Source organism: Pan troglodytes, chromosome 14, assembly GCF_028858775.2.
Source record: "Pan troglodytes isolate AG18354 chromosome 14, NHGRI_mPanTro3-v2.0_pri, whole genome shotgun sequence".
NCBI lineage: Eukaryota > Metazoa > Chordata > Mammalia > Primates > Hominidae > Pan > Pan troglodytes.
The window spans coordinates 37,761,384-38,049,741 of NC_072412.2; the positions used below are offsets into that span (position 1 = coordinate 37,761,384).

At 37.7% G+C, this 288,358-nt stretch overlaps 1 protein-coding gene and 2 pseudogenes across 1 annotated transcript; all 3 read left to right on the plus strand.

Annotated features, from left to right (window-relative positions):
* The first annotated feature begins 34,222 nt into the window (after window positions 1-34,222).
* FREM2 (FRAS1 related extracellular matrix 2) lies at window positions 34,223-235,459 on the plus strand. Its single transcript, XM_522664.9, has 24 exons — window positions 34,223-39,934; window positions 45,107-45,196; window positions 111,003-111,149; window positions 116,311-116,541; window positions 129,809-129,934; window positions 131,294-131,545; window positions 196,036-196,185; window positions 197,926-198,135; window positions 199,514-199,711; window positions 200,420-200,584; window positions 201,162-201,344; window positions 205,618-205,748; window positions 207,361-207,519; window positions 208,784-209,087; window positions 210,925-211,056; window positions 213,770-214,101; window positions 222,259-222,451; window positions 224,000-224,104; window positions 225,543-225,670; window positions 225,769-225,903; window positions 226,639-226,765; window positions 227,655-227,842; window positions 228,347-228,493; window positions 229,803-235,459. The coding sequence occupies exons 1-24, from the start codon at window positions 34,762-34,764 to the stop codon at window positions 230,304-230,306; spliced, it is 9,510 nt and encodes a 3,169-aa protein (XP_522664.4). The 5' UTR covers window positions 34,223-34,761; the 3' UTR covers window positions 230,307-235,459.
* Window positions 126,105-126,256, plus strand: LOC112205267 (U6 spliceosomal RNA; annotated as a pseudogene).
* A 16,446-nt stretch (window positions 235,460-251,905) lies between the features above and the next one.
* LOC100614354 (group XIIA secretory phospholipase A2-like) lies at window positions 251,906-254,620 on the plus strand (annotated as a pseudogene).
* The last annotated feature ends 33,738 nt before the right edge of the window (window positions 254,621-288,358 follow it).

Below are 288,358 nucleotides of genomic sequence, written 5' to 3' on the forward strand. Positions count from 1 at the left end.
CCATCACTTACACAACCTTGACATATCACCAGACAATGATCTCTCCCAATTTTTTCCATTGTATTATTTGTTTTGTTTTGTTCCATTTTTAATTTTACTCCTGGTTGTTCCCACATAATACTGTAAAAAAAACCCAAAAAACAAAAAAACCCAGCCGTTCTCTTATGTTTTTGCCCCATGGCCTCTTCATGCTCTTAAAATTTATTGAGGACCTCAAAGATCTTTTGCTTACACATTTTTTTTAAGTACTTACCGTGTTAGAAGTTAAATATGACAAATTTTAAGGATGTATTTATTCACTTCAAAATAAAAATAACCCATTAATGTTAACATAAGTCACAAGTTTTATGAAAAATAACTGTGTTTTCCAAAACAAAAAACAGTGAGAAAATTGGCATGATTTCACATTTCTGTCAAATATTTCAATGTCGAGCGTAATAGAAGACAGCTGAATTTTACATTCAATCTATTGTGGTCTGTTGTTGGGTTAAAGCATATGAAGAAAATCTGGCCTCACATAGATTTGTAGTTGGAAAAGGGAAGAGTATTTTAGTGGCCTAATTGCAAATAATCTTCAATATGAAACCAAAACGCAGTAAGGTGTAGTCTCTTAAAGATCAGTTGCAATGAGCAATCAAACCGTATCAATGAAGATGTTGTATTGTTACATTACAAATCCATTTTTTGTATCTTGAACAAAAAATGGATCTTTTATTCATGAACAATTTTGTAACATGCATTGGTCACAAGTAAAATATTGGTTCACTGAGTTACACGGAGCCCCCAAATGTTAACACATTTCATTATTCAACACCAAACAATTACATTTGTTAGTTACAAGTTTTTCAAAATGCTATTTTTTTCTTGAAATCTCAAATTTTATCACTGACAACAAATACTGCCAGTTGTTTTGTATAAAGTGACTGTCTCATTTTCTTTATTTTCAAGAAAAAATCTGTAAAATATTCAAGTCTGAATAACATAGTTTGCCTGCCAGTCATTCCTTCAATTAAAAAATGATGTTTCGTGGAGTAAGCTTGTAACTCCAACAATTGCACAAACACTTTTTCTCAAGACACCCATCACATTTTAGTATGGAGCAAAATGCTTTCTGCACACTTCACATTTGCCCTACATGATAAATAATCTTAAACATTGAGACCGAACAAAATTAATATTTCATATTGTTTCATTAATGATATTCTGAACTGCAAATGTGAGTGTGGTGAAAATATATATCTATATAATGACTGCTAGTATCGTTTGGTGCACTGTGTTGATATATGCTAAGGCACCAGAGGTTTCGCCCTCTATTACTTTTGCCCCCTCAGTACAAATGCCAACACATTGCAGGAGGCAAATAACATCCTAGTGTTGTTAGGAAAATAGCCTTGACCTTGCATACCCCTTGGAACAATGTCAAGGAACCTCAGTGGTACATGAACCACAGCTTGAGAACCGCTACTCTAGAGAGTACAAAGACTATTTTTTGAGTTGTCTTAGGTTATGAATGGCTCTCCTTTAACCTTGCTGACTCGACTATTCCTCACCTAGACCTGATATTGTACGTTAGAAGCAATCCCAGTCAAAAGCACCATGTACAAAATAAAAAACCAAAGGTAACACTGACCAAATAAACATTTGTCTGTGGATTTGTACTAGTATATCAATTTAAAATCTAATGAAAAATATTTATGTTACAATACTTTTCATCCTGTTGTTTTAATTCCATGAGGAAAAGCTAGGGGAAAAAAATGAAAACCTTGATCTCATGCCAAGAGCTCAAAGCAGCACCTTCTCCTTTTTAGGTGGCAGCTGTTTCTTGTAACCAAGACACATGTTTTGTTTTCTAAAATAATTGTGAGGACTAAGTAATGACTACGAATGCCTTTGTAAAATTAGCATAGTTGTATTTTTATTTGGTTTGTGAAACTTTACCAAAATAATAGATCAAACATAGTTTAAAGGAATTGTTTGAAGTATGCTGAAGGAAAGGTCGGAGAAACAGTTTTATGATGCTAGGCTTCCTCTTTGATACACACGGCAAAAAACTCTGGGAGACATTTATACCCAGCTAAAGAGATTGGTGAATGACTATACGGACAAAACAGCATGACCTAGTAATAAAGAGGAGACTGGATGGTTTATCAGCCTCTTTTCTGGCAGTAAGTAGCACCTTGTTTATGTACAAAACAATGAAGCAAAGCCAATCGTTGTCACAGCAATACTGTTAAAAGACACTATTTACTTGACATTTGCACCATGAGCAGAAAAATGTTTCTGCAATCAAGCAAGAGCAGTAAAACTAAGCTCTCCATTCATTACTCTAGAGGGCTTCTTTAAACATAGAACAAATAAATAAAAGAATGGATTGATTCAGAATGGCTGGACCAACAGTATCCAATGGGAAGTATAAATTAAAGTCCTGCATAGATGCTCTAACAAGGTTTTTACGATGCAAGGGTACTTGCCACCCATTGTTCTTGGCTTTGCCAATCCCCAAAATGAGACAACAAAAAGAGTTAAGATTAATTTCTTGTGCCATGTATATTTTCTGAGCATCCAGGCTCTTAGCTAAAGCATTTTCACTAGCTTTAGTTAAGTCAGTAGTCTTCCTATAATAAATCTTACCTTCCAATAACTTATTATCTGACCGAGGGATTTTCTACTTAGTACATTGTACCATTGTTTGTATTTGAGGATTTAAGAGTCTGTCTTCTTCTGAGGCTTTAATGTTAAGGCTAAGAACATGCCTCTCCCAGAGCCTGCAGTGAGCCGAGACTGCGCCACTGCCTTCCAGCTTGGGCAACAGAGCGAGACTCCATCTCAAAAAATAAATAGATAAATAAATAAAAATAAAAAAAAAGAACCATGCCTCTCCACACCAAAGTCTTTGCACAGAGCTTGGCACACAGCAGGAGCAATAGAGGTATATATGTTACATCCCATAAGAACAGAGACTTCCCACTTCCACATCCCCAATGCCCAGAACAGCAGCTGACACTCAGTGGATTCTATTGGCTGAATGGCATAGTTATGATTCGAGACCACATATTCCCCTATTGAAAGGTATAGAAACTATGTTCGTTTTCTGTTCATTTTAAATTGCATTTTTCTGGATATATATTTCTGTGACTTTGGGGTATACTGACGTGCCCGGGGTAGGCCAGATTAATTCTTTGAGGACCAGACGCAATTTTTTCATGTCTGAACTCTGCTTCCCTAGTTCTCTTCACAACAGTAGACTCTAATGCTTTTATTCATGGTAAAATGTCATGTCCTTAACTCTTTCATTTTTATGTGAAGAAAATGTTCAATTTATGTTCTTCATGCAGCACTTGCTGCATTCATCAATGAAGTTAACAAATGAATAAACCTATTGGGAATAAGAAATGCTGGCAATATTAAGGGATTAGCAGTAACTTTCTGGAAAATCAGAAATAACTACAAAGAACTTTGAAAACAAACTCTCTTTAAAAATGCAATTAATGAGGCCTATAATCCCAGCACTTTGGGAGGCCGAGGAGGGCAGATCACGAGGTCAGGGGATCGAGACCCTCCTGGCCAACATGGTAAAACCCTGTCTCTACTAAAAATACAAAAATTAGCTGGGCATGGCGGCGCATGCCTGTAATCCTAGCTACTCCGGAGGCTGAGGCAGGAGAATCACTTGAACCAGGGAGTCGGAGGTTGCAGTGAGCCAGGATCGCTCCACTGCACTCCAGCCTGGTGACAGAGACTCCGTCAAAAAAAAAAAAAAATGCAATTAATATAAGCACTTAGTGGAATGCTCTTCTGTCTTTCTTCCACTCTTCCCAGCTCTGGTGCATGCTTTTCCTGAGCACACTTCCCTGACAGTGTGCACCACAGCAGGCAGGGTGTATAGACATCTAGCTCTTGGGTTTAACAACGGGTATTATGCATAAAATAGCCAAAGTATATAGAATCCTATTTCTGTATGCTGGCTACTAGAGAAAACTTCTCTACTAATGCAATATTAAAGTTTAATTTGAGTCTAAATTAAAAGTCTAGTTCAATACTAAAGCTACAAATGTAACCATATCAAAGTTAAGAAAAAAATAATTTAAGAAAATGCTCTTTAGCATTATAATCTCTGAAATATTTCAATTACTCAAATCAGGATTCAGTGTACAGTTGAATACGGCAATGTGAATGTGATCTGATTAACTTTTTTCTCATAAAAAGTTTCTTCTTATTACATTCTTCAGATTGCGATGTTTTATTTGTAATTTTCACATGGTGCTGATGTAGTTTCTCCTGTAACAAATCTTCTCAAAGTAGTTTTCAACAACTCAACCCAATAAAAAATATACATATAAGAAAAATGGAAGTAACAACCATGGAAACAAAAATATGAGAATGGCTTAGAAAGAAATTGTATAAATTGGAATTAATAAGACCATGTATTGAGTCATGGTAGTATAAACTTAAAATAAAATCCTGAGCCCCCAATCAATTAAACAGATACCCCTTGGCCAAAAAGATCCCCCCAAACCTTAAAACATAGTTCCCAACCATAATGAGACAAGAAATCAGACACGCCTTGTTGTACCCCTTTCCCTTTGTAGTTTAGACACAACTAACCAACATTAATGTTAAAATGAAAATCATAAACTAACAAAACAGACTCTTTGTGAAAATAAAATACTAAATTATAGACAAAACTCAAGGCCAGGCTAGGAAAGAATTAAGTCATATATCCCCTACACTTAAAAAATAAACTATGTTCTAACTGCCAAGAATTTTCTTTTTCTCTAATAACTAACCATTAGCCTCAAAATAAACCATATTAAGCAATTTATAGCTCCTCGAGATACTAACTAAACCCCTGTTCCATTAGCCGTAACTACAGTTTTAATTAGACAAGAGACTCATTTCAATAACTTTCTCCTAATAACAAATGCAGCAACTGTAGACTAGTTCTGGCTGGTTTACAGAGATTACACACTTGTGTGCCTTCATGTCCTAAAAGGACCTTTTAATATATAGAACCTAATTATAGTACATTTAGACAATAAGTCTCCATCCCAAAGAAAACATAGGTCATATGTTACATATTTATTCAATACACATGTGTCAAGACCATGTTCATAAATATTCATAACTCCTTCGATGACCGGTTAAATATATGTTTAGCCAACCCCTTCAATATAAACCTCCTACCCCAACTCCTCCTCTTTAAAATGCCTATCTCTAATTTCTTCTGGAGACACACTTGCCAGCCTGCAGAAAGGCCACCTTACAGATTATAATCCTTTATAAAAAATAAAGTTTCCTTTTCTCCTTTCCAAATTTATAAAAGCTATAATTTTTTAAGCTAACAATTATTGCAATGAATGGCATTTGACTAAAGTTCTGCTGCTCTGGTTAAAGAAAAACCTGGAACAAGAAGGAGCTCCCTGCAGGCCACAGCTGCATGTGCCAGCCTCTGGCAGTCTTATCTCCACTGTTGATCAAGGTCGCTGGCAGTCTCACCCCATGCAAACTGCCCCACAGGCCTTGTGTCTGAGTGTGAATGCGTGGAGCCTGGCAGCTCAGGTTGGGGTGGGAATTCACAGGAACACAATTAACACCAAAATAATAAACATGGCTCTTATTCTTCATTGCAGTTGAAACCTCTTTAAGACAGTTTTATATATTTACATTCTAAGGGAATGTAAGGGAATATTAGGGAAAAACTTTGGGTGTCATGGAGAAGTCTAAACATGCACAAAACTAAAGAGATAACCCCTCATCCTTCTTTGGGAATGGAAGTCATGAAGTGCACTGCACTTTACTTCTATTAACTGGCCAGACTTAGAGCTCAGTATTGTGGTCCTCTTCTTCTAGGAAGAAAGCCATGAAAACCTTTATCCATGGCCTCCTTTTTCCTAAACAGTCTGGCTTCACCCTCTCTGTACTACTGAACTGACTTCTTCAGATTATGAATCATTTCCTGATCATTCAGTCCAGTGGCTCGTACTCACTCCACACTCTGTGTATCCACTGAATTATTCCATTTCCTCTTCCATTTCCAAAGACTACACCATCTGCCCCCTCACTTTTAAAATGAGTGTCTTTGATCTTATTTTCTCACCCTATTCTCCCTTACTCAGAGATCCTGGTCCTTCTCCTGACTTCACAGGCTCCTTCCTGTAGGGTGAATTTCCAAGTCCACATTTTCATTCTTGACTTTGCCTGAACTCCAGTTCTGAATCTTTAGCCACCAACAGACATTTCTACTTGTCACTTAAAATACAATATATTTAAAATTGAACTCTTCAACTTGGTCTCATCTACCACGTGGCTTTCCTTCCCTAACATTTCTTTCCTTTTCTTTTTTTTGGGGGGAGAGGGGGCGGGGGAGACAGGATCTCACTCTGTTGCCCAGGCTTGAGGGCAGTGGTGCAATCTTGCCTCACTGCAACCTCTGCCTCCCAGGCTCAAGCAATCCTCCCACCTCAGGCTCCTGAGTAGCTGGGACTATAGGCACACACAACTACGCCTGGCAATTTTTTTTTTTTTTTTTTTTTTGTAGAGACAAGGGTCTTCGTATGTTACCCAGGCTCATCTCAAACTTCTACACTTCAGAGATCCTCTCCCCACCTTGACCTCCCAAAGTGCTGGAATTACAGGCATGAGCCATTGTGCCTGGCCCTAATTTTTCTTATTTCTGTTTGTGGTAACATCTTTTTCCAAGTTACCTACATATATTTTCTTCAGATATTAAATTTTACTGATCCTTCACCTTATTAGATAGAACCATATGAAATGTCTATTTACATGGGTCAAAAATGGTAAAATATCAGCAATTTCCTATGATTTCCTTCTTAAAATTTCAGATTCTTTTGATCTAAACTAATTCAGTAGCCTCCTGTTTTCTGCACTTCTATTTCTCCACTTGCAGTTCGTTCTGAAGGTCACAACTTATTAATCTTTCTGAAATACTCACCTTTGAGAACTCCAGTCTAAAGTTAACAAGACTTTTCAGTCACTTTTTATTCACATCTTCTACAATTGGCCCCTAAGCCTACCTTTGCAGTCTTGGCCCTACTTACCTTCAGAGTTCTCTGTTCCAATCAAACTGGCATAAACGTTCTCTCTCTGTCCCCTCTTTATTCAGAGAACTCTCCTTCCTTCCTTCAGAAACCCCTCTGCTTGTAGACTTACTCAAACTTTAACCTCACACAGGCTAGTGACATGTCCACTGTCCTTCACTTCACTTTTAACTATTTTCAGTAATGAGATGTCCTTCCAAATACTGTTTAAATGTCTTGAAAGTAAAAAATGATGTATTTTATTTCCTTATTAAGCAGAGCATACAGCCTTATTTATAGTAGGTGATCAAAATATGGTTGCTGCTGCTTATAATAATATTTTTAAATGATCTGTCTGAGTTCTGGCCCAGAAAACTTCCCTTAAATCACCCTTCTGAAGGTAGCCCTCCTGCCCAGAGATGAGATGTCTTTTAAAGAAGTTTTCAGATCTGCTCTATTTCCTATCAACACTACTGCTATTTGTGATATCATGCACTTGTGGACCAATCTATCTTCTGGGCAGACTCTTAGATTTCATCAGAATGAAAACTGATGAAAGATACAGAGATTTTTTTCGCAGATTTTAAAATTCTTGGACTAGACTTGAATTTCTGTATATCTCTAGCAATAAAATCTTGGAGAGACGTATAGCAATATATCTCAGAATCTACTAAATCCAAACAGCTTAGTGACTACAGTTAAACTGAGAAGCTTTGATTCATGAATCCTGTTTTCATGGGACCTCATAATCTGTTATCTGAATATCCAAGCAAGAAAATGCCTCTTTGTCATCAAGTCATAATAGTCTGTTTTTTCCACTGCCTGCTTGATTTACTTTAACATACCCTTGGTCTTTGTCTTCTTATAGATAAATAAAAATGATTCTTATAAGCCCTACTTGTCCCCTAAGGTTCTCTATCCATGTTTCATCTGTGCTGCCATGTAATTGCCAAGATTCAATCCAAGCTGATTTAAAAATAAGCTAGGTTATATTTTTAGATAACTCCCTTAAAAAAGAAACCCAAAATCATAAAGTTGTACTTCTTGAGAAATTCCTATTTTGTTGTGTATTTTCTTTTATTGAACCAAGGAAAAAGCAAAAAATATGCTGTTTTCACTTTAAAATACTTCTGCTATTCGTTTAAAAAGGTAAAGGTAAGAAATAACTTCTGCAAAGGAGCATACTCTCTTCTTTAGGCTCTTTAGGACATTTTTAAAGGATATTTATTGAAAACAAGTCAACAGAATTAAACAAAGGTGTGTACCATTAAGCTCCAGTAAGAAAAGATTTAGTTCAGATGACTACAAAAATATGTGAATACGGAATATAATATGTTAAATCTTCATGTTTAATTTTCAGACAAGACATACTTAGTTAAATTTTCTAAGTATGTGATATGATATCATCCAAGGTCATTTGGTTTAAATTCATGATTAAGAAATAGATACCACACTTACTTAAATGTACTGCATTCATTAATTATTGAGCCACATGACTGAGTTGCTATTTTAACTTTGGTTAAAGATTAATTCTAGTTGTTCTTAAACTTTCTTTAGGTCTTTTTACTTTACAATTAAGTGGAAAGATTAGACTTAAAGTTAATTTCTCTGCCAAATTACAAAGGAAAGAAAATTGATTGCATTAAGCAGAACAATTTTCTTTAACTCAGTCACATTGATCTAAAAATAGGGCAAATGAAAGAAAAGATTCTGGTTTATTTGTGTTATTGTAGTTTTGTTTTGTTTTCTTATCAATTACAGCCTTTGTTTCTCTTTCATTATCTTGGAATGGATTACAAAGGTTTCTTGCTAAATACTTTTTTCCCTGATTTGTATTCAATGAAACATTAGTTTTAAAAATTTGCCCAATCAGTAGAAATTCACATTTCCATTAATTCTTTCCTAAGTACTGGTATTTTTGAGCTAAGCAGAATTAATGATAATTTCCAACTAAACATTATAATTCATTTCTTAAAATGAAAATAATTATATTTTAATTTTTTGTATTAATATTTCAAGTTACACTCCAAATTATTTATTGAATAGCTACTATGTGAAAATGATTTAATAATTCCAATAATACTATGTAAGAAATCCATGTGTAAAGGAATCTTCATAATTAACAGAACATAAGCTGAAGTAACAGTGAACATCTCTATGAGATGACATTCATGGTATATAATGACTTTTAGCTTCTATATTGATGAAAATCCTGTGCTCCTTACACTGTCACAAAACAAATACAACCAAATGTGAGTTTCTCTATTTCATGCACTAGCATGTTTTATGTTCTGTCACACTAGAAACAGTTACAATATTTATATATGACTTGATTGTGTGGGGTGGGTTGAAGGCTATTAAAACTGATGATGAGTGGAGAAAGGTCATTTTCATATGTGTTGAAGACACACATTCTCAGGTCATAGGATTTGACTTGGGTTGCTTCCAAGATGGGCCAGTTCTGCCTAACTTCTTCAGCTCTTCTCATCTGCAGGTATTACCTTTATTAAACCTTCAGGCTTTGCTCAGCTCAGATACTGAGCCAGTCCTCTCCGTAGCAGTCTGCATTCCAATAGGCTCAGGCACATTAATGTATAGGAGCAGGTTATAATTAAATCTTGCTGCCTAAATATGTGTGTCTCTCACCTATAGCCTTCCTCTCCAATATACTCCCTTGCCACCACACACACACACACACACATATGCACCCACACACAACCCTTCCATATGCACCCAGCTCATATGTCTCAGCTTCTGCTTAATCGTCTGTCCATTTCCTACCCTGGGTTGAAGCCCTGGGCTGAAATCTAACTTACTACACTTCGACCCTACTATCCATCTTGGGTCTTGTTAAACTTGAATCTAAAATCTCCCTATCCCTGTAAAAGCTTTAATTTGAACTAAAGTAGTAGAGAGAGAAACCTACAATATACATATTTCCACTGTCTCTAGAACTGCACATGATTGAATTTGTGCGCTGGCTGGCAGCTGCTGAAGTTGCAGCATGCTTCAGAGCCAGGCTGCCATGGATATGACATAGCACTGTAATTGGTTTTATTCAAAAGTCTGTGAAAGGCTAGGCTAGCTAGAGACAAAAGAGAAACTTAAAAGGACTGAGTATTTATCTTTGCAAAAGGAATATTTTAAGTAATCTTTGTTATTTGTGAGATATTCAGAAGTCACCATAATACTGTACTTTTGCATATAGATGATATTGCTATAATAAACTGAAGAATATGGAAATAGATATGAACGTATAAAAATAAATTATGTTTCAAAAGAGAAAGACAACATATAATAATACAAAACAACTTAAATCATTCTCTTTGTGTACTCATTATTTTGTCTCCAGGAACCCAGAAGAAAAAATAAATAAATACATAAATAAATATATATATACACACACACACATATATATATATATACACATACAAGTATCTATATAATCCAAGGTATTTGAGAGTCACACAGAATCTAGAAATTTAAACTCAAACTTGGGATAAAAGTCCATTTTGTGTGTCCTTAGCATACACCCTAAAGAAAAGCAGGATTATCCAAGAATACAGACTCTCCTTTTCCTAAAGCTTTGTCTGCAGAGCTATCTAGAATTTTATTGATAATAACAAAATTGGGGTTTTATCACGTTTTATTACCTTCATGAAACATGAAAACCAGGTGAGGATAGGGATGGTAACTGGAAAAATTATGCACTTTAACAAGCACACTAATTGCCCTCTTTTAAATCTTCATTCATCCAGACTTTCCAAATCTGGAAACTCTCAGCATCTTTTCCTGAGCTATGCTTTTTATCAGTGAATAGATTACAGAAGAGATTTTTAAAATAAAATAAAATAGCCTCATATGTTCTGACCTCTTCTGTAAGGGGTTCTGAAAATATGCTTTAAAAATAGGCATGAAATATTTTTCTTTCTTTTCTCTCTAGAAGAAGAAAACAGGGGGCAGAAGTTTCCACTGTCCTTTTATTCTAAGTGCTCTGTTTTTATCTGCCAACCATGCTTAGTAAAAAAAGGAGACTGATTACAAAATCAGTTCCAAACCCTCTTCTTATTATGAGAACTCGTATGAATCATTGAACTGAAGACTTGGGCAGGACCCCAGCTGCTTATAGGCAGTAACTCTTCCAGTAGAGATAAAAAGAAAGCTGACACAGAAAAACTTAGACAGAAGCAATTTTAACCCTTTCCTCTCTGGAAGTAACAATTGAGCCAATTCTGTCTTCATGTTAAAACTAGGCGGGAAGTTTTTCTCCCAAAAAGAACATATAGAAAATATATTTTTTTTATTGTAAGCATCAACTCTCAATTAAAATTCTAACATTTACATGTGACTTGCCATTTTAGAGGCCTATTTTTTAGGCACATGATATTGTTTTTCATCACTTGCTGGTGATTTTACATGAGAAATGTTCAACATTATACACCTAACCCCCATCCCCACCATCACTCAAGGACTTGAGTGGAAACTATGGGGTAAAATTCTTCATTCACAAACTTTTGAGCACAAATCATGTGTCTAACACTATTCTAGGTTCTAGGAACAAAAAGATGAACAAGAGGGATGAGGGAAACTTATTTTTTGCCTTTATGATGTGTAGGATTTTTGTGTCTTTTCTATCCATTTAATAGTTTAGTTCCCATGATGCAAGCCCTGAGAGGTAGTTTCCCTACTCTAAAGATTATTCCTTTCTTTTCTCAAAGAAATCCAGAATGCACTTTTTAAAATAAGACACTGAGAAAATGTCACCTTCCACTGAGGTGTCCCAGCCCTGAATGAGTGTGCAAGGTAAGAGTAGGAGTCAGGAAGAGGTATGGGATTTTAGCTTCTAAAAGGATGCAAAACATTTCCACTGCCCAAAATAGAATAAGGTTCTGAGAAACAATTGCCCTGTTACCCAGATGTGTGTATGGCCAGAAGATAGAATGGCGGGACCGGCTGTAAATGATCCCTCTATTTCACGCTGCCCTATACCCTTGGGAAGCGGCAGCCTTTCCTGTACATTACACACTCCCTTACTTGCCTTCTACCTATATACTTCTACTATATACACCTTATATTACCTTTCTTTCAGAAAAAAAGATGCTGAATTTCTCTGCAGTCCATGTAACACCTGGAAGACACAATTAGGAATAGGCTGTATTTCAGCACTGTTCTGTTAGGAAAGCTGTTTAGTTTTCCAGAATATCAGGATTTAGCTGTTCTAGGTGGGAGTGGGATTATATTGGTACTTCCCGCTAATTATACCAATAAGGTTTTATTTTGTTTGTTTGTATTTTGTGTTAATTCAGGACATCATGAAGTCAATTTTAAAAATTTGGTAATAAAACTGAACATGGTTCTTCAATTCAACAAATATTTATTGAGCATCTGCTAAATGCCAATCACTTTTCTGGAAAAAAAATAGACAAAACAGACAAAAATCCTCTCTCGGGAAGAGTTTAAATGTGTGAAACTCGCACACATACACACAGAAACACACACACATATACTTCTACACATATTGCCAGCACAGCCAGCGTGACTGGTATGTTAACTACATAATGCATTGGTGAACTAAAGAACATCTTTTGAAATGATCAGATTAGCCTTTTACATAGTAAGTTCGGACTAGCATACGGACTATCATATGAACACTAAACAAGCAGTGCTCAATACATTAGAGTTTCTTCCCATACCTGCCACCCTCTGTTTTCATGTTTCAGTTTTCCCATAAGTAATGCCAACCAAAGCCAAAATTGAGAAATTTAAAGGTAATCAGTAACTTTTCTCAGTTCTTTAAAGTGCGCAATAATTCAGCTGCCCAGTTTCTCTCAAATCTTTTCACATAAATGCCTTTTCCCAAAATCCTCTTCTCCTTATTACCCTTCCCTTATTTAGTTAACTTGCAATTTCTCCTTGGAAATTTTGACCTCCCCTCACTGCATCACTTGAGCTCCAGAGACTCCTCCCTCTAGTCACTAATATCAAAGTTGTCACTTCCTGTGATGTTATATAGGGTCTACAATTTTTCTAAAGTGTTAGTTCCCCAAACAGCAGCAAAAACAATCCTGTCTTTGTTAATTCCATGAAGTAACCAGTGTGCAAAATAAATGGTTTTTTATCTGTTTGGATTATAGAGTCTGTTATTAAATCTCAATGTGTCATTGCAGTTTCACATTATAAATAGGATAATTTTTAGTAAAGTCATGAACATTAGGTTACTGTGGGCATCTTGTTTCTTTCATGATGCTGACAAAATTTGCAATTTGCTTGTTTATTATTTGCTTGCACTAAATTGGAAGGTCTACTGTGGCAGAGCCCATTTGCTTCGCTTTGTTTGGTTTGGTTTTATTTTAATTCAACAATATGAGGTCAGAGCCTAAGACACCTGAATGAATGAATGAATGAATGAATGAATGAATGACACAAACTAAAGATTGATCCCAGGAACCAAGGTTTTGCAACTAGCTAACTGGCCACAAACCCAAAACTAATCAAGTGTCTACTGTACCCCACACAGCATGTGGGACAACTGCATTTTGTCTGTCTCTAGAAACATGTATCTCCTTTTCAAACTGCCAGTACTGCTTTTCTTCAGACTAACCAAGACAGAAGGAGACATGCAGGAGTAGAGAGACAATAACCACACTCTACATGTTCAAACTTGATGTTGTATCATTTTAGTGTTTGCATAATAAAATCTGCCTAAGAGTGAATTATGTCAAATACGTATGATTGGTATTTTGCCTGCAGTAGTCCCAGAAATCTTAGAACCTTCAAACCCTTGAGAATCAAAGACAGACACACAGTGCCAATCACTGGGTTATAGAGAGGGAAGGTTTTCCCATTTCATAGGAAAAACAGCAGGCCTGAAGTGAAGTGATTTGCCCGTAGTCATGGAGTAATCAGTGAAAACACCAAGTTAACACAAGTTGAGCAAAAAAAAAAAAAAAAAAAAAAGGACTTTTTGTCAAAGAAGCCTGTGTTATTTCCACACACTATTTTCATACTTTTAATTTCCATTTGAATGTTTACATCGGATCCGCTAAAGCTGAATGACAGGGCAAACAAATTTGGCATTGAGTACTACCCACAGAATCAAACACTGTTTAGTAAAAAATGGTCTGAGATTGATCAACCTTGGTTTAATAGTATTAAAATTCAAAATTTTCTGTAAAGAAACAGAAGACAAGAGAATCAGATGGAATCAAAATAATGTTCTTTTTTTAGTTTTTGTAGAACAGGTGTTCTCAATCTCAGATCTACAAGCTCCTGGACTGACTGGATGAACTTGAAAAGTTCATATCCCTCAAGTCCCTGGAACTGCAAACAAAATTTGGATGAACGTGCAGACATGCAGTTTACTAGAAAAGAGCCAATAACCTTGATAAAATTGTCACAGGGATTAATACTACACAAAAATGAGCCATTAATTACTGCCATGGAAGTTAATACCCAGGTTATCACAACAAGGTCTATTCAGAAATTTTTAATGTTTATTTTGTTCAGAAATATGAGGAAAGTATTAGCTGTAAAAGTATTGGCAAGGCAAGTATAGAGTCAAAGGATCATATAATTATAAATTGTGTTACTGCCATGCTAGCCTAGGGGATCATGTGGAATTACAGAACAGTAACCTTTCCTCTCCCCTAAAAAAAGCCACCACCCCAAATTTGCAAGCACCCTACATTGTCATTCCTTTTTTTTTTTTTTTTTTTTGAGATGGAGTCTCACTCTGTTGGCAAGCTGGAGGGCGGTGGCACGTTCTCGGCTCACATCAAGCTCCACCTCCTGGACTCAAGCAATTCTCCTGCCTCAGCCTCCTGAGTAGCTGGGACTACAGGTGCGCACCACCACGCCTGGCTAATTTTTGTATTTTTAGTAGAGACGGGGTTTCACCATGCTGGCCAGGGTGGTCTCAATCTCTTGACCTCATGATCCACCCGCGTCGGCCTCCCAAAGTGCTGGGATTACAGGGGTGAGCCACCACGCCTGGCCCCTACACTGTCATTCTTGTTTGATATGTCAAAGAATGAGTCCTTCTCCCCACTCCCTATGATGGTTGTACTGGGCCCACTAACTGCTGATGCTTCCTTTGTGACATCTCACTTGGGGTTGATGGCTCAGCCCCAGGTGGCCCTCCCATGTCCCCATATTGGATGAATACGTTTGGATTTTAGCAGAACTTAGACAGTAGATACTAAGGGGACAGGAGGAGTAGTGTTGCCATCTTCAGCATATCCTTACAGCAGCAGTAAAAATGGTAGGAACATGATACGGTTTGGCTATGTCCCCACTGAAATCTCATCTTAAATTCCCACATGTTTTGGGAGGGGTCCGGTAGGAGGTAATTGAATCATGAGGGCAGGTGTTTCCCGTGCTGTTCTCATGATAGTGAATAAGTCTCATGAGATCTGATGACTTTATAAGGTGGAGTTTCCCTGCACAAGCTTGCACCTTCTTGTCTTCCACTGTGATTGTGAGGCTTCCCCAGCCACGTGGAACTGTAAGTCCAACAAACCCTTTTTCCTGCATAAATTACCTAGTCTTAGGTATGTCTTTATCAGCAGCATGAAAAGGGACCAATACAGTGAATTGGTACCAGTGGAATGAGCACTGGTGAAAAGATACCTCAAAATGTTGAAGCAACTTTGAAACTGGGTAACGGGCAGAGATTGGAAGAGTTTGGAGGGCTTAGAAGAAGATAGGAAATGTGGGAAAGTTTGGAACTCCCTAGAAATTTGATGAATGACTTTGAATAAAATGCTGATAATTATATGGACGATGAAAACCGGGCTGAGGTGGTATCAGACGAAGATAAGGAACTTTTTGGGAACTGGAGCAAAGGTGACTCTTGTTATGTTTTAGCAAAGAAACTAGAAGCATTTTGGCCCTGCCCTGGAGGTTTGTGTAACTTTGAACTTGGGAGATGATTTAGGGTATCTGTGGAAGAAATTTCTAAGCAGCAAAGCATTCAAGAGGTGACTTGGGTGTGTTAAAGGCATTCAGTTTTAAAAGGGAAACACAGCATAAGAGTTTGGAAAATTTGCAGCCTGACAATGAGATAGAAAAGAAAATCCCATTTTCTGAGGAGAAATCTAAGCCGGCTGAAGAAATTTGCACATGTAATGAGCCAAATTTTAATCCCCAAGACAATGGGGAAAATGTCTCCAGATCATGTTAGAGATCTTCATGACAGCCCCTCCTATCACAAGCTGGGAGGCCTAGGAGGGAAATATGGTTTCATGGGCTGGGCCCAGGGTCCCCATGCTGAGGATTTGGTGCCCTGTGCCCCAGACAATGTCGAGCTCGGGCTGTGGTTTCATAGGGTGCAAGCCTCAATCCTTGTACGCTGCTGATAGGAATGGAAATTGGTATAGCCATTAGGTAAAACGGTATAAAGATTTCTCAAAGAACTGAAAATACAACTACTATATGATTCAGTAATCCCATTTCTGGGCATGCATCCAAATAATATAAAACCAGTATGTCAAAGAGATATCTTCATTCCCATGTTTGTTGCAGCATTACTCACGATAGCCAAGATATGGAATCAACCTAAGTGTCTATCAGTGAATGAACGGATAAAGAAAATGTGGCAGATAGATAGATAGGTAGATAGATAGATGATATATAGATAGATGGAGAGAGAGAGAGAGAGAGAGAGAGAATGCTATTCAGCCACACACATAAATAAAACAACGTCATTTGCAACAACATGAATATACCTGGAGGATACTATGCTAAGTGAAAAAAAATTAGGCATAGAAAGACAAATCCTGCAGGGTCTCATTTATATGTGTAACCTGAAAAAAGTTAAATTTGTAGAAACAGAAAGCAGAATGGTGGTTACCAGAGTACCAGAGACTGATATGGGGGTTAGGAGATAGTGGGGCAGTTGCAGAGATGTTGGTCAAAGAGCCAAAGTTTCAGCTAAACAAAAGGAAGACATTCTGGAGATCGATTGTACAGCATGGTGACTATAGTTAATACCGTGAAGTTTGCTAGGAGAGTAGTTTTTTGTTTGTTTGTTTGTTTGTTTGTTTGTTTGTTTGTTTTGAGGCGGAGTCTTGCTCTGTTGCCCAGGCTGGAGTGCAGTAGTGCCATCTCGGCTCACTGTGACCTCCACCTCCCGGGTTCAAGCAATTCTCCTGCCTCAGCCTCTTGAGTACCTGGAATTACAGGTGCACACCACCACGCCCGGCCAAGAGTAGATTTTAAAAGTTCTCACTACATCTGTGGCACTAGATATGAAAGAAAAAATGAAATAAAATGAATGTTCTCACTACCAAAAAGTATGTGAGGTGATGCATATGGTAATTTACTTGATTTAATCATTTTACATTGTATACATATATCAAAACATCATATTGTACATCTTAAATGTGTAAATTTGTATTAGTGAATGATATCTTAATAAAGCTGCTGGGGGAAGAAATGCCCAATTTTAGAAAAGGTATTCATATACAATCCATCTAAAACCCAGCACATTTAAGATTATAATAATCTTGTACTAAAAACTGATTAATCTAATCTAAAAACTAATTTCTTAAGCTGATTGTAGAAAGAGATTTTAGAGTTAATCAAAAGTAAATTTTTCTCAAATGTTTATGCTAATTCTGTAATAGTAACCAAGATACAGGAAGCAGAAAAGCCAGGGGGGAAAAATAGCCCATCATGGGTAAATCTTATTTGATAACTTTTAAAAATCTATATTCCTAGGAAAAGATAGGTTATTCTGTAGCCATGGTAAGAGTAGCCACCAGAACTCCTTTAAATTCAGTTTAAACAATGACAACTTGCCCCAGGGAACACACTTTATTTTGTAAGTCAGCAGTCAGTAACAGTTCCTTACCTATCAGGAATCAGCCAGGCAAGAATAGACTCAGACTCAGTCCTCTAAACTTGCCTGTAAGTGTCAACCAATCCAAGGTAGCCTCATCTGGATAACTATGTCTCGACAGATGATGTCAACCCACTCCTGAAAATCTGTCAAACTCCCTCCCTTCTTCCCTGAAATGATACGAACAGTCTGTTCCTCAGAGAGAGAGACTGTACTTGACCAAGGTAGTTCTTCTTTACTACAGTAAACCATAAACTTCTCTTTGTGGTTTTTGTTTCATTTACTAAGTGGTCACCTCAAAATCCTTTGACAGTCTACGTTACAGTGATGTCTTTTTTTTAATCAGTGTCTACCACTGAACAACAAGCTTCGTGAAGGCAGAGGCTGACTTCGTGTTTGCTACTGTTGCATTCCTGCTGCCTGACACAGAAAATACACTCTTCACACTTGTTGAATAAATACGTGAGTGCATGCAGGGATGGATGGATGGATATACGGGTATGCAGATGGGCGAGTGGTAGGCTGAATGGTGAATGGGTAGGTAGGTGAATGCCTCAGTAAAAGGCAGAATCATATTGGCATCTAAAGGTTCTAGGAGATGGTACTCTGGGTGAAGAATCAAAGATCACATAGAGGACACCAATAGCAAATGTCATGAAAAGATCTTGTACACAGAAATAGGGATTATATGTGAGACACTGGCAAAGATTCTCAAAATAGTGATAAATTTTAATGGGATCCATTTCTGGCTTTCTAGAAGATGAGGACAGGTTTATGAGAGAGGAATTGATTCAGAGACAGTAGTGTCTCAATGCAAAAATAATCTAATTTTTACCCTTTATCAGGTGAGACCTGAAGAAAATGAGGTTACTATCAAAGTCTAGAATCTATCACCCCCAATGTAGAGTAGAGAATGTGGAAGCCACGTTTTAGCATTTAATTTATTCAAGTCAAGTTGTCTTAGGTTGGGTTTCACAGAAGCAGAGCCCAAGATAGGGATCGTTGCCCAGGCAATTTATTGAGGAAGAGCTCAGAAAATTGGAAGTGACAGAAGCAGCACAGTTCAGGGGAAAAATTAAGCAAGAATACAGTCTCAAATAGAGACTAGCTTCAATGTGATCCCACAGGAAAGCTCTGAAGTATGAATTACCCCACAGAGTTGGTCTCATTGGCTTTGGTCTGATGGTGGCTTTGGTCTGATGAAAGTCTTAGCCACTCTATTGAGGGGGCTCCTGGCTGGATAGGGGTAATTCTCTGAGAAAAGAGAAGGTGTGAATGTTTACCAGCCAATACTCACAACTGCTAGGAGATGGGTGCACCTTGGAGATCTGTACAAAGCAAAAACAGCATTCTCTATACAAGGCTAGGACAGAGTTTCTCAACTGTGCCAGTACTGCCATTTAGGATTAGAAAATTCCTTGTTATGCAGGAGATATCCTGTGTATTGAAGAAGCTTTATCACATCCCTGGCCTCTACCCACTAGAGAGCAGTAGCATTCCTCCACCAATTGTGAGAACCAGAAATATCTCCAAACCTTGCCAAATATCTGCTGGAGGCCAAAATTGCCCTGGTTGAGAACAACTGAGTTAGTGCAAGAAGCAAAGGAGGGAGTCAGTTAAGTAACTTTATCCTTTTGCAGCAAGAACAGTGTCTGACACAGAAGAGTTACTCATCAGAGCTTTTGAACAATATTCCAAACTGTGGGGGGATGAAAAAGGTATTTTCAAAGAAAGAATTCACAGTTGACTATGTAGTAAAGACTATTTCAACAATTACAACCTGTTAGAGTACAGAAGTATGTACCTATTAATTTTATTGAATGCATAGATAAATACTTCTACCTCAATGTAACACATTTCTCCCTAAATATTACAGTGTTTTTTCAAGTCACAATGTACCTGTCACCATGGGTTTTTGACAGTGACAATTATCATAAACTCTTATTCTTGAGACTGGAAAAGTGAAAAGAAATCCATTGTCAAAAATAGCTCATAGGTGGGGGATCAGGCTAGACAGAACATGAGCAGCACTAAGCAAAAAAAATGGGTAGAGTGAACAAAGCTTAAAGCAGTACATCAGTACAGGAGAAAGGAGAGAGAGGGCACCAGCTGCATTGATTTAAGGGGAGACTGAGAACATACTCTAAGGTATTTCTGTGATCAGAGACTCAGCAGGGCAGGTATCCAGCTAAACTCCAGTAGCAAGTATGTGAATTGGTCAGGGAGACCTCAGGTTCAGCAATGAGATGCCCTTCCTATCTGTCTCCTTGATGACTGTTTATGGTTCCCTTACTTAAGGCTCAGTTGAGTTTTTGTCTTCGCTGTGAAAACTTGTCTGGTTCCCCCCACAGGTAGAGAGAATGTTTCCCTCTACTGTTCTTCCACTGCACCCAGGACATAGCCGTCTTATAATATTTACCACATTGTTTTTTCACTATTGGTTTGTTTGCCATTCTCCCCAGTGAAGTGGCGAGAGTCTTAGGACAGAGCTTTTTGCTCGTTTATCTTTATGACTTCAGCCTCTAAAACATGTATACAATATTCATTTGGCAAACCTTCACTGAATACTTGCTATGAATCAGATAGTGTGTTATGAACCAGATATGGTCTGCCTCAACCCTGATGTTCTTTTCTACTTTCCTATAAGGAGAAGATGCTGACCCATCCACCCTCCATAAAGAGAGTATTACTTCTCATTCCTTTAAGAAGGACCAGTCACCTTATTACCTAACGGTCTCCATGCCTCTGTGATGGACTCTGGTCACCACTCTCCCTCCCAGAAGAAGCCACTGCATTGTGATGGATTCTGTGTCTCATAAAGTCAGTATGCCCTGGGCACTGCCTATAATTCAAGTCAGCCTATGAAGGAATAAGCCTGGAGCACAGAATCCCTGCTCTAGCTAATTAGCATTATACATGTAATGTATGACTCTGTCAATGAGCCACTGATGCAGAATGCCATCAGCAAAGTGGAATATTGACATTTTATATGTCTCTACTGGATTGCCTGATTTTTATTTCTAGTTTGTAAAATCTTAGTAAATCAGAGCCACCACTTCTCCAGATTTTTCTATTACTAAAACCTAATCTGCCCTTTCAGTGATATTGGAAAAATAATAATTATGTTATATTGGAGGAGTCAAATGAATTCTGATATCTCAATAGTTTTTTTTTATTCACATAACCAGTCTTAGGACTTGCAACATACTTCAAGAAAGAAGCCATATTTAGAATCAATTTTTATTTAGAGACATTAACTAGCTCTTTTAATAGTCTGGTTTCCTTCTCTCTAATATTATCCAGAACACTTCCAAAATATGTTGATATTTACAGTTATAATACACAAGCACTTTCAGTCACATAATTCCCAGGTGACATCAGAGTAATACCATCTCAAAGTAAGAAAGGTTTTATTAACTTTTTACTATTTCTATTGCATAAAATATATGTTTATATATTTTATATGCACGTATGTATCTTTTTCTATTATTTCTGTAATATTCTCCTACAGGGACCATTGTAGCAGACCCAGCATCTAAGGCATTATTTTGAAGCACCTCCAGTAGCATGTCTGGGAATATAATAATATTGTGAATATTGTAAGCTACATGCTCTGGGGAACATGGAGAGTAAATAGCTGAAGTCAAATATCCCATCATGGCTGAAGGTAAAACGGCAATTTCTTTTACATCGTATACCTCTAACAGCATACCCGATAAAAGCCATGTTTTTCTAGATAAAACACAGAACCCAATGATACGTTATTTTTTCCTGAGTTAAGATTCATCTAGCTTAAATGCATATTTTTGCAAAATCCATCCACCCACACTCTAAAGCTATACCCAAGTATGCAGCCAGACAGACATCAACAAGAAGAAATCTTGAGGAATTAGAAAGAGTAAGTATGAATATGTCAAAAAATATTTGTTTAGCTACATAATTAAAAGAAGAAGGCTGCTTTTATAATTTAAGTGGCAAGATACACATTTTAAAATGTTATTTTATTTCAAAGTCTAAAGTAACAGTGTAATAGCTGGAAAAAAATGTTCACTGGTGTTTAAGACATTACAGCTATGATCTATAACCAGAATTCGGTATGAATATCTTTCAGCGTAATAGCTTTTTATCAGGAAAAGATCAAAGAAATTTAACAGCCTTTTTATAAAATTATAGCCTTCTTTCCTTTGATGACAGTACAGTAGATGTGGGTGTGTACACATTTACATTAATGTGTGCTCTTTGGGAAAAACTTGGGGTCAAATTTTCTTGCTTATGGTCATGTTGAGTTTCATTAGCCCTACTAGTTCCACTTCTATTCCTTGTGAAATCTATTTTCTACCCTAAAGGTGAAGTACAAAGTGTGACCCATGAGGAGGTGTGCTGCACTCCAAAATAACTATGTGGATTTTCCATTTTATACAGGCAGAAATCCAGAGGAACATGTGTGGGAATGCATAAAAATGGTGTTGGATAATGGTGGAAGGAATATGAAGTCGGATCAAGCCAAATTTGTTGATAATGGTTCACTAAGTAGAGATTCTGCATTTAATGTTTCATCCTAGGAAGTTAGAAAGGGCTCTAAGAGTTTGTTTGGTTGAGTGGCTGAAACATGGACCAAAAGGCAGCCCACAGTGAGTGAACTAAAAATGCTTAATGTGCCTTGGTTTAACACAGAGGAAGTGATTCAAAAGCATCAGGAGATCACACTGTTAGAGTGGATTGGTCATTTAAGACCTACTCACCCACACTGACAAAGTCATACCTTTAACCAATAATGTGAGAAATAAATCTGTGAGTGATGCTCCAGCATCCTTGAAGAGCTCTGTGATAGTCAAGATTCAAGAATTCAAGTCCAGGAATCAAGGGATAGAAATAAAAGTGGTATCACTCACTATTAAACCTAGTGACCCACTAGTAAAATTTTTGCTTTCTATTCCCACGATCTTAGGCTTTGCTGGCCCAGAGGTCTTAGTTCTGATTGGAAGAAGCCTCCACTGAGAGAGATAATGATGCCATTGAAGAGGAAATTAAGACTGCCACCTGGCCACTTTGAACTTCTCATGCCTTTGAATCAACAGGCAAAGTAGGGATTACTGTGTTGATGGGATGACTGATCTTGACTACGGAAGGGAAATTGGACTACCACTTCACAACGGAGTTAAGGAAGAGTATGTCAAGAGTAGAGAAGATCCCTTAGGGCATCTCTTAGTATTACTATACCCTATGATTGAGGTCAATAGAAAACTACAACAACCAATGCACACAGGACTACTAATGGCCCAGACACTTTAGAATGAAAGTTTGGGTTACTCCATTAGACAAAGAATAATGACTGGCTGAGGAATACAAAATAGATAGTTAAAAAAAAAAAAAACAGGTATAAATACCATCTATGACCACATGACCAGTTACAGAAGTGAGGATTAATTGTCACTGGTATTTCTTCCTTATTTTGTTATAAGTATGTCTGTATGTGCATATATGTAGCAAATCTCTTTTTCTTTCCTCTCTTATTTCCTCACCATGTAATATAAGATAGATCAATTTTATATCATAAAATTTAAGTATTGTTAATTTTACATCATTCAAGGACTTTACCACCTCTTCTAAGGAAAGGGTTAATGAGTTTTCAGTTGTACACAGGATACCTGTATCTGAGTTTTCAGTCGTACACAGGATACCTGTATCATGTTAAGTGGAATTATAATCTGGTTATTTTCTTCATTTGGAGATTATATATGGTTTAAAGAGATGTGAATGGATACCAAGATGACAAATGGTTGACTTGTATTAGTTAATTTTATGTGTCAACTTGGCTGAGCCATGAGGTACCCAGATTATTTGGTTGAAAATTATTATAGATGTGTTTGTGAGGGTGTTTCTAGAAGAGATTAATAACCGAATCAGTAGACTGAGTAAAGGAAATTGCCCTCTCCCGTGTGAGTGGGCCTTATTTAATTCATTGAAGGTCTGAATAGAATAAAAAGTGGAATAAGGGAGAATTCACTCTCTTCCTGTTTTTGAGCTAAGATAATAGTTTTTTCCTGCACTCCAAAGGAAACACTTACCATTGGCTCTTTTGGTTCTCAGGCATTCACACATAGAAGATATAAATATCTGTATTTAGATAGATGATAGATAGATAGATAGATAGATAGATAGATAGATTGATCTTCTGTTGGTTCTGTCACTCTGGAGAACCATGACTAATATATCCACATATTTTGACAAAGCTGAATTAAACCAGAGTTTAAAATTTTCAATAACAAACCCTTATGGAACAATTTTAATTACATATTAAAAATTTAATAGTGCATTGTATATCTACACATTTAAATATTGCAAATTGGTTGTTAATTTATTAAACGATTCAAATTCAGTAAGAATTTTTTGGGAAAAAGGCTGAGATTTAGTCAAAATCTTGGGATATTTATGTTATGTTTTATAGCTCACATTCGAAAACAAAATATAAACATAAACATATTAATTCTTAACATAGGGTTAAGATGACATATCTTGTTCTTTAAAAATCATTTTTAAAAATCCAGCAATATGAAGGACAGAAATTAAGTAACTTTCCTAAGGTCACACATCCAATAAATGGATATAAAGGAAGAGGAAGGAGATGTAATAAACCCTTCTTGTACTTATTTTTAGATATTGCCAAATAACTGCATTAGCAATCTGAAAATTATTTCCAATATCTCTTTCTCTCTCTCTTTTTTTTTTTTTGAGACAGAGTTTCGCTCTTGTTGCCCAGGCTGGAGTGCAATGGCACGATCTTGGCTCACTGCAACCTCCACCTCCCGGGTTCAAGCAATTCTCTTGCCTCAGGCTCCCTAGTAGCTGGAATTACAGGCACCTGCCACCATGCCCAGCTAAGATAGTGTGCCACATACATATTATTCTCTGGAGTTTTTTTAATCCCAATAAATAACATTATTTTGAATGTGTTTTGATTGAAAAATCTTATTCATATGTAAATATATCCATTGAGTAAAGATATACAAACACTGATATTTGTTAGGAAGCAATACCAATGATGTTTTATTTTGTGCCCTCAATGACAAGTTATTTACTCTACTAACACTAAAGGTTTATAAATGTGATAGAAGCAGCCCACTAATGTTTTATAATAGGTGAGAGAATGTGTACATTTCTGGCAGCAAAGTATCAAAACCTAGCTCATTGATAAAGCACATTGCATATGAGGTTTTATCATAACTATTGCTCCTAAAGTGGGACCCAATGTCTTAAAAGAAGGGAGAGAAAGAAATAGTTTGTAGCATGATCAATATCTGTCTTAAGCAAATATATTTAAACCTGTTGAGTTGTACAAATTCAGTTCTAGGGTGGGGCTTCCACTCACCTTTCAAGATAATTTAGTGCAGCTTTTAAGACAAATCTAAATATAGTTATGCATTGCTTAATGACGAGAATACGTTCCGATAAATGCATTGATAGGCGATTTCATCATTGTGTGTATATTATAGTGTATTCACATAAACCTACATGTTATAGCCTACTCCACACCTGGGCTATATGGTACAGCCCATTGTTCCTAGGCTACAAACCTGTATAGCATGTTACCGTACTGAATAGGTAATTATAACACAATGAAAGTATTTGTGTATCTAAACACATCTAACCACAGAAAAGGTGCAGTAAAAATAAGGTATTATAATCTTATGGGACTACCATCATATATGCAGTCCATTGTGGACTTATCAGCATAATGCCCTTATCAGCATATGACTTTTAACTCTTTAATTTTAGAACACGTTTTGTTATAAATCTAACAAAGGTGGTAACTAAAAAGAAAACAATAGTTATCCACAAAGCCATCAGTACAGGCCAATGATTTTTTTTTTTTTTTTTGCCTGTTCGTCCAGTTCTTGTTTGTATCTCATAATTCATAGATTGTAATCATAGGAATGCATACTTAATATAAATTTTCTGTGTCTTTTCCTCACATAATTATCATCTCAAATATATACATACCAATATAATGGATATATATATATATATACATATATATATAGTTTTTTGAGACTGAGTTTCATTCTTGTTGCCCACGCTAGAGTGCAATGGTGCCATCTTGGCTCACTGCAACCTCCGCCTCCCAGTTTCAAGCTATTCTCCTGCCTCAGCATCTCAAGTAGCTGGGATTACAGGCATGTGCCACCATGCCCGGCTAAATTTTTTTGTATTTTTGGTAGAGTCGGGGTTTCACCATGCTGGCCAGGCTGATCTCAAACTCCTGACCTCAGGTGATCCACTTGCCTCGGGCCCCCAAAGTGCTGGGATTACAGGTGTGAGCCACCGCGCCTGGCCATGAATCAATATTAATTTTAATTTATCTTTCCATTTTCTTTGAGACACTTAGTTTTTTTTTGTGCCTTCTCTCTTTTATTAATAATACTACCATAAACATTTTTGTATAGCATTCATTTCACTTTTGGATTAGTTCCTAGAATAAATTCTTGACATTACGATAACTGTTTCAAAGGAATAAAAATATTCTCTCCCATTTCAAGAGGGAACTAATATACTAAGAATTAATTAATTCCTTTACAACAATTCTGATAACAGCATATACACCCTCCATAACTTAGTCACGTTTTTAATTTTCCTTTTTTTCTTGAGCTTTGGAAGATTCATTTATACAGCAGCAGATCCTATTAAATCAGCTCCCCCTGAGTCAGTACAGTTTGTGAAAAATGAATACTCAGAAATTACAGTACAAAATACCACATGGACGACCTTCCAAAGTCTCCTTCCCTGGCTCCGTCCCCGGGTCACACCTCCAGAGCCAGTCATTTGCTTCCAGAGTGCACTGTCGTCCCAGTGCTGGGCCTGGGTCTCCGCTCAGCTCTGATTCCTGAGTCCCTGAATGAAGAAGAAATGAAGAGCATGGAAGACTCCAGGCGCACAATCTTCTTGGCCCGACAAACAGCCTGCTGGAGACACTTGCGTTTGAACTGTCCAGGCTGCCGACAAGATGCTGTTTTCTCCTATATCTCATGAAGGCTGTGGCATTAAACGTTTGTCTCCATTTGCTTTTCACCAAGTTCTTCCAGATCTGGGTGCTGAGGGACTCGTGGGTTTTCTTTTCCTTTTAATTTTGATTTTTGTTGTTGTTTTGTTTTTCTGAGAACTTAAGAGGTAAAAATGGAGCTGGAGATCTTTCCAACTAATTTCCTTCTGCTGTTTCAAAATTTGTTTAATAGAATAATGGAGCTTATTTCACTTGGATATATCTTTGAAACACAAATAATGGACCAACTATGTTGACAGACAGGAGTCTAGTGTAGAAGAACCCAGTCATGGCATCTGTACTACCTGGGTTCAAATCTCAGCTTAGCTACCTGGGTCTTGGTGCCACCTTTTAAAGGAGACACTGGAAAAGCAGAGCAAACAAAATTATGAGGGTCTGGGAAACATGCCCCAAGGAACAGTTGAACAAAGCAGCAATGTTTAGTCTGGAGATACGGTCACACGATGAGAATGTGATTGCTGACCTGGAAAACCTGAAGAGCTGTCCTGGAGAAGACAGAGTTGATAGATTCTGTTTCATGTTGGAGAAGAGAACACATAGAAGTCACAGGAGGCAGTTTTGCCTTTATAGAGGATGGTGTTTCTAATAATTATAGTGTTTTAGGAATGAGCCTGGCTTCCACCTGGAGCAGCAAGCTTCTTTCCACTAGAAGATTTCTAGCAGCAGCCGAATGACCACCTATCCTAGGTGGCACAAGTTATAGGCTGAAGTCAAGACAGGAAGGCAGGGGATTGGGGAACTGGCTAAGCTTCTTGGAAGCAATTTAGGAACACTGCCTGAGATCCTAGATAGGGCACCAGCATGAACAAGGCAGGCATCTTTCTAGGAGACGGCTGGAAAATTACGATAATTAATCTAGAGGTTAATTCATAAACCAAAAAAAATGGAAACAAGAATATTTTAAGGACTTTTTCAGTAATTTACCAATGAAGTTATCTTCAAGAACTGATTCACCTTAAACCATAATTTCTGACAATAAATCTGCAATTGTTTCTCTGTGTTATAGCTTTATAATTATCTTCTGAAGCTATAAAATAAGAGTTTTCTCTCTAAAAGTATGTGCACATTAGCCTCATATTAAAACACAATTTTCTTTCTAAATTTAAGTTATATCCCTTAGATTACTCTGCTTTACAGAACTTCCCTGAAGTTACAAGTAGAAAGGAGAGAACATTCTACCTCAGAGGGTCTTCCGTCAAATGCCACAATTCATCTCCCAAGGACATTATAGGTATTACAGTGGAGGCCTGTTAATAAGACTCAAAAATAGGATTGCTGCAAGAAACCTACAGAAATTATCTCATCATTTTTAAAATTTGTAATGTAAATTTCGGTAAGATAATTTTTTTTCCTTATTTGTTCTTTGTTTAGTTTTTCTGGGCTCAGCTGAGTGGTGGTCTCTTGTTTAAACGGTGTTTAAATTTTCCTTTGTACTGAATTTTGTTTGAAAACTTACAGGTGAAAAATCCAGGAATATTAATGCCCCAGGATCATTGGCTTCAAAAAGATCTTAACAAATGGCATCATCAGACGTTTGGGAAAACTTAACTATTTTAAAGGGAAGCAAGTCAAGCCTTTTATGCTGAAACTCAGCTCACACTGAGTGTTTATTGCTGGCTCTGCTCAGGTCTCTGCAGCCACAATGACCCAGCCTTCCTCCCTTCCCTCTTCCCTTTATGACTTTCCTCAATATGAAGGGTTTTCACAGCTGTGTGGATTGAGTAGTTTCCCAATTGTGCACATCCTGTAATTCCTACCTCCAAAGCCTGTCAGAAGATAAGTCTCCAAGGAAACTTGCTCCTTGCTGAAGTCCTCAGTCACCCCTTCTCTGCATAAGAAAAGAATAGGAAGGATTTGCCAAATTTTCTTGAAAGTAAAAACTGGTATATTTCAGGTTGTAAAAGAAAGAACAGGCCAGGCGCGGTGGCTCACGTCTGTAATCTCAGCAATTTGGGAGGCCGAGGTGGGTGGATCACAAGGTCAAGAGATCGAGACCATCCTGGTCAACATGGTGAAACACCATCTATACGAAAAGTACAAAAATTAGCTGGGCATGGTGGCGTGTGCCTGTAGTCCCAGCTACTCGAGAGGCTGAGGCAGGAGAATTGCTTGAACCCAAGAAGCGGAGGTCACAGTGAGCTGAGATCGCACCACTGCACTCCACCCTGGCGACACAGCGAGACTTCATCTCAAAAAAAAAAAAGTTATTTTTGTCATATAATTTTGGAAAAGAAAGAACAGACCAGCAGCAAAGTAGTAGTTAGATGACTTAAATTCCAAGTCCTTTAATTTTATCTAACTAATTTATTTAATTCTAATTTCATCCATACTTATGCAAACTTGTAAAAATTACTGAACCCTGTGATGTCTCAGTTTCCTCAAATATAAAATGCTAATGTTCATACTTGTCCTGTTATGATGAGTCATGATTGTGTTGCGCTTCCCTGAATTAAAGCTCTCCCCCACCATGAAGTGAGAAACTGCCATAGCAGGATTCTTAGTGGTAGGGGAGCCACTCAACACTAGGAGTCCAAAAGGCCAACACTTACTCCTTGTTCTCCTGTGTTTTGGGCAGCCAGGGCATAGGCCTATGACTTAAGCTTGAATAATACCATCCTGCTTAGACTTTTGAATTCCCAGTGACAGGGAAATGTTTATTTGGTCAGTGGCTACAGTGACATACAGAGTCCAAGAGCAACAGAGACAGAAGCTTCAGGGCTGCTGACTCATACCAGGTGCTGGCCAGAGTAGGGGTCACTGCAGGGCCCAGTGTCCAGCAGAGACCACAGTGCAGTACCCACCAGACCATTACTTGGGGTGGCCTCAACTTCTGGTTCCTGTTCATTTGTTTTGATCTTTATGCTCAATCTTCCGAGATCCTGAGTCTTTCCAGGAATTATGGGAACTATCCAATATATTTTCATTTCTCTATTGCTTAATTCAGCCAAAGTCAGTTTCTGTTGATTGTTACTAAGAAAACTGAATAATATGCTTGGTTCCCTCACAAAGCTGTTGTGAAATCTGGCTGAGTTTTATTTAAACTGAAAGTACTTGAGAAAGAATAAACTGTAATCGAATTTAATGTGACAAGTATTTATTAAGGCTTTTATGGAGTTAAAGGATGAGCAAGATGCAGTCTGTGAGCTCAAGATGCTTTCAAAATAGTAACAGGCACAAGAACACAGGCAAGTGTAACACAGCTTATGGTAGCAGAGAGTGGCCTCACATGAGAAATACACAATGGAGTTGGTGCAAAAGGAAGAAGGTGGTGAAAAACAGTTAAAAGTTGCGCAGTTTGTAGTGCATAGATGACAAAGATTCCACGGAAAAGGAAGGATTTGACATCATCCTTGCAGGTCAAACTGTCCATAATGTAGGATATAGACACCAGTCCTTGGAATCAGGAATCTCTCATTCTTTTCAGCTTGATTCCCAGGTCTTAACCTCCTTGTCTCTGTTTCCTCTAATATGAAATGAGGAAGTATTAAATGATCTGTAAGGCTGACTGATTCCCAAGGACAGACAGGGATAATGTTACAGAAAAAAAAAAAAAAGAGCAGAGTGAACCAAAAATCAAAGGTAAAAACATGTGAGATGAGGAAAGGTCTAGAAGCAAGACAGTTGGTGTGTTCACAAAAAAATCTGTAGTTTAGTATGGAATGTAAAGATGAAGAGAATGAGTTTCATTCAATAAGCAATGAGAGGTTATAATTCAAAGTAACTTGGATGAAAAATAATGGTGAACTGAGCTAGGATAATGACAGACAGTAGTGGAAAGAGAAGACAGTTGTAAGATACACTGTGGAAACAGATTTTCCCCAACTTGATGGACTGGAGAGACAGATAGGAGTTGTGGTCAAGGTAACTTGTGACGTTACCTTATAGAAGGTTCATGAGTCAGTTTGATGAAAAAGTTGAAGAAGCAGATGTACATGATTCACAGGATTCTGAAAGACACAGATGTGTGCAAAGATTGCGGGGCTATCTTAGTTAAGGGAGAATGCTATTCTACAGATGAGAAAAATTAAGCATAATTGTAATCAAAGATGGAGCAACTAGAAAGACTGGAAATACAGATAAATGAAAACTAATAACCAATAGATATAATTGATAGGTATATTATCATTTATTATAATGAAACATTCTAATCTTTCGTTTAAATTATAAGAAATAAATCTAAAAAATACACACACAGAGAGAGAGAAAAGAGAGAAAGGTGTTTGAAAAAAATGATCCTTTCTCTTCATTTCCACTTTGCATATATGGTTAATGAGTCCGTAGCTGTTTGTCCTCACCCCTCAGTGCTGCTCTGAGGGGTTTATAGTCAAACCATGGTTTTGATGCCATTGAAGAATAAACATTTGTTGAGAATGAATAAAGATGTTTCACAAGAAACTTCAATAATTCATCTGTAGGTATTTTTAAAGTGTCTATAAGGCAATCTTCTCTATTGGAATCTTATGATCCAGTAGAGAAGCATAAGGAAAATGAAATAAACTATATAATGAAAGCTATAATTCTCAAAATTTAACTAGATGTATTTTTAGTTCCAGTCTGACCTCCAGTCCTAGACCTACCATCGTATTTCCACCTAAATACCTTGCCTGAATCATAAATTAATTACATTGCTTCCTTTATTTTAGAAAACAAGTTCTCTAGTGCTTAATCTTAGTCTGTGAGTTTTAGCAATCAATAATTTTAACTTTAAGTTGATATGAGACAACATTTTGGTGTGACTTTAAAGTAGCAAACAAATTTCAGAATGTATTTTAAGGAATATTTTGCCCATGGTATGTATAGGAAGCGTTATAAGGCTTAAGAAAGTAAGAAGTGAAGTGTTAAGCTCGAATTTTGTAAAAAAAAAAAAAAAAAAAAATCACATTTGCTAACTTATTCCTCATGATATTGAGTGATATTGAGAACGCTGACTGTAAAATAATAATTTTCTTGCTATTTTAGCATTCATATCTTTTAACACTGAACTATGAGCCTAAACAGAGATGATCTTCATCAATAATATTTGCTCTCAAATGAAAATTTGACATCTCATTGTTTTGTCAATGATCATCAATGTAAAATATATTTAGCCAAATGATAGTTTGAGTTACCTTCTATTTGATTTACAAGACAAATAACTAAGACATTTACCAAAAAATAATAATAATCTCTAAAAATCATTCTATCACTTCGATCAAGGCAGACTAAATTAAAAAGTCAAAAAGATTATAGTTTATTGATTTCCTTAGGCTATGTAAAAATAAATGTGGTCCTGTATTTTTCTTACCATGAAACAAAATATTGAACTCTGCCCTTGAGGCATACTATCATACTTCAAATGCTGATCTTATCATTGCTTGCAAGTCAAACAGAGTTGGACTTTAAAAGGAGGAAAGGAAAACCCTGGAGCCACTAAGAAGCATCAAGGGTCAAGCTGTTAGTCTGGTTCTGCTCAGAATTTACCCAGGGTCACAATGCCTGGATAAGGCCACTTTGCTTCCAGATGACATTTTTCAATACAAACACACAACCAGAATTTGAAATTTACTATAAAAAGAGCCATATTCTGAAATTGGTTTTCTAGTTTACTTGGCATCTTATTTGTTTTAATTTGGAACAGGAAATAGCAGAATTTCCCCCCATGTTTCCACATTTTGAATTCTGTATGCGATAATAAATAATCAGAATAAATTATAAAATAATAATGACAAAGCAAATAGGAAATTGGTAAAGAGTTAGATGGGGGATTTTCTAATGTATTTAAAGTAAGGGCCACATCCCTTCTATGCTCCTGGATGCTCATTTTGTAATAAATTGTGAAATGTATCCATCAGTTTCTAAGTTGTAGTTAAAAGCTCCTCAAACAATGCACAGCACACATAATAATCTTAATTAATATTTAATTAACTAAATGTTACTTGTTTGCGTGCTTGCACACTTGCTTGGATGACTGACTCCTTTAAATTGATCTCTTGCTTCTTTTTGAAAGATTTTAGAACTTCCTGTCTATGACTCCTGGAGACAGACACCACTCAGTAGGTTTCATGGAGAGGAATCTGGCATCTCCCAGCCATACTTATGTACAGAGTTTGTGCTGCAGCCTGGAAAATAGCTGTAACTGTGTCAAGCAAGGATCAAAATCCTGGTCTGGAGGAGCTCAAGCTGAAAACACAAAGGCTTAAAAGGATAGGCACTTCTTACTGAAATTACTCCCATAGGCACCTTCTAGCTTCAATTTAGACTGAAATGTAAAAAGACATTAACAGTTTCTTATATTTCCCTCTTTTCCAAATTCAAAATCCCTTGGAGCAGGAAAAGGGCAATTATGGCTAATTATGACTATTACTCCAATTCTATGCTCCTGTTAGCAATCAGATTTGCATTACTGGAGAAAAAAAAATATTATCCTAAATAAAACATTCTGACTATGATTGCTTAGGAGCCAATCCGAAAATGATTAAGTTTAAATTACAAGGGGTCTTTTTTGAGGGGGGAGGAGAGTTGATAAAAAACCTTTTAGAAAGGGAATCTACACACTACTAAAACCAAACAAACACAAGGGGGCAGGAAGAGCTCAAGCTCTGACTTCAAAAGCTGTTGGCTGAAATGAGAGCTAAACTATTTTAGTGTGCCCTCCGGATATTTATCAATTTTCGTGGCATGCAAAGAAATGTGATGCTGACAAGTAGATTTAGTTTGTGCTTGGTCTAATTACTGCGAAGAGAACAGGAACGTCTCTAATGACAGCTACCCTAACAGAGTCGGATTTGGGAGAGCCTGGGGCCACATTCCCTAGAATTTATTCTTTGGTGCAAGACTAGCAATTCTGATCAGACTGCATTTCTCACGCATTCCAAATGCCCTTTTTCCCTTTTACTCTGTGAACCTCGGTTGCAAAGGAGGGGCTTGTTAAAAACTCACCAATCGGAGGACTGTGCCCATTGTAATTCACGAGGAGAAGGCAGCGTCTGGGCGCGCCGAAGGGGGTTGGGCTGGAGTGCAACCTGCTCTAGCTATGGCTGTTAATTCCAGTTGTCCTTTTGCAAATATGCCCCAGAATTTCTTCTCAAAGGCTCTGGGTTTCGCTTCAAACTCAAAAAGCATTGCGTCTAACTTTCCCCTGGGTTTGCAAGTTTCCTTGGGAAATGGCCATGCCCTGCGCGGGATTTCATTGACTAGGGCGGAGGGGTGGGGGTGGCTAAAATGGGTAACCCTCGGTCGCCGGCAGATGAAGTGAACCCAGCACAGCAGTGTGTTCCGGCTCCTCTGCAGGAGTACCAGATCTATTAATAGCAGCCCAGAGGGTAGCGCAAGCAGGGGTGGGCAACTCCGGGCCACTTCTCCCCTCACTTCCAGGACAACCTGTTGCGCCTCTATCTCCTCCCCTCCCCGCAGTTTCCCCGCCTTGGCCTCTAAGAGCTGATTGGCAGAAATTACTACCCAACCCTCAGCTCCGCGCCTCCTCCCCCGACCAACGATTGGCCACCTGGGAGGACTGGAGTAAGGGGGTGCGAGCGGAGGGATTTCCCTCAAAGCCCAGGGTCCGGGGACCTGGAAAGTAGAAGTGGAGGGATTCAATTCTCCGCGCGTTTGAGGCGCTAGCGGCGGAGCTGGACTGGGCTGGGAAGGCTTCGGCTCCTCGGCTGCGGCTCCAGCCCGGACGGCGCCGCGCAACTTTGCCATCCTTCTGGCCCAGCCCCGGCTACAGGAGGACCCCGCGGGCAGCGCGCGGAGTTCCTGGCACTTCCCGGCGGTGTCTCTTGTTGTCTGCCCGGGGACTGACTTCGCATGCTCTCAGGCTGACCTGTCCAAGCCCGAACACCGGGACCATGCACTCAGCCGGGACTCCCGGGTTATCCTCGCGCCGGACAGGCAACTCCACCAGCTTTCAACCAGGACCGCCACCGCCGCCCCGGCTGCTGCTGCTGCTGCTGCTTCTCCTGTCACTGGTAAGCCGCGTCCCGGCACAGCCCGCTGCCTTCGGCAGGGCGTTGCTGTCCCCTGGTCTCGCGGGGGCTGCAGGGGTCCCTGCTGAGGAGGCCATAGTGCTGGCGAACCGCGGACTCCGGGTGCCTTTCGGCCGTGAAGTCTGGCTGGATCCCCTTCATGACCTGGTGTTGCAGGTGCAGCCCGGGGACCGCTGCGCGGTTTCGGTACTAGACAACGACGCACTGGCCCAGCGACCGGGCCGCCTGAGTCCCAAGCGCTTCCCGTGCGACTTTGGCCCTGGCGAGGTGCGCTACTCTCACCTGGGCGCGCGCAGCCCGTCTCGGGACCGCATCCGGCTGCAGCTGCGCTATGACGCGCCCGGAGGGGCAGTAGTGCTACCACTGGTACTGGAGGTGGAGGTGGTCTTCACCCAGCTGGAGGTTGTGACTCGGAACTTGCCTCTGGTCGTGGAAGAACTGCTGGGGACCAGCAATGCCCTGGACGCGCGGAGCCTGGAGTTCGCCTTCCAGCCCGAGACAGAGGAGTGCCGCGTGGGCATCCTGTCCGGCTTGGGCGCGCTGCCTCGCTATGGAGAACTCCTCCACTACCCGCAGGTCCCTGGAGGAGCCAGAGAGGGAGGCGCCCCGGAGACTCTCCTGATGGACTGCAAAGCTTTCCAGGAACTAGGCGTGCGCTATCGCCACACAGCCGCCAGTCGCTCACCAAACAGGGACTGGATACCCATGGTGGTGGAGCTGCGTTCACGAGGGGCTCCTGTGGGCAGCCCTGCTTTGAAACGCGAGCACTTCCAGGTTCTGGTGAGGATCCGAGGAGGGGCCGAGAACACTGCACCCAAGCCCAGTTTCGTGGCCATGATGATGATGGAGGTGGACCAGTTTGTACTGACGGCCCTGACCCCAGACATGCTGGCAGCCGAGGATGCTGAGTCTCCCTCTGACCTGTTGATCTTCAACCTTACTTCTCCATTCCAGCCTGGCCAGGGCTACTTGGTGAGCACCGATGATCGCAGCCTGCCCCTTTCCTCCTTCACTCAGAGGGATCTGCGGCTCCTGAAGATTGCCTACCAGCCCCCTTCTGAAGACTCCGACCAGGAGCGCCTCTTTGAACTGGAATTGGAGGTAGTGGATCTAGAAGGAGCAGCTTCAGACCCTTTTGCCTTCATGGTAGTGGTGAAGCCCATGAACACAATGGCTCCGGTGGTCACCCGGAATACCGGTCTTATTCTCTATGAGGGTCAGTCTCGGCCCCTCACAGGCCCTGCAGGCAGTGGTCCGCAAAACTTGGTCATCAGCGATGAGGATGACCTAGAAGCAGTGCGGCTAGAGGTGGTGGCTGGGCTCCGGCATGGTCACCTTGTCATTCTGGGTGCTTCCAGTGGCAGCTCTGCTCCCAAGAGCTTTACAGTGGCTGAGCTGGCAGCCGGCCAGGTGGTCTACCAGCATGATGACAGAGACGGCTCGCTGAGCGACAACCTGGTGCTTCGCATGGTGGATGGAGGAGGCAGGCACCAGGTACAGTTTCTGTTCCCCATCACCTTAGTGCCTGTGGATGACCAGCCACCTGTTCTCAATGCCAACACGGGGCTGACACTGGCAGAGGGTGAAACAGTGCCCATCCTGCCCCTTTCCCTGAGTGCAACTGACATGGATTCAGATGATTCTCTGCTGCTTTTTGTGCTGGAGTCACCCTTCTTAACTATGGGGCATCTGCTTCTCCGCCAAACTCACCCTCCCCATGAGAAGCAGGAGCTTCTCAGAGGCCTTTGGAGGAAGGAGGGGGCATTTTATGAGCGAACAGTGACAGAGTGGCAGCAGCAGGACATAACAGAGGGCAGGCTGTTCTATAGACACTCTGGGCCCCATAGTCCTGGGCCAGTCACAGACCAGTTCACATTTAGAGTCCAGGATAACCATGACCCTCCTAATCAGTCCGGGCTACAGCGGTTTGTGATTCGTATCCATCCTGTGGATCGCCTCCCTCCGGAGCTGGGCAGTGGCTGTCCCCTTCGTATGGTGGTACAGGAATCCCAGCTCACACCACTGAGGAAGAAGTGGCTGCGCTACACTGACCTGGACACAGATGACCGAGAACTACGTTACACAGTGACTCAGCCCCCCACAGACACAGACGAAAATCACCTGCCAGCCCCACTGGGTACCTTGGTCTTGACTGACAACCCCTCAGTCGTGGTGACCCATTTTACCCAAGCCCAGATCAACCATCATAAAATTGCTTACAGACCCCCGGGTCAAGAACTAGGTGTGGCTACTCGAGTGGCCCAGTTCCAGTTCCAGGTGGAAGACCGAGCTGGGAATGTGGCTCCAGGTACCTTTACCCTTTACTTGCATCCCGTGGACAACCAGCCACCTGAGATCCTCAACACCGGCTTCACTATTCAGGAGAAGGGTCACCACATCCTGAGTGAGACAGAGTTGCACGTGAATGATGTAGACACTGATGTTGCCCATATCTCTTTCACTCTCACTCAGGCACCCAAACATGGCCACATGAGAGTGTCTGGACAGATCCTGCATGTAGGGGGTCTCTTCCACTTGGAGGACATAAAACAGGGCCGAGTTTCCTATGCCCATAATGGGGACAAGTCCCTGACTGATAGCTGCTCCTTGGAAGTCAGCGACAGACATCATGTGGTGCCCATCACTCTCAGAGTAAATGTCCGGCCAGTGGATGATGAAGTGCCCATACTGAGCCATCCTACTGGCACTCTGGAGTCCTATCTAGATGTCTTAGAAAATGGGGCTACTGAAATCACTGCCAATGTTATTAAAGGGACCAATGAGGAAACTGATGACTTGATGTTGACTTTCCTCTTGGAAGATCCACCTTTGTATGGGGAAATCTTGGTCAGTGGCATTCCAGCAGAGCAGTTTACTCAAAGGGACATCTTGGAGGGCTCTGTTGAATATATCCACACCAGTGGTGAGATAGGCCTATTGCCTAAAGCGGATTCTTTTAACCTGAGTCTGTCAGATATGTCTCAAGAATGGAGAATTGGTGGCAATACTATCCAAGGGGTTACTATATGGGTGACCATCCTGCCTGTTGATAGCCAGGCCCCAGAAATCTCTGTAGGTGAACAGTTGATAGTAATGGAAGGTGATAAAAGTGTTATAACATCAATGCATATAAGTGCTGAAGATGTCGACTCCCTGAATGATGACATCTTGTGCACTATAGTTATTCAGCCTACCTCAGGTTATGTTGAAAACATTTCTCCAGCACCAGGCTCTGAGAAATCAAGAGCAGGGATTGCCATAAGTGCTTTCAACTTGAAAGATCTCAGGCAGGGCCACATAAACTATGTCCAGAGTGTCCATAAAGGGGTGGAACCTGTGGAGGACCGATTTGTATTTCGTTGTTCTGATGGCATTAACTTTTCAGAGAGACAGTTCTTCCCCATTGTAATCATTCCCACCAATGATGAACAGCCAGAGATGTTTATGAGAGAATTTATGGTGATGGAAGGCATGAGTCTGGTAATTGATACACCCATTCTCAATGCTGCTGATGCTGATGTTCCCCTGGATGATTTAACTTTCACTATTACCCAATTCCCCACTCATGGTCACATCATGAGTCAGCTGATAAATGGCACGGTTTTGGTCGAAAGCTTCACCTTGGACCAGATCATAGAGAGTTCCAGCATTATTTATGAGCATGATGACTCCGAGACCCAGGAAGACAGTTTTGTGATTAAACTAACAGATGGGAAGCACTCTGTGGAAAAGACGGTCCTCATTATAGTTATCCCTGTTGATGATGAGACGCCCAGAATGACTATCAATAATGGACTAGAAATAGAAATTGGGGATACCAAGATTATCAACAACAAAATATTAATGGCAACAGATTTAGATTCAGAAGACAAATCTTTGGTTTATATTATTCGTTATGGGCCAGGACATGGCTTATTACAGAGACGAAAACCTACTGGTGCCTTTGAAAATATCACACTGGGCATGAATTTTACCCAGGATGAAGTAGACAGAAACTTAATTCAGTATGTCCATTTGGGGCAAGAGGGCATTCGGGACCTAATTAAATTTGATGTGACTGATGGAATAAATCCCCTCATAGATCGTTACTTTTATGTGTCCATCGGGAGCATTGACATTGTCTTCCCTGATGTGATAAGTAAGGGAGTGTCCTTGAAAGAAGGTGGCAAAGTCACTCTTACAACAGACCTACTAAGCACTAGTGACTTGAACAGTCCTGATGAAAACTTGGTTTTTACCATCACCAGGGCTCCCATGCGAGGTCACCTGGAATGCACAGATCAGCCTGGTGTATCCATCACGTCTTTCACTCAGCTGCAACTGGCTGGAAACAAAATCTACTACATCCACACAGCTGATGATGAAGTGAAAATGGACAGTTTTGAGTTTCAAGTCACCGATGGACGTAACCCTGTCTTTCGGACATTCCGTATCTCCATTAGCGATGTGGACAATAAAAAGCCAGTGGTCACCATCCACAAGCTGGTTGTCAGTGAAAGTGAAAACAAGCTGATTACTCCTTTTGAGCTCACTGTCGAAGACAGAGATACTCCTGACAAGCTCCTGAAATTCACTATCACCCAGGTGCCTATTCATGGCCATCTCCTATTCAACAATACCAGACCTGTCACGGTTTTTACCAAGCAAGACTTGAATGAAAACTTAATCAGCTACAAACATGATGGCACTGAGTCAAGTGAAGATAGCTTCTCCTTCACAGTGACTGATGGCACCCATACAGACTTCTATGTTTTTCCTGATACGGTGTTTGAAACAAGGAGACCCCAAGTGATGAAGATCCAGGTCTTGGCTGTTGACAACAGTGTCCCCCAAATCGCAGTGAATAAGGGGGCCTCTACACTTCGCACTCTAGCCACTGGTCACTTGGGGTTCATGATCACAAGCAAAATACTGAAAGTGGAGGACAGAGACAGCTTACACATTTCTCTTAGATTTATTGTGACAGAGGCCCCTCAACATGGATATCTTCTCAACCTGGACAAAGGCAACCACAGCATCACTCAGTTCACACAAGGTATGTTTCGTGTTTCTTTTCTTGGTTATCCTTGTTTCCTGAGAATGTGGCTTCACTAAAAGCCTCACAAACAGAGCATTAAATTAGAGTCCAAGAGAAAGAAAGGAAACAAAGGGGATGGGGAGAATATAGGGACTCACTTTCCTAGGAGGACAGCTCCCTTCTTGTCCTACCTCCCATCTCAGTGGCCTTCATTAGAGGGAGTACCGATGTATTTTGAAAGTGGCAAGGATAGGCTGCCGAAGCAGGAGGTGAACTTTGGTGAATTAAAATCGAAGCAGGCTTTCCAATTCTGCTCCATTTGCCATACCTATCCAACACATCCTCTGTGTTGTATGCTGCAGGTGGTTCATGAAGCATTTTGGCACCTTAATGAAGGATGTGCTTTCTAAATACTGTTTATTCACATTGCTGTCATTATCAATTACCATTCCAAAAAAGCCTTCAAACTTAGGTTACTTTGATTAAATTTTAAGAGCATTGCTCTGACACAGTTATAGTTGTTAGGAACTTTGTAACTAAAAGATTTGTTTACATTTATTTACTTTGTTGATTTTTTAAATTGTTAATAATATTTCATGACAGGCAAATACTCATCCAGAGACGTAATTGATAAACACCTATCTAGAGTTATAACAATGATATTTACAGGGCATACTACTAGGATATACATGAAAAAGGGAAGTATACTTAAAGATGTGTAAAATAACAATATGTTCATCACCAAAATATACATCTAATTCATTATTAAGAGCATGAAGATATGTAGACAAGCTTCATATTAGAAGGGGGAAATTATTTCATCATTGTGAACCTCCTCTCTGACCTGTTGCAAACACAGTAACAAAAAACAGTTGCTTCAGGCACCTGCGGTCTTTAGGCAACAGGATTTTTCTAATCTGAATTTCCTTTGTGGGTGGACACAATCTGAGGCAGAAAGGACAAGTGTCCTATGCAGAGTTATTTAGTGAGGGAAGGGAGAAGCCCATTCACTTTACTGGCTTGGGAGTCAGGGCTCCGTTCTGCAGAACATGCAACTTTCATTACAGTGGGATTTGGGTTGCTTTCATGAAAATCTCACCATGTCAGAATGGACACTAGATCTTTCCTATGTGGGATCCATGGGTAGAGATGGAGCTTAACCCCAGGGCATCCCAGTGGGGGTGTTCTTTTCCTGCAACTGTGTTGTACTCTTAGATAACAAATGCTTTAATAAACATGGAAGTAGCAAAATGCACTGTTAAAGTGAACTACTTCTCTGTTTGAGGTGCTGGCAAATAGCTCCACACTCCAACCTCCTGATTCTTGGCTAAAAGCCTGAATGTCTCCCAGGGCCTGCAGGGACAGGAAAACCTCAAAGTGCCAAGTGTCATGCCAGACCAGTAGGAAACTTTTATGTGAAGGCTTTCTGAGGCTAGCGATGCCATGCCATCTTACACTGGTTTATTTTCATGGAAAGGGAAGAGAATGAAAGGAATATATTAGATAATAGAAAATGGTTCTTCAAATTACTCCTCTGACCTGAAAAAGAAATCTGATTTAGAGATTTTTAAAAGGACTATTTTGATGAAGACAGGCAAATGATTTAATTTAAATTCTGTGGACTAAGTCCAACAGCTCACAATATTAGAATATTATTTCTGAAATTTTGAACTCTAAAAATTATGCTATTTCATTATAGGCAGTTGTTCTTTCTCTTACTGACTTTGAGTCACCATGATTAATTTTTGTCATCTTTGTAAATGTAGAGAAGTTATGCTTATTATGTGATGTGACTTTTTAAGAATTTTTAAGGAAAATTATCACATTCCAATATAAACCAACATATTGACTAGGGAAGCTGTTGGTATTCAATCACACAGCACTCATTCAAACAAGTCAAGGCTAGAGTTTGATTCATAGCTGTTATTTATGGAGATTAGATAAGTGATTTAAAAAACGGAGAAAGTGCCATCAGAAAGCTACCATGGCTCTTCTTCCACTAGGAGAAATGAAAGCAGTGCTTAGAGTGAAGACTATGCAGTCCTTTCATTTGTTTTTGTTTTTACTTTATCATGAAGGGATAAGGTAAACCTATATTTTGATGGATTTTCAATGCATTGAATTAGGTCAGTTTAGCACAGGTAGCCAGAGAAGGTTATTCCTAAATTGATTGACTAAATGGTTCCTAGAAGAAAAAAATTAATTCCTTTCTAAAACTTATTAAATTGATGAAAAGTTAACAATGTATAATTAGGTAAATTATGGATATCATTTATTTATTTCAAACTTCACCTCTTTGCCAAGTTGCCCCTGTTCCCCTTAACCCAGATCTAAATTGCATGTCTCAAGTACCTGGATTTTTCTTCCCTACAATAAGTACATAATGATATATTCTGTGGGATAATTTATAAGCCAGTTTCAGGAAAGCAGAAATGTCTTCAAAGAGTTTGAACCAGATGTGGTTGCTTGATATGTTAATGAACTTAGAATTAAAAACAAACAAACAAAAAAATCTCATGGAATAATTTTGTAGATAAACTGAAATAAATTTAATGTATATTTAACAACTAGAAGAAAATCTAGATAATTCTTAGATATTTGCTTAAAAAAGATTACATTTTGGCTATTAGATTATATTTCTACTACTTTTGTGTCTTAAGAAAGCTGGACGTTATATACATTTATATATACATAAATATGTAACGTGTGTTTATGTTATTTGTAGAGGTGCCTTTAGAATACCAGTAAAGAAAAAGTCTTTACTTACTTTTTTTAGAGGCTCTTTTTTGAACCATGAATTATTAATTAATTATATGAAAAATATAAAAGGTTTTAGTATGTTCCAACTAATCAATAACACATGCCCTAACTTGGAGGGAAAATTGGGTACCAGAGTGCCATATAGTTTTCTTTATCTGAAAAAAGAAAAGTTCTTAAAATTCTGTTTTGAAGTGAGGATTTATTTCAATGAAACTATCCCTTAACGATTACAATTTTGCTTAAGAAAACATTGATACAGATGCTGGGTGTGCTAAACTGTGCCTTTTCTCCTAGTAGAGCCTTTAGATTTTCTTATGCAATTTGAAGGGGTGGGAACATTGGAAGAGGGTCTTCTCCACATGGCCAGAGGTCATGGTTCTTGTGGTAAAGATGTGTAGTCAGCAGAGTTTACTGCATTTTTTTACTGATAAAGTGAAGGTTATACAATTAAGAATTATAACAGTAAACAGGCAAAGAGTTGTGTAGGGGCTTCAGTTCTTACCCTGGCAGAAACATCATACATGCAAAGGTAGAGATACAAGTGTAATCTACCTACTCAGCCTTTTCATTTTAAATTGAGAAACATTTGTGCCTTTGCTACTTTAATATCCTAAGCAAAAACTGTGGGAAGTTAAGATAGGAAAAAAAAATCCCAGAAATTTTTCATCTACTGGGAAAGATAACCATACAGAAAGATAAAAGTGAAACTAGGCAGAAAGCATGGAAAGTTATAGTAGAGTTAGAAATGTGGGGCCTGGCTAGGTGGCTTACACCTATAATCATAGCACTTTGGGAGGCTGACGTGGGAGGATTGCTTGAGGCCAGCCTGGGTGACATAGTGAGACCCCATCTCTATATTAACTATTTTGTTTTAAAAAAGAAATGAAGTACTAAGGGAGAATCAAGCGACTTAGGCATGTTTTACCTCCAAATACCTCTATTAGCAGGAGGGTACCATTAACTATAAAATCAGATTTTCCATTCTGCAAGTGTTCCTAATAATGAGTCACCTTTCAAAACTTTATGAGCCAGGGTAGACCACACATTTTACATCTGTAAAGTGGAGCTATAGAAATTTGTGGCATCATTGGTCCATCCTAATGCCTTGCCTCACTTGAGATTAACATTTCATAAAGCCATTGTCTTCTTTATAAGCCTTTGAATTCCATAGCATGAACTTACTAGAACTTTTAGGAGATGAAAAAACCATAGAACACACACTAGACAGATAAATATTACCTATCATTGTCATAGCTATTTTTAGCCGTGATCTTGACTTTATGTAGTCTTAGAAACTCACTGATTGGCCCAGATCAATTAATGATCTATTATGAGTATCACAGAACAAAACGATTTTTTTCTTATTATGTTGTATGTGTGGCATCATTAAGGAAAGGAACTGGTAAGATGGATGAATAAGTTTTAAAAATTGTGTCTTCATAATGAAAACAAATGTATGCATGTGAATTTGATAAAGTAGGAAACAACATAAGGAACATTTCTGAGACAATATAACTTTCTGCCATGAATAAAGGTTTCCACTTTTTTTTTTTTTTTTGAGACAGGGTCTCATTCTCTTGCCCAGACTAGAGTGCAGTGGTGCGACCTCAGCTCACTGCAACCTCTGCCTCCCAGGCTCAAGCAGTTCTCCTGCCTCAGCCTCCCGAACAGCTGGGATTACAGGCACGCACCACCACATCCAGCTAATTTTTAATAGAGACAGGGTTTCATCATGTTGGCCAGGCTGGTCTCGAACTCCTGACCTCACATAATCCACCCGCCTCAGCCTCCCAAAGTGCTGGGATTATACGCATGAGCCACCGTGTCCAGCCCGTTTCCACTTTTATTAGATGTTTTTTGTTCTCAGCAGGGAGTCATCAGTTATTTCAATGTGTGTGATTTTTTGAAAATATCATCTTATTTTTTTCTCTCAAACTTTGGAGAGCTTAAAAAATAGCCTGCTACAGCACAAAAAGTAAGAAAAGTTAGCCAGTGTTGGGGAGCAAAGCTGTGTCCTCTGCGGGCCAGTTCCCTACTGGGAGGCAAAGGATGTGATTTCAAGAGTGCCAGGAAATCTGCCATGCCTCAAAATATCTTCCTTTCCACCTGTCATGGTGCCTGACATTCCATATTTAGACAGTCATTCCTTTGGTGCATGAACATGCAAATACCACTGGGAGGGGAAACACCTTGCTATTATTATAAACTAACTCTTGCACTCTATTTATCTATGTGAGGGATCAGGTGTCCATGGGACAGCTGAAATCTAGGGGCTTAGAGATCTGAGAAATAAGACAGCACTGTTTCTGTTAGGAGGAAAAAGGAATTTAAACATGTTTATAGGAAAACTAATAGCCAATAAAATTTACCATAATGAATAATCAATTTTACTCTGGTAATTAATCATCTTGTTTTTTGGTTATTTTCTAGCTGACATTGATGACATGAAAATATGCTATGTCTTAAGAGAAGGGGCTAATGCCACAAGTGATATGTTCTATTTTGCAGTTGAAGATGGTGGTAAGTATTCCCCTCTCCTGGTAGTGACCGCAAGGAGAGAGACTTTTCTTGGTTGCTCTTTGATGACATTATTACAAGAAGTCTTTATCAAGTAACATTTCATGATCACCTAAATTTAACCTGGTATTTGCTGTAGACAATTTTACAATCTCACTATGACACAATCCTACTATGTCATGGCTATAGATAAAAGTTCTAGTTATATCACTTTTGTCTTACTATTTGTAAAGCACTAAAGAGAGAGATCTGTATAAATAGGATCTCCGTGTCTAGTTGTTCAGATTACACCCTGCATGAGTTTGCCTACTTGAGTCAGTAAGAGAACGTTGGAATTCAGCTGCAGTTCCACTCATAGCCATGTGCTCACTGAGGTGTAGCTGCCCAAAGGAGCTGCTTTTTCCTGATGTGCTCATGGGTTCTGTGTGAACTAATACTGATGGAAAATGTGTTGCATTCACCAAGAAATCAGTAGTAAATTAATGTCTGTTTTATCTCACCAATCTCAGGACTTCTAATGATTTTCTTAGTTTGGGGGATTTTGTGACCTAGTCCAGCTAGAAATTTTTCTTGGTTAAGTGTGAAGAATACTTCAGAGTATAGGATGTGACTTCTGAGCTAAGTCTTTTGGGCGATGTTATCCTCATTACTCCCCCAGAACTGCCTGCTATTTATACTCCTTTCGGCTTTGGATCTCTTGTCTTCCTAACCCTGTGGGTGAGGAGAAAAACTGGTCACTTTCAGATTGCTCATAAAGATGTTTTTGTTCTCGCATGTTTTCTTGGGAAGCAAAAGAACCTCCCCTAGTACATGTGTTGTGTGAACAGGACACCAGAACTGAGGGTATATGTGAGAGAGAAGAGAGAGGAAGGAGAAAAATAATTCATACTCTGTTATCTGTTTCCTTATGATGCTTTTTAAAAATGGCACACTATTATGTCATCTATCTCAAAAATACTGCATCCTTACCCTCCATGTTTTTTGAAGCATTACATAGTATTTGTTTAAAGTATCAATGGACACAACATGATCACAGTTCTGAAAAATGTCAATTGTTGAGTGTGTGCCAGAGAGGCAAACAAAATGTGTTATGTTGGGTTCAACTGTTTGATTCCTACTATGAATCAGAGAGTCAATCATGTTGAGTGCCTTTATTTTTTTGAGTAACCAAATCATAGTTTAGTATTCTACGTATTGATGAAAGGCATCTTAGCATAAAACAAAGTTCTAAAAAGGAAATCAACTCATAAAAAAAAACCTTCTTGAATTTTGCTGCTCAAATGGGAAATTCTATTGTAACTAACTGTAGAGTGAAACCCTGAAATAATCCAAATCTCTGTAACATATATAAAAATTTAAGGATGAAATTATTGGTTTAAAACACCATGTTTATCTCTTAGGATGACTGAATAAACCTCAATAGCAAAAGTGTGACTTTCTGTAAAATTACCAAAAAAAGTTTCAAATTCAATGGCTGCAATTACACTAAAATATTCTATACTTTTTAATAAATATTTTGCTTTTTTTGCTCATACACAAACACACACACATTACTTTACCTTACCTGGGTGGAATGGTAGCATTTACTTTAAAATTTTGGTCTCTATTCCAATTTTGGAAAACATTCTATAGTATCATATTTCAAAATATTAAGTGCAAAATATTAAGTGAAGAATGACTAGCTGAAGGGGCTCGGTTTATGTTCGAATTTGCTGAAAATGTGGCAAGGGCTCCAAAGATTGTCTTTATGGAAGTAGGAACATATCATTTTAGGAGTCTTTTTAGAGAGATAGTTTCATGTGAGAGATAAAAATTTCAGGTTTTCTTTTTTACCCTCTTCCTCTTTACTGGCATAACATTACCTATGGAGCTCAGGCAGATTTTGGCAAGCTGTTGAATAGAATTTACTTTAATTCCCCTGATATAAGAAAACTATCCTTTGACAGAATAAACACAGAGACCTACAAGATTAAAAAGTCACATTCGTATCCCTAAATTGTTTTAACCTGATTCTTAAATTTTTTAGGATTTTTGCATTGCCTTATAAATCTTCTGACATTTGAATGAGAAGTGCAATACTGTTTAAACTTAATTAACTGTAGTGATTTATTGTCGTCTACTCTATACAGTGATAGTAGGCATATCTATTAGTCATCCCGATGAAATATGAAATGTACCCTGGGAAGCAAGTCAGGGCACAATGGCATAAAATTGAGAACTCTGTATGTCCAGCTTGCTTTCCAATCTGATAAATGCGTCTTCTTCAAATCAGCGTGATTGATTTTATAACAGTAACTATCTAAGGAAATTAGTGGGGCAACCATAATCCATGAATAACCTTAAAAATAAAACATAATTCAATTTAAGGGATTTAGAGTAGGAGAAGAGATTGAGAAGAACAGAAGGCTCAGACCTCTTGTTTCAGATTTAATTGTGTTACCATGGGAATCTGGCTCGCCACAGGATTCTTCTGTTATGATGTAGTAATGGATTAGTGACTATCCATTACTAAAAGGACTATGCTTGGGAAAGGGTTACTACCTTTGAAGTTTTGGAGTGCTTTGGGACTTTTACCAAATGACAGAAGTAAAGAGAGCACTATCTGAGCAACAGATAACATCAGGGTCTTTACCTCAGGGGAAGTCTACTGTATTTGGACTTAATACACGTTGGTTGATACAGCACATGTCCACACACATACACAGATCCTTGTATCTTAGGGTTCTTTCAATTAGATTTCAAACCTTCTATGTTATTTATTGTTTCTTATGCGATTTTACCTTCATAACATCTCTGTGAGCAACAAAAACAGCAAAAAAACACTTAGTATGATTTCTATTTGGCAGATGAGGAAACTGAGTCACCAAAATAAGTAACTTTCCTCCTTCAAGCTGCACAGCTGGGCAACTAGAGGCTGCTTTCAATCTCAAATTCTTTCCTCAGTAATAAGCAATAACTTCCACACTTATTCAGGATAGGGATAAGAGGGGGAACTCTTGAACTTCTCTGGGTTCTCCAGACCAACTTTCTAGGAATGTTTAATAGATGTGAGTGAAGTCAGAGTAGGATGTGCTTTTAGGATAGACAAAGAGCTTTGTGTTTTCTAAAATGTGCATTTTTATTTTAAAATACTTTAAAAGTTGTAGTGCCCTAAACTTTGTAGTACTCTTTCTTGGTATCATAGTGTAATTCTCTTTTTAAAAACCTTTGTTTTCGGTTCAGAGGTACATGTGGAGGTTTGTTATATAGGTAAAGTCATGTCAAGGGGGGTTGTTGTGCAGATTATTTTGTGACCCAGGTACTAAGTCTAGTACCCAATAGTTGCTTTCATAGTGCAATTCTTAAAATGATTATTTTATAATGCAATATGCTTATTGGAATATTAGTAAAGAGCATGAAAATGTGATATCAGAATAAGGCACTCACCCAGGTGTTCTGGGCCAGTCAACATACATGAATGCATCATTACAAAGTATAAGGTCAAACTCTGAAGTTCAAGAATACATTCCCGCTGTCTGCGGCTTCATCTAATGAGCTCGTGTATATATGTAGCAACTGCCTGTGGATTTAGCTGTCTTCCATTTCTTTTGGTTTTCGTGCTTTATATCTTCACGAAGGTAACTTATAATAATACAGACCTGGGAAATACATCTTCCTTTGTTGACTGCCTCTTTGAATTGTAATTCCAGATCCAGTACTCTGGAATTTTGTTAGGGGGAAATAAAATATTTATTCTTTTATCCTCTTTGTAGTCAAACTTTTTTTTTTTTTTTTTTTTTTTTGAGACGGAGTCTCGCTCTGTCGCCCAGGCTGGAGTGCAGTGGCGCGATCTCGGCTCACTGCAAGCTCCGCCTCCCGGGTTCACGCCATTCTCCTGCCTCAGCCTCCCGAGTAGCTGGGACTACAGGCGCCCGCTACCACGCCCGGCTAATTTTTTGTATTTTTAGTAGAGACGGGGTTTCACCGTGTTAGCCAGGATGGTCTCGATCTCCTGACCTCGTGATCCGCCCGCCTCGGCCTCCCAAAGTGCTGGGATTACAGGCGTGAGCCACCGCGCCCGGCCAAACATTTTTATCTGATTCCTTCTCAGTGTTCAACTCTCTGTAATTTTTCTATAAGGTATTCTAACATGAAAGTGCTTTGTCGGGCCCTTCTAGCTCTTTATTGTGATGTGAAAGCTGGTCTCAAATAACTATTCCAGGCATGCCCCACCCTCAACACTAATGATTGTTAATCACTCTTCAACACCAGGCTCAAATATCATTTCCTCTCCAAAGTTGCTCCCAACATCACAGTGACAAAATTAGTCTCACTCTTTTTTATGCTTTTCTCCCCAACTTTATTTACAGTAAAAATTCATATTATGATTATTTGCTAATGTGAAAACCTCCATTAGTAAGGAAGAAACTCCTTCATATCAAAAAAGGTATCATTAATCTTTGTACCTCAGTGCCAAGGCTGAGCACGAGGTAAATACTTACCGAACATTAAATAAATGAATGGATAAACAGGAGAAAAACAGTTGCTCTCTTTTGACATAAAGATCAATTAAATAGTATTATATGAAAAACTCCTATAAACAATTCCCAGTAGACCCTTTGCATTCCTTTAGAACGTTGTTCTATCCTAGCATTAATTTAAATCCCTACGGCACCAGGAAAGTTTTTTAGTGAAGCTTTCACATTTTTAAACACATGAAATTAACTAAATCAACTGCTGTGAAAATTCCTTCAAAATCTTCAGTGAAATGTACTTAAGATTGAAGTATTAACCACCAGTTCAGAGCTCATATTATTCTTAAACAAGCCTTTTCAGAAAAAAAACTTGTCGGTTTATTATTAAAGAATTATACAATTTAAAATCTAAAAGGAAATAACCATTTCCTATAAGTCACTAAAATTTTCAAGCCAGCAGCACCACTACTGTATTTTCAGTTACCCCAGTATTTTCTTGTGTGGTATGAGATAACATTAGGACAGGTGGAGAAGTAGAAGACAATACCAGCAAAAAGTATCTCTAGTTTTCATTAAAAAGTCCTCGTGTAAACTTTTTTGTTTGCTTGTTTTAAGTCTCAAAGCCTCAGCATCAGATCCAGCTTGTTTCTTGATGGGCTTAAGAAAAAATTAGAATACATGATCACCTGGCTGGACATATTGAGTAGGAGGAGTCTTACATTTGTATTCATTATGAAAACCAGCTTGCTGCTTCCTTATTTGAAACCTCTCATATGACATAGGCATGCAGTCTCAGTGAGTTCTGCATGCTGAGTTTGGCATTGAAACTGGGGCGGCAGACATAATATCTGTGTTGGCCATTATAGTGTTACCTGGGCCACAGCCAGACATTTTTTTGCTGCTGTCTTTGATTATGCCTTTGGTGCCCAATTTTCCATCCCCCAAGATCCTTGATTCATATGCTATGGAAGGATATTATAAATAGTATCTTGACATAGTAGAAGCTGCAAAGTCATTTCTGTATATGAAATGTCATTTAAGGTCAAGGCTTTTGAATTGTTATTCCGTATTTGATGATTGACTCCTCAAACACAAAGAGACTACCGGAAGCCTTTCATTTTTAATAGAAGGAGTACAAGTTTTTGCTTGAAAATGACCAATAACTTTGGGGTTTAAGGCAAAATAATTACTGATAATTAGCTTGAAGTTAAATCAAGGGCTGGAAAAATATAAATAGAGTAAGTAGAAAAGAGAGGTCTGAGTACAAGCATTAAAAGATTATACAGACATATTCAGCTCAGAGAAAAAAGCAAGCATTTTTGGCAATAAAATTAATTGCTAGTGACATGAGAACCAGGAGGAAAGATGCTAGTGCCTTAGGGAGTTATAATAAGATGGTGAAGTAATGTCAGGCACTGATACAAATATTTTTAATCTGTGAGAGACCACAAGGTCTACTAGAATACAGATCTTGGGAAGGAGTGTTGGCTACTGTGGCTGAATGTTTGTAAGCCTTTCACTCTTCATTGAGCAGTTCACAATAGATCAAGTCATCAGGGTGTTTCTAGGCCAGATCCCTGCCTTTAAAAGCATGATTCTATTAAGGTACCTGTACTGTGTGCAAGAACGAAGTTAAACCTTTTAGATAGAAAAGTATAAACTCCAGTTTTTATACCTTTTAGATAGAAAAGTAAAACTCAATTTTATTTATTATTATTCTTTAGATTCATTCCAAAATTATACATTATATGAATACACTGTTTTCATTGGCTTTAGTTCCGAGAACATTTTTTAAATTGTTAAATCTTTGGGTGACAATGAATTATTGTTAGGAAGATTTCTAGAAATTTCACATGATTTCATATTACTCAGAACAAATGATAGTCACCTTTTAAACACTAAGCATATTTTTCATAGGTGATTAAAGTACCATAATCTCAAATCAAATATTTATTTGTGATATATGTTAATAATTTGATAGTATCTCAATCCATCTCTTTACATTTTCTCTGATGGCTGGGAGAAGTGGAAAGTTATTTTCAAAGGAGAAGCACACAGTGGTAATTCGTATTATTCTGTATTTGCCAGAACCTAAGATAATGCAACAGATAACCAGAATGCAATGTAAAAGAAGGGTCAGAGTTTCTATGGTGAATCTTATTGGCTAAAGCAAGATTCCTTGTAAATTTCTTTATTGAATTACTCAACAAATATTTTTGGAGCACCCACTCACCATGTTTCAGGTGTCCATTGGGGTCTGAGAAAACAGTGATGAATATTACAGTCATGATCTTTGACCTGAGATTCATCCTTAGGATAAAGAAGTAGATGACTTTAAACTTTGTTTAAAGTATTCTGACAGTTATAATTAAGCCCCAGATAGAGATACAGCTGTCAGGAAAGGCACCTGAAAGGTGGTATTTAAGTATAGACTTAGGACAGGATGAAGCTGCCACTAGAGGAAGGGAAGAAGAAACCTTCCAGGTGGCAGCAAAAGCATGTGCAAAGGGACTGAGCTTTGTGTGTTCAAGTCACCAGAAAAGCACCAGCATGCCTGCAGCTCCATGAACAAACCAGAGAAGGTAACAAGATGAGGCTGGAGAGCTAGATCAAAGCCTGATGGTGCAGAGCCTTGTATACCCAGAGGAGTGATTTAGATTTTGTGCTAAAGAAAAGAGTATCCACCTGTATTAGTCAGTTTCCACAGTGGTCTAAAGAACTACCTGAGATTGGCTAATTTGTGAAGAAAAGGTTTAATTGACCCACAGTTATGCATGGCTGGGGAGGCCTCAGGAAACTTACAATCACGGCAGGAAATGAAAGAGAAGCAAGTACCTTCTTCAAAGGGTAGCAGAGGAGAGAGTGAGTGAAGAGAAGTGCCACACTTTTAAACCATCAGATCTCATGAGAACTCACTAGCTATCATGAGAACCGCATGGGGGAACCGCCACCATGATCCAATCACCTCTCACCAGGTTTCTCCCTCGACACATGGGAATTCCAATTCGAAATGAGATTTGGGTGGGGACACAGAGCCAAATCATATCCCAAACTAAATCATTTTAAAGAAAGGGAGCATTGTGTTCCAATTTGTGTTTTAGAAAGATGATTCTTGCAGGTGTAGAGGATCTATAGGAGGGCAGCAAGGGGAAACAGGAAGATTGACATGAGGCCGATGCAGAAAGACAGATGTCATATGGGAAGAATAAGGTAAGCTTGATATGATGTTGGATCCAAATCTGTAAGACTTATTGATGAGTTGGAGTATAGGGTAAGAAAAAAGGAGACCGTAAGCATGATTCTGGGTTTTACAGCCAGCAGAGAATGGTGCTGCCATTTATGGAGATGAAATAGACTAGAGGGGCATGGGCTAGGTTTAAGGGAGGAAATTAAGAGGACATTAGAAACATATTAATTATGAGACCTCTTACTTCTTTGAAATGTGTATACAGGAAGCCAGCCTTTTGATCTTGTTTATCTTTTCTTCCATCACAGTTAGAAGCGCAGCTTTAGGAGTGAGAGCTGGAACAAATACTGCTTGTGCCTCGTACTGTAATTGGTGACGTGACCCTGAGCCAAGTGACCGAGACTTCCTCAGCCTCAGTTTCATTTATAAAGTTGGGATAATAACAGTACCTAGCTAATAGGGTTCTTTTTAAGATTAAGTAGATAATTCATGAAAATAAGATCATTCATGCGGCACAGTTCCTGTCACATAGTAACAACTATGCAGGTAGCTGCTGCTGCTGTAGCTGCTACTCTGAGGGCTTCCAGAGCTATGCTGTTCTTTATTTTTCTTTCTTTATTTCCCCTCCCTCCCTTTCTTCTTTTCTTCCTTTCTTCTTCCTTTCTCCTGTATTTCTCACAGCAGCTGTCTATACAGTTAGACTGTTCATTTGGTGTTGGTAGAAAGATGGGGGAATACACAGGAATGGAAAGTCAGAACCTGATGAGCCCTTCTGTAGTGCAACGTTTCAATGCTACGGAGGCTTCCAAAGTTATTTCACACGTTGTAAGTAGTTTAACAAATATTTTCATTACAAAAATAATAACAAATGAGTTTTCACTATGGCCAAATAACAGAAATTTTAAAAAACCCACTGTATCTCTGAAGCTCAGCCTGCATGTTTTATTTCTGCTTTTTAAGGGTTGAAGTGTAAACTTTATAGGCTTGAAGGTTAATACCGTATCTTGATTTGATCAAAATATAACCCTTCGAAACATCTGGGTTTAGCAAACATGAGGTTCAAAGGGTAGTTTTGATTGAAAATCTCTAATACACTGAGCCATAAGTGGTTGGAGAGATTGATTAAATGCCATGTTTATTCAGATATTGGAATCGCCTAAATATGCTTTGTTATATAGAGAATGATATAGTCACCCCAGTGGCCAGATGCCCCATTTAGTCAATATCATAGAGAAAAAAGCAAGTAAATAAGTGTACCTTTGAGAAAACTAGTAAATTTAGGCACTGAGAAGAGCTTGTTTTAAATTTAGGCATTAAGGAACTTGAAATTCCTTACTGGGGTCATTGGAAAATGAGTGTTGTGTGTATGTAGATACTCCTAACAAGTTCCTTCAAAAACTCAATGTTGCTTATGGAAACAATTTGTACTAAAAGAGTACTTCTTGATTTTATTTTATGAAAATATAAAATCCTGCTTTTTCTGAGATTAGAGGAAAACTATATGCTTTTTAGAATCTTGTAATTTTAATATTTTTGTAAGTAATGATTAGGTAATGAATAAATTTTATTTCACATCTACAATCACAAACTTTCTACCTGATAAGTATTGAAGCCTTCTACCTTTCTACAATATCCCAATGAGTTCAAAAGGACAAATGTCATACTTAATCCTCATTGCAAATATAGAAAAATAAGATTCATTGAAGTTTAACTTTGTGACACAGTGATGAACGCATGAATCACACACATGAATAAAGTATAGGTACTTTTGTTCTTGCTTCACAAATGTGGATTGATTTCATAATGTACATTTTCTAAGAGCAAAAATATTTGTATAAATGAGAAAAAAAGTTTTTCTTAATATTCTGTTTCAGAACAGTTAGTGGAAGTTTACTAAGATTATTAATTTATTAATCTGGTTCTGCCCTTTATAAAAAAAATTGCCAAGTAGCTGCATATAAGCAATGTTTCACTGAGGGAATATTATGTTAAAGAAACAGTGTACCTTCAGATGGTTTACACTTAGAATTCTCACATTTTTAGGAGAGAAGTTTCTAGAATGAATTATTCAGTTATAGCTAATTACCATTAGATATGATTCATTTTTTTTGCAGAATATTAGTATTCTTGGAACAAAGAAATTATACAAAAAGATTAGGGAATAAAATTATATAGCTATATTTGGTTTTCAACTTAGAGCATTTTTTTCTGCATGTTAATTTCATGCTAAGCTTAGAAAATAGCAGCCTTCATAGTAGCTTTTGATGAAGGAAGTGAGGACACAATTGTCCTCTTTCTATTCCCAGAGAGCTCTGACTACATTACTGCAGGTTGAGAGAGAAGCGCCTGTTCTCCATCCCTCTGCTGGATTTTTTAGCACAGGAAGGTTTAATCCTTTCATCTTGGTAATGTGCCACCTGCTACCTTTAACTCTACTTATCCAGCTGTTAGAGGCACGAGTTGAGAACACTGAAAACAGTGTTTTTAAGAATAGTTCAAGAGTGCCACTTCAGAAATTGAAAATGAAGTTGTGAAACTGGTTGGTAGACTTTAGAAATCCCCAAGAAAGAAAAGAACCATTTTGTGTCCCCGTAATACTTCTCTTGCTTTACTTGACTTTATGCAGAAATGGCCAAAAATTAAGTGCATTGCATCACTGCTATAAAATTAAGAAAGGTAGGCTACATCTAATCCTTTAGGAAATTGTTTTCTCAGTTTCTTCTTGCCACCTAAACCTCAGGGTCATTTTGTTTCACCATCCATGTCCACCCAGGTGCTAAATCCAGCCAGCTTTCCCTGGTTCCTGAATTTCTGTTGAGTAAGATTCCTACACATTCTCCATGGCTATTGGTTCCTTCAGAACCACACTGAAGTTTATCTTAAATGACGTAACAGTTGTAAACTGCTTAAAATAATCATAGGCACAAAGTAAGTGCTATATTCATGTTAGCCATTGACCCCCACTAAAATATATGCTGTCCATGAGAGCCAGGATTTTTATCTCTGTTTTTCGTTGATGTACCCTCAGTGCCTGAGTACATATAGGTGCTCGATAAATATTTATTGAGTGAAGGAAAAAATTTCTTCCAATGCAATTCTAATGGAGCTCTTTGTCTCTTTTTGCCTTCCCCTCTGACCTGGATATAGCTTTGTTTCCAAAATTACCTAAAAATACAAATGTGATTTTACACCGGGCGCAGTGGCTCATGCCTGTAATCCTAGCATCTTGGGAGGCTAAGGAGGGTAGATCACTTGAGGTCGGGGGTTCGAGACCAGCCTGGACAACATGGTGAAACACTGTCTCTACTAAAAATACAAAAATTAGCTGGGCCTGGTAGCATGTGCCTGTAATCCCAGCTACTCGGGAGGCTGAGGCAGGAGAATCACCTAAACCCAGGAGGTGGAGGTTGTGGTGAGCTGAGATTGCGCCACTGCACCCCAGCCTGGGTGACAGAATGAGACTCTGTCTCAATAAATAAATAAATAATCTTTAAAAAAAGTCTTTCCTCCCTTCTTTTGCCATAATTTTCTAAACTGTAAATTTGATGTTGTCTCTACTTTATAACTCTCAATGTTTTGTTTTGTTTTGAGACAGAATTTCTCTTTTGTTGCCCACGCTGGAATGCAATGGTGCGATCTTGGCTCACTGCAACCTCTGCCTCACAGGTTCAAGCAATTCTCCTGCCTCGGCCTCCTGAGTAGCTGGGATTACAGGTGCCCGCCATGACGCCCAGATAATTTTTGTATTTTTAGTAGAGTCAGGGTTTCATCATGTTGGCCAGGCTCGTCTTGAACTCCTGACCTCAGGTGATCCACTTGCCTTTGCCTCCCAATGTGCTGGGATTGTAGGCATAAGCCACCACACCCAGCCTCAGTGTACTCTCACAGGATAAAATTCAGACTCTTCCCATGTTGTACAAACTGTGCAGGTCTGACCCAGTGCAACCATGCTGCCTACTCAGGATTCCTGCACATGCCATTCTACTTCATGCACACTCGCCTTTCCTTTCTTCCTCAATCCCCTGCCCACTTCCTCTGCATGAGATTCAGTAGAGATAGCACATTTTCTTCCTGAAACCTTCTACTCCTATCCTTAGGGTCAGACATCTCCTCTGTGTTTCCCGTAACTACTCATATTTGGATCTCAAAGCTAGATTCAAAACATTGATGTATATAGCAATATATTGATTTATATAATAATTTAAATCATTATGCCAATTGTAAAATATTATATATGTACATATAACTGTGTAAATATATAGACACATACATGTACACAAATACATAATTGCTTACCGAGTGATGTACGGGGCAGCACAAATATTTAATAATATATAATATAATGTAAAAGGTTGTTAGACTCTTATGTAGATGCATATGTATTATGCAGAATATACTACATAGGTATATAAACCTATGTTATATGAGAATGCTTGTAAGTGCTATATCATAGTACAGTACAAATTGCTCCTCAAATCACACGGATAATTTAAAAATCTTTTATTTTGACATCATCTTTTATTTAAAGTGGCTTTCACAAGCTGAAGGGTACTCTCCTAGGACCGTGATTTGACACAGATACTGTACCAAACCCTTCTAATGACTTTACCCTTAAACTGCTTATTATTAAGTGACTTGTAGTCCCAATTGGTAGAAAATTGCTCTTAACATCAGTGATGGCCGGGCGCGGTGGCTCATGCCTATAATCCCAGCACTTTGGGAGGCTGAGATGAGTGGATCACTTGTGGTCAGGAGTTCAAGACCAGCCTGGCCAAACGGTGAAAAATTACTCTAACTAAAAATACACACACACACACAAATTAGCCGGGCATGATGGCACATACCTGTAATCCCAGCAGGAGGCTGAGGCAGGAAAATCGCATGAACCCAGGAGTCAGAGGTTGCAGTGAGCCGAGATTGCGCCACTGCACTCCAGCCTGGGTGACAGAGTGAGTGAGACTCTGTCACGAAACAACAACAAAACACAAAAAACATCAATGATATTGGTCACGGTGCTAAATTTACTCAGCTTTTCCAGAATGAAAGCAATTACATTCAAACTATTTCTAAGATGTAAAAAATGTATGAGACTCATATTCAATATCTCTATTTGTAGATGAAGTCACAAAAATTATTCACTGGAATGCAAAGTTTAATTAGGTGAATCTATGTACTTCAGGACCAACGAGAAGAGAGCTCTTCTAGGCATTTTGGCCTTGAACCCTGGCTCTGCCAAGTTTTCATTAGACTTTCTGCTAATCTATTAATTAATCGAGATGCATTTCACCCTAACAATTGGTATACCAGCCCTAAATGTACCACTCTGTACTGGAACTCCTTATATACATTTGTGTTTACAAAGCTTCTCAACTGCGAGAGCTGTTTCATTCATATTTATGTCTCTTCTTCAGTGCTGAGTTGCCTTAGTCACCACACGGCACTTAGTAGGAGGTCAATAAATACGTGTGGAGTGAGTCATAAATAAATGTAAAGCATAGGTGAATTGTTGATTTCTATTTTCTCTTAAAGTTGCATGTGGAGTAACTTCAGAAGTCAAGAGAAGAATCTAAAGAAAAACAGAATAGGCTTACCAGTTAAAAATAGTGTAAAAATAAATGGAAGCTTGTGCTTACTTTCTGTATCTTTCAAGAACACATAGGTGTATATGGACATATACATTCCTGTAATTGTTTGCATACACTTTTATGGTGACATCAAACTCTTGCTCTTTATAAATGAAATTGCTGTCCTTATTTGTACACCCCTAGGTATGTTTCTAGTGTAGAGATATCACTTCCAGATATTTCAGCATTTGTTGATGCTGCCATTTCTTTGACTTGGTTCTTGTAATAAGCATATTGTACCTTCTTGATTTATGTTCTGGATGCTGTTGAGAATGGAGTGAGTTTACACCCTCGTCTTAATGTATTCACTTTAATCTCCCATTTCTCTGCATCACTTTGATAAAACTGAGACAACCACCAGCTCCCTTTCCCTTCCCCATCTTTGCCTCCAGCCAGTATGTATGTGGTAAAAGTAAGCATTAGAGAGTCAGTTAAATGACAATTCATGTCTGTTTCATTTAGTGTAGGATGAAGGTAGCACTAAGAGATAAAGTGGACTAGCAAAGCATTTTATACTAGATTAAAAAAATAAGTGATGTTACTAAATGATGTGGTAAAGTAAACCTATCTGGAAATATTAATGAATCACTTGTTTTAAGATGCTATCTTAGGAGCCTATATTTTTTACCATATTCTTTAAATATTCACTGTATGAGCACACATAGTGAATGTAGTGAAAACCATGTGTTATAGAGTCCTTAGAATTATAGATACCATATAGCATTTGATTTTTGATATTTCAAGGAATGGATTGTTTTTTAAATAGAAGATTCCTAAAGTTTTAATGTCTTTGATCGTATCATAAGTGTATTATATTCATGCATAGATAGTTTTTAAAACAGTCTTACTACTTCCCAAAAAATTTAAAAGCATTTTAGGATTTTTAAAGAAATTTTTTCTATGGAAAAACTGAAGTGAATCGAGTTTATGTAAATTTAAAAACCTGGTTGAAATGTGTTCATTTGAAAAAGTGTTGAAATGTGTTCAACACTTTGTTATTAATATCCCCAAGCACTGAGAGTGACCACAAACAGTTTTAAATGCAGTGGCTTATCTTGTGGGTTTCTGGGGCTGATAATTTCTTTTTTTTTTTTTTTTTGAGGGGATTCTCGCTCTGTTGCCCAGGCTGGAGTGCAGTGGTGTGATCTCGGCTCACTGCAACCTCCACATCCCGGTGTTCAAGTGATTCTCCTGCCTCAGCCTCCCTAATAGCTGGGACTACAGGTGCCTTCCACCACCCCCAGCTAATTTTTGTAATTTTAGTAGAGACGGGGTTTCACCGTGTTCCTCATGATCCACCTGCCTCGGCCTCCCAAAGTGCTGGGATTACAGGCGTGAGCCACCGCGCCCAGCCCCTGAGAGTTTAAGAACTAGATGCAACAGAGCAGAGCCAAAGCATGTGGTGTATGCACTGGATGTGGCTAAGGGCTCTTCTGCAATACTCTAGACAAATATGATTCTGCCTTGTTAGGTAGTTGCTTAATTCATAGTGATTGTATTACCAAGCCCAAGTTTCCTTAATATAAGTAGTAGATAAAACTGATTAGGCCGCCTTTGAATCTACCACTATAGCTAAATACAAGTTTTGCTATATTATTCTTTCTTCCTCAAGGACAATATATTTACATAGACCCTTCAAGTATTTTAATGATCATTTAATATATTTATTAGTTAGAATATAGAAAGCATTTTGTACCCATTTCAATTTTTATCCTCTCAGTTGCCCTAAGGCAGGCAGATATGCATACACATTTTCTTTCTTTCTTTTTCTTCCTTTCCTTCTCTCTTTCTCTCTGTCTCTTACTCTCTCTTTCTCTCTCACACACACACACACACACAAACACACACACACAAGTACACACACAGAGAGACTTTTCCTGTGGGATTCCAGTGTATTACTATTTGGAAACCAGTTTCAAACTTTAGTAAGTCAATAAAATTTTCCTGGTACTAGTGCCAAAATTAGCCTCTTAGGAAATAGTATAAAAAAAGCTGAAAATATTTTATTACTTACTGACTTACTCCTAGATAGTAACATGATTGAGCATTTAATTCTCATAGTAATTAAGTGCCTGTATCAGATGTGATTCTTCTATCATCCTCATTTCTTTCAGTGGTATGTCTGTTTGCTCAACCATCTAAACATCTTTTAATTCTCCTCCCCCATCCTCTGTCCAAATAGTCCTCACAACCTGCTATTTTTCATTTACAATATCTAATTTGACCCTCTTTTGCATATCTTTTGTGGGCAGCACCCTAGTAGCCTGAGTTACTGAATTATCATTCCAGTACTTTTCTAAGCAGTGTTCTCTCTCCTGTCTCCCCAACCTCAAATTCCTCCACAGTGCTTCATAGAGGAAGTCTTTACATTTGTAAATGAATGAGAACTCTGGATTTAAACTCGGAAAATTGGTCTAATGCTCAGCTTTGCCACTTATTAACAGAGTGATATCAGGCAGGTCACTTAACCTCCCAGAGCTTTTGTTCCCTCATCCGTAAACCTGAAAACATAATGTAGCAGTGTCTCAGGAATGTGACAAGGACTATATGGCAGAAGAATGTGAACATATAACCTAATGAATCTATAATGCATACTCTTATCATGGATATATTATTATATGGCATTATTTTTTGTCACCTACTGAAAAACATTTGATTTTCTTGCTTTATCTACTGACTAGATTGTGTTATATATTTATTAATCTAGCTCATGGATTTAAGGCCAGCCATTCTATGGCCTTAACTGATCGCTTCATTTTTATCTCCTGTGATTTATCTGTATTCTCTCTCAAATGGGTTTCACCTACGGTGCTTATTTCACAAGTCAACCTACATATTCATGTTATCCCTTCTCCAAAGTATAATTTTATCTTCCTCTACTTACTTTTAAAGCACCACTCATACACATTAAATTCCATGAAACCTTGTTGTATTTCTTCATCCCAAAGCAAGCTCTATCTTTTCTGTATCTAAACCAATGGTTCTCAACTGTCCCTTCCAAGATATTTGACAATGACTGGAGACATTTTTGACTTACCCACTTGGGGGAAAGGGGTAGAATGCTACTGATATCTAGTGGGTAGAGAGGCCAGAGATGCCTCTGAACATCTCACAATGTAAGAGACAGCCTCCAACATCAAAGAACTATGGAGGCTACAATGACAATAATGCTACTGCTTGGAAACCAGGATCTGTGGTACTCTAATTGAATTGATTATAACCCAACCAGCTTTGAGTTGTTGGCATTGTGATTCTAGTGATAAACTGTTTAGGGACAGAGGCCTTGTCACAGTCATATTTGTGTCCTGAGCAGTGTAAAGCACCATGCTGTGCACATAGTGGCTGGTCAGTCACATATTCAAATGAGTGAACTTGCTCAGTAAAAATATCTGCTGTATTAAACCTGTATTAATCAGTGGTTGAAATGAAATTAGAATCCTGAGTTAAGGGATATGACCACAGGGCATGGGGCTACAAGAACCTCATTTAAAATGACGTCAAAAGTATAGACATTAAATACTTCTGAAAGTGAAGTTATAATTTGTTGATCAAAAACATTCAGTTGTATCCTGTCACATTCAATGTATTCCATTCAAATGTATAAAAGTTGTGAGACTGAGCAAAGGTTGGGGGAGGGGAATGTTGGTGAAAGGATACAAAATTTTAGATAAGAAGGTAAGTTTAAAACTATATGACATGGTGACTATGGTTAGTGACATATTTTGTATTCTTAAAGATTACTAAGAGAGTGTATGTAAGCTGTTCTGACCACAAAAATAATAATTATGTGAGGCAATGCAAATGTTAATCAGCTAGATTTGATTATTCCACAATATATACATACTTCAACGTATACACATTTGGTCATTTCACAATGTATATATATGTACAATATCATGTTGTACATGATGTATTTATGTAGTTTTTGGTTAAAAAAAACTTAATTTAAAAAAAATTACTTAAAAATTGGCCCAGCGCGGTAGGTCACACTTGTAATCCCAGCACTTTTGGGAGGCCAAGGCAGGCAGATCACCTGAGGTCAGGAGTTCGAGACCAGCCTGGCCAACATGGCGAAAACCCCCTCTACTAAAAACACACACACAAAAAATTAGCTGGGCATGGTGGCGGGCACCTGTAATCCCAGTTACTTGGGAGGCTAAGGCAAGAGAATTGCTTTAACCTGGGAGGTGGAGGTTACAGTGAGCCGAGATCGTGCCATTGCACTCCAGCCTGGGTGACAAGAGTGAGACTCTGTCTCAAAAAATAAATAAATGAATAAATAAATATACTTAAAAATGATTTCTGTAGATTTTTATGGCCTCATTTGTAAAATTTTGACATCATGTTTATTTAAATGTGTTTTGTCAAATGTCTTCTGTAAGAGACAAAGATAACCAATGCAATAGAAGAAAAAAAAACCCTGTACACCAGAAATCCCATCACATGTTTTGATCATTTAAATAGTGACGTACCAAAAGAAATAATTCAAAAAGTAGGGAAGGGTGGATGAGATGCAGAGAGGATTCCTTTGCCATTCCCAAATAAACGAAAAGTGGACTCTCTCCCCAGATGTTGGAAGACTTGACCAATAATGCCTAGGAGCAGAAGGAGATGCACATGGCCCTTCCTGGCTAATCCAGAGCTCTCCATACACCAAGACTTGCCAAGAGTCTGTGGAACACCTATCAGACCCGATTCATTTCTAGATCCCAATCAATCCTAATCAGATTTTTAATCTACCCAACAATCACTTCTAATGCACCAGTTGGTTTTTCTTTTATTTAGAAGGCAATGCTTTTTACAAAATAGTGTTATATAGACATATATAATGGCCCTATTGTCTTAGAGATATGTATATTTCAAGATTAGTGGAGATAATTCAGGATCTAGAATGATCATTCTGTCAGAGAATGATAGAAATCCTGCCTTGGCCATTTATTTTCTGTCACTTTGGTAAAATCTGTTAATTTTTCTAGTCTCCAGTAGTCCATGTATGAATAAGAATACCTTTTTTTGTGAAAGGAAATTAATTTAACCTTAGTCTAAGCTTAAATTAAATAATATAAATGAAAAGTTGTCATAAATCACAAAGTGCTACATGACTATAAGTTATTTCTTGAAATAATTTGCACTTAGAATTTTTTGAGTTCCAAAGTTACCTAGTAAATGAAGAGTTGATTTATGCCAGAGTATAAGCAAGAAGGCAAATGATTTATTTTACTTTAAAATAGTTAAAGGGAACACTAGGGAGATATGACTCTTCCCCTTCCATGTCCTGTCTCACTGGGATGAACGAGTCCCTAAAAAACCTAGAAGAGAGCTTTCTACATGGATCAACTATTTAGAAGCTTTCTTTTCTCACCCATGACAAAGACCTTTACAGAGGTCTACTACCTTTTCTTCACTGCTGACTTTCACTGTTTTCCTGTGGTCTGTCCCACTACCAGCTCGTGCAGCGTGCTTTGCTATTTTCATTTCAAAATAGGTACTTATGCAAAATTCGAATCAGCCTGCATCCAGCTTTCCCACACCCCAGAACCTTACTGCATATCTTGGTGATTCCTTAGCATCAGCACTGAATATTCTCAGCTTAAACCTTCTCCTATATCTTTCTTTCCCATTCCCTTTCCTCATACCTACCTCCACCTTGTTGGCTCAGTAATCATCTCTGTTCTTTCTTTTTTTTTTTCTTTTGGAGACAGAGTCTCACTCTGTTGGACAAGCTGGAGTGCAGTGGCATGATCTCAGCTCACTGAGATCATACAAGTCTCAAGCAAGTCTCCTCCCTCAACCTCCCAGGTAGCTGGGATTACAGGCACACATCAACATGCCCAGCTAATTTTTGTATTTTTAGTACAGACAGGGTTTCACCATGTTGGCCAGGCTGGTCTTGAACTCTTGATCTGAAGTGATCTGCCCACCTTGGCCTCCCAAAGTGCTGGGATTACAGGCATGAGCCACCATTCCTGATTTTAATTGAAAATAGCAAAGCAAATGCACAAGAGGTAAGAGATTTGGCTAGTTATTAATTCTAAGTTCCCACGATTCAAGCTTCACTTGACAAAATGACCTTTCAGACATAGATGGTGAAGTCCTCATCTTGATAAATATGAGTGTTTTCCTAGAAAACATTGCCATTTAATACTTGAAAGACTATTACAGTGAGTTTTCACCAATGAAGTTTATTTCAGGTTTTCTTTTTACACAAGTATACATGCTCATTATAAGAGAAATAGCAAGTACAAAACTAAAAATAACCAACCAGAGAGAATCACAATTAGCAATTAGCTGTGTCTTTTTTCATATGATATGTGTTACCCAAAAAGACATCATTTAGCATATACTCATCTGAAGCCTGGCTTTCACATTTCATAGCATGTTTTGAACACCTTTGTAGATCAAAGAATATAGATCTACAGTTGTTTTTAATGATTGCTTTGTATTCCACTGTATGACTACCTTCTATAACTTATTTTTAAAACTGCAGTATTTTAAAGAAGTCTGTATGTTTAAGAGATGAGCTACTAAATGAATCTTATCTAGTTAGCATTATTAATTATGACAGCCCTACTCCAGGGGTGAAAAGGTGTTTCTGGACCCATCCATTTGCCTTCTCCTACTGTGAACAGGTGAAATCGAGCTGCATTCTTACTGCTTTTAAGAATTGATGGGACCAAGACCCCCTTTACAATTCCTTCTCCCTTTTATTATTAATGGAAATAAAGCATGGTTTGGGCTAATCTTTTGAACTTGGAATTCTTGGAATCCTTATTCAGAGCATCTACTAGCTCAGAAGTCAATTTACATCCTCCAGCGATAAGCTGTATGTACACAGTGTTTCTGTAGTATTTCCTAATGGCTCTCGTTCTACCAGTTTCTCCCTCTCTCTTTTTCTTTCACTACAAAAAATTACTCTAATATTTTAAGAGATTATTCTGTAATATTTATTAAACAATTATCTCTTAATTACATACCTCCAGTTTTGAATGTGGGCATCATTGCAAGATTTATGGTGGCAGGTTGGTAGGTAGGCCAGCAAACAGAGGGCAGAGATAGGAAACAGCATGTATTAAATACTTCATATGTGACACAAACTTTACCCTGGTCACTCATTTGATTATTACAGGAGCAGACAGTCGTTTCTAGTATTCTCATTTTACTTAGGAAGAATTGAGTCTCAAAGAATTAAATTTCTCAGAGTTACCATATTAATTTCCTATTGCTGCTATAACAAATTATCACAGATGTAGTGACTTAAAACAACACAAACTTATTATCTTACAGTTTGGAGGTCAGAAGTTCCAATTGAGTCTAAGGTTAAGTCAGGGTGTAGTCAGGGCTGTGTTTGTCTGGAAGCCGAAGAGGAGAATCTGTTTTCTTGGCTTTTCCAGCTCTTAGAGGCTGGCCACTTTCCTTGGCTCATAGCCCCTTCTTCCAGCTTCAAAGCCAGCAGCATATCATATTTTATTTAATTTTTTGAGGTGGAGTTTCGCTCTTGTTTCCCAGGCTGGAGTGCAGTGGCACAATCTCTGCTTGCTGACACCTCCGCCTCCTAGGTTCAAGTGATTCTCCTGCCTCACCCTCCCGAATAGCTGAGATTACAGGCATGCACCACCATGCACAGCTAATTTTTGTATTTTTAGTAGAGATGGGGTTTCGCCATGTTGGCCAGGCTGGTTCCGAACCCCTGACCTCAGATGATCCGCCCACCTTGGCCTCCCAAAGTGCTGGGATTTCAGGCGTGAGCCACTGCACCTGGCCAGCAGCATATCATCTTTAAGTCTCTCTCTGTGCTGACTTTCTGTCTCTCCTTCCACTTGAAAGGACCCTTGTGATTCTGTTGGGCTCACCCAGACAATCTAGGATAATCTCTTCATCTCGAGGCAAGTTGATTAGCAAACTTAATTCCATTTTCAATCTTAATTACCTTTTGCTGTGTAAACTAACATATTCACATATTCCATGGGTCAGAACATGTACATTTTGGGGGAGCCATTATTCTGCCAACCACAGTCACCCTACTTGTTGGATATGATTGTAATTTTGAGTCAAGTCTAGGTTTGTCTACCTGTTGGTGAAATTTACAGACAGGTTCTCCTATGCAAAACACAGGTTCTCCTTTGCAAAAATATCTAACTTGCTGCCTGTCACAATACATTCCATCACTGGTTAGTTTCTTTGAGGTTCAAATGCAAAAGTCTTCAAGAATCCCTAAGTAAAATTCAGACATTACAGGTCCTCTGGAGAAGGTTTACCAACAACTTATTAAGTACACAAGGAATATTTTAGGGAAAGGAAATGAGGGAAGAGGATAGCAAAGAAGGTCATCGAAAGGGAAGTGTAAGAGTGCCAATTTTCCTTCTAGCCTACTATGTCATTTGGCCCAGAGCTAGTCTTAGCTGTGGGATTTCCCTCTAATTTAGGCTGACAAACATGTACAAACAGCACTGTAACTTTCCTTTTATCTATTTTCTGAATTATTAATCATATTTACTACTATCTTATTGTTACTGGAGAGTTTAAAGAAAATCAGTTAGTACTGTATCAACTAGAATGGGATAGAGGTTTATCTACAGAGACTGACACTAAATGTAGCCAGTTCAATTTGACACATTTTTACTGACTTCATAGTATATGCCAGCCACATTGCTTAAAGCTATAGAACTCACACATGCGCAGACAGATGCTAATTGCATCTCTGACTCTGGATACATTCTGACACACAAAAGCCTAGGTTTACAAATTCAGACCAGGGTGATCTTAATGAACTAAAGGAAACCTAGCAGGAATCACACACCCTTATAAAATCAGGTATCAGGCAGGATTCCTGAGAGCCTAAAGCTAGACCAGGTCAAGGGCATGTTTCTGGTCTACAGAGAAGGGGCAGAAAGCTAAACTCCTCGGTCCAACTGAGTGGTCAGTTGAAGATGCTGAGAAGGGTTTTGCAAGTACGTTAAGAGGCAAAATGACAGAGTGTAAAGAAACCAGAACACGGCAACCAGGTTCAAAAGAGAGGGGGAAAGACTGAATCTAGATAGGATGAGTCCTCTCAACCTCACTGGTGAGGAGGGAGATGTCAGGATGTCCAGAGGGTTGGAGTTCAGTACAACAAGTTCTAAGATACATTTTTACTCTCCTCAATATGGATCCTGTATTGTTCAGGATATTATCAGAAGTGGAAATAGAAGGCTATTTCTGAGCATGAGTTTGATGAAAAGAGACACTATGAAGATTAAAGAAATTGTGAGTTTGGTTGGGGGAGGGAGCATCAGGAAAAATAGCTAATGGATGCTGGGTTTAATACCTAGGTGATGGGTTGATAGGTGCAGCAAACCACCATGGCACACGTTTACATATGTAACAAACCTACACATCCTGCACATGTACCCTGGAACTTAAAATAAAATATAAAAAATAAATAATTGAAATTTTTGAAAAAGAAATTGTGTGTTTGGTAGAGCCAGAAAAAAAATATTGTCAGCTGGCAGTGAGATTGAAACTAAGTCCAGATGTCCCTGGAACTTGAGGAGAGTGATGTAAACTGACAAGACATTAGAGGCAGGACAGTAGTAGAGAACATAGGTAGGGTCAGAGATGGAGAGAGAGCCATGTAAAACAAAGAGGCAGCCATGGGTGAGGACAGCAGAGCAGAGGTAGCATAGCCATGGCAGAGGCGGCCACCCAGGAAGGGGGATGCAGCACCAGACAAGTAGCTGCAGTCAGTGGGTGCATTTGTTTTACAACAGTAGCAAGCTGACCCTCAATGCAGAATAGTTCCAGAGCCTGTATAGACCAGAGCTGGGTGTATCAGTGATCCCCTGTTGATACTGACCCAAAAGGCAGTTTAATAATGAGTTTTATGAGAAAGAGCAGTTGGCCGGGCTAGGCATACTCAAGCTATTTCACAGTTCTTGTTTCTGAGGCTATGTTTAGGCATGGATGAATCCAGTTCAATGAAATTTGCCAAATTTCTTTTTGGTAAGTCAATTAAGTAATATTTACCCTTGCATTTTAGTGGGATAAAATAGTTTCATTAACTCTTGATAGTACTAAAATCTACTAATCCCAGAAATTAAACTCCTGATAATATAATATTTGGAGATGATGGCTGTTTCTGTCCTTCCTGTATACTACTTACTGCTTAGAGAGAATAAGTTATCAGCTCTGGTCAGATATCAGAGTCCCTGGAGAGTTTCAAAGCCCAAGACAGCCCCAGTAATCTAAATCCCTGGTACTGGGACACAAACATTGATTTTTGTTGTTGTTGTTTCTTTTTAGAGATAGTATCTCACTCTGTTGCCCAGGCTGGAGTGCAGTGGCACAATCATAGTTCACTGTAAACTTGAACTCCTGGGCTCAAGAGATCTTCCTGCCTCCGCCTCCCTAGTAGCTGAGCACCGTGCCTGGTTAACTTTTTCAGTTATTTATAGAGATGGGGTCTACGTTAGCCCTTCCTTTTTAAAAAACCAAAAAAATTAATACAGAGATGGGGGGTTCCCTCTGTTGCCCAGGCTAGTCTGGAACTCCTGGACTCAAGCAATTCTCCTGCCTCGGCCTCCCAAAGTGCTGGGATTATAGGCATGAGCTATCTTGTCCAGCCCAATATATATATATATATATGTTTTTTAAACAAACTCAAGTAATTTTAATTTGCAGGCAAGACTGAAAAACACTGGATTTAAGAGAGTAAATCCCTAATCCTGCCTAGACATCTGACCTCTTTTTTTTTAGTACTGATTTCACTGACTAAGCTAAGTCTACCTTTTTTGAACAGTGGTTATCAAATTTTAGCATGCGTCAAAATAACCTGGAGGGTGTCTTCTAACACAGATTGAGGGGCCCCACCCCAGAGTGTCTAATTCAGTAGGCCTGGATGGGATTCAGGCAATGACAATGCTATTTACGTTGGAGGCATATTTTGAGAACCACTGTTCTAACAAGATGGTGTAAGGATAAAAATAATCAAGCAGAGGGTGTAGCTGGTAACGTTTTTTTTTTTTTTTTTTTTTTTTTTTTTATCCTACTGCCTGTCCACGTGACCTCAGAGGTTCAATCTATGGCCCAGAGTTAATATCAAACATAAGATTTTAAGTACTTTATCTTAAAGTTACTCATGTCTGATAACCTGTTGAAGAGTTTTGCAGAAAAATTTTAGGTCAAAGTGTTGAATATTTAAACTTCAAGGTATGCAAAACCCAGCTGGCAGCCAGGTGCAGTGGCTCCTGCCTATAATCCCAGCACTTTGGATGGCTGAGGCGGGAGGATCACTTGAAGTCAGGAGTTCGAGGCCAGCCTGGTCAACATGGTGAAACCCCATCTCTACTAAAAACAAATACAAAAATCAGCTGCGTGTGGTGGTGCGCACCTGTAATCCCAGCTGCTTGGGAGGCTGAGGCTGGAGAATCACTTGAACCTGGGAGGTGGAGGTTGCAGTGAGCCGAGATTGGGCCACTGCACTCCAGCCTGGGCAACAGAGCATGCACCCTATTAAAAAAATAGAAAAAAAAAAAAAAAAAAAAAAAAAACAGCTGGAGATGTCCGTGGGAATGCGCCTATGGCAATTTGTTTATTCATCTTAAACATGTTAGTATGTACATCAATTTTTCATTTTGTCAAATATGATCAGATTAAGTTTTAAAAATACAAAATTAAGAGTATTTGTACACTTTCCCTTGCCCCTGCTTATATGCAGAAAGTTTCCTTTGTTAGCTAAGCTAACAACTGGGCTTTTAAACTGGGGCTGGATGGGAAAAAAGACCTTCTGGTTGAGAAATGTGTGGAAAAGATTTTTAGGATCCTTGCTGTGGGGGGGGGGCATGACGTAATTGTCTCTTCATTGTCTCCATAAAAGAACTCCAATAATTGCTAATGTTTTTTGAGTTCTTTCTGTATCTATTCCTTCTCAACCTCCATGCGAGAACTGATTCCTAATGCCCTGAAGCATGCATTGTATGAAACAAATTTACTTCACGACTATACGTCAAGAAGGGTACTATCTATGTACCATTTAGAAAATAATCACTGAAATCGCTTCCTGTAGAGGTGGAATCTAGGCACTGCTCCAAGAGCTTTATGGTTTGTAGCTTATTTAATTGTCATTACTCTCCTAAGAGGATATTCTATTATTTATCCTCATTCTTACAGGTTAGGAAACAGGCACAGCTAAATAACTTGCTCAAGGTCATGCAGTAAGTAGCAGACGAAGGATGCAAGCCAAGAGTACCCTGACTCTGCAGCCCATGTTCTTACTGGCTCTGCTACAATGGGTTCACTACAATTCAAATGTTCTGGAGTTAGACTTGTACTGCCTTTAGATTTACTCCTTTGCTGAGTCAGGTGACCCAGCATATCCAGGCTCTAAGAAGGTCCCTCACATTGTTACTCCTTCTATCCTATGTGTTTTCTTGCATCTAAAACTAGTTGGGGATGGCAATGTACATTGGTACAGCAAGGAGGAGTGGGCAGCAGATAGAAAGTCAGATCTGAGAACAGTGGAAAACTAACCCTGGTTTAATGTCTGCCAGGAGCCTAATGCATTTTCTCACTTCATTCTAAAATAAAATTAGTACATTTTAAGGTAAAATATTTTGTGGTTTAAAGACACAGAGATTCAGAAAGATAATGTAACTTAACCAATATTTCACAGCAAGTATATGACAGAGTTAGAATTCACACCAAGGATGTGGTATTAGATTTAAAAGTCCAAAATATAGATATGTTTATCACTATCATTTGTAAGATATTATTTATAGAACTAAAGATTTTAAAGCAATTTTTATGTAAAATACAAATTATCTTGGTAATAGTAGCATTATCACTCATTGATGTCAACTAGGGCACTTTCTGTGCAAGTTATTTAAAAAAATTGAAACTTGTTTAAACAAAAAAGTAAATTTATTTGAAGCCATGTAGGCTGATTTCAGGGGTAGTTAGAACCAACATTATGAGAACCTGGAGCCTTTCTGTTTCTTTGTTTGGCTCAACTTTGTTCCTTAGCCTCATTCTCCAGAGCAATATGGTGCAAGAAGGCTGCAGCACACTAGCCCCCTATCAGTTACAGTCAAGTCCAGTGGGAAGAGCCAGACTTTTGTTGCAGTAGCTCTCAAAAAATTCTGAGATTTACCTTAATTGTAGTAGTTAAGATCATATGTCCATCCAGGAACCAGGAAGTTGTATGATAAACATACTTGGGTAACAGATTTTATACCCATAGCTAGGGATGTTGCTAGGGAAAAAGGAAATATGTCCTGGAATGGAATATTTTAAATGTAAATTATATTTGTTTTGAACCTTGCCTTTTAGGGAAGGAAAGAAAGAGATAAAGCTAGAGGTAGGACTTTGAGGAATTGTACATAATTCCCAGCCTATGCTGTATAGGCCATAGCCAGTAATCTATATGTGCAAATAGCAGTGCATACACAGAAATTTATTCATCATTCATTTATTCATTCATTGCTCATTATCTGCCAATTTTGTGTCAAGTACAGTTCTCAGTGCAGGATTTAGAACAATGAAGAAAAAGTGGCCTCTCTGCCTTCATAATACTTTACATACATGGGAAACAAGTAGTAGACAAGTAAACAGGTAAGTTTTTAGGTGGTTGTCAGCCATGATGAGTGGTTTAAAACATAAAAGGAAACAAACAAGTGGGTAGCTAATAATGAAAAAATGAATAAATGTAGAGGAGGCTTAACCTATCCAAAGCATGGTCAAAGAAAGCACCAGTTACGCTTTGTTCAAGCTGAGCCCTGATGAGTGAAAAAAGAATTAACCCTGGAAAGACTGGGGAGAAATTGGGCACCTGTTCTTTGTGCCAAGATCTGAGGTAGAAAAGAGCTTCACCGCTTCAGAACTGAGAAAAACCCAGTGCGGCTGAAGTAAAGTAACCTAAAGAGAAAGTGGAGGAACTGAGTGGAAGCCTGTCATTCAGGCCCGTTTGTTCTCTTCACTTAAAGTTTTCTCTTCCACTTATAGTTTTCAAGCAAGGGAAGGATATAATCTAATGTACTTTTGCAGATCTATGGAGAGCTGGATTGGAAAGTTTTCAGGTTCAAGCAATTGGATGAATGGCAAGGCTTTTTACTGACATGGGAGATGTGATTTTGGGGAAATGAAAAGTTTTGCTTTAGGCATGTCAAGATGGCGATGTCTGTAAGTGAGGTGGCAAGGATGCAATTTCAGATGGAGATGTAGAACTCAAAAAATCTGAGCCTGTTTTAAAGTGGAGGTTTTATTATTCTTCAGGTATCTTGAAGCCAACAGATCAGGACAAATTGCCATTGAAAAGATGTTTGTTACTCAGAGTTCCCATGAGGAGGGTGCACACCATGCCATGCAGGGCTCCATGGAGAGGCACCGGTGTTGGTTAGGAAGGAGGGGGCGAGAGAAAAGCCTGGACAGTGACAGTAACTTTTATTGTGGTTTCTGTGGGAAAAGTGAGGTAGGGTAAGCAGACCGATGACTGGCTCGTTTTTAATAATTTCAGCAGGCTCCTGGGTATAGGGCCTATCTGTAATTATCTGGTACTGGGCCCTGAGATGATTAGGGCAGAGGAATGTATTGCCTCCTGGAATGTTAGAGCCAGATAGAGGAGGCGGTTTGGAATATGTGCTCTGGATCGGATAGTTTGCCTATGGAAGGCATGCTCCTAGAGAAGCAGCTTGCTAATCTCTAGGAATTAGCTAGCCTTAAGAAGAGCAGTTCCCCTTGAGTCAGCAAGGCTGCAGATGCCAGAGCATCAAAAATATGGAAAATATGAAAATATAATTAATACAGGGTCAGAGGCACAAGTTTGTAAATGGAGTCTATCATGTGTGTGGCATAGGGAGAGAGTGTAGGGGTGGGGGCAGGTTGAGAACTACTTTGTCACTCTTCCAGATACCCTTGGAAAAATGTTGAAAAGTGCATTCAGGTTGGAAAATATTATTTCTTTTTTGTTGTTTCCTTCACTACTAATGATTATGGCATAGGGAGCACAGACAAAGAAGTTGCAGCTGCTGTCTTCCCAACCCAGTCCTGTTGCCCAAACTGCTCTTATATGCTATTTTCACATAGACATATGACTGTGGGTGGAGGAAATAAAAATGTTTACCCATTATGAATACAATGTACTTACAGCTGTTGCTGCACCTTAATTTGGAATCTGATAGTTGTTTCTAAAAGAGTTAAGTGGTAGTTCAGTTAATCGGTAAAACTGCCAAGTTGCCAGGTACTTTAATTAAATTGGTTGAAATGAAAGGTGTTGATTGTCAAGCCTGACAAAACTAAAATTCTTTATTGAATCTAATTAGGGTGCAAAGAAAGTATTGTTTTAATTCTTCAGAGCTTGTTGGACGTAGTTTTTGATACCTTTAGTACAGTTTCAGCTGCACTCAAGCAAAGAATTTCATCTATTGCATCAAAACACCTCTAAATCATAGGTATTTAACTTTTAGATTTGAATCTAGGATATAGAAATTTTACTATTTCATCATAAAAGTAATTCTAAAAGAATAATTCTGGGTACAATACTGTTTTATGTATTTATTTATTTTAAATGCTATAAAAGTACACATCTACATGGTGAAACCCCGTCTCTATTAAAAATACAAAAATACAGCGTGGTGGCACAGGCCTGTAATCTCAGATACTTCGGAGGCTGAGGCAGGAGAATCCCTTGAACATGGGAGGTGGAGTTTGCAGTGAGCTGAGATCGTGCCACTGCACTCCAGCCTGGATGAGAGAGCAAGACTCCATCTCAAAAAACAAAACAAAACAAACAAAACAAAGACCAGATCAACATTCTGCTCTTCAAATGTATTTCAAAATTTTTATTTCATAGATAAAACATTACAAGCTGCATGAAGGCAGAGACTATGATTGTTCACCATTTTATTGAGTGCCTGGCATAGCACTTGACACAAAGTAAACTCTCAATACACAGCTAGTGAATCAATGTGCACCAAGTACATTACAATGGTAGCAAGTGTCTACGCAGTAAGTGTTGCCATCTCCTCATGCTTTGTACGCTGTGTAGCCTCCCAGTAGCTTGCTTTCTTCAGCTTTTTTTCTGTTTTGCTTCTGGCAATAATATTTCATCATTTTATCATATGATATTAGTAATGGCACAAATGGAACAAATCAGAACCATAAAATGAATTACATTCCTCTTTGATTATAATTACAAGTTAATCCAAGCTTGTAATCTGAGCATGGCTTAGATGGCAGTCAGTTACACTACACTAACATTGCCAGAACTTTCAGGTAAGCTATATTTAACCTCACAAGTACACACTGGACATTGGTTGGCCCATTTCTTGGATGAGAAAATAAGGCAAGTAGACATTTAGGATATATTTAGATCAATGAGGTTAGTTAATGGTACATTAAGCACTGGAGTCCTTGGTTTTAAGCTTTGCCGTGTTCAGCACACAACACCAATATCATGAACAATGTGGAGTATTTTGTATTCTTTTTTTTTTTCCTATCTAGTAATTTTCTGAATCTCTGATAAAGACCAGGTCACACGTTGTCATTGACAGGACTGCTAGTGTTACCATTTTTTACTGAGCAGGATTAAAACTCTAGGGCTGAGTATACAATGAGTGTGAGCCTTGTTCTCCATTTGAGTTATTCAGAAGGTCTCAATAACAGGGAAAAAATGAAACATCCTGTAGGGATCCCCACACTATTATTATTCTTTTTTTAAATGGGGTCTTTCTTGTCACCCAGGCTGGAGTGCAGTGGTGTGATCAGGGCTCGGTGCAGCCTCCACTTCCCATGCACAAATGATCCTCTAGCCTCAGCCACCAGAGTAGCTGGGACTATATGTGTGCACCACCATGCCCAGCTAATTTTTTTTTTTCTGTATTTTTTGTAGAGATGGTGTTTCACCGTGTTGCATAGCCTGGTCTGGAACTATGGGCTCAAGTGATCTGCCCATCTTGACCTCCCAAAGTGCTGGGATTATATGTGTGAACCACCGTACCTGGCTAACACTGTTATTTTTATGAATATATTCTACAAAAGACCAGGCTCATGAAATATTGCATGAAGTAAGAATTTCATAGTCAAATATGTTGGGAAATGCTGCCTACCTTATCCTTCTCATTTATTTATTTATTTATTTATTTATTTATTTATTTATTTATTTTGAGATGGAGTTTCGCTCCTGTTGCCCAGGCTGGAGTGCAATGGCACGATCTTGGCTCACCACAACCTCCGCCTCCTGGGTTCAAGCAATTCTCCTGCCTCAGCCTCCCAAGTAGCTGGGATTACAGGCATGCGCCACCACACCCAGCTAATTTTGTATTTTTAGTAGAGACGGGGTTTCTCCGTGTTGGTCAGGCTGGTCTTGAACTCCCGACCTCAGGTGATCCGCCCACCTTGGCCTCCTATCCTTCTCTTAGAGAGTCACAGTAGTCACAGAGTCTCAAAGAAAAGAAACCCTGAACTCAGCATTTCTCATACTCATTTGATCACTAGCATTTTTTTTTCAAATAACACCAGTTAATGTCCCACAGAACTTGTCTTTCAAAGAACACAGCTCATGATTCACTCTATGGGCTAGAATGATGATTTTCTGTGTGTGTCTATGACATATGATGCTTTTCTTTTGCTGAATGATTTTATTTATGAGATAACACAGTAAGAACTTTTATGTTATTCTTGAGATGTAATGCCACATTGCTGTCTAAAAGGAATGTAAATTTGGAATACTCTCAGGGGTATACTAGCATGTGATCTTCATTACTGCAATATCATTAAGATTGTGATTTTTAAATTTTCATAATTATCACTAAATTCTTGACCTAACTAGGAATTTGTGCTAATTTTATTTCTGTCATCTTTAGTCTTACTAAAGGACTTGAATTTAACTCTCATTCAACTTTTTTTTAACCAAAAAATACTTCTTTAAAGACATGATGATATTCGTTTGTGAGTGATGCAGTACAACAAATACCGCATGTGTGATATGTGTATTGAGGCTTTCTTTAGACTTTACCTAAGTGTTAAATGTGGGCTCCGTTATATCTAGACGTTCCACATTTGTGATCAAACTGTAGTAAATATGTCCTTTTCTAAGGCGCATAATTAGAGTATTTAAACTTGTATTCCATAGAGTGAGTTAGTAACATCAGGAGAAATGATAGTCTTATCTGTGGTCTGGCTGTAAATATAAAGTAGTTTTATGTTGGCTAACTTGGTTTCATCCATATTTTTAAAAAATAAGACAGAAACAATAGTCAGAATACAGCTACACTCTATGAAGTAGAGAGAGCAGTTCTTCATTTGAGGGGATATTTTCTCTTTTTTGTATAATTATTTGGATAATTGTGTAGGAGTGCCTAACGGGAGTGAACCCATGATGGTCAATAATTTAGAAACAGAATTAGAGCACAGCCTTTGCCTAGTGTTAAATAAACAAAAATTTGATAGTCACACACATCTCACGGTAGCACTGTGTCTAGATGCAATGTGAAGCGGCCTTTGCTATTAACTGAAATGTTCTTATTTTCCACTGGACTGCTCAGTACGTTTATGATACATTTGTTTAAAAAAGGAGAAGGAGAGTGTGGGGATTTGTCATACATTTAACTTCTTTATAAATGATATTTCCTTTTGTTTATAAAGTGATTCTGTCTGTTCACCATCATTCAGTGGTAAAAAATGCAAATGGAATTTGAGAACGTAACATATGGAAGATGTACAGGGAAGGCGAACATGGCACCATGGCAGTTGCTAAAGTACTTACATGCCTGATAGAGGGAGCCCTGTGAGCTTTCGCTGTTCTATCAGTGTGAATCAGTGTCCCATTCTGTGAGGAAGGAATGTTGGATTGCTGGAGAGTCTCATTAAGACTTGGCACTTTCTTGGAAAGACTTGCAAGAAGAAAGTAAAAATTATACCTGACCTCTTCCTCAGGCAGCTCACCCTCACTCCCACCTTCCTCCAAACCTATTATTTGCACCTATGTGTTTTGAGATATGTGTTCACAGCTTTATTTTTACAAGACTAAAATGCTTTTATTGAACTGTGATTTGTCATTTAGACAAGACTCATTGCCTTCATTTTATAAGTGAAAAATAAAATGAAACAGCAGAAATATTATTGTTTGTGTATTAAAGAAAAGGTTCAAAGACATTATTATTCTTTAAGTTTTTGAAGTGTAAAGACTTACTCACCTACACCAAAAGGGCGATAAAAATTTCTTATGCAACCTTGTTTTCTGTAAGTTTTTTTTTTTTTCACCACAGTTCTTACCTTCCTCTTTGCTGAGAAATATTAATGTTCTTATGGGTATTATCTAAACTGAAGAATTCATAATTATTTTGGATTTAAACTCTTTGGCAAAGCTTAATGCTCATTGTTCAATTTCTGTCTGCCTTTTTAAAATAACAGTGCTCCATTCCAAATTTTGTACCTGAACATTCTCCCATAGCCATGGCAAGAAAACACTTCAGACATTGCAAAGTCTATGTGAACTTCTAGAAAATGTAGCCTGTGAGGAAATAGATATAAAATATCCAATTAACTGATTTTATTTTATTTAGAAACTACTTTATTTTTCAATCAAGAAAATTAAAATGACAAAAACATACAAAGTAAATGAATAAAGGTTATTCTTAGATAAATTGGCTTTTAAAACAGCATAGAGATGTTATTTGGGGATTCCTTGAGTTATAAGATACCAGTGAATATTGGCCAAGAAGCAAGTTTTCTGTTGAATGCATTAGCTTGATAAATGGGCCTTTTGTTTTATTATCTGAAGAAATTAGGTAACAATATAATTTATTATCTAACTAGAATACTTTTGAGAGAGAAAGCAGGACAGTAACCACGCCGGACATGAAAACAACCAACATCAACTGGGACAGCTCTAGAAAAGTAAAAAAGACTGGTCAATCTACAGATTATGGATTTTCACAAAAGTAAAACTCTTCACTAATCACAGATCATTATTAGTATTGCGTTCAAGATGCTGCACTTGGCAACTTGAAACAACTGAGAAATAACTTGGAAATGAACAGACAGGCAGGCCTGTGCTCCTGGAATTTGTTTTGTAGGCACCAGCTACAAAACAAACATTTGCCCCAAGTAGAATGATTTATGTTAAATGGCCTCGGTCAAGCTGCTGCTGTTCATGTTTGTAAAATAGTTATCATCAGTGTACAACAGAAACCAAGCAAATAACCACAGTAGAAGAAAATCCGCTAGTGAAAAGAAATCCCATGAATGAACAGCATTTGATACCTGGTATAAAAAAGATGATTCTGAATTTTCATCTTGAGATGTGTCACATAGAGCTTGGAAATGAATATCCATACCACCAGTTACTTTGTGTTCAGTTAAATTGGTAACTTGCAAGAGAAATATGAAATATAGGAGTGAGCATTGTCTCTTTACATTTGGAAGAATGTTAATAGTAAAGATGCATAATGTCTAAGCTTCATTAAAATACTCTTAAAATAATACAACTACGTCTGACAAAATGTCATATCTTAGTAGTCTTTTCAAGTTGAAATCTTAAATATTATTCACTCCTGGATTTTTAATGCTAGGGCTGCATATAAATCAGAATGTGTCAATTCAGGTTTCATGTCAGAGTTTGCCAAATTCCTGATTGGACTTCGCTAGTCTGTGGGTGTTGCTAATTGAACAGAAATTGCTGCTTAATAGTAAAATATCATGGCTATGTATTCATTACATTTTGTGATTTATTTTTACTTAATAAACTACTTTAGTTATGACAGCCATTATTTTCAAAGCATACTAAATGCCAATTCAAGTGTCTGTTGAACTCTTGTTCTGTGTAGGTTTTACTGGCTCCATATGTGATTCAAAATCAGCAAGATGTAGCCCCTATGAAAAAGTGGTGTGGAAAGGCGGGGGGAACTGACAAATCAGACACAACTGGGTTGAAATTCCACTGCTTACATGTGGTGCCCTGAGCTGTGCAGTCCTTCTGAACATCACTGAAGCACACAGGAGAAACTGATGAAGATGAAGTTCTGAAATAAATCATTCGAACAAGAATAGTAAGGGGAATTAAGAAGAAATTAGTAAAAGAATTGCCAAATCCCAGTGAAGATTCTGTGTTGACTACATAGAGAATCTGTAGAGAACACTATTTTATATGGTTCTGAGAACCTCTTGCAGAGCTTAGGAGCCTGGAGGCCATGGTCTCACTGGCTTGGTAAATAGTGAGAAATTTTACTGTATTATTGGGGTATTGTTTCAGTAACTGACAGTGGTGAAAGAACTGATAGGGGTGGAAATGATAACAGAAGAGAATCTTTAACATGGATAATGTGAAGGAGGCTTTATCGTGGAGGTTTGTTGTTTTTTAGTTACTTAAGGGATGGTAGCAGATGATAGTGAGAGGAAAACTGTAAACCATCTGCTAGAGACATCAAGTAAAGAGGAAGGATATTTTGCAGATCTATACTAAACTGTGGCATCTAGAGAGGTGAAGGTTTTTGAAGAGGTGGCAATGAAACTACCAGTTTCTAAGAGGCACTGAGGAGTAAGAAATAAAGAAATAGACAAGCCCCTACTCATCTTGTGGGAAGTAGATAGTAGGAACAGAGGAGCCTCTGTTGACTTCAGAGCCAGTGGTTTTTTTTTTTTTTCTAATGATGGTAAGATTCAATGAAGGCAAAGAAGTGAGGGATCATAGAAAAGCTCAAGTGCATAGAAGTAGAATTGAATAGCAATGAAAAGAGCACAGTGTTTCCTGAGATGATACCTCCCCTTACTATCCACCATAAACTGATATTTTCTATTGTATTCCTTTGGCTAAAATGTTGGTTGCAACTTACCCACCAGATCTCAGTAACCACTAATGGAATGTTTTAGGAAAAAACATACACTAGAGGATCTTGGTTTTTGCAATTAAAAAAAGGTTGTCAAGAAACTTTATATATATTTACAGCAAGCAGTTCAAATTCCTTTCCTTTGTCTTACTGTTTTATTTTATGTTATTTTATTTTATTTTGAGACAGGGTCTTGCTCTATTGCCCAGGCTGGTCTTGAGCCCCTGGCCTCAAACAATCCTCTTGCCTTGGCCTCCCAAAGTGCTAGGATTATAGTCATGAGCCTCCACATCCAACCTGTCTTACTGTTTTAAACAATTATTCAAAAACTATTGAGCTAAATACTGCTGATACTTATTTTATGGAAATATAAGCTGCCTGCATTTGACAAAATATCTTAGATAGAACTGTCTTTAATGCCCTATTAGTGATAAAAATAAATCTTCTGGCATAAGCCAGAAAAAAATAGTTCACTTAAACAAATATTTAGAAAGCCCAAATAAATAGGTGGTATAAGTTAATGAAAGGAAAGCAATTGTTTACATTATAAACTAGATCACCTTATGATTAACTGTATTCTTATTTAAGAAAAAAAGTCAAGTGGACAAACCTGGTAAAATGAACCAGTCTTAAAGAGGCTTTGATTTGCACACACACACACACAAAAAAAAAAAAAAAAAAAGAAAAGAAACAGGAAAAAACAAAAAAGCAAAGAAACATAACAAAATAACATGTGTTACCCTATCTCATTCCTCCCCCGCAAAAATCACATGTTTACTAAGATTTACATGTTCCACATACATTTTGAGCCTGGCTGGAGGCATAGGACAATATGAGAAAAGAAAAGACCCAGAGGAGTCTTTAAGAAGAAACGTATTTCTTTCTTTTTCAGCTATGAAATACTTTATATATAACTAGTTAAAAGACTTTTTCCTTAACCCTGCACCCTTTTGTGATAAATTATTACTTGTACATATTGTACAGCAGCAGTTCTCAGACTTTTGGACCTAGAACCTCTTTCTATTCTTAAAAAAATTGTTGAGGACCTCAAAGAGATTCCATTTGGGAAATATCTGCTGATATATACCATAATCTAAACTGAAGAAATGTAAAGCATTCATTCATTGATTCATTTGAATATAACAGCAAACCCATGACATATTAAATAACATTTTAATTAGCGTAACTATATGTTCCTAAATGAAAATATTAGTGAGAAGAATTGCAGTGCTATACTTTTTTTTTTTTTTTTTTTTCTGAAACACAGTCTCACTCTGTTGCACAGGCTGGAGTGCAGTGGCACGATCTCAGCTCACTGCAACCTCTACCTCCCAGGTTTAACCGATTCTCCTGCCTCAACCTCCCATGTAGCTGGGACTACAGGCCTGCACCACCACGCCTGGCTAACTTTTTATATTTTTAGTCGAGATGGGGTTTCACCATATTGGCCAGGCTGGTCTCAAACTTCTGACCTTGTGATCCACCCGCCTTGGCCTCCCAAAGTGCTGGGATTACAGGCGTGAGCCACTGCGCCCAGCCAATGCTATACATTTTTAGAAATCTCTTTAATGTTTGGCTTAATAGAGGACAGCTGGATTCTGATATCTGATTCTGCATTCGATCTGGGGTGATATGTCATTTTTGTTGATTAATATGAAGAAACCTCAGCCTCACAACACTGTCCCTTTTATGAAGAATTTTATCATCATGCTATATTTAATGATTAGAAATTGAATTTCACCCTTATATAGAAAATATTAAAATCATCCCGTTTATAGCAATCCTCATATTGCAAATTATAAATGTACCCTTTAGGTTAGAAATTATGTGATTGAGTTTAGATACATAGAAGCCTATGACAGAAACATGCACAGCCAGTAATGTCTATATTTGAAAGTGAAGTTCATTAAAGAAAGGAATTATCTGCTCTCTTTTATGGTTCTCTCTGATTATATCTGTGAAAAGGATAACTACTGCTTTGTCATTTCAGTTTCAATTTTTATTCTTAGTAAAAAAATCATTTATTGAAATAGTAATTACTTGAATTACTTTTTATCATCACAGCAGGAAATTATAGCAAGTGCTTAAAAAAAATGCATACTCAGGAACTACTTAGAAAAACGTAAATGGTTTTTGCTGAAAAGCTTAGCATACAATAATGAGGAGTCCAAAAATGTTTTTGTTACTCCTAAAACAGAGTGGCTTTTCAAGTAGGCCTAGCAGCTGAGGTTCTGTTGTCTGAAATCTGCTCCAGGCAGTGAGCATGGGAGGAGTTAGGAGTACCTGCAAGATTAGATAATAATAATAACTGTTTCCTCTGCCTCTCTATCTGAGGAGCCATCGCCACCAGTATTTCCAGGCAATTAATGTGGGAATAAGCAGGAGTTAGTTCAAATGCCTCCTCACAGTCACAGAGGTGCTGTTCGTGTAAAATCTGACATCCCCATGTCTTTAGGAAAAGGAAGAGCCTTCAGTGGCAGAAGGAGGAGCATAATCTTCCAGGAGGGAGGCCTTGTGCAGAACTGAGATCCCTTAGGCTGTGCGAAAGGGCTTCAGTGTATCCTAACCGCCCCTAGACCTAGTAGCACAGTACTAGACTAGATTGCACTGTTTATTCAGCCCAGCTTTTCTTTGCCTCAGAGGTTCACTTAATGATACAAGGTATCTCAAACCTTGAAAGATAATTTTTAACTAGAAAGTAACCTATTTGTAAGAATGATTTTTAGCAAGTGGTTCTAACTGGCCTGTGTTTTCTGGCCTTAGGGAGCTACAAAATTGTTTCAAAAGGAAACAAATGGACCTAAAAACAAATGACTGGTAATTGTGGTTGAGAGGCTTACATATGAAGGGAACTTGTTTAAAAGTGCCATGATTTTATTAACTGATAGATCATCAAAACCTCTCTGTAACCATGGAACAGGTATCGTTTTTAAAAAGCTAGAAAAAAAGTACTTATATTTCATTATAAGATTTTATGTTATTTTAACATGTGAAACCTTTTTGACGGTTTACAACAAAATGTTTCTATTTTTACACACGAATGTTTATTTAATATGGCATTTTCTTTCTATCCACTGTCAGGTATGCAGCAAGATCTTATATAGTAAGACTGTTTTGAACATGAGGATTATGGAAGAAGGAGACCCACAGTTCATGGTTAAACCTCATCTATTAGAAAAATAAAGAAAAAATTAATGGGTAGTCCTAGTTTAAATAAATAGTGAAAATCTTCATGTAAAGAAATTTATATTGATGCTAAAAAGTAAACATTTCCCTTTGGTGGAAATTTAAATTAACCAGCAGACAGTGTTAACTTTTAGTGAAAGATGCACAGATACATAACTCAAATGCAAACCGTTTGTTTTTTTTTCTGCTTTCTTTTTTTTTCTTTCTGTTTTCTTCTTTAAAGCTCACTTTGAGTGGCCTTGCATTTGGCAGTCTCCCTGGTTCAAATGTTCCTACCCCCTTTCCCTACTTAAACGAATTTCTCCATGTTTGGAGACTTGGATTGAGCACATTCTCATCATGGTAACCATTACTGACTAATATGAAGCCACTTCGTGCTCCCCTACCCACCAGAATCCTGTGAGTGTGTCATGTGTGGGGATTTCAGTAGTGTGTTCTGTCCTGTCTTCCCTTTGGGGACTATGTCACCTTCGTTTTTGCATCTGCCACCCCTAATACAGACCCTTGAATGTGGCAAATTTTCAAGGTTTGTTGAATTGAATAAATCAATTAATGGATTTAGCTTTTGAACCATCAGGAACCGAAGAAGGTCTCTAAGCTTTTGTCATTTTAATGCTAGATGGATGGAGTGCACATGTTTTTATTATTTAGATTCTTTTAATTAAAAATAGCATCTGAGACATCCAAAGGAAAGAACAAAACAATGTTAGCATATTTCTCTCTAAAATCTATGGCAAAGCGAATGTTTGCTAGAGATTATCCACCATCCATAAAACTACTGGAAAACTTTGTTTTGATCTGTGAGGTACATACCAGTTCTAAAGTATTACTTGTAAGCTGAAACTAATAGTAAATTAAAACTAAGTGACTGTTAAGAATGTTACAAGAAAATAGGATACAGCAGTGAAGGAAACAGCCTAAATCAGTGCTCAGTATGTGATAGATGAGACCTTCATTAAATACTTATTAGAGTTGAATGGAACCCTGAGAGACTGCATCGTGTATCTGGACTAATACACAGTCTGGTGTGATGTAAGTGAAGGGTTGGTGTGGAGACACCCAAGGGGAATGAGACTGGGAATGTAAGGAAATAAGTCATGAGGTTTTGGTGTGTTGTTCTAAGGTTTTAGATTTTATCCTCAAGTCAATATGGAGTTAGTTAAGGGTTTTCAAATGGAAATGGTATGATGTAAGCTGGCATTTTAGGAAGATCACTGGGGAGCTAATTGGAGATTGGATGGGGGTGAAGAGAAGAATATGAAATGGGAGGCAGATACACCAGGTAGAAAGCCATTGAAGAAAGATAAGGATGCTGTTGTGGCAAAGAAAAGAGGGTGTGAATTCCAGAGATGCTGAGGACTTTGTTACTGATTAGGTATGGGAGTGACTGAATCACAGAAGCAGGTTTGACTCCTCATGTTCTGCTCTGGTAGCTGAAAGGAAGAAAACACTGTTTTCTACAATATGGAACACAAAAGGAGAAACAGCTTTGCAGGAAAAAATAATGAGGAGATCAGCTTTGGACATATGAAGTTTTCAGGTGCTGGCGAGACATCTAGACAGACATGTGCAATGGAAACGGGATAATTGGGCTGGGAGCAGTGGCTCACACCTGTAATCTCAGTACTTTGGGAGGCCAAAGTGGGTGGATCACCTGAGGTCAGGAGTTCAAAAGCATCCTGGGCAACATGGTGAAACCCCACCTCTACTGAAAAATACAAAATTAGCCAGGCATGGTGGCACATGCCTGTGGTCCCAGCTACTTGGGAGGCTGAGGCAGGAGAATCACATGAACCTGGCAGGTGGAGGTTGCAGTGAGCTGAGATCATGCCACTGCACTCCAGCCTGGGCAACACAGTGAGACTCCATCTCAAAAAAAAAAAAAAAAAAAAGAGAGATAGAAAAAAAAGGAAAGGGGATGATCTTGGTTTAGAGATGAGAAAAATGGTCTGGATGAGTCTACAGATTTTAGAGTGATCTATGAACCAGAGGGTGCAGGGCATGAGATTGGATAAGTTCAGTCAGATGCAGAGTATGAGACCAGCCTATCTCTGAGCACAGAGCTCTGGAGGCCAACAATAACAAAGGGATTCCTTGAGAAAGAGAAGCCCATGAAGGAAATGGAAATGAGACATTCAGAAAGCCCAGAATAAAATCAAAAGTATAGTGTCACACTGTTAAGATAATAGATTCTGGGGTGAGACAGATGAGATTTTTAACTTCAATTCTAGAAATACTAGCTATATTGCACTCGACAAGGTAACTAACTTTCCTAATGCCTAGTTTCCTGATTTCAAAATAGGCGTGATAACAGTATCTATCTCAGAATATTCATGTGGGGAGTAAGTAGTATCATAAATACAGAATGCTTGGCAATGTCCAGTCCACAGTAAGTACACAATAATTGCTGTTGGTGGAGGGAGTATCAGTAGAAACAGAAATGGTAGAGTAGTAGTAGCAATCATCGTCATCATCATCATCATCATCACTATTTTGTTAAGAAAGTTTTAAAATGATTGAATGTAATTTTAAAAACAGGAAAATATTGGAAAAAGATAAAGGAAGACAAGCGCCTGAAACTGCTCCATGGATTTAATAACTTACATTTGTTTGGTGGCCTTGATAAACACAATTTTAATGGGACAGGGAGACCTACTGGCATACCAATAAAGTGTAAAGGAACCAGGAGTGATTATGTAGAGTCCTCTTTTGACTTTTATGGGAAGGAGAAAAATATAGCAACAGTTCAGCGTAGCATTCTCAGCATGTTCCTGCCCCATTCCAACATGGCTCTTCATGAAACCAAATAACTACACCTGTGATTGACTTCCTTTGTCCATACTGTTCTTCCTAGAAAGTATGAGCTCACCCTGATCATCCTTCTCTCTAAGACTCAACCAAACTCCCAAATTTTCCAGGAAGTCTCCTCTCAACTCTTCCTTTTTCACTGGCTCTTTCGTGGTCACTACATACACCTGTGGCACCCTCACATCACCCAGGACGGAGAGCCTTAAAACTAGTCATCTGCTTCCCAGAGGGATTCTACACGGTGGTTCTAAGAGCAGGGATTCCTTTCCAGTATTGTTCGGTTATATAGTGCATGACTGGAATTTGTTTTACTGATAAGGATAAAGTAGTTGGAACACATGGCATAATTTAAAGTTGCTTTTTTCATTAACTTAGCACATGTGATACTGATATCAAAACCTCACATTTACATACATAGCTAAGGCATGAGAGCCTTCAGAGAACAGCACTGCCTACTGATGCTAGCAAAATAATTATCCTTCAGTTTAGAGTGGCTTGCTTTTAAGTTTCTTTACAATAAATACAACCATTTGAAATTGTATAACCATTCAAAGCCAAAAATTTCATATTTTACAAGAACTTTTCATTGTGTTTTATAAGTTCTAAAGAAACTTTGAGTTATGAATCATCATAATCTATTTTAGGATATTCTCAATATGTTTTTATATTAAATAAATAAGTAATTATAATGTAAGTGGTAGAATAAGTTTGCTCAAATACTTAGGCTGTGGAGAAAAAGTTATTTAATAAAACATTTCATTTTATACTGTATTTTCATGTTCGAGAGATACGTTACTTCAGTATATAAACATTAAAGACTTGTAATGAGGGAAAAAATAAGAAAGTGATAGTAAACTGAGATTTTTGAACATGCACATTTTCAAACAGTTCTTTAGCAATATGTACACTATTAGGAGGTCTAGCTTCTGAAATGAAGTTTAACGTACATCAATTGTTGAGATGATTAATTGGAGCTAGTAGATGAATTTAATGATCATGTTGCTCTCTCTCTTATATTCTTCATTGGAAGAGCAAAAGGGACAAAGGAAATTATTTGCAATCATTATTCCTCATAAGAAAAGAAATAAATCATTCTGTATTCTGTTCTCTGATTTCATTATAGCACCTGTCATGACGAAAAATTTACTACAATGCTATTGGCCCTGTGGGCATCAATTAATGTTGATCATAATTAAAATTTTAATTGCAAATAGAAACACAGTGTATGTTATCACTTTAAAAAGTAATTGTGTTCTTGTATATTAAGGTTGTAGGAAACTTTTATTCATAACATTGATTTGGAAGCTTGCCCTTTTATTAGTGGTTACTGTTAGAAGAAGATAAGAATCAGGACTTGCTCACTACTCTTGACTCCTTTTCTCCACATATAATGATGATGAAGATAGTTTTTTTCTTGAAAGCAAAGAATAAGTTTGACTATTCAACAATGCAACTCTCTGTGTTTGTGCAGATCACTGACCCACACACAAACGTCCATAGTAATATTAGAGTATGTATTCTTTTGCTTTATACTCATTGATTTTAAATCCTTACCCTATAAGGTATTTATCACCATGTTACAATGTAGGAAACTAAGGCACAAAGAATAAATATCTCACATCAGACAGAGTAATTGGCAGAGGTGGAATTCAAACCCTGCAAAACACGTGTTTCTTCCACTAAAACACACTGCCTCTTAGGCCAATATGACCACAAGAGGCAAGTGTGGTTCAGGCATGCCTGGTTCAGCACTAGAAGGGGTCAGTCAGGGAACCAGTGTTAGACATTCAGAAATATGAAGTTGAGTAGGTGCCAGGAGTACCCAGTGCTCTCTTAACATATTTTCAAATATGGAAGAAATCAGTATATCCAGCAAGTCACAAACCACCAGAATTTCTCCCTAATGAAGACCTTCATATGTATGCTAATATGAGTCACTGAATGACCACAAAATGGGTGCTCAATAAATTTTTCTGAAAAATCCATGAACAGGGACAATTGAGATCAGCCCTCAATTCAGGGTGCGGACTGCTGTTGACTCAAGCAAGTCATTGTTAGGAGCGAATTAAGGTGGTAGAGACACTTAGTTTTAGCTTTTTTTGGACACATCACAAATTGCAGATAGTTATAACTTTAATAGCACTTTAGTTAATGGGCTCCCGAAGTCTTACCCTTTTGAAAGTGTTGTTTTCATTCCCTTGCTTGAGTTGAAGCAGCTGTGCTCATCAGTCATAGAAAGTAATCGTTATGTATCTGTGGCTCTAGGCATGCATTTTTATGAGGGTGTGAAAGTGGGAATCATTTACTCAATACACCTGTGGAAAACTTTCCAAAGTCTAAGTGTGTAAATCTATGGCTTAAGTGTAATATGCTTGTCTGGAGAAAAAGGAGGCACTGAGGCTTTTCTATGTACTTTTTTGTTGTTCATCTGATAAATATTGACAATGAAAAAAATACATGTTGAGCAGAGACTGGAAATACACTATGAGTAAACAACGGAACATGTGTTTTGAGTTATTGAACTAAAATAAGGCAAAGTAGCATCTAAATTACAATAATAGACGGTCATTTGCCCATCTGTCAACATTTCTTCCTTACACTGCTCTTGAACTGTCCAAGTTTTAAGTATCTCTAACAGGTGTTGAGCCTGTCTTTACAAGTCCTATTTATCAAAAATAGTTTAAAGAACAATTTAGAATAGATGAATAGAGATGTATGCAACTACAAGGGTTGTATAAAAATATGCACTTGCAATATCTAATAATGAATATTGCTGCTGTATTTTGTGAGGCACAATTCCCTAATTTGTATGGTCCAAGGATTATGAAAGTGAGAATGAGATCAGATTCCTCATATAGAGAAATTATATGGACTAGAAAGCATATGGGAATGTGAATTTGGCACAGGGGGCAAATAACAGCTAGCTGTGAGGAGCTCCCTGGCACTATCGATTTTTGGGTCTTCCATGGTCCTTAGGTACAAATCAGGTTGTAGCTGGGTTTTTCCCAATGATGATTTCAAATGTGACGGTCTCTGATACTCTTAGCCTTTTGCACTTGTCCATTTGCTTTCCAGATTTCAAATGTTACATTGCATTTGCCCTCTTTCCTGTTTTCTTTGTTCTTGAGGAATTATGCCATTTTATCGTTTACTGGACTGTAATTTTTTGTGGGGCTTCCCAGTGAGGTAGAATTATCAATGGTCATCTTTGTGTACTTTTCTAATCATGAGCCTCAAACCTTGTCTTCAGTACACTACAATAGTTCTCTCAATGAATTTTGAGACTTAAATTAGGAATTAACTTGGTTCCCTATATTCTACTGAACCAACAACACGTTTGAATTATTGCAATCATTAAATAATCATCAAATTGAGCAATCCCATTGTTGCTTGGAATGGCTCAATAGCAAAGTCTGAACCAGAATTTCTGGAATAGTTTAGGCATTGAACTAGGACAATAATACTGTTAGCACTTTATGGGTCTAAAACTCAATGTACCTGGCAAACTTTTCTATATGGATCACTGGTAAGAAGGAGCATGTAAGCAAAGCAAGCTCCTGATGGACAAAATTGATGTTACTAAATCCATGCTCTAGCTCATCCACCTTGCTGACAGGCATGCCGCAATGTGAGGGTCTCCTGGCATCCAAATATACACTTGAGATATGCAACTCAGGGATGCTCAAGTCAACTTTATGCTTGGCATATTTGAGTAAGTTTTCTACCCAGGTTTTTCTCATTCTGTATAGTACATTCCTTACCATTATGCTATTTTAAAATATATATAGCTATATAGAGAGATATTTTAATATATATATACATACATATATGTATGTATAGTATGTGGCAAGATTTCTTATATTTGCCTCACTCTGAGCCTATGGAATTTAGTTTGCCTCATTATTTCAGGCCCCCAGCAGATTTCAAAATTAATATTAGGATGGGAATAGAGAGTTTCCCAAAAGAGGGATCACTAGCAACTGACATGACAGCTAACATTTCACAGTAATGGAAGAAAGAAAAAAATCTATTTTAAAGCAAGCCCAGAATCTCAAATGGTATGAGGGAGTCTATTTAGCGCAAGTACAGAAAGTCTTGTACTTCTCAATAAGCCAAGAGGCATCACTTGATTACAGAGCAGTGTAATAATAGCTGTTGATAATTGTGTTCTGGAGTCATCAAGCCTGTGTGCCCCACCCCTAAACCACTATAGCAACCTTTTCTCCACTAGCTTAATCCTTACTGAATAGAACAATAAAGCTCTCTTTCTTTGTCATTTCTCCCACTATATTGTGAGCTTGCCTTCTGTATCTACGTCCCTAGCATCAGCATAGTGCCAAGCCTATAATATCTACTCTCAGTGATTTGTAGGGCAAATGGATTAATGAAATGACTATGTATACATTATATATATGTAAGTACACACAAAGGTATATATGTTTTATAGAAATAATTACAGGTAAATATTGATGAGAATCAGTAAACTACTTTTGAAACAAAATAAATAAAAACAAATCCCCCGAATTCTCATGGAAATGAATGGAGAGAGGTGGAAAAAAGATAAAATGAATAAACACAAAGATATTTTTGAATTTAAAAAGTGTCAGCTAAGAAGATAAACAACTAACATTTGTTAAGTCAGGAGAAAAGCATCTAAAATACTCTGTTGTTATTACTCTACAGATTTGAGGTAAATCCTTTTTTTTGAGACAGGGTCTTGTTCTTCCCCCCAGGCTGGTATGCATTGGTGGGCTCATAGTTCTCAGCAGCCTCCAACTCCTGAGCTCAAGTGATCCTCCTGCCTCAGCCTCCCTAGTAGCTGGGAGTACTGGTGTACATCATTGCACCCAGTTAATTTTTTTGTAGAGATGGTGTCTCACTATGTTGACCAGGCTGATTGCAAATCTTAGCTTTTCTTTTAATGACTCCAACTTGTTACTTAACTTTAAAAGCTCCAATTATTTTATTATTATTATTATTATTATTATTTTGAGATGGAGTTTTGGTCTTGTCAACCCAGGCTGGAGTGCAGTGGCGTGATCTCGGCTCACTGCAACCTCCACCTCCTGTGTTCAAGCAATTCTCCTGCCTCAGCCTCCCGAGTAGCTGGGATTACAGGTGCCCACCACCACACCTGGCTAAGTTTTGTATTTTTAGTAGAGGCAGGGTTTCACCATGTTGGCCAGGCTGGTCTTGAACTCCTGACCTCAGGTGATCCACCTGCCTTGGCCTCCCAAAGTGCTGGGATTACAGGCGTAAGCCACCACGCCCAGCCAGCTCCAATTATTGTACAGTAAACAGCCAACACTTTAATGAAAAAGTAGTACCACTTTCCTACCCAGGCAATTAGGCAGATTTTTCAACAGTAATTTCACTCACAGAGGTCATGATGCAATAACAAATAATTGAATCAATTATTTATGTGGTTTATAAACTAACATGACATAGAAGCTCACTGAATCACCTGTTTTGCAGTAGAAGTCAAGGAGTATACATTCTGGCCCTTGTTTTCTCTAAAGCAAATGAATTCATTGCCATTAAAATATTAATTAGGAAGAATGATCCAATAATCCTAATATTAATGTAATGTCTAAATGGAAAATATGACTGTAAGGAACATATAAGTAGTATATGGAATAGAATCTGAAATAAATTGAGGATATTTACAAATTAACCAGATTCTAATCTGATTCAATTATTTTAAAATTATTTTGAAGTATGTTTTTAATAGTATAAATATATTAAAAAGAAAAACTTTGCTGAGCATGCTGTTTATATTTTGTGAAATGTCTTCCTAAAGAAGTTCCAAGCTAGGCTGTAAAACCAATCCTGAGACACATTTTGTTTAAATAAACTTTACTTGAGCTTGTATCCCATACTTAAGAAAAGCTATGGGCATATTCAATAACATCTCATCATATACCTCTTTATTTTTCATTGTGGTATAATTGCTAATAAAGATAAAGAGCTGCTGTTTAATCACTTCCCTAAAAACATCAGGTTTATTTCAGTTTTTCCTATATGGTTTTGTCTTTTCTATTAAAATGTCCTCCTTTCTCCCCCTCTGTTGACCTAAGGAGTCTAGGTTGGCACCCTAATCCGCTATTTTCAGGGATCACCATAGATTTTCCATAGAAAACAGTTGGCTTTTATTGTTTGTTTGTTGTTGTTTGTCTCCAGCATCTCAAGCTCACTGATTCTGTGAGCTTTCTGGTTTTAATCTCGCTTCTGCTTTCTGATTTTCAATCTGATTGAAACCAGAAATCTCACAGAGTCAATGCTGGGTAATTATCAATATTCTGCCTACTGGGGACAAGGTTAGGAATTTTCTCCCTGTGTGTATTTGACTTTCTCATCTCTCCTTCTTTCTTCCCCAGCTCCTCACAGCCAAGCCTCTGTTTTGTTCCCTGTGCTAAATTCACATTCCAGTATCGTACCTTTTCTAGTTCATGTAATTTCTCTGTTTGAGGGATTTGATCCCATTTCTTACTTTTATGATTTCTGTGTTATATAAATTAGGGAATCCTGCCTCAGGGAACACAGTGAAAATACTCATTTTTAGATTTGCAAGTGCATATTTTTATGGAACTCTTATAGTTGTATTCATCTCTGTTCATCTGTCCTAAATTGGTCTTTAGACCACTTATGCTAAGTAGGAACTCTAAACATAGGCTCGATAACTGTGAACTCTTTTTCTGCATAACAACATCTCAATCCTATTTTACCTTTTGATAAGGCTTGCAAAACAGATAAGTAGGGAAAACCTGTACACAATGAGGCTACTATTCATATGTCTTATGGCCTTTCCCAGTGAAAGATTTGTAATGATGTCTAGGTGTGTTGAGTGTAAAGTGCAGTAAGGTTCGCTCAAGATTTTGCCATAACACATAAAAATGGCCACATTCCTACTCACAATATCCAAAGCACTTTTCTAAGCTGAAACTCTCCCCCTAGAAGTGACAGAGCCAGTGGGTGGGAGGCAAAGAATTGACTGCAGGGTAAGTTACCTAAGAGGAATGGTCTAAAGTAGGCAAAGATTTTTGAAGTACCCATGATTAAAATTTTCTCTTCTACTAGAAGAATATTTTTTAGTCTCAAAGAGCCTCATTTATAGGAAACCTTGAAAAGATAAGCTTATGCATTTTTTAGGCTGAATAACTAATAACAAGCCGCTCTATACCTGACCAATGGCATTCAGGTAAAGGGATTTATCATTTAAGTCAGGAGGGAAGAAGTAAAATTGCTGAGTTGAGTGGCTGCCATGAAGGGAGTGAGGGCTTTAAATGACCAAAAGAAGATTTAACTTCTTCCAGAGAACAAATGAAGGTGTGGAAGAAGATTTTACCAAGACAGAAGGTGCACAGAGACAACCTTTGGCGATTTGGCAGCATTTCCTGGGTCCTTGGTAGAAACCAGTGCAGAGTTCCAAACACCGGCCAGGTTGGAGCTTCCAAAGCCATCCAGATATTCTAGTGCAGACCTTGCTTACCAGCCTGGGCAGGTCAGCCCAGTTTCCCTTGTTCTGATACATTTAGTACAGCATCTGTACATTCTATCAGGTATTTCCTTGTTTGAATCCCAATCCCTACCTACCTTGCCCACCATATTGAGAAAAGGGAGGCGAGAGAGTAAGAAACAGAAGAAATATAGATCTTCCCCACAGTCTCACTCACTTTGTTATCATTAAGGTATTAAAAGATAGTTATGAGATTTTCCTCTCTTAAGAATGCATTCTGAGAATTTTCTGTATTCCCAAAGGATAGTTATCCTATTATTCTTTGAAGGGTACTCATGGTCTGATTTACTCTGTGTGTGCATTTTCTCTTCTCATAAAAATTTTCAGTTTGAGTTTCTTGAGGGCATAAAGCTGATATAATATATGTGTGTGTGTGTGTGTGTGTGTGTGTGTGTATTCATCTGTTGCCCTAAATCTCCAGAGTGCCTGGTGAGTGTGTATATGTATAATATATATACACAAATACACACACACACACACACATTTATGTATTTTTTTCTTGTCTATATAAATAACATTGAAGTAAGTTTAGTTACTTTTCATTTTCTAACTCATTTGGTTCTCCAGTCAATAAAGGTATTTTCCAATACAACTTATTAATATTATTACCATAATCAGTTGAGATGCAAATCAATGACTCAGAATTGTCTATCAGCTTCCTTCTAAAATTGATGAGTACAGAGCTGTTGTATTTATTGATATTCTCATGGGAAACAGTTACTGATCAGGGTGAGGAAAAAGTGCAGACTAGGAAACAATGTGCTTTCAGAATTTTTATCTGTTTCTCAGCCTTAAAGTTTATGTTGCAGCATTATCCTTTTTCCAAAACCCAGCTTAGTCCGTGCTTCCCATACTGGTTGTTTTAATAGCTTCAGAAACATTCTTCTTAGTAAGCCTTTAAATCCCTTATCAGAGCTGGGCAGATCGTAAGGTTCAAATATCCACAGGGAGTAAGATCCAGCTGAAAACAGGAGGCCGACATAGCTCGTTGTACATTGTTGGTGATTTTAGCTGTGTTTTTTGGAACTGGCCAAAATCCTAACCTTTGTCTCTTCTGAGATCTGATCCCACATTTGACTAATTAAAAAAAGGGCTGGGGCATTATACAGTTAAGTTGCAAAAAAAGCAAAGCGTGTGTTCCAACAATAAATGTGGTCTGTCTATGGAACAAATATACCAGTAGTCAGTTGTGTTTACCTGAACTTATATTTTTCTTGGCATTCTACAAACTAACATATTTATTTTGCCATTTGGATTAGGAAATGGAAATGACATGAACCAGAATTTGTATTGCTGGTAGGGAAGAAGTTTTTAAATTGTATTTGGATTTGTTCCTCAAGATTATGATGTGCAGTTCTAACTATTAGTGTCAAATATGACAAACGAAAATTATGTGACCTGCATGTGATTGATACTGCACAGGCTCTCTGCTCATATCTGTGTTTTGGATGGTTTGTACTCAAAGCCAACTTGTCCCAAAGTATGCGCTGTAGATCAGAGTCTTAACATGATGCCTTAAGACACAGGTTCCCTGCTGAAATGAGATTGAGAAATGCTGTGTGCTCCAATCCCTTCCTTAGACTTCCTCAGTGCATATTCACATATTAAAGACCCTAGGAATTACTGCAGGTAAGAATGTTGTTTACATAGCTTAATACAGCTTATTTGTCCCTTAGTTAACATACAGTGATTTTTTTTTTAATGTAATACCTATTAACTACCAGGAAAAATAAGATTCAAAAAAATTATTTTGGGAAGTGCTTTCCCAAATTGTTCAACGGAAAAACATGTAAAGGATGCTGTGTGCTCTATGTTTTTGGAAAGGAAGGCATTTTTGTTCTTTGTAAGAACAAAGGTAAGGCTGTGCATGCATGTGTGTGCAGGTACATGTGTGTGTACTGACAAGCACATGTGCATTGGAACATGTAGTATTTCTCTTTTGGACTACAATAAAGACATGGGAGTCTGGATAACTTGTGTTCAGTGCCCAGTCTTGTCTATCTGCAGTGACCTTAGGAAGCCTTTCTATTTTGTGCTCTTGGCTCTAACATGGGTTGATGAAGCCTAATCTGCTTAAAACATCTAACATGGAAATCATCACCCACATATTTGATTTCGTACTGAAATCTAAATCATGCATACAGTATCAAACTTTGACACAGTGTGGTGCATTTCTCAAGATCCTTCCTCACCTCTAACTTCCCAAAGGATTAGCCATAAATGTTGACAGTAGGAAAATTACTGGCTCAACTACTTTCTGCAACAAGAGAATAAACACTTCCTACAGGAAACTTTTCCACATCAATGATGGACTTGAAAAGTTCTGCATATTTATGTAAGAAGAGGAGGCAGTTTTATCATTTCATCATATATATTCTCAATTCAATTTATAAGAAAACATGAATTACCAAGAAAAGTCAGATCATATGTTCATGTTAGGTTATAAATGTTGATATATCACAATATAACAAGTACAGACCACGGTTTCTCAACACCAGTGCTATTGACATTTGGGGCCAGATAATTCTAATGCTTTGTGTGTGTGTTGGGTGGGAGGGTCTGACTGTCCTGTGCGTTGTGGGATCTGTAGCTCCCTGGCCCCTACCCATTAGATGTCAGTAACACCCCCTGCCTTGCCCTTCACCCCCTCCCCAACTTGTGACAGCCAAAACTATCTCCAGACATCGCCAAACATTCCCCAAAGGGCAAAATTATTGCCCCTTCTCCAAGAACTACTGGTTTAGACCTTATTATTAATTGTAAAGTCAATGTATTCACTTTCCAAGTCTGCTCTTTAAAAAGTTTATGCATGCAATTAGTATGAATTCTCTGCAGTAATCATTGTCTCAAATCCTCCGCATATTCAAAAATGCCACCTGCATTTTATATTAACCAAGTGCAGCAAAACATAGTTTATCTTGGCCTAGGAGAAAAATTTTGTCACACTGATCCTCATTTTCTTCCTAAGTTGAAAGAGAGAGAAGGAAAGGGGTAGGGCCTAACTTTTACCTGTATGTAGCATGCATTTGGATTTTGGCTAAATAGTTACTTAGGACCAAAACTCCTCCAAGAAATTTATTCGTCATTTATTTTTAGTAATCAAAATGAATGGACTCTTTGAGTACCTCTGATATGGTTTGGCTCTGTGTCCCCACCCAAACCTCATCTTGTAGCTTCCATAATTCCCACGTGTTGTGGGAGGGACCTGGTAGGAGGTAACTGAATCATGAGGGCCGGTCTTTCCCTTGCTGTTCTTGTGATAGTGAATGGGTCTCACGAGATCCGATGGTTTTAAAAACGGGAGTGAGACTTACCTATGAGTGAGATCCATGTGTTTTGTGTTTTTCTGTGCCTAGCTTATTTTACTTAGCATAACGACTTCCAGTACCAACCATATTGCTGCAAATGGCAAGAGTTCATTCTTTTTTATGGTTGAATGATACTCTACTATGTATATAGAACACATTTTCTTTATCCATTCATCCATTGATGAATACTTAAATTGATTCCATATCTTGGCTATTGTGAATATTGCTGCAGTAGACTTGGGAGTGCAGATATCTCTTCAATACACTGATTTCCTTTCTTTTGGGTATATACCTAGCAGTGGGTTAACTGGGTCATATGGTAGTTCTGTTTTTAGCCATGCTGTTTTCTTCTTTTTTTTTTTTTGAGATGAAGTCTCACTCTGTTGCCTAGGCTAGAGTGCAGTGGCGCAATGTCAGCTCACTACAACCTCCGCCTCTGGGGTTCAAGTGGTTCTCCTGCCTCAGCCTCCCAAGTAGCTGGTATTACAGGCACCCACCACCACACCCAACTGACTTTTGTACTTTTTAGTAGAGATGGGATTTTGCCATATTGGCCAGGCTGGTCTTGAACTCATGACCTTAGGTGATCTGCCTGCCTTGGCCTCCCAACGCCGTGCTGTTTTCTATAGTGGCTGCACTACACTTTATATTTCCACCAACAATTCTACCACAGTTTTGTTTTTTGTTTTTTTTCATCCATGGATAAGCACTGAGGTTGATTCCATGTCTCGGCCATTGTAAATAACGCTACAGTGAACATGGGAATGCAGATATTCCTTCAATATCCTGATTTAATATTCTTTGAATATATACTCAGAAGTGGGATTGCTGGATCATATGACAGTTTTTCTTTTTTTGAGGAACTTCTGTATTGTTTTTCATAAGGGCTGTACCAATTTACATTCCCATCAACAGTGTACAGCAATTCCCTTTTCTCCACATCCTTGCCAACACCTGCTGTCTCCAAATCAATATTTCTTAAAGCGTGGTGCAAATTATGTCTCTCTATGCCCCAAGTTTCCTTTGTGAGCAGCCTGGTTTTCCAGCTTATCTCCTCCTCCCCTTTTCCTTTCACACACCCTACAGAGCTTGACTCTTATTGCTGCCCACACACATGCTGCACTGTCCTTCCCTGAATCGGTTTTCTTGCAGTTCCTTCCTCTAGGAGGGGCCCATCCTCCATCCACAGACCCTTGTGCCAAGCCTTTAATGGTCTTTCCAACCCAATGTGCTCCTCTCCCTCCTCTGAGCCCCAGGAGATTTCTGTTAGCTTTTCACCTTACATTTTGTATTATAATGTATGTATAGTATTTGGTTTACCCTCCTTACTAGAGTCTACATTTCACAGAAAGGACTATATGTGAACCAACTTTATACTTCCTAACATATGTGCTTTTCATGGACCTCGTTCCAAAATATCAATTAAATAAAACTGTACATTGTCTAACTTTTTGTTTGTTTCTAACAAGGACTGGAGCTCTAAGACCACACCAACTTGTTTTTGTACTTACTCTGTGTGTGTGTGTGTTTTTTTTCCTTTTGGCAGCCAAATATACAAAATGAACAGCTTTTATATTAATCTGAGATAGTGAAATTAATGAGAAGGGCTGCTTTTGTAGCTCTGGCACAATTCTAAAGGGATCAGAGCAATCACCAAAGGGTTCAACTAATTAAATAATACTACACGCTAAGCAGCAAAGCTAGCTTCGCAAAACTAATCTGAAATAAATGAAAAGAAAAGGTGAAAAACAAATGTATGACATTGATGCTGTTTTACTCCATCCTCTCTTTGTCCCTGTCTCTGTCTGTCTCCACCACATTGTCACTTCCCACCCTGCTTTCTCTTTCCCTCCTTCTCTCCTTCCTTTTTGACAGATATCAATGACACATCTCATTTAGTTTCTCACAGGAGCAATATCTAAGTAACCAGGTATAATGCTATATATGTCTTTTTAAGTCTAGGAGTTTAAAACTTTCAAATCTTGATTTTGCCGCTGAAAACAAATAGAGCTAAGAACATGTTCCTCATTTAGATTTTAAAAGCAATAATAACAAATTAAACTAAAATTATCTTCAGGAAGTTCCTATTTCTAATTTTCAATCTAATTTTCTGGGATTCTGAGTTAAGATTCACTCACAGTATTTTAATTCATAGAATGGCTTTTCTTCTCCCACTGCACTCTAATCTCTTCATACTAGCCATGAGATTTAAGTTTTGGTAATAATGGAAACAAGTCAGATTAAAAAAATGTTTTCTTATTAACTGTCAGATGAAGGCACTTGTATTTTCCCTTTCTATATTTTTGTCTCCTAATGTGGATATACCACATTTTCAAAAGATAATCCAAGATACAGTTCAGACTGTAATCCATGTTAATTGTGATGACAGTGTCTGTGTATGGTACTGTTATACAAATAGGAATTAGAAAACAGCCTCACTTCACAGAGAATTAACTAAATGGTGCTAAACCGGTTACTCAAAGAGGTGGAGAAGTGTAGAGAACCACTGCTTTCCTTTAGCTCAGAGTCTCCTTTGGGGTGGGGGGAGAAGTCTGGCGCCACAAAAGGAATTAGGCTCTGGTTTGAACAGAGACCTGAAGGCTATTAAGTTTATTTTAAGAATGTGTTGCCAGAGATCTAATAAATTTATTCGTAGCTTCAGGCAGTGCATGCATGAAATCTTGCTGCACCAGGTGTTTTGTTTTGTATTTTTTCTCTTCCCCAGAGGGAGAAGAGGGTGTGGATCTTCTTGACAAACTTAACTCTTGGTAAAGCACTTATTTTTTCTATAACAATATAGTATTTAAATTTTTTTTAACTTATATACAAGTGAAAAATAATTTAAAAAATTATATTTGGGCTGCTTTAAAGAAAATAAAGTAAGTCCTCCCAAATTATGTATACACATATAATTTTATTTAATTTTAAACACATTTTAAAATAGTCTTATGCTTAAGAGCAGTATTTGAGATTACAGCCTGTTAAATGGAAAGACCACTAAACCAGGAGTGAAATCCCTGGGAATTTAAAATGCTTTGTAATCTTATTCACATCCCAACCTTTCTGAATCTTAGTGAAATGGAGCATTGAGAAAAGATGGAATCCAGCATTCATTCTGCTCTAAAATGCTTGGCATCCGTTTATATTATTCACACACATAATCATTTCTTGAGTTAGTTTGTGTTCTTATTTAGAATACAGTGTTATACTTGCATTTTCAGGAACAAATAATTCTCAGCCACTCACATCACAGTGTTAAAATGACAAAATTAGCTTGTAATTTAGACTCCAAATGATAATCCAATAACCTGAATGTTGTAAATGAGAGTTCATGTTGCAGTTATGTATTTGCTTTGTCCTTTGTCCTCTGTAGGTGTACACCTGAATTCCTTATCCTAGGCATGCATACCAGCAGTACAGACATTCATTCCACTAAGTGTAAGCTCCCAATTAAGAAAGTACAGTGTTACCCAATTAAATCAGGTTTGATGAAGGAAATATGCTTAAACTCTAGGTGAGGGGATGTAAATTCATGTTTCTTCCTTCCTTTTCCCCCCTTTTTGTTGCAGGGGATCAAAATTAACACATTCTTTTTATTTTATTTTATTTTTTATTTTATTTTATTTTATTTTATTTGTGAATGGAGCTGGGGGAGGGGGCTGTGCTTAGAGAAATGCAGAGGAACCCTGCAGGCTCAGGCTTGCAGATTCCCATTCCAACCTGGCTGTGGCCTGATGATGCACATTATTCAGCCTGGAAGGAGGATTTTCCTTCTAGCTTCCCTGGATTTTGGCTTTGGCTCCAAATTAATTCATCAAACCAGAGGGTCTTAAATCCTAGCTTGCGTTAATTTTTTATAAATCCATCTCAAATATTTATTAACCGGCTTTCATACCCTTTGCTTTGTCACATAATACTTATCATTTGAGGGCCTCACTATTCACTAGAATGAGAGCTGATAGTAGAGGGAAACTCACTCGGATGACAGTTTTGCTTCTTTCCAATAGCACTAATTTATAAATTAAGTTAAGCAAATTAGAATTAAGCTAGAATAGCCTGCAAATAGGATATTCACCTAAACAACGTCCAATGAAGACTCAGAGGAAGTATAGGAATAATATTAGCAGGCTGCACTTGAATGCTACATCTACCACATACTACACCCCTTGGAATGTAAAGTGGGTAGTTTAATCTGACACTGATTTACCTCATGCATAGAATGTGGAAATACCTAAATTGCAGGGTTGCTGTGAGATGCATTGAGATAATGTGCGTATTATCAAAATCACCCTGACCATGGCCCTCAATCTGTCCAGCTCTCCTCTGCAGGCATTTTCAGAGTCGCCAAGGCTGAGCTGAATTCAGCCAGTTTATACCTGCACTTGAGTTCCAGTTGTTTTTGATGAGTGTTATGGTTTCTCTTTTCTGTGTTTTGATTGTTCAATGCCTATATTATGCCAGTTCTGATTGGTCAAAGCCCATGCCACTGGTTGGTCAAGATTATTATTATTATTATTATTATTATTTGAGATGGAGTCTCGCTCTGTCACCCAGGCTGGAGTGCAGTGGTACGATCTCAGCTCACTGCAACCTCTGCCTCCCAGGTTCAAGCAATTCTTCTGCCTCAGCCTCCTGAGTATTTGGGATTACAGGCAGGCACCATCATACCCGGCTAATTTTTGTATTTTTAGTAGATACAGGGTTTCACCAGGTTGGCCAGGCTGGTCTTGAACTCCTGACCTTGTGATCTGCCTGCCTCGGCCCCCCAAAGTGCTGGGATTACAGGCATGAGCCACCGTGCCCGGCCAGTCAAGATTATTTTTAATATCACTTCTGCCCCAAGGATAGGTGTTTTCCATAGTAAACTCAGTTGCCCAACATGTGCACAGCTCTACTAGAAATCCTATCACAGCTATGCCCAACTCCCCCATAGGAGGAACCCTCCCTGTGGCCCCAGGAACCCCTAGGGGTGGGCCACATAGCTGTGTGGTGATATTTTCTGTTATTCTCTATTGAAGGAAAAGGGTATCCAAAAGTGTGCTGCTTGGCCCCCGGTGTGAAAAAGAGACTAATTAAGCATCTCTTTAAATTTCCACTAACACTGCTTTCTTTCCCTGGAATCCAAAAATACGTCCAGGAGCCTGGGCAAGAATTAGAGATGAGAAAACTTACACTACACTTTGAATCCCTACACTCAGATGATTAAACTTTTCTATAGAGTCCATTATTTTGCCTGACATCCATTTTCATTACCACAAGTTCTCTCTCCACAGGCTCCTTTATAGCCCAAGAAAATCAGCTTCCATGAGGTCTGTCACTCCAGTTTCCCACCTAAGCATAGGAAGATAGGAACCCCAGATGTGGGCTGTTGCTTAAACTGAGATCCTAGAATGAATTATCCTAAAATTCTCTAGTAGGATTAGGGGTGATTCTTCATTAGAATTCATTCCGTGTATATCACTTTCCCATAGGCTAACAACAATCCTACAAATTTTCTTTGTATACCCTCAAATTAGCAGGTAGCCATGCGGGAGCCAGTACACCCTTCACCCCCAAGCCACAGCTGTGTCTACATACTAATATGGTCGTGGCCAGGGACAGATGGCTGGAGGGAGGCCAGAGCTGCCCATCTGAGAATGCAGTGAGGGTTCCTTTCAATTCGCACTCCTGAGCATATGCCAGAAAAGGGATTGATTAAAGCAAGACAAAATGTGTGGGGTAAACATTTTTCTGCTTCTGTGCTCCATTATTTTTGAGTCCCCAAAGAATAACCTATTGTGACTTTTACTGAGTAAATACAGTTGATTTTAATTGTTCAGCGCAGTTACATTTCTGTAAAATCACAGTGAATATTGAATTAGCAAATACTGAAGCATTGCTCCTAGGGGAAATACAGGGCTAGGTTTCTATGGGCCTCTGGTCACATTTCATCAACCAATCAATTATAACCTTGTTTTATGTGTGTTTCTATTTAAAGACACCTTATTAACTATATGTTGTTGATTCATTAACATGGCACACTCACAGTCTGAACAAAACTTATCTAGCACACGAATTTTCTTTGCAAGGCCCATCACAGCCTTCTTGTTCTTAGGAACGCTAGACACTGCTTCAGCACTATGGTTGGGGACCTTTTTTTTTTTTTTTTGAGACGGAGTGTCACTCTGTCGCCCAGGATGGAGCGCAGTGGCGCGATCTTGGATCACTGCAACCTCTGCCTCCCGGGTTCAAGCGATTCTCGTGTCTCAGTCTCCCAAGTAACTGAGACTACAGGCATGTGCCACCATGCCTGGCTAATTTGTGTGTGTGTGTGTGTGTGTGTGTGTGTGTGTGTGTGTGTGTGTGTATTTTTAGTAGAGACAGGGTTTCACCATGTTGGCCACGCTGGTTTTTAAACTCCTGACCTCAGGTGATCTGCCCGCCTCAGCCTCCCAAAGTGCTGGGATTACCGGCATGAACCACCGTGCCTGGCTGGTTGGGGACCATTTTTAAAAATAGCAAAATCACCAACAAAAAGCAGAAAAATATGGAAAATGTGGCACTAAAAAAACTGTGAATAGGATACTTCTTTACAGCATGAGAGCTGAAACAAAGCACAGGGTGTCAGGTGATGAGAATTTTTTGATGCCCCTCTGCACGTGTCTGAGAATGATTACAAAAGTACCATGTGTATTAATTTGGGGGCTAACATAAATTTTCATGAGTAGAGCAGTTTGTAAATATGGAATCCAGGAATAATGAGAATCAACCATATATTAGTCTTTTGCATAGTAGATGAATAGGAATTTCAGTCTTTGGAAACTTGTGTACAAATACCCATTATATACCCACATTATATACCTGGGATGGGTATATATGTAACCATATCATGTCCTCAAGGAACAAAATTACACATAGTAATGTGGACTGTGATACTCTTGGCTTGTAAGGTGAACATTGATATATTTGTCAGCATCCATCTCCACCTCCATGTAATCTGGCCGTTGCTTGTCTGAATATTGAGTAGAGTATGAAATAATCCACACTTGATCTCAATTCAGTGTAGTTTGTGTGACAATTACTAAGATATCATAGCTTCATTTATTCTTTTGTGCTTGTACATGGCTATCCTAAAAATGGCCCAAAAGATCACTATAAGCTGTGTGTGTCCAGTGGAAACCCACGTGTGTCGTGGTGCTGTGCCTGTTTCCCTCTACCTCCTGGGTCTTTGTCATGCCACTCCTCTTTTTTTTTTTTTTTTTTTTTTTAGATGATGTCTCGCTCTGTTGCCCAGTCTGGAGTGCAGTGGTGTGATCTTGGCTCACTGCAACCTCCACCTCCCAGGTTCAAGCAATTCTCCTGTCCCAGCCTCCTGAGTAGCTGGGATTACACCTGCCACCAAGCCCAGCCCTAACTTTTGTATTTTTAGTAGAGACGGGGTTTCACCATGCTGTTCAGGCTGTCAAACTCCCGACCTCAGGTGATCTGCCTTCCTAGGCCTCCCAAAGTGCTGGGATTACAGGCATAAGCCACCACACCCGGCCCCATTCCTCTTTCTCTACATTTCTCTACCAAGTCTCTATATTTGTTTGTGCTGCCTCATTTTCAGAATGTGTTAGGCAATGGAAATGGTGAGGAGGGAGTGTTCAGAAGGAAGGGAGAAAATGATAGAACAATTACCATAAGCAGCAATTCTTGAATACCTTACTATTGGACTAATCATTATTGAAATTATCAAGTAGTCTAAAGCTTGTCATCCCTTGGTGCCTGAGTCATCTCTGGATGATCCAGGGTGGGCTGCAGATGTATCTTGACCTTGCCTTCTTTGTCTCTAATATCCAATCTCTTAAATAGGAGGAGAAGGAAATAAATATTTAGTAAATGTCCTAGTGCCTACCACATTGAATTCTTTGAAGTTCCTTTTTTTTTTTTAACCGGATTTCTTATCTCTCTTCTTATACCTAATCTTCCAGGAACGCCTTCCCCTCCATCTCTCTAAATGTCTAAATACCACCCTGTACTTAAGCCCCCATTTAAACACTATCTCTTCCATGAGTTTGTCTTTGATCCCCTCAGGCTACAGTAATCCCTCACTCTTGTGAACTCCCACAGCTCATTATCAGTGCCTCTCACAGCATTTGCCAGGCTCTAGTTTGTGCACATTATCTAGGTGCCTGTGCCATCTCCCGCAGTTGAATGCCAGCCCCTGGGGGCAGGGTAGCAGCCAAGTCGGCTTCAGCTCTGCACCAGGTGATTTTCAGCAAAGAGTGAAGTCAGTCTGATTTTAGGGGCCAGAGGACAGGATTCCACAAGCTCGAGGAGATTCTCCTGTGGAAGATTCTGAGGCAATGCAAAGTTCAAGAGAAGACAATCCTATCACGGAAATGGCCATGAAATGAATCCCTTATTTTAACTTTAATTTTAAATCTTCACCATGATCACTAGCATTGATTTGGATGGTAGCTGCATGGTTGCTAATCACTGTCCTTGCTGTCTAAGAGAACAAGACTTCTTCAAAATCTGCTTAAAAATCAAATTGTCTGCCCAGTGCAGTGGCTTATACCTATAGTCCCAACTACTCAGGGGCCTGAGATGGGAGGATCACTTGAGCCCAGGAGTTTGAGACTGCAGAGAGCTGTGATAGCATCACTGCCCTGCAGCCTGGTCAGCAGAGTGACACCATGTCTCTAAAACAATAACGAAAATCAAATGATCTAATTTCCCCAATAAGGTAGGTAATAGTATTATTATCTTAATCTTTTCTCATATAAATATCTATATCTATCGTTGATTTAAAGGACTACATCCAGCTTTTAAAAATTTCTGTAGAGTTGATTTTCAATTCAGCTTTGAAGCTGACCTTTATTCTGGGCAAATGAGATTTTACCAAGCTAGAAATTACCAACAATATTTTCTATTTGTAACTATTCTCCAAGAAGAAATTTGTTGTCAAAGCTGAATGGACACGTCCCCTTTATCAAATACAAGTCAAAATTGTGGCACTAGTTTCATATTATTGAAGATTAAATGCTTTGTCTTTAGAGAGATCGGGCAGCCCTGAGCTTTTAGGGAGGGCTAATTGGAGTTTGGTATTCTTTGTTATTCTAAAAAAAAAAAAAAACTACTGAGTTTGAATTGAAGAAAATGAAGAAGCGTAAAGACCAGCTGGATAAGTTCAAAAGAGGTCTTTTCATCAAAACCTTAATGGCTTTGGTGTCAGGATTTGAAGACAGAGCATTTGGGAGTGTGGTTATCAGCTGTCAGGCACCTGTTGTGTGGATTTATGACATGAGTCATGGACTTTAATTTTTTTCCAATGAGGTGCTGAGACTAGCTCCTCATGCACCATAGATGACAGAATCTATTTTAGAAAGGCAACAAATTTTGTGTAAGTAAAAATTTGTCAGTTTTTAACGTTATTTAACTTCATCTATAATTTCACGTTCAGTAAGCTGTAGCTTTTGTTAAAGTGTCAATGTTTATTATTTCCATGAATTGAGGTTTTAGAGGAGTTTACGTGATAGGTAACAAATTAGTAAATAAGGTATCTTTCTATTCTTTCAATAAAATACAGAGTTCAATTATACAAGGTCACAGTTTTAGTAAAGAGAGTTACAATAAGTTACAGCTTGGTTCCTCAAATCTCTATATCACTCTTGCGTAAGAAGTGAGTACCTAAGATTTTACAAATTCTGAAACCAAATCCGATTCACATGTGTAACGTACAGAAGAGTTATGTAGTATTTAATTCCATTCAGATTTAAGCTTTATAGACTGCATATTTTCTAGTTAAATATCTGTTTCATTTATATTCTCTGGTTTAAAATCCCAGTGATAGTGGGAATTCTAAATTTTCTATGATAGTTACTTTGAGCCATCTCCCTGTCTTACAAAGCAAAGCTTCTTTATATTTTTTCTGAATTTTATTTTGAAATAAAATCTCAAGGTGGTGGTTGTACATATGAAATACTAGCAAACTGTTCAGCTGTGTGTCATTCGAAACCTCTGATTAACCAGTAACCTGGCAACTTCATCCTTTCAGAACATAGGCACAAACCTGAAAATAATTTTTACAGATATATAAATAGAGATGAAATTAGGTATCTCTAAAACCATCCACAAAGGAAATGGAAGGGTTAAATAGCCCTTTAGTCATCAATAATCCCTGGGAGTGTCATTTAGGGAAACACAAATTCCAATAATTCACATTTGTGTATCACTTAAAATCTTTCAAGAAGTATGCAAACATTTTAGAAAGAGTGTCATTAAACCAATTACTGTTTTTTAATAAAAAGATTCAGTAATGAAAGAGATATGTTATGTTTACATAGAAAATTTATATTGCTCAATAAATGAAGGACCACTAAACTTTCAGCCAAGACATTAGAGTTTCTAATTGATGCAATAGGCGTTTTTCTAACAATAAGTTAAATGAGCTCCCAGAACTCCTGGATCATGTGTTGCAGTGGGAGAACACAGAAAATGACAAAAAAAAAAAAGTAAATATATACAGGATATAAGATTTTGGAAAGTACCGTAGAGAAAAACTAATCAGAATAAAGGGGTAGAGAGGGCTGGAGTTTGCACTGGGCTTGCCGTTTTATAAAAACTGAAGAGAGAAGTCCTCAGTGACTCAATATTCTTAAAATGTGCCATATTTAGAAGAGAATGATATTTTCTGGAATATCTCAGGAAAGGGTTAGAATCAAATCTTAAAATTAGCTAAGAATTGTTAAAATTTAGAGGAATAGGGATTCCCAGGAAGAGTAGAAAAACTAAGGATGTCCTGGGCAGAAGATACAGCACATACAAAAACAGCCACCTTTGTTCAGAAGAGAGTGAGAGGTTGGATGTGAGAGGATGAATATTTCTCTTTAAGGGGAAGTGATAGGATGTGAAGTCATAGGTGTTAGAATGGACAAGAAAAAGCTTGGTAGAGCATGACAAGAAGTTTGGAATGAAACCTAGGCTTGCTGGGACCACAGTTTAAAGTGGACAGGAGTGTGGCATAAAGGTGTTTTCATCTGATAATTTGTTTTGAAATCAGAGCTGTTTTATGTACTAATTTAATCAATTGCATGTTATTCTATCTTTTCTATTACTTTCTAGATGATGTTCCAATTAATGGAATGTAAACACAATAATTTTTTAAAATATTTTTTAAAAACAATGAGAACAAGTATTGGCGATAATGAAAGAATGGATACTCTCAATTATTGATGTAAATTAGTGCAATTTAGTACAATTAATAAATTAATACAATTAAATATGAGAGGATACCCACTAAAGTGCACAACTATACAGAGTAATCAATAAGAGAACAGCTGCAGAACCACAAAGAGATGAAAGGGCTGGAGCAGCTGCAGCTGCTTCACACAGGAGGGGGATAGAGCAGCAATAAGGAGTGGAAAGTGTCAGCCAAGGAAGAATAGGGGTCCTCATTTTAGGCAAGAGGACAAGGGTGATGGAAAGAGTGAGGGTGGCAAATCCCAGGAGCTGCAAGAATCTTGGCTTGACCTCCAAATGGGCAGATTAGGGTGCAAGGGGAACAATCAGGGTAGGTCAGGATGAACCTGGAAATCTGCAAAGAAAAGTCCACTTGATATGGGCAAAAGCTGTAGGCAAGAGGGGCAAAGGAGAAAGGAGCACAGGTGGGTGTAAGGCAGACGAATAGTAGTCTAGCAGTGGGCATGCAGGGTGGGCTTGGGCATGCGTGGCGTGGCAGGGCAGAGTGAGCTTGCATTTGTTGAATGATACTATTGACCTCAGAGCACTGTGTGTGTATGGGTTATCTGAGTCGATCTTTGAAGAAATCACAGGTGCTAATTAGCGTCACCCTCACCTGACTCTCCAGAAAAGGAAACAGAGATCCAGAGAAGTAACTTGGTCAGAGTCAGACAGCAGCTAGAAGTGATGTGGGTGGGCCTTGGACTCCAGTTCTGAGGAGCCTCCTAGCCCATGGCCTCTCCTCTCCAGAACAGCACTCAGGGTGCAGCAGACATTGGGCATAGTAAGTTTAGTAAGTTTCATCAGCGCAAAATGTGGAATGAGTTTCCTTGTTAAACTGACAAACTGACACAAAATTCCTGCTCTCCAATCTTTTTTTTTTTTTTTGAGACAGAGTTTCACTCTTGTTGCCCAGGCTGGAGTGCAATGGTGCGATCTTGGCTCACCGCAACCTCTGCCTCCTGGGTACAAGCGATTCTCCTGCCTCAGCCTCCCGAGTAGCTGGGATTACAGGCATGCGCCACCATGCCTGGCTAGTTTTGCATTTTTAGTAGAGATGGGGTTTCTCTATGTTGGTTAGGCTGGGCTAGAACTCCCGACCTCAGGTGATCCACCTCAGCCTCCCAAAGTGCTGGGACTACAGGCGTGAGCCACCGCGCCCGGCCCCAATCTGTTTATATTTTATAGTTGATAAATTAACTAAAAATAGGAAAGTCCATAATCCCACCATTTAAAACACCAAGCAGCTTCTCCTGTATCATGTCTCATTTTACAAAGCTACATTCACAGCATCAGTACCATTTGTTGTTGTGTTTTTAAGTATTTTCAGTGTTCCAACAACAATTTCATATTTATTGTTTGGGAGTTGAATAACATTTTATTGATTTGATATACTATAAGATAGTTTTTAAGGTTTGGGGTTATTATAGAAAATATTGCAATGAATAGTTCCTTACAAATATATTTCTGCTTCTCTTAAAGCAAAAATCCCACAGAAGGAGCGACAAGATTGAAGGCTATAACCATCTTTTTGCCCCTTGCACACATTGGCACATAGCTGTCCAAAAGGCTTGTGCTAATTTGAAAGCCAAACAACAGTAAACAAGAAAACAATTTCCCTACATAATCTCAGTTGTACAAGGTATTCTCTTTAATCTTTAGTACCTGTTAAGTTGATAGCTCAAAGTTGCTGCAGTTTTTATTTTTTTAAAGTTCGAGCAAAGATGAATGTATTTTCATGTCTTCGCTCACTCAACATTTTCCCTTGTGTAGATTTTTTTTGTCATCTATTAAAGTTTTGAGATTTTCCTCTTTCATTTCTTTTTCTATGTGAACTGCAAAGAGAAGAAACTAGAATGAAAACTGTGCCTCTAGCTGTGTCTGTTACTTAGGCTTTTTTTTTTTTTTTTTTTTTTTTTACAGCCTCTTTCAGACTGATGCCTTTGTTTGTAAACCTCACCTTACTCTGAAATAATTGGTGTAGATCAAAAGAAGTAGAGGGATGCGTGCAGAGTGATCAGCTGATAACCATTTTTCCTTTCATTTACCCAACATAGTCGCTTTCACATTAGAGAGATCACACGCAAGGTTTATTTTCTCCTGATAGGCAGCCCGCTCCATTTTGGTGGGAAGATGGGAGGGGAAAACCTTATCTTCAGAGAGGAATGGAAATCAATGAAAAGAACTGTCTGTTTGCTCTAAGGAATGGAGTGGAATATAGTGGGGAAGGGAGGCGGAGAAGGGATATTTGTTTTTCCTTAAGTGGTTATAATTAAAACTTTCCACCCAATTGCTCTGTGAACCGGAAAAAGTATTTGTGAAGTTGTGTGTGTGTTTTGTAGAACATCACAAAGGAGCCTTGCAGCCCTCTGATTAGAAAACTTGCTCTCCAGCGGCACCTTGTGGGAAGTGAGTTATCCTGCAAGTTGGATATTTAGTTTTAGGATTAAACTAAATAGCCTCTAGTAGTTGTGCACTTCCTACCCATTACCTACTTCCCCTCCTAAAACAGCAAGGAATTTGTGAAGAATTATGTCAGCGATTGAATGTATGTGTAACAGTCCCTAGACTGTAAGCTGTATCTCCATGTACATATTCCAGAGTTGTGTATCAAACTAAGTAGCTGTATTGATTGTTAATGTTGTTTCATTAAAGTAATCTGTGGAATTTTGAAGACCACTCATTCAAGAAAGCACTAATTTATGGCTTTAAATTTTTATTTTCAAGGTGGAAACAAGTTAACGAACCAGAATTTTCGTCTGAATTGGGCATGGATCTCCTTTGAAAAGGAATATTACCTGATCAATGAGGACTCCAAATTTCTAGATGTTGTTCTTAAACGTAGAGGTTACTTGGGAGAAACTTCTTTTATAAGTAAGTTTAATTTTTTATTTCTGTCTTAGAATTTTATTTTTCTAGCAAAGGTTTATAATTCTACAGTGATTAAAGTGTCAGTTTAGTTCACTTAGAGCTTAAAGTTAAAATTTAAAAGTTCTCTAACTACTAAAGAAACAAGCAACAGGTTTGTGTCAAGGTACTTATCTCTTCAAGCCTTCTGTGTACATATGATCTTTTTCTGGTATAAAAATTGGCAGGAACACTAATCAGTTACGAAATAAAAATAAATGTCACTAGATCTTAGAATGAGCTTAGGCAAATCTGTAATTTACCCATAAGATAAAAGTTTTCTGAAACATGAGTATCGTGACCTTTCTTTGTAACAACAGTAAATTGTTAAATACTAATGATTTTCTTCTGCTTTACTTCGTTTAAATAAAACTAAGAGTCAGAAGCAAACGAATGAAACCTTTTTTCAACTCCAATTCAAGTTCATATTTGTTTTGTTTTGTTTTGTTTTGTTTTGTTTTGTTTTGTTTGAGATGGAGTCTCACTCTGTTGCCGAGGCTGGAGTGCAGTGGTGTGATCTCAGCTCACTGCAAGCTCCGCCTCCCAGGTTCACGCCATTCTCCTGCCTCAGCCTCCCGAGTAGCTGGGACTACAGGCGCCCGCCACCATACCCAGCTAATTTTTTGTATTTTTAGTAGAGACGGGGTTTCACCGTGTTAGCCAGGATAGTCTCAATCTCCTGACCTCGTGATCTGCCCACCTCGGCCTCCCAAAGTGCTGGGATTACAGGCGTGAGCCACCGCGCCCGGCCTCAAGTTCATATTTGATTTTCATAGAAGCATAAAATAAAGTTGGCAGTATATTGGTACTTTTAAGCAGCAATATGATTGGCACAAAATATTTAATATGTTGATTAAAATGGCAGCACCTGAAGCAACTATATTGTTTTTGGTACCATATATTTTATAGACATCTAGACCAATGGAATTTGCATGGGATAAAAAGAGATTTCATTGAGTGAGATTATCAACTAAGGTGGGAATCTAGGAAAATGTTGGCAAAGTAAAAAGTTAGTAAACCTATGCTTGTCTCCAAATGATTATTTTGAAATTTTACTGGGTCCATGAACTTCAAGATCCTCAAAGAGTAGACCTCTATGCACAGAAATACACACCCCTGCCACCCTCAACATCCCTCCCCGACACCCACACACACCCCGCTGTAATTTTGCTGCAGCCAGAACCCCACCACTCTTTTTGATTTCCCCTGACATGTTTTGATTCTGAATATTAATTACTCCTTACTTTTAAAATTCTTTTTTTTTCCTTTTAACTTTAGAAGACCAGGTTTTCACACTACACTTTCCCTGTCTTTGAGGTTGCTCTGGTTGCAGGGGGGCTGGTCTCCCCGCGGCCTCACCCCCAGCCTCTGCTTCCATCTTCATTTTGCATGAGCCTCCACCTGGCCGTGCTTCTCATGCTTTGTATTTAGCCTAGGATATTCCGAGCACTCTCACTGCACTCTCTTTTAGGGACATATTCTCTGTGCACATGTGCACATCCTGTCTTATCATCAGGGAGTGATTCGTCTTAACTCTGCTTTGTACTTGAACATATAGCAAATAAATCATGGGGAAAATGATAACTAAAAAACAGAGCACCTTACCGATTATTAAGAATAGGTTTATCTATTTTTTACCTGAGTTCCCACTCCTGGTGAGTTTATTTAATTTTTCACTCACAACAGGCCCCTGGATAGCATTGGGAAAGTTAACAGTAGAAAAAGATTGTAAAATATTTTTTTTGCCTTTTTTTTTTCTCCACTGCCTCTTTTTTCTTAAGTTGGATGCCAAAATGTCAAACAAGAGCTCTTTTTGTTGTTATTTTTTTCAATGCACTATTATTTTCTACGAATTTGGGGTTAACAGCAGTTCTACAAAGGCTCATAGGCTTTACTTGGTTCACTTCACATGGTTACTTAGTAACCTGGGGTGATAGAAAGTTGGGAAGCCTTCTGTGTGTGGCCCACATCCTTCAGTCATTGAAGATGATAACGGAATTCATGCTAGGACCTGAAATGGAAACCAGATTAAAATGAAGGGTAGCCTCATACAAGTTTTACAATGAATACGTTGCTTATAACTGTGCCCATACAACCTCTGCTTTTATTTATGGACTTTTAGAATGAGATAGATTGCATTATAGCAAAAGACAGAGTATCGCTTGAGTACAGCTAAGAAACCATGAATTACTGAAATTTGTAGATGTATATTCTCAAAGATTATTATTCATTTTATAACCACTAAAACTACTAATAAACTAGATATGTATTTATATTCCACATTAGTATATGCATTTCAAAGCTCTTATAGCTACCAGTTATTGAATATTTATTAAAGGCAAGGTACTTCATACATACATTAAGCACTTTATCTGTCTCTTTTACACCTTACATCCATCCTTTATTCCCTGACTCAACAAATATTTTATTGAGTACTCATTACATACCAGGGGCTGTGTTAGGTAGTGAACTATGAAGAAACAATGATAGCTAATGTTTATTGAGTTATTTGCCGGGCCTGCTTCCCAATACCCTACCTAGGTCAACTCCATGAGGAGAGTACCATGAGGTGAGGAAATAGAGAGGCTGTGACATGTTTAAAGTTAGCCAGCTAGTAAGGGGCAGAGCTGAGATTGGGCAAAAGGCCCGTGCTCTTGATCACTGCACCATAGTGCTTTGTAAATCCTCCACTGAGATAAGTTAATAACTTGCCTACAATCCCACAACTGTTATATGGCCTGGATGGGATATAAAATCTATTCTCTCCTTCCACAAACACCCTGTTTAACCACTTTGTTATTTTTCTATGTCAGAGGAAAAGATCCAATTGCAGTTTCATTTAATAACAAAAGTGAAAAATTATAGGTGTTTTTAGCAGCAACAATTGGGATATGGTATTGCAACTCATTTAATATCAGATGGTATTGCAACTCATTTAATATTAGATGGCTTGACTATCATGTAGGAAGGAGGACTAGTTGGAACTAGCAGACATTCATTGTATCACACTTACTCAATTTTTGTTTTTAACTCCCTTTTGAAACTCCAAAGAAAACAAGTAATGCATTGCTGATGAAAGAAAACAAAGCAGAAAAGTGAGCAGTAGCTATCAGAGGCAAACTAACAGATTTTGCTGGTCATGCCACTGGGGATAGATGGGTCAGTGAGCAGCATGTGTTCTGGAACCTCAGAGAGAATGATTCCTTTCATCAACATCTTGGCAGTGAATTGTAGTGGATCCAAGAGGTGTTGACAACCAACTCTGTGTGCACAAGGAACCAGAGAGCTATCAGGAAGTCTACAGCATTCAACAAGATATGCAGCCCTGCAATTCCTGGTTCTGTGCCCTTTTTTCTCTTGCCATTAAATGAATCATGTTTTACCTGCTACTGTAAAAGAAAAATATGATGCAATATTTATGTCAGTTATTGTTCTGAGATCTGTAAGACAGAAATATTTTTAATAAAATCTTTTTTATCTTCACTTTAAGATTAAAATAACAGTCATTGATATATTCCTATATATAAATACATATTCAAATGACTCTTATATAAGCACTACGAAGGCAAGAGTTTTTGTCTATTTTGTTCTCTGATACAGCCCCAGCACATGGAATAGAGCCTGGCATGGAATAAGTACTCAATGAATATTTGTGGTTGAATGGATCTTATTTAGTTCAGTTTCATTTCTAGTTTGAAGAACAAAAGGAATTGTTCAAAAATATAATTTTTAACTAAATGCAAAATCTTCCAAATAACTTATTTTCAAGATTTAAAAAATCTAAGTCACAAGACTTTATTTTTCCCTCTTTTATTTATTTATTTATGCATTTATGTATTTTTAATTTTTGAGGCAGGGTCTCACTCACCCAGGCTGGAGCACAGTGGCATAATGACAACTCACTACAGTCTTGACCTCCTAGGGCTCAGGTGATCCTCCCACCTCAGCCTCCCCAGTAGCAAGGACTACAGGCATGCGCCACCACACCCAGCTAATTTTTGTCTTTTTTGTAGAGATGGGGTTTCACCATGTTTCCCAGGATGGTCTGGAACTCCTGGGCTCAAGTGATCCACCCACCTCGCCCTTCCAGACTGCTGGGATGATAAACCTGAGCCACCATGCCCAGCCTTATTTTTCCCTCTTTTACATCTGTCTGTCTTACCCACTTCTCTGAAAATGCTCAGGTTTAGAGAAATATATTTGAAAATTATTCTATTAACTTGACTCATTAAGAGGTTCTGGTTCTGCATTTAAGGATATAGAAGTCCAAGTACCATTGCCGTTTTATAATTTTTCTATGACATTGAATGTTTTCACTGCTTTTGGATAATGTACCCTATGGTTTGAGTACCTGGCATGGTAATAATGGAGATCATCTTGCGATGTAGTTAGAGACCCAGAGATCCTTCAACCTTCCCAGCTAACTGAAATTGACCTTGAATGAACTACCAGAGTAAGCCAAGCATACTGCTCATAATAACCATATATATTTAGCTCTCCAATTCTGTTTATTTAATTTCATGGAATTCTGGGGTGTTCCAGAAAGAAAAATTTTGCAGTGACCATGTTGAAAAACACTGAATTACATTTTTTAAAGGATCTTAGTTCCATTAAGTGCTTAGAGAATACTATCACTTTTTATTATTCCACTTGGCCATTTATGACTTAGATTGTGAGTCAGAGAATTCTTTCATGGAAGAGTTTCTTATTGGCTTATATTTTATAGTTAGAGAATGTTTCTTATTTTTTTTAATAATATCCAGGAACACATGCAAAAGTAAATGCGAAGAGTTTTAAGATTGTATAACTTGTAGGAGTAAGGATATTGAACAATGTGAATATACATTTACTTGGTCTTGTTTGACAAGAAGTTCTAATCCAAATGTAGCTTAAAGCATATATAGCAAAACCATAATTGAGGCAAAAGCAGAACAGAATCACAAACTACCCAACACCTACAGTGAAACACTTTCGTCATCAGACCCATTCCCAATTTTCCATTTCATGAGGTCAAAGCAGGATCAACTTTGCTTTTCAGGATAAAATGACATGCAAAAAGTTAACAAGGAAAATCTTAATAATCCAAGCGAAAATGAAACTAAGAAAATGATATTATGTTTTTGTGAAGGTATTGGCACAAGAGACGGAACTGCAGAAAAAGACAAAGACTTCAAGGGCAAAGCACAGAAACAAGTGCAGTTCAACCCAGGCCAGACCAGGGCCACATGGCGAGTGCGGATCCTGAGTGATGGGGAGCATGAGCAGTCTGAAACCTTTCAGGTGGTACTCTCAGAGCCCGTGCTGGCTGCCTTGGAATTCCCCACAGTCGCCACTGTTGAGATCGTTGATCCAGGAGATGGTAAGAGCCATCGTCAACTGGTTTATGTTGTTGCTGTTGGGCTGCTATGACAAAATACCTTGTGGGGGTATAGCTTATAGTTTTAAATTCAATGTTTGAAATTTCCATAGAGAGAACCTTCTAGATTAATGATTCATTATTCTCAGATGTGTTGACAGGAAAATGGAAACTAAAAAGTAATGAAAGAATGCTATATATGTATAATATGTATAATATATAAATATTTATATATTATATATAAATTGTATTAATAGATTTTATGTATATATAAACATAATTATATTTTCCAGCTAGTACAATTTTCATATTACCAGAAAATCTTTTATTTTATATATATAAATTATTTACATATTTTATATAATTTTATATATAAATTATTTACATATTTATATGTAATTTTATATATATACACATATGTATAAAATCGTTTGTAAAGACATGGTCTTGCTATGCTGCCCAGGCTGGTCTCAAACTTCTGGCCTCGAGCTATCCTCCCAACTCAGCCTCCCAAAGCACTGGGATTACAGGTATGAGACACTGTGTCCAGCCAGGGATGCTATATTTTTTCCAAGTAAATGAACTACCCATAGAATTACCAACATGTTCTTCCTGTTATTATAATTCTATCATTTAATATTGCTCATGTCATTTTTATTGAATTAATTCATCACTTTTTGGAGTCCTTTAAATGTCTTAACATATCTTCGAAACAAACGGTTTGAGAATGAGATCATTCTTGAATTAATGTGTTCCCCATATTACTTTTAATTATTCAAGATTTCTTTATATATTTACCAGCCAAAATTTTTTATTTGGCCATATGTTTCCACATTTGTGGCATAATACCCACCCCACCCACCCCCATTTTGTAGTGAACACAGTGTTTTGAATCATTGCTGTTAATTTCTATCAGATTACATTTTCTTGTCAATGCACACCTTGGCTGATGCTGGTAAAAGTGAACCTTAATGCTTTTGTGTGTAATTTGACCTTTTTATTCCCCGTCATACTTCTACAGTCCTGGCTTGTCTTGATCTAGTCAGAAAGTTTTAAAAAGAAAAAAAAAGAAAAAGAAAAAAGATTGAATAGCTTTTTGAGGGCTGGCATTTATACAAACCCTATAGAAACATCTAAAGCTAGGATCCTGTCAGAAGCCAGACATGACTTTCTTTTAAACTTCCAGCCTACTTTATTTTGTCAATCAGAAAACTCTTAAATGGTTTGCAAAGATACAATCTACAGAGTACATGAAATGGAGACCTGTGTGGAAATCCCTGTGTTAAAAGACTAAGCATAATTAAAGAAAGTGAATAAGAAAACTGGAGCTCTGACATCATTTGTTTAACAACTCTGCCTTTAGTTAAATATGAAGTTCAATTATGTTTGTAATTTTCATTAAAGAATAGTTAGCATTTACTTACATTTAATTTTATCTGCATTATCCAGAGATAAATAACTAAACTTTCTTTTGGTCCTGAACTTTGCACATATGCTTGAAAAATAAAGCTTTTCTCTTTTAAACAAGCCCAGGACAGCTTCAATACATATAAATTGACTCGTTAGTTAAAACTGGAAGCCATTTTTTGGTATTTTATTTCCCAACTAGTACAATTGCCATATTACCTGAAGAAATAAGACACTTGAATTCATTTCTGCCTTCCTATTTATAAGCTCAGAGTGACACTCTGCACCCATGATATATCTAAGCAGTAGGATATTAAAAACAAAACAAAACACATACGCACACCCCACATACACAGCCCCCCACTTATATAATCTTTTCTTAGTGTAGGCTATACCAAATGAAACTTTGCCATAATTTCATTTCATGTATTGATCATCTAAGTTGTTTCAGAATTTTATAGATAAAATTCAGCCGTGTTTATTTCAAGTCGTGAAAATCCGTGGATAACTGATAAGTCTTCCGTAATGCTTGGTATGCTCTGTGCCTTGTTGAAGACCATTGGTCTTGAAACCCAACTCTATTTCTAGTCGTATGACCTGAAATAAAACAGCTTTTAATAAAATTTAGTTTCCTAATGCACAAAATAAGAAAAAGTAATAATTATCATGTTACAGCATTCCCATGAAAGAGTTCTATAAAACATAAAGCAGAATGCAAATTCTTATTTCTAACATCATAAATCTAATGTTAGATTTCATTTTAAGAAATTGAGTAATTTTTTTCCCTTACAAAGGATCACTTTTCCCACCATTTAAAAACTTTGTTTCCTTTTGTACTCTCTCTCCAGCTCTTTGCATATAAATTCACCTGCCCTAGGAGCCGTTATGCCTACAAGCTCTCCCTCTGCATATTCATTCTAGGACATGTTATGATGTTTTGTTTTCAAAATTAAAACAAATTTAAAAATTAAAATTTTACATTAAAAATTTATCCAGCTCATATTTGTGCTGGGTACAGCACTATATATTGGGAATGCAAAGATAATAGCATAGAATCTCTGCTGTCAAAGACCATAGGGGATGGGAAAGAGAGCCCTTTAACTTATCACAGCAGAATGTGATGTGATAAAACAAGGTATGAAGAGTATTGGGATGTTTAGAAGAAGGAATAACCAACTCGGCTTTATTTTAGGCTGGGAACTGGTTTTACTTATTAGCAAGTTTATGTAAACATATGTAAGTCTATGCTTTTCTCAATACTTTATAATGGTAACGACTGAAATTCATTGAGCAGTTACTATGCAACAGACAGTGTGTTTATTAGCACATTATATACGTTCTCTCATTCAGTCCCTTGTAAACATATGAACCATTTTAGGCATTTTACTTGATGTTTACAGGAGGCTTTCAATTTTATATTTGGCAAGTTTTGGAACATTAGTTCCAAAATTATATGACAAAAAGAACTTTCTTTTTTTCTCTCTCTTTTTTTTTTATTTTAGACGGAGTTTTGCTCTCGCTGCCCAGGCTGGAGTGCAGTGGCGCGATCTTGTCTCACTGCAACCTTCGCCTCCTGGGTTCAAGCAATTCTCCTGTCTCATCCTCCTGAGTAGCCTGGATTACGGGCGCTTGCCACCACGCCCGGCTAATTTTTGTATTTTTAGCAGAGACGGGGTTTCACCACGTTGGCCAGGCTGGTCTGGAACTCCTGACCTCAGGTGATCTGCCCGCCTCGGCCTTCCAAAGTGCTGGGATTACAGGGGTGAGCCACCGCGCCCAGCCCAGAACTTTTTAACGCACACACAGACACGTATACATGTATTGGCTTCTCACATTTTATAATTATGGTCTTACAATGCCATGTATCCATATATTTTTTAAATTATATAGTTGTTATATAGGTGAAGATTTTAAATGACTATGTATTTTATTTAATACATCAGTGTCTACATCACTGAAAAAGTATCACATACAGTTATATGCTTTCTTATTTCTTTAACCTGGTCCAATACTCAGTGCCCTCATGGATGTACTGTAATACCTCACCCCCTGCCCCCATGCCTCCAAGTGTCTGTGTCTCTGGTTGGGAACCATGGCTCTGCGATCAATAGAGCTGACCCTCATGTAAAGAGTGAGTTCAGTCACTCATTGAGATTGATTCTACAGTCTCCCCCACACCCCCTTTTTTTTTTGAGATGGTATCTCACTCTGTTGCCCAGGCTTGAGCGCAGTGGAGCTATCATAGCTTGCTGCATCCCCAAACTCCTGGGCTCAGGCAAAGCTCCCACCTCAGCTTTCCAAGCACCTAGTATTAGAAGTACACACCACCATGCCCAGATAAGTGTTTCTTTGTTTTGTTGTTGTTTGTTTGTTTTTTCGGTTGGTTGTTTTTTTTTGTAGAGACAAGAGTCTCACTATGTTGCCCAGGCTGGTCTTGAACTCCTGGCCTCAAGTGGTCCTCCTTGGCCTCCCAAAATGTTGAGATTACAGGCATCAGCCACCACACACAGCCTCTTCTTGCTTTTAACATGCGCATAGAAAGTTCCAACTGGGAAGGGTTTAAAGTTCATGAAACATTTAACTCATTTTCTGGATGAGGAATCTGAGAAATAGAGCTTTGAAAACTTACCTCATTTAAACCTTATGTTTATAACTCTGTGATTTATATATCAATTTACAAAGATCTCTGAGGGTCAAGGAATTTACTTTCCCCAAGTCACCCAGCTAATAAGTGCCAGAGGCGGTATTTAAAAAAATATATATATATATAAAATATATAATAAAACTAAACAATATATATTCAAATATATATATTGTTTCCCCCTCTAGAGCTCTTCTTTCCCCTGAGTTGTGGTCTTCTATCGTTTTACATGGTTAGAAAAGAAGTACTATCCCAAATCCTAATTAATCAGTGAACTTATCACTGTGACATTGTTTTACTTATCTTGTATATGAAAACAACACAGTAATTTCTTCCCGTCTTATGCTCTTCTCTTTTCTCTTTCTATTATATATTAAGCCTCAAATTTATTATATAGGTGAATAAAACTAAGCATTCTAAGAAAATAATCAAGACCAATTCAGCTCCTGCATAATGTATCTGTATATTCAACAAATGCTTATTAAATATCTACTCTATGCCAGGAATGCTGCTAGGATCTAGGTAGTAGAGAAGAAGGCACATTAACCCTTGAAGTTAATCATATAATTAGGTGATTGCATTCCCCTAGATTGTTACAATTAACAATATAGAATGCTACGTGCTCTGATAAAAGAGCAACTAGAGCCCATAGAAGGAGTATCTATGGAGTATCCAGTCTTGAGAGAGAAGGAAAGGCTTCTAGGATAAAGATTCTTAACCTCCGTGTGTTAAGTTACTAAGCTGTCAGAAATTACACTATCTTTCCTTGCTCTTTAAAGCATATAGATATTAGTTAATGTTAAACATTTCCATTTTTGTTAAGGGAAAATATACAAGAGCTAAAACTTCTTATTTTATATAAAGATCCCATTCTTTTTTGACTTAGTAATTTCTAGCCAGAGTAAATGGAGTTCTATATACATTTATTGGGAGAAAACAACCTCAAATATAGAGGTATTTGAATACAGATACTTAGCACAGGTACCTAAAGCCTGTAATAGTTTATGTAATTATTTAGTTTGTACACTTGAAATGTCTGCCAACTTCTGATAGAAACGGAGTCATTCTGATATTTCCATGATACCAAAATATGGCCAGGAACCAGTGGATTAAATATTTGATCTCTGTAATCATTTCTGGTGGGCCCATGGCAGGTTAATGCCATATAATATTTAATAGAGAATAAACACATTATTTTAAAGGAATGTAGAACTTAACATTAAAGGTTAAAAACCTAATATTAATGAGTACAAAGAAAAGACAAAAATCTTTATTCTGAATGAGCCAAACCGATTTCATATGATAGAATTCAGATGACATAGGCTGACTACAATATGAAACTCAAACATTCATTCTTATTTTTGAAATTCTACACATTGTCAGTGTTGACATAAGGAGGTCACTGGCTAGCTGATATTTTGAGGTGAATGTGCCAAAATTCAAGGTCCAGAATTAATGAAACGATAGTACACTGCAGATGATGACACAGAAATGATAAAGCAGGCATGAGAGAGCTTCAACTTCAGTGAGAGTCAAACCGTTTTTTAAAAAGAAACTATCAGTGTGAAGCATAGGTCGTCATCTTAAGGCAAACAAAAAATTTCAAACACTTGCTAAAAGTATAGCACATAGCTTCTGACACTGAGTATTGGATAAGAAAAAAAGGTGCAAAACAAAACTTGTGTCATGAAAAACTTTCTGGAAGTTTCTCCATTTACAAAACAAAAACACTTAATAATTCAAACAAAGATTACCGCAAGATTCACTTTATTTACTTATTTATTTAGAGACAGAGTCTCACTCTGTCACCCAGGCTGGAGTGAAGTGGCACAATCTTGGCTCACTGCAGCCTCCGCCTCCCCAGTTAAAGTGATTCACCTGCCTCAGCCTCCCAAGTAGCTGGGATTACAGGTGTGCACCACCATACCCAGCTAATTTTTGTATTTTTAGTAGAAACGGGGTTTCACCATGTTGGCCAGGCTGGTCTCGAACTCCTGACCTCAAGTGATCCGCCTGCCTCGGCCTCCCAAAGTGCTGGGACTATAGGTGTGAGCCACCACACCTTGCCCCAAAGATTCACTTTAACCAACACATTTGTATAGTAGTACCAAAGGATAATTTTTGGACCTCATGCTATCTTGATGTGAACTCGTAGCACTTATTATCATGTGGTTTGGGTATGTTTACATTACTTTATTTCTTTTTCAAGACCCTGTAAAAATTAGTCTATATTACTATGTCTGTCTTAGAGTAAAACAAACAAACCATAGAAATGTAAGAAAGCTGTCCAAGTTCAAATAGATCAATGACAGACTCTGCTGTATTCAATGCCACTTGTTGGCCAGTCTGAGGGCACCATAGTGGCCTGAAAATGCACTGGAATCTGGAATGTCTTCTGAGTTGTTTTTGAATGTGCCAAATTTCTTAAAGGCAAGGAACCATCAGTGCCTTCATCCATGTACTCTATTTTCTTTTCCTTTCTTGTTCTATTATAGCAGATTTTTAGAAGCTATTTTGTTCTATCATTGTTTAGCAGAGTCTGTTTATTTTTTATCCTCTGTAGAATATAATTGAGAGAAGGGACAAAATGTACATTCTCTTTGAAATGAAGCTACAACTACTTTATGTCTGAGAACAGAGAAATCAATTTTGCCTATGTTGTAGCACAGTCAAAACCCAAAAATGAAAACTGCAGTTACAAATTGCAGTACTCATTACAATATAGTCACATGGACTAATAAAGAATGCATTCACTTTACTCTTTCTTTCAAAATAAAGGGTAATTAAATCAATCTGGAAGTATAAAAGTAACACATGTTCATTGTCAAAAATGAGTACAAGATGTTAATAATGGTGGAAAATGAGAGGGAGTGAAGGGATATATGGGAACCATATGCACTTTCCATTCATTTGTTTCTAAATCTAAAACTGCTAAAAAGAAAAAAAAAAAACCAGAGGTCTATTCACTTAATTTCCAAAAGTCATTTGCAGCCTTACCACTTGAGAGTAACCATTGTTAACATTTGAGAGTACGACCCTGCAGTCATTTTTTTCTATGAGAGTTGACTATTTCTATAATGTAGCCCTTAACTTTGTCTCTCAGTGAACACCTTCACAAAGACAGCAGCAGTTCCAATCCAGTGTGTTAATGGGATTTGACATGTGTACTTTTATATTATGATATACATATATTATATTCCATATACATACTAATATACTGTATACTTTATATACTTCTTCATAATACTTGTGAAGATTTATTAATATGCATATTGTACATATATTATAAAATTATACATACTTTTTAAATTGTGTATGTATACAATCATATATATATAATTTCTATGAAAATACTGGATTTTAAAAAGAATTCTCAAAATATTTGTTTCTAACTTCGTTTTTTCTGATTCTACTGCAATGGCCATCTCTCTGCCTTAGCAGTACTTCGTATTGCTCTCTTATCATCTCAATTTAGCCTTTTGTTTTTCTCTGGTGTAAGTGATGCTCCCACTCCTGGCTAACCTGAGCAGTTTTCTCTTAGGCAGTAATGTGTAGTGGTTACGAGCCTGGGCAGGCTCTGACATGGAGTTTCTGGGTTGAAATCCCAGCATCGCCACCTACCAACCTAACTTTCAGCTGCTCACTTAACATACGTGTGCCTCAGAGGTAAAGTGAGTCATAATAATTCTTACCTCAAAGGTTGTTGCAAGGATAAAACTAGCCAATCATGTGAAGTGTTTAGAATGGAGCTTAGCAAATAATGAGAACTCCATGCCTACTAGCTAAGAATTTTTAAGGGTAGTCTACAAATGCCACTTTTAGGAATTTTGCACTTAAAACTCTATGCTTACTTGAAGCAGCCTACATAGACACTTCCATTGTATTTATAACGTGAAGTTGAAAAGGAATGTTAACAGAAAAGTCTATCAGGGAAGCCTTTCTTTGTCTCTGTGATACCCTTTTCCAGTTTTTCCCACAGCCTACATATTTCTGTTAGAAGTTAGGTCAACAGAAGACCTAAACTTGATACTGGGCCTATTTACTCTGTCAGATTGACTGTAGGAGTGAATTCCAGAGTGAAGGGCACAGCCCAGACACTCAGTTTTCTTTTTTATTCCTAATTCAAACTTACTGGCACTGGCAAGAAGTCCTGGCTTGTTTAATCAAACCTGCATGGGTCATAAGGCCTAGGAAGAATCAAAACTCAGGTGCTTGAGCTTTAAATCTTTAAAAAGATTATTAAATTAAAATCCCATGCATGGACCACTTCTGAATAACTTATTTGAAAAGAAAACCCTGGCCAGTATAGATTAGAAGTATAGAATGAATATTATGAATAATCAACCCTGTCTTAGTCAGCTCAGGCTGCTGTAACAAAATGCCACAGACTGGGGTGGCTTAAACAACAGACATTTCTTTCTCACAGTTCTGGAGGCTGGAGAATCCAAGACTGGGGTGCCAGTAGATTTGGTTCCTGGTGAGGGGCCTCTTTCTGGCTTGGAAATGGCTACCTTCTCTCTGACTCTTCAAAAGACGTTTCCTTGGTGCATGCTCATGGAGAGAAAAATACCTCTGTCTTCTTCTTCTTGTAAGGACACTAATCCCATCCCGAGGGCCCCACCCTCATGACCTCACCAAAGTACTTCCCAAAGGCTGCATCTCCTAATACCACTGCCTTGGGGATTAGGGCTTCAACATATAATACAGGACGAACACAAACATTCAGCCCATAACAAACCCTAAAGAATGAGAATAGATGGACACATAGCGGGAAACAACATACACTGGGCATTTCAGAAGGTGGAGGGTGGGCGGAGGGAGAAGATCAGGAAAAATAACCAATGAGTACTAGGCTTAACACCTGGGTGATGAAATAATCTGTGCAGCAAGCCATGGTGGCACACATTTATCTATGTAGCAAACCTGTACTTGTACCCCTAAACTTAAAAAAAAAGTTAACAAAAACTCTAATAAATCAAACTTTCTGTAATATTTCATACTAATGCCACAGAGTCCATGACCTGAAGACTGCCAAAATCTAGGTGATACCGGAGCACATTTCCATAAGTTAATGAAAACAAACTCACTAAAACTAATTGAATATTTGACTTGAATTTTCAGTGATACTTGGTGTATTATTTGTACTCAAGTCTTATGATAATTTCTACATTGAAATTTTATATTTGGTAAAAACCTTACTTCATAATAGTAGGTGTAATTCTTGCTTTTACTAAAACTCGTCTTAAAAATAAGCCAGCATTCTCAGCAAACTAACACAGGAACAGAAAACCAGACACTGCATGTTCTCACTCATAAGTGGGAGTTAGACAATGAGAACACAGGGACACAGGGAGGGGAACAACACACACTGGGGCCTGTCGGGGGGTGGAGGGAAAGGGGAGGGAGAGCATTAGGACAAATACCTAATGCATGCAGGGCTTAAAACCTAGATGACAGGTTGATAGGTGCAGCAAACCACCATCGCCCATGTATACCTATTAACAAACCTACACGTTCTGCACTTGTATCCCAGAGCTTGAAATAAATTTTTTAAAAAAAGAATATTAAAAAAAAAAAGTACTCACTTGGGCAGGTCATATACTGAAATTGGAGTTAGCACGGCCCCTGTGCAAGGATGACAAGCAAATCTGTGAAGCGTTTCATATTTTTGCTGCCTGAGTGATGGTGAGGATGTCCCTAGCCACCAAGATTGCTGATACACAAGTAAAAAAATAAAAAGTAAAAACCAGCAAAGACATTTCTCTCCATGTCACTTGTTTCCATTTAAAGCAAAACTTCTTGAAATAAATGCCTATGCCTGGTGTCACCTGCTCCTCTCCTCACACACTCTCTTAAACCTACTTATTCAGGCTTTATTCCCCCTCTACTTCACTGGAACAGTTCTGGTGAAAATAACCAACTTTTGGTGACATCCATTTGCTAAATCTGATGATCACCTCTCAGTTCTTCACTCATGTGACATGTTAGCAGCTTTTGAAACAACCGTTCACTCCCCTTTCCTTGATATGCTTTTTGTAACTGGCTTCCGGGGCCCACACTCCTCTGGTTGTCTTCATCCCTAGGACTTTTTCTCAGCCTCATTTGCTCGGTTTTCTTTATCTCCCTGACTTCTAAGTGCCCCATGGTGAATCCCTAGATCCATTCTCTTCTTCATCTGTAATCCTCCCCTGTGTGATTTTATTTTGATTCGTGGCTCTACATACCATCAACATGTTCAGTTTAGTTTTCCATTCGGACCTCTCCACTGACATCCATGATTCTATACCCAAATGGCTAATTTGACATGTCAGCTTGGATATTTAAAAGGAACCTCAATTTTAATATGTTTAAAATGGAACTGTGGATTTCCGCTCCTAAATCTGATTCTCCTGAAGTCTTCCTCACCTGTATACCTAGCAATTTCATCTTTCCAGTTGGTCAAGACAGCAAAACTTGGAGTCATCCTTTATTCTTCTGTTTCTTGCGCATACCACACCTGGTCCATCAGAAAACTCAAATAGCTCTACCTTTATATTCTGGCATGCAGCCCTGTCATTCCACCTCCACTGCCACTGCCTGGTCCAAGCTTCTCTGATCGCTTGCCTGCATGGTTGCAAAATCTCCTGATCAGGCTCTTTACTTCAACTCTTAGACCTGGTGTCTCTTTATCTTACAGCAGTCACAACTTATGTTCTTAAAGTATGTCAGATTATGGAACCCTTCCCCCCATCTCCAAAGCCTTCTAATGATTTCATATTGAGAGATTGAATATGTAAAAAGCCAGTAGCCAGACCACACGTTAAAATACAACTCTGCAGCACAACCTACAGCAACCGGAAAGCCAAAGACAACTTTTTTGGCAATCAGCCTCCAGTGGTCAGGATCTGATGATGGCTTTCCTAATTTTTGTCTCCACTTTGAATTTTGGAACAACCAGACAGAACCATATATGCACCTCTAACCATAGGATACCCCACTTCTAGTTAATCCACTAGAGCTTCCCCATGCCAACAGCCTCCAATGAGGGCACACCTGAAGCCTTCCCTTTTTTCCACTATTAGGCATTCCTGCTTCTCTGCCTGTCTTTGAGTCTTTATCAAAACACAGGTGATAGTGGCTGATTCCATTGCTAAAGCAAGCTCTGAATAAACAGCACTTGCTTGTTCTCATCCCATCTGGTCTTTGTTTATTTCTATATCTTACTCTGAGTAGAAACCAAAGGTCTTCCAATAGTCTTGAAGGGCTCATGTGACCTGCCCACCACCCACCCCTTCACCACCTCTCTAGCCCTCATGTCTTAGGCTCTCCTTCTTGTCCAATTTGCTTCAAGCACAGTGGCCTCCTGGCTGTTCCTTGTACACACTTGGCACAACCTGCCCCAAGGCCTTTTTCACTTGTCCATCCATTTACCTGGAATTCTCTTAAGTTGTTCATATGGGACATTTTATTACTACCTTCCAATCTCAGCTCAAATGAGATTCTAATTCTACCAGAGACTTTTTTTTTCGACTTTCCTGTGTATCTTAGGCCCCTCTACTCACACCATGTCCAGCTGCAGCTTTCCCTGTCACCCTCAGCATATTTTATTTTATTCATGTAATTTGTTGCCCCTAATATACTACTTATTTTCTTGTATACATATTTTCTTCCTCCTCCCCACCCCTCAACTATAATAAAAACCCCATGAGGCCAAGGATTTTGTTACTTCTGTATCCCCTGCACAGTGTCTGGCAAGTCGATGTCACCCAATCAATATTTGATAAATAAATAATTAGTTACAAAATCTTATATTCACAGATTTCTTAAAATGGGGGCTTTTTAAAAATTAGTATGTCAGTCATAACTCCAGGAGAAAACAAATGGCACACTGAAAATGAGTAATTTAAGAAGAATTGAATCACATGACTATTTTAGAAAGGAGGGGGCAAAGATCTGTTAATACCTAGGCATGGTAAAATGCTTCGAGGCTAATGAGAGCAGCCCCGTCACCACCTCTAGGCACAGGACAGGAGAGGCTAGCTGAGCCCAGAGAGTGAGCTAGGCCCTAGGCCTTCCACAGGCACTCTAACCTTTTGTGGAGGGTGTGCAGCCAGCTCTGGAAACCCTGAGGGAAACCAAGGGAATAAACGCCTGGCCCACTCTGCTTTTGCCCTCCAAGTTCCTTCCTGTATTCCCCATTGGCCGACCCAACCAGGAGCCAGAATGTAAGGGAAACATTAGGCGTGGTTCCCATTTGTCAGCTCCTGGGGCACAGCGCAGGGTGAAGCAGAGTGGAGCATGGACCTCCAAGGCTGTATCTGCTGTTCCAGCAGTCTTTTATAATTTTTAAGTCATAAGGTTAACTGTTTTAAAAATAATCATGAAGTGTTTTCTGTGTGGGTGTGAGACTGTCTGTGAAACAAACTCCCAGTCAAATCCCAGAGTATCTGTTTGGGGTTTACAATGTCAAACCATTGTACTAAATGGTTGTTATTGTTTTACATGATAACTGCATTTTTTTAAACAATTTACTTTTGCCATTTTTATTATTTAGCATGCCCTTTGACTGTGTTAAAAAAGAATCATTGGTAATATTGTATATGTTATTCTGTCAGGAGTGAAAGGGAGCCACGGAAATATTCCTTATAGCTGATAAATAGATTTATCAATTCTAAGGGAACAGCTATTTTTTAAAATGTTGAACAATGTATTATTGTAACTTTAATCATGAATTGTCCAAAAAGAACTCACTTTGGATGAAAAGAACAGCAGAACAGACATTTCAAGATCTGAGTTCTAATCCTGACTTGGCCAGCCATTGACAAATAAGTTCAACTACACGAGCCTGAGTTTCCTCATCTGCAAAGTGGGAGATGGGACAAGATGACTTTTGAGGTCATTTCCACCTCTCAAGTTGTGCTCCATTGGAAGGTGTTAATGTGTGCCAAGAGAACAAAGTTAGATTTATAAAAACTGTGTCAGCATGACTTATTTACTTAGAAGAAAGCAATTACTAGAGATAAAAGCCATGTTGGGTTTTGTTTTTAGATTTCAGAATTCACTGGCCCAGAGCCTATATCACTTCTTTTCCCCTCTCCTTCCTCCCTTTCCTCCCACTATGTTATTCTAAAGAATATTCAAGGGGGAAAAATCAATCATTAGAGAAATTTTAATTCTGTATGATTGTTTCAGAGGTAAGAAGCTCAGACAAAAATAATGCCTGCAATTGTGTTTTCTCTTTAGAATCAACTGTATTTATTCTGCAGTCCAAATACTCCATTGAAGAAGATGTTGGTGAGCTGTTCATTCCCATCAGGAGGAGCGGAGATGTGAGCCAGGAGTTAATGGTGGTCTGTTATACCCAACAAGGTAGCTCGATTTGCCGAAAAACTAAGATAACCCCCAAAAGATATAAATAAGCCTTTTTAACATATTGGAGCCATAACATTTTACCATGAGGGGTATACTTTATTAATTTTCCATAGATACAGAAAAGGATTTATTTAGAAGTCTTTCTTCAGGATTTCACCTTTGATGAGTCCTCTTTCCGATTTCACTTGGTCACTTACTGCAATACTCAAGGCTTTTTGGATTGTAAGGAACTAAAGCCCACCCCAGCCTGCTCAAGTAGAAATGGGTTACTATAAAAAAAAAAAAAAAAAAAAAGAGGCAAAGTGATGCGTGCCCAAGGAAAAGAAACTAATTTAAAACCAGTTTGCAACTCATTTCAAAGAAATATCAAAATGGTTGTTTTGCTCATGAGCAAATATCCTATGGAAGGTGATTTTATATAATAAAAAATTAAAATTAATACATAATATTCACTAATATACTAAACACCTTTCTAGGAAATAAGTAGATTTTCTAAAAATGCAAAATCAAAAGTTATATATGCTGATATCAGAGTAGACTTTTGTTAAAATTTTCATTCGTGGGTATATGATTTGAAAGGCAGTACAGAAGAGTGATTAAAAGCCGACTTCAGAGGCCGGGCTCAGTGGCTCATGCCTGTAATCCCAGCACTTTGGGAGGCCGAGGCGGGCGGATCACGAGATCAGGAGTTCACGACCAGTCTGATCAACATGGTGAAACCCCGCCTCTACTAAAAATACAAAAATTAACTGGGCATGGTGGCGCGCACGCGCCTGTAATCTCAGCTACTCAGGAGGCTGAGGCAGAAGAGTTGCTTGAACCCAGGAGGCGGAGGTTGCAGCGAGCCAAGATCATGCCATTGCATTCCAGCCTGGGCAACAGAGCAAAACTCAGTCTCAAAAAAAAAGCTGACTTCAGGACCAGCCTTGGACTCCGGGGTCCAGACCAAGTGGTTCAACTTCTGAAAACCTCAGTTACCAAATGTGTAAAGCCGGGTGGAGTGGTTGAGAGGATTAAGGAGACAAGTATTTGAAGCACTTGGCACTTTGCCTGTGCATAGTAAGCTTTAGAATAGTAGGGGCTATTAATTTGTAACATTGTGTTGATCTAAAGTCCATTGACAGGAAAGTCAGGAGTGAACACTTGAAATGTAATATTCCTTATAGGTGTATAGGTTTGAGGTCACTCTCAAGTTGACTCATGATACTAGAACAGTACGTAGTTGCTATTGCAGTTCTAGGGGTGTTCATGTCTACTAACTGACCATTAAAATGCTGTGTATGAAAATAATTGTGTCTGGAAATATCTTTGTCTTATGTTCTACATGAAAATCTTTCAAATTCTCTCTGCTTCCAGGAACAGCAACTGGAACTGTGCCGACTTCTGTGTTGTCTTACTCTGATTACATATCCAGGCCTGAGGACCACACCAGTGTTGTCCGCTTTGACAAAGATGAACGGGAGAAACCGTGTCGGATAGTCATAATTGATGACTCTTTGTACGAGGAGGAGGAAACCTTCCATGTCCTTCTGAGCATGCCCATGGGGGGAAGAATCGGATCAGAGTTCCCAGGGGCTCAAGTTACAATCGTACCTGACAAAGATGATGGTGAGTACTAATTTACTTGAAAATTCTTTTTCCGGGAAGATCAACATCAGGAACAACTTTCTAGACAGAAAAAATGGGAATCGAAAACAATGATAATATACACATTTATTTTATGTTTGGTTTTTTCATATGATTAGGTTTCAAAGTTGGCTGCATCTGTCGGTTTGTCTTCCTTGATTTAATGTTTTTAAAGGGCAGAAGTCACAACTATGTGAGTTTTTTCCGCTGCGCAGTTTCTTTCACCATGCCCTGTACCATCAGGTGATCAAACTTTTGACATTTCATGGTGAAGAATGGAAATCTAATTTATTTCCTTCTTGGTTTTTTGTTTTGTTTTGCTTTTAAACCTGTCGGACAAGGCTGTTAAATGAATAACTAGTAAACGTAGGGAAAATTAAGTCCAACAAGCCACTCTGCCCCAAAACAGGAGGGAGAGAATATCCTAGATCATTCTTCCCCAGAGAAACTAAATTGCCATGAAGTAGAAATAGAGAAGGGAGCAAAAGGATCCTAATCTCCCCAGTTCAAGAAACAGTTTGTATTTTTTTGTGTGGATACAGAGAGCAAACGGAAATATTGTGAATACTCTTGTAAGTAAAGCAGAGAGCAGTAAACTGAGAGATGGGACACCCTAACCCTGGGCTGGTTTTCTTTCCCCCTTGAAATTTTCCTCCTCCTAGATGAAAGAGGAAGAAACTGGGGGATGAGTCTTTCAGTTTGGAAAGAAGCTGGAAGACAGTCAAAAGAGCAAACTGAGGAAGCTGAAAATAATCTACCAGGAAAGGTCTTTGATAGTTAAATGGCAAAGCATGTGAGAAGTGAAGGTGATAATGTGTCTTGTGAGGTTATACTCTGTGCCAGGCACGGTACTGGCTCCTCTGTACATTCTTTTAAAAAGACCTTTGCATAGGTTTATTGGATCTTTGTATTTCTTTGAATTGTCTATATACAAATTGATTTTCTTACTGATTTATAGTAGCTGTGAGAATAATAGGTATTTTACCTTTTACTGTATGTTGTTAAAATTTCTTCTAGTTTCTGCCATTTGTTTTTGGTTTATTTTGTTTTTCAAATTGACAAATAATTATGCATATTCGTAGGGTACATAATGATGTTTAGACACATATAAAATATAGTGGTCAGATCAGCATAATTAGCATGTCCATCATGTCAAACATGTATCATTTCTTTGTGTTGGGAATTATCAACATCCTTGTAGCTAGTTGAAGCTATGTAATGTATTATTGTTAACTAGAGTCACCCTACAGTGGTATAGAAAACCAGAGCTTGCTCCTCTTATCTAGCTGTAATTTTGTGTCCTTTAACTAATCTTCCCCCATATCCCCCATCTTTCCTCCCTTCCCAGCTTCTGCTACCTTTGTGTATCATTGTGCTTTATCATCCTAACAATTCTGTAGAATCCATAACAACATCTGTGTTTTTACTGAAAATGTTTGAAAACACGAAAAATTAGAAATTATTTTATCAAGAGGTATTGAAAGTCTTGATTCTACCTTAAATTTATATAGTACCCTATAAGTATAAGCTGCTCTAATATTTTTAACTGCTGCCTTAATTGATCAGTGTAATAAGAAGTTCTATTCTGATTTAAATAAAGTACGGAAATTTTATTTTAACTTTAATTTATCTTAAAGAAAGAGCAATATTTTGAATATCATTTCAAAAAAATCTAATAGCCCATGCTAAATGCCTATCTGCTCTTTAGATAATCTATCAATTGTTACAGGTAGAAAGAAGTAGGTTTAATTTAAAAAAAGAAAATGTAATTCATGTTTACTTTAGTTCAGTTTGTTTTTTTTGGCAAAAAAATCTTTCCTGTATGGATTGCTATGGGATGCACATGCAGAAAAAAACATAAAAGTACAGAAAAAAACATTTATTAAGTGCCACGCATTTTCACAAATGTATCTCTAAATCTACAAAATGAAAGATCATGCCATTATCCCTATTTTACAGATGACAAGACTGAGACTTAGAGAGACTAGTTGATCAACTTGAACTTACGAAGCTAGTATACAGCAAAGTCAGTATCATGGCCCCCAAATCATGACCTTTCCATGTTATTACTCCACCTTTAAAACGTGTCTCTAGTGGTAATGAGGTTGAGAAACCATTGGTATGGTCCTATCATATAATATTCATAGAACATTTTACTATTGTCAGTGTCTTATCAGAGCTTCACAATTCACTGATGTAGACAGGGCAAGCGGCATTATAAGTGGGGTAGCGAAAGCCCAGAAAATTATTTACCCCAGAACACAGGGCTGGTAAATTTGGGTGCCATGGACTTTGATTTTGAGGCAACTGAGTACCATGCAGACATTAGACCAGCAGTTTGTCAGGAATGCTCTTGGTGATTATTGCCATTGCTTCTTCATTCACTCAACCACTATTCAATAAATCAAAAGTCCTGTGCATACTGCTCTGTTTTCTCCCATCTGTCATTTACCTTCCACTTCTAACATCACTACTATAGTTTAGACAGATCCTTTTCATCTCAGATGCAGATTATAATAAACTTCTCACAGTTCCCACAGCCTCATATCTCTTCCTACCCACACCTTGGTTTCCATTGTCACCAATTTAACCTTTCCTAACCTCCTACCACACCTTTTCTCAGCACAAAACCCAAAAATGTTGACAGCAAACTTTGCCATCATCAGGAAGATAGATAGGCACCTTCCACTTTCCCCAATCAAAAGCCAGTAATGCTCTAAAAAGAAAAAAATAAGTAAGTGTGGTTTAATCTCTTCTGGTAGTGTAATGATTGAGAAATCTATAAAGATTAAAGTTATTTCCTAATTAACTTATTTATTATTTATTAATGTTATTTAAGTTTATTATTGTTATTTATTAATGTTATTATTTATTATTTATTATTATTTATTAACTTAGCAATATTTATTAATGTTATTCAACGAATATTGCAATTATTTTCTTAAAAATGCAATGGTCAGTCCAGTCACAGAATAAGGAAAAGAAGAAAGAAAAGAGGAGGAACAAAGGAGGTGGCACAGGGAGGATGGGTCTCATGAGAGCAAATCAAAGACAGATTGATGAGTAAGAACAGGACAAACCAAGAAATTAAGAGAGAAAATGAAAGCACATCATATCTAAAGAAGAAAGAAAAGGACAGTACTGAAAAGAGGAGATGAGATAAGCCCATTAGGGCCTCTACTGTGGGTAAACCACATCTTTCATATCCTGGCACTCATTTAGAGGGTTATTTTCTTTCTTTACAGTTACTTGAAGTAGCACTAGCAAAATAAACCCAGTTTACAGCTCTTTGACTGCTATATTTTCAAGTCTTCAGAAGCTTGCAGTGAGATCATTATGACCTACCAGAAGGAATTATTCCTTGGACTGCTTAACATAGCAGATGGCACAAGCTCACCTTGAGGCTTAATCTTCACCCTGAGAGTAAAGTTGCAGTTATCCAGTTTAGTATTCCATTGAATAAGAAATTTAATAAGAAATAAGTTTGGGATGGTTTATCTATTAATACTGTACCTTATCCACTGCTGCGTCCCCACAGAATCCTTTTGGTTGAGTCTTTCAGAGACCACCTTACTGACTAAATAATGATTTATAGCACTTCAGTGAAAAATACTTTCAGAAGATCTTCTGTTACTTAAGAAATGGCTATGATATGAAATGTCAACACTTTATAGAATTGACAATATTGACTTACGGTCCCTAGGACCTGCACTTAGAGCTCAATCATTTCTTTTCATTCACTTACCACAGTTTGTCTTTTCTTTGATAATTCTCAACATCATTTTACATATTTATTTTGTCATATTGTGCCCTTTGGTATAATGTTGGATGGAAGCAGTAGAGCAGGCATTTTTGTCTTTTTCTCATTGAAAAGGAAAATATTATAATGGTCCCCCATTTAGAATAATGTATACTATAAGATTCTAGTAACATTTTATCAGGTTAAGAAAACATTTAGTTTGAGAAGAGATTTTATCAGGAATAAGTATTAAACATTTTTAAAATTTCTGCATTTATTGAACGTATTACATAATCTTTTCCTTCAATCTGTTAGTGTAATGAATTGCATTTTTAGATTTACTAGTGTTAAGCCACCCATATATGCTTGAAGAAACTTACTTGTTCATGACGTAATTTTATAAATTGCTGGATTAAATTTAAGAATATTTCATTTTAGTATTTTTGCATGTATATGGGGCTTTAAATCTGTTTGTTTTTAGAATCAAGTTTATAATGGCCTCATTAATTGAGTTGAGGTACTATCTTCCTTCTTTGATCTGTAAACTTCAAATAAGATTGACATAATTTAATTTTGTAGGTTTGGTAAAATTATAAATCTACCTGTATATATGTAGCTAGATTTTGGCCTATTGTTTGGCTTCCTTAAATGGTTATTTCTTCTTAAGTTTTATTAATGTATTTTTTCCTAAGAAAGTTGTATATATTATCTACATTTTCAAAATAATACTGTAAATTATATTATATTATCATGAAATTCTTAAAAGTCTCTATTGCATGTCTATTTATGTCTCCATTTTATTACTAATAATGTTCTTCTATCCTCTCTCTCTCTGTCTGTCTCTTTTCCTTTTCTCTTTCAATTTATCTTTCCAGAAGTTTGTATATTTTATTCAAGTTTTTTTTTTTAAAAAAAGCTATGTTTGGTTCTGACTTTTCAAAAAAAGAAATTTCCAAAAATTTCTATTCTTTTTATTTTCTATTTTATTAATTTCTGTTTTTCCCTCAGACTTACCTTCCAGTTGGCTAATTCTCTCTATATCTATTTGCTACTTAACTCATCCACTGAGATTTATTTTGATAACTATATTTGCATTTTGAGAAGATCTGTGTGGAGTTTTTTTATATTTATCTTTGACTTTCTATCATGCTTTATTTTTTCTTCATATAGTTTCTTTTTTATATATTTAATAATTTAGATATTTATTTTATAATCTTTGTTGCAGTTTTATTATGAAGATCTAAGGTCCAGATCTTATGTTTTTTGCTTCAACTGCTTCTTGTTCATGGTATATTACTTCCTTGCATAAAATAATTTTGTCTTATGAATTGACTTTCAGTGGGATTTTATATGTAGAAAGCCTATACACTCCTAGTTCAGGGATTAAACCCTGAGAGTAGTTTCGCTTTTATATTTGCTAGGGTCGATTTCTATGTAATGTTTTCTTTTTTAATTTGAGGAGTTCCAATGCCAAATAATGTGAATTAGGACTCCAAATCTGTGTATTAGAGAGGCCTATTGAGACATTTTTTCCCCGTCCAGAATTTAGGCAGAAACAGCAAGCTCCATAAGAGGATGGATTTTTATTCTAACTCACACATCTCCTCTGGTATCCAGACTTTATTCTTGGGGTTTCAGTTTCAAATTTCCACTTTATATCACCTGTTCCTGTGTGGGCAGTCAAATGCAACCCACTCGGGATAGCCACAGTATTAGCTCATTTAGCTAGTACTCTATTTTTTTTTTCAATTCTGTCTTGTGAGAGTATTTCTTACTTTATTGTAAAACCTCCATTTAAAAGAGTTTCTATTATATTTTCAGAGTTTGTGAGAGGAAGGTTTTCAAGTATATCCTTCAAAATATTGCTGTTATAATTCACTAGAAAAACTTTTATTGAGTGAAAATAACATGTGTCCAGAAGTGTTTTCTGCAGTGGTGCTTATGGACTACTCTTCTAATACTAAATTGCCATTTGTACAATCAGTTCTCATGTCAGGAATACCATGGCTGAGTCAAAGATGGGGCAACTAAACTTTTTATTAGGTTGGTACAAAAGTAATTGCGGTTTTGGCCATTGAAGATAATGGCAAAAATAGCAATTACTTTTGCATCAATCTAATATTTTGTGAGATAAATGCTCTTAAAAGCTTTAATTTCTAGACATGACCTTTTTGGCAAAGTGATTTAATTATTATGCAAATCCCGTTTTTCTTTTATTGTACTGAAACATATCCAAGTCAAGCCCAAAATAGATTATTTGAAGTCTTATTTTAATTAATCCCATTGTATTGTTTCCCACAATGCATTATTCACATAGACAAAATCTCATCATTAAGGTGTCAGTGGGCACAGAAAATTACCATTATAAACCAAATTCCCATGTGAAAAGGACAAGAGCACTTGGCAAAGCAGGAAAAATTGGGCGATGACTGAAACAGCATACTTCTCATAGATCATCAAGGATTGCTAGTGACTGAGATTCAATGAAGGGGGAAAGTCAACAAATTTAATTTGGAACCAGTGAATAAAATAGATGCAGTACTTCTTCAACAGCACATTTAAAAATATATGTTTTAATATAAAGCATCTGAAACCTCTCTCTTTGTTGATATGCTTTTTTGGTGTCTCAGTTGAAAAGAGTCTAGGCCAGGATTTGTTCAAGTGAGAGCATCAAGGAACTCAGTTTCCACGTGTGAATTTGCTGCTTAAAAGTCTCTCATGTATCTTGATTATTCACCCCTTTCTTACCTTGGCCACCATCCCTAAAAGTGCATGTATGAAGAATAAGGCAAAAGTACAAAAAGCATTGTATTAGTCAGTTCTCACGCTGCTGTGAAGAAATACCTGAAAATGGATAATTTATAAAGAAAAGAGGTTTAATTGACTCACAGTTCCACATGCCTGGGAAGGCCTCAGGAAACTTACAATCAAGGCAGAAGGCAGCTCCTCCCAGGGCAGCAGGAGAGAGTGAGAGCCAAGCGAAGGGGAAACCCCTTATAAAACCATCAGATCTGAGAACTCACTCACTATCACAAGAACAGCATAGGGGAACTGCCCCCACGATTCAGTGATCTCCACCTGGTCCTGCCCTTGTCACATGGGGATTATTACAATTCAAGGTGAGATTTGCGTGGAGACACAGAGCCAAGCCATATCAAGCACAGAAGCCAAAAGCAACATATTTATTTCATTTGGCTTCTATCTTACCACTTCCTTGACTTTCAATGCCAGAAAGTATTTTCAAGTAAAGAGTGAGTGCACTTTGCCAGTAGTATCTTTCCTCCCTCATGTCTTCATCTACTTTTTATCATACTGTAGCAAACCCTATTTCTTGTCATTTAATGGGAAGTCCTTATTGTTTGTCACTGGAAATCACTACATCTACCATATACTTAACGCAAATAATACAAAGAGAACCATGAAAACAAAAATGTCCCTTTAGGCCAGATGCAGTGGCTCATGCCTGTAACCCCAGCACTTTGGGAGGCTGAGGCAGGCAGATCACTTGAGGTCAGGAGTTTGAGACCAGCCTGACCAACATGGTGAAACTGCATCTCTACTAAAAATACAAAAAACTTAGCCGGGTGTGGTGGCACGTGCCTGTAATCCCAGCTACTCAGGAGGCTGAGGCAGGAGAATTGCTTGAACCTGGGAGGCGGAGGTTGCAGTGAGCTGAGATCACACCACTGCACTCTAGCCTGGGCAACAAGCAAGACTCGGTCTCAAAAAATGTATTTTTAAAAAGTCCCTTCAATTTTTCCATGAATCAAAATGTCTCTGGAGTGTATACAATTGTCCTCTCCTTGTCAGCAGTTTCCCTTTTCATGGTATTAGTTACCTGCAGTACAGAACAATAAGATATTTTGAGAGACAGAGACCACATTTACATAACTTTTATTTTAACATGTTGTTATAATTATTCTATGTTATTTATTATTGTTGTTAATCTCTTACTATGCCAAATTTATAAATTAAACCTTATTATATGTATGTATTTATTAGTATTTACAGGGTTTGGTACTATCTGTGTCTTCAGTCATCCACTTGGGCGTCTTAAAATGTATCCTCCACAGATAAGGGGAAACTACTACACTTGCAACTATAGGCAACTAATATTCACTCATTTATGCAAAGCACTTTGATTTGGGATTTTTTTTAATCATTCGATTTTCATTGCAGTACTGTAATGTGGGAGGCACTATAGCAAGGTTTTTAAGGATAAGATAAAACAAAGTAGACAACAAATTTACCTGAAATCAAATGATTAAGTATAAGCAAATACAGTGGTGCCCTCCATTTGAAATAAATTCACACTGTGAAGTTTTTGACTTAATAATGTACAGCACAAATTTTTTCTTTGAAAGAAGAAACCTGCCACTTGAAAGATTTCCTAGTTGGAGTAAATCATGAGATGGAATCTAGATAATGTTGAATTGCGGTTTAATAAATTTTTATTTTACAATAAATATTTTTTGAGAATTTTATATCACTCATTCATTCAAAAACTGTGAATTGAGCACCTGTGTGCCTGCACATGGCTAGGTGCTGGGGACACAACAGCAAACAAGAGAACCATGGCCTCTTAATTCATGGACCTTCCAGACTTTGGGGGTACACAGATAAGTGAACAGACAAGCATAAAATAAATGTGATAAGTTCTCTACTAAGACAAGAACACCTTTCCCAAACCAGGTTCAGGAAAAACTTCTTTAAAAATGTTATTTTCTAGCTGAACTTTGAGGATGATATCAAGGTATCCCAGTGAAGAGAGAAGGAAAGTGTGTTTCTGGAGTGAGAAATTCACAAGTGCACTGGCTAAGTGGATGGGATGCCTCCGTGGAACTGAAAGCTTGGATACAGCAAAAAACTAGAGCTCAAATGAGTGAATAACAAGAGTTTGGAGAGGTGGGCGAGGAGTCAATCTTATAGGGCCCTGTGGCCATATAAAGGAGTTGTGTTTCATTCTTGCAATAGAAATAGGTGACACCTAAAAGGTTTTAGGTAAAATGACAAAATTAGATTTATATTTTAGAAATATCACTCTCCTCTGGCTGCAATGCAAAGAAAAGATTGAAGAGCTCAGGTGGCTGTTGGAGCAACACAGGTGATCGGTGACAGTGGCCTGAACAGGGTGGTTTTATGAGGATGCAGAAACCAGGAGGCATCTGAGAGATAGTGCTGAGAAAGAATGGGCATGTCATGGTAATTGATTGGACAGGAAAGTCTGAAGGATGATGCTTTGGTTTCTAGTTAGAGCTGTTGGGTTAAGAGTGGTACAGTTCACTGAGATGGAGAGAATAAAGGTAGAATGGGCTTAGGAATAAAAAACAATGAATTTATTTAAGGCAAGCTAGTATGAAAGAAACGCCTGCTTGACTTCAAAGTGCGGGATATCAAATAGGCAACTGAAGATATAGGCCTGATTAGGAATTCTGCACTAGACCGTTCTGTGCTAGAGGCATTGTGACAAGTTCTCTCTATGGATAATGATAAAAATCTTAGGAAAAGATAAAATTACTTAAGAGACATGCAAAAGTGGACCTAGTATGATTTATAATATGGATGGATTTACACCAATTCTCATTTAAAAGAAAGGAATAGATTTCATGAATGCTAAGCAGAAGATGAGAAATGATGAATAGAATAGTCAGTATTAAGGGTACGACCATCCCAGCAAAGAAGGTGCTAAAAAGAATCTAAGAACCAAACACATCTCAGTGTCTGAGTTTTATAAAACATGCCTAAATCTGCACTATTCAGCATGTGACAAGCTATGTCATTGTTTATTCCTGTTGCTTACTAAAGATTTTAACCAGCTTATTTCGTGTATTTTTCTTTCCCACGTGCAAATATTTCACCAATTTTTGAAATAATAGGAAATATTAACTTTATTTTAGAGGAATTTGCTTTTTGACCATCTTCGTTGGTATACTTCTTATCTTACTAGCTTTTTTGTCAAATGTTATTAATGTCTAAGCTTCAGTTTCCATGGGTTTGAAATGGGGATACTAGTTTTACCTGTGTATTCTTCGTTTTTTTTTAAATAAATTGATATCTTGATGTTTTGTCTGTCATGCATATTGTTTATACATGATAAAAACATTGCTAGCTATACAGTACTGTGTGTGCATTTTTATCAGTTCAGCATGGAGAGAAGAATGCCCAGTTCAATGGGGAGAAAGTCAAATTTCATTCATATGCAATACTACACATACAATACTAACAGCTGCCACTTTTGACCACTTTACTATATACTAAGGACTTTACATGAATAATCCAGTTAAACCTCAAAGCAACTTCATGATATAGGTATAAGTATCTTCTCCATTTGATAGATGGAAAAATTGAGACCTGGAGAAAATTACTTAAGATCACACAAATGTTAAGTGTTGAATATATGTCCTAAATTTAGGTCTGCTTACCTCAGATAACATGTGCATTACCACTAGGCTGTAATGAATCCTGAATCTCCTCAAAAGGATTAAAATATAAGTATTACCTAATGATCTCACTGAAGGGAGGAAATTGGCATGCAATCTGGAAAAAAATGGTCCAAAAACATATAGGTCAACATTGGTCAAGAAGGAGATGTTTCTGAGGGTAGCCAATATTGCAGTCACTAAAAATTTGCAGTTGGAGTAGGGAAAATGTTCAAGCCTGTTGTACACCCTGGATGAGGTGTCCTATATGGCTTTCCAACATATTTTTTTTTTCTGATTGCTGTGTTCTTTTCTGGTAGTGGGTATACTAGATGAGGAATCAACCAAACAACTATTCCCTGACTAAAGATAAATAAATCCCTTCTAACTTTAAAAAAATTCTTTTGTTTTTTACTAATACAAAAATGTACATATTTATGAGGTACATGTGAGTATTTGTTACATGCATAGAATGTGCAATGATCAGTTCAGGATATTTGGGGGATATTCATCACCTTGAATATTTATCATTTCTATGTGTTGGTAACATCTCTAGTCCTCTCTTTCAGCTACTTTGAAATATACAATACATCATTGCTAACTATAGTCACCCAAATCTGCAATCAAATATTGGAGCTAATTTGTTCTGTATAATTACATATTTGTACTCACAAACACACCTCTCTTTATCCCCACTCCCATCCACATACCCTTCCCAACCTCTGGTATCTATCATTCTATTCTCTGTCTCAATGGGAATCAATTTCTTTAGCTCCCACTTACGAGGCAGAATATGCAGTATCTGTCTTTCCATGCCTGGCTTATTTCACTTAACATAATAACCTCCAGTTCCATCCATGTTGTTGAAAAATGACATGACTTCATTCCTTTTGGTGGCCAGATAGTATTCCCTTGTGTGTATACACAATAGTTTTCTCTTTCTTTCTTTCTTTTTTCTTTCTTTCTTTCTTTTTTTGTCGAAATGAGACTTTATTGAAAAGATGTTGGGAAGCTCATAGAATCATTAAGGTGGCTGGCAAATCAGGTTTAGATAATGGGCAGAATCCAAGGGAAAACAGGTACCTGGATCTCATCCATAACTGTACAGCAACTGTTGTACCCTGGCTACCAGAACTTGAGCCATCACTGTTGGAGCTGGATATAGGATACCCTATGAGATCCTCTGGAACTGATGACCCTAGAAACTGGATGCTGCTGTGGCTACTTCCAGAGCAATTTCTCTCTGCCATTATTACTCATGTCACTTGCTTTACAGTCAATGTTCTGGTAAAGAACTGGGGCTGGGTATTGTGTCTTTATCCTAACTCAGATGGTAGGGGAAAGTAATTATCTGAACTTTTTGGTTGTTGTCATGAGATATTCTTTATATTCCACCATGACTTAGATAATGGGGAAGTTCCCCAAAACAGAGGATGGCAATTCTGATGCTAGGCATTTTAACAACTGTAAAAAGTACCTCCCTAACCCCCCAGCCCCATTCCCCTACAAAATGACTATGGTTATTCTCTCATGCCATGTCCATATTTCAGTTCTGTGAATATAATGCACTTGATTGCTTGTGAATTCATAAGTATACACGATAGTTTCTTTATTCATCTGTCAATGGACACTTAGGATGATTCCATATATTTGCTATTATAAATAGTGCTGCAATGAACACACAAGTGCAGGTATTCCTTTGATATATAGGTATCTTTTTCTTTGGATAAATACCTAGTGCTAGGATTGCTGGATAGTATGGTGGTTCTATTTTTAGTTTTTTGAAAAATTTTTATACTGTTTTTTCTGGGTTTTTTGTTTGTTTCTGTTTTTGTTTTGTTTTGTTTTGTTTTTTTGAGGCAGAGTTTTGCTATGTTTCACAAGCTGGAGTGCAGTGGTGCAATGATAGCTGCAGTCTTGAACTCTTGGATTCAAGCAATCTTCCTGCCTCAGCCTCCAGAGTAGTTAGGACTAAGGTGCACACCACCACACCTGGCTATTTTCTTTAAATTTTTTGTAGAGATGGGGTCTCTCTATGTTGCCCAGGCTGGTCTAGAACTCCTGACTCAAGCAATCCTCCCACCTTACCTTTGAAAGCACTGGTATTAAAGGTGTAAGTCACCTCACCCAGCTTACTATACTGTTTTTTTATGGTGATTGTACTAATTTACATTTCCACCAGGAGGGTGTGAGTTCTCTTTTGTCCGCATCCTCACCTGCTTCTGTTATTTTTTGTCTTTTTAATATTAGCCAGTCTAACAGGGATAAGATGCTGTCTCATTGTGATTCTGATTTACATTTCCCTGATGCTTAGTGATGTTGGGCATTTTTTCATATATCTGTTGGCTATGTATATCTTTTATTGAGAAATGTCTATCATCTCCTTAGCCTAGTTTTTAATGGGATTATTTGTATTTTTTTAAAAAATTACTGAGTTATTTGAATATCATGTATATTTTAAATTTTACTTCCTTGTCAGATAAATAGTTGGCAACTATTTTCTCCCATTCAATAGTTTGTCCCTTCACTCTGTTGATCATTTCCTTTGATGTGCAGAGGCTTTTTAATTTAATATAGCGCCATTTGTCTATTTTCATTTCTCTGTCTGTGCTTTTGAAGTTTTAGCTGTAAAATCTGCCTAGATAAATGTTCCCAAGTTTTCCCCATTTTTTTCTAGTAGTTTTATAGTTTCATAGTAGTTTTTAGTTTTTATAGTTTTACAGTAGTCTTATATTTAAGTCTTTAATCCATCTTGAGTTGATTTTTGTATATAGTGAGAGATAGGGGTCCAGTTTCATTCTTCTGCATATAGATATCCAATTTAGCCAGCAATATTAGTCTTTGGGTTTTCTAGATACAAAATAATGTCATCAGAATACAGGCAGAATGTGACTTACTTTTTTTCCAATTTGAATTCCTTTTCTTTCTTTCTCTTGCCTAATTGCTCTGGGGAGGACTTTCAGTAGTTTGTTGAATAGGAGTGGTGAAAGCAGGCATCCTTATCTTGATCTATACCTTAGAGGAAAGGCTTTCAGCTTTTTCCTGTTGAACATGATGTTAGCTGTGGGTTTGTCAGATACAGCCTTCATTATTTTGAAGTAAGTTTCTCCTATTCCTAGTCTGTTGAGCATTTTTATTATGACGGATGTTTAATTTTCTCAAATGCCTTTTCTGTGTCTATTGAGATGATTATATGGTTTATATCTTTCACTCTGTTGATGTGATGGTATCATGATTATTGATCTGCATATGTTGAATCATCCTTGCAACCCTGTTTTAAATCACACTTGATCACGGTGTATTATCTTTTTGATGTGCTGTTGGATGTGCTAGTATGAGAATTTTTGCATCTATGTTTATCAGGGATATTGGCCTGTAGTTTTGTTGTTATTGTTGTTTCCTTGTTTGGGTTTGAAATCAGGGTAATACTGTCCTGATAATGATTTTGGAAGTATTCCTTCTTTATCTATTTTTTGTACTAGTTTTAGAAGAATTGCTATTAAGTTCTTCTTTATACATTTGGTAGAATTCTGCAGTGAATTTATTAAGTCCTGAGCTTTTCTTTGTTGGGAGACTTTTTATTACTGATTCAATCTTGCCACACATTATTGAATTGTTCAGGTTTTCTATTTCTTTCTTATTTAATCCTGGTAGGTTGTATATTTTCAGGAATTTATCCATTTCCTCTAGGTTTTCCAGTTTACTAGTCTGTAGTTGTTCATAATAGTCTCTGATGATCATTTGTATTTCTGTCATGTCAGTGGTAAAGTTTCCTTCTTCCTTTCTGATTTTGTTTATTTGGGTCTTCTATCTTTTGTTGGTTAGTATATCTAGAGGTTTATCAATTTCATTTAGTTTTCAAAGAACCAACTTTTTCTTTCACAGCTTCTTTGTGTGTGTTTATTTCCTGTTTAATCTCTGTTTTCTTCAGTTCTGTTCTGATCTTTATTATTTCTTTCCTTCTGCTAATTTGAGGTTTGGTTTGTTCTTGCTTTTTGGTTCCCCGAGGCACATCATTATGTTGTTTATTTGAATTATTTCTACATTTTTGATGTAGGCATTTATTGTTATAAACTTCCCTCTTAGCACTGCTTTTGCTCTATCACACAATTTATGTATTTTCATTTTTATTTGTTTCAACAAATTTTTTTCTGTCTAATTTTTTTCCTTGCGATAGTCATTCAGAAGCATGTTATTTAATTTTCATGTATTTGTATAGGTTCCGAAGTCCCTTTTTTGTTGATTTCTAGTTTTATTCCATTATGGTCTGAGCAGATGCTTGATAAAATTTTTCTTTTAAAAAATTTGTTGAGGCTTGTTTTGTGGCCTAACATATGGTCTATCCTGAAGAATGTTCCATGTAATGATGAGAATAATGTATATTCTGCGGTTGTGGGATAAAATGTTATTTAAATATCTGTTAGGGTCATTTGTTCTGTAGTCTAGTTTAAAACTAATATTTCTTTGTTGATTTTCTGTCTCAATGATCTGGCTAGTGCTGTGAGTAGGGTGTTGAAGTCCCTTGCTATTATTGTATTGCTGTCTGTGTTTTTCTTTAGACCTAGTAATATTTATTTTATGAATCTTGGTGCTCTAGTTTTGGGTGCATGTGTATTTTGGATTGTTATATTCTCTTGTTGAATTGATCCCTTTATCAATATATAGTGACCTTCTTTTTCTTTCTTTCTTACTGTTTTTGACTTAAAGTCTGTTTTACCTAATATAAGTATTCCTACTCTTATTTTATTTTGGTTTCCATTTGCTTGGAATATCTTTTTCCTCACTTTATTTTGAATCTATATGTGTCTTTGAAAGTAAAGTGCATTTCTTATAGGCAGCATATATTTGAATTGTTTTTCTTTATCCATTCAGCCAGTCTCTATCTTTCAAGTGGAGAATGTAATCAATTTTTTTCCAAAATTATGATTGATACGTGCGACTTTGTTACCGTCATGTTGTTAATTGTTTTCTGGTTATTTTATATATTATCTGTTACTATTTTTCCCTCTTATTGTTTGTCATTGTGGTTTGGTGTTTTACTGTAGTGGTATCATTTGAGTCCTTTCTTTTCCTCATTTGCAAGTTTAGATTACAAATGAGTTTTACGGTTTTGTGTGTTTTCATGATGGTGAAAGTCATCTTTTCACTTCCAAGTTTAGGGATCCCTTGAACATTTCTTGTAGGGCCAATCTAGTGGTTATGAATTTAATCAGCATTTGCTTATCCAGGAAAGACTTTATTTCTTCTTCATTTATGAAGTATAATTTAGTTAGATATAGTATTCTTGAGTGGCAGACTTTTTTTTCTTTCAGTACTTTGAATATGTCATTATCTCCTGGCACATAAAGTTTCTGGTGAGAAATCCACTGTTGGTCTGATGGGAGTTCCTTTATAGGTGACTAGAAGCTTTTCTCTTTTTGGTTTTAGGATCCTTTTTTGCTTTGGCTTTAGACACTTTGACTATAATGTGCTGTGGAGAAGACCTTTCTGAGTTATATCTGTTTGGGGATATATGGGCCTCCTATATCTGAATGTCTAGGTCTCTTGCTAGATTTGGGAAATTTTCATCTATTATTCTGTTAAGTAGGTTTTTTGAGACAGAGTCTCACTTTGTCACCAGGCTGGAATGCAATGGTGCAATCTCAGCTCACTGCACACTCCACTTCCCGGGTTGAAGCAATTCCTTTGCCTCAGCCTCCCATGTAGCTGGGATTACATGTGCACACCACCATGCCCAGCTAATTTTTATATTTTTAGTAGAAATGGGTTTTCATCATGTTGGCCAGCCTAGTGTCGAACTCCTGACCTCAGGTGATCTGCCCGAGAGCCTCCCAAAGTGCTGGAATTATAGGCATGAGCCACCGCACCTGGCGATTAAGTAGGTTTTTTTAACCCTTTCATTCTCTCTTTTCCTGCAGAGACAGCAATAATTTGAATATGTGGTTGCTTTATTTGGTACTAAATGTCATGAAGGCATTGATCATTCTTTTTCTTTTTGTCTGACTGGGTTATTTTAAAAGACCTGTCTTCAAGTTCTGAGATTCTTTCTTCCACTTGATCTGTTCTATTGTTGAACCTTGTGAATGTATTTTTTATTTCATTCGGTGAATTCCTCAGTTCCAGAATTTCTGTTTGGTTATTTAAAAAATTATTTCTTTGGTAAAATTGTCATTTATATCCTGAATTGTTTTGTTGATTTCTCTCTATTGTTTTTCAGAATTATCTTGTATCTCACAGAGCTTCATTAAAATTAGCATTTTTAATTCTTTGGGATTTTGTGAATTTCCTTTTGATTGAGGTCTGTTGTTGGAGAATTATCATGCTTATTTGAAGGTTTCTTTCCATGCTTTTTCTTGTTTCCTGTGTCCTTATGTTGATATCTGTGCATCTGGTGTAACTGTTTTTTGAATTTACTTTTGTAGGTGATGACTTTTTATTGAAGTAGGTGATGACTTTTTATTGAAGATCTATATATGGTTTATTGGTTTTTATTGAAGTATGGTTTTATTGAATATGGTTTTTATTGAAGTAGGTGATGACTTTTTATTGAAGATCTATATATGGTTTTGGTTGGAGAGGGTGCATTACCTTTGATTTAAGTGCATGCAGTAGAGTAATATTCATATGATTTTATTGACTGTAAGTAGCATCTGTGGTATCTGTGATTTTCTCTGTGTCCTAGGGTATCATTATTAGTAGAAGCTGTACTGAAGATGTTCTGGGAACTAGGATGCTAGGTAAGCCAGTCTTTGGGCCCCAGTGGTGGCAGTGGTAAGCTAAGCATGCCTGTCTGTAGGCCCCAAGGTAGTATATGCTGGCACCAGTATTAGTGGGTCGTGGTGGGCCAGTTCGTTGGCTTTCATGTGGCTTGCTCAGATGCTATCAGTGGCAGTGGTAGGCCAGGAATGTGGGAGGGTTCTTGGTTTTCTGGACCATGGATATAATGTGGGAACCCAAGAGGTCTGTTGTGGTGGCTGCAACAGATTGGGCAGGCACATATGGGTAGATGTCATCTGTGGTGATATCAGCAGGTTGATTTGCCCCAACCTCAGATCCCAACATTATTCAGTTTCCAACAGTGGCAAACTGAGATGGATGATTTCCAGACCCCTGGATGGTGTATTCAAACACTGAGAGGACAGGACCAGGCTGGTAGACTTGTCTTCAGGACCCCCGGTAGTATGTTCAGGTGCTGGTTTTGATAAGCAGAGGTGGGGTTGTCCCCCCGCCACCAGTGGAGTGCTCAGGTGTGGGAAACAGCAGATTATCGTGGGCCTGCCACCAGGGCAAGTGGGGCCACTCTCAATGGGAACAGAGTAAGGAGGTAGCTGTGGGATGCATGGTTTCCTTGCTCCTCAGTCCCACAGCAGCTGGCAACAATGACAATTACCTGCTCGGCCTCTCCTCTCCTTTTTTGGCCCAGCAGCAGCAATGGCAACATCAGCCCCAGCTCCAGGGCATAACACAGGCCTTTGGAGGCTGGGCTTTCAGGATATCCCCACCTGTGGGCCTGTCACCAGGAAGACAGGGCTATACTCAGTGGGAATAGAATAGATAGGTAGCTGTGGGGAGTGCAGTTTGATTGCACCTCAGTCCCACAACAGCCCACAGCAATGGCAGTAAGATTTTTCCTGCAAGTATGTGAAGATGCTCAGCCTGTCTCTGCCCCTCCTTGGCATGGTGGCAGCAGTGGCAGCATCAGCTCCAGGGCAAGACACAGTCCTTTGGGGGTTTGGTTCTCAGAATGGCACCAAGCTGTAGCTGCTGAAGGCTCAGAAGCCTGTGGTAATCAGCGTTAAGTTTCCTCTCTAGAGCAATGCCTCTGTGCAACCTGTAGGCAGCTCCCTATGACAATCACAAGCCCCATATAGGTCGAGGGGCTCTCCTGTAGCTGGAATTATGAAAGTTTGTAGAGGGAATATGGAGCCCTGGGGATCTGTCACTTACCCTTTCCCCACTTGTGGGAGGTTCTCCCAGCTCCCAGCCAATCCCTGCTGAGCAGGTTGCCTTGCTTCCCTCTCCTTCTTTGCTTTTGGTGCTTCCCATTGCTTCTCTGTTGAATCCCAATATGGTCCCTTAGATTGTCTATTCAAAGTTTGAATATTTGCTATTTCGGTTTCTGTCCATGGATGAGGCATGTACTAGCTGCATCTAGTCAGCCCTCTTGAACTCTGGACCTCCTTATAACTTTGTAACTCAGGGCAAATCTGAAATTTTACATGTGAATTTGTTCTCTAAAGCTATATTACCTCTCAATAAAATTATGAAATTATGTTTTTGTGCTCACAGAGTGGAAGATCAAGCTCTGCCTTACTAGTGACTTCTCTTAGTTGCAGTGTCTGAAAAGTCCAGCTGAGGCCAAAGCTTTTCTCTGTGCTAACTCTTAACTGTGTGCAAGTAGGTCAGGGGCGCTAGAAGTACAGGAACAGGTCTTGATGAAACCTGTGTCGCGTCTTTAAGACACAGCTAAAATTTTTGTACTGCAGCATGTTTACACACGAGCAACACAACTGATGTTAAGAACAATGCTCTCATTTTGTGCAGATATCAAACATCTGACATCGATGTCTTTGGTCCTCAGTACTTCAGTAATTTTACAATTTAATACGCAGTATTGGTTCACTAGGGTCAGTATTAAGTCAGTGTTAACAATATTTCACTAATCTTTACTGTCAGTCTTAGGAAGGTAATTAAGGAACATTCAAACTGAATCTATTCTCTGCCTTTGTGTGACAACCCGCAGGGGTTTTAGCTAAAGTGGCTTGCTTCCTGGACCACCCTGGAAAAATTACCATACTAGATATAAGCCAGGCACATGTAAAAGGCAACATGGTGAGCTCTGTGGTAAATGTAACTCAGTTCAGTGCTGTTCAAAAGCTTACTGACATCAGAAAAGCTTTCTCAACAGCAGGAGTACCTTGGAGAAGAAAACATTTCTAGTGCTAGAAAAATACATCATGGTATGGTGGGTGTGTGAATGAAATTTTTTTATTCATTTGTGCTTAGCTGAAAGACCTAATCACCATCTGTTTTTGTTTGAATACAATTATTTGCATTAGTGGAAGCTCCCAAAAAGTAACGGCAGAACAATCATTATAAGAAATGGCCAGATTCCTTTAAAGTAACAACTTGATAAAGTCACATTCTGTATTTGGTATACTTGAGTTAGAACAAAATGAAAAATCAAAAAGTAGAAAAATGAGTTTCTAATTTCTCCGAATATTAATGCAATGTAGCCATTGGTAGCCTATTTAATATAGTTGATGATTCCAACAATTCGCTGAAAGTCAGTTGATGATTAGCAAGTGCCAACAAAGTGAAAGCATTCCAGGGATTCACTGAATAGTAAAAATTATACCAGTTTTTCCACATGAGAAGGATACTAGATAGAAAAATGTAGATATTATAGTCTGAAAACAAAAATCAAAATAAATCAAACAGTATGTATAAAATATCTTGCCATTTAAAAAATATCCAATGTCAAAAACTACATGCATGTAGCAAATCTTTGCTCTGCACATACTAAATACAGTATGTGGGGGATACAAAGACATTTAAAATATAGGCCAAGACCTCACAATACTTAAAATCTGTTTGAAAGGAAAAGCTAAGTATGTAAAAAGCTAAACAAGAATAATTTATTTTAGTAAGAATTTGAAACAGTAAAAAGGAGACTAAGAGCAGAATGTGATTAAAAGCAATTGTATGAATCATTCTGAGTCAGAGGAAGAACAGATGAAGCATTTAAAAGATGAAAAGGATGTAGATGAATGAAGAATAAGGCTACGTATTGTCAGATTGCATGAGAGAAAGCATGAGGGAGGGAAAGGCTTTTGGGCACAGTGAGCATTCCAGTTTGGCCAGGCTCCCTTTTTATGTGGAAGGTTTAATGCCCAGCTCCTTGGATTGGGAGTTAGGAGTCCTGGGCTTTAGACAAATTTTTGCAATTTTCCAGCCAATAATTCCTGATCAAACAACCTTTCTTCTTAACCAATCCAGCTTTCTTCTCTAGCCAATTTTCCTCATTTGGAGCATGAGCATATTTTTACCTGAATTTCTTACCTTATGGCATTTTTTTGAGTATCAAATAATATGATCTGTATAAAAGCACTTTAAAAACCAAGCAAAAGAAAAATAAGAGTCATTGTCAGTAGAGCCTGGATAAACGAGATTGAAGCACATTTATTTGATAGGAAGCACCTGGATGTTTTTGAATAAGAGAATTAAATAATCAGAGCAGTGTTTCAAGGTTATTAATGATATAGCAGTGTAAGTGAAAAGAAATGTAGGGTAAGGAGGTGAGGCTAGAAAGGAAAGGACTCACTGCTAAGAAAAACCTGACATAACTAGGACATCACAGAGGGAGGAAGGAGGAGAGGGATTGAAAAAAAATCTACTTTCAAAAAAGATTGTGCGTGGAAGCTCCAAAAAACTGAGGTACCATTATAGGAGGTTAGGAGAGGGAATTAGTCTAGGGAAAGAAAGTTGGAAGAAGATGAGACTGTATTTAAACATACTAAGATAGAGCTACCTGTAGGGCATGCAGGTGAAACCAGGCAATAGGCTGGTAAAATACAGAACTAACTAAGCTGAAGTTTGAGATTTATAAGTCACATGTCTGATGGTGGCAGTTGAAATAAGGAGGGTAGATGACATCTACAAGAAAGAGAAGAGAGGGTGAAGAAAGTCAATTACTTGCAGTAGAATTTTATCTATAGTTATAATAAATTGAGTATGTGAAGTGGAATAATGAAAGGTTACCAGACTATATTTCTACTAAATATTAATGTATAGATTTTTTGGCTGTTAGCTACAAATAGTAATTATCACTTGTTATATATTAAGAAAATTGTGAAAATGTGCAGTATTAAGTACATTAATGGAATTGTCAAATAATAAATATTCCTTTAGGCCCTTTTAAATAAGCTGTTATTAAATCTTGACTATTAAAAATAGAAATTAAAATACTGTTGTGTGGTTTCATTCCATCATTTTGTAACTCATTTCAGGTAAATTTAAACCACTTTTTTGATAGTCATTTCACATCTTTTTTTTTTTTTGTAATAGTTTCCGGAGAGAGGTTGCAAAATTACAGGATTCATTCACTTTTAACAAACACATGAGTGGGAGAGGGTAGGAAAAAAATGAACATTGTGAGGGTGAGTGAGTCATTCACTAAATACAAGTAGGAGGGTCCAGAGAAGAGAGACTTCTCCATGTTTCACTTGTAGGAGGACTTGTGGCCCCATGAATCCCAATTTCTAGCCCTTTCTACTTAATTCTAAACTTTGATTCAGAACCCACCAGGCCAGCTGTTTATGGAGAACAGTTTTATAAGGGAGGAAGTGCACAGTGCACAGATTAAAAGAAAAGCAAATTTGAGCTTCCTGAAGCTGGATGCCCATATCTCTCCTAGAACTTGGGAAGTTTTCTGATATGTCTGTAATACCTCAGAGATGTTGAGAGTTTGGTTCCAGGCCGCTACAATAAAGCAACTATTGCAATAAAGCAAGTCACACAAACTTTTCATTTTCCCCGGCATGTAAAAGTTATGCTTACAGTATGCAATAGTCTATTAAGTATGCAATAGTATTGTGTCTAAAAATGTACATACCTTAAATAAAAAATACTTAAAATACTTTATTGCCAAAAAATGCTAATGATTGTCAGAGCCTTCAGTAATTTGTAATCTTTTTGCTGGTATAGGTTCTTGTCTCAATGTTGATGGCTGCTTATGGATCAGGGTTGCGGAAGGTTGGGATGGTTGTGGTAATTACTTAAAATAAGACAAAAATGAAGTATCTGCACCTTGTGATACTATTTGATAGCATTTTACTCACAGTAGAACTTCATTCAAAATTGGAGTAAATTCTTTCAAACTCTGTCACTGCTTTATCAGCTAAGTATATATAATAAACTAAATCCTTTGTTGTCATTTGAACAATGTTTACAGCATCTTCACCAAAAGTAGATTCCATCTCAAGAAACCACTTTCTTTGCTTATTCATTAGAAGCAACTTCTCATCCACTCAGGTTTTATGATAAGATTGCAGTGATTGAGTCATATTGTCAGGCTCCAATTCTAGCTCTCTTGCTATTTTTGCCACATCTGTAGTTACTTCCTCCACTGAAGTCTTGAACCCCTCAATGTCATCCATGAGGGTTTGAATAAACTTTTTTCAACCCCCTGCTCATGTTGATATTTTGACCTTTTTGCAGAGATCTTGTCTCTGAGATATATATATATATATATGGTTTTGTTTTGTTTTGTTTTGTTTTTTGCAGAGACAAGATCTCACTATGTTGCCCAGGCTGGTCTCAAACTCCTGGGCTCAAGCAATCCTCTGACCTCTGCCTCCCAAAGTACTGGGATTATAGCTGGGATTATAGGCATGAGCCACCACACCCAGCAAATTACATATATTCTTAACGACATCTAGAATGGTGAATTTTTCCAGAGAGTTTTCTACTTACTTTGACCAGATCTATCAGATAAATCACTGTCTATGGCAGCTATAGCCTTACAAAATGTATTTTTTAAATGATAAGACTTCAAAGTTGAAATGACTCCTTAATCCATGGGCTGCAGAATGGATGTTATATTAGCATATTTAAAAACAACATTAATATTCTTATATATCTCTATCAGAACTATTGGGTAACTAAGTGCATTGTAAATGAGAAGTAATATTTTTAAAGCAGTCCTTTTTTCTGGGCAGTAAGTCTCAATGGTCGGCTTAAAATATTCATTAAACTATGCTGTAAACGGATGTACTGTCATCTAGGCTTTGTTGCTCCATTTACAGAGCACAGAGTAAATTTAGAATAATTCTTAAATTACCTAAGGTTTTCTGATTGGTAAATAACCGTTGGCTTCAACCTAAAGTTACCAGCTGCATTAGCCCCTAATAAGAGAGTCAGGCTTTCCGTTGAAGCTTTGAAGCTAGGCATTGAATTCTCTTATTTGGCTACGAAAGTCCTAGATGGCTTCTTCTTCAAATATAAGGCTGTTTTTTCTCCAATGGAAATACGTTATTTAGTGTAGCCCTCTTCATCCTTCATTTTAGTGAGATCTTCTGGATAACTTGCTACAGCTTCTACGTCAGCACTTGCTGCTTTACCTTGAACTTTAATGATTTAGAGACGGCTTCTTTCCCTAAACCTCATGAAGGAACCTCTGTTAGCTCCCAACTTTTCTTCTGAAGCTTCCTCGCCGCTCTCAGAATTGAAGAGAGTTAAGGCCTTGCTCTGAATTAGGCTTTGACCTAAGGGGATGTTTTGGCTGGTTTGATATTATATCCCAACCACTCAAACTTTCTCCGTATCATCAAAATGGCTATTTCACTTTCTTATCATTTGTGTGTTCACTGGAATAGCATTTTAAATGTCCTTCAAGAGCTATTCCTTTCCATTCACAACTTGAATAACTGTTGGGCACAAGAGGCTGGTTTCAGTTTTTGACATACCTTCCTCACTAAGCTTAATCATTTTTAGCTTTTGATTTAAAGTGGGAGACATGAAACTCTTCTTTTCACTTGAATACTTAGAAGCTGTTGTAAGCTTATTAATTGGCCTGACTTCAGTATTGTTGTGTCTCAGGGAATACAGAGGCCCAAGGAAAGGGAGACTAATGGGAGAACAGCTGATTGGTGGAACACTCAGGACAAATGCATCATTTATCAATTAAGTTTGACCTCTTCTATGGACGCTGTTTGTGGCACCCCAAAATAATTACAATAGTAACATCAAAGATCACTGATCATAGGACACTATAACAAATGTAATAATAATAAAGTTTGAAATATTCTGAAAATTTTCAAAATGTGATACAGAGAAACAAAGTGAGAGCACATGCTGTTGGAAAAATGATGCAGATAGACTTGCTTGCCACAGGTCTTCAATATGTTAAAAATAAAAACCCAAAAAACAAAATCTGTGAAGAACAATAAAGCAAAACACAATATAAGGAGGTATGTCTGTGTTTCATTAAACAGGTTTTTGGGTTTTTGGTGCTTTTCTCCATCTCTTCTCCATCTGACATTCTTCTGACGGAAATACCTGTTCACTTATTTATGTCCTGTTAAGTTCCATAGGCTTTATTTTTTCATTTTTTTAAATTGTTATTTCTTTTTTTTTCTTTAATGGATTATCTTAAAAGCCTTGTCTTCAAGTTCAGAAATTCTTCTGCTTGATCTAGTTTATTTTTTATACTCTCAGTAGTATTTTTTATATCATTCATTGAATTTTTCAGCTCCAAGATTTCTGTTTGGTTCATTTTAATGATATATATCTACTTGGGGAGTTTATCATCCAGATCCTGAATTGTTTTTTAAAATTTTCTTTTTTTTAAAAATTTTTGCAGGTACGTAGTAGGTGTATATATTTTTGTTTTGGCTGCCTGTGCTTATGGGGTATTGTGCAAGAGATTTTTTGCCCCGACCAATGTCCTGGAGAGTTTCCACAAAATGTTCTTGTAGTAGTTTTATAGTTTGAGGTCTTAAATTTAAGTCTTTAATCCATTTTTATTTGATGTTTGTGTAAGGCAAGAGATAGGGATTAAGTTTCATTATTCTGCATATGAATATTCAGTTTTCCCAGAACAATTTATTGAAGGAACTTTTTCCCAAAGTATGTTCTCAGCACCTTTGTCAGAAAATGAGTTTACTGTAGGTGTATGGATTAGTTTTTTGGGTTATCTTTTTTGTTTCATTGGTCTAAGTGTCTGTAGATAGTACCAAGTTAGTACCATGCTGTTTTGATTACAGTCATTCTGTAGTATAATTTGAAGTGAGTTAATGTGATTCCTTCAGTTTTGTTCTTTTGCTCAGGAAAGATTTAGCTACTCTGGGTCTTTTGTGATTCCATATAAATTTTAGGATTGTTTTTTCTACTTCTGTGAAGAATGTTATTGGTATTTTTATAGGGATTGCATTAAATCTATGGATTGCTTTGAGTAGTATGAACATTTAAAAATATTGATTCTTCTAATCTATGCACATGAAATATCTTTCCATTTTTGTGTCCTCAATTTCTTTCATCAGTGTTTTATGGTTTTGTTGTAGAGATCTTTCATTTCTTTGTTTAAGTTGATTCCTAAGTATTTAATTTTATTTGTGGCTATTGTAAATGACATTAATTTTTAAATTTCTTTTTCAGATTGTTCCAGTTGACATATAGGAATGCTATTGATTTTTATGTTGATTTTGTATCCTGCAACTCTAATGAATTTATCAGTTATAATATTTTTGGTCGAATTTTTTGGTTTTTTTCTGAATATAAGATTATATCATCTGCAAAAAAAGGAAAATATGATTTCTTTCTTTTCAATTTAGATGACCTTTATTTCTTTCCCTTGCCTGATTGTTCTAGCTGAGACTTCCAGTTATATGTTGGTTAACAGTGGTGAAAGTGGACATCCTTTTCATGTGCCAGATCTCAGAGAAAAGGCTTTCAGGTTTTCCCCATTCAGTATGATGCTAGCTGTGGGTCTGTTTTATATGGTTTTCATTATGTTGGTGTATGTTCCTTCTATACCCAGTTTTTTGAGGGTTTTATCGTGAAGGATGTTGAACTTCATCAAATGCTTTTTCAGCGTCAATTGAAAAAAACATATGGTTTTTATCCTTTATTCTGTTTATCTGATGTAACACATTTATTGATTTGCATATGTTAAACCATCCTTGCATTCCTGGAATAAATCCCATTTGGTCACGATGAATAATATTTTAAATATATTATTAAATTTGGTTTTCTAGTATTTCATTGAGGATTTTTACATCAATATTCATCAGAGATATTAGCCCATAGTTTCCTTTTTTTAAATGTCTTTATCTGACTTTGGTATCAGGATAATGATAGAATGAGTTTGAAAGTATTCCCTCTTCCCCTATTTTTCAGAACAGTTTTAATAGGATTAGTACTAGTTCTTCTGTAAATGTTTTGGTAGAATTCAGCAGTGAAGCTGTCAGCTCCCAAGCTTTTCTTTACTGGAAAACTTTTTATTATGGCTTTAATCTTGTTATTAGTCTCTTCAGGTTTGAGATTTCTTCACAGTTCAATCTTGGTAGATTAATTTTTTATATTACATTAATTTTTAATAATTTATCCATTTCTTCTCTATTTTCCAATTTATTGGCATATAGTTACTCATAGTCACTAATGATCCTTTGAATTTCTGTGATATTAGTTGTAATGCCTCCTTTTTCATCACTGATTTTATTTATTTGGATCTTCTCTCTTTCTTAGTCTGGCTAACAGTTTTGTCAATGTTGTTTATCAATAACAACTTTTTGTTTTATTGATCTTGTGTATTATATTCTTCATTTCAAATTCATTTATTTCTGCTCTGATTTTTATTAATTCTTCTACTAATTTTGGTTTAGTTTACTCTTGCTTTTCTAGTTATTTAACATGAATTATTAGGTTATTTATTTGAAGGTTTTTCTGTTTTTTGATGTAGGCATTTATAGCTATAAGTTTCCCTTTTAGTACTGCTTTGCTGTATCCCATAGGTTTTGGTATGTTGTGTTTCCATTATCATTTGTTTCAAAAAATTTTTCAGTTTCCTTCTTAATTTCTGCATTGGCCCACTGGTCATTCAGGAGCATATTGTTTATTTCCATGTGTTTGTATAGTTTCCAAAGTTTATCTTGTTTTTGATTTGTATTTTTATTCTATAGTGGTCAGAGAATATCCTTTATATTATTTCAATTTTTTTGACTGTTTTAAGACTTGTTTTGTGACCTAACATATGGTCTGTTCTTGAGAATGATTACTGTTCTGAGGAGAAAAATGTGTATTCTGCAGTTGTTGGATAAATGTAAATATCTATTAGGTCCATTTGTTCTGTAGTGCAGATTAAGTCAGATGTTTCTCCATTGATTTTCTGTCTAGAAGATCTGTCCAATGCTGAATGTGAAGACTTGAAGTCTCCAGCTGTTATTGCATTGGGCTCCATCTCTCTCTTTAGCTCTAACAATGCTTACTTTATATATCTGTATGCTCCAGTGTTGGGTGCATATATATTTACAATTATTGTATCTTCTTACTGAATTAACCCCTTTATCAGTATACAATGACCTTCTTTGTCTTTTCTTGCAGTTTTTGTCTTGAAATCTAGAGTGTCTTATATAAGTATAGCTACTCCTGCTCTTTTTTGGTTTCCATTTGTGTGGGATATCTTTTTCCATTCCTTTATTTTCAGTCTATGTGTATCTTTATAAGTGAAGTATATTTCTTATAGTCAAGAGATCATTGAGTCTTGTTTTTTCATCCATTCAGCCAGTCTATGTCTTTTTATTGGAGGGTTTGGTCTATTTACTTTTAAGGTTATTATTGATAAGTAGGGACTTACTCCTGCCATTTTGTTATTTGTTTTCTGGTTGTCTGGTTGTCGGGTCTTTTCTTCTTTTCTGTCTTCCTTTTAGTGAAAGTGATTTTCTCTGTTGATATGCTTTAATGTCTTGCTTTTTATTTTTTGTGTATCCATTGTATGCTTTTTGATTTGAGATTACCACAAGGCTTGCAAATACTATCTTATAACCTATTATTTTAAACTAATGACAACAACACTGATTGTATAACAACCAAACAAACATGTACAAGAAAACTGAGAAAAACTACACTTTTGGCTGGGCGTGGAGGCTCATACCTGTAATCCCAACATGTTGGGAGGCTAAGGCAGGCAGTTCACTTGAGAACAGGAGTTTGAGACCAGCCTGGGCAACATGGTGAAACCCTGTCTCTACAATAAAACTACAAAGATTAACCAGGTGTGGTGGTGTGTACCTGTAGTCCTAGCTACTTGAGAGGCTGAGATGGGAGGATCGCTTGAGCCTGGGAGATTGAGGCTGCAGTGAGCCTTGATTGCACTACTGCACTGCAGTCTGGGTGACAGAGCAAGACCCTATGTCAAAAAAAACCAAAATGAAACAAAAAGAAAAACAAGCAAAAAAAAAAAAAAAACCCCACAAAAACCTCTACCGTTTAACTTCACCCCGCCCCTGCCACCTTTTAGCTTTTTGCTGTTTCTTTTTATTTCTTACTGTAGTGTCTATGTTTTTAAAAGTTACAGTTATTATTTTTGATGGATTCATCCTGTAGTCTTTCTACTTGAGAGAAGTTTATAACACCACAATTACAGTGTTATACTATTCTGTGTTTTTCTGTCTGCTTCCTATTACCAGTGAGTTTTGTTCCTTCAGATGATTTCTTCTTGCTCATTAACATCCTTTTCTTTCAGATTGAAGAACTCCCTCTAGCATTTCTCGTAGGACAGGTCTGGCATTGATGAAAGCCCTCAGCTCTTGTTTGCCTGGGAAGGTCTTTATTTCTCCTTCAGTTTTGAAGGATAATTGTGCAAGATATACTATTCTAGGGTAAAAGGTTTTTTTCCTTCAGCACTTTAAATATGTCATACCTCTCTCTCCTGTCCTGTAAGGTTTCTGCTGTAAAGTCTGCTGCCAGGCATATTGCAGCTTTATTATATGTTATTTGTTTTCTCTCTCTCTCTCTCTCTCTCTCTCTCTCTATATATATATATATATATATATATATATCCCTCTCTCTCTCTTGCTGCTTTTAGGATCTTTTCTTTATACTTGACCTTTGAGAGTTTGATTATTAAATGCCTTGAGGTAGTCTCCTTTGGGTTAAATTGGTTTGGTGCTCTATAACCTTCTTGTACTTGAATGTTTATCTTTTTCTCTAGGTTTGGGAAGTTCTCTGATATTATCCCTTTGGATAAACTTTCTACCCCTATCTCTTTCTCTACCTTCTCTTTAAGGCCAATAACTCTTAGGTTTGCCCTTTTGAGGGTCTTTTCTAGATCTTGTAGGTATGCTTCACTGCTTTTTATTCTCTTTTGTCTCTTCTGTGTATTTTCAAGTTGCCTATCTTTAAGCTCGCTAATTCTTTATCCTGCTTGATCGATTCCAATATTAATAGACTCAGATGCATTCTTCATCATGTCACCTACATTTTTCAAGTCTATAATTTCTGTTTGATTCTTTTTTAATTATTTTAGTCTATTTGTTAAATTTATCTGATATTCTGAATTCCTTCTCTGTGTTGTCTTAAATTTCTTCAAGTCTCTTCAAAATAGCTCTTTTGAATTCTCTGAGAAGACATATATCTCTGTTTCTCCAGGATTGATCCCTGGTGCTTTATATAGTTCATTTGGTGAGGTCTTGTTTTCCTGGATGGTATTGATGCTTGTAGATACTCGTCAGTGTCTGGGCATTGAAGAGTTAGGTATTTATTGTGGTTTTCACAGTCTGGGCTTATTTGTGCCTGTCCTTCTTTGGAAGACTTTCCAAGTATTCAAAGGCACTTGGGCCTCAAGCCCAAGACACTGTGATTTTTGCAGACTCATAGAGGTAGCACCTTGGTGGTCTTGGCTGAGATCCAGAGCAGTTCTCTGGATTACAAGGCAGAGGCTCTTGTTCTTCTCCCTTTCTTTCTGCCAAACATATAGCGTCTCTGTCTCTGTGCTGAGCCACCTGGAACCTGGGGTGTGGTGAGGAAGCACACCTGTGGCCACCACTGTTGGAACTATGCTGGGTCACACCTGAAGCCTGTACAGTACTGAGCCTTGCCCAAGGCCCTTCACTTCAGAATGGCAAGTTTCCCCAGGCCCCAAATGTGTCCAGGGATGCTGTCTGGGAGCCAGGGATTAGAATCAAAAACTTTAGCAACTTACCTGATGTTCTATTCTACTGCAGTTAAGCTGATATTCAAACCACAATGCAAAGTGCTTGCTGCTCTTCTCTCCCCTTTTCGCAGTCAGAGGAGCCTCTCCCTGGGACCACCACCACCACTGATCCATGGGGGGCTCTACTAGGCCACCACCAATGTTGGCATAAAGCCCAAGGGCTTTTCTCTTAGCTTGTGGTGAATGCTGGCAGGCAAAGGACTCAGCCTTCAGGACAGTGGGCTCCCCTCTGGCCCAGGGAAGGTCTTGAAGTGCTGTGCAAGAATCCAGACCTTGACTCAGGGACCCTAAGGGCCTGCTTGTTGTTCTACCCCATTGTGGCAGAGCTGGTGCTGATTTTTGGCTCTTGTGGTGGTGCTTTTCTATGTACACGTGGTTGCTAAAATTTGGTGTTCCTAGGTGGAGGGAACAAATGGTATAGCCTTCTATTCCACAATCTTGCTCTACTTCCCATGAATTGTTTTTATTTCATTGCGTTGTTTTACTGGGTTCCTTGTATCTGGCTGTTTCCTTAAGATCATTGTTTTGAAATTTTCAGGCATTTTGTACATGCCTTTTTCTTTGGTTTCTCTTACTAGAGAAATGTTTTGTTCCCTTGTAGAAGGCAAGAAACAAATCTCAGAATAGAAAAAAAAATGGAAGCTAAAAAAATTCAGAAGATCAACAAAATGAAGAGTTAATTTCTTGAAACAATAACAAACTTGAAAAACCTTTAGCTAGACTAAGAAATAAAAGAAGACAAAATTAGATATTAAACAAGAGACATTACAACTGATACCACAGAAATACAAGGGATGATGAGAGGCTGCTATAAACAACTATATGCCAACAAATTTGATAACATAGTCCATTTGAGATTACCCGAGGCTAGGTAATTTATAAGGATACGAGGACTATTTGGCACACAGTTCTGCAGGTACAAAAAAGCATGGTGCTAGCACCTGTTCAGTTTTTGATGAGGGACTCAGGCTGCTTTCACTCATGGCAGAAGGTAAAGAGGAGCCAGAATGTGCAAGATCCCATAGTGAGAGATCCCAAGCTTTTTAACAACCAGCTTTGGGGAGAACTAATAAAATGAGAACTCACTTACATCCACCAAGGGAGGGCATTAATCTATTTATGAGGGATCTGTACCCATAACCCAAACACTTCCCATAGACCCCACCTCTGATATTGAAACCAAATTTCAACATGAGATTTGGTGGGGACAAACAAACCATATCCAAACTACAGTAGAAGAAATGGATAAATTCCTGGACACATACAACCTGTCAAGATTGAACCATGAAGAAATAGAAAATCTGAGCAGGTCAGTAATGACTGAGGACATTGAATCAGTAATAAAAAGTCCTCCATCAAAGAAGAGCTCAGGACTGGACAGATTCCCAGCTGAATTCTACCAAACATTTAATAAAGAACTAATACCAATTCTTCTCAAACTATTCCAAAAAATTGAAGAGGAAGGAATACTTCCAAAGTTATCTTACGAGGCTGGAATTACCCTGATTTCAAAATCAAACAATCACATAACAACAAAGAAAAACTACAGGTTAGGATCCCCAGTGAACATAGATGTGAAAATTCTTAATGAGATGCTAGCAAACCGAATCCAACAGCACATTAAACAAATCATTCACTATGGTCAAGTGGAGTTTATTCCAGAGATGCATGGATGGTTTAACATTTGCAAACCAATAAATGTGATATGCACATTAACATAAAGAATGATTTTTTAAAATATCATTTCAATAGAGGCAGAAAAAGCATTTGATAAAAATTTACTATCATGATTAAAACGCTCAAGAAATTAGATTCACATGGTACTTACCTCAATGCAGTAACAGCCATATATGACAAACACACAGCTAACATCATACAGAGTGAGGAAAAATTGTAAGCTTTTCCTGTAAGGTCAGGAACTAGACAAAGATGCCCACTTTTACCATTTCTATTTAATGTAGTAAATGAAGCCCTAGCCGGAGCAATTAGGCAAGAGAAAGAAATAAAAGGCATTCAAATTTGAAAGGAGGAAGCTAAGTGCCCCTGTTTGCAGATGACATGATCTCATATATAGAAAACCTTAAAGACTCCATTGAAAAACTGTTAGAACTAATAAACAAATTCAGTAAAGTCGCAGTATACAAAGTAAACATACAACAATCAGTGGCATTTCTATATGCTCATAGTGAACTATCTGAAAAAGAAATCAAGAAAACCGTTTCATTTACAATAGCTACAAAAAAGATACCTAGTAATAAACTTAGTCAAGGAGGTGAAAAATCTTTATACTGAGACTATAAAACTTTGATGAAAGAAATGTAAAATAATACAAATACATGGAAAGATATCCTATATTTGTGGATTGTAAGAATTAATGTCATAAAATGGCCAAACTACTCAAAGCAATGTACAGATTAATGCAATTCCTATCAAAATGCCAATGACATTCTTCACAAAAATAGAAATAAACAATTCTAAAATTTATCTATAACAAAAGACCCCAAAACAACCAAAGCAATCCTGTGCAAAAAGAACAAAGCTGGAAGCTTCATACTACCTTACTTCAAAATATACTACAAAGCTATAGTAACTACAAAACAACATGGTGCTGGCATGAAAAACAGACACATAGACCAATGGAACAGAATATAGAACCCAGAAGTAAACGTACACACCTACAACCAACTGATTTTCAACAAATGTACCAAAAATACATGTTGGGGAAAAGATAGTCTTTTCAATACATGGTACTGGGAAAATTAGTTTGTCTACATGCAGAAGAATGAAACTAGATCCCTACCTCTCACTATATATAAAAATCAACTCAAAATGGATTAAGGATCTTAGTGTAAAATCTGAAACTAATAGAAGAAAACATAGGAGAAACATGTCAGAGCATTGGGCTGGGCAAGGACTTTTTAGATAAGACTTCAAAAGGATAGTCAACAAAAGGAAAAATAGGCAAATAGGATTATATCAAACTAAAAAGCTTTTCCATAGCAACAGAAACTGTTAAGAGAGTGAAGAGACAACCTAGAGAATGGGAGAAAATATTTGCAAACTATACATGCAAAAATGGGTTAATATCTAGAATATATAAGGGACATAATAGCAAAACAACAATAATAATATTAATCAATAATGGGCAAAAGGCCATTTTTCAAAATAAGACATACAAATGACAAACAGGTATATAAAAAAACGTTCAACATTGCTAACCATCAGAGAAACACAAACCAAAACCAAAATAAGATACCATCTCACTTCAGTTAGAATGGCTATTATAAAAAAAGACAAGTGTTGGTGAGAATGTGGAGAAAAGGGAACACTGACGTACTGTTGGTGAAGTTGTAAGCTAGTACAGCCATTATGGAATACAGTATGGCGGTTCCTCAATTAACTAGAAATAGGATTACCATATTATTCAGCAATCCCACAGTTGAGTATTTACTGAAAATATTTGAAATCCATATGTTGAAGAGGTATCTGCATGCCCATGTTTATTGCAGCACTATTTACAATAGCTAAGATATGGACTCAACCTAAGTATTCAACAGTGGATGAATAGATGAAAAAATGTGGTATAAAAACCCAACAGAATACTATACAGTCATAAAAAATAATGAAATCCTATCATTTGAGACAACATGGGTGAACCTGGAGGACACCATGTTAAGTGAAATAAGCCAGACACAGAAAGACAAATACCACATGATGTCACTCATATGTGGAATCTACAAAGGAAAAAAAGTTGATATCATTGAAGCAGAGAATAGAACTGTGGTTATCAGAGATTGGGAAAAGGAGAAAGGAGTGGTAGATGGAGAAAGGTTGATTAGTAGGTACATGTTACAATTACATAGAAGGAATAAATTCCAGTGTTCTATTGCACAGTAGTGTGACTATGGTTAACAATAAAATATTACATATTATTAAAAAGCTGACTGGACATGGTGGCTCATGCCTGTAATCCCAGCACTTTGGGAGGTCGAGGCAGGTGGATCACCTGAGGTCAGGAGTTTGAGACCAGCCTGGCCAACATAGTGAAACCCCGTCTTTACTAAAAATACAAAAATTAGTGGGGCAGAGGTTGCAGTGAGCCAAGATCGCGCCACTACACTCTAGTCTGGGCAACAGAGCAAGCCTCCGTCTCGAAAAAAATGCTAGAAGAAAGGCTTTTGAGTGTTCTCATCACAAAGAGATAATACATGCATGATGTGCTGGATATACTAACTACCCTTATTGTGTCATTATACAATACAGAAATATATCAAAACATCAAGTTGCACCTCATAAATATGGGAAATTACAGCGTGTCAATTAAAAAACAAATTTAAAAACAAAGAAGGCAAATGAGCAAAGATCAGAGACTGCTCTAGTGGGTCTGTTAGCAATAGGAGTCCATTTGACTCAACCTGTTATGGCCAGAACCTCCAAAGGCCCTGGCTGCTATGCTGCTGTGCGCTTGCCTGGTCTTTTTGAAACTGTTGATACAATGCACTGCTCACCACAGGAAAAGCATTAAAGAGCTTTGTTCCACTGCACACACACAAGCTTGGCAAGCAGCCACTTGAATTTCTCCTGCTAGTCACATAAAAACATTTCACCACCATTACCAGAAAAGGCAAAGGCTCCAAACTTCTTTATGAGAAAAACTAACCATTTTGTATAATTTACACTGAAGAATGACCTTTCTGCCCACAAGAAAGTGAGCACAGGGAGCTGTGGCAGGACATAGGGCTGGTTCACCCAGAAATGAGCCCTCAAATTCATGGAGTGTAAATTTACAGATATGTAGTCTGCTAGAGTGGTTTTAGGATATCAAGGTTGTGGTACCGATTAGGATCATGCTGTTCACAATATTAAATTAACTCATGTCTTTATTTTTTAGGGCTTCGTAGATATCATATATTTTTATATAATCATAGCTATCATGAACACCTTTCCAGATGTGCTAAATCTTTTACCTGAATTATTTAATACACATATGCACATATACAAATTATGAGCCAAGTTTTATTATGCCTGGGTTTTATCATCTGTGAGTGGTTGGATAACTTGCCCAAGGTCAAACAGCCGGTAAGCATTTAGCCAGCCTGACTAAAGAGACTATGGCATTAACAACTATGCAGCACACTTCATATTATACTTGCAGTAAGTATATTTAATATACACAAGGACCTTCTGATTCTACAATGTAATACTCAAAGTTATTATTAGGTATCCTAATAGGGAAGTTTACAAGATGAAACAAGCTATATATACTTTTATAGACATACAGCACCTGAATATTGATAATTGAAATGTCATAGATAATAGAATAACTTGTAAATGAACTATTCTTGTTGATCTTTTATCAATTATAACTCCCCTTGGATCTTTAGCAAAGCTTATTAGTGCGGTCTCAATCTGGTACTTCAATTGGACAAGGAATAGCACTGCTTTTTCCACATCATCTAGCAAACGACCCGGTGAAAATGGTTGCCTTTCTGAAAGATTGCATTTTGGCTCTCTTGTCAAGTCCTCGTGGATAAATATTGTCTTGAGTTTGTTTTGTCTTTTCCCAGTAACACTATCTGCCTGATTCCCATCTCTTCCAAACAGAAAAGTGAATGCTGGCCATGCAATACTATCTTACAGACATCAAAGAATACATATTTCTGATTTATTACCACTAAAACCCTGGAAGCAGTTTACTAAACATTTATAGGAACCTCAAGATCTCAGTCACAGAAAATTCCATTTTAGTGTTAAAAATCACATAAATCTGAGAAGCAACTTCTCAGATACTAGACTTCAGAATTTGTAAGTTTAAAACTATTAAAATGAATTTTATAATAAAAACCAATAAAATACACAAAAAGTTGATTAAATGGAAAAGATCTCTTACTAGATGCTATTGTTGTGATCAGAAAATCCTAATTATTTGCTGGCCACAGAGGTCTGGCGTATCTTTTTATTGAAATCATAAAACATACAGAAAATGCTGAAAAGCCAAACATGGCAACTTGGCTGAAAACAGAGCACTTCAAAGTCTTGGCCTGCATGCCTCAGTGATGTAAAGAGAGGCCAGCATCTGTGAAATGCTGCCATGGACTTGCAGGGCTATGATTATTTTAAGTCTAGAAAATGCACTATGCACCTATGGCCTACTGTTAAAAACATGTACCTCCATTACTAAACAGACAGCAGCATCTCCACATATGGTATTAGAATGAAATATTAAGAAAACATTTTGGAATAGATGTACTATTTTCTGACATTGGTGGATATACCAGTGGTCACTGTAGAGATGTGAAACTTGCTAGTTTGCTTCTTTATAAAACCAGAAGTAGTTGTCTCATTAGGAGTCCTTATGGTGTCCCTATGTTCTCTGTGAACCTTCCTTCTCTTTGTAGATAAATGTTACCTTTCAGAGGGAACAGATAGGTGTTATGTTTTCCTTGAGAAATAGGCCTTCATCCTGTCTGACTGGACATCAGATCTTCTTTTCCCTGATTTATTCCTGTGTTGTAAATCTTATACATTTTTTTTGTAATTGGCCTAAAATCTTCCTTAAATTATGTAGAGAACCTTACACTGACCTAGAAAGATACAAGATTGCCCAGTCAAATATAGTGCTACTGTTATTTGACAAACAGTAAAGTATGTGACAAATAATCACAATAATAATTTATATTGAAATTTTAAACATATAGCTAAAACTAAAAATGCCTTCTTTCTCTAGGCCATTTGTAACCATTTGAAGCACTTAAAATGATGGATGAAGCTTTTCCTTCATACTACTGGAGAAATAAATCATCTTTTTTTCTCTTTTTTCTAAGAAACAGGTCTTTTTTCTGTCTCTCTGAAACAGACATTTGAAATAATTTGAATTCACACATTTATTCATTTAAAACACACACCTAACATCTCTCATGTTTCCAGATGCTGTGCGAGGGTATAGGGAATAAGGATTTGTCCTGGCCTCACTTCACGTGCTTATAGGCCCCTGCTAAGTGGCGGGCAGTCTCCAGGACATTAAGGACACAGTGGTGAAAGACACTAGCCCAATCTATAGAGAACTTCGAGACGGAAATAGACAGACAGCTCCAACAAGGCAAAGGATAAGTCCAGGCTCCACATGCAGTGACGGCTTTCAGAAGGTTCTCTCACTTGGCCTCAGGCTCCCGGAAGGCCAGTTCTCTTCCACACAAAGAATGGAGGAGCCTGAATCATTGAGTGGGCAGCCAGTAAACTGATGCTCAGAGTCACGTGTCTTTTTAGGCTGTGACAGTCTCTCCATTGTGAAGACAACTGCACTATTTGGGATGAGCCAAGTTACAGTACAATTCAGCAGTTCCTGAGTTTAAACACATTCCTGTGAAAAGAAATAAAACAGCTGATAGATCTTTACTCGTGTGTACCTTTTTAAAAAGCAAGAATATAGGTATTGTGAGAGGAAAAAAATAGCTTTCTTTTTACACCTTATAGAGCTGAAATATATCTCAGCTTCAATTTCCCTGAGGGTGTTTCACAAACAATGGGTTTCACAGGCCCAGGAAGTATACTACAGAGCTGAAGCTCTGTGGTCAAAATGCCAACAAGGAGCCCATTCTTTCTTTCTTTCTTTTTTCTTTGTTTTTAAGAATCACACTTATTCAGAAGGGTAATTTTTGAGAGCACACTCCCTGCCAGAGAAGGCTTTAAAAAGCCAAAGCCACAGTCTTTCACAGTCTCAGTGCTGCAAGATGATCCTATAAATACAAGATAAAATTAGAAGTGGTCTAGGTGTTGCTTTATGCCTGTGGGTCTAGCGTGCACGGTCCGCATCTCATAAACTGGTGGAATGCTGTCTGCGCTAAATAGGGGGTTGAAAACAGTACAGTTTTATAAGTCTTTCCAGAGGATCGCTATCCTCCCAACAAACCTAGCATGCGTGTTTTCTGTGATGTTGGTCCTCAACATATATTTTGAAGTTTTAAAAATGACAGTATATCTAAATAGTAATATGTATTCGATCTAGTTCAGTATACTGAGAGGACAAATCAACGCTTTGCAGTAGATGTTAGTTTACCTCCCTGAGGAAAATATTATGACTCTGTTCAACACATCCTTGACATTTCTATGAAGAAGGAAACTTCATCAAACCCTGTGATATAATTATGGAAGACACAATGATTTTGTCATGGGTGAAAACTCTTTTTTTCTTCTTCTTTTTAAACAGTGCAAGAAAAGTGATGTAGGCACACATCTTACCAGACTTAATGTCTTAGATTCTGAAAAGCATCAAAACAAATCAGGAGAAAAACTCCATAGATTAGAACACTTAGTCCTTGCCCTACCCTGTTTTATTCCCGCTTATCCCTAATCTTGGTGAATGGTTCATCAGTACTGTATTCCTTCCTCTCACTCCTCACCCCAACTCCTTGATTCTACCTCCTTCATATCTCTAAATATTACATCCTTATTATTTTTCCTCGTCTGAACTGCTATCACCTGATCCAAACGAACTTCCTATCTTGCCTGGATTCTTGCACTTGCCAACTAGCTAGGCCGCCTGCTTCCAGTTTGCTCAAATCCCACCCCTTTCCACCAGACCATTCATCCTCCAGAACCCTAAATGCACATTTCATCATCATGTTCCCCCCTTTTTTAACACTGAGCACACCTCTCACCTGCTAATTTCTAGGACAAGGCTCCCACCACAAGGTCCTGCATGGCCTGGCCATGGCTTCCTGCTTTCGTTGTTCGCCCCATCTCCTCATTCCAAGCAGCATACAATACCACAGCAAACTCTGCAGCCCCCAAACACATGAAGCTATCTACTTATCTTTAGTTTCTATTTCTGCTTCTACTTGAAAAATTCTCCCTCTCTACCTCCTCATTCATCAGCTGGCTAACTCATATTAATGCCTCAAAATTCAGCTGCCAATCATTAATAATAATAATAATAATAACTTATGGCGACTGAGCACTTTCTCTGTGCAGGTAATGTAATAACTTTATGGTCATCTTATTCTTCCTTTAAAAGAAAATATTCACAATTAAGCAACAGATAAGAGATGAGAGAAGAACCAGGGGACAGCAGTAATATGGAAAGAAAAGGATGAAGATGCAAGAAAAAAGGTTGTGGCCCATAGTATTAAATTCTTCAACGATAAAGACAAAGATTTGCAATATGCGGTTGGGTTTTGCAAAAAGAAGGACATTGGCCAACTTGGAGAGAGTATTTCTTGAGTGTTTTGGAGAATGAGGCTGTGTTTCAATGAGCTTAAAATTAATGAGAGCCGAGAATATGAAAATAATGGATAGAGCATTTCAAGTTATTATTCAAGTGAAAGGAAGAAAGAAACTTTAAGATCAAATACCAGTGCTTGTGGTAGGGGAAGGAGTGGTAGTATTGTGGGAAAGATACGTTATAATGATTTTATGTAGAGAAGAAAGAGTGAGGAGAAAGAGACAGTTTTGTCACATAAAGTAGTAAAATTGGGTAGCACAATCTAAGCAATTAGAATTACATCGTACAAGGAGAGGCATGATATGCTTATGAAGCCATATCGCTCGGTGTCTAATTCTGGCTCTGTCTTATAAGGTATATGTTCTTGGGATAATTATCTAACCCTTCTCTGCCCCAATTTCCTCATAACGTAACAGCCTGGTGAGTTATTCCGGCTTGGTACACAAATAAAGACCGTGGCATTTTAGGAAAGAAAGAGTTTAATTGACACGAGGTCAGCCACACCATGTAGGAGATAGAGTTATTACTCAAATCAGTCTCACCAAAGGCTCATAGGTTAGGGGTTTTCCAAAGGTTTTTGAGGGAAACAGTGGGAGTGGCTATGCAATGGGTGCTTGCTGCTTATTGGTTGGGTCAGAGATGAAATCACAGGGAATTGAAGCTGTCCTAATGAGCTGAGTTGGTTTGGGTGGGGCCACAGGAGCCACCAGTTAGCAGCTCCAGGTGGAGCCATGCTGTTAGATACGCACAAAACCTGAAAGGGTATCACAAAATGCCTATCTATAATAGAAGAGTGATGTTATTTGCAGGAGTAACTGGGGAAGTTGCACCTTAGCAGAATTCAGGCTCCTCTCCTCCTGTAGGCTGGTGGTCTCTCATTAGCTTCATAAAGGCAATTGAGTTTTGGGGAAGGGCTGTTTTCATTTGAACTATAAACTAAATGTCTTCCAAAGTTAGCCAGCCTAAACCCAGGCAGCTTGAAAGCTAAAGAAAAGGTTGGGGGTGGAGGGGGGCGGCGGGCTAGATCAGATCTCCCTCACTGCCATAATTTTCTCACTGATATAATTTTTTCGAAGGTGGTTTCAATAATACTGTCTACCTCATAGGGTTGTTATACAGAATAAATAAGTTAATATATGTAAAGTACTTAGAATACCAGTATGTTTTGCTGTCATTATTATTACTGCCAAGACAACTGTGCAATGCTGTGTTTGTTTTTGGTTTTAACTTCTAGACTAAGAACTCTTCGAAAACAAGGGCTGTGTCTTTATCATATCCCCAGTATGGAGCACAGTGCCTGATCCATAATAGGTGTTCAAAAAACAGATAATAAATTGGTGGTTAAATGTATGCAGGCAGGAGGGTTGGCCAGGACTACCTTTCTTGATATTCTTCCTATTACTTATTGTTTTTATAATATACAAAAAAATTAACCACAAAGAATAAAGCCTTATTTATTTAAAAAAAACCCCACATGTAGTATATTCACAGAATATCAAACATCTAAGAACAAAACATGTGATTTGTAGCTTACTTGAGTTTTCCTAGGTACGTCTCTGAAAAGCAGTGGTTAGCCTTCCACCTAAAGCCTGCAGTGAGGCATTGTCATTGCCCTAGAAAGCTCTGGCTGCTGCAGTTTATATTCAGCTATTAGAATGAAAATGCTGAACAGCTCCTTAGTGACATTACATGTATCTGAACACCAGTAGCCTTAAATTGGCATTTCCTCGTGTCAGCCATTTATTAAGCTGTCCAGTTCTATTACCCAGGCTCCTCTCTGAGCTACCTTTTACCCCCATCACTCACAGGCTCTGCCATGAGCATCACTCATATCACCCTGACTCAGGGCTGCGCTCCTTTCACTCTAGAAAGTGGCCTTGCTTTATTTTTAAATTGTATTTTAAAAATATATTAGACAGGTTTTTATTCTCTATAAATGAAAATACACGTTCAAATGATTAAACAAGTTGTTCTCTTTAAAGCCAAAATGTTATCTGATATAAGAAGTCATATAAAAATCATAATGCGTATGTTTACAGCTTCTTGGTTACTCCTTAAACACAAACCATCTTAAAGACAAGAATGGTTTTCTAACTCCTATTTTTCCTTGAGAGGAAGCACCTACTATCCTTCCAATAAAGACTGCAGGAAATAAGCATGAATCAATTGGATAAATGTTGAATGAGAGAAATAGCTGCCAACTAGTATCATATCAACAGGAAAAACACAAACGTCCCAGAAGGGCAAGAAGAATAGCTTGGACCTGAAAGCTTAGAGATCTGACTTCACGTAGATCAAATTGGATATTGCAGACCAGAAATACAAGAACCAAAGAAGTTGATTTCCCCAGTGTCGGGCATTTCGTAAGTGACTGAGAGGGGGAGTGGCACCCCTGGCTTGCAGAACAATGATTTTTTTTTCCACGTACAACAACGCGAGGAAGCAATGCAATAGCGTTGACTGCTAATATAGAGTAACACAAGGATAACCGAGGAAGAAGGATCTCACAATAAAGGAGCACATTCCTTCCAACTTGAAATGGAGTCGCTTTTGCTATTTACTCTGGAGTCCCTTCCTGTGCTGCCTGCAGGCGTGTTCAGGTGTCAGTTGTCAAGCAGCCTGTGGTCAAGATTACTTATTTTTTGAGTGTCAATCACATGCTTTTATTCCTGAGACCTCACACAGATTGTGTTTGACACCATATTAATCGTCATCTTTCTTCATTCAGCTGTTGGAATTCCCAAATAAATCACCCTCATGTCACAGTCTCTGTTGATTTCAAAATCTTACTTATAAAATTTACTTTAGTTAGCAGGAATAAAATGTACATATGTGACTTCTGATTGGTGATTTTTGAAGCAGTGACAATTTTAAAGGTATGGAGAGTTTAAGCATAAAGTGACATCTCATTTTATTTCCCTCTTCCTAGAATCTTTTAATTAAGAAATTTATCCTCACAACTTAGGAATACTGATCTGTATAACATATTCTAATTTTCTCTTACGTAGAATATCATGTTCCTCCCTTTTTCTTTAATCAGATTCTCATTACACATCTTTTAAAGAAAATATTCTAAAAATCTAAACATCTAAAATGTTTACATGTCCAGACTCTTAACCATTTTCAGAAAAAGTACTATTTAATTTTTTTACAGTACAGATTTTGTATGTGAGTATCTTATGTTTGAATCCTGCTTATACCACATTCTAGTTGTGTGGCGTTGAGCAAGTTATTTAACCTCTCTGAGTCTTGACTTAATTTTATTTGTAAACAGCAGATAAAAATAATCACCTCGTACAGCTGTTGTGAGCATTAAGACAATATAACAAGGTTTCTAGAGATCCTGGTGTCACTGGGGCAGGGGCAGTCAGTAAATGTAGCGATTATAATATTAATATTACATTAACTATGATGTTAAGTGGTGTGTTCTCACATACCTGATGAGATTTACATCCAAAATGATTACTTTTGAATAGAAACTTGGGAGGCAGTTGTCAGTCTTAGCTTATACCTCCACACTTGTTTTGATGACCTCCCATACACCAGACTGTATGTTTCTCATTGGAGTTTACAGATGAACAATAGGTGATTCCTGCCTCTGGGAAGCTTGAAGATGGATGTGTGGATAGATCACTGAAATAGGGCATAAAAATAATGGAAGAAGTGTGAGAAGGCAAGACTTTCTTGATAGCAGTAACTGTTAAGTAAGTTATATGTAAGAATGGAAAGACACAAACTTTGCAGGACCTCAGGACTGTGAGATAATGATGTTTTTGAAAGTGCAGTAACTACTTAGTTCCCTAGACAGCATAATCATCCACAACACTGTGAAATGCTATAGACAGTTGGTAGAGTTGAACCTGTTAAAGAGTAAAAATGTTTTAGAGATCTTAACGAAGAGGAGAGACTTTCTACTCTCTAATATTTTTGCCTAATATTCTGAGATTATGTTTAAAGGAGACAAGTTATACATGTTAATCTTTGTTTAGTAATAATATCTTTTATCACAAACTTATTACATGAGTACCAAGAAGGAGTCTTGTCATCTTCCTCATGGAAGCCACACCTCTCCCTTGAGGTCATTTAGTTTGATGCATCTTTCCATACATCCAATAACATGCACACATTTTTGTTTCATTTTAATTAGAGGAAATTATTGGTAAAGTGGCACAATATTCCAAAGGCAGGCTGTCTTACTTCCTTTTCAATTATTGGTTATTGATCTTGAATTTCTGGATCTCAGTTTTCTCATCTGTAAAATGAGGATGATAATAGTTTGTACCTCAAAGGTTGTTAGGAAGATTGAGTTAGTAGATAGATAAAGACAGAAATATATATAAAGTGCTTAGAACAGTTCAGGTACACTGAAAGTACTCAATAAATATTGGTTATTTTTATTACATGATGATATACGTATTATCTTACGATGTACTTATTTCACATAAGAATTAATGGCCAGGCACAGTGTCTCACCCTGTAATCCCATTTCTTTATGAAGCCAAGGTAGGAGGATCACTTGAGGCCAGGAGTTTGAGACCAGCCTGGGCAATATAGAGAGACCCCAGCTATACAAAAATAAGAAGTAAAATTAGCCTGGTATGGTGTTGTGTACCTGTAATCCTGCCTTCTTAGGAGGCTGAGGCAGGAGGATCACTTGAGCCCAAAGATTCCAGTTTACAGTGAGCTATGATCTTGCCACTACACTGCAGACTGTGCAACAGAGAGAGAGAGAGACCATGTCTCTTAATAATAATAATAATAATAAATTAATTTAAAAAATAAAATTTTAAGAGACTATATTATGAAAAACTTTTCATGTCAATGCATATAAACCCAGCTCATTTTTAATGGCTATATAGTATTCCACAGTCTGGCTATAACATATTTAACAATCCCCTATGGATGGGCATTTAGATTGGTTTCAGATTTTTTTTCTAATCACATACATGCTGCAGTACATATCCTTTTTCACACGTGCAGGGTGTCATTTATTTGCCTAGTCTCTATCATTACATTCAGTTTTAGATGTAACAAAATATATAATATGACAAGAAATTATCTGAGCCAAGCACTGCTATAAGCATGTTATATATATTCTCTCATTCAGTCCTTATAACAAATCCATGACACATATGCTGTCATAATCCCTAATTTTACAGATGAAGAACTGAGACACACACATATTATGTACCATGCCCAAAGCCATACTGCTAGAAAGTGATTCAGTAGGGGGTAGAACATAGGCAGTCTTAACAAAGCAAAGTCATTTAATTGAGAAAAGTCATCCATATTGGAATTCACTGTGCTATAGCCTATGATAGCTGGCTGTTGATAGTAAGAGTTTCTAACAGGTCTGTATCATATCCCTTAGTAGACAGCATCTGATGATATGGGCCTTCTCCAGAAATGAGGCCCTTTCAGCCCGTCATGGCAGAATAACCCTTTCCAAGATTCCTTTTAACATGATTTTGAAAGGAAATATATCAAACTTTTTCATTAACTATGGATAACTCAACTATTTATCATTATTTCTCATTTTTTGTCTTATACAAAAAGACAAACATTAATAGGAAAGAATACAAACATTATGGCACGTAAAATAGCATTTGGGGGTCTACTATGCCATTTGTAGTATAGTACACCATGTGGTGTAGTACAGAAATGGAGGCCTCAGTGAAATGTATTTATTATATCCTCTTTTTTTTTAGATTTCACATTCAGTGTCTTGATTTTACCTATTAAGTGAGTATAGAGTCCATTCCTCTATGAATGATTTTTTTTGGATTTGAATAAACAAACTATTTAGATGGTGTCTGGAAACTGAAAGACACAAAAAGAATACACAGGTTTGTAGTGAAATTTATTTTACCCACATCACACAATTTGGCTACTTTCCATCAGTGATTTGCTCTCAAAAGTTGTTTCTCTGCAACTTTTGTCTTTAAAAATAGACATAATGTTGACTAAATACATTATTTTTACCAGTCTTCTCAAACAATTGTACTTATAACCTTATGTTTAATTACATATATTATCTCTGCACAAATCTAGGGGATGCCCTCATCTATATTCTTAGCCACAAAGTATAGTTGGGAATTTTAATCTTCTCTAAAAGAAGACACATAGGTGTGAATAAAGTGTGTTAATACATATTTTTTCTTAGCCAGATAATTTTAAAGAAATGTGTCATACAAGAGCACTGGGAAAGATAATAAATGAAAGTGAGGAAAATGACTGCATACCAGAGAAATCAGTTGGCAATGGCACAATGAATAACAACACAAATATCCTTCAAAATTAAAAAGCTGGCCAGTTGATCAAGCGGGATATCACCCAGTCATCCAGTCTGATACTGTCCTTCACATGTGATTGCATTGTCACTGTATTTCTGAAGCTCTTCTAGAATCTGACTTCTGAATCTTCCCACCTCCACTGCCCTGGCTCAAGATCTCACTGTTTCTCTGAATTGCACTTTCCCCTCAAGGGTTCCCACGGCTTCTAGTCTAACTCTGCTTCAGTCCATCCACCATGCTTGGTTTGCTTTTTTTGCAAACCAAGTTCTGATGATTTCACTTCCAGCTTAAAAATCAGTGTTGACTCCCCTTTTTCTGTAGTTCTTAGCATGTATTGCAAGAACTTGCAAAACCTGGCTCTCACCTTAACTTCCTCCCTGGGCTTTCGCCCTTTCCTATACTATAGCTACACAACTTCTCAACCTACTGCGCACTCACCTCTTTCTTTTGCTTCACCTGAGATGCTTTTCCTCTTCAATGCTGCCAAGCCCTGTTCAGTCTACAAGGCCCAGCTCACATTTTTTCTTCTCTGGGTTGCTGTCCTGTGTCAGCTCTCCATCTCGGGAACCTCTGCACTACAGCAGCTGTCACCTGTTACAATCACTCTGCCCTCCCAGACTAGCAGCTGAAGGGTGACGACTGATTCTCAGACTCTAATATGTGTACATTCACCTGAAACAGTTTAAAATCCTTGACTCCGAGAAATGTTGGTTTTGTTGATTTAAGATGAGGCCCCAGGAATGTGTGTTTTAAAACCCCTCGGGTACTTGCAGTATAGATCTGTGACCACCTTTGGGAAACAGTTTTATATACAATAGTTCAGGAAACTGTAAATTGCACCCCACTGAGTCGAGAAATCAATTAGTAGGTCATGACCAGTTTTTCCTGCTTCTTCCTCATATATGGGGTATGCTGTCATATGGAATAGAAAAAATATTTTAAGTTTTGAAACACTCTTCTAGAAGGCAGGGAACTCAATAGCATTTGTGGAATAAAGAATACTCATGAAGCCTCTTCACATGCTACTGGATGTTGGAAAATTTTGATGACTATGATGCTTACATTTTATTTTACACTTGTGATGACTCTCAAAAAGGCAAGAGAAGATTCCAGAATGAAACTACATTGATGGTAGAATCTCTGATATCATTATCTTTTTGAAGAAAGACTCACTATGTATTTTCAACTGAGATTTTGGGCAGGTTCAGTATTTAAATTGTCATCATTCTAGACAAGTATTGACTTTTCTTTACTCTCCCTGAGAAAATTATAGTTGACAAGAAAAAGAAATGTTAAAACATGTCTTTAAAATGATATATATTTTTAAACTTTCCCTTTTTATATACATTTTAACTTCAATTTTTTTTTTTTTTTTTTGAGATGGAGTCTTGCTCTGTCGCCCAAGCTGGAGTTCAGTGGTGTGATTTTGGCTCACTGCAACCTCCACCTCCCAGTTTCAAGCAATCCTCCTGCCTCAGCCTCCTGAGTAGCTGGGACTACAGGTGTGCACTCCATGCCAGACTGAATTTTTTTTTTCTGGTATTTTTAGTAGAAATGGGCTTTTGCCATGTTGGCCAGGCTGATCTCGAACTCCTGACCTCAGATAATCTGCCTGCCTTGGCCTACCGGAGTGCTGGGATTATAGCCGTGAGCTACTGCATCTGGTCCTGAACTTTAATTTTTCAACAATAATTTTGAAAATGCTTTTTAAAGACTAGATATGAGCTCATTTTTCAGAATGTATGTTTATGTAAAGTATTTATTGAAAGAAAAGTGGGTAGGCCAGGGACAGTGGCTCACGCCTGTAATCCTACCTGTCTTGGAGGCCAAGGCAGGTGGATCACTTGAGGTCAGGAGTTCAAGACCAGCCTGGCCAACATGGTGAAACCCCGTCTCTACTAAAAATACAAAAAATAGCTGGAAATTGCTTGAACCCGGGAGGCAGAGGTTGCAGTGAGCCAAGATCTCACCACGGCACTCCATCCTGAGCGACAGAGCAAGACTCTGTCTCAAAAAATGAAAAATAAAAAGAAAAGTGGGGAAAGGCCATGCCTAAATTATTTAAAACTAATTTTTTAATGATATTATTACAGGGAGAAGTTCATCAACATTTTTTTCTTCTTCGTTTTTCTTAGTTGCAAAAGGAATCAATGCTACTTGAAAAAGTTAAATGGGTAGCAAATGAATGTATGCAAGAAATGTATAGCAAAGGAAGTGAAATTTCCTCACAATCTCAGCTCTAGGAAATAACCAGTTAGTGGTTTAACATACATTCTTTCTTATTTTCTATGCATCAAAAAATAAACTATGTAGTTTATTTTTAATAAGATATAATAATTTTATACATACCATTCTCTATCTACCATGTTAAAAAATTTCATTGCAGAAAAACACACAAACAATATAACATAAAATGTGCTCTATGTAAAATTAAACAATATTACTATTTTTCATAGTTGCTTTAGGTGTTTTAAAGATATGAAGCAGTACATATTAAAATGTTAAGTCTCAGCAGGGTGCAGTGGCTCATGCTTGTCATCTAAGCACTTTGGGAAGCTGAGGCGGACAGATCGCTTGAGTCCAGGAGTTCAAGACCAGCCTGAGAAACATGGCAAAACCCCGTCTCTACATTAGAAATTAGCTGGGTGTGGTCATGCATGCTTGTAGTCCCAGCTACTCAGGAGGCTGAGACAGGAGATTTGCTTAAGCCCAGGAGGTGGAGGTTGCAGTGAACTGAGATTGAGCCACTACACTCCACCCTGGGTGACAGAATGAGACTGTGTCTCGAAAAAAAAGAAAAAAAAAGTTAAGTCTCTATTAGTGTCTTTTAACTGCCATTGTCCCCAAGAGCAGCATGTCATAAATTAAGTATGTATATATACTTTTTATAGTCTTATCTTTTTCCCATTTTTCTGCAGTTTTGTTTGATAACTGTCTTTTATAACTGGCATACGGTTTTGTTTTTTAACCCAACCTAAAAAACTTTTTTAACTATATTTTTTAATAATAAAGCTAACAACTTTTAAATAATAAACAATTTATTTACATTTGTTCTTAGTATTGATACATTTGGGCTTTTCATTTCATTTTCTGCATATGAACTTTGTTTCTCCTCTTTCCCAGCTTCTTGTAATATTGGGAAACTTCTCCCTATTCTTAGTTATTTTTTATTCTCTGCTAGTTTCTGCCCTTTTGGTGGCAACCCTTATCATTTTAAGAGTTACTTAACCATCTGAGTAACCAAGTTTGTTCTCTTGACTAAGACAAGGACATTAAAATATTTCATCTACTCACTGAACCCCATTTATAACCTCCTTACTGTTATCTCAATTTTTAGGTTCAACATTGAATGGAAAAAATAATTCAATGAGTTTACTAGCATATTTTATTGATTTCTTTGCTCAACAGAATTTCTTACATCCAGAGTCCTTTGGATTTATTTATTTATTTCAGTGTCCATCTATAGGTGGATGAAACTTCTTCATCTTCAAAGCCTGAAAAACCTATATTTCTCTCTCACTCTTGAATTATGTTTTAGTTTGGTTTCCTGCGATCCCCCTCAAGAGTTGATTCATTGCCTGTCTCCAGAACTAGAGACCAGTAGGACCACACTCCTTTGGCTTCACCTACCACTATGATGTTCTGCTTCATTTTTAGTCCATAGAGATGTTTATCTTGTTTTGAGCACAGTCCTCTTTTTGCTTATCGAGTATATTAACAGGAGAGGAAAAAATTTCAAACCTACCAAAAAGAAATGGCAAATTACCCCTTTGTTTAAATTATACTTTAAGTTCTGGGATACATGTGCAGAACATGCAGGTTTGTTACATAGGTATACATGTGCTGTGGTGGTTTGCTGCACCCATCAACCCGTCATCTACATTAGGTGTTTCTCCTAATGCTATCCCTCCCCTTGATCCCCACCCCCCAATAGGCCCCAGTGTGTGATGTTCCCCTCCCTGTGCCCATGTGTTCTCATTGTTCAACTCCTACTTATGAGTGAGAACATGCAGTGTTTAGTTTTCTGTTCCTGTGTTAGTTTGCTGAGAATGATGATTTCCAGCTTCATCCATGTCCCTGCAAAGGATATGAACTCATCCTTTTTTATGGCTGCATAGTATTCCATGGTGTATATGTACCACATTTTCTTTATCCATTCTAACATTGATGGGCATTTATAGTAGAATGATTTATAATCTTTGGCTATATACCCAGTAATGGGATTGCTGGGTCAAATGGTATTTCTGGTTCTAGATCCCTGAGGAATCGCCACACTGGCTTCCACAATGGTTGAACTAATTTACACTTCCACCAACAGTGTAAAAGCATTCCTATTTCTCCACATCCTCTCCAGCATCTGTGGTTTCCTGACTTTTTAATGATCGCCATTCTAACTGGCATGAAATGGTGTTCATTGTGGTTCTGATTTGCTTTTCTCTAATGACCAGTGATAATGAGCTTTTTTCATATGTTTGTTGGCCGCATAAATGTCTGCTTTTGAAAAGCATCTGTTCATATCCTTTGCCCACTTTTTCATGAGGTTGTTTGTTTTTTCTTGTAAATTTGTTTAAGTTCTTTGTAGATTCTGGATACTAGCCCTTTATCAGATGAATAGATTGCAAAGATTTTCTCCCATTCTGTAGGTTGCCTGTTCACTCTGATAATAGTTTCTTTTGCTGTGCAGAAGCTCTTTAGTTTAATTAGATCTCATTTGTCAACTTTGGCTTTTGTTGCCATTGCTTTTGGTGTTTTAGTCATGAAGTCTTTGCCTATGCTTATGTCCTGAGTGGTACTGACTAGGTTTTCCCCTAGGGTTTTTATGGCGTTAGGTCTTACATTTAAATCTTTAATCCATTTCAGTTAATTTTTGTATAAGCTGTTAGGAAGGAGTCCGGTTTCAGTTTACTGCATATGGCTAGCCAGTTTTCCCAACACCATTTATTAAATAGGGAATCATTTCCCTATTTCTTATTTTTGTCAGGTTTGTCAAAGATCAGATAGTTGTAGATGTATGGCGTTATTTCTGAGGCCTCTGTTCTGTTCCACTGGTCTATATATCGGTTTTGGTGTCAGCGTCATGCTGTTTTTGTTGCCATAGGCTTGTAGTATAATTTGAAGTCAGGTAGCATGATGCCTCCAGCTTTGTTCTTTTTGCTTAGGATTGTCTTGGCTATACGGGATTTTTTGGTTCCATATTAAATTTAAAGTAGTTTTTTCTAATTCTGTGAACAAAGTCAATGGTAGCTTGATGGAATAGCATTGAATCTATAAATTACTTTGGGCAGTATGCCCATTTTCATGATATTGATTCTTCCTATCCATGAGCATGGAATGTTTTTCCATTTGTTTGTGTCCTCTCTTAGTTCCTTGAGCAGTGGTTTGTAGTTCTCCTTGAAGAGGTCCTTCACATCCCTTGTAAGTTGTATTCCTGGGTATTTTATTCTCTTTGTAGCAGTTGTGAATGGGAGTTTGCTCATGATTTGACTCTCTGTTTATCTATTATTGGTGTATAGGAATGCTTGTGATTTTTGCACATTCTCAGTATCCTGAGACTTTGCTGAAGTTGCTTATCAGCATAAGGAGATTTTGGGCTGAGACGATGGGGTTTTCTAAATATACAATCATGTCATCTGCAAAAAGAGATAATTTGACTTCCTCTCTTCCTATTTGAATACCTTTATTTCTTTCTCTTGCCTGATTGTCCTGGCCAGAAATTCCAATACTATGTTGTATAGGAGTGGTGAGAAAGGGCATCCTTGTCTTGTGCTGGTTTTCAAAGGGAATGCTTCCAGCTTTTGCCCATTTATATGATATTGGCTGTGGGTTTGTCATAAATAGCTCTTATTATTTTGAGAGATGTTCCATCAATACCTAGTTTATTAAGTGTTTTTAGCATGAAGGAGTGTTGAATTTTATCGAAGGTCTTTTCTGCATCTATTGAGTTAATCATGTGGTTTTTGTCATTGGTTCTGTTTATGTGATGGATTACATTTATTGATTTGCATATGTTGAACCAGCCTTGCATCCCAGGGAAGAGGGCAACTTGATCATAGTAGATAAGCTTTTTAATGTGCTGCTGGATTTGGTTTGCCGGTATTTTGTTGAGGATTTTCACATGGATGTTCATCAGGGATAGTGGCCTGAAATTTTCTTTTTTTGTTGTGTCTCTGGCAGGTTTTGGTATCAGGATGATGCTGGCCTCATGAAATGAGTTAAGGAGGAGTCCCTCCTTTTCTGTTGTTTGGAATAGTTTCAGAAGGAGTGGTACCAGCTCCTCTTTGTACCTCTGGTAGAATTCGGCTGTGAATCCATCTGGCCCTGGGCTTCTTTTGGTTTGTAGGCTAATAATTACTGTGCCAATTTCAGAACTTGTTATCGGTCTATTCAGGGATTTGACTTCTTCCTGGTTTAGTCTTGGAAGGGTGTATGTGTCCAGGAATTTATCAATTTCTCCTAGATTTTCTAGTTTATTTATGTAGAGGTCTTTATAGTATTTTCTGATGGTAGTTTGTATTTCTGTGGGATCAGTGGTGATCTCCCCTTTATCATTCTTTATTGTGTCTATTTGATTCTTCTCTCTTTTCTTCTTTATTAGTCTGGCTAGTGGTGTATCTATTTTGTTAATATTTTCCAAAAGAGCAGCTCCTAGATACATTGATTTTTTTAAAGGGTTTTTTCGTCTCTATCTACTTCATTTCTGCTCTGATCTTAGTTATTTCTTGTCTTCTGCTAGCTTTTGAATTTGTTTTCTCTTGCTTCTTTAGTTCTTTTAATTGTGATGTTAAGGTGTTGATTTTAGACCTTTCCCACTTTCTCCTGTGAGCATTATTGCTATAAATTTCCCTCTAAACACTGCTTTATCTGTGTCCCATAGATTCTGGTACATTGTATCTTTGTTCTCGCTGGTTTCAAATAACTTACTTCTTTCTGCCTTAATTTCGTTATTTACTAAGTAGTCATACAGGAGCAGGTTGTTCAGTTTCCACGTAGTTGTGCAGTTTTGAGTGGGTTTCTTAATCCTGAGTTCTAATTTGATTGCACTGTGGTCTGAGAGAGTGTTTGTATGATTTCCATTCTTTTGCATTTGCTGAGGAGTATTTTACTTCCAATTATGTGGTTGATTTTAGAATACATGCTATGTGGTGCTGAGAAGAATGTATATTCTTTTGATTTGGGGTGGAGAGTTCTGTAGATGTTTATTAGGCCTGCTTGGTCCATAGCTGAGTTCAAGTCCTGAATATCCTTGTTAATTTTCTGTCTTGTTGATCTGTCTAATATTGACAATGGGTGTTAAAGTCTCCCACTATTATTGTGTGGGAGTCTAAGTCCCTTTGTAGGTCTCTGAGAACTTGCTTTATGAATCTGAGTGCTCCTGTATTGAGTGCATATATATTTAGGATAGTTAGCTCTTTTTATTGCATTGATCCCTTTACCATTATGTAATGCCCCTCTTTGTCTTTTTTATCTTTGTTGGTTTAAAATCTGTTTTAAGAGACTAGGATTGCAACCCCTGTTTTTTTCTTTTTTTTCTTTCCATTTGCTTGGTAAATATTCCTCTATCCGTTTATTTTGAGCCTATGTGTGTCTCTGCATGTGAGATGGCTCTTCTGAATACAGCACACTGATGGGTCTTGACTCTTTATCCAATTTGCCAGTCTGTGCATTTTAATTGGGGCATTTAGCCCATTTACATTTAAGATTAATATTGTTATGTGTGAATTTTATCCTGTCATTATGATGCTAGCTGGTTATTTTGCCTGTTAGTTGCTGCAGTTTCTCCATAGTGTCAATGGTCTTTACATTTTGGTTTGTTTTTGCAGTGGCTGGTACTGATTTTTCCTTTCCATATTGATTGCTTCCTTCAGGAGCTCCTGTAAGGCAGGCCTGGTCATGACAAAATGCTTCAGCATTTGCTTGTCTGTAAAGGATTTTATTTCTCCTTCACTTATGAAGCTTAGTTTGGCTGGATATGAAATTCTGGATTGAAAATTCTTTTCTTTAAGAATGTTGAATATTGGCCCCCACTCTCTTCTGGCTTGTAGGGTTTCTGCCGAGAGATCCACTGTTAGTCTGATGGGCTTCCCTTTGTGAGTAACCGGACGTTTCTCTCTGGCTGCCCGCAACAGTTTTTCCTTCATTTCAACCTTGGTGAATCTGAAGATTTTATATCCTGGGGTTGCTCTTTTCAAGGAGTATCTTTGTGGTGTTCTCTGTATTTCCTGAATTTGAATGTTGGCCTGTCTTGCTAGGTTGGGGAAGTTCTCCTGGATAATATTCTAAAGTGTCTGTTCCAACTTGGTTCTATTCTCCCCATCATTTTCAGGTACACCAATCAAATGGAGGTTTGGTCTTTTCACATAGACCCATATTTCTTGGAGGCTTTGTTCGTTCCTTTTCATTATGTTTTCTCTAATCTTGTCTTCACGCTTTATTTCATTAAGTTGATCTTCAATCTCTGATATCCTTTCTTCCACTTGATGGATTCAGCTATTGATACTTGTGTATGCTTCACGAAGTTCTTGTGCTGTGTTTTTCAGCTCCATCAGGTCATTTATGTTCTTCTCTAGACTAGTTATTCTAGTTAGCAATTCCTCAAACCTTCTTTCAAGGTCCTTAGCTTCCTTGCATTGGGTTAGAACATGCTCCTTTAGCTCGGAGGAGTTTGTTATTAGCCACCTTCTGAAGCCTACTTCTTCAATTCGTCCAACTCATTCTACACCCAGTTTTGTTCCCTTGCTGGCGAGGAGTTGTGATCCTTTGGAGGAGAAGCGGCATTCTGGTTTTTGGAATTTTCAGCCTTTTTGTGCTGATTTTTCCTCATCTTCGTGGATTTATCTACCTTTGGTCCTTGCTGTTGGTAATCTTAGGATGGAGTTTTTGTGTGGTCATCCTTTGTGTTGATGTTGATGCTATTCCTTTCTGTTTGTTAGTTTTCCTTCTAACAGTCAGGTCCCTCTTCTGCAGTTCTGCTGCAGTTTGCTGTGGTTCCACTCCAGACCCTGTTTGCCTGGGTATCACCAGCAGAGGCTGCAGAACAGCAAAGATTGCTGCCTGCTCCTTCCTCTGAAAGCTTCATCCCAGAGGGGCACCCACCAGATGCCAGCCAGAGCTCTCCAGTATGAGGTGTCTGTCAACCCCTGCTAGGAGGTATCTCCCCATCAGGAGGCATGGGGGTCAAGGACCCACTTGAGGAGGCAGCCTGTCCCTTAGCAGAGCTCGTGCACTGTGCTGGGAGATCTGCTGTCTTCAGAGCTGGCAGGCAGGAACCATTTAAGTCTGCTGAAGCTGTGCCCACAGCCGCCCCTTCCCTGAGGTGCTCTGTCCCAGGGAGATGGGAGTTTTATCTATAAGCCCCTGACTGGGGCTGCTGCCTTTCTTTCAGAGATGTCCTGCCCAGAGAGGAGGAATCTAGAGAGGCAGTCTGGCTACCATGGCTTTGTGGTGCTGTGATGGGCTCCACCCAGTTTGAGCTTCCTGGAGGCTTTTTTTACACTGTGAGGGGAAAACCGCCTACTCAAGCTTCAATAATGGTGGACACCCCTTCCCACACCAAGCTCAAGTGTCCCAGGTTGACTTCAGACTGCTGTGCTGGCAGCAAGAATTTCAAGCCAGTGGATGTTAGCCTGCTGAGCTCCATGGGGGTGGGATCCACTGAGCTAGACCACTTGGCTCCCTGGCTTCAGCCCCCTTTACAGGGCAGTGAATGGTTCTGTCTTGCTGGTATTCCAGGCACCACTGAGGTATGAAAAAAACTCCTGCAGCTAGCTGAGTGTCTGTCCAAATGGCCACCCAACTTTGTGCTTGAAACTCAGGGCCCTGGTGGTATAGGCACCCGAAGGAATCTCCTGGTCTGTGGGTTGTGAAGACCATGGGAAAAGTGTAGTATTTGGGCCAGAGTGCACAGTTCCTCACGGCACAGTCCCTCATGGCTTCCCTTGGCCAGGGGAGGGAGTTCCCCGACCCCTTGCACTTTTACCAGGTGAGGCAACGCCCCACCCTGCTTCTGCTTGCCCTCCATGGGCTGCACCCACTGTCTGACCAGTCCTAATAAGACGAACTGGGTATCTCAGTTGGAAATGCAGAAATCACCTGCCTTCTGCGTTGGCCTTGCTGGGTGCCGCAGACCAGAGCTGTTCCTATTCAGCCACCTTGCCGGGATTTCTCCTTTTTTTTTTTTTTTAATGCAGAGTCTGGCTCTGTCACCCAGGCTGGAGTGCAACGGTGCAATATTGGCTCACCGCAACCCAAATGACCTTTAATTTTTAATCTATCACTGCTGCTGATGAAGCCAAGTAGAGAGTGTAAGATATAGAATCGCAGAGCATCAATATCTCAAATATTTTTTAACCTGGGGGATAAAACTAAAATATATATATGTGTGTGTGTGTGTATATATACATATCTGTGTATATATACATATATATGTATATATGTATACCTATATGTATATATACACATATGTATATACGTATATATACACATATATACGTATATATGTGTATATATACATATGTACATATGTGTATATATGTGTGTATATATGTGTATATACACCTATAGGTGTATATATGTGTATATACACCTATAGGTGTATATATGTGTATATATACACCTATAGGTGTATATACATATATACATATATGTATATATATACATGTATAGTTGTAGATATACACGTATATATGTGGACACGTATATATGTGTATATATACACGTATATGTGTATATATACACATACGTATGTGTATATATACATGTATGTATGTGTAAATATATACACGTATGTATGTAAATATATACACGTATGTATGTGTAAATATATACACGTGTGTATATATGTGTATATATACGCATATGTATATATACACGTATATGTGTATATACACATATACGTGTATATATATACATATATTTATATATGTATATATACATACATGCATGTATATGTATATATACATGTACGTATATGTATATATGTATGTGTATATACATATGTGTGTATATGTGTATATACATATGTGTGTATATGTGTATGCATGTATACATATACGTGTATATATATACGTGTATATATACATATGTGTATACGTATATATACATATGTGTATATATACGTGCATATATACATATGTGTATATATACGTGCATATATACATATGTGTATATATGCACGTATATATACACGTATATATGTATAATGTGTATATATGTATATATACGTATATGTGTATATATACACGTATATATATACACGTATGTGTATATATATATACATATACGTATATATACACGTATGTGTATATATATACACTTATACGTATATATACACATACGTATATATACACGTATACATATATACATGTATATGTGTGTATATATACGTATGCATGTGTATATATATACGTGTACATGTATATATACATGTACGTGTGTATATATACATGTATGTGTGTATATATACGTATACGTGTGTATATATGTATACGTGCGTATGTATATACGTATACGTGCGTATATATACGTATACGTGTATATATATACGTATACGTGTGTATATATACACACACACACACACATATATGCTTTATAGTCTGGTAGTCCATTTTGTGAAAGAACTGAATTTAATCCCTTTCTGATGGATTTTGGGCTTGTTTCCAATTGCACCCTAATACAAATGAATGAAATACAATGAACAATCCTTTGTATGGGTCTTTGAACACTTACGTTAGCATTTCGATATGACAGGTCCCAATATATTGAATTGCTAGGTAAAAATTTTGTCCATAAAAATCTTGTGAAAAACTTTTGTGACTCCTTTCCTGCCTTAATAGTAGTCAAGGGCACAGGCTTTATCTAGATATGCATCCTAGTTCCGCTATTTCCCTGATGTACAGCACAACTTTGGGGAAATCTCTTAATCTCCCTAATCCTTAATTTCCTTATCTGTGAAAACGGGATTAATATAGTACACACCTCAGTGGGTGGTTGTGAGGGTGAAATAAGGTACTGAATTTAAAACAACTACTATGGTATCTAGCAATTAAGTTACTAGTGTTAAAGACGCTGAAATGAGCTAAAACAATACGCGGATTGCTGACTCCAAGGTAGTTGCCTGTCAAGATTTTTAAAAACAGTGCTGGGCCTGTGTGGAGGCAAGGGGCCTGTGCAGGTCTCTGTATCTTCTGCTCAGTTTTGCGGTGAACCTAAAACTGCTCTAAAAACTAAAACCTCTTAACAAACAAACACAGGTGCCTGGAAGTGCCTGTTGGAGATTCTGATTTGGAAAGTTGGAGATGAGGCCCTAGCGTCTGTATTTTTAAATTGTCTAGGATAATTCTAGTATACTTCCTATTTGGGAACCAGTGAAGGCAAAGTATTTCAAAAGAAAAGAAAAAAAAAGCCTCTTCTCTTTGAGTTCATTTTGATTCACTTTTCCTTCCTCGTGAATTTCTTGCCGATTCAAAGGGCAGCCTTACAAAGTCGTTTTACTGCAAAGAAAATCACTGGCTCCTCCTTCTGAGGCTTCTTAACTGCCACTGCCTGATGCTAAGAGTGTCCTCTTCTGACTCACCCACCACAAAGACAGAAATATTTATTCATTTGCTGTAGCAAATAAATGATTCTACTTTGATGTTAATTCATTCTACAAATATTGATTGCACACCTACTGCATTGATTAAGCTAAGTGTTAGGGAAGTACCAGTGAATAGAGGAAGCTTGATTCCTCCCCTTAGAGAGCTCAGAGACAATGGGGGACATACAGTGATGGTAGATGTTGAGCAAGGGCTTTGTTTGGTAGGGGAAAGCAGGGTGCTCCCCACAGAAGTGACTTCTCAACAGAAGCCTGGAAGATGAGCAGAGCAGAAGGTATCCAGACGAGGAAGGAGGAGCATTCAAAGCAGCAGAGCCATAGAGCAAAGGCTGGGAGGGGCACATTTAAGACATTCAAGATACTGGATTGTTTAGGAGAAAAGGGGCTAATATGAGGTTGAAAAGGCAAACCAAGACCAAATGTTTCAGTGTCTTGTAAACCATGTTAAGTAGCTTGTGAATAATCCCAAGAACAGTAAGCAAAGTTGAGAGGCTTTCAGCAAAGGGAGTACTATGATGAGATTTGCTTTGAGGGATGACCACTTTCCTTAAGAGCCTGGTTAAGTGGTTGCTGGGAAAACTCAAATGGAAGGTGTTACTGCCTACAGCTAGATTAGTGGCAATGAGACAGAGAGAAACCTGGGGAAGGGGAGTGGAGGTGACCCTGTGGATTCCGTTATGGAGAAGTTCACCTTGAGGTGCCCATGGGACGTGGATTGATTAGGCAATTCAGCTCAGAAGAAAGATCTCATTTGGAAACAATTCCTTTGTATTATTTTCAGCACCGGACAAAAAAGGCAGCATTAAAGCTTTTACTTCATTCAGTTCTAAGCAAACACATTGGTTAGATCTACAAAGCTTACTTGAATGATGGTCTATGTGCACTTGAGTAAATAAGATTTGGCTCCAGATAGCAATTACTACTGGCACCTCTTCCTTTCATCTCAGGAGACACAATGTAATTGTAAACATCCATCTAGACACTGGGAAAATTTTCCCTCTGGGAAAGAACTTAAATTGTTTCTCTTTGTCTTTGTTGCAGGTATCTGTGCTGTATTGCTCACCTGTCCACCTCTTCTACGTTTGTAGGAAATAAATGTGATCCTATCTGTGCTGTAGGTAGTGAAAGTATCCCCAACCTTGAGAAGTGCATTTATGTTTAAGGAGCTAAAATAGACTTTTCTGTAGTCAATGCCTTGATCTATGTCCTTTATTTAAAAGTATAAAGACCTCAAGGGATAGAGTGTAGAGTTTGGCTTCCCTTATGAATTTCACACTCACTAGGCCAATTCAAAACCTCCCTTGCACTGCTCACAGACAATTTGGATAAACTTATCTTTCCTCTGCATTCTGGAGTGTCATCTGAGGGTGGTGGAGTGATGAGCAAGGACTGTTTTATGGTCTTAGTTGGGTGTAGGCTATGAGACGTGTGGCTTTATTTGATCATCCTCTTATTCCAAGTAATAATATCCTCCACTGATTGTTTTATCCATTAAGTCTGTGAACTTAAACATGGTACAAGGCACAGTGTGTGTTTAGGAGGTGAATTAAAGAATTGAATAGGCTTCTAGTTTACTTCAAATTGTACTGGGGTAGGGGTATTTCCATAACTGATCTACAAAGATCTTCAGTTTACTTATTTTCTTAAAAGAAACCAAGTTTCTAGGCCAAAAAAAAAAAAAAAGTTTACCAAAGAAAGAGGTGAGTTAAAAGTCTTACTCATGAATAATAATTTTTGAGGGACAAGCAATTATTCTGGATTTTGCATAGATACCTTTCAAAGGCATGACAGTCACATCTATTTATTATTTTATTCCTTCCTCTTGCTTTAGTACTCATTAAAATGTTCCAGGAACATCTTGCTATTTTTCTTAAGTGACATCTATAACTCAACTTACTGCTTGATGTATCTTTAACTCATTCATATTACATAAGGTTTTCTCCCAGTGGTAATGATTATAAACAATATTCAAATTTTAGATATTTTGAAAAGATGCTGAGAAATTGAAATAAACATAATCATTACTTCTTTTTAGTTCTCACTCATCCTACACTGAAAAAATATGCTGATGTTTAACCATTTTTTTAATTCATGGCACAAGAAACTAGGTAGTTAGCAGAGTTTTTTTTTTTTCTAATGGAAACTACTGAATGTGTTTTAATCTCATAATAATCACATCAAACTTTAACTTCAGTAATTGTAATTGACTATTTGACCAGTTTTTCAATCATTATGAGTGGAGCACAAAGAGGGAGAAAAATCATATACATAAATCTACTCATAATCAAAAGCTTTAAGGAAGTAGTTAATTAACTTTTGTAGCTCCTCTTATTAGCACTGTATTAAAGTTGAAGGATTTAGGGTTAAAATCCCATTTCCATTCTCCCTCCTTCTTTCTACAGGACATAACAATATATTATGCAATAGGCAACGTAATAATGTTGTTTGCATCTTTCACATCCCTTTTATTTTTATAACATTGTCACATGTGCCATGCCACCCCCGCCTCTTTCTTTCTCTGTCTTGCTTACGTACACACTTGCACAGATACACACACACGCATATAAAACACATGTGTCTGTACATATATGGTAACTCATTCGTCTTCATTTCGAATGACAACTTAGATAGAAGTTTTCAGAGTACTACACACATAAGACTTCCATATTTTTTCTTATAAAAACTACACATTAAGCTATAAAGTAAAACTACGTGTTTTGGAGTTGACAGAATGAGTCTGAAACATGCAACACACCATTTGGTCCCCGATGTGTAGCTTATTTGGTGTTTAGCAGTTGTATATTCACTCACTTGATTTTATTATGTTCCTTTTTTGTTATGTGTCTGTGAGGAGTTGGGAGATAGGAAGATGGGGAGGTATCATTGTTAAATAAAAGGTCCTCCCTTAACTGCATTTCACAGCTCTCTCCCATAACTCAGAAACCTAATTTGGGTGATGACGTGGTTTGCCAGGAATGTGAAGAGACTTACAGAGATCACTTGTTGGATGCAGGTGATCAAGCCTCTGTGATAGTTATGGAAGCCTTTTAAAAGACTTACAGAAGTGCCCGGTTTGGCCATCTGGTCAGAAGATACATTTTCAGAGCTCTCTGTCTTCACCTTTGTGCCCTACCTCAGTGTGGGAAATGTCAGGAATGTATTGGCTTGTAATTGAGGTCGGCTTTGACTGAGGTTAACAGATAACACCTTCATCTATACACATTACACTCATGTGCCCTAGCACCGTCCAAGTCAAAAGGATAAGAAGGAGGCTAACTATGTTATAGGGACATTTATCACCCCCTGAACCAAAATATGTGAACAAAATTTCTAAGGTTGGTTTTCTACTATTCAAGAATTTGAAGGGGCTGTATGATTTTTATCATGCCCACCATGTGAAGAAACAAAGAAAACAAACTTTTCCAGTTTAAATAAAGGTAATTTATTTGGGGCAAGAAAATAAAGAAATCATACTCAACTCGAACAATGCACAAAATGAATTTTCTTTGCCTTTCCAAGTGGCTTTGTGAGCCATTGTTGTAGAGTTTTGCTTAATTTGGTATGTGTGGGAATTCAATTAGTTGCTCTGAAACATGATATCATGTTTTTAGTGGCCTGCCTTCTTAAGGAACAGTAATGTGAGTTGCATGTTCTTTTAGATTCAGTCCTTTTGAATCTTGTAAAACTAGAGCCAGGTGACTAGAATATGTCAAGTCAAAGGGTTGTTCACCTTATGTGTGTACATTCACCTGTGTCTGTTCATACATGGTAACTATTATCATTAACCTTTATTCTGGGTGATATAATTTATCTTTCTTAATAATTGCTTATAAAAATAAGCTCAAAATGAGTGAAGTATATACTACTTTTGCAACTTCCTGTGAGCCTCTATATAACTCAAAATAAATTTTTTTTTACAGTAAGATCACAAATCAAATCTCTGTTTTATCATTGGTCAGCTGACTGCTAAACCTCAGACTTCTAGCAGCTCTATCACAAGGTAAACCATTGGTCACAGTTTGAGCCAGGCAGAAACAATGATTAGATCAATTCAAATTTATCACCAGTATTGGAAAAAAATAGGAAGACCCCAAAGCATGTGCCCTAGTTTAGTGACTGAATTTGCCTCATTTTCATGTGCGTTTAGAATTAATATTAACCTCTTCGCATGAGATTATTTATTTAGTAAAGTCTCACTTGGTATAGAGAATCTCCAATACTCTACAGGCAACCTGCAGTCAGGCCCTGCAGTCTTCAGGACTAGCAATCATATATTCAGTCTAGTTATGACAGTAGGTTCTAACCCTTGTGATTATAACACACCCACATGAAGTCCTTGCCCACGCCTATGTCCTGAATGGTAATGCCTAGGTTTTCTTCTAGGGTTTTTATGGTTTTAGGTCTAACGTTTAAATCTTTAATCCATCTTGAATTGATTTTTGTATGAGGTGTAAGGAAGGGATCCAGTTTCAGCTTTCTAGATATGGCTAGCCAGTTTTCCCAGCACCATTTATTAAATAGGGAATCCTTTCCCCATTGCTTGTTTTTCTCAGGTTTGTCAAAGATCAGATAGTTGTAGGTATGCGGCGTTATTTCTGAGGGCTCTGTTCTGTTCCATTGATCTATATCTCTGTTTTGGTACCAGTACCATGCTGTTTTGGTTACTGTAGCCTTGTAGTATAGTTTGAAGTCAGGTAGTGTGATGCCTCCAGCTTTGTTCTTTTGGCTTAGGATTGACTTGGCGATGCGGGCTCTTTTTTGGTTCCATATGAACTTTAAGGTAGTTTTTTCCAATTCTGTGAAGAAAGTCATTGGTAGCTTGATGGGGAAGGCATTGAATCTGTAAATTACCTTGGGCAGTATGGCCATTTTCACGATATTGATTCTTCCTACCCATGAGCATGGAATGTTCTTCCATTTGTATCCTCTTTTATTTCATTGAGCAGTGGTTTGTAGTTCTCCTTGTGGCAACAAAAGCCAAAATTGACAAATGGGATCTAATTAAACTAAAGAGCTTCTGCACAGCAAAAGAAACTACCATCAGAGTGAACAGGCAACCTACAACATGGGAGAAAATTTTTGCAACCTACTCATCTGACAAAGGGCTAATATCCAGAATCTACAATGAACTCAAACAAATTTACAAGAAAAAAACAAACAACCCCATCAAAAAGTGGGCGAAGGACATGAACAGACACTGCTCAAAAGAAGACATTTATGCAGCCAAAAAATACATGAAAAAATGCTCATCATCACTGGCCATCAGAGAAATGCAAATCAAAACCACTGTGAGATATCATCTCACACCAGTTAGAATGGCAATCATTAAAAAGTCAGGAAACAACAGGTGCTGGAGAGGATGTGGAGAAATAGGAACACTCTTACACTGTTGGTGGGACTGTAAACTAGTTCAACCATTGTGGAAGTCAGTGTGGCGATTCCTCAGGGATCTAGAACTAGAAATACCATTTGACCCAGCCATCCCATTACTGGGTATATACCCAAATGACTATAAATCATGCTGCTATAAAGACACATGCACACGTATGTTTATTGTGGCATTATTCACAATAGCAAAGACTTGGAACCAACCCAAATGTCCAACAATGATAGACTGGATTAAGAAAATGTGGCACATATACACCATGGAATACTATGCAGCCATAAAAAATGATGCGTTCATGTCCTTTGTAGGGACATGGATGAAATTGGAAACCATCATTCTCAGTAAACTATCGCAAGAACAAAAAACCAAACACCGCATATTCTCACTCATAGGTGGGAATTGAACAGTGAGATCACATGGACACAGGAAGGGGAATATCACACTCTGGGGACTGCGGTGGGGTGGGGGGAGGGGGAGGGATAGCATTGGGAGATATACCTAATGCTAGATGACGAGTTAGTGGGTGCAGCGCACCAGCATGGCACATGTATACATATGTAACTAACCTGCACAATGTACACATGTACCCTAAAACTTAAAGTATAATAAAAAATAAAAAAAATAAAAAATAACACACCCTCATACACCGAAATAAGCCCAAATCTAATGGACCAGAAAATGGCATAATGCAAAAAGGTATAGCTCTGTTCCAGAGTGGGAACTTGGTAAGAAATAATAAAATGAGTGGCTGGGCCAAAGTAAAAAAAAATCAGATACGTGTTTTGCTTCATTTAGTTATATTTTTCCAACTAAGCTTCCAGAGGCACTTTTAGAAGCCACTTATAATCCCACATATGAAGCACAAACAAACTCATGCCTCAAGATGAGAATGTTTTATTAGGCACTTTACTGTGTGTATGTTCGATTGTAAGGACTAATATTTTCACCTGAAAAGTTTAGATTGAAGAGATGTTATCTCACTAAAAGGAAAAAAGTATGATGATATAAGGAAGTCCCTAAGAGGAAGCACACTCTTCTTTGGAAGCATGTCAATAGAGTTTGATGCGAAAAAATAAAAATAACAGAAATGATTTATGTTCCTTTCTTAACAGAACCCATCTTCTACTTTGGTGATGTGGAATACTCTGTGGATGAGAGTGCCGGCTATGTGGAAGTGCAGGTGTGGAGAACGGGCACTGACCTGTCCAAGTCTTCTAGTGTCACAGTGAGGTCTCGGAAAACGGATCCTCCCTCTGCAGATGGTGAGCAGTTTCCCACTCGGCTCTTTTGATTGTTCTGCAGTTTTCAATGACCATGGCACAAATTTATTTAAAGCTGAAATACTTCACTTCTATTAAAGCAGTTGGCTGGGTGTATTGTTTTTGCTGAAATTATTACTCTAGGAGGTAAATCTAGGCTTTATTTACTACTTTGGGAAAGTACATTTAAAGGCCATGAATCAGAAACTAGGTTACAAACGTTAAGACTCAAAGGATCTATATACTGAGGCCTATATTTCCATGAAGTGGTTCTCTACTCTCAGCAAATCTAGTATTGCTGAATGTTGTAGCATTATAGGCAGGAAAATCATCTTACTGCACATAATGTATCCCCACAGAAACCTATGACATTTAGGTATTATGCAGGCACGTGTCTTCAGTTGGCTGTCTCCTTATTTTAACCATGTGTCCCTGTAAATACTTCAGATCCAAAAGGTTTTTTCCACACTTCATTATAAAAAATGTACTAACCAGCACATATCTGCATTTTATTCCAGGATCCACATCTCCAAAAAGTTGATTATAAAGTTTACAGCAAGCATAGAATTCAAAATTTCCTTTTTTTTTCTAAATGACCAACAATACAAACTTTCTCATGTACACACACATGAGAACACACATGCATGTCATACACACATCATGCATTCATCACACAAAGCAAGCACAGGTTATACCATTTTAAAAGTCACCCGTAGGTTTTAACTATTTTAATGTAGTGGAAGCAGTATAGTGCTTTGCACGTAGCAGGTGCCCATTAAACCTTTGTTTAACTAAATTAATCATTTTTAAGAGAAAGATTCAAATCACAGATGAGGGGAGGGAGAGAGAAAAATAAGAGCAAAGGGGAAGAAGCAGAGGAAAAGGAAAAAATATAAAAAGAACCACAGGGAGATACGGACATCCTACAAAATGAATCAAAGACAGATATACTCAAGCAAAGTTGCACATTTGGAGGTAAAGTAGATACAAAATGAGAGTCAGAAGAGCAGAAGTTATGAAAACAAAGAAAGAAGCAATATTATCGATCTGTTGCCCACCACTATCAATCTTTGTGGATGTAGTGGCTACAGATTAAAAGACAGTTTTGTTTTTAACTACTTTAGATGTAAATGGAGGTATCAACACTAGATATAACCCCCTTTGTCTGAAAAATATTAAATTAAGGATCAAAAAGTAGAAGCTTCTCTCATTGCCTGGGACAAAGGTGGATGGAGTGTGGGCAGAGCTGGTACCCCTTAAATGTGTTGCTTTAACTAACAGGCAACCATATACCTAAGTAGGATGTTCTACAGCAGCTCCAGCAAAGATACATAAATACTTAATTAATGTTAACAAAATTTTAAATGTCTCTATTTCATATGTAATTTATGAGGATCACATATTTGATTGATATGCTGATTTTTCTAAGCCTGATTTTTATTACCTTTATTAGAGAATTTTCAAACTAAAGTTAGAGGAACTATAGCACAGAAAGCTAAAATAATGAATCCAAAGTCTAACCATGAAATATGGATAAAGTTCGGCAGCTGGTCTTTGATCTATCACCACAGTAGTTATCCAGATACTAATCTTTTGCATTTTATTAAATGTACTTTTCTGTAGAGTTATGCTGGTCTCTATTTTTTAAAAGAAGAATTATAAACACAATTACATAATTTATCTCTTATACTTTTTTGAAATTTAATTAGTCCCCAACTGAATATTTTTTTGTTACTGTCATAGCTGGAACAGACTATGTGGGCATCAGCCGTAATTTAGATTTTGCACCTGGAGTCAACATGCAGCCTGTTCGTGTTGTCATTCTGGATGACCTTGGACAACCAGTGCTGGAGGGAATTGAGAAATTTGAACTGGTGCTTCGCATGCCTATGAACGCAGCCCTTGGCGAGCCCAGCAAAGCCACAGTGTCCATAAATGACTCTGTCTCCGATTGTGAGTGTTTATTAATTTTATAATTTACAATGATAATTGAAATCATAAGCTAAGGTTTATGTATATATGATAAACAAGATGATTTTATATATATATATATATTTGTTTGTTTGCTAGGGCTTCCATAACAAAGTAGCACTGTCGGGGTGGCTTAAATAACAGAAATTTATTATCTCATAGCTGTTGGCTGGAAGTCCAAATTTAAGGTGTTCGCAGGCTCACTTCCTTCTGAGGGCTGTCAGGGAAGGAGGTTCCAGGCCTCTCTCCTTGGCTTGAAGATGGCCATGTTGTCCCTAAGTCTCTTTGCATGGTGTTCCCTGTATGTGTCTCTGTCTAATTTTCCCCTTTTAATGAGGACACCAGTCACATTGGATTAGAGCCTACCCTAAAGACCTCATTGTAACTTAATTACTTCTGTCAAGACCCAGCCTACCAATAAGGTCACATCCTCAGGTATTGGGGGTTGGGATTTCAACATATGAATTTGAGAGGAACACAGTCCAGCTCATACAAATACCCTAGCTGACCACACCTTTCTCCTCCTGATGATTTTGATAGAATTAGACAGTCTCAGAATAAAACTTTTATTCTTTCTCTCAAACCTTAAAGAAAAAAAAATGTGATGTCATCAGTATCTTGATTGTGCCTCAAGAATTCCCGTCACCACAGTTGGGTGGAACCATGTGGAACTGCACAGACTCCTGAGTGTCAATAATCTTTCTCCACTTCACAGCACAAGACACTTTCTGTCATCTCCTTCCCCTAGACACTCATAAAATTTCTTTAATAATGTGCCAAAAATGCTGTTCTGGGACAACCCTCTGCTGGACACATGGCAGAGCTCTCTGACACGTCATCACAAGGGAATTCTGAACACTCTTCAATCATGATGATTTCAACAGTGCTTGGAGGAGTCTCACCTATTGTCAATGAGCCGTCTACGTAATTAACCTAGCATAGGTGTCGCCTAAAAATCACACACACCACACACACAGTCAAGTTACCCACATGATCTGAGTAAACTATGCTCGTAATTATGTGCACAATATTTAGTGTTCTTCATGTCAGGAAATTCTGAAAGGCTCATGACTAAGAAACATGTAGATACAAATATCTTAAGGTTTGTGGTTTTATCTACTTTTTAACATTTCATTGCATACCCTTACTTTACCAAACAGGCAGAGCAAAATGTCAAAGGTAAGGAAATCAAAACTCTTAAGTGATTTGCTCAAGGTCAAAATATTGGCAAGTGACTGAATGGAGACAGAATCCAGTTCTTCTCACTTACTTTCCATTATTCTTTCCACTAAATCACATCTTCTGAAATGCCATTTTCCACAAGGAAATTTCTGTTCACTTTAATCCTTTGTTTTTGCAGTGCCTAAGATGCAATTCAAAGAACGAATATATACTGGCAGCGAAAGTGATGGGCAGATAGTTACAATGATCCATAGGAGCGGGGATGTCCAGTACAGATCTTCAGTGAGATGCTACACCCGGCAGGGATCTGCACAGGTGATGATGGACTTTGAAGAACGCCCAAACACTGATACCTCCATCATCACATTCCTCCCTGGTAAGCTTGAACTTGAAATTTTTTCGTGAAATTTGAAGAAGCCGAATTTTTACTCAGAAATATATATCAGGGAAATACAAGTTCCTCGATATCAACAAGCATAAGGCATGGTTTTATGTGCAATAAATGAGGAAAGTGAAATCGATTTTTAACAGGTTGAATGAATGCCCTTTTGGTATCTGCATTAACTTATTGATTTCCAGTGATGTGATATATGGTTTATTCAAAACTTATTCAGTGGACAAAAGCATATCAAATGTACAGATTTTACAATGCTAGGAATTAAACTTGGCTCAATGATTTGTTTAGTAAGTCAAAAGTTAATAATACTAGAAACTAGTGTTGAGGTCAGATTAACAATGATCAACCAGGGCAAGGCTGCTAATCTTGCTTTCTGAATGTAATGCTAAAAATTCATAAATAAAATTGACATTTGTGCTTTTTCCCTTGTTTTCTAAGATGAGTGGCAGAGCTTAAAGACAGAAATCAAAGAAATTCCCCATACAAATAAGTGCTGGTCATTGCATGTACTTAAATATTTATTCACTTATTCAGCAAATATCTGCTGAAGGCTTATTGCATGCCAAACACTATTTATTGCACGGATACAGCAGGGAAAATCAACAAACTTGCCCTTATGGTGCTCACATTCTAGTTGTAGATATATTCCTATGGGATGTGATTGACCTGCTGACATTATTGTTCCAGGTGAGACAGAAAAGCCCTGCATTCTTGAGCTGATGGACGATGTGCTCTATGAGGAGGTAGAGGAGCTCCGCCTGGTACTCGGCACTCCACAAAGCAACTCTCCCTTTGGGGCTGCAGTTGGTGAACAAAATGAAACTCTCATAAGGATCCGAGATGATGCTGATAGTAAGAAATCTTTTTTTGTTTGTTCAACTATAAATTAGAAACTAAAATCCATCCAAGTCAAGGTTTTAAGTGACTCAGAAAAATGCCCCCACCTCCTCTGCTTTATGACTAGGGTTTTTAAGCAATTGAGAAATAGCAAAAAGACAAGCAAATGGGGAACAAAATAAACCATTAAAACTGATAAAGTTGATGCTGGAGAATATGGCTTATATCCAAACACTAATTCCCAAACATCCATACTGGCCCTCTACTCTATACACACCCTTGGGTACAGGGGGACCAACAGTTTCCTCCCTCCCCACCCACCTTCAGTGGCCTGCTCATGTGTAATTTATGGCACATATAGAGAGCTGGCAGCACATGCTCTCTGGGGGCTGGTTAGATCCCTGGAAGGAGCTGGACAACATATGCCAGCTTTTCCTTCCACACACATCACTAATTTTGAGTGAGGGGACAGAGAGAAGCCAGGAGTGTAATAGTCATTTATCCCCTCCCACATGGAAACAAACATTAGAAATGGAGGAAAAGCATTCCCCTTACTAACAATTTCATTTGTCTTTGTTTCCCACAATTTTAGAGACTGTTATTAAATTTGGAGAAACCAAATTTAGTGTCACTGAACCCAAAGAACCTGGAGAGTCGGTGGTTATAAGAATTCCAGTGATTCGCCAAGGAGACACTTCAAAGGTTTCTATTGTGAGAGTCCACACCAAGGATGGCTCGGCCACCTCTGGAGAAGACTACCACCCTGTGTCAGAAGGTATGGGGCTCCCAGGGCCTGTCTCCTGATGGATCATGCCAACTCTGTGTTTCAGTGCCAGTGCCATTAAGGAAAAGAAGGGAAACATCCAATTGAAATCAAAATAGGACACTCTTTTTTAGGGGGTATAATTTTAAGGGGTACAAGTGAAATTTTGTTACATGGTTATATTATGTAGTAGTGAAGTCTAGTCTTTTAGTATATCCATCCCCAGAATAATGTACATTGTACCCATTAAGTAATTTCTCAATACCCACCCCGTGCCACTCCCCCACACTCCCAAGCCTTCAGTGTTTATCATTCCACACTCTATGTCCACGTGTACACATTATTTAGCTACCACTTATAAGTGAGAACAAGCAGTATTTGACTTTGTGTCTCTGAGCTATTTCAATTAAAATATAGACATACTCTTTTAAATTCCTCTCGTTCAGTAAAACAAACACAATGGAATTTATTTCCAAGATTTTTTTCTTTTTGACTTACAGGGTATATGTGTTAGGACTTAGGGAAATTTTGAGTAAATGTGCTAAATAACCTTCTGTTTTGAATTGGTTTTCTATTGGTTTTACCTTCATTGTAGTTACCAGATTAAATAATAATTTCCTATATTTTTCTATGTCATTGCAATATGCATGATAACTGTGATAATAATCTATTTTAGTTTAGAGAACACCAGCAATCTAAATCTAAACCAAAAAATTTTGTGTTAACAAAGGACAGTAAAAGTATAGTGAAATATTAACCACAGAGACAATAAATTCTCTAGGATTTAGGAGCCACTTAGAGATGTCTTTCATCCCTCTCCTTTTGCAAATGTTGGGCCATGTCACCATCTTTTTTTTTTTTTTTTTTTGATACAGAGTCTCACGCTGTTGGCCAGGCTAGCATGCAGTGGCGTAATCACAGCTCACTGCAGTCTCCGTGTCTTAGGTTCAAGTGATCCTCCCACCTCAGCCTCCCAAGAAGCTAGGACTACAGGCATGCACCACCACGCCCAGCTAATTTTTTGTATTTTTGGTAGAGATGGGGTTTTACCATGTTGGCCAGGCTGGCCTCAAACTCCTAGTCTCAAGTGATCTGCCCACCTTGTCCTCCCAAAGTGCTTGGATTAAAGGCATGAACCACCAAACTCAGCCTGCCATTTACTTTTATCAGTAATTAAAACAAGTCAGTTCTGGTCGGGTGCGTTGGCTCACACCTGTAATCCCAGCACTTTGGGAGGCCGAGGCGGGTGGATCACCTGAGGTCAGGAGTTCGAGACCAGCCTGACCAACATGGCAAAACCCCGTCTCTACTAAAAATACAAAAATTAGCCAGGCGTGGTGGCACATGCCTGTAATCCCAGCTACTTGGGAGCCTGAGGCAGGAGAATGGCTTGAACCTGGAAAGCAGAGGCCGAGATCCGCCATTACACTCCAGCCTGAGAGACAAGCACAAAACTCCGTCTGAAAAAAAAAAAACAAATCAGTTCTTCTCTCTCACTTGCTCTCTCTCTGAATTATTTGCTTACAAAATAAAAGTAACTTTATGTCCAATATTACATTTATGAATTATTTGGAGTCTAATTATTCACTGTGTTTTCTCCTTTCCTACCTCTTACTATCAAGAGTCATTAGTTCTTGATGATCTTAGCACTTCAGGCATTCATCTTTATCTAATTTACAAACAAAGCTGAGAAAACAACTGATAGGTATCACTGAATCAGTAATAAAGTTAGTGAGGCAATATAAAAAATGGTGTCTTCTACAAAGGAGCTTGTATATTCTTTCCATATAATGGTTATAATTTGATGAACTACTCTAGAGCTTCAAAGTTATCCCCAGATTATTCTCTATGTAAAACAAAATATATATTTGAAATAAATCACATGTAATCCCAGAGAAGGGAAAACAAAACTGATTAGCTACTGAATTATAAAATATTAAATGTCTTTCTATAATGAGCAGATTTTACATGAAAGAAGAGTCTTTTAAATATTGAAAACATGACTTTTAACAAAAAATGTTTTTCTTGGAAGTAAAATGATTCCTTTTGCTAAACGGAAACAAAATTATAGCTATGTAGTAAACTGAAAAATAAAGTCAGAAAAAAGTTAAAACATTAAATAAACCTGTTGGTCTCTTTTATCCAATAAATGTCAACATGTGTTTTATAATGTTTATATTAAAAATTTAAGGAATAGTTTTCTGAAACATTTTCTAATTTCTCCTTTTCAGGTTCAAACTGAAGTGAGTTCTTTGCAAAAAAAAAAAACAAAAAATTAAATATAGAAAAAAAATTGAAATTTTTTCATGCTAAAATAGTCTAAAGTGACAGAAAAAGATAAATGTGAATGAGAAAACTTGACCACCGTCCAGCAAGTATACTATCAGAAAACAATAACAAATATTTAAAATAAATATTTAATTTTTTAAATTCTAAGAAATTTGGTTTGTATAACTCAAGGCATTACAAAACCTTGAATGCTTACATGTCTAAGATAAGCAATGAAAACGAGTAAACCAAGGAAAATTTGAGAGAAAATGGTGTGATTGTAGTGTCATTAAGCCAGCAAGCCCATTCCTTGCCAAGAAAAGGCTGTATTATCACAGCCTAGTGTTCGTAGTTTTCTGCCATTCAGGAAGGTGCCAAAAAACTCAAAAATCTCTATTTTCTTATGAAATTCCCAGATATTTAAGTGTTAGAAACCCAGTTTTTAATGTCACATCATACAGGTCAAATCAAACAAATGATTAGCTATTTTCTTCTCTGGAACAAGAACTGTAAGTTCTCTCAGGGTATAAGAAATCTGAGACTGATGGCCTCATTATAATATGTGAAGGCTGATAGGAATAGTTGCTGTATCTAGAGACAGAGAACTAATTTTAAAAAGAAAAGAAAAAATTCTTTAAAGATAAAGAGAAGAAAATTGCTCCTCGTAACTGATAATTTAAAAATTGAAGCAGAAAAAGGAAAATGCACTGGCAATTCATTTTCTTCTTCCAGACTCTAAAGGATTTGTAATTTAGAATTATAATAATTGAACTGCAGCTACATCAGAAACTGGCATCTGTTGACTCTTCTAATTGGGATAATTATGCTTTATAGGCTTTATATTTTCTCCTTTGAAACAGTATCTTAAAAGGTATAGTAAAACCAACAAAATAGTTTATCTATGGTTTACAGTATGATCAGCTGCTTAATTATGATTTCAATAAAATCTGATAATTTTCATGTTTTTTAGCAATTTTGAAATGAGTGGTTAAGAAAATAATGCTGATTTTTTTTCAGGGTTCTAGATTTAACTTTCATGACAAAGAAGCAATTCTTTTTTAGTGAGAAAGGACAGGGTGAAGGGAAAAAAATCACTAGCATTTATCTAAAATAACTTGTCTAAGTTTCCCTGAAAAACACAAAGAAGTCGTCTTGAAATATAATTTGATATTTTATAAAAAACTCAACAATTATTTATCCAGCTCTTCTACATATGTACATAATGTAAATCCCATTCACACTCTATTATACTTATGATCATATTCATTTTCTTGAGTCCTATTGGTTTAGAAATTCTGGAGAATAAGAGGTTAATTTTTCTGATTATGTCCCAATATTAGAACTATTGATTGTCCCTCCCATAATTCAGCATCTTTTCAAACTGTGGGCCAAAGAACCAATGTCTTATTATTAAAATTTTCCTTCAGATAAAATCGGCATTCCCAGCAACCTGGATGGAACTGGAGACCATTATTCTAAGTGAAGTAACTCAGGAATGGAAAACCAAACATTGTATATTCTCATTCATAAGTCAGAGCTAAGCTATGAGGATGCAAAGGCATAACAATGATACAATGAACTTTTGGGACTCCAGGGAAAGGGTGGGAGGGAGGTGAGGGGTGTAAGACTACAAACTGGGTACAGTGTATACTGCTTGGGTGATGGGTGAAACAAAATCTCAGAAATCACCACTCAAGAACTTATTCATGCAACCAAACACCTCCTGTTCCCCTAAAACTCTATGGAAATAAAAAAATTAAAAAAATAAAGTCTTGGGAAAAAAGAAAATATTAAAGTAAAATGCATAGAATAAGAATTAGTGATGTTTGTTAAACATTTGATTTCATTTTACACACACACCCAAATATACTGGACCACAGTGTTAAATGTATTTCTCATTGTAGGGCACAGTAAAAAAAAAAAAAAAAAAAAAAAAAAAAAAAAAAAAAAAAAAAAAAAAAGAAAACTTCTCATATTCATATGCAAATGATTTAAATCTGTGATTTTACATTTGTAGAAATTGAGTTTAAGGAAGGGGAAACCCAGCACGTGGTTGAAATCGAAGTTATCTTTGACGGGGTGAGAGAGATGAGAGAGGCCTTCACTGTTCACCTAAAACCTGATGAAAATATGATAGCAGAGACGCAGGTAAGTAATGTAATGTGTATGTAAATTCATGGCTAGCAGTTTGTCAGAGAAAATGCATAAAAGCAATCACATAGTGTACAATAAAATGAGGAGACTTTGAACAAGCCTTACGTGAAAGAGATATGCATAATCTCTTTTTATCACCTAAATGTATTTTGTTCTGATTAGATCATAGTCAAGAAATGCGCATCTTTTTCTTTGAAAAATCATGTTTGTCGAAACTCAAGGACTGAAGCCACTGAGCCCCAAACCTGTGCACTTCCCTTCCCCATGTCAGTCAGTAATGATTCATTGACTTTGGGATTAACCATCAGAGAGAAAGCAACATCTCAGAGTAAAGAGGGAACTATTAATTCAGTGCCACAACTTATAAAACATATTCGAATCCACAAAGCAGTTTGCTAACCCTCCAAGTCAAGGTCTGTTTCTCCTGGCTTTATCAGAATTTGATGTCCACAGCCTCGTGATCAAAATGTTGCAGTCCTAAATCTTGTTGTCTATACTTATTTAATTTATATTGTCTCACTAACCAGATTTTCCTCAAAATGAACATAATTCCACAGAATGTTGACCTTTACATTGGAAATAATTTTTAAAACTACGTGTCTTTTTGGAATGTATTAATTTTTTATGTCTTTGCTTAAATTTACTGTATTACTTTTTTTTATTTGTTTCACTTTAGTATGAGTTCAAGCTGGGAAACGTTTTTCCTTAAATATTTTTATCATTTTGTAATCTTTACTGCTTGATGGTTTTTCTACTACAGTGCCTTGCTTTTTATCAAGTTATTTAAAACTCAAGTATGGGCAATCTTTATCAAATATAGTTTTGTGTCTTCATCACATAATCTTTTATTATTATTTTTATGGAGTAGCGTATGAAATTCTTTTGGGTGAAAAGGATAGTCACTCAAATTACTTCCAGTGATGAAAGCTTCTTTTAAAAATATACTTGTAAAGATAGTTCAGGAAACTATGCTATGTAGTCAGATGTTGGAAGGTTATTAGGGAGCCAGGGCAAACTCACAGCAAGGTGTTCTTGTCACCTTGCCCAGCAGCAGGTGTTCATAGATTCCTCTTCTGTCTGGATCTCAAATTCTCCCCTGCCTGGATTTCAGGCGGTGCCTTCTGCCCTTGGCTGCTTCAAAGAGTTTCTTATTACTAGCATCTGCTTCATCCAGGCTCACACTATCCCATGACCTCTGTGATCTTCCTTCCTTCAGAATGTCCTCCAGCTTTACTCCCACTGTCAAAGAATTGACTCCTTCATAAAATTTCCCTTCACAACCCCAAGACACATTTAGCTACTGTCATCACAACTGGAGAAAAGAAAATAAATTAGAGCCCAAACACCTCATGGGCCACTGGCCAATCTTTGGATTGACTGCCCTGGGCTCAGCTGCCCTCCCTGGAACCATAAGATGTGAACAAGGTGCCAAGGTCATGTGCTGCAGGCCACTTAGGGCCTGTTGCTCTCCAGGGGCTCTGAGTATGACAATTTGCATCATAATGAGACCATGGGTTTGCCAGGGATCGTGAGTATTGTCCTGTATGGTAGAAGCATCAAAAGTTTAATATTTCACTAATCAGTGATAATTATCTTTTCCTTCTAGTTGACGAAAGCCATTGTGTACATAGAAGAAATGAGCAGCATGGCAGATGTCACTTTTCCTTCTGTCCCTCAAATTGTATCCCTGTTGATGTATGACGACACTTCCAAAGCTAAGGAGAGTGCTGAACCCATGTCTGGCTATCCTGTCATCTGTATCACAGTGAGTAGGAGATTCACAAAATTGAGGAAAATTGTAAGATAATTATTTCAAATAATTATAATCAATATAGCATTGGCTTTGTTATGAAGAAATGAAAGTAGAAAAATACTACATGGTTTAAGCCTTGAGCTTTGCATATATAACACTAATCAAATAAAACTCCCATTTTTCTTTCTTCACCCAACAAAGGTTCATTAACTGATGTGTACATAGTGTGTTATCTCAGTCTGTCACCAATAGAAAAATAAATAAGATATGAAGTCTGCATTCAAGATATTTAGAGATGAAGAAAAGAATATAGGAATTGGTAACTCTAATATAAGGCAAGGTATAACCACTATCATGAAAATGATACAAATTAGAAGTCAGAGCTGCAGCTCCATATATGAGGGGAGGTTTGGGATGGTCAGGTGGAATTTTGACTCTTTAGGATGCAAGTCTGATAAGGGAAGGTCATTCTAGGAAGAAGGGACTGCAACGTGAGCTACAGCTAGAAAAAAATAGCATAAGAAATAGCAAATTATCACTACTTTCAAAATTTGCCTTTTCTTGACTCTAAGTTTAAGCTCCTTGTGAGCTAAAATTATGACTTACTTATGTTTATATTACAACAGCACTTCTAAAATCACATATATAAAAGGTACACAATACATGTTTATTGAGTCAACAAGGCAGAGATAATTTGGTGTCAAAGTATAGGGAGTTTTAAATGTCATATTAAGAAATTTGGACTTCATTTGTTGGGTAGCGAAGAGTTCTCACATGGAAGAATGATCAGAGGGGTTAAACTGGCAGGTTAACAGGGCAGTCGTGTGTCAGTGGACTGGAAGAAAAGATGCTGAATTAGACAGAGAAGTGCTGCTGGAAATGGAAAGGAAGGCATCAACTTAAGCAATACTGTAAAAGAAGAATCAGCCGAGTTCGTGACTTACTGGATAAGGGGGGTAAGATGAGCGACAGGAAGGGGGGGAGGAAAAAAGAGAGAATAAGGATAATTGGCAAATCTGATGATTCAAGAGATTATGGTATAAATAACAATTTTACACATATTAAGTTAGAGATAGAAACATCCAATAAGCTGTTTGAAATGCAAGATTATGTTTATAAATGTTATCATGCCTGGGAATCAAAATTCGGAAGCTGTATGAACAGCATGTGGAAATTGGGGAAAGCAGCAGTGAAAACTCGATGGCAGAGAACGGGAGAAGAATGCGTTCCACCTGTTCTACACTCTGTTCCTAACACAGTCATTTGTTTTCCGTAGGCTTGCAACCCCAAATATTCAGACTACGATAAAACAGGCTCTATCTGTGCAAGTGAGAACATCAATGACACTTTGACGCGGTACAGGTGGCTGATTAGTGCACCTGCGGGCCCTGACGGTGTGACCAGCCCTATGAGAGAAGTGGACTTCGACACCTTTTTTACGTCATCCAAGATGGTCACGCTGGACTCCATATACTTTCAGCCTGGCTCCCGGGTACAGTGCGCAGCTCGTGCTGTGAACACCAATGGGGATGAAGGCCTGGAGCTCATGAGCCCTATTGTAACCATCAGCAGAGAAGAAGGTCAGTCATTGCCATTTTCCCCTGAAGATCACTGGAATACTGTGCAATATTACAAATGTCTACTTTCTGGTTATTAATACTTCCAATGTCCCACATATTCCATATATTTTGTAAGTAGTGAAAAATTAAAATCTATTTTTACAAAATTATGTATTAGAAAACAAAATATTTATTCATTCTACCTTTAAGTATCTATTATATGCCAGACACAATGCTTTGTGCTGGCAATAAAATAAAGAAGACAGGATCCCTGCTTTTGAGGAATTCTTGGTCCAGTTGAAGATGCAGGCACATTTTAGTCTAGACAGGGCACAGGAATGCACAGGTAGAAGTGATTAGTTTTACCCTGAGTGGGTCAGGAAAGGCTTATCAAAGAGGGGAGGCTCAAGCTGAATCTGAAAAGAGTAGAGGAAAACAAGCATGAGCAACAACTCATAAAAGCAACAAAGAATGCGGGATATTGTGGGAATGGCAAGCAGAGAAATGGGGAAGCTTCTGAGAGGGAGAGGAGGAAAAACCAGGAGACAAGGCAAAATGGTATGCAAGGCTCAGATCTGAACAGAGCTCATGCCATGCAAGGAAACCAGCTGGTTGTTGGGTGAGTAGGATTTTGCTGGGGACGGGAGGGGAAGGGCAGTCCAGATAGAGGGGTACGTGCAAATTAACACCTTGGTATTACAAGAGAGACTGTATTTAAGGCTGGAGCAAAGACACATTGGGGATGGAGAATAGGATGTGGCTGGGGACAACATTGGAAAGACAGGAAATCCACTGTATAAATAAATCCTTCACTCTGCAGAATAATTTTTAATGAGATTTTTCTTAAAAACGGTTGTATATATTTGATTCTATTTCTAAATCATCTATTTGCACACCACATTCAAAAGTAAATTTACTGCATAGAGGTCATATGTCCCACCTGTGACTACTATATATTCAGGATCAAATGTTTAAATAATGCCTTAAAATGATTCTCTCTTTTAATAATTCAGACAGCCTCTATGCTGGGGCCTGACTCTGATTTCCTTGCTATTCTAATACATATTTGTCTGTTTTCTCTGTTTTATACAAATAGATAAGCAATTGTATCTTTCCAAGTTCTCCTGAAATTATAATTCAGCATCTTGGTTCCTTTCATGATGTTCAAATAGAAACCCCACTATTTTCCTAAAGGAAATACTGGAGAAAGAGTTTCATGTCCAAATTCTTGAAGGTCACTGGGAGATATGAGACAGAAAGAGATGAATATAAAATGGATTATAATGTATAATACACATACTGTAAAAAATTACATCTATAGAGAAAACTCTACTGTACATATTTTGCTCTCTGATTTTTAAGGAGACTTTAGTTTTTGTTCCTAAAATGAGCACAGTTTTAGTTTTATTCACTTATAAGTAATGTAAACATAACTAATGATAAGTATATTATTCTAGAGTAAAAATAACATTTACTTGGTTTAACTACACTTACTTTTATCCTACTGACTTTCAATCATTTTTACTGTATCTGTTCATACTTTATATTTAAATGATTTTGTGAATATGACCATGATCTAGAATAACCAGCGCACATTAAGTTACATTGAATGGTAACAAATTTTTTCTCAAAGTTTGAACAATCCATAAATTGTCAAGTGGCCACTAACTGTCTGCTGTGATTACTTCTCACCCTGTGGACTTCTAATTCCTTATCACGTGATGTACACTCAGCCATGCCCTACTCCACAGAGAAGTTGAAAGTACACAGAAAAATAATAGCTCCTATTTTCTGAAATGTTCTTTAGGTATTATTGATTACCTTCTTTTCGCATAAATATGGTCTTTTTTTTTTCAAGGTCTTTGTCAGCCCCGTGTACCTGGGGTTGTTGGAGCAGAGCCGTTCTCAGCTAAATTGCGCTACACAGGCCCTGAGGATCCAGACTACACAAACCTTATCAAGCTCACTGTCACAATGCCACACATAGATGGTAGGTGACTTGGGTAAGCAAATCCATGGAATTGTTTTGGACTCCTCATTACCTGTTGTATTTTCCTTCATCTTCTAAATAACCAAGCTTAAATAAACGTTCAATTTGCAACTTGAGCTTCAAGTCCTTCCGCTTCTTTCAACTGTTTTAGCTTTGTTCTACCCTGTTTTTATAACTATGGCAATGTAAGCATTCGTTAAAATTAGGTAGATGTAATACATATCCAGACACGATAAAACAAAACTTTGGTACCTAGTCTAGCTTTTATGAAAGAGTACAAATGCATCTTCAATCGTAAACTTGAAGTTACAGTAAAGTATTTGACATCTTAGTACCTACCTTCAACATGTGTTGCAGTTTTATAGCTGGAGTTTTATGTGTCTCTCAATATTTATCATGTAACTGTAAGACATTTCCAAGATATTTAAATAAAATAAAAAATGAAACTAACAGGTATTAAATATTGTGTCTATTTTCTCTGGCTAGGTAGCCATGACCAGAATGTGTGCATCAATAACTTTATCATACTTTATGAATATTTTACCATGTGCGGAAGGCATTTTCAAGTTATTTTCCACTCAATTCACTTTATACTTATAGCAAATTGTTAATAAAATTACTTGATATGTTAGTTATATTTTATGTAGCTAAGGGAGAGGAAATATGATTAGGAGCTGCAACATAGAATCTACCTCCCCCAGAACAAGAACATCTGCTATGTCTTCCTATTACAACCTGAGATTTTTCTGGGGATTGGAAGGGCAGGTGGTCAGGAATCTGCATTCCTTCCTTTATAGCATAATGTTGGTCCCTGAACCACCCGGTCTCTAGGTCCATGTGGAGGTGTGACTTGAGCTGCAAAGGGCTGAGAAGGGACCCATCAGGGAAACACAGACCTATAAGAGTTATTTCCTAAAAGAAAGAGTGGTCTCTTCTGCCACTTCTAGGGCTTGGCTTTGCGTTTTCTGAATGCACTGTTCAATGTTCAATAGCCACAGCTCTGCCAGAAGTGTAGTTGAGGCTGACCACTTCTTCTGTGCGGCCGGAGTTTTGCTCCGAGTGAATCTGAGAGGAAGAGGTGTGAAAGGCTCAAAGAGAAGAACTGGTTCATAGTCTTTTGCTGTATTGCTTATGCCAGGGCTCAACACACTATGTCCTGTGGCCAAATACAGTCTGCTGCCTGTTTTCATATGGTCTGCAAGCTAGGAATAGGTTTTATATTTTTAAATGTTTGGGGAAAAAAAAAGAAGTCTACTTTTGAGACATAAAGATGGTATGGAATTCAAATCCATTGCCCATGATAAAGTTTTGTTGCACACAGTTCTGTTTCTTCTTTCACATAGTAGTGGCTTTCACTCTGATGGCAGCGTTGAACAGTCAACAGAGACCTCAGGGACCACAATGCTAAAATATTTACTATTTGACCCTTTACGGAACAAATTTTCAGTCCTTAGCCTGTACTTTTTAATGGTGGTAGTTTTCAACTTTTTAAAAAAAATTTTTTTGAGGCAGAGTCTCACTCTGTTACCCAGGCTGGAGTGCAGTAGCGCGATCTCAGCTCACTGCAACCTCCACCTCCCGGGTTCAAGCGATTCTCGTGCCTCAGCCTCCTAAGTAGCTGGAATTACAGGCGTGCATCACCATGCCTGGCTAATTTTTGCATTTTTAGTAGAGACGGGGTTTCGCCATGTTGGTCAGGCTGGTCTCAAACTCCTGACCTCAAGTGATCCACCTGCCTTGGCCTCCCAAAGTGCTGGGATTACTGATGTGAGCCACCACGCATGGCCAGTTTTCAACATTTATGATCCAGGACATCTTAGAAATTATTGAAGATCTCAAAGAGATTTTGTTTATGTGGGTGATATCTATAAATATTTATTGGATTTTAAATTAAAACTGAGGAATTGTTATTTATTCACTTATTTAAAAATTACAAAAATAAATACATTACATATTAACATGAAATACATCCTTTAAAAAACTATGTTATAAAACAAAAAAAATTATGAGTAGCACTTTTATATTCTCGAAGATATCATTAATGTCTGACTTAATAGAAGATAACTGGATTCTATGCTTCTGCATTCAATCTGTTGCAACTTATCATATCTTGTAGTCTCTGAAAAACCACATTTGTGAGAGAATATGGGTGGCAAAGTCAAATAATGACTTACTATCATTGTGAAAATAGCGATTAAGTCATGGATCTCTTGAAATTTTCCTGGGGAACCCCAGGGTTCTTAGTATACCACTTTTTTATTTTTTTGTTTTTTGTAGGGGTTTTTTTTGAGGTGGAGTTTCACCTTTGTTGTCCAGGCTGGAGTTCAGTGGTGCGATCTCAGCTCACTGCAACCTCTGCCTTCCGGGTTCAAGCAATTCTCCTGCCTCAGCCTCCCAAGTAGCTGGGATTACAGGCACCCGCCACCATGCCCAGCTATTGTAATTTTGGTAGAGACAGGGTTTCATCATGTTGGCCAGGCTGGTCTTGAACTCCTGACCTCAGATGATCCACCCACCTAGACCTCCCAAAGTGCCGGGATTACAGGCATGAGCCACGTCACCGGGCCTGGACACCACTTTGATCTGTATGCCATACACCACTGCTGTATGGCATTTTATGACACTTTTTTTCTTAAGAGATAAAGAAGTTTTAAAGTGTTCAAAATTCTTGGCTACTTGAAAGAATGTTAACAATAATTTCGATTTATCATAGGCATGCTCCCCGTGATCTCCACTAGAGAGCTTTCCAACTTTGAGCTCACCCTCAGCCCTGATGGCACAAGAGTTGGAAACCACAAGTGCTCCAACCTCCTGGATTATACTGAAGTGAAGACTCATTATGGTTTCTTGACTGATGCTACCAAAAATCCAGAAATAATTGGAGAGACATATCCTTACCAGTACAGCTTGTCCATCAGAGGTTCCAATACCTTGCGATTCTACCGGAACCTGAACCTAGAGGCCTGTTTATGGGAGTTCGTTAGCTACTATGACATGTCAGAACTCCTTGCTGACTGTGGTGGCACCATTGGAACAGATGGACAGGTACAGATTTATAACATCTGAGTTTGGTCACTGGATAAACCAATTGGTTTGTTTTGTCACATGGATTTGTACTAAGTCCCAACTCCAGTTTTCCATCTTGGTGTTGTAGGTAATTATTGACAACAAGGGACCAGACAACTGGCATGGATGGTGTGAAAATCCATGTCTATTTCTTAACAATGGGCCAGAATATACGTAGTTTTTGACAATGGGTTAGAAACATTATATCTATGTGAAAAGGATGCTGTATAATTATTGCCTTAAGCTCAAAATCTACTCTGATATTATAAAAATCCAAATACTGACTTCTCTTCAAAGTATACACTATGTTGTTTTTGTATTTATGTGTAGATGCCTGTAATGTTGTATCATGAGCCACCTAAAGTGAGGTTTTAAAATCCTGGGAGTCAGTCTAATTTTTCTCCCTCTTTTCTGACTTTCTTCTTCCCCTACATTTTACAAAACTTTCTCTGCTTTTAGCCTCCTGTTTTACTCTCCTTCCTTTTCTTTCTGTTTTTCTCCTCTTCTTCGCTTTTTGATTCATTTATCTATCATTGACATAGTCAGAAGTGTTTTTATTAAAACTTATTGTTATTTGCACTCTACAGTTACTGATTCTTCTTCATACTACACATTCACACATAAAATACACATACACACACACAATCCTCACCCCCACCCCATCATCAGCAACAAAGTTGTTAAAATGATAAGGAAGCAAGATCTTCTTGTGGGTTACAATAGAGAACCTAAAATATGTAGGGCATGATTTAAAATTGTTATGAGTATTTGAACTAAAAGCAATGCTATATCTTACCTGGACTAAATAAGGAGTTACATACGTAGGTTTATGCATTGAAGTGTTGAATGATAAATAGACTATATAATGCCCTTCCAGACTGAGCTAAAGTTAGGCTGCCTTTTTTTGTGCTATATTCATAAGGTGTTGAATGAAATATGTAACAACCAGTAGCAAGAAAAAACTAGATAACTAGTATGAGATAATCCCACAGTAAAGCTGTGGACTTTGACAAGTTCTGCTGGTGTTGATGTTGAATTGGACTCAGAGGTGGTGAGACATAACCATAGCCACCTTGTCAAAAAGCAGCAACATTTAGTAACTTACAGGGATTGCTAAAAATGCCAATAGAAATAGCAATAAAGAAGCAGTATAAGATGGTGGAATCTGGATATTGGAATCAAGCAAATGCTGACCAAAATTTGGCTCTGATAGTTTCTAGCTATATGTCTTTGAGCAAGTTACTTAAACACGTATAAGTGTTCATCCTGTAGATTCCTCTTTCCTAACCTGTTTTTGCCACCTGAAGGAAACATGGAAAAATAAAGATTCAATCCCTAGAAGAAAAATAAAGGCTCATATTAACAAATCTACCTTACTCTTTTTTTTATAGATCAGGTATCTCTACTTCCTTCATGTCTTCCTTACAAAGCTGCCTTCAATCCATTACTAAATTATTTCTATTTCCTTTCTGGTTGCTTTTCTCTCAGATTGTTGCTTACATCACAGCATCTATTGGTATAAACAAAATTGGATATAGAAATAGGATTACGTTGTAGTTCTCATTCCTTGTTAAAATCATTTCATACGCCAGGAGCAGTGACTTCATGCCTGTAATCCCAGCACTTTGGGAGGCTGAGGCGGGCAGATCACCTGAGGTCGGGAGTCCAAGAGCAGCCTGACCAACATGGAGAAACCCCGTCTCTACTAAAAAAAAATACAAAAATTAGCTGGGTGTGGTGGTGGGCTCCGTAATCCCAGCTACTCAGGAGGCTGAGGCAGGAGAATCACTTGAACCTGGGAGGCAGAGGTTGCAGTGAGCCGAGATCATGCCACTGCACTCCAGCCTAGGCAACAAAGCGAGACTCTGTCAAAAAAAATAAAATAAAATAAAATTAGCCGGGCGTGGTGGCGCATGCCTGTAACCCCAGCTACTCAGGAGGCTGAGGCAGGAGAGTCGCTTGAACTGGGAGGCGGAGGTTGTGGTGAGCCGAGATCGCGCCATTGCACTCCAGCCTGGGCAACAAGAGTGAAACTCCATCTCAAAAAAAAAAAAAAAAAAAAAAAAAAAAAAAAATCACATCATGCTATTGAACTTCTCTGTGGATCTCATCTAGTTTATAGTCTGTTTTTACCCTTAAGAATGTTTTCTATCTTCTCCACAAAGTGGCAGCACTTCTCCGTCTTTCGTACATGTTACCCAGGTAGCCTTTTCTATCAGTAATAAAAACCCTGCACTTGCCTGCCTAAGCTTTATCCTATTATATCTGTCCACTTGTTTAATGTAGCAAGACTGTTTTATTTTGAATGCAAAACCTGCCCTCTACTGTGTTCATTCTTCAAATCAAATCTTACTGTAAAATTTAGATCAGCTAAAGTGACTATACTTTGCTAGAGTTTTAAAATTCCAGTTCCTTTATCAAATTATTTGTGCTCAGTATTTCTTTTCTTTCTATGACTGCCAGCTAGAAAAGTCATTACTCTGCTTCTCTATTGGAACTGACAACAGTCCTACTCCATTAGGTGAAAATCAGCAATTGTAGGTTTTCAGTTAAGTTTTGCCTGCTAGAAAAGCTTATGTTCCATAATACTAGAAGAGAGTGCAATATAAGAATTACAACATAATTCAGTTCTTAATAGTCTGTGCTACTTTCTTAAGGAAGATGGCTAACTTGTATGAGTTCCTTCTGAAAGACTTCTGCTTTTGCATTGTTAAACATAAATTTAATAGCATAACCATGATGATCAATATCATAGTGATGACCAGATTCAGAGTAAATCATTGAGATTTTAGGATCTTGTTATAAAATTCTAAAATCCTTATTGTAAATTAAATGGTAATACAATTTAATAAAACATGTTGCTTACTCTCTTGGAGTGAAACTTAGAGATGTTGTGTTAGTCAGGGTTCTCCCCAGAGACAGAACCAATAGAATAGATAGATGAGAAGGGATTCCTTATGAGAATTAGCTCACGAGATCGTAGAGACTGAATAGTTCCATGGCAGGCCATCTGCAAGATGGAGAACCAGGGAAGCCAGTGGTGTGGCCCACTCCAAGAGGCCAAAGGCCTGAGAACCCAGGTTAAGTCCCCAAGTCTAAACACCAGAGAACTGGGAGTTCTGATATCCAAGGGCAGGAAAAGAAGAGTGTCCCAGCTCCGAGAAAGAGAGAGAGATAATTCACAACCACTCTTTGAGATAAGTACTATTTTTGTCCTTTTCTTTTCCTTTTTTGTCTATCTAGGCCTCAACCAATTTGGTGGTGCCCACTTACATTGAGTGAGGATGGGTCTTCCTTTCTCAGTCCGTGGATTCAAATGCCAATCTTTTCTGGAAACACTCTCATGGACACACCCAGAAATAATGCTTTACCCACTATCTGGGTATCCCTTAGTCTAGTAAAGCTGACACCTAAAATTAACCATCATAGATGGCCGTCCCATTTTCTTCTACCTTCTTCACTGAGGTTAAGTTTCTACTTTTCCCCTTGCTGTTGATAGTCTCCTACACCCTCACCTCAACATACACACACATATTATTTACACATAGGTGAGGGAGAAGAAAATAAAAATTAAAGTAGAAGAAATTCAACCCTCTGAGATATTGCCCTAATTTTCCTCCATTAGTTTTGGCTTATAGTGAAGAGAACAAAATATCTAATAATAGTACTAACAATAACAGTAAGCACAATGATAATTGTAATAGCTTACATTTATTGATTGTTTACTACATGCCTGCCATTCTTCTAAATACTTGGTATATTTCCACTCATTCTAGCCTCACAACAACCCTTTGAGATAAGTACAAGTTTTGAAGCAAAGAGAATTCAAATAACTAGCCCAGGTTCGTGTAGCTTGTAAACCTATGCTGTTAAACACATCATAATGCTTATCTGGGCATTAAATTGAATGTGAGTGAATGTGAGAAATGGATATGGTCATGGATGCAATTGCAAGAAAGCCAGATGAACTTTTTCCTTTGTCCTTGGTACAAGTATGCTGCCTGACAGCATTCATGAAAATACGTGCCAGATAACATCCACACCCACTGTTGGTAAAATGGTGCAAATCCATGTCCTAACAACAGTGGTCTACAGCTTCATCTGAATACAGGCAGATCAGTGTTGAATGCAAGCATATTTCATGAGATGGCACCTGAAGGAAAGCAAAGTAAATGCTTGGTAAATTCTACTTTACACTCTATTTTGGAATGTCATGAGAGCCTTCCAAACTTTTGCATTTCAGCATTAAGGATGGGAAAATGGAGAAAAATAAAAAGCAAACCATCAGCACAGACTCCATGTGCTTCAGAGGCTTCGTGGTTTTATTGACCACCCCAGGAAACAGCCCCTGCAGCAAGCCAGTGCTGACCCAGGTCTGTTTGTCCTCAACAATCCCACAGAGCCCAGGCCAAGCGCCTAGCAGACGTTACTTGCCCTCCTCTAGTCCTTTCCCAAATTTGGCATCTCAGCTCAAGGTAATCACTGTGCAAACACATTTTATCAACTGGTAATTGCTTTTGCTAGGAACAACATGATAGAGAATTGATTTTTTAAATGTGTTCTTAGTAGCTAAAGCTACCACCATAAAATATTGCCAAGTCCCTGCATTTTTCTTTGTAAATGAAAATCAACACACTCTGTAAGGGTTTTCTGCCTTCTCCAACCTCCCAATTCAGATTATTTACCTTATTAGTTAACAGGATAGTTATCTGTTAACAGCAATGAAGTGTGATTAACTTTTATGCAGCTAGACTACATCTAGCTTCAGCTGTTATTAAAACTATATCTGATTTTGCCATCTCATTTATTTGTACATTCATTCATTAAAGAAATATTCCATGAACACCTACACTGTGCCAGGGAACATACCAAGTACTCATGAGGACACCAGACATGAAGCTTACGGAGGAACAAAGTAGTTACAAGAGTCAGATCATCACTCATAAAAGTTAAGAATTTTACTTGCCAAGAAAAACAAATTTGGAATTTCTCTAATGATATTTAACTCTAAAATCATTTTAATAGTTTCTAAAATATAAACACAGATAAATAGCAGGAAAAGCAAAATAGAGATGAATTAAATAAATGATTCCACTCTACCTTTGTGTGTGACACCTATTTTGTAAATAAAATTTAAAGTTGTTTGGGTTCACAATAAACAACACTTTAGATGCAAAATGGTTATTAAAGTTAAATTAAGTTCTTAGAACTATTGGATAGTTTGGTAGTTTTTCTCTTGAAAACAATTTTTTAAAATAATTGAAGACTGCAGATCATTTGATCTTTTATTGTCCTGGCTAGCTGTTTGGCGACATAGAATCTTAACTCTCCCATTTGTTTACAGGTAAACAGCGACTGATAGCATTGTTCAATGTGCATGAATAAGCTACAGAAATGCAACCCCAATCATAGTTTTCACTTAAAACATGAAATTATAATGTACTTATCAGAAGACATAGAATAATTTTGGAAAAGTAAACAAATTTTTTTCTTAGTTGCTTTGGGGAATAATTATGCCTCTTTTTTACTATGTATTTGATTTAGATATATGAAACTTTGAGGCTGGAATATACTTAAGAGGTCATTTTTCCATCCCATTGTTTTATACTTTGTACACTGATACTCTTTTATATGTAAGCCACTCTAAATTATTTTGCAAGATATATACTTACCCCAGTGTGTAGCAGAATAAATTTGACAGTGTGTTACTTTTTCCATGGTATTTGCATTTCACACTTTCCTTTTAAATATGGAATTTAAAGTATTGCTTGCCTTTGATGAAGAAACTTCAAACAGCAATAGGGACATATGAAATCACTCATTGTGTCTCGGTTTCTTTAAGATTTGACAGATATTTATTTCAGTATAAACAAATACCTCGAAAAGTCCTGTGATACAGGCTGAAAGAAAATTAAGTGCTTTTTAAGTTGACATCTAAATGTTAGAATGATTGCATTGCACTCTTCACTTCTGAAGAAGGTAGGTGATCTAGATGGTCAAGATAGCTTCATTTAGCCTCCAGTTCCTCCAGGTAGAGATTCTAAGTAGACAGAAAGAAGGCCTAGCCATGGGTACTAAGAAAATGCAATGTGATTCTGTGTCCAAAAATGATCAAGCTCTAGTTTACCACAACATCAAATAAAATCAAATAAGAATTAGTTGGGGAGCTGTACTCCAAGTAACTTATTCATAGGAAGTGAATATTAGTAATTCCTTCCAAAATAGCATACTCAGTAACATTTGATGGATATAATATAACATTGGAAAAAATTATTCTTAGCACCTATAAAGCTTAACTGGAAATCTATGCCTAAAGCCTAATTATTTTTTAAAATCATGGTTTATTAAAATTGTAAGGTAAAATATTAATCTTAAGGACTAGTGGCATATGGGTTGACTTAATCACCGTCCATTTCCCTGCACTTCAAAATCAATTGCTCAATGAGGTAATAATAGCCGCCCATAGAAACTACTGTCTCAAAGGACTTTTAACGCAAAGCACCTCTCCTGCTGGCCAGGCTAGCAGGTAAGAGGGAATGCTAACTACTATACTATACAGCGAAGAATGAAATAACTGGTTTGGTTGATGGTTCTTTTCTATATATTTTTATTAGGGATTCAGGTCATCATTTTTGTGACATGAGCAGTTTACTTTTAACTTCATAAGAATGTTCTAAATTATAGTTCTCATGATTTAAATTATTTGCTAACTCATGCCTGTGATTCTTGTTGTGAGCTGTGTGGAAGGAGAACTAGACCATAATCAGACAGCCTGACTCAAACTTCTATGGAGTGTGATCTGACCTAAGTCCTTTCCTCTTGTGTAGAAGAGGCTAGTTGTATTTGTCCTACTATTGTGCAGAGCTATTTTGAGAATTAAATATGATAACCTTTGTTAGATGACCTTAGGACTGCCTTCATCTGTGTTTGGAATATGATGAAGTAAGACAGAATAGAAAAAAACATGGGCCAAAAGCTGAGTTCTGATCTTGTCCGAGCCATTCAGGAGGTTTAGAGAATACTGTGCGACATTTGCCTTTTTCCTTTGAGTCTTAATTTTATCTTCTTCTCTTTCTATCCGTCATCCATTGACCATCCAACTATCCATCCATACATGCAAAATAATTATGGTGGAGAGTGAAAATATTAAATAGTGTTTATTCAGAAACTAGTACAGTTTCTGAAATATGGTAAGTACTCAATAAATAAATATTAGTTTATCCTCCACTATTCCCCACCCATCTGCTAAACACCAGAAGGAGGAAAGTATAAAATTCAAGGCAAGACACTTCATTTCAACTAATTATTCTTGAGATATTATAAATGTTATATGTCATTAGTAAATATATTTGCTTCCAGATCGATGTTTCATATTCCCTTAATAAAAAAGTAGCTCATAGCAGCATTTTTTATAATAGCCAAAAACTGGAAACAACCCAAATGGCCATGAAGTGATAAATAGATAAATGAAATGTAATATGTGCATACAATGGGCTGCAATTCAGTAACAGGGGAATGAAGTATTGAAACGTGCTCCAACATGGATGCACCTTGAAAACATTATGCTAAATGAAAGAAATCTATCACAAAAAAACACATTTTGTATGATTCCATTTATATGAAATGTCCAGGATAGACAAATACATAAAGACCTAGTGGTTTCCAGGGACTGGCGGGGAGGAGGGATTGGGGGTGACTGCTAATAAGTACAGGCTTCCTTTTGGAGGTGATGAAAATCTTCTAAAATTGATTGTGTTGGTTGCACAGCTCCTTAAATATACTAAGAACCATTGAACTGTTTACTTTAAATAGGTGAATTACATGGTATGTAAACTATCTTCATAAAACTGCTCTAAAGTAAAGAGGATTTTGTAAGTATAGTATGCTCAAAATAATGCACTGTCTTAAGGATTTCTGGTACATATCCTTTGTTGCCAATGAAGGTAATTAGTAACAACTATTTAATCGATCCAAAATTAAGTGAGGGGAAAATAGTGTTATAAAATGCTGTCATTTCCTCTTCTCAATGATTACTCAAAATCTTCAGTTAAGCGAAAAGAGAAAATGGCTTGTACAAAATTAGGCCCACTTAGTTAACACTGAGTCATGTTGATTGATGTGATTTTACTGTTTTAGGTCCTAAACCTAGTGCAGTCCTATGTGACCCTTCGAGTCCCTCTGTATGTTTCCTACGTGTTCCATTCCCCTGTGGGGGTAGGAGGCTGGCAGCATTTTGACTTGAAGTCAGAGCTTCGTCTAACTTTTGTGTATGACACTGCCATCTTGTGGAATGATGGAATTGGCAGCCCCCCAGAGGCTGAACTTCAAGGTGAGTTCAGAAGACTTGGAAAATTCTATAGTTTTGTAACCTATTTAAACTATTTAAGACGATTTTTTTTTTGCCATTGCTAAAAGTAGTACTAGCAAATTTCAGTATATTTTCATTTTCTATCTATAATAAGATAATTTCACCTTTTTCATCAAAAAACTCTTTAAATCATATTAGGGCTTTAAATTTTGTGTAATATGTGATTATTAAATATAACTTTATATATTTCATGGATATTTTATCCTTGCGATCTATTTTAGGTGATTAATTATTTATGTGTTACATAACACAACATATATATTTTTCTGAATTCTAGAAAATGGATAGAGGAAGCTCCAACGAAAGCAAGAAATGACCAAGGGAAAAAGTTACACATTTTTATTTCTGAAAAAAAGAGGTGCATTTAAATTAAATACAAATTATGGCCTGAATTCTAGCCATGACTCTACAACTAACTAGCTGTGAGAGCTCAAGCATATTGCTTAACCTTTCTGGGACTTAACTTTTTCTGAATGATTGACACAACTTCTAATATCTCTTTCTGATTTAAAATTCTATTACTCTGGGGTACTTTAGTTGAATGTCTGTGAACTCTGATTGTGAATGCCACTAGTTCGAGTTCGCAAGCATTTGCAAAACTTGGTTTCAATCTCCATGTTAGACTCATAGTTCAAAGTCCGCAAGCATCAATCTAATAAATCCATTAGTAGGATGAGTGCTTTTTCTTTTTCAGACATGTATTACTGTTCCAATTCCACAAACATCCGTAGTGTCATGCCAGTACTGCATTTTACTAGCCAGCAGGAAAACAGAGTTGATAGTGCACCTCAAATGTAAATCTACTCTCTTAAGTGTATTAAAACCTATTTATGCTCTGTTCATTTTGTTGTTGTCTTTTTTTCTCCATGTTTCATTTTGAATAGTTTCTATTTTAGAGCTATGTGACAGGTAATATGATCACCCTGAGTTATGATTCCAAATTATTTCAAATGTTTTAAGTCCGTGTCTTGTTTTAAAGATGTATATTTAAGTTAATCTTGAGGATTTTTCTGTGGTTCCCAACCTCCACATAGGATCTCTTGTTTCCTTCTGATTTCTGGAGCCAAATTTTATCAAACTGCTAAATTTCTTGGGAAAGCTTCAGAGGTTTCTTTAAGTCTATAAAATTAGGAATAATTCTGGATAACTCAAACCTATTTCTATTTACATGTCCGAATCTCCATCAATTTGACAATTTTGTCATGCCTCTCAATTTACAGCTTCATTTTTGTAAACTCAGATTTTAAAAAAACTTGGTCTATTGTAAGTAATCTGTGTATTTCATAGTGACTTCACTCATGTTACTTAATAATTCATTTTGGCTCCCTTTTCTGCTTAGAAAAGAAAATGAAGATACTTCTGCCTCCGTTATTCAGAATTCTTCTGATAATACCCTTTGCCCAGAATGCTTAAAGACAAGTCAAACCTGAATTAATTTTTGGAAGGAATATGTACATAAGGGGTCTCTGGCTACATATATTTTCATTCTTGGTACTCTCCCCATTATAGGTTCTCTCTATCCAACCAGCATGCGCATTGGTGATGAGGGGCGCTTGGCCGTGCACTTCAAGACAGAGGCTCAGTTCCATGGCTTATTTGTGCTGTCACATCCCGGTAAGCCCCGTTATCTTTTAACAACCACTCCTCACACAAAAAGGAGGTAGATTTTCCATCTTCACACATTTCAGCGTGCTTCTCTGTTACCACTGAAGCCCTTAATCTCAAATGAATTGTACATGCGCGATTATCTCCATGAGAGCTTGATAATTGTTCAGCTTCACCTCATAATCCACAAAATTATCATTATGCAGACTTTCAGAGAAAATGCAAAATAATTAGAGTAAAATTAAAAGGAAACCCTATTGAGTTCATTTTAAGTAAAGTTTTCCTTAAAGAGCATAGGAATAATCATTTCTTTCTCTGCTTTGCTTCCATTGTACAAATTGAATTGCAGATGATTCATTCAGCAAGCACTTCTCTTTTCACAGCTTTTTCCTAGGTACTGTGAGAAACCCTTTTAATAGGGTCAGAGGAGGTACTTCACTTTCATATTTAAGTTTTGGACATGTTAATTATGTTTAATAAGTATTGGCTATGCAATTTTACTAACTGTGATGCACTGTGCTTTGAATATCAACAAGGCAGCAGTCGATAAAATCCCACGTCTAACTTCATTTGTTTTTTGTTTTTTTTTTTAACAAGGGACATTTCACTAGAAAGAGCTTATTTTTTATTTGACTCTCCATGTTACCAGTTTAGTAACATGGAGAGTCAAATAAAAAATAAGCTATTTTTCTGCCAGCTTATATTAGACTGGGAAAGGGAAAATAGTTCACTCAACATCTTTATAGCTTTTCTTTTTCTGGACTTGAACTCTAACAAAAGAGAATAGGGCTGAATAATTAGGAAGAGAAAGAGGCTTCATTGTATTTTTATGGAACTGAGCTACAAGAAAGAAAGAATCCAAAAAAATCATTTTGCTTTATTGTATTTGACAGTTCTGGAAAATGAGGATTTTCTGGTCTATACAGTTTTCTTCTACATGCCTACCTTTCTAATAAACTGAATCTTTGTGTAGCCATGATTGCAGGCAATCTAACTAAAATCAGACTCCATTCATAAATTGGGTTTGCCCAGCTGTGTGGATACTAATGGACTATTTTAAGTTCAGCTCATAACTTCAGTGCACAATAAAGGCATTCACATCACCCTTTATTGTGCTGCTGTGACTCCCCAGAAAGTAGCTCTGAACAATTTGAGCATTTCTGTACAATTATCTTTTGACAAAACTATAGAGCAGAAACAGTACTGAAGTAGGAATCAGAAAGTCACATCCTAGCTGTGTGATCTTTGGAAAGTCACATAGTCACTCACAGCCCAGTTTCTTCATCTGCCAGAGGAGGAGAATTATACTAACCATGACTGCCTTGCAGTCTTCTTATAAAAACAGAAGCAAATAATGTATGATCGTTTATTTTGAAAACTCTAAACTGTTATGCAGTCTTTTAATTGAACCACTATATCATTATTATCATTACTGGCACTTTCCTAGCATCCTTTACAAGCTCAGTGATCATGTCAGCTGATCATCCAGGCCTGACATTTTCCCTCCGCCTCATAAGAAGTGAACCAACCTATAACCAGCCAGTACAGCAGTGGAGCTTTGTCTCTGACTTTGCCGTAAGTGACTAAGACTCTTAATTAATTTTCTTCTGCTGCTGCCATCTGATTACACCTCAGATTTTTAAATGTAATATATCAATATCTTCTCCTCAAAGGTACGTGACTACTCAGGGACCTATACTGTGAAGCTGGTGCCATGCACCGCCCCATCACATCAGGAATACCGCCTGCCAGTCACCTGCAACCCCAGAGAACCTGTCACCTTTGACCTTGACATCCGATTCCAACAGGTGTGGCTTATAGAATTATTATCTCATGACTTGCAGAATCCCACTTTGTTTTTCATTTATTAGTAAAAAAAAAAATCCACACATGAATGACTTTAATTCTTGCATGCTGAAAAGAAAAGAAATCAGACAGTTAAGGAAGCAAGGGATAAAAGAATGAGGAAAGATTTGCCCTTTATCTGTTGTTAGTACAGGGTGTAAAATTCAGAGTTTAAATGTATGCAATGGTTATTTTTTTCTTATCTGATCTTATCTTGTCTCCTCCTGAAGTTTGCTGTCTTGGAGATTTGAGAATTTTCCCCACACTTCTGCATTTCTTTTCTTGTTCTTCTCTAAAGAGAATGAAATCCTGTAGCTCAAACCACCTCAAAGTACCTGATTGCCATTATGTATTATAAAAAATGTGATGGCATCTTTTTTTCAAGAATTTATACTATTGGCCTTCTACTGACAATGATATTTATAAGTCCTTTATATACCCCAATAAACCAGTGGAAATGAGCTCAAGTAATGCTATTTAGTCCCATTCAAAAAATGACTTGATCCCACCAGTTTTGCCTTCTCAAGGACAAAAGCAATGTTACAACTCTCTAAGTTGGCTTGGTAGGGTGTGAAAATTGTGATGCAGTGTTTAGTGTTCTACAGTCAGTGTACGGTGAATGTATGTATCTGTGAACAGTATGTTTGTGCACCATCAGAACCACCGATGCATAAAAGAACTTTTACCTTTGGTTGTAGGTCAGTGATCCAGTGGCTGCTGAGTTTAGCTTGAACACCCAAATGTACCTGCTCTCTAAGAAGAGTCTCTGGTTGTCTGATGGATCCATGGGATTCGGGCAAGAGAGTGATGTTGCTTTTGCAGAAGGTATCACTTTACAAATGAGAGGGATGCTCTGTTTGTCATGTATATCTTTTGTGCTTTGCTTTTTGGGGATTGTGTTTGAGGGGGCAAATTATAGCTTTTTTTATGGTTTTGAGAATGTAACTGGGTCTTTACCCACTCTGGCTGGTGTGGGAAGTCGTTGTGATTGGGTATATGTGACTGGGTATCTTTTTTTTCTGAGGAAGCTAATCTCTAGCTGTCTTACTTAAATGACTTTTGGAACAAGTCTAGATGATTTTCTCAATTTTTTTTTTCAATCTGTGTAAACTTAAATGCTGCAGCTACATGAGACTGTAAATGCCTCTCAGGCAAAGATTGTGCCTGCCTTACTCAATGGTGTATATTCAGCACCCAACACACATACCTAGCAAAAATACCTGGCACTCATGGTAGGGGTTCAATAATAGTTATGAAATAAAGAATTGAACACCAGGGGGTTTCATTAAACCCTCTTTCAGAAACAAATAACGTTAATTAAGCTTTGTATTGATACTTTCTTTCTTAGTGTTATTCTGTATTGTATCAGTATATATCTTATCAACTTATTTTTGTAAACTGGACTTGGACCACAATGGGATATTATTAATGTCAAATTATAGGCCAGATCTTTGAAATTATTCACACTAGTGGCTGAGCATCTGAGACTCAATAAATCTTTAGTCACTTGTGGTCAGTCTGCAAAGTGGTCTTACCTGAGGCCTGAGAATGTACCAGATCTTGAAGCTCATACAAACAGGCCTTCAACATTTGATAGTAGATGAGGGTGGCAAGGAAATAATCTCTGTGTCCTCATTGTCATAACCTGTTTACGGTGTCACGTTGATATACCTTATCACATAACAGAAACAACATTTCCACATCTCTATTTCAGGTGATATAATTTATGGTCGTGTCATGGTGGATCCTGTCCAGAATCTGGGTGACTCCTTTTACTGCAGCATTGAGAAGGTGTTTCTATGCACTGGAGCTGATGGCTATGTTCCCAAGTATAGTCCAACGAATGCAGAATATGGCTGCTTAGCCGACTCTCCTTCACTCTTATATAGATTTAAAATTGTGGTAAGTGCTTTGACCCAAAAAATGAGCTAGATAGATTTTTCAAAGTTCAGCCTCCTTGTCTTATATTTAAAAACAAGGCTGGGCACAGTGACCACACTATAGTCCCAGCACTTTGGGAGGCCAAGGTAGTAGGATCACTTGAAGCCAGGATTTCAAGACCAGCCTGGGCAACATAGAGACCCCATCTCTACAAAAAATTTTAAAAAATTAGCCGAGCATCGTGGCACGTGCCTGGAGTCCCAGCTACTTGGGAGGCTGAGGTGGGAAGATTGCCTAAGTCAGGAAGTTCAATCTATGACCATGCTACTGCACTCTAGCCTGGGTGACAGAGAAGATTCCCATCTCTTAAAAAAAATAGAAAAACCAACAAAATGATCATTTTTAGTAAACCAAATGGTGACATTTTATAGTAATTTGTACTTGCACAAAACAAATAGAGAAACATGCTGTCCTGGCAAAAGCCGTGGCATTATCTACAGCAATCACTTTCCTTACTGCTTAAAGGACAAAGCTCAGCCAGAGACACAAGCGACCAGTTTTGGAAATGTCCTATTTAATGCCAAACTAGCAGTGGATGACCCTGAAGCCATTCTCTTAGTGAATCAGCCTGGATCTGATGGATTTAAAGTCGACTCAACACCACTCTTTCAGGTAGGCCAAATACAAGCTCATTTGTAGTAGTTGTGTACCCACATGCAAGTTATGGAACATTTATATGCCTCAGATGTCTCATATGTAAATAGCAGTAATAGTAATATTGCATACAGTTAATGGGAACATTGAATAAGATATGGCAAATAAACTACATAGCCCTATGCTGGGCATATGGTGAGCACTCCATAAACCCAGCGTTTATTATTTTTGTTAGCAATATATCTGGCTTTCATAGCTCTTATCACTTTTATTAATGTATTAATATTATTTTAAGACTATGTGTAATGAAGAGTCTTATTTAGCCCAGAATATAAATCTGTGTCTGACAGTTGAGTAATCTGCTTTTCTTATTCAAAACTTCCTTCCTGCTGACTTTTCACCAATATCTTAATTAGAGTGATCTTGTGTGAACTGCTGAACTCAGGAAAGCAATTGTGCACAGCTCCACTCTCAAAGATTTCAGAAACCAAGATACAAATTCCTGACTCAGGGATCAAAGGTTGAGGGAAACACAGGCAGCTGCCACAACACTGAGCAAATGCCACAAATTTCAAGAGGTGCTTACACTGCAAATCTCTGCCGAAGCAAGTGCAGCTTTTAGGATATTTACTGAAAATTAACCCGACAGGATGGCCTGGAGAAATGTGTTATTTTCATTCAACCTAAGGAAGGATCTTAAGAAAGCATGTTTGTTATTCTCAATCTTTTCAAACAAGAAGTTGAAGTATGATATGTTTTATTTTTATTTTTGCCATTAAATCTCAAAGCATCTGACCTTCCTAAATCTTGCATGCTTCAAAGACTCATCAGAAAATTCATCCTTTTCCAAAGCCCCAGAAAAGCTTGAAAATTGATTTTTCCCCCTATGGTCTTATATGCAATAAGCAGCAAGACACAGTGAAAAGAGTCCTGGGGTTCAGAAGATTTGAGCTGTAGTCCTGCCTCTGCCACTAACTGGTTGAGTAACATTGGGCAACTCACTTAACTGCTGCATATTCTTATTTACTCATTTTTTTAATGAATAAGCTAGACTGTATAATGTATTAATAGTTCTTTAGAACTCTCCCATTCTATGACAACAAGTACCACATATTCACTCCCTTAAGAGTTGCACAGAATATATCACAGAGTGCTTTGCACAGAGCCTTGCACCTAGTACTCATTCAAAAATATTAAGTAAGTTAATTCTGCAGACTAAAATAAATCATTTATTAATATCTCTGCCATTAATTTCTCTTGCAAAGAGTCGTGGATTAGATTGACATGGTATCTAGTATTTCCTAATAAATAGAGTTGTGCTTTCTAGGTCGCTCTAGGCCGAGAGTGGTATATACATACGATCTATACAGTGAGATCGAAAGACAATGCCAATCGAGGTATTGGCAAAAGAAGTGTGGAGTACCATTCTCTGGTGAGTCAAGGAAAGCCCCAATCCACCACCAAGAGCCGGAAGAAGAGAGAGATCAGGAGCACACCCTCACTGGCATGGGAGATTGGTGCTGAAAACAATCGAGGAACAAACATCCAGCACATTGCCCTGGACCGCACCAAGAGGCAGATCCCCCATGGGAGAGCACCTCCAGATGGTATCCTCCCCTGGGAGCTCAACAGCCCCAGCTCTGCAGTCAGCCTGGTCACTGTGGTGGGAGGCACCACGGTAGGGTTACTCACCATCTGCCTCACTGTCATTGCAGTGCTGATGTGCAGGGGCAAGGAAAGTTTCAGGGGGAAGGATGCCCCGAAAGGCTCCAGCAGCAGCGAGCCCATGGTGCCCCCACAGAGCCATCACAATGACAGCTCAGAAGTTTGATGACCGCAGGTAGAATTCAACCTTTTCCATAAGTGCCTCAGAAAAGATCACAATGGAACCTTAAATACTTCTGGTAAACCATAGAGAATGGAGGATGGCTGTGATGAAGCTGCTCAGAGAATATGACTGTACTAATGGAGTTTGATTTGAATTCTCCATACTCTTTTATGCATCAAAGGACAAATTAAGGCATCTTTCCTCTTGCCCCGAAGGCACCAACAACGTACTCATATGTACACAGAGCCATGATGTGAGGACTGTACTCCTCATTTTAGACATATTCTCTATGCAGTGGAGATAAATCTATTAAAAGGTGCTAACAGACTCTCTTACAAGTGTAAGAGGAATCTACTGTTGCTACGTTAGTGTGAATGTTGAAGGTGCAATTATCACATTGTTTATTCATTGTATAACAGATTATTACTAGAAAGGTTTTTGTTGCTAGTCTGGAAAACTGGTGAACACACTGTTTATTATGACAAGTTTTCAAATAGGTGAAGACAGCATAGAATTATGACCAGGGTGGCTCAACCCACAAATCAACTGATCTACTACTTGGGAGACAGTGGAAGGAAAGATAGAGGGAAGGAAGTTCACTCACTTGAATTTGAATTGCTTCTCATTCTCATCAGACTCTCCTTGTTTTGTTTGCATATTTAATTTTAAATTAAACCAAAGAATATGTTAATTCTGAAAGAGATTTTTAAGAGATGCTGCTCTGTTTTGGCATATAGTGAGTAATGGTAGAGCTCTTGCATGGTAATATACCTTATTGGTGCTCAACATTTGTGGGAAATTAGAGGGTTGGTGAGATTTTGGTGATGAATAAATGCCATAGAGTTAGAGTCACTACAAGACAATGTTCTCTAAGAACTGAGCCTAGATGTTTGCAGTATTGAACCCATAAATGATAATAAGAAACATTATTACAGATGGTGAAGGGAGAAAGTGGTATTTATTAATATAATGTGTATAATCAGAGTGCCTCTTATACATACTTTATAGAATAAAGGAACATTTTGACCGATGAGGTTATCCCTCGGAGTAGCGTAATCACACAATAACATTTAGAACTTAAATTGGCTACAGGACATTTTATTAGCTTTCTATCCAGCATCTGGTCCAAACGATGGGACTCTCTGCAACTATCATTCCGGAAATGGTCTTGGAGGTGGCCAGAATCATTGACCATATTTTTATTTGGTTCAAGAAGACATCGCTCTGGCATCCCCAGTTCAGTGAACTGGTACAATGTGGTCCCTCTCAATATTTAAAAATATAATTTGTAGCAGTGCTTACCATTCACCTCACAAAGCCAAGGAACTTGAGTGAGCTTCCTTGGCAAGCCTCCCATTGCCTTTCTGCATCAATGTGTTTGTTACCAAATAGCAGAAATTTCGCTTAGAAGGGGAAAACTTCAGCTTTCCAAAAGCTAGTAAACATGTTTCAAAGAAAAATAAGGTCAGGAGAAAAAGAATAATGCCTACAGATTATCCTTCAGATGCTGGCTAGAATCCCCTTTGACTTCTAGCCATAAGCTGGCCACACTGGACATCTTGGTCACTGCAGAATTTTAAAAGGCAAACTTCTCAGAACAGATGTGCACATCTTAGTTTGGTGTCTGTAAGTATCAACCATTTCTTGATCAAGATAAGGAAGCAACACTGATACTGAGAGAGAGGTCATATGTCCAATAGTTGCCTTTCTTCTTTTAGGCAGCTCTGCACTTCATGTTCAGTTTTTTAAAAATAGACTGTAGTATCCTTTCATTGGAGAATTTACAAAAATATCACCTGCAGCTCAAAAGTCCCACTAACGGCTTATATGAACAGAAAGTACTGTGTAGCCCAGGAGTTTATTTAGCAAGATAAATAGTGGTAATTTCTTAATCATTCCCCTTTCCTTTGCTTTACCTTCTGGCAGATGCTTAGCTACTTCTTTGGCTACCTCATAATTTGTATGGGAATGAACATGAATTAGGGAACTTCAAATAGTGCATAGACTTTTCCCTACTTACCACTGGGTTCAATTGATGTAGACTGTTAGAGCAAGTATACTCAATCAACTTGCTGATATTTTAGTAGTTAACAGCTTCTGAGCCTATCATGCAATTTGGAGTCTGTCAATGAATATAGCAATCGGTGAAGCATTACTGTACGAAGTCTGTTTTGAGGCTTTGGGTCAAGCTGGTTTTATACCAAATTTCACTCTACAATGCATATTCTAATGAAGCTACCTTATATAAATTGGAGAGCCTATAAAATGCAGAACATTTCTATCCTATCCTACCAAATATTTATCCTTCTCTGTCCTCTATTCTCTTACTCTCCTCTCTCCCTTTTTCCTTCCCTTTATTCCCTTGAAAAAAGAGAATCTGTGGGAAATAGGCAGATATAGCTTTTTAAAATATAAAGTACTTGGGATTTTGCATTATTTTTCTTAATATCTATTTACTAAGTATGTAATTTAATATACATTAATTATTTTTTGAAACTCTTGTTAGTGGGAAGAATATGGTAAATTTTTTGTTAAATAAAATAGACCCTTATGTTTAGCATTTTGTTTTTAGAGAACTATTCTGGTACTATCAGAACAAATACATAAAATAACTTCCCATAGAGAACAGGATATAGCAATAATAGCTCCTTAGATACTCAGTGGCTTCTGACTCCAATCAAGGTCTTGTTGATATTATATAGTAAAAATAAAACCAAAAATAAATATTATTCAAGTGGCTCTTCTAAGCATATGAATCATAAAGCACTGAAATATATATTTTAATGATGATCTTATTTATTCCCATTTTTGCCCTTAGTTAACATTTACTGGTGCTCACCTAGGATTGGCTATTCTGAGGGATTGCATAGAAACCAAGCTCCACTTGCTGTCCTTGGGAAGCTTATAACTGAATGCAGCTCTTTATTTGGACTAAAGTGTCAGGATATGCATTAGATTCTCTCCTGAACCAAAAACACAACAGTCATTATCTGTGAACCATAATTTAAAAATCTTTCTAGAATAACAACAGCAGACTCCACTCTTGTTTGTCTAAAAGAGCCCTACTGGGTATGGATCATTCTGATGACAGATTTATACAAAATGATTCAAACCAGTAACTTAGTAAAATTGACCTTCGCAAACCCTCACTGGGGGAGTGCCTTGCAGAGCTGTGGGTGGGACTGCACATTCTTTTCCTCTTAGTAAAAGATAGGCCCACTTTATTCCAAGAATAACACTTAGCACATAAACTCTTCTTCCAGCTCGTTAGCAGCATTAGCACCTTCTGAATTCCACCCTCTCAGAAGAATCCACAGTGTTTGAACAATTTGCATAAAGGTCAGCTAGCATCCTGCTGCCAAGCCACTGCATAGCATTTGTGATAAGAAGGACCAACTCTAGGCTCAATATGAAGGGATTTAGTTCTGTAAGCAGCAAAAAAGCTTCTTTATCAAGTCATCTTACCTCTAATTCTTTTCCAGTGTGCCAACTCCAAAGTCAACATTAAAAACATAAATGGACCTGTGTAAATATCACAGAGAGCTTTTCCTTATACATCTCAATGCTGAGAGTTAAAATATTCCCAGGTTAAAATTTTTTTAAAGTACCAGTAATAGAGCTAAATACAATGACATTTGCTTTTAAAAGGTGGATATTTTATTTCTGCTTTTTGAAAATACTTATTTAGTATTGACTTGGAAGCCAATTTGGTCCTTTAATAAGTAAAGAAAATAATATGTTTAAAAATGTAAATGTTTTACAAATTTGAAACTTTCATAATTGTATTAATCAGAAAACAAGCACATTGCCATTCTTTGAAACTCATGTTTCTAGACATGACAGCAGTAATAAAAGGATGAAAACAAGTGTCTTCACTAAGCGTATGGCCAATAAATGGGACCCAAATGTTCAATCTGTTCAGTTTACCAAGGTTCAGAAATACGTAATTTAGCAGGAAACTATAAATACCAGTGCTATCACAGCCACACATACACACACACAGACATAAAATAACCAAACATCTCATTTCTAGGAAAGAGATAACACTAAAGGCATCATAGTTTTAACTGAAATACGTTATATGAAGTTTTACAAAAAGGTCAACAGAAAGTTCATTTGTGAAAACATACTCTCATGGGAGCTTCTTTAACATTAGTTCAGAGGTTAATGTATTTCCTGGAGGTATTTTCCTAGAATTGTTTGCACTATTGCATGGTAATAACATTTAATTTTTAAGGAAACATTATATATAGGTTCAAGTTATCCCTTAATGTTGATTTCTCCCCCTTTTCCATGTATTTTGATACTAAGAAACAAAATGCTTTGAGATTTTGGTAACTATTTTGATTTTGATAAAACATGTTAAAATAGAAGGACATGATATTTTTCTATGGTTTCCATCAGGAAGAGTACATCAGAAACTTCTCCATAAGGAAAGAAAACTGACTCTCTCTTGAACTAGTGTTGATAAAATACACTAATGTCTTTCTTAATTTTATTTTATTAGGAGAAAAATCAGAATATTAAATTTGCAAACTTTTGAACAGCAGTAATAGCTCCTTAGACACTCAGTATCTTTCTTCCCTATCTTTCAAGCACATTTAATTTCTTTCCCCTGGTATTTGTTTGCTTTGTGTTTTTTCAATATTTTGTTTGCTAAAGAACAATAACAACAACAAAGCTGGTCCAGCCCTGACACCTACTTTTGCTTTTTTTCTTTCTTTCTTTTAATTTGTTGAACTGTAGGTTTCTTTCTCTGAGATGTATTTTTCATTCTTCCAATAATGCTCTCTTTTTCATTTCAAAACCATTACCACTTTCAATATGTAATTAACATCCTCATTCATCAGAAAGCTGGTAAGTCCACACAGCATTTGTGCAGTATCCCTTCTGTGTAAAATTTTAAGGCTTTCAGATGAAAGAAAAAAGAACTTCCTGCAAAAGATCAAAAGCATCATACTAAATAAAATGATGACAATATGTGCCTTGATTTTTCTCTCAATGGAGGCTCAACATTGACATTTAAGATGTAAAAAAAATTACTTTGATGGTTTAATTAAGAATAATAAGTCAAATATCACATGTATGTAGTTCTTTTGGATGACCGAATACCTTAAAATGAACTAAATAACTGAAATAAAGTGTTAAAATGTTAACAGCATTGAAGTTTTTTAAATTATAATTATTAAATGCACAACGTTCTTTTACTATGCCAAATGTTGCCTACACTGATTACATGATTGTCACAGTTTAAGTGAATTTCTACTATGGATCTTTATTTTTCCCAATGTTTGGATCATCCTCTCAGATAAGAATTGTCAGTATTGCACCTCAAGAAAGAAGAAAAAGTAAGAATGTAAATTTTTGAAAGCTAGCATTAAAAGTAAAGAGCAGTACAATAAAAATCACTTAAAATAGAGAAAGGCAACTACTGAGTAAGAAGAAAGATAATTTCTGTAAAAGCTAAATTTATGCACATTACAAAAAGTAGTCAAATCAGTCTTCCATTGTGACTTCAGGAATTCAAATGCAAGTTGTTGGCAAAATATATATATATATATACACACACACACATACACACACATATATGTACATACATATATATATATATATATATATATTTTTTTTTTTGAGACAGAGTTTTGCTCTTGTTGCCCAGGCTGGAGTGCAATGGAATGATCTTGGCTCACCGCAACCTCCACCTCCCGGGTTCAAGTGATTCTCCTGCCTCAACCTCCTGAGTAGCTGGGATTACAGGTGCCCACTACCATGCCTGGCTAGTTTTTGTATTTTTAGTAGAGACGGGGTTTCTCCATGTTGGTCAGGCTGATCTCGAACTCCCAACCTCAGATGATCCTCCCGCCTCCACCTCCCAAAGTACTGGAATTACAATGGCGTGAGCCACCACAAGATATTTTTAAAGCCCATTTGTCTGTAAAAGAAAACTCTTGGACAAGGAGCTTTGTGTTTTATAATTGTATTACGTGCCTGCTTCCTTACCAAGTGCCCTCCATAACACTAAGTAAATTTATATTTATCTGGCCTCTGAGTGACATATCTGTGTGTAATGGAATTATTTGCAGAATTTAATAGCCTTTTTTATTTTCCCATGAGAATTTTTCAAAAACTATCAGGGTCTAGTTTTATCATACATTTACTAAGTTACTACATATTGGTGGATATTGACGTTTATTCCTGGGAATCTAATTTTGCAAACAATTTGGAGCCATTCAGTCATAAATTCATGTCAACAATAAGTCTTGCTGCCGCTTGTGTTTCATAACTACACTTGCTTTCCTTCAAAATATACCAAGTGTGTAATATAAATAAAGCCCATATAAATATAAATGTTCAAATGGCCAAGTTATTCTGGTGCATTCTGTAACTTAATTTTTTATGCTAAAATCACAGATTCCCATAGGCTACAATGAATGTCAGTTATTTTCTTTCTGGTTCTGGAGCCTTAAACTTAGTTCTCTGGACTGGGACCTGTGCTTCCACTGCCACTCATACTGATGGTAAAACTTTGCCTCTCCCCAGTAGAATCCACCTGCAGGGCCCTGGCATCTGCCCACTAGTTGTAAAGAGTGTAGCCAGAGGCTCATCAGAAGCAAATGTGTATTTTAAGGAAACAACATATTTGGACTAATTCTTTGTCCCAGGAAGCAGTGTGACTAGACTTTGCTATAGTTAGGAACTCATGCCCAGTGCACTGATGAGGATGAATTAACTAATCTGGTCTTTACTGCCAATGTAGTCTGGTCACCTCAGTTAATGATCAATTGATTTGTTATAAGGTCGGATTTTTAACATGAGGCCACCACTGTTTAATACCAAAAGGAAATGCAAAGACATCTTGTTTAAGACATTGAAGAATATCCCAAGAAAAGGACAAAATACAAAAAAGAAGGTGAAGTGGAAGAAAAATAATTGCTATGTCAAAGATCTTCTAGCACTTTCAAGACTGGGGAGAGAAAAACGGCTGTGTTGTAAGAGAAAGTTTGTGACCAGTAACAGAAAAGTGCAGCTCAACCAATCTTCACCATGGAAGAAAAAAACATGGGTAGACCTTTCATTGTGATGTCTAAGGCAGGAGTCATAAGGCAGGGTAAACTGGTTTAGGATTGGCTAGTTTGAATACTTCCAGCAGTCTCTAGGGCATAGGGACAGTCTCTAGTTGTCTGGTACCTAGTTCTGGGGTGTTTAGCCGGTGTGGTGAAGAAATGTCCAAGCTGCTAGGGACAGGGCCTGGCCTTCAGAAAGCCTCAGGAAGGGAACCAGAGAAGGAAAGAGTCATGATTCAGTCCCTCAAGGATATTGATGGTGAGAGAAAAAGCCACACCCACACCCAGAGGCACCCAATTTAAGGAAAACCCACAAACCAGACTTGGTCAAGGTAGACCTGACTAGGAAAACGGACTCATTAGGAACAGAGGCAGGGCGATCTGGGACTATACTCTATTGATTCCTCCCTACCCTTCAACCAAGCCAGTGAACTTCCCTCTAAAAACCTTGACCGTCATCTTTGAAAGTCTTATTCCCAACAGCCCAAAGAGCATTCCAGGATGTTAAGGTGGCATCCTAGTAATTTAAATGTGACTAACTGCAAAGTGGCAAAGAGTGGTGGAGAAAGTTATTGAACAGTGCATGATTAAATCTAAAGGAAATTGGGGCAGGTCAGAAGCATTCGTGGTAGCTATCAGGGAAGAATGTTTGAAAGGGCTATATGCAAAAAAGAGGTGAACATATTTCCCCAAGTGTTCCATAGAGTTGATACCATTCCAAAGACAGTGAGTTAGAAACCTCTAGGTTCCATGAGAACGCACCATAGCTATGGCCTGATGTGATTCAAACGTGTTTGTTGAGGACAGGACTCCCAAGTCCCTTCACACCACCACTACCACCACTTGGCTTAAATTAAAGAGAGACCACTAAATTGGGAGGCACTGGTAATTCCGTAGTGTCATAAAAGAAGACCCCAAAGGCAGTGACCAGAATCAAAGAAGATTTCTTTATAACATTATGATTTTCTGTTGGTATGATCCACATACTGTGTTATTTTTACAGACACGTGTGTACATTAAAACAGGTGCTTAGTCTGTGTAGATAATTGGAAAAAAGTAGCCCCATCCCTGGAGATGAAGACCCCAGGCTCATAATTTGGTGTTTTAAAATGTAGATTGTATTATTATATAAGTACAACAATGCCAGCAGATGAGGAGAAGATCGCCATTAAAAACACAGCATGTTATACTCACAGATCGCAAGAGGAGGAGGCACACCGCACCATGGAGGGCCACATGGAGAAGCACCAGGGTTGGTCAGGAGGCAGAGGGAGCAAGGGGAAACCATGGGTAAACCTTTCATTGTGGTGTCTGAGGCAGAAGTCGTGAGGCTGGATAAACAGGTTTAGGACTGGCTAGTTTAAATAATTTCAGCAGTCCTTAGGGCATAGGGACTGTCTCTAGTTGTTTGGTACCTAGTTCTAGGGTGATTAGGGCATGTGAATAATGGCCTAGAGTGTGGGCTGTGGATGGGTTGGTTTGCATGTGAAAGCCATACACACAGGCTAGTCATCTACTGTCTCTAGGAATTGGCTAGCCCTGGGAGAGGCAGTATGTCCTGGGTCAGCAGGGCCCCATATGTCAGAGCATCAGAAACACAGTTAATACACTTAGTAAGTGGAAGAGGACTTTTCACAGGGAATGCATGGTGTGGTAAGTCAAGCCAGTGTTGTGCTGGGATATTTTAACAATCGGCTCTTTGAAGAAAGCAGAGTCCCAAATCAGCTTTTGCTGATTTCCTAATGCAAATGCTCCTATTGTCATCAATTCCAAGTTATCAATGTGCCATCAGCTAGTTGGAAAAATTCCTGAAAATTTAACAATTAACTCTTACCAGCCAAAACATGTACACTTCAGCACATCACTCAAAGTTTTTATTTCAGTCCTTATGTGCATTCTCTGTCTTGAATCTTTGTGCACTACACAAACTACAAAATCACAGGCAGAGAACACAAATTTTCTGTGAAGCAGGGGTTTATAAACCCAAAGTAATTGGTGAACAAAATATGATTTAAACAGCCATCTCTAAAGACCAAAGAATTGATGTCTATGAAAGGGTAATCTTTAAAAGTTTAGCCCAATGTCTCAAATCAGGTTTCTTGGGTAAGCCCCATGTTTTAGTGTTTTAGGTGAGGGCTGTTTCTATCATTAAGAAAGGAAAATTTTGGCCAAAATTAGTGGCAGCATCTATTGTTTGAAGGGCTTTAAAACTGAAATGAGAATTGATTAACAGGAGCTGAGGCTTTAAAATAGTAATGAATATTATTCAAGTATTAATACTTTCCTGAAATTATTGCAAGATTATGTGTTATAAGTACAGGCAGCAAAAGAACAACACTGAAGCTAAGTTCCTTTTTAGATAGAACTGAATAAAATCTCATTAGACTTGCCTGGAGATGATTTTGTTGTGAAAATAATTAAAATATGAACAAAAACCTACATATGAACCTGACTGATTTCAGACTCACCATGTACTCATGTCTAATGGCTCTATAATTCTTCCTCTAAAATAACCATACACAACAGAGATGGGAGAAAATTGAGGAGCAATTTGAGCTCTAGTGACATCAACCAGCCCTCTAAGTAAGAGATCTCAGCACCTACCTCACCTAATACTCTCCTGCATCTCTGGAGACTTGCTACTCCCACCGCAATATAATGGCAGTGGAAGTGGAAGTCTACAGAATACCATGGCTTAGTGAGCACAGTGGTAAACAAAGGCAGCATTTCTCATACCAGAAGAATAGTTCTTGGCTGGAGCAGCCCAGGGTAGGGAGACTAGGTGAGACACTATATTCTATATTTAGAAATAATTAGTAATATATTTATAGCAATCTGTTCATGCTGGGAAGAGAAAATGGTCCTTTATTGGTAAATATTTTTGTGATGTCTCATTGCTAGTTGCTTTACATGTTATCTCATTGAATCTTTATGATGATCCTAAGAAGTAGCTGACAGAACAGGAGCATCACCATCTTAGGCAAACACCACCATTCTAAAGTTCCCCTCAATCAAAAACTGCCTAAATCCAAAGGGCATCAGCCTAATGGCTAAGGTCAGCATGACCATAAACCACAAATGACACCTCCGACCAGAAACACTCCAACCCTAGGATAAAACTCTCCCCTACCAGAGACATGCCAGCCCCAAGATAACTTCTCCTCTGGTTGGAAAGATGTCAGCCCCAAGATAACCGCCCCTCCAGTCAAAGACATTCCAACCCTGACATAAACCTCTCCCCCACACAGAAAACATTCCAAACCTGTGATAATCTCTCTCACCCTCAAACCAATAAATACTCTTACACTGTAAGAGAGAGTGCTCCTGACCAAAAATCAGCCAGAAGCCCCTCTCAGGTTTATTCTCCAAAATAAACCTTTGACTGTTGAGCCATTTTTCATGTTTCTTTCCTCTTTCTTTAACTCTTACAGTAGCCTTGTTTCTAATAGAGAGAAGAAACTTGAGATTATTTTTTGCTATTTCAATGTTTCCTTTTTCCTTTGCCAGTCCTTCAATACGTATTAAACAAATTCTATGTATTAAATTTAGGACTGACTCCATCTTCCCAATAACTGTAATTACTCTCTCTAAACTAATCCCATTATTTATTTATTGATCACCATGAATGTACAGAACTCATCCATTGTCATCCCCTAAAGTAAGTGCTGATGTGAAAACTGAAATGAAGCTGGCACAGCATTGTAGGCAGTGGGAGAGAAAGTGACATGTGTCTGGGTCCCAAGGATTGGAGATGATGAAATGATGAGAAACTCATTTGGGGTGCCACTGGAATATTGATTCGTGACTAAAGCAGAGAGATCATTGGCCATCTATAAGGGAATAAAGCTGGCCCTCATGGTTCCTCCTTTCCAAGATCATCTCTGTTTTTTCTGTGTTAGTGACTTCTCAGTTTCAATAAATGTCAAATCCTCCAGTGAATGGGGCCATGATAAATTTTAGTCTGTCTCCATCCACCATCATTAAACATGTTGGACTCCAGTAATCGTAAGCACAAGGAAATCATTTTTCTTCTTGACAATTATCTTTTAACATTTGAAACAATATTAATATAACAATATTTTTATTCTAATGTTTTTCTCATATCTTGTCTCAGTATCTTCCCATGTAGAACAACTCTATATATCACAGAATTACTTTTAGGGAGCCATTAAACATGGCATATTGAGTTATTAAGTTATGTTATTTCTATTAAAATAACCAGAGTGGAGTGACATTAGTAAAAACAATGGAGTAAGAGCCTTTGAAAATTCACCTCTCAATAAAAGCAACAAAAATCTGACAAGTAATATGATAGAATCAGCTTTTTCAGAACTTTAGAAATTAACCAAAGGCTTACAGAAATCTGGATGCATGCCTTCAAAAATAAATAAATAAATGAAAGGCTGGCTCTCCAGAAGAACAGCACATTTTATTGTGTTTTAACTTGCATTCCCCTTTCCCCCAGCTCAGTGGTAGTCTTGAAAAATAACAGCATTCCTGTTACAAAATACAGTAGAATGGAGTAGAGCTTGAGTGTTTCTAAAGCCTAATTCCCAAAGAACTGGCATTAATTTGACCTGTCTGGTGCTATCCTAGGACTAGACTGGAAAGCCTTCTCTTTACTTTACTAAGTAACTTTACTTAGCGCTCATGCAGTACCAAAAACCTATACATAGAGGGATGGTGGGGAGGAAAATGAAAACAAACAAACAAGAACATGTATAGGCAAGTGTTTAAAATGTTTTATCTGCTAGATGTGATGAATAACAGTTAGATCAAACAACACATTAACCAGAAAGCTTAAAAGAAAATGCTGAAAAATGAGATGTTTATAGAGACTTTTAAAATCTCAGGCATATTCATAGGAATAAGGAAGTTCATACATACGTGTAGCACTATGCACATACACAGGAAAATACACGAGAAGGCCTTAAGCTCTTACTTCTGGCTGAGTTTGAGGCTCTATGCAGGGAACGTGAAGACTAAGATAGAGTTTTAAACTGCTTGGTTGAGTGTTGAAGGCATGCTCCAACACTTGCATAATCTTTCAGCAAAGACTGACATGTTAATTGGTCTCAAGCTTAAGGAACGATCTGTACAATCACTAGCTAACAACAAAACTGAGTAAAGACTACAGTGGCTGAACAAAGACTGTGCCAGAAAAGTAACTAAACAAACAAAAATTACAACAAGCAGCAATGCCTAGGATGCTGATCAGAGAGATTTCTCCATGGACCATCTTTCCTGAAGACATTCTGTGTTCTCAGCTACAACTATATGAGGAAACAGACTGGTCTATTTATTTTGACCACTTCTCATTGCAAGCTGAAAGTATATTTCAGGAGCTGAAATCAGAAAAGATGAGATTATCAGAGAACCAAATGGGGGAGCCCAAGACCTTCTGTTTATAGCTAGCAATCAATACACAACCTGGGCAATTTCTTAGCCTGCTCAGCAGCAGTGAGATTGTGTTGCCCACCTGACAAATACTCAAAGTGCTTCCCATCTGGTTCTTTGTATTTCCTTCAATGACTAAGTGAGAAATTCTATGGGGGCCAGGTGGGAGGAAACCTTATTAGGAGAGGTGACGAATCTGACAAGAACATGTGCTAGAAGGCTGTCCGTTAGCTGCCTGGGGAAGAGATGAAAGAGGACCCAAAAACAGGACCAAAATTAGCTTTAAGAAGTCCTTGAGCATCTGCCATAACAGAAGGTCAAGGCCTCCAAGATGACACCTGCCACTTGACAATCCCAGACCTCAGTAGAAACCACTCCATAGGTTCTCAACTTCTTGGAGCCAGAGTGGGAGCTCAGTGTCCATCCCTGGGCCAGGAGAGGCTACTCACACCCACCTGAACTCTACTGGCCCTCTTCTGTGACTGGTTCCATTTGGTGTAATTCAAGTTGGCCAGCATCTATAGAAGGACTTCTTATGTGTTAGGTAACAGGCTAAGAGCTGGGACACAATAGCCCCTGTCCTCAATAGGCTCATAGTCTCATGGTTGCCAATCCAAGCTTGAAATCCCTTAGCCACGGTATAGCCGCATGTAGGGATAGGCCACGAGTGCTGCAGGAGAAGGGAAAAGAGCCTACAAGGCTGGGGGAAGTGGGGAAAAGAGCTTCATCATAGATGGTATTATAGTCACTTTCTGAATAAAAAGATTTTACAAAGAGCCAGTCTCTAGATGCTAGTTGAATTGGGATGAGTCACATGGCCTGTCCTCCCCATCATGAAGTGGTTGCACAACTGAGATGCTGCACTGCCCGCATCTGTCTCCTACTTTCCCCAACCAAAAAGAATCTGAGACAAGTCTCAATCAATTTAGAGGTTTATTTAGCCAAGGTTAACGACATGCCTGAAGAAAAGGGACACAAAACCACAGGAAAAATGTGTGATCTGTGCATTTTTTCCAAAGATGGTTTTGAGGGCTTCAATATTTAAAAGGGAAAAGCAGGCTTGAGGGAAAAGAGGGAAGATATGGTCACATTACTGAATCCACATGTTGCAGGAGAAAAGAAGTAGGTGGTAGAACAGTCAATTATGTATTTGCCTCACACTCAGCAAATCGACACTTTAAGTAAGACAAAGTGAACATAGAGTAGCTCCCTGTGCAGTTATCTGGCCTTTTATCTGTCGCTATCTGCTTAGGAACCAGAGGAAAGGCAGTTTCTTGTTTAACTCAGATTCCAGCTTTTTTCCTTTGTCATGGTGAATTGGGGTGCTGAGTTTTTATTTTCCTTTCTCACCTAGTCTCATTTTCAGATGCCAACCTCTTTATTTGTCCAGCCAGAACATTTTGTCATTATTTAAATTGTGAAGGGCTCTGACAATAACTCCTCGTTCTCCTAAACCTGCCAGTGATACAGACGGGAGACAGGGAAATACTGGGTAGAAGAGGGCAGTTCCCCAGCAAAGGCCCCACCCTCAAGCCTGGAAACCACAGCCCTAAATGAGGACAGTTATCCCTTTTTCCCACCCAAAGATTATGTTTTTGGCCTGCCCTGCCCTCCTATCCTGTGCCCACATAAACCCCAGACCTCAGCTGGCAGAGAGACAAGCAGCTGAAAGTCAAGAATGGAAGAGACAACTGAGCGTCAGAGACTATGGATAGAAGCGACTAACTTCAGATGGCGTGACTTCGAAGAGGAACCTGGCCCGAGATGGCCAGGCTTCAGGGAAAGATCACCTTCTTTTCAGACCATCCCCTTTCCAGCTCCCCATCTGCTGAGAGCCACTTCCACCACTTAATAAAATACTCCGTATTCATCATCTTTCAAACCATTCGTGTGACCTGGTTCTTCCTGGACGCCAGACAAAAATTCAGGATGCACTGGGTCCAGGAACCCAAAAAGGCCATCACACTGACTCTTGACTGAGCTGTTTAATACTCAAGCTGTCCACAGATGGCAAAGCTAAAAGAGCTTAATTGTAACACACCCCCAAATGCTGCCCTTGGGCCAGAGCCCAAAAGCACTCGCCCTAGCTCCTGTACCCACTCACCTGCATACTCCCTCTCCCACAAGGGGTTTGAGCACACAGTGGGCAAGTAAATGAGGCACACCCCTGTCACAAGTCCTGCGAGGGGATCAAGGGAACTCTCCCATCTCATGACCACAACAGCATCAAAAAAATGTGGTGCACAAGGCTATGGCACTATCACTCACCCCTTTACCTGAGGACCTGGAGACAGTTCACAGGTGCCAGTGGCCCCTGTTCAACTCTACCTCGGCTTTCTGTCCTTCTCCTTCAGTAGACACATTTCAATGGTGTGACATCATGATTTTCCCAGTTTTCTCAGCCCTTTTCCACTTTACTTGCAGAAGAATATCTCCCCCATGAAAAGACACTTGCTGCTTTCCCTGAAGTTGAAGGGAGAGATGTTTTTCTTCTGCGAAGGTGGGGAAAGCTTAAAAAGTAAAGACTATGGAGGAAACCCAAGTAGCCCTGGGAGTGTCCTGCTCAGACACAGCTGCAAACACTGGCCTGGAAATGCTCATTCACAGCTGAGACCAGTGGGTCTCCTTTCCTCATTTTCTACTCTCTATAAAGAAAATAGTCTCTCTGAAGGAGCAAGTAGGAACCAGCCTGTCAGAGAGTCACCATGTGCTCCAGAGGCCAACTTAGCCAAATCCAAGCTGAGAGTAGGCAGCTTGCATTTCTGACCTTTTGAGCAGGGGCCCCTGCCATCTCAGGACCTCTGCCATCTCCTGAAATAGTGCCCGAGCATGGTGAGCTGCTCCAGCCCATTTAGAAAATGGCCCAGAAGAAAGTGAAAATACAGCCTCAAGCTCCCTCTAAAATATTCCCCCTGCCCTATCACCCCTAACTTGTGCATAGTTCTGTGTCTCTTTTCTTGGCCCAAGGAATTGGAATAAGTAAAAACATTTTTAAAGGGTCTTTTTTTTTTTTTTGTCAAAAACATCACTGGCTGGGAATGTGTGACAGCCTGAATGTGTTTGTACTCAGATTAAAACAAAACTCCCCTTGAAAATCCTTGAGCAAAACAAATCTCTAAGGACATAACTGCAGTGACACAAAGTCATGGATGAACTCTCACCCTCTGACAGTTTCCTTCTGTGGCATTCCTTTATCTCTGAAGCATCCTGGGCCCTGTGTCCACGTGTGCTTGCTGACATGTGGCTGGGAAGGGTCTTCTCCAAAGGTTTCCTGGTTCTATATCATGACATTCTTGAGAGGGGCTGTAAGCACCCCAACATCGTGAACTCTGTTCCTATCTTTCTCCATACAGCTGCCCCCATCTCTAGGTCTGCCACAGAAATGAAAGAATGAGTGAGGAAGTGTGTAAATGAGTACCCCACAGTGGTGAGGGAGGAAGCAGAGAGGGGGGAAGATCCACACTAAGTAAGGAGAGAGGACAATCATGGTCCTGGTGGCTATGGCTGTAGAAGACGCCTCTCCTTCCCCTCCTCTGCACATTCTAGCTGTGCTTCCTCCAGGCCCAGAGAAATCACAAACTGGTGGCCTAGGTAGTTTCTCGTTATCATCTCTTCTTCATTGCTATGGCCACCAGTTTTCTTGGCCCACACCTAGGGACACACTGTGACTAGCTGTTAAATAGGGCTTTAGGATTCATCAAAAATGATCACATTTTGTGTCCCATTGCATCCTAACAGCAGTCAGCATCATGCATTCCTTAGCCCTGGTCTACCCCATGGCCACCTCCTTTACCTCCTCTTGTATTGGCTCCCCCTTCCTGGCCAGTCCTCTCTCTGTGGGGCCACTCAGGGCTGTATCTTCCCTGCCTCTTCCCTTCCCTAACCCCCCCCCCCCCGATTATCTGGATGTGTCCATCAAGTGTCATGGCTTTAAAGACCATACATCTGATGACTATGACATCTGTGTCCTCAGACCTGATGTCCCCCTAAATTCATATAGTCATGAGTCACTGAATGATGGGGATGCATTCTGAGAGATGTGTTGTTAGGTGACTTCATCACTGTGTGAACATGAGAGTATACTTACACAAACCCAGATGGCATAGCCTACTACACACCTGGGCTATGTGGTATGGCCTATTGCTCCTAGGCTACACACCTATATAACGTGTTACTGTACCGAATACTATATGCAAGTGGAACACAATGGTAGGCATTTGTGTATCTAAACACAGAAGAGGTACAATAGAAATATGGTAAAAGATTAAAAATGGTGCACCTGTATAGGGCACCTACCCTGAATGGAGCTTGTGGGACTGGAAGTTGTTCTTGTGAATTGTAATAATAATTATTATTATTTTAATAATAAATTAACATTAGCTTAATGTATTTTTTCTTTATGTTTCTTTTTTTTGCTTTTTGACTGTATGAAATATCCTATATGTCCCCATTCTATAAGCTTTTTTCTATTTTTACATTTATTTACTTATTTATCTTCCTGTTTAAAATTTTTTTATTAAAAGCTAAGACACAAATACACACACTAGTCGAGGCCTACATAGGGTCAAGATCATCAATACCACTGTTTTCCACCTCCACATCTTGTCCCACTGGAAGGTCTTCAGGGGCAGTGACACCCATGGAGCTCTCATCTCCTATAACAATGCCTTCTTCTGGATACCTCCTGAAGGACCTGCCTGAGGCTATTTTACAGTTACTTTTTTTATATAAGTAAAAGCAATAGGGACAGGAGTCAGGGAAATTACGGGCAGAAGAAGGTGGGTCCCCAGCAAGGGCCCCACCCTCAAGCCTAGAACCACAGCCCAAAGTCAGAACATTCATTGCTGTTTTCCTGCTCGAATGTTGCCTTTTCAAAAACCACCCATGGCCTACCCTGCCTCCTGTCCTGTGCCCATAGAAACCCCAGACTCCACCAACAGAGAGGAATGGTGGAGAAGCAGCTGGATATTGGAGACCTATGGTTGGACATTAGAGAGAAGAGGCTTGACTTCAGAGGGACGGCTTGATGGCATTGCTCCAGGGGAAGATTACTTCCCCACTCCATTCCCCTTTCAGCTCCCCTTCCTGCTGAGTGCCACTTTCATCAGCAATAAAACCCCCACATTTACCATCTCCAATTTGTTCACGTGACCTCATTCCTCCTGAATGCCAGACAAGAACTTGGGTGTGGGTGCAAAGGGCAGTCACACTGATGCTCCACTGAGCCGTTAATACTTAAGCCATCCATGGATGACCAAGTTGAAAGAGCAGTGACTGTGACACATTTTCTGGGCCTTCAGGAGTCGTGGGCATCCCCCTAGATGCTGCCACGGGGCCACATGGAGTTTTACTCCTGCCAGCACCCAAAAGCACTCACCTCGGCTCCTGCACCTGCTCACATGTCCTCCTGCTCCTGCGAGGGGTGGAATGAAGCAGGACCAAGTGAATGGAGTCCATCCCTGCTGGCACCAACACACCTGTGCACTCTAGTTCCCACCTGCGAAGGGGTCAGGTAAAATTTCCTGCTTCAGAAGGAATACACTCTAAAATAACCATAAAAATATAGTATATTAGTTTGCAAATATTTTCTCTCATTCTGTAAGTTGTCTTTTCACTCTGGTGATTGTTTCCTTTGCTGTGCAGAAGCTTTTTAGGGTGATATAATCCCATTTGCTTATTTTTGGTTTTATTGTTTGTGCTTTTGAGGTCTTATTCATAAAATCTTTTCCCAGACCAATGTCCTGAAGTTTTTTCCCTATTTTTTTTAATAACAATGCCCTCTTCTGAAATACCTCCTGAAGGACCTGCCTGAGACTGTTTTATAGTTAGCTTTTTAAATATATAAGTAGAAGGAGTACATTCTAAAAGAATAATAAAAAGTATAAGATACTAAACGCATAAACCAATAACATAGTTATTTAGTACCATTAGCAAATATTATGCACTGTGTATAACTGTATGTGCTAGACTTTTATAGGACTGGCAGCACAGTAGGTTTGTTTACACTAGCATCACCACAAATGCAAGTAAGATAAAATTATCTTATTTATGTAAGTGCCTGTCTGTTTATTGTCTGCCTTCTTGCTATTGGGACCTGAGAGTCACATGGTCAGGGGCTGTGTCTGAATGCTTAATGCCGAACCCTAGTGTCTGGAATGGCACCTGGTACAGAGTCAATGAGCCACATACGCTTGTTGAATGAGTGAGATGATGACTGAATGGAAACGGAAGCAGCTATTTCTAGCCTCCCCATCTTTAAGATGAGAAACCTAAAGTCTACACTGGCAGGTCACACAGCTGGGGTTTAAATCCAGAATCTCTGACTTCCAGCCTGGTGCTCACACTAGCTACACACTGCTGCTGCTTCTAATAAAAGTAACAGCAAATGTAAATTCAGATCATGCTTTTAAGGCATTATTAGTTTTTTTGATCCCCATAGTTTAGAGTAGCCAGGGGAGGATTATGATTTAATTTAAACAATAAAGTGACCTTGGCTCTCAAGCAGTTCTCATGTTACCAACACCATATTCACTTGAGGGGACAAGACCTCAGGCTTCCACAGTCTGAGAGGCCTTTCTGATTTCTCCCCAGCCTTTTGGAAGTGAGTGAAAGAGGGTCCAGAGATCAGGGAGAAATATAAATGGTTCCCGAATCTTCTCCACCCTCCTTAAACGTGAAGGGTCCTCGGGCTGATCAAGGGGCAGGGTGAGAAGCCAGTCCTTTGAAAGCTGCAGGCCATGGCTTATGAGAGGCCCCTGGTGTGGGGATAGAGTCATGGCGAGATTCAGAGCCTGGATCCCAGGCCTGTTTATAGACAGAGCAAACCTTGGCCTCTCTGGACCCTGGTTTCCCAATATCTGCATGGAGGCCTTACTCCATATTGTCATCCCAGGCTGCTGGCCTGTTCTTCTCCCTCCTACCGACCTCCCAGGCCCTCCAGGGACAGCTAAAAAACTACTCTAAACCTGAATCCAATCCCCTGGCCAAGACTGCCCTCTGCCTACCTCCCTCATGATAAAGCCTGCCCTGGCCACTGATCAGTGTGCAGATGGCAGGTAGGAAAAGAGGCTACCGAGGGCTGCAGCTTTTATTCTCTGAAATCACAGACCTGCCATGGGGGATTTTATCAGGACTCCTGCTCCCAGATCCCTCTTTTCATAGAAATAATTAATCCTCAGGATTTAAAGCCTTAAAGCCCTCTCTTCATAACCAGCTGCTCTTTGACCACCCCACCCAGACCCTGGGGAGAACGTCTTACAGGTTCTGAATGCAGAGCAGCATGCCTGGGAGGGGCACAGCCTGCACAGAGCCCTCCCACACAGGAGATCCTATGCCATTTCCCAAGTTTGGTGAAGCCCTGTGCAGAAGGCTTTAGATGTTCTTGTAAACAGCAAATCTGTGAGCTGAGGGCTACTACCTGGTGAACAGGGAACATGCCAGTCTTCTGTTTAGTTTGGAAGGTGGAACCTAAGGGTATTTAGCACATATTCTCAGAAATAAAAAGGAAAGAAAGAAAAAAATTTCTGTAAGAATATACTATCATTTAAAATGGCAGAATAATTACTCACTGGATACTAATAATAAGAAAAGTGATATATAACTTAGGGAAATATAAAAAGATACACAATATTTTGGTTCAATAAATTTATTTCCCTGAATCTTGAACAGTTACCAGTCAGATTGGGGTTTGCATAGTAGGGAAGAAAACAAATTCACATGCAGTGTTATCCTGTGGATGGAAGCCTCTTGGGAGTATATACAGACCCCTCGCGCTGAGTGATGCTAAGCTCAGACAGCATGGGGTGAGGAGCTTTATTTGAGTCTTAGTTAAATGAGAATCCCTTGGACTCAGCAAAGACCTTCCACTATGGCTGGAGCTGTCAGACGGACCCCTAGTGGCTTTCTAGGCTCACTGACTAGCAATTGCAGTCCCCATCTGACAATTCTCTTTACATCTTTGACTACCATTTGCAAAATGGAAAACTAGCTTTCTGCTCCATGAGATTTCAAACTGGAAGCAAGAAGAGATTGTCAACATTCAGCCTTGCTTTCCCCAATCCCCCCTCCCAAGTAAAACAGAGAAGAAAAGCAATGACCCCCACCCCCTCAACAGCCTAATGCAGTCAGGAGAGAGTTTTCTCTTAGAAATATAGAGACTTTTCTCCTTTATCTTTTATATAAATTAATATTATATTATTACAACAATCAAATTTCACTTTCAGAATCAAGTTTAACCTAAGGCTATTCTGAAGGTGTGCACACTCTTTCCTCAGAAGCCATCAGTAAAACTGTACCTGGCTGCATGAACATTTACCCATTTCCATTCCATCCTGCTGCTCCCGACTTATTGTGTGTTCACACATGATAGTCAGGCCCCTGGCTGTTTTGGGGGTTTTTTGTTTTGTTGTTTTTTTGAGATGGGGTCTATGTCATCCAGGTTGGAGTACAGTGGTGCAATCTCAGCTCACTGCAACCTCTGCTCCCCAGGCTCAAGTGATCCTCCTACCTCAGACCCCTGAGTAGCTGAAATCATAGGTGTGCACAAACACACTCAATTAATTTTTAAAATTTTTTGTAGAGATGGGGCCTCCAAGGCTGGTGTCAAACTCCTGAGCTTAGGTGATCCACCCACCTTGGCCTCCCAAAGTGCTGGGATTACAGGCATGAGCCACTGCACTGGGCCTAGGCCCCTGGCTTTATCATGCCTACCCAGTTCTCTCTAAGTCCCCTGCATCTTTGTTGTGGGCCACTCATGGGGTTTTAGAGCACAAGCCTCAGGCAGGTGAGGGCAGCAGAGACTTAGAACATCCTCAGAGAGACATTATGCCTGGAAATAGATAATTTATTTTACATTCTCACAGCTTGAGGAAATTTGCTTCAGAATAAATCATGCCTTGAGTCTTACCCAGGTCTGATTTAGATGAGACTGTGCACTTTGGACTTTTGAGTTGATTGTGAAATTAGCTAAGACTTTTGGGGCTACTGAGATGGCATGATTTTGTATGTGATAAGGCCATGAATTTTGGGGGCCAGGAGCAGAATGTTATGGTTCAAATGAGTGCCCCAAAAGTTCATGTGTTGGAAACTTAGTTGGCATTGTCACAGCATTAAGAGGGAAAGCATTTAAGAGGTAATTAGGCCATGAGGGCACCACTCTCATCAATGGAATACTGCCATTATCATGGGAATGGGTTAGTTATCATCCGAGTGAGCTTCTCGTAAGTTTGCCCTCCCTCCTGTCTCTCTCTGCTTTATGTATGCACTTCCTTGCCATGTGATGCCTTCTGCCATGGAATGACCCTCGCCTGGTGCCATGTTCTTGGACTTTCCAGACACCAGAACGATGAGCCAAATAAACTTCTGTTCTTTATAAATTAATCGTTATGTTATTCTATTGTAGCATTAGAAAAAAGTCTAGAACAATGACCCAAAATTACATATCTATATCCATATAATGTTTTTCTCTTTGAGGAATAGAAAACTATATTATTTTAGTATATTTGTAAAAGACCCAAGTACAATTTCTATAAATAAAAAAAAAAAAAAACACCATTACTAAGGTGGCTGGCCCAGGAAATTGGACACTGTGTAAAGGCAATAAGGGCCCACCACCTGGACAGGACAGAGGCATGGGTGGAGACAGCAGTGGCTCCCAAGCCCCAGTTCTGTGCTGCTGTCTAGAGAGTGCTGGGGGCTCTGGGAAAACAAATCCAACCCAGGGCTCCAGGGAGCAGTGGGGCCCAGTAGAGCCCCATGATTCACAGATGGTCCTGCTTGTAGCCTGTACTTGCCATCCTGCTTCTCTTCCTGGCCTCTGCTTTCAGGTGCCAGAAGCAGGCCCAGACCACTGATTGCAGGGCCAGCCTGAAGACCACAGGAATGGTATTCACCAGATAGACACATACCCAAGTGCCACCTTGGACCTCTGGGAGGCAAGGATGGTTTCTGCCAGCATGAGTGCCTTTCCCACATTGCAATTATAAACCCTCCTGCCGAATGGATGGGGCTCTCCACTATCTGGAGTTCATCTTAACATTGGCATTGCTTCCCAGACTGAGTGCTGCAACTACTGTGACAGGTGCTATGAGACTGGGGGCAAAAGCAAGAACAAATGGGAAGAGAAGTTCCAGTATTATTGCCTCTTTAACATCTGCCAAAATGTGCAGAAGACACTGGGACTGGCTCAGCATGTTCAGGCTTGTGAAACAACAATGCAGCTCTTGTTTGACAGTGTTAGACATTTAGGCTGTAAACCACACCTGGACAGCCAATGGGTCCCATATAGGTGCTGCTGACAAAGAAATATTTGGTCTTTAAAGAAGTAGCTGACAGCTGGTGATAGCAGATTAAGACTGAAGGGCGTAACTTTTGACACAGAAATAATGCTTTTTCAGCATAATGCTGCCTTACTTTTGTGAAAGGATTATTTTAAGAACTTTTAACACTATAAATATGGGGGAAATCTTCACTTAGAAGTATATGTGTTTACCATGAAATTATAAATACACACTCATGCCTGGAAAGATCTGACTCTTTTTTTCTATTTTAATTACACATAATAGTGCTGTTTCTCTGTAACCCACTGAGCAGATAAATAAGTCATAGTTCTGTTAATGACAGGAACATTTCCTTGTCTGTTTCTTTTGTAAAACTGGAACCATCAACTGGTAATCTCTTAGGGATATTGACATATTATGCAATATGCCTAACAGGTGACATGAACAAAATTCAGAAGGACAGCCACTCTTATTTTATGAATGACTAACTTAAAAAATGTCAGTTGGATGCAGTGGCTCATACCTGTAATCCCCATACATTCCAATGGCGAGGCAGGAGAATCACTTTAGCCCAGGAGTGAGACCAGCCTGGGCAACACAGTGAGGTCCAGTCTCTACAAAAAATGTCTAAATTGGAGAAAAGATGGATTTAATGAAATAAAAAGTTTAACATAACACACACCAGAGCACTATTTGCTGTTATACTTTAGTGTTTATTTCCTAGCACTTGCTCTTACTTACAGATTTTGGGATTATTTTTAAAGACTGAAACCTTTTACTAATAGTGGTCTTAATAAAAATTGTTCTTGAAAAAAAAAATGCAACCTAAATTTAAAATTCTATGGACAGGTCAGCCAGCAGACTGGGCACAGTAGAAGAGAAAATTAATGAAATAAAAATAAAAGAAATAATTCAGAATACAAAAATAGGCTCCCCAAAATCATGGAAAACATGAGAGGTTAAGAAATGTGGAGGCTAGATCAACATAGTCTAGATATGTTTGGAGACACCAAACCATAGATTCAAGAAGCCAAATGGGCCAGGCGCGGTGGCTCACGCCTGTAATCCCAGCACTTTGGGAGGCCGAGGCGGGCAGATCACGAGGTCAAGAGATCGAGACTATCCTGGCTAACACGGTGAAACCCCGTCTCTACTAAAAATACAAAAAATTAGCCGGGTGTGGTGGCGGGTGCCTGTAGTCCCAGCTACTCGGGAGGCTGAGGCAGGAGAATGGTGTGAACCTGGGAGGCGGAGCTTGCAGTGAGCCGAGATTGCACCACTGCACTCCAGCCTGGGCGACAGAGCGAGACTCTGTCTCGAAAAAACAAAAAAAAGAAGCCAAATGAACCCTAACCAAGTTAAGATGGTGGATAACAGGGACGGAGCAGGAAATGTGTTACATTTACCAGAGAACAGTTATACAGAAAGCTGATTTCTCAATAGCAATTATTAATGTGGAAGCCAAAAATCAGTAGAATGGTATCTTTCATGTGATGAAAGACAATAGCTAGCAACCTAGAATCGTCTAATGAAAATATGTGTCAAGAATAAGGAGAAATAAAGAATTTTTAAATGGAGATTCATTACCAGGATTAAATATGTATAACACATTTTATATTATATATTACATATTATATTATATATAGTATAGTATATATCATATATTACATTGTAAATATGTATATATTACCAGTATTACATATATAGATAAATTTAGGGGAACATTGACAGTATTATATAAAAATTATAAAATGTCTAGTATTTTTATAAGTCATAAGACAGAATTACAACAGAAAGCAACAATATATATAATTTTGGAGGAATGTAAATGGAGCTGAAGTATTGAAAATTCTTTGTATAATTATATAAAAAGAGAGACTTTTTAAAAGTTCTAACTAGAATATTAACATACTAAAAGTAGCAGTATATAAAACCAAAATAATATCACGAATCCAGGTCAGTTTATCTGACAAATGCAAAGTTGGTTTAACATAAGCTAATAATGTAATGTAATTCAACACATTTGACAACTTGATTTCCCAACCTGGGCAACATGGCAAAACCCTGTCTCTACAAAAATACTAGCTGGGCATGGTGGCACACACCTATAATCCCAGTGATATAAGAGCCAAAAATAAATTATTTAGGAAGATAGTGAGGGTAAAGGAGTCCTCAGCAAGGCTTCCCTTTTAACAAAAAGCAGCCCCAAAGTAATTTCTTTTCTAACAAACAGCAGCCTGAAAAATCAAGCTGCAGACATAGATAAGCAAGCTGGAAGCTTACACAGGTGAATGCTGGCAGCTGTGCCAAAAGAAAAGGGCTACCTCAGGGCCAGGCATGTTCAACATGGAAGCTCCATCTTCCCTTTTCTTTGTCACCATGTGTACAGTAAAGAAGCAAGCAACATGGCACCAGCTAGGTAGAGAACACATCTGCATGATAAAATATTAGGGTGGGGCAGCCAGCTTTTTTGCATGCTATACAAATGACACACCTAGCCCTACCCATTTTTTCACACCTTACGCAAATAGCACACCTGGTCCGACCAATCATTTGTGCCCTATGTAAATCAGACACTGCCTCCTCAAGCTCATCTATATAACCCCTTGCATTTTGCCACAGACTGGAAGACCCACTCAGGACCCCTCTTTCCACAGGAGAGAGCTTTTCTGTTTCTTTCACCTATTAAGTGTCCACTCTTAACCTCACTCCTTGTGTGTCCACATCCTTGATTTCCTTGGTGTGAGGAAACAAACCTCGGGTATTACCCCAGACATCACTTCACCAGCTACTCAGGAGGCTAAGATGGGAGAACTTCTTGAGCCCGGGAGGTTGAGGCTGCAGTGTGCCATGATCCTGCCACTGCAATTGAGCCCGGGAGGTTGAGGCTGCAGTGCGCCATGATCCTGCCACTGCAATTGAGCCTGGGCGACAGAGTAAGACCTTGCATCAAAAAAAAAAAAAAAAAAAAAAAGTTAATTTTTAAATGATTATCTTCCTAGATGCAAAATAACTACCTGATAAAATACAACATTTATTCATAATAAGAACTTTAGAAAACTAGTACAAGAGGAGAACTTCATTAATACAATTGTAATAGTAACATCCATGAGTTTTGCCCCTCAGCATTCTCACCTTATAGAATCCTCCTCTCTTGATCGTGACTGCCTCTGGCTATTAGAATTTTGCCAATGTAATTAAGGTCCAAAATTAGTTAATCTATGAGTTAATCAAAAGGAAGATTATCCTGAGTGAACCTGATTAACCAGATTTAAGCCCTGAGGTGACAGGCTTTTCTTGCTGGCTTGATGAGGAATTGTTGAGGAATTCCACATGGCCAAGAACTGCAACCAGCTTCTAGGAACTTTAGGCAACCTCTAGGACTTTAGGATAGTCAGCCAAGGATTAGCAGATGGCTGAGGACCTCAGTCATTCCATCACAAGGAAATACATTTTGTCAACAAACTGAATAAACTTGGAAGCAGATTCTCCTGCAGTCAAGCCTCCAAATGAAAATGCAGCCCAGCTGACACCTTGGTTACAACGTTGTAAGATTCTGAGGAAAAGATCAAGTGAAAACCTGCCCGGACTCCTGACCTACCAAAGCTGTGAGATAATAAATGTTTGTAGTTTAAAGATGCTATGTTTGTGGCAATCTGTTATGCAACAAAAGAAAATGAACACAGTAATAAATGATATCTACCATGAAAACAAAAGGCCACCATCTCCATACTTACTGAAAAATATTAATTTCCCATTGCCATTTCAACAAGATATGAGTGCCTACCATCTCTATATTTATTTAACAGTATTCTTACAGTAGAAAAAAAGAAACAAAAGCTCTAGGAATTAGAAAGGATACAAGACTTACTATTTACAGATAATATGTCTGTGTATATAGAAAATCCAAAAGAATCTATAGCTAAAATATTCAAATAAGAAAAAATATGACTAAGTGTAGCAATATAGCTAAACTATTCAAGATCAATATACAAAATATCAATTTTATTTCTATAAGCAAGAAACAAACAGAAAATAAAGATAAAATTTGTAATAGGATCAAATGTATCAAATATTTAGGGATCTAAAATACATATGCAAGACCTCTATAAGAAATTTTTTAAACTTTGAGAGTTAATAAGATAGACTACTAAAATATTAATAGTTTGGGGAAACTCAGTATAGTCTTTTCTCTCTAAATTATGTATTCGATTCAATTCCAATCAAAATCCTTGCTTTGTAAAGCTTTACATTTTGATTATAAAAAGTATATGAAGTTTTTTCCTCCTTTCTCTTCCTGAACATTTCAGCTCACAAGTATGGGGACAAAACAGGGAGTTGTGTTGATCCAGAGTGAGGGATTGGGGCCTGAATGAAATGAGAAGGGCCCTAGTGGCGCAGTGTCACCCTGCACAGTGCTGGCGGTCAATTGAGAGCATTGTTGTAAGGTGGACAAAAGAAATGAGGTATGAAAGACTGAACAATATCAGGAGGCACCCACACATGGATGGAGCATGTGTCTTCAGCACCTAAGGGAGGTGAGGATAGGTCATCTGCATAAGAGGGCAGCCTGGCACAGGGTGTCTAAGGAAGGATCAGGTGAAGATGGCACCCACTTGGGAGGAAAAATGGCAGAGGCAACCAATGAAAGGTAAAAGAGTCCCAAGTGGGAGTGAAGAGTGCACCTGCATGGGGGCAGGGACACAAAAGATTGGTTACACACTCGGGGTTAAACAAATAACTAAATACAGCAAGTCCTGGAATAATGCCGTTTTGTTATAACATTGATGAGAAAAAGAAATCCTAGCCAAAGCCACTGTGTGTATGGAGTTTACATGGTTTCCCCAAGTCTGCGTGAGTTTTTCTCCAGGTTCTCTGGTTTCCTCCCACATCCCAAATCTGGGCACATTAGGTTAACCGACATGTCTAAATGGTCCCAGTCTGAGTGAGTCTGGGTGTGTGTGAGTGCGCCATGCAATAGCATGTCCAGAGCCGGTTCCCACTTGGGGCCCTGAGCAGCTGGATAGGTTCCAGTCATCTGCCACCCTGAACTGGATAAGCATGTTGGACAAGGAACAAATACATGAATGCAAATTACTGTAAAATAAAAATTTGTAAAGTTTATGACAATCATACAAATGCTGCAATACACAATGATGTCGTACAAAAGTGCTCCATGAGCCTGCCATATTTGTGATTGGTTTTAACCGTACGGAGGTAGGAGGTGATCCTTACAAATTGCACTTTGCCAGCATTCATTTCTTGATTTCACCCACCACCACTACAACTGCCATCATTCGCTGATTCACCAAACAATGGGTAAATAATATCTTATTACCCTTTCTTCCTTATATGTATGTGAAGCTAACATTTATTTTAATGTTCAATATTACAAGTGGTTTTGGTCTTTATTTACATTTGGTGATGTTTTTGTGGCCAGAAATATGTCATAGGCACAGATCTCTTGCTTATATCAATTAGCCTACGGTAAAATTGATTTTGTTTCACATCTTCACTTAAAGTCAGTCAGTTCCCAAGAAGACCTATTGATCATGTTAAGTGAGGACTTACTCTATACTAAGGATGAAGGGAGCCAAGTTGTGTCAGAAAAGGGAATTACAAATATAGTTGACCCTTGAACAACACGGTTTGAACTGTATGGGTCTACTTATAAGCAGCTTTTTATTTCAATAAATAGACAGAAATTTTTTTGGAGATTTGTGACCATTTGAAATAGCTTATAGATGAATCTGCATGGCCTAGAAATAAACAAATTAAGAAAAAGATATGTCATGAATGCATAAAAAATATAGGTGGATACTCATCTATTTTATCCTTACTACCATAAAATATATGCAATCTATTATAAAAAGTTAAAATTTATCAAAATTTACGCACATACAGCACATGGCACCATTCACAGCTGAGAGAAATGTAAACAAATATAAAGAGGCAGCATTAAATCATAACTGCATAAAATTAACTATAATACACACTGTACTACTGGAATGATTTCACAGCCACCTGTTGCTTCTGCAGTGAGCTGAAGTGTTGCAGGTATTCCCTTAAAATGCCTTGTGATGCTAATCATCTCTGCAGAAGCAGTTCATCTATCCAGGAAATTGTATTTCACAGTAAAAAGTGATGACTTACGGTTCTTGCATATTTTTCATTTTGTTTTGTTTTTGAGACAGAGTTTTGCTCTTGTTAACTAAGCTGGGGTGCAACGGCATGATCTCTGCTAACTGCAACCTCTACCTCCCAGGTTCAAGTGATTCTCCTGCTTCAGCCTCCCCAGCAGTGGGGATTACAGGCGCCCACCACCACACCTGGCTAATTTTTTGTATTTTCAGTAGAGACGGGGTTTCACCATGTTGGCAGGTGGGCCTCAAACTCCTGACCTCAAGTGATCTGCCCGCCTCAGCCTCCAGAAGTGCTGGGGTTACAGGCATGAGCCACCACGCCTGGCCTTTTTCATTGTTTTTAATGCAATACTGTGAAACTTAAATAACACCATGGAACCCATACAAAGTGCCACCATTGATGCTGGAAGTGCTCCCAAGAAGTGGAGAAGTCATGACACTGTATTAAAAAGTCTGACATTGTCAAAGTAGAACATTTCTGAAAAGAAAACTATGCTTTCTTAAAATTAACAAATTATAAACCATTGAAGAAAATAAAACATGGATCCATATTGATACAAGTAAATGAATAAATTGAAGGTTTTAGGAGGAAGAGAGATATTTACATAGTCTCAAATTACCTCCCCACAGGATACTAAGTAACAGGACAAATCAAAATTGTAGGTCACATGATAAGATGCAATGAGACAATTACAGGATCACTTCTGTACAGGATATACTTGACCAAAGATGTAAAATCTCTTTGTTCCCCATACCTCAGCCTGACACAATATACCCATGTAACAAAGCTACACATGTACTCCCTGGAACTAAAGCTGAATTTTTAAAAAAGTATGATGTAAATTTAATCACAATGAAACACCAGAAACACCCAATTGACGAACATTCTACATTACTGGACTTTACTCTTTGAAAGATTCAAGGTTATAAGGTCAAGGGAAAACAGGAGCTGCTCCAGACAGAGTCTAAGAGACACAAGAACTAAATGCAATCCATGGTGGGTCTGAATGGATTATATAATTTTTCTTAAAATCGGCACATATTCTCACGATGCTTTTCAAACTAGATCTTGATTTAGATGTAACTCATCGGTAGATTCTACATAGAAGACTCAGATTCAAATTCAGCAGCACCTGGAAAGAAAATGAAAGAATGATGCTCCTTACCTAAAATATTTCATAGTTAACTAAGTGTAAGTCAGTAAAAGAGAGTTGAGAACTTTATCTGTTTTAATAAGAAGGAAAAATATGTACGTATGACCATGATACAAAATTACTGTTTAATATTAAATATAATCTGCCCATAGTTGTGCATTGAACTGTCATTGTGGTTAAGTATCAGAGCTTTTGGTTTTTTCACTCTTCATTCCTGTATTCAGCAACCATGTGACAATAAGCAGTGGAGTTACAAGATGAAGATGAACAGTTCACTTCTCAAAAATCGTATGATACAACCTGAAAAAACAAACAGGCAATTTCTTTACAGAATCATAGATACCATGACAGGTATAAAACAGGACACTATTGGAACCCACAGAAGGGACACCTATCCCAGTTTTGTGTCAATATTGCAGGCTTTTTGGTGGAGGCAATATGTAGGTTGATATCTGAAGGACAAGGAAAAAATGTGGCACATAGAGGGAAGAAGCAAATGCAAAGAGATTAGAAAGAGCACTGTGGAATTCTATGTAGTCCAGTTTGGCTGAATGCTAGAGCAAAGGGGTAGAGTAGGGTATGTGGCAAGAGACAAGGCTGAATAACTTGACAAGAACCAAATTGATGTAGGTGTTTTTATTGCATTCCAAGCAACTTAGAGCATTTCCTGAGTGCAAAAGTAAACCAATCACAAAATAAATAATTGGAGATTTTAAACATCACCTGTCAAGTAACTGTTTTTGAACTCTAATTGTTTGGCTAACTATTACTAGATGACTCTGGTCTTTTGGACTTAAATTACTACCATGTCTTTGAGAAGCTGATGATGACTTTGTTTCTTGAGTGCAGTTTCAGTGTGCTAGCTGACAGTTCCCTAGGGATGGCAGAAATGAAGACGGTTTAGAGCCAGAACAAAAGAGATAGGTTCCTTGAGATTTTTTTAAAGCTATGGAACATGATGAATTAATGAAGCATAAGTATATTCTCCATTATGAGTATTTATGTGTTTCTGTCTTTTATGAAATGTATATAGGAAAAAAAACTTACTGTAATACAAACAATGGAAAGGAAAGCCACTTGCTATTTATAGTTTATTTCAGGAATCAATTAATTAATCTAAATTTAATTAATTAATTTTGGCAACATACGTTCTTCTACTTCTCTAGTTATATTTTCTATCAACTCTTGCTGCATCTGAAATAAGCCAAATATTCATAATGTTTAAGTTAAACAGAGAAATTATCATGAAAATGATAGATCACTTATAAAATATGATCTTTCATATTTTTAGAGACAAGACCTAACTTGAGGATTGCATAAATAGAAAATTAACTACATAAACAAAATAAAATTCCTACTTATTTTAAGTTTAGATAAAAGAGAATATATATGTGTAATGCTCTTGACATTAGTCTAATAAAAAGTGCAATTAATATTAGTCTATGGAATATACATCTTTCAGAAGGGCAACGTTTTCTTTTACTAGTTACAAAGGTTACACAATTCAAGTCATATTTTGCAACAAACGCATTATTTTCTAATTCTTAGCAAAACTCTGACCTTTATAAGAGTTCAATCAGTTTTTTCACTTTGGTAGAATTCTCCTTAAAATACACTTTCCATTTTCCTCTTTTGGAAAATTAAAATTTTAAATACATTCCATGTTATTAACTTTTCGGGACAGAATTTTAAATATGTACCTGAAGAAAGTGGTACTGTCACATAATATGTGAAAATTCTACTGGTAAAATATTAAGTAGAAATATTATTCTATCTGCATTACAACTAATTTTTTTACATATGAATAAAAAAATCTTCCTTTCCATATGGGAAACAAAGATTTTTAAAATTTACTTGAAAAAAGAATATAGATTAAAACCAGTTTACAAACTTGGTTTCTTTGTTTCATGACCTTCTAGAATTAGAAACAAAGAAAACAATATACAGCCTTTTAATTGTAACTTTTATGCTTTTCAAAAAGTAGTAGCATTTTTTGAAACATCTAATTAACTGTAGTTCTCTACTTAATTATGAAATTGTGTGGGGATACTTCAAACTATATTGCAAATGTTCCCATCTAGAATGTTTTTATTTAAATCTTTTGTGCAAAAGGTGTTCTCTCACTAAATGCCCAGAAAAGGTTCTAAAATTCTTTACTAAACATAATATTTTTGGTGACAATGACAATATGATATATAATGCCTTTACAAGTTTTTTGACCAATAGCTTTTGCAATATTTTAAGAGAGTTTTCCATAAGCTTTCTGTGATCATAACATTATAGACAGGCCTTATAAAACTAGTGACATGACAATAGAATTATGAGAAAAATTTTATAAAAGTAATAACTCAATATCAGATAAAGGGAGAAGGCTTTATTGAAAGAAATTTACTTTATCATTAATGAACACTATGTAAAATGTACATTTTTACGTGACTTGAATTAAAAAACTCTTAAAGTAACATTGTTATCTTTTCCCCAAAAGCTCTTCTTATACTTCCTATCTGTAATAGATTGTATTAATTTCTTTATACCCCATTCACAAATACATTCATAGTAAACAAATTTTACTAGATAAAAATGAAATACCTTTCTCATCAGCTTGCTTGTTTTTATGCTAAAGAAATAACTCTCTAGATAAAGAATATTTTTTGTATAACAAATTTAAGTAGAGGACTTTTTTTTCTCTTTTGGTAGAAGTAGTTGCCCAACCTTGGGATGGCCTCCTCCTACATACATTTTTTTTAGCCTTTCACTGACCCTTGAACACTTTACCAGTTGCTGAGGGCAACTGCCTTTGGGTAAGAAACACCAGATCAGATATAAAAGCTCAGAGGGTAAAGAAACAGACTCAGAACACGGGAGGTGCTCTGAGAGGGGCACCCGAAAACACTGGAAAATGGTCTTGAGTGTTAATGACTCCAGTGTTGTCCTGGCTGTTGGGAGGCTGCGGTGGTTTTACCCATATTCACAAGGGGGAAATGAAAACTATTAAATAACTTTTTTTTTTTTTCCCGAGACAGAGTTTTGTTCTTGTTGCCCAGGCTAGAGGGCAATGGCGCAGTCTCGGCTCACTGCAACCTCTGCCTCCTGGGTTCAAGCAATTCTCCTGCCTCAGCCTCCCGAGTAGCTAGGATTACAGGTGCTCGCCACTGCGAGACCGGCTAATTTTTGTATTTTTAGCAGGGACGGGGTTTGTCCACGTTGGCCAAGCTGGTCTCAAACTCCTGACCTCAGTTGATCCGTCCGCCTCGGCCTCCTAAAGTGCTGGGATTACAGGCGTGAGCCACCACACCCGGCCTAAATGACTTTTTAAAATTCCCTTTTATTTTATTCTTGCTTTCCCATTAAATCACACATTTTCCTCACATTTCTATGAATAGAAATTCAGAACTTTTATCCCCGGAATTTTTACTGAGTGACTTAATACAGTACCTGGCACAGATTATGGAAAGGAAAAGGAGAGAAAAATGTCTTGGTGACATTAATCATTGTCCTGTTTGGTTAGAAAAGGGTGCCATTAATGGCTTTTGAAGTGTGTAGAATAATAGCCTAGCAGAAAATAAATATTGCCAGAGGAAATAGAAAAGCTTAATAAACTGCTAATTTTTATGTTATGCATAATAGTAAATCAAAAGTTCCGTTAGTTCTGTATGGAGTGAAATACCTAAATATTTTTTAAAAAAACGCTCCTGCTTTCTCCATGGCCTGTTTATTTCCAGCTTGAGATTATGTTTCAGTTGGTGGAGGTAACTTGAAGTCCAACATTAATAAGGAAAGCACAACCACAACTTTGTTTATACTTTTTTATTTAAAAAAAAAGTAAATAGGCCAGGCGCAGTGGCTTATGCCTCTAATCCCAGCACACTGGGAGGCCAAGGCAGGTGGATCACCTGAGGTCAGGAGTTCGAGACCAGCTTGACCAACATGGAGAAACCCCACCTCTACTGAAAATACAAAATTAGCCAGGTGTGGTGGTGGCATATGCCTGTAATCCCAGCTATTCGGGAGGCTGAGGCAGGAGAATCCCTTGAACCCAGGAGGTGGAGGTTGCAGTGAGCCGAGATCGCACCATTGCACTCCAGCCTGGGCAACAAGAGTGAAACTCTATCTCAAAAAAAAAAATTAAATTAAACTAAATTAAATATAACAAAGCCAGGAAATCATGTTGCCAGAGGGCTCAGGAGGGTCTCCAGATACCTGTGAGACCCCAGCCCCACCTGGCGTCCAGATTCTTGACACCATCACTAGAAAGAATTCAGGGACAAAGGCTCAAGAAGCTTTTATTGCAAAGTGAAAGTACACACAGGAGAAGAAGACAGGTGTGTCCGTGACAATGAGTCATGCACAACAGAATTTGGGGTTTCTGATTTTACGGGTGTTCAATTGAAAAGTAGAATCATCATTAGATATTCTGAAAAAGGAGGGGATATCAGGGACCTCTGCTAACCACCCCCTTTCTCCCTTGTTTGGGTTTCCTCAGAAGAGTCATGGACATGCCACCTTGACAGGGATTTTGGCCATTTTCTCTCTCTTAGTTTTATTGCCCTAAATTCTAGCCATACCAATGGCTTTCGTGCTCCGAATGCATCCCTCCATGCCTGGGTACTTTAGCCATGCTTTCCCCAGTCAGTCATGGTGGGCTAGGCACCTTCCAAGGCAAATGCTCACATACTCTCAGGACTTACCTCTAACACTTTCAGGGCCATGACTCAGAGGTTTCTCCAGAAGCCATGTAGATTACTCCCCAATTCCCCTTACTCCATGCATCTCGTACATGTCTATTCAATGCCATACCATACTGAATTAGAATTGCCTGTTCTAAGAGTGTTTCACAGGCACTCTTGTAGATGCATTTCAAAACTCTGAAAAGTGACTGATATGGAGCTGGTCTTGACTCAATAAATCCCTCAATCTTTTCTCCCGGTCCCATCACCTTGCCTACGTTTTTCTCTTGCCTGAGTCTTAACAGGTAGCACTCACTGTCTTCTGGGATTGCTCTGCTTATAAGATTCTTGAGGATGCCATTCAGAAATACTTGTATTTAAAGAGTATGTGAGATGATGAATTTGCTTTACTGTAATAATCATTTCACTATGTATAAATATGTCAATATATCATGTTGTACTCCTTAAATATATACAATTAATAAACTAAAACTTTTTTTAAAAGCCAAAACTAATCGAGTTTAGGAAACCAATTTAGAGATTTTTAAAATTAGCCCTCAAAGGCATTTCCAAGCATGTTCTTTCACCACCCTTGTACAATTCGCTCATTACCTGGGAAAAATTAAGCATTTGGCACTGAGGAATAATTCAGAGCAACAATTCTAGGGAAAAACGAGAGAGCTGAGTTGGTGATCAAAAAGAACTCAAGCCAACTTTAAAGGCAATTAGCTCCTACCATTGCAACCACGGCATCAGAGGTGGGGCCTGCCCTCTGTCTTGCACTCATCCCCTTCAGGCTGAGCAAGGTGTTATTTTTAACTAGTTTGTGAATTATTATTCCCTTCACCCTTATGTTAATCATTACCTATTTCACAGGGATGCCCTTATGTAATGAAAAATCCATACAGGATAGCTTGTCTCATGGCGCCCTCTAGTGATAATACAAAGATCACAAAGAAAGAAAGTTAATTCACCCAGTGCCAGAATGTGCCAAGAGTAATAGTACTTTTCTTTTCTTTTTTTGTTTTTGTTTTTGTTTTTTTGGAGACGGAGTCTGGCTTTGTCGGCCAGGCTGGAGTGCAGTGGCGCGATCTCGGCTCATTGCAACCTCCGCCTCCCGGGTTCAAGCGATTCTCCTGCCTCAGCCTCCCGAGTAACTGGGACTGCAGGAGCACGCCGCCACGGCTAATTTTTTTGTATTTTTAGTAGAGACGGGATTTCTCCGTGTTGCCCAGACTGGTCTCGAACTCCTGAGCTCAGGCAATCCGCCCGCCTCGGCCTCCCAAAGTAGTAGGATTACAGGCGTGAGCCACCGGACCCGGCCGTACTTGATTTTTGAAAAATAAAACTTTCTTTACTCACAGATTACATTATTGAACAACTAGAAAATCCTATCAACAACGAGAACAATACAAACTTCTGGAACTAATAAGTGAGTTTGGCAAGGTCTCAAAATACAAGGTTAATATGCAAAAGTCCATTTCTTTCATATATATCAGTAAAGAGCAATTAGAATTTGGAATTTTAAAAAATACAATTTACAACAGCATCAAAAATAATGAAATACTTACAATTATACATCTAACAAAGTATGTACAGGATATATATGTGAAAAAACTACAAAACACGTATGAAAGGAAACAAAGAATATTTAAATAAATGGAGAGACAGTACATGTCTGTATATTGGAAGAAAACATTTTTTAATAATTTCTACTTGCATTTTAGATTCAGGGGGTACATGTGCAGGTTTGTTACATGGCTATATTGCTTGATGCTGAGGTTTGGAATGTGATTGATTCCATCACCCAGGTACTGAGCAAAGCACTCGAGTTAGTTTTCCACACACTGACTCCCTCTTTCCCTCTCCCATTTAATAGTCCCATCATTTATTTTTGCCACCTTTACATCCATGAGTACCCAATGTTTAGCTCCACTTATAAGTAAGAACATGCAGTATTTAGTTTTCTGTTAATTTTATGTTAATTCGCTTAAGATAATGGCATCCAACTGCATCCATGTTGCTGCAAAGAATATGATCTCATTCTTGTTTATGGCCATAGTGTATATGTACCACATTTTCTTTATCCAATCGACCGTGGATGGGCACCTAGGTTTATTCCATGTCTTTGCTATTGTGAAAAGTGCTGTGATGAACATACGAGTGCATAGGTCTTTCTGGAAGAATGATTTATTTTCTTTTGTATATATACCCAGCATTGGAATTGCTGGGTTGAACGGTGGTTCTAAGTTTTTTGAGAAATCTCCAAACGGCTTTCCACGGTGTCTGAACTAATTTATATTCCCACCAGCAGTGTATAAGCATTCCCTTTTCTCTGCAGCCTTGCCAGCATCTGTCATTTTTTATTTTTGTTTTGTTGTTGTTGTTGTTGTTGTTGAGACGGAAGCTCGCTCTGCTCTGTCGCCCAGGAAGGAGTGCAGCGGCGTGATCTTGGCTCACTGCAACCTCCGCCTCCTAGGTTCCAGTGATTCTCCTGCCTCAGCCTCCCGAGTAGCTGGGAGTACAGGTGTGTGCTACCACGCCCAGCTAACTTTTTGTATTTTTAGTACAGACGGGGTTTCACCGTGTTAGCCAGCATGGTCTCGATCTCCTGACCTCGTGATCTGCCCGCCTCGGCCTCCCAAAGTGCTAGGATAACAGGTGTGAGTCACCACGCCCGGCCCTTTTTTTTTATTTTTAGTGATAGCCATTCTGGCTGGTGTGAGATGGTATCTCATCGTGGTTTTGATTTGCATTTCTCTGATGATTAGTGAGGTTGAGTATTTTTTTTTCCATATGTTTGTTGGCCACTTCTATGTCTTTCTTGAGAAGTGTCTGTGCCCACTTTTTAATGGGGTCATTTTGTCTTTTGCTTGTTGAATTGTTTAGGCTCCTTATAGATTCTGGATATTAGACCTTTTCAAGATGCATAGTTTGCAAATATTTTCTCTCGTTCTGTAGGTCGTCTGTTTACATTGTTGATAGTTTCTTTGCTGTGCAGAAGCTCCAGTTTAATTGGGTTCCACTTGTCAATTTTTGTTTCTGTTGCAAGTGCTTTTGAGAACTCCAAATTATTTCCCAAGGCCAATATACAGAATGGTATTTCCTAGGTTTTCTCCTAAGACTCTTATAGTTTGAAGTGTTACATTTAAATCCTTAATCCATCTTGAGTTAATTTTTTTTTTTTTTTTTTGAGATGGAGTTTCGCTCTTTCGCCCATGCTAGAGTGCAGTGTGGCATGATCTCAGCTCACTGCAACCTCCGCCTTCTTGTTTCAAGAAATTCTCCTGTCTCAGCCTCCTGAGTAGCTGGGATTACAGGTGCTTGCCACCACACCTGGTTAATTTTTGTATTTTTTTTAGTAGAGATGGGGTTTCACCATGTTGGCCAAGCTGGTCTCAAACTCCTGACCTTGTGATCCGCCCGCCTCGGCCTCTCAAAGTGCTGGGATTACAGATGTGAGCCACCGCGCCTGGCCTTGAGTTAACTTTTGTATATGGTAAAAGGTAGGGAGGGTCCAGTTTCAATCTTCTGCATATGGCTAGCCGGTTATCCCAGCACCATTTATTGAATAGGAAGTACTTTCCCCATTGTTTATTTTTGTCTAATTTTTTGTAGATCAGATGGGTATAGGTGTGCAGATTTCTTTCTGGAGTCTCTGTTTTGTTCCATTGGTCTATGTGTCTATTTTTGTGCCAGTTCCATGTTGTTTTGGTTACTGTAGCCTGACAGTATATAGCATAAAGTTTAGTATAAAGTCAGGTCGTGTGATGCCTTAAGCTTTGTTCTTTTTGCTTAGAACTTCTTGGGCTATTTGGGCTCTTTCTTGGTTCCATATGAGGATTAGAATAGTTTTTTCTAATTCTGTGAAAAATGGCATTGGTAGTTTGATAGGAATAGTATTGCATCTGTAAATTGCTTTGGGCAGTGTGGCCATTTTAACAATAGTGATTCTTCCAATCCATGAGCATGGAATGCTTTTCCATTTATTTGTGCCATCTCTGATTTCTTTCAGCAGTGTTTTGTAGTTCTCTTAGTAGAGATTCTTCACTTCCTTACTTAGATGTATTCCTAAGTACTTTTTTATGGCTATTGTAAGTGAGATTGCATTCTTGATTTGGCTCTGAGTTTGAATGTTACTGGTATATATCAATGCTACTAATTTTTGTGCATTGATTTTGTATCCTGAAACTCTGCTGAAATTGAAATTATTTGCCAGTTCTGGGAGCCTTTTGGCAGAGTCTTTAGGGTTCTCTAGGTATAGAATCATATCATCAGTAAAGAGAGAGAGTTTGACTTCCTCTTTTCCTATTTGGATGCATTTTATTTCTTTCTCTTGCCTGATTGCTCCAACTTGGACTTATAGTACTATGTAGAATAGGAGTGGTGAGAGAGGACATCCTTGTATTACTCTAAAAGGAATGCTTCCAGCTTTTGCCCATTCAGCATGATGTTGGCAAATAAATTTGTCATAGATTGCTCTTATTAGTTTGAGGTTTGTTCCTTTGATGTCTAGATTGTTGAGGATTTTTATCATGAAGGGATGCTTGATTTTATCAAAAGCTTTGTCCACATCTATGGATATAATCATGTGGTTTACGGTTTTAATTCTGTTTATATGGTGAATCACATTTATTGATTTGCATTTGTTGAACCAACCTTGCATCTCAGGAATAAAATCTACTTAATCACAGTGAAATAACTTTTTGATGTGCTGCTGGATTCAGTAGTATTTGGTTGAGGACTTTTGCATCTATGTTCGCCAGAGATATTGACCTGTAGTTTTCTTTTCTCGCTATGTCTTTGCAAGGTTTTGGTATCATGTTGACACTGTCTTTATAGAATGAGTTAGGGAGGAGTCCCACCTCCTTGATTTTTTTGGATTAGGTTCAGCAGAATTGGCACCGGCTCTTCTTTGTACATCTGGTAGAATTCAGCTGTGAATCCATCAGGTTTGAGGCTGTTTTCATGGGGGCTTTTTAAGGTTTTCTATTGCTGATTCAATTTTGGAACTCAATATTGGTCTGTTCAGGGTTTCAATTTCTTCCTGATTCAATCTTGGGAGGTTGTGGGTTTCCAGGAATTTACCCATTCCCTCTAGATATTTTAGTTCGTGTGCACAGAGGTCTTCATAATAGTTTCTGAGGATCTTTTGTATTCCTGTGGGATTGGTTGTAATGTCATCTTTGTCATTTCTGATTGTGCTGATTTGGATCTTCTTTTATCTTTGCTCATCTAGCTGGTTGTCTATTGATTTTGTATCCTTTCAAAGACCCAACTTTTGCTTTCATTAATTATTTGTATGGATTTTTGGGTCTCCATTTGCATTCAGTTCTGCTCTAATTTTATTTCTTTCTTTTCTTCTGCTAGCTTTGGGGTTAGTTTGTTCTTATTTTCCTAGTTCCTCTAAGTGTGATGTTATATTGTTAATTTGAGATCTTTCTAACTTTTTGATGTAGGTGTTTAGTGCTGCAGACTTTCCTCTTAATAGTCCTTTTCCTGCATCCCAGTGATTTTGGTATGTTGTATCTTTGTTATAATTTACTTCATATAATGTTTTTTAATTCTACTTAATTTTATTGTTTACCCAAAAGTCATTCGGGAGCAAGTTTTTTCATTTTCATATAATTGTGTAGTTTTGAGAGATCATCCTGGTACTAATTTTTATTTTTATTCCACTGTGGTCTGAGAGTGTGGTTGGTATGATATGGATTTTTTCTAATTTCTTGAGACTTGCTTTATGAGCAAACATGTGTTTGATCTTACAGAATGTTTTGTGTGCAGAAACAAAAAATATATATTCTGTGGTTGATGAATTGAGTATTCTGTAGATGTCTATTAGGTTCCGTTGATCAGGTATCCAATTTTGGTCCAGAATTTCTTTGTTGGTTTCCTGCCTCGATGATCTAATACTCTCTGTTAGTGGGGTGTTGAAGTTCTCCACTATTTATTGTGTGGTTGTACAAGTCTTTTTGTAGGTCTAGAAGTTCTCATTTTATGAATGTGGGTGCTCCAGTGTTGGGTGCATATATATTTCGAATAGTTAAGTCTTCTTGTTGAATTAAACCCTTTATCATTATGTAATGCCCTTCTTTGTCCTTTCTTACTGTTGTTGGTTTAAAGTCTGCTTTACCTAAGAATCACAACCCCTGCCTTTTTGGTGTTCTGTTTGCATAATAGCTCTTTCACCAACCCTTTACTTCAAGCCTATAGGTGTCATTATGTGTGAGATGGGTCTCTTGAAGACAACAAACAGATGGGTCTTGATTTTTTTAATCCAGTTTGCTACTCTGTACCTTTTAAGTGAGGGCATTTAGACTGTTGACATTAAAGGTTAATATTGGTTTCTGAGGTTTTGATCCTATGGCAAAGTTGATAGCTGGTTGCTTTGTCATTTCTATTGCATGGTTACTTTATACGGTCTGTGAGCTATGTAACTTGTGTGTTTTTGTGTTAGCACACAAAACACATGCTCCACAACAATCTCTGCAAAGGAAGGGTGGGATGGCTCAGCTTACTGGTCCTGGCAAGCAGGTGCTCTGACTGCCTGGAGATATGCCTGGGCATGAAGTAGAGAGGGCCTTGCTGTACCACAATCTCTGTACAGGAAAGGTGTGACAATTCAGGCTGCTGAACCAGGTGAATGGATTCTCTGAATGCCTGGAGAGATTTGCCTGGGCTTGAACCAGGGAGGACTCCCCTCGCACCAGGATCTCTGCACAAAAAGGATGGGGTGGCTTAGGCTATTGCTCCAGGAAAGTGGGTGCTCCAAATGCCTAGAGTTCAGCCTGGGGGGTGGAGCAAAGAGGGACCCACTGTACAACATCTCAGGGGAACAGGTTGGGGCACCCAGCAATGGCACATGCAGACCTGTTCCAGGTCACCAAGCTGGCCCTGGCTGCAAGTCTCATTGAACAGGAGAAACTGCAGAGCCCTCTTCATCCCAAACCCAGGCATATCACCAGGCGGCTCTCTTCCTATCCGAGACCTGTGATGGAGGAAAATACAATTCCAGTGCCTACTACTGAGGTGCTTTCCACAATTACCCCAGTGTGGAAACCCCTACCCTGCTCCAGAGCAAGCATGTGAATCTGTGGCCCAGACGAAAATGCCTGAACAGCCATACTGCCAGGTTCCCAAAGAATGTCTGACCCTGTACTCACCCAGATTAAAAATGGTGTCCTGCTCTTGGTCCTGGATCTGGGAAAATATCTGCAGTTTTCCTTGTGTTTCCCTCCCAGCATCTCCAAGCCTCCCCTCAAGTTAGCTGCAGAGTTTGGGAGAAACAAAATGCTCTCCCTTGGCCTGGGTTGCTCAGATCCCCAGTGGAAAGACGAGTCACAGACAGAAGCTCTTTGCCTCTCTCAGGTACTGGAGCTTCGCTCACTTCTATCAGCTGGATACCATCGCGGGGGCGGTTTGCCTGCATTCTTCTCCCTGAGATCTGGGATGTCCTTCACAATTCCAGTGGATTCCCCTTTTCCTAAGTGAATTAAAGCTCATGGAGTTGGTCTTTATGCACCATTTTGCTATTTCCAAGTAACTGAGACATGCTAAAAATCATCTGCCATCTTGGAAAGAAAAAAACTTGACTCTTTTGGATTAAGTTGTAGTATTTCAAATAATAGTTAAACTCAACATTACTATTTAGAGAAACGCTGACAAGCAATTTTAGAACAATATCACTGTCTAAATTATAAAGCTTCAAAATTACTTAGCTTAAAAACTAATAGATCAGGTTAACTACATGAGAATATTAAGGGAAAAAAAGTCTTATTAAAAAAAAATTGGGAGAGAGATATAAAGTATCCTGGACTAACATTTTAAAGGTAAGTTCATTTACTAACATCATTTTCCAAAATTATATTATCTAGTTACCTTTCAGTTCCCAGTAATATCTTAAACCTCACTAAAAATTATGCTTTCGAGGCAAATTAATGAGCTTAATTTATTTTCTATGATTCTATGTTTTGACTTACGTGTTTAGTTCATTTGACAAAGATTCTCTTTTAATTCTTCTAGATATAGCTGCTTCTGTTTTTCTAATTCGCTATCACTAAAGTTTTCTTGAGCAATTTACATTTGGGACTGCTCAGCTTCCAGAGCTTTAATTTTGAGTTCCATCTTATTTATTGAAGTAATATCATGCCGTCTTAACTGCTCTAAATGTTCTTTAGATGCTGCTTCTGTCTAAAGCAAATTAAACAGCTACATTTTTAAAATAATGACCGAAATTATTGTTGTATATTTGTTTTATTTTGTTTTGAGTCAAAATACAGAGCAATTTCAAATATTAAAAAAAGAAGCTAAACTTTAAAATATTTGTCAACAATATCAAGTAAATTGAAATTTGTATTTGAATTAAATCTGAATTATAAAAAAGTAAATCATTCTTATGTTAGTACTCATGTAATCTAATAATCCAAAGAATAATGAAATCAATTTAAAATTTTTTAAACTGAACAACGTAATTTAAGAACAATTCAAGAGTCTGGCATAATTTCTAAATCAAAATTATTTCTTTTCTTGATAGTCATATTTTATGCCTGCTGGTCTTAATAATCAAATATTTCTATAGGGGAAATTATTATTCTGAAAGATTGATTTAGTTATAACAGTGATGAAAATTGAAATATTTAAAAGGATAAACAGATGCCACCTTCCTTCTAGAAATTTATAAATATATAAAGTAAGGGGAGGAAACACATACAACATATATGTTGAAAATATAATTTAAAGTGAAATGAAAGTACATCTTAGATGAATAAACTAACCAGATTAAAAAAAAAACTTATAGATTGACTTCTTGTAATTCTTCTATACGCTGTCTTGCTCTTTCTCCAATCTCCTGTTTATATTGTTTGACTTGACCACATTCTACCATACTTATGTCTACATGACTTTTGAGGTCTATTACTTCTTGTTCAAACGTGGTTTTTTTTCTTCTGTAGTTTTTCACATTTTTTGTATTGTTTTCATAGATAATAACTCCTGTTGAAAAAATTTATTCTCTGTATCCAGATTTAGACATATTAAAGACATAGCTTCCATTGCTGTAAGATCATCGATCTTCATGAATAAAATAATATATAGTTTGGTAACAAAGGAAATAGGCTTAGAATAATTCTAACACAAAACCAATAACAGTTTGTGAAATAAATTCAGCCATGAAAAAATGTTATCTCTTCTGTAGTAGATTCTTCAAATGTGGACCCTTACTTAGAAAATCAAGAAAGTTAAAGCCGTCAGAAGTAAAGTAAGTGTATTTTTTACTCTTATCAACTCTGCCACACAATATTTGCACTTGATCTTAGACATGTATTTTTCTATAATTATTTCTCTGTCTTTCCTCTTTAAAATGGCTCTAAGTCACCTCGTAGTAGAAGGCCTCTTATTCCTTTCCCCCATCACTACCCACTATAATTTCTAAAGAAGTTTAACGGACTTCATATTGAGTTGTTTAGGTCTTACTCTATAAATGGCTCTGCGAGTAAAACTTTGAAAATAAGATTCTAATTAATGAATCCAGTATTATGGATTCAATATCATAAGCCTTTTTCTAAACTGCAAATGTTATATGCTAATTTGAACTGCACTCCAAGGAGTAATGACTCTTGGAGTTTAAGGCCACAGAAAACAGGACACAGAAATGAATCCACATATTTACCGCCAACTGATTTTCAACAAAGATGCCAAGAACGTACACAGGGGAAAGGATACCCTCTTCAATAAATGGTGCTGGGAAAACTGGATATCCACATGAAGAAGAATGAAGCTAGACCCCTATCTAACACCATATACAAAAATCAACTCAAAATTAAATAAAGACTTAAATGTAAGACCCCAAACTATAAAACTACCAGAAGAAAACATAGGAGAAATTCTTCAGGATGTTGGTCTAGGCAAATATTTTATGAGAAAGAATTCAAAAGCACGGGTAAAAAAAAAATAGACAGACAGTATATTAAACTAAAAAGCTTCTGCCCAGCAAACGAAACAATCAACAGTGAAGAGATAACCTATAGAATGGGAAAAAATATTTCCAAACTATTCATCTGACAAGGACTAATATCCAGAATATACAAGGAACTCAAACAACTTGACAGCAAAACATGAATAATCTGATTCAAAAGTGGGCAAAGAATCTGAATAGACATTTCTCAAAAGAAGACATGGAATGGCCAAAAAATATTAAAAATGCTCCACAGCACTAATCATCAGGGAAATACAAATAAAAACCACAATACGATATCTCACTTCCGTTCAAATGACTGCTATCAAAAAGACAAACAGTAGCAAATACTGTGCAGATGCAGAGAAGAGGAAACTCTTATACAGTGTTGGTGGGTATGTAAATTTATACATCCATTTTAGAAAACAATGTAGAGTTTTCTCAAAAACTAAAACAGCAGCAACAACAACAAACTTAAAATGAACTGCCATATGACCCTGCAATCCCACCACCAGACATTTAACTGATAGAAAGGAAATTAGTACATCAAAGGGCCACCTGCATCCCCACGTGTGTTATAGCACTATTTACGACAGCTAAGAGATGGAATCAACGTAAATGTTCATCGAAAGACAAATGGATCAAGAAAATGTTGTATATACAAAATGAAACACTATTCAGCCATAAAATGAAATAAAATCCTGTCATTTGCAGCAACATGGACAAGTCTGGAGGACATTATGTTAAGGGCAGGCACAGAAAGGTAAATACTGTGTGTTCTCTCTCATATGTGGGAGCTGAAAAAAAAATTAGCTCATGAAAGTAGAGAGTTGAATTGTAGGTATTAGAGGCTGGGAAAGGTAGTGGGCAGGAGAGGAGAGGCTGGTTAATGGATACAAAATTATAGCTGAGGCAGGAGGAATGAGTTTTGGGGTTCTGTGGCATTGCAGGGTGGATATGGTTAACTATGATTTATTGCATATTTTCAAAAAGCTAGAAGAGAGGATTTTGAACATTCACAACACAAAGAAATGTTAAGTATTTGAAGTGGTAAATATGCTAATTAGCCTGATTTGAACATTACACATTGTATATATGTATCAAGATATTACTCACTCTGTATTCCATAAATATGTGTATATGTATCAATTAAAAGCAAAAGAAAAAATATGTATCCCATAAAACAATAGAATATGGGCCAACCTTAATGATTTGCTTCTAATGAATGCGACCTGTCCTGAGCTTCCACACAATGGGGGTCTTGGGTTCCAAGGGCAAGCAGTCTAAGATACAGAGCCTTTTTTAACCTAATGTTAAAAGTCACGTAGTATTAATATAATTTTCACCACATTCTATTCATTAGAAGTAAATTGCTAAGAGAGCGCAGGAGTTCTAGTAGGTTTTCAGGCTGCCTGCCCCAGATAAAGTTCCAGTCAGTGGTCGGCATCAATGACCAGACAAGTGGGGGAGCAAACCTTCAGATGATTCCCGTCCCCCCGCCTTTGAGCTGTTCCCAAGGAAACTGAAAGGAAAAGGGACAAGCTGTCTTCGCCAAGCTTTTCCCAAACCACAGATTCCTGAACTAAATACATGTTGTTGTTTTCAGCCATTACACTTTGTGTAATTGTTGGGAAACAAAAACAGAAAAGATTTTTAAAAAGAGACAATAAGAATCATAAATTACACAGTAGATATTAGTCTCCTTTAAAGTAGGATCTAATCAGTATTGAGATCAATTTATTAATGGCAAACAATGCTAATGAGAAGCAGTAGATAACTAGAAGAAAGACATAAGAGCTATTGAGGAGGAAGTTTTTCTGAAGTTCCCTTCATTTACAAACTCTTATAACTAAGCAAATGTGCCTCTTTAGAATTTTCCCACAAGTTTGAGAATAAGAAAGACTGAGAAGCAAGGAAACATTATGTGAAGTGTAATCACTGGAAAACAACTAGAAATGTTTGGTTTAATGACTGAAATCACACATTTTCCCTGATTTTAATTAACTGAAATTCTAAAAGAAGCAAGCAGCTTTCAGTATTTATTAATAAATCTAATATTTTAATCTTCACTTTCCTTTCCTCAGTGAGGAAATAAGGAGAACATCGTGGAGTCATTTTTAATCTTCTCAGAAGTAAAATAAATGTAGTACGCTTTGAAATGATGAGAAATTAAATACAATTTCTCCTTTATCTTCAAGTTTCTTTGTATAAAGAAGCTAAGACCATCTTATCTTTACATTGTACTACAATGCTTCTCCATAACATACAAATTGGCTCTGAAATTTTGAAATTCAAATAACTAATTCGACAATTATCTGTCTCTGATAAATTGCCTGAACATTTTCTGCTTTTTAAGTGCTGTACTCCTGGAAATTTTTCATTAAATCGGTTGAACTATTTTAAAACCATGTACTGAGCTATAAAGTATAGCTGTGCATCTCTATTGGTTTAAGTAAAGAAAGGTAAATACAGGGAATTGTGGTATCTGAAAACACACAATCTGCACCAAGAAAAGGATCAGCTCACTATTATACACAAGAATAAGGTATGAGATTGGAAGAGGATCTAACTATGAACTGAAAGATGACATATGATGAGCTCAGTTTCCAATGACAACAGCTGACAGCCCAGACTTTTCTCCTCCCTGGATAATAAAAATCTACAGATCATTCTATGAATTATAGCAAGTTAATAAAACATAATGTAGTAAATAGTAGACTGTATCAGCAGATCCTGTGACCACGATTTGATGAAAATGGGACTGTAGAGGGATGCACTGGGTGAGACATTAAAGGTATGAATGGGGGGAATAAAGGAAAGGACTCTGTCCATTCCTTCGTTAGCCTGACTTCCTATCATGTCATGGAGTCAGCAAGGTTGACTTATGTTGGCCACAGGCTCCTTCAATAAGCAAACAGTGAAGTTAAAGATGTTCCACAAAATTGAATTTTTATTATGACCTAAGACAAATGGTGACATGCAACATGATTAAAAAAGAGTTCTCACAAAATTTTCTTTGGTACTGGCATAAGAATAGATATAAATCAATGTATTAGAATTGAGAATTCAAAAATAAATGTACACATTTACAGTCAACTGATTTTCAACAAGGGTAAGAAAGTAATTAAATAGGAAAAGAATAGTCTTTTCAACAGATGATGCTGGGACAACAGGATATCTACTTGCAAAAGAATAAAGCTGGGTTCCCACCAAATACCAGATATAAAAATTAACTCAAAACAAAATAGCTAAATGTAAGAGCTAAAACTATAAAACTCTTAGGAAAAAAATAGGGATAAATCTTTGTGATTGCATTTGTCAGTGTTTTCTTCCATATAATACCAAAAGGAAAAATAGATTAACTGGACTTCATCAAAATTTAAAAGTGTTGTGCTTGAAAAGACCCTATCAAGAAAGTAAAAAGTCAAAACCTTGAGTAGGAAAAAATATTTGAAAAGTATATATCTGATAAGGGACTTTTATCTAGGATCTTGGAAAACATACCAGCAGCTCCTGAAAAAGTTAAGCATAGAATTACCGTATGACCCAGCAACTCAACTCATAAGTATATACCCAAGAGAAATAAAATCATATGCAAACACAAAAACTTGTACTTGAAAGTTCATAGCAGCATTATTAATAATGGCCAAAAGTTGAAACAATCCAAAGGTCCATCGATGAATTGATAAGTAAAATGTTTGTTATATCCATATAATGCAGTATCATTCGGCAATAAGAACACATTAAGTACTGATATATGCCACAACGCAGAAGAAACTTGAAAACTTTAGGCTGAGTGAAAGAGGCCAGTCACAAAACACGACGTGTGGTGATTTGAATGATATGAAATGTCCAGAATAGGCAAATCTACACAAACAAAATGGATAGCTGTTTCCCTAGGGCTGGGCAAGGAAGGGGAAACTGGTAAAGGATGTAAGCGTTTTTTTTAGGGTGACAAAAATGTTCTAAAATTAATTGTGATGATGATTGCATAACTGTGAAAATACTAAAAGCCCCTGAATTGTATATTTTAAGTGAGTGAATTGTGTGATATGTTAATTATATCTCAATAAAACAAAAACAAAAACAACCTGATTTGGTACTACTGATATGAAGTCATATAATGGCGTACTGCTTGCATTTATAACATTGGCCAGGGTTCAAGACACAAGAGAATCAGCAGTATACCCTTTATATTATGTAAAAATTATATATTAAAATGCTATCGTTTTCACTGGTATCAAGTACATAAAATAAAAAGAAAAATTTTTCTTTCAGTACTCAAAGCATTGAGAGATTTCTATTTCCCAAAATAAGTGATTTTTTTGGTCCCAAAACTGATTAAAAATTACCTTATATTTTAGATTATTAATCTGAATATCTACATCAAATTGACTGGTCTTTACATCTCCATAAAAACTAAACTTGCCATTTTCACATTCATTGAGCTTCTTTTCTGTCATTTGTAAGAGTTTCTTATAGCTGCAGGAATGTACAGAACGAGTAAATCAAATTTCTTAAAGGTAAATATTTAATAATTATTTAAAGAGATATTACATTCTAACATACAAAAGAAACAAATCCATAAATTAGAATCCTCTCTCATTTGTTTCAAACTAAAAGAGTTGGAAAACATTTAACGAAAGTATAATCTTAGGTAAGTAACATGAAGAAAATTTTTATGACATGTATGGCAGATAAAGAGTTAATATTAATTAACAAACTAGTTGTGTGCATTTTAGTATATTAATATAAAACTTTATTATTAATTATGAGCTCTAACCTAGAGCTCAGTATCCCAGGTGAAGAGAAAAGCATACTTATATAAGTTTGAAAAAGACACAAAAATACATTTTGATACCCATTGACAACAGTCTATAAGAAGAAAATACATGCAAAAAACACCAAGGAGATTATTCAAAGTAGAAAAATGGACACAAAAGAAAACATCTGTGAAGTCTCAGTTAAGGAGGAAAAGGAAACGGGCAAGAGTTTTACAAGGAAGGAAATGAGCAGAGAGATAATGCGTGGGCCCTTAAAGGCTGTTTTAAGAAGAGCTCTAGAGATCTTTGCCAGTACAACGTTAACAAAATGAAAGGAATGCAAAATCATGTAGAGAAAGACAATGAGAGAAAAATAGTAATTAGAATCAGAAAACAAACCTAAGTACTCAGCAAATACGTAGAAAAAAAGTCATGCTGGGGTCTTCAAAGGTACTGGGAAACATTCCATTTTCTATTTGGGTGATAGAAACACAATGTCCATTTTAAATGCACAAGAGCGAAACTCTGTCTCAAAAAAAAAAAGAAAGAAAGAAAGAAAAATATCACCACATACACAATTCACCTTTTTTTCCTCATGTGCACACATTGCTATTTATTACTGAATCCAGTTAAGGACACAGATGTTATCTTCCTGCCAGATAGATGTTCTGTTACTAGACAACAGTTTTAGCCCACCATTCATTCAGCCCCCGATAATTCTGCAATGCTTAACAACCTACTGAAGTCTCAAAAAAGAAATGGATAATGTGGGGAAGACTTGGCGGTGGTAAATTCTACACTGTGAAATGTTTTCCTCTTTTTTTTTTTTATTAGAAGCTGAAATCAACCTCAGGGGTCCTCACTTATTCAATTGCCTGCCCAAATCCTTCCAATAGATTCCTGTCTCCAGAATGAAAGAAAAATTCCAATGGCCTTTGAGGCCCTTTAGGTAACCTCCCTGACCTCAGCTGCCATGACTCTCCCCTACTTACAGCATTTCTGCTATATGTGAATCCCACCACCCCTCATTAGTCTGAAACTGGGGGGTCCATTGCCAAACTAAAAGATCACAGATAACTACACTTATCATTGTTGGACAAAATTATATCCAAATGATAGTCATTGAGCCTTGAAATAAAAATTATAAGCAAATGATTTCTAATAATATTAAATTACCTATACCAGTGGGAAAAATAAATCAAATATGGTTTTCCTAAAATTCACCACATTTGTCCCAAATTGTTATTTAATAAAAAGTAGATGCCTTTTAAAAGTCGAGTGGTCATAACAACATGTAATTTGAGATTGAAATATTTTCAGATTTAAGTCAAATTGACATGAATAAAAATAAAATCATACCAACTAAAATGTGTGAACAGCTAATGAAGAAAAAGTATTACAAGATACAACAGTACACTTCAGTTCATCTGGGAAATCTAGAACTAACTGTCAAAGTAACTCACTTAATCAAATCTTAATTTCAAAACATTCATTTCAATTATGAGCATTTCCATTTATCTACTACATTAGCCTTAAAATGTGGCAACGTAAAGGCATTAAAATTATTTCAGCAGTGTAAGACTACATTATTAATATTAGTTTATATCTATTAATAATTTGTAACAAACTCTTAAAATTGGATAAGTAACATAACATCATTACTCAAAGTAAAGAATCTCTCAGCTTTAGGGCCGGGCGCAGTGGCTCACGCCTGTAATCCTAGCACTTTGAGAGACGGAAGCGAGTGGATTGTCTAAGCTCAGGAGTTCGAGACCAGTCTGGGCAACACGGTGAAACACCATCTCTTCTAAAACACAAAAAATTAGCTGGGCGTGGCAGCATGCGCCTGTAGTCCCAGCTACTCAGGAGGCTGAGACAAAAGAATTGCTTGAACCCAGGAGGTGGAGGTGGCAGTGAGCCGAGATTACGCCACTGCACTCCAGCCCAGGCGACAGAGCGAGACTCTGTCTAAAACAAACAAACAAACAAACAAAAGAATCTCTCAGCTTTTACTGTTATTTGCTGAAAATAAGGCATTTCTAAGCTAATACAGTGAATAAATTAATCATCTATTTTTACATTCAACTAGACTAAACATTTAGCTACCAGCAAATATGACTTTAAATTTTCCTTCAGGCGGTTTGAAAAATATTTATCTTTCTGAATACTTAGTTCTCTTTCTGCTTTCTCTTCTTCATATTGATAAAGTATTTCTTTTAAATGATCACACTCATTTAATAACTCCTTATATTTATCTTCTAGTAAACAACGTTGCTTTTCATTCCCAAGAAATTGGTCTTGAGTATTAATTATCTTTTCTTCTGTATCTGCATCTTGTGATCCTCATCTAGTTGCTGTTGAAGCAGCATATTTTCATTTTGTAGCTGGGATAATCTCTCTTCCATGGCTTCCTGCTTTGCAGTGTATTTACTCACTTTATCTTGCTCATTTTCATACATTTGTTCAGTGTCCTTCATCTGACACCGTGTTCGGTGTAGATCTCTTTGTAGACGTTCTGAAACCAAAGTTATTTCTCTGAGAGCATCTCTTGTGTTATGGAACTAAATTGTTAGGTTACTGAATTTACTTTGAGCTTCAGAAAGTTGTTGAGAAAGAATTTCATTGTTACTTTTTAGGTTAGACATGTCAAAATTTATTTTTTCTTGTAAACAAGCATCTCTTGCACTCTGGAGAGCAAATTCTAGGTGTTTCCTTGATATCTTGCCTTGATCAAGATCACATATAGCAGCAGCCAGTGTATAACCATAGGATTCAACTTCTGTTTCCAGTCTTTCCGTGTTTTCTTTTTCTTTCTTCAGTTCAGAACTGAGCAATAATCTCTCACCTGCTCTCACCTGTCAAAACATTCAGCTCTCCATTACAGTCAGATACTGTTTTTGTTACTGTTTCCTGGGTTTTTATTGTGTCTGTTTCCAGCCTTAGAGTGACAATTTCTCCCTTCAACATGCAATTTTCATGCAACATATCTTCATGTCTATGAGAAATCTAAGTAAAGCAAAGGAAGCTTTTAGCTACCACTCAATAAAATTACATATCACAATTTCCTCTAAAATTAAAGAATAACCTGTACATTTATACAATGAAAGGGTTGCCGTATGTGGATATCCAACTGGAGAAAAAGTCAGGTCAAAACCTCAAACCTAATAGGCCATAGACTACCAAAAGTTCAAAAATTTATTTGAAGACAATGAATCTGTGAAAGTAAAAAAGAAACCACTAGGGAAGTTTTAAGAATCTCAAAATTGGATAAGCCCCTCCCTGAATTACAACAAATCCAAAGGCATAAAATAAAAAATTTAAAACTTGGACTATGTTAAAAAACTGGGGCCGAGCGCGGTGGCTCACACCTGTAATCCCAGAACTTTGGGAGGCCAAGGCGGGTGAATCACGAAGTCAGGAGTTCGACACCAGCCTGACCAACATGGTGAAACCCGTCTCTACTAAAAAAACTACAAAAATTAGCCGGGCACGGTGGCAGGCGCCTGTAATCCCAGCTACTCAGGAGGCTGAGGCAGGAGAATCGCTTGAACCCAGGCAGCAGAGGTTGCAGTGAGCTGAGATCACACCACTGCACTCCAGCCTGGGTGACAGAGTGAGACTCCGTCTCAAAAAAAAAAAAAATAATAATAATTGTTTACCCTGGCCAGGCACGGTGGCTCATGCTTATAATCCCAGCACTTTAGGAGGCCAAGGCGGGCGGATCACCTGAGGTCAGGAGTTCAAGACTAGCTTGGCTAACGTGGCGCAACCCCATCTCTATTAAAAATACAAAAATTAGCTGGGCATGGTGGCGGGTGCTTGTAATCCCAGCTACTCGGGAGGCTGAGGAAAGAGAATCGCTTGAACCCAGGAGGTGGAGGTTGTAGTGAGCTGAGATCACACCACTGCACTCCAGTCTGGGCGACAGAGCGAGACTCTGTCTCAAAATAAATAAATAAATAAATAAATAAATAAATAAATAAATAAATAAATAGGGTTTACACCCTGATGGCTAACTTATACATGACCCCATAATAAGAACTTTTGCACTGCATATATTTGGACACATTAAATTTCCCAAAGTTATTTAAGTTTCTTTGTCCTGAGAAGGTTCTATAGACATTCTACTTTTCTAATGTTTTTATAGTCAGTTATAAGAATTGCATTCATTAACGAATGATAAAGCTAGGCATTTTAGCAAGTACTTCTACATATACACCTCACATTAGTTATCACAATTCTGAAAAGAGGAGGTTAAAAATGTAAGCGAGCTACAGGATTTTCCCCAAGTCTTCTGATTCTACTTCTAGTGTTCTTCCACCAAATCCAAGTTACTTCTGTGGGATAAGTATACAAATAACACAAGTAGCCTTTTATTTCAAAGCACCAGTAGTAAATAAGATGACATTTATAGAGCTTTTTTAAGAAAATCATGCAGTTATTTTCTATTGCAATAACTTTTGTTTTCTCTTCATGTTTGAAACAGTAATAGAAGAAAATACACTAAACTATTTCACTAGGAATGAAATACTTATCAGTAAATTATCAGTAAGTATATATTATGACATCATTATTTTCAAAAGCTATTTGTACTGAAATAAGAAGCTACTTGGTTGCCAAGATTTATAACAAATAACTATAGCTATAAATATCATAGTTCATTTTTAAGATGAGATAACATTTTTGGTTTGTTTTAGACCTAAACAATATGTATTAAATCAAAAACATACTATAAGTGATATTGATGAAACAAAGTTAGAAATAGGAAATTTTTAACAAATATTAATGTTACTGATGTGAATTATTTCTTGCAGTCTTCCGTTCCATGTCTAGTATCATTTGAGACTGAGTTCAAGTGGTTGTTTCACTTCGATTTCTTTCTTATATTCCTCTTCTTTTCTGCCTAAATCTTCCCCAGTTTTTCCATATAACATATCAGCATTTCTTCTCTTCTTCTTGTTTTAAAGTAAATCTGCAGTTAAATATGCTTATCTTAAAATTCATTTTGTTAGAAAATAAAACGTTCATTTTGTGATCTGCCACTTCATCAGTTAATTCATTATCCTAATAAAATTTCAATGTTCTTAAATATTTTTCCTTTCTAGTTCTCAGATATCTAATTGTTTACTTCAGTCTCTTCCAAAGGATGTCTGTCTTGAAAGGTGGCGAGGAAAGAATACTCTGCCCATTGGCGAGTTTCCATTACTAGTAACTTCTGTTAATATTATTGAAAAGGATGTTGGAAATTATTCAATAAATTTACATGTTAAAAATTTCCTTTTTACCACACCTCTGTAATTAGGACAGATCATTTAAAGTTAACTAACTAAAAAGAAGTTACTGTTTAAAAGCAATTTTATAAATTCTCATCTTTATGAAATATTGCAGGTACCCCTAAAAATGATTTGCAGTGTAATATAAATAGCACCTTCAGATGTCTTTCACACAACATATATCTATAAATTATTATAACCAAAGACTAGGCCAAAGAATCTAATACGTGTTACCCCACACATTTTGTTTCTTTTTTGACTGCTCTGCTGGTTGAGTTACAAATTAATATAAATCTTTTTGAGAACAATTTAGAAATATTGACCAAAGACCATTTTTAAAAGTTTCTATACTTTAACCAAATAATTCTATGTTGAAGAATTTATTTAAAGTAAATAATTAGAAATGTAGAAAAAGATTTTTATAACAAATGTTCCTCGCTGTACTTATTATAATGTGAAAATATTTTAAAATTAAACATCTAATTTATTATATAAATAATGAGATTTCCATATGATGGACTCCTATAAAGCCATTAATATTATGATTTAAAATATATGAATTTAATTATTATTATAATATAATTCATTGTATTAATTTAATAATTATTATAATACTATATTATTAATTATGATAGTAGAAGTATTCACAGTTAAGGACTCGTTATATTATTTTGGCCTGGGTGTGGTGCTCACACCTATAATCCCAAAACTTTAGGAGGCTGAGGCAGGAGGATCACTTGAGCCCAGGAGTTCAAGACCAGCCTAGGAAAGATAGCAACACTCCATCTCTACAAAATAGAAATAAGAATAATAATTTTTAAAAAGAACTTGTTATATTATTTTGAAGAGTTTCACACTCCACAAGACCAAAAGATATTCTCCACTGTTACACCCCAAAAGGTAAGTCAATAATGACAAAAATTTTCCTATGTATGTTATTATAAAGTAAGTAGTCCAAAAATTTCTTTTAAACTAGAATGTCATACCTCAAATTGCTGAGTTTTTGTTCCCATTCAACTTGTTGGCTCTCTAACTGTGATTTAATTTCTTTTTGTTGTTGTTGTTTTTGTTTTTGTTTTTTGAGACGGAGTCTCGCTCTGTCGTCCAGTCTGGAGTGCCATGGTGCGATCTCGACTCACTGCAAACTCCACCTCCCAGGTTCAAGCAATTCTCCTGCCTCAGCCTCCTGAGTAGCTGGGACTACAGACATGTGCCACCACACCCAGCTAATTTTTTTTTGTATTTTTAGTAGAGACAGGGTTTCACCATGTTGGCCAGGCTGGTCCGAACTCCTGACCTCGTGATCTACCCACCTCAGCCTCCCAAAGTGCTGGGATTACAGGCGTAAGCCACCACGCCTGACCTAATTTCTTTTGTTTCAGATAGTTCCTTTGGTAGTACACTAAACTCATTTATCATTTTTTCAATTTCTACTGTAAGTTATTCACTGTAATCATTTTTAAGTTCTACTGATCTTTCACATAGGCAAACTGCATCCAGGCTAACAGAGCCTGTATCAGGGAGAAAACAAGGTAGAAATAAAATTTATAAGTGCTTTTTAACTATGAAGGACTGCATATTTTAACATTCACTCATTCATACACTGAACAAATATATGAGTCCCTAAATGTAAGAGACACTATACTAAGCTCTGCAGATAAAACAGACAAAACTTCTGCTCTTGGTTAGCTTATAGTGTAGCGAAGAACAAAGACAGAAAAAGATAACAGAGTTCTATGCTGACATAAGAGAATTTAATCAATACCGGGCCCAGGGAAGATTTCCCTGAGGAAGAGACGGCTACACTGAGAAATGAAAAATAAGATGAAAGCAGTTAAGCAAAGAGGGGAAAAAGCATTCTAGCCAGTCTATGGCATGTGCTGAAGATCTATTACAATTTGCTTCTAGCCAAGATAGAGCAACAGGTACTGATTTTCCTTCTTAGCTAAAATAACCAAAAACAAACAGACAAAAAATATTTTAAAATAATTTTCAAGACAGTGGACTTCAGGCAAAGAAGACAATAATTCCTAGAAGACAGGAGAAAAATATAAAGTAAGCCTTCTGAATGCTCCAGCTCTCTGCCTTGATAGCGTTTCCAGGTCATGGCACAGAAATTAACAAACTGAGGTGCAGTCTCCCTGAGTTGGAGTGATGAAGCTGAGAGCCTGGTCAAACCAAAGCAGACAGAAACCACAGGTCAGAACACTGGAGAGAAAACAGAGGTACAGAGAAAGAACCCTGGAGATGCAGAGATACCCTCCTGGGTATTTGGCAGAATATTGAACATGGCATGTGTACTAGGAAACTATCCAACACCAAGGGGAAAAAACCTAAAAATACTAAAGGAAACTGTGCCTGGTGATCACATAGTGTGAGGAAGGGTGTCCATTCCCAAGAGCAGGCTGGAAAAGACTCCTAATTCACAGGACGATAAATAATCAGAAAGATCTTGCCTCAGGAATGAGGAATTAGCCCAAATCATAAAAGCAAGAATGGACAGGATCAAGCTGTTTGTAAATAACTCAGCCGTATCCCTAAATAAATCTCAACAAGGTAAGTTGAGCCATAAAGATACTTTTAAAAATCAAACTGCACTTGTAGAGATGCAAACTCCAATGTTAGAGATGAAAATGACACTAGATAAATATAAGCACAGATTAGACATCACAAAAGAAAAGATTCATAAAGTTGAGACATTAGTGAACTGTGAGAAAACTTCGAGCGGCTAATATAGAAGCCCCCAGAAAGCAAGAGAGGCAGTAAAAACATTTGAGGAAAAAACAGCTGAAAACTTTATAAACTTTACAGATCCAGAAAGAAGCTGGCTGGGAGAGAAGAAATAAAAGTATTCTATTATAATTTTCTTATACTGTATAGGATGTGGTATAATATTACTCGAAGGTGAACTATGATAAGTTAAAATTGTATACTATAAATCCTGAAGCAACCACTATGACAGCCAAACCAAGTAACACACATCCAGATAACCCAGGGTCAAAGAGTTAATAAAAAGTATAATTGGAAAGTATTTCGAACGACCGGGCGTGGTAGCTCACACCTGTAATCCCAGCACTTTGGGAGGCCAAGGCGGGCAGATCACGAGGTCAGGAGATCGAGACCAGCCTGGCCAGCATGGTGAAACCCCAGTCTCTACTAAAACTACAAAAAATTATCTGGACATAATGGTGCATGCCTTTAATCCCAGCTACTCGGGAGGCTGAGGCAGGAGAATCACTTGAACCCTGGAGGTGGAGGTTGCAGTGAGCCGAGATCCCACAACTGCACTCCAGCCTGGGCAATAGAGCGAAACTCTGTCTCAAAATCTCAAAAAAAAAAAAAAAAGGATTTCGAACATCCAATGT

What these genes read in the sequence shown, in the direction of transcription:
- FREM2 (XM_522664.9), top strand. Translation starts at nt 34,762, where the DNA reads ATGCACTCAGCCGGGACTCCCGGGTTATCCTCGCGCCGGACAGGCAAC. An exon ending in CGTACCTGACAAAGATGATG is followed by an intron (nt 131,546 to 196,035) that starts GTGAGTACTAAT and finishes CTTTCTTAACAG; the next exon opens with AACCCATCTTCTACTTTGGT. An exon ending in GCTTTGTCTCTGACTTTGCC is followed by an intron (nt 225,671 to 225,768) that starts GTAAGTGACTAA and finishes TTCTCCTCAAAG; the next exon opens with GTACGTGACTACTCAGGGAC.